The sequence below is a fragment of the Zootoca vivipara genome, chromosome 11 (assembly GCF_965207765.1).
Source record: "Zootoca vivipara chromosome 11, rZooViv2.hap1.1, whole genome shotgun sequence".
NCBI lineage: Eukaryota > Metazoa > Chordata > Lepidosauria > Squamata > Lacertidae > Zootoca > Zootoca vivipara.
The window spans coordinates 36563519-36851876 of record NC_142594.1 but is presented as its reverse complement, the minus strand read 5'-3'; the positions used below and the strand labels follow the sequence as shown (position 1 = coordinate 36851876).

Below are 288358 nucleotides of genomic sequence, written 5' to 3'. Positions count from 1 at the left end.
GGTTAGATTATACCTGGTCTTTATGAAGGATTCCTTCTCATTTCTTTGTGGGGCTGTTGTAGGACAATGGCCATTCATCCTGCATTCTTCCTGTTTCACCTCTGGGGTTGCTTTTACATGTTCCTGTTCCTCATTTGTTAATCCAACAATATTCAGTGCATTTCCTCATCATCTTAACCACTGAAAGTCTGTTCCTTTTTTAAAGTGGATTTTTTATGGTAGGGTGACAAAGTGCTTTATTCTACTTTAATTGTGCAAACCTGATGTTCCAGCATGCATTTGAATACATCCCATAAAATGCACCCCATAAAATGTGGGAGTTGCCCCACTCCCGAGTTTACAAAATAAAACATTTTTGCTTCAGAAACACTGGGTAAACCACAGCCCTGGACTAGCTAAATTTCCAAACTGATCCAGTTTTATCTTCAGGTTTTTTAAATGGAAAGGTCAGTATTCTAGTCCTGTTTGAGAACACCCCATCTACAAATATATTTTAAAAAACTCTGCTTGCTCGGTTTCAATTCCTGCTACCTTGTACTGTATTGCTTTACAGTGGAACCTCGGTTTACGAACACCTCGGTTTATGAATTTTCGGTTTACAAATGCCACGGACCCATCTGGAACGGATTAATTCACTTTCCATTACTTTCAATGGGAAAGGTCGCTTCAGTTTATGAACGCTTCAGTTTATGAACAGACTTCCGGAACCAATTGTGTTCATAAACCGAGGTACCACTGTATACTGTAAAGCTTTGTTTTGTAATAGCCTAAGGATCAGAAACAAACATATACAGTTGTGCCTTGCTTAACGAATGCCCTGCTTAACAACATTTCCGCTTAACGAAAGGATTTTTCGAGTGGAGGTTGCCTCGCTAGACGAATTCATTTTATGAAAAATTCATCTAGCGAATCGCGGTTTCCCATAGGAATGCATTGAAATTCAATTAATGCGTTCCTATGGGCAAAAAAAGATTCAAAAAAATTTCAATGCATTCCTATGGGATTCGCTAGACAAATTTTTCGTTATAAGAAAAGACCCGTGGAACGAATTAAATTTGTCTAGCGAGGCACCACTGTATCTATTTCATTGCTACCCACCACCACCCATTCATTTCAGATGAGGCCCAAAAGAGAAAGTTTGGAGATATGAGCACAAATTGAAGAAGACAGGGAAGAAAAATGCAACTATTGTGCTATTCTACTGAGCACTGCAGTCAAATCTTTTATTTCAAGCACCTTTGGATTAAACAAATAAAACTGCCAATATAATAATGCTGCTATACAAATCTGTGGTTAGACTGCACTTGGAATCATAAAATTGTAGAGTTGGAAGGGACCATGAGGGTCATTTAGTCCAACCCCCTGCAATGCAGGAATCTTTCACCCAGCGTGGGGCTGGAAACCACAAGTCTGAGATTGAGAGCCTCATGCTCTACTGACTGTACTACATGTAGTTCTGGTCAACCATGCACACTTACCTGGGAGTAAGTCCTATTGAACTCAGGACTGCATTGTTGCTATTTTTACCTGGTCTCAATGGCCTTTAATGTAATTTCAGAAGGAAGTGGGCTTTGACCACAGGGACCCACAGAATTCAGAACGGCAATGATTAAATGTGTCAGTCAGATGCTCTCCACCTTCTCCTTTCCATTCCCCCAACTTTTTTTGCTTCTTTTCTCCCAGCCAAATGAGTGGTGGCAGTTCAGGGTGAAAGCCAGAAGTTCAGGGTGAAAGAAGAACTGCCAGCACAAAGTGGTTCCTGTTTATCGTTCTGTGCTTCATTCATCTTGCTGTGCTGAGCTGTTGTAATGGCATTCTTTGCATAACTGCACAGGGCTTTAAATCTCCATCTTTGGACTAGTGCTGCTGTAATACCATCCTGTTATCTGTGGGTATATTCATATTGCACCTTTGCATTGTACTGTATTCCCTTGGGAGTGCATTTTATCACAGGCATACTTTGCTTCTGTATAGCTATTAAAGAACTCTGGAGATATTGATTATAGTACTATGAACTGCTTCGCCATTAAGAATTTTAAAGGCATGTGACCAAAATATAAACAGATATTATAGCTGGCTTGTTCCTCTGAGAATATCTGTGCTTGCTGCTAGATGCAGAAACTCGCAGGATAACTATGATGTAAATAGATTCTGAGTGTTTCAGACAATACTGATTAGTGTTCCTCATTTCCCTGATGGTTAGAGAGCCAAAGTCTAGTGGGGCTCTATCCCAAATCAGTAAATATTCAACATTCACAGAAAGCCCATGCCTTCTGCTCATGTGATTAGAGGCGAATAACAACATCTGAGATAAAGATCAAGATCCTTAAGAAGCAACCAACAGTCAGAAGAACAAAAGGCAGGTCCACATAGCTCAGGATAGGCAGAAGGTCAACTTCCAAGGGTGGTGGTGAGGGAACATGCACTTAGGCATGCAGGAACCTCATTGGTGAGACAAATCATTCAGATGGAAGATTATGCTCTGAAGCTGAGGTTTCATAAAGTTTAGTGGAGCCAGATTAGATGCCAAGTCAGCTTGTATTGCAACATAGATGATGTCTTTGAAAACATAATGCAGCCAATACAAATTGTATCAGGAATGTGGTGCAGGGCAGAGCGCGGATTGTGCCAGAGCCTGGTTAGCTTCTAGGATTCCTAATTCAAGGCTGAAGATACTGTATGTATCCAAGCAAACAGAGATGAAGTTCCCTGGCAGATTTATAGGGTTGCATTACTTTAGATGTGGAGGTGTGGGCTGGAGCCTCTAGCACTCATTTTTGTAAACGTAGTTGGGCGCAAATGATCAGGTTGAGAAGATGGAAACCAAGCAAGCACACAGGTAGTCACCATCTCAAAGAGTTGTAATGGAACTGGTTGGTTGGAATCCATGATGTGGTTCTACTCTGGATGCATGGAAAGTTCTCACATGGGGAAAATGCTTAGGAACAGTTAGGTGTCAAGATGGTTTATCCACAGACTTATAAGATAATTAAAGCAGGCTGGAGAAACAGACAGACACTCAGAGAGTTGAATTTATGTCTGAGACCCAAGTTGCTCAGACTGAGGAGCCAGCCAGGCCTAAGCGGACACATTTCTGAATCCAAGAAGGATTTTATTGGCTGCTTCTGCCATCTGATCCATCCTGAGCTCCTTTCTACAAACCAACCAACCAACCAACCAACCAGCCCAACCCACCTCTGGTAATTTGCATTGGTAACACAGATGCACAACAGAGCAGTGCTCAACAACTCCTCATCTGATTGGTGTTTTAACTTATTTTAATATTTCATTTTTATATTTTTGTAGTTTGCTTTGGCACAGTAATCATGGTGCTTGCTGAGTCCTCCAGGAAGAACATGCCACCTTTTCAGATATATGAACTGACCCTCAGTTTCTGAATTCTCACCAGGTTCTCTTAAGATGCATTTCCTGGCTGACTGAACTAGCTTTTCTCCAGAATGGATGAGGGTAAGCATTTTCTGGAGGGCAAAGCTGGCTGGGAGGGAAGTCTAAGTTGCCCCAGAGTACTCCATTGTCAGTCTGATCCTTTGCACACTGTCTGCATTTTGCCTGCCAAATCTATCTCTGCTCATTCTGCAGGCATGCTAGAATAACTTATTACAACACTGTACTTCCAAATACTATATTAATTTCCTGACTCTGTACAATAATATCTTACAGCTGGTTTGAATAAACATTCCAAACTGATGCATTTTTCTTCTTCTTCTTTTTAAAAAAAAGAAAATAAAAAGGCAATGCCAAAGACGTTTTGTTTTTATTTAGTGCTTACTGTCATTGCATTTGACACCAGATATAAAAAGAACAGCTTCTAAATGGTAATTACTCTTCAGGCATTTATTCACTTTTACTGTTGGGTTGCATGTTTGGTGGGGGACGTTGTTAGCATAATGCTAAACAGAAAGAGGATGAGAGGGAGGGAGGGAGGGAGAGACAAAAGGTAATTGGTTCATGGTATTAATTTTCATGAGTTATTGCACAGTTTGGTCTCACTAAAATGTCATTGTTATTTTTTCATATTTCAAATAAAGTATGTCTGTATTTTTTTATCCAAAGCAGGATCTGTTTATGGAACTCGAGTTGCTTCTGACATTATCACACTGATATAAAAATATGGGTCTGATGATGCAAAGGCTAACCAAATAAACAGGTCTCTGTGTGCCAGCCCTTTGTGGAAACATATTGCTCCAGGTATCATTGGCATTTTGACTGACAGCTAATTTGTTTTTTAATACGGTACTCTATGAAAAAAAGAAGATCTAAGTTAAAGTTGCCATCTAAGACACAAGCTCATGGCTGGGGTAGGGATACAGGATCGGTATCAGGAAACCCCTTGTGTCAAGCTCTGTTTCAATAACCAAATTTCAATCATATGCACCAAAAGGGAATTTTGTGGGCCTATGCAGAGGTAATGGCAGCACAGCACTGCTAGGAAGAACTGGCTTCATGGGATCATTGGGAAAATGCAGGATATCTCAGGGTAGTATTGAGAAGCTTGGTTCTTACAACACAAGACAGCGGGCAAATTCCCTCCTGAGCAACCTTTCGAGGGCCACATGCTAATGTTGGGCAGAGCAAGAGGCAAAAGTAGGTGGGACAGCAAATGTAAATGGTTATAGCCCTAGGAACTCCTGACCAGATGCCAACTATTACACCTCTGGACTAGGTGATACCAGAATACGTTTTGCTGGGATGAACTCACTGACGCCGGATACCTGGTTTTGATTGTTCTTTTCCTCTGCTCCCACTTCCAGTGGACTCAGCTTGGTAAAGCCTTGCTGTGGCTGAGGGAACTCTCTTCTTCTTACTTTGTTTGTGGGTCTATACCCTGATGTTAAGGACCCACACACCCTGCCCCTGTGTCCATAAGGAAGGCAGTAACGCTCCCACACACAATCTTTTCAGTTCCAAACTGCAATTATTCCCTCCCCTTCCTTGAAACCAAAGTAGCCCACCACTCAGTCTCTCATCTCATCATTGCTGCCCTCCTAACACTAGGGAAAACTTCACATTTAACCAGTAAAATTGGCGTCCTGTTGTTCTTCAATAAAACTCAATTTCTGGAAAAGTTCTGTTCATGTGTCTCTTGTTTTCTGAGTATCTTCAGAAGACACTCCACTGCATAAACTAAATGTTCTGCAGTTACTCATGCTGTTGTTCTTTGTATTTGGAAAATGTGCTAGTTTCTGGGCAGTTTGTCCCCCGAGGGAGTAGAGCCAGGATCACAGAGGTAAAATAAGGAATTAGATCCCCTCCAGTTATTCAAGTCACATTTAAGCTACAAGTTATTCATGTTCCAGAAGGGCTTATTCCCTTAACACTGAGAAGTAGTCTGTAGACATCTTCATAGACGTGTGCTGAGCAAGCATGGTAACAACTGGCTTCCAGTTATTTCTGGGCCTAACTTCGGCTGCTAGTCAAAGTTCTCATTTGACCTTTAAAGTCCTTTAGGGCTTAGGCTAATTGAAGGACTGTCAGTCTCCATATGTGCCTACAAGTATGCTTGTAGGTCCCCTTGCCTGTTGGCTACCAGGGAAATGACCTTTGTAGTGGTGGCACCTCGATTGTGGAATGCTGTCCCCAAAGAGTTCCACCTGGCACCTTCCTTGTTGTCCTTTCAGCACCAGGCAAAGAGCTTTGTATTTACCCAGGCCTTTTCAACCTAATTTTATAGATGATTATTTTTAGATAACTTTTAATATCTTGCTGCCTTTTGGTTTTTTTGGGATATGTTGTTGTTGTTTTTCTTTCTTTCTGGTATATGTTGTTGTTGTTGTTGTTTTTCTGGGATATGATGTTGTTGTTGTTGCTGCTGCTGCTGCTGCATTTAAAATACAACATTAAAAACAGTTTAAAGCAGATCACTATCACAGGAATGGGAGGAGGGGGGTTCTAAAGTATTCACCTCAAGTGTCAAAGGTCAGTGTAAAGAAGTTCGTCTTCAGCATATGACAAAAACTGTATACTGAAGTGCCAGACACACCTTTTTGGGGAAGGCGTTCCACAGCTTAGGGTCTGCCATAGAGAATACCCTCTCCTGATCCATTACTATTGCCTGAGCTTCTGATGGTAGGACTACCAAGAGGGCCCTTTCTGTTGATCTGAACACCCATGAGGGTCTGTGGCTTTCAGGTATTTTAGTTGATTGAGTGGATTTACAAAAACAATGTAAGCACAAACAATGTAAACCAGAGTGTCTATGGGTTCTGGAGCTGCTTTCCTCCACCCCTGTCTTCCATTAGCAATTAAAGGTAAAGGTAAAGGTACCCCTGACTGTTAGGTCAAGTCGTGGATGACTCTGGGGTTGTGCACTCATCTCGCTCTATAGGCTGAAGGAGCCGGTGTTTCTCCGCAGACAGCTTCTGGGTCATGTGGCCAGCATCTGGCGAACCAGAGCAGCGCACGGAAACGTTGTTTACCTTCCCACCGGAGTGGTACCTATTTATCTACTTGCACTTTGACGTGCTTTCGAACTGCTAGGTTGGCAGGAGCAAGGACTGAGCAACGGGAGCTCGCCCCATCGCAGGGATTCGAACTGCCAACCTTCTTATCGGCAAGGCTCTGTGGTTTAGAACACAGCACCAACCGCGTCCCTCTATTTGGGATTGGAGGCAACTAAATTCAAAAGGCAACATTTTATTGGCTTTTATTGGCTAGTTACTGGGGAGCTGCTGGATCTATGTGCAGCTCCCCTGTGTGGTTAACAACAAAACTGCAGGTGGCAGCTTCACAATTAATGCACCACTAAGCTCTGGACTGACTCTGCCAACCCAGGTTGGCCACTAGCCATTGGACCTTCCTGGATGGGAAAGAGTGTGAAGGGTTTCTTGCTCCAGTTGAGCCTTGCTTGAGCAACATTGTCTTCCAGAGTTCTGATATCCATGGTTATGTTTTGGTTCTAACTTTTGGCTTGCCTCCTAGTTTGCCCATTGGTCTTGATTTGCTATTTAGTCCTCCTGACTACTGAGAGGCTCCACTATGGCTTCTAGTTCTTGGCTTCTGGCTCATCCCAGACTGCTGCCCACAGCCCTGTCCTACCATATTACTAGGGGTAGCTGCAAGAGCACAGAAGCAGGCAGTACATTAAAGCTGGAGCCTCCTCTGTCCATAAGACATCTTCTTAGGAATTGACTGGTGGCAATCCCACTAAGGACAAGCATCAACTCTTCTTCTGCTAACTCCTCCTCATGTTTCTTTCCAAGCTGCCCTTGTCCAGTGACCCAACTCCGCCATATGGAGATGTCATACCCTCCAACATTTCTGTGACAAAAATAGGGACGTCCTATTGCATAATAATATATATTTGTAATTATTTATACCCCACCCATCTGACTGGGTTCCTCCAGCCACTCTGGGGGGCTTCCAACATATATGAAAAGCACAATAAAACATTAAACATTCAAAAACTTCCCTATACAGGGCTGCCTTTAGATATCTTCTAAAGGTTGTATAGTCACTTATCTCCTTGGCTCGGGGGTCACATAACTCCATACCCTCCAACATTTCTCCAATCAAAATAGTGACGTCATAAGGAAAAGTGGGACATTCCAGAATCAAATCAGAAACTGGCACGGCTTCTGTAAATTTTGGGCTGTCCTTGGAAAATAGGGACACTTGGAGGGTCCAGGATATGTGATGATGAGAGAGCTGTGGTGGGTTGAGGCCTTGATTCTCTTTAAGCAAACAGTTCTCCAGGCAGTGTAGTTTGAGCCAGTGCTGGGGCAATCAATACTACTACTGCTATTATTATTATTATTATTATTATTATTATTATTATTATTATTCCGCCCATCTGACTGGGTTGCCCCAGCCACCCTGGGCAGCTTCCAACAAATTTAAACATCAAACACAATAAAACATCAGACATAAAAAACGTGCCTATACTAAGTTGCCTTCAGATGTCTTCTAAAAGTCCGTTCTTTTAGCGCTGTTCAGTCAGTTCTCAGTGCTGGACCTCAGTGTCTGGGCTGGATGATGGAGGTATACAGGGCCCATGGGTGGGTGCAAGGGGGAAGCTGCCCCCTCTAAATAAAATAAATAAAAATACTTAACCAACTGACCAACTGTGTCACAGATAACTCAATCCCCCCCACAACATAAAGCCTGTCCCCCTAAAATAAATCCTGGCCAAAGTCGTCTCAGGTTGCTAAAGTACGATACCATTTTCTCCCCAGAGGAGGATAGTTTCCAGGTCGTAGGGCATTCCAGTCTCCATTCTCTGTTCTTGGGACGGAGGGCTGCACCCCTGAGATTCATTTGCAAAGGGAAGGATTCTATGCCTTCACACTTTGCTTCCAAAACAGCGGTCCTCAGTCCCTGGCTGGGAATCCAAACTAAGGCTACCAGATTTTTTTCAATGAATCCGGGGACACTTTTCAACTTCCTACTAAACAGATGGATCCAGAATGCGGCAGTTAGACTGGTGACTGGGAGAGGCTGCCGAGACTACATAACACCGGTCCTGAAAGACCAGTGTCTTTGGCTCCCAGTACGTTTCCGAGCACAATTCAAAGTGTTGGTGCTGACCTTAAAAGCCCTAAACGGCCTTGGTCCAGTATACCTGAAGGAGCGTCTCCACCCCGATCGTTCTGCCCGGACACTGAGGTCCGGTGCTGAGGGCCTTCTGGCGGTTCCCTCACTGCGAGAAGCAAAGCTACAGGGAACCAGGCAGAGGGCCTTCTCGGTAGTGGCACCCACCCTGTGGAACACCCTCCCACCAGATGTCAAAGAGAAAAACAATTACAGTGGTGCCTCGCTAGACGAAATTAATTCGTTCCACGGGTCTTTTCTTATAGCGAAAAATTCGTCTACCGAATCCCATAGGAATGCATTGAATTTTTTTTTTAAAAAAATTGCCCATAGGAACGCATTAATTGAATTTCAATGCATTCCTACGGGAAACCGCGATTCGCTAGACGAATTTTTCGTAAAATGCATTTGTCTAGCGAGGCAACCTCCGCTCGAAAAATCCTTTTGTTAAGCGGAAATTTCGTTAAGCAGGGCATTCGTTAAGCGAGGCACCACTGTCCCAGACCTTTAGAAGGCATCTTAAGGCAGCCCTGTTTAGGGAAGTTTTTAATGTCTGATGGATTTCTGTATTTTAATATTTTGTTGGAAACCGCCCAGAGTGGCTGGGGGAACCCAGCCAGATGGGCGGGGTAATAATAATAATAATAATAATAATAATAATAATAATAATAATAATAATTTTGTCATCAGGGGACTGATTTGTGAATCCAGGGACATCTGGTAACCTTAATCTAAAAATCCACTTCCCTGCCACCTCAAAGGCTGGCCTTAGGATTTCACCTAAGTGACTCCTATTTGTGTCACCTCAAATGCAAAGTCTGGATGGCCTGCAGTCTCTTCCCTTTTCCCTCCTCACTGACCTAAAATGGATTTTTCTCTCCATCCTTTTTGGGATTTGGCACAACAACATCTCCCACGCAGCCAGGTGAGTACCAAGTTAATTGGTATATTATTGCCTATTATTACATACAGCAGTTCTGTTATTGAGTAGGTTTTAATAGCATGCTTTGTTTTTGCTATATTTTTCGGGGCTTTAGTTTATTACTCCCCCACCCCCCTCGGTCATTTGAAAGTTGGAAATGATTATTCTAAAGACCTATGATTTGTGGGGGTTGTAGTTCCCAAAAAATTATTTAGATCATGTATAGATCTTTTACAGATAAAGAGCAGCCTACCTATTGAGCTCAATATATACAAAATCCCAGCTTGAGTTCTGGCCTAGTTTAGGGACAGACAGTATTGTTGGAAGAGAAAACCAATGTTTTTAGGGTGGTAGGCAACCTAGTTTCTATTATTTCTATGTGGAAGCTTGAACTGTGAATATTATTTACAAATCACTGTTTAAAATAATTTTCATTCCTGAAATAGATCCTTCATCTGAGGAACCTGTGAAGTAATTTGTATTAGTGCTGTGCTGTGCCATGATTTTGAAATCCCAAAGCGGCTGAGGTGCTTTTAATGTTATTATTACTTTTTTTGTTACAACCAAAAACACCCAGGTGGATTTCACCGACAGAAGCTAAGACGCAGAAAAGATTGAATATGTCAACAAAATGGTGGAAGAGCACCAAATTAAGTTAAAATCTTATGAGGTGTTGAAGAGCAAGGTAAATGATTGGTTACAATATCATCAAATTAATGAAATGTATAAAATGGATTAAAAAGTTGGTTTTCAAATGAAAAAGTCTAAATTGGAAATGGAATTGCTAGATTCAAAAAGTAAAAATTTGTCAAAAATGTATAATCTATTGTTGGAATGGCATACAAAAGATGAACAAACAAAATGTGTTATGATTAAATGGGCAAACGATGTAGGTCCTGTAGGACATAACATCATGGTGGAAGATTGGGAAAGGTTATGGAAGCATAATATGAAATTTACCGCGTGTACAGTGTTAAAAGAAAATGATGTATAGATGGTATCTGACAACGGTAAAACTAGCAAAGATCTATCATAAACAAGATAATAAATGCTGGAAATGTAAAAAGCAAGAAGGAACCTTCTTCTACATGTGGTGGATGTGCCCCCAAGTGAGAGACTTCTGGGAAAAGATTTATAATGAATTAAAAAAGTGTTGAAAAACACCTTTGTTAAAAAACCACCTTTGTTAAAAATACCTAGGAAGGATGTTCCTTTCTTTTTGTATGCCACAACAGCTGCAAGAATTCTACTTGCAAAGAATTGGAAGAATGAAGAATTACCAACAGTGGATGAATGGCAGAAGAAGTTGATAGAATTTATGGAACTGTCTGAGCTGACTGGGAGACTCCAGGATCGGAGTGAAGTAGCAGTGGAAGAAGATTGGAAGAAATTTAAAATTTATTTAAAGAATAAACCTATAATAGATTAGAATTAGTGGAAGTGAGGGAGATAAAATAGAGGTTGTAGATAATACAATGGTGTGAAATAAGCATTGATAGAAGTTAAGGACAATTTAATTAAGAAGTAAGATCTAGATAGAATATAAAAGGATAAGACATAAAAGATTAAAGAATTAAGGTATAGTTAAGATTTAGAGTTTACTATGGAGGATATGTAAAGAATCGCAGAAGGAGGTGGAATGAGGAAGTCAATAGATTGGAAATAAGGGTTATAGTTAGAATTTTTGTTTTTGCATTCTTTTTGTATTTTTCTTTTTTCTTTTTTGTAATTTTCTTTGTGTGTTTTGTATTTTTGTATGTTTTGTTGTTTGAGAAAATCTTTAATAAATACATTTTTTAAAAAAATTAATGTTATTATTACTTTTACTCTGGATAAAACCTGTTGTTGTCGTCCCCCTCTTCTCCTCACATGGGATATGCTTTCATCTGCTATTGTGACCTGCTGTAGCAGGTGAAAAAAGACTATTAGTTTTACATGGACATCCTGATAATAACGGTTTTGAAAACTTGGGCTTGGATCCAATGTGCCATTCATAATAACTTCAGTCTCTTGTGCTTTTGTGCTCAACCTCTCAGATTCTCCTAGGTTTAGAGCACATACTTACAAAAAAAAATAAAAGCAAGAGTGGCCACTTAAGAATGTATTCAGCACACTTTCTCTATTGCAGAGTAGATTCAGGTAATGATAATTGCACTGCACATTGTGAGCATAATTGTAGGAGCCAGAACTCCTCTGCAGACCCAACCCCTCTCTTCTTTTGAAACACCAATCAGCACCACTGGGTTCCATGCATGCCTCTTATTTAACTGAAAATAAAGCTACCAATATCATAATGCTGTTACACAAATCTATGGCGTGACTGCGTTCGGAATACTGTGTGCAGTTCTGGTCGCCTCACCTCAAAAAGGATATTGTGGAACTGCAAAAGCTACAGAAAAAGGGTAACCAAAATAATCAAGGGGATGAGGAAAGGTTGCAGTGTTTGAGACTTTTTATTTTAGAGGAAAAGCGAGTAAGAGATGACATGATAGATTTCATAAAATTATGCATGGCGTGAAGAAGGTGGACAGAGAAAATCCCTCCCCTTATCTCATAACAAGTTCATAACTAGAACTTGTGGAAGCTAAAGGAAGATTCAGGACATATAAAGAAAATAATTTCTCCATGCAGCACATTATTGAAATATGGAACTTGCTCCCACTAGAGGCAGTGATGGACAGGAGCTTAGATAGCTTTGAAAGAGGGTTGGACAAATTCATGGAGGACAAGGCTATCAACAGCTACTAGCCGTTATGGCAACCGTATTTACTCGAATGTAATGCACACCTCTTTTTTTGCCAAATTACATCATGGAAATTAGGGTGCACATTAGATTTGATGGCACATTACATTCAAGTAAATACGTTATATTCTATATTCACTGTCAGAAGCGATATGCCTCTGAATACCAGCTGCTGGGAATCGCACATGGGCAGAGTGCTGTTGGAAGAGCATGGTAGGAAATTGAGATTTGTTACCATGCTTGCTTTCCTCTTCCATCCTCATTCTCCCCCCCCCCCTGACATCATGTTTGTTAGATTGTGAGTCAAAGGGCAGGGATTGCCATATCTTTTCACATCTGTCCAGCACTTAGGAAACTGCAGGCACTTTATAAATGTTTCTTCATCATCATCATCATTCTGTAATGTTTGCTACATAATAGGGGAAAGATGGAAAGGGCGGGTCTTTTACTGCTAAAAACATCAGTAAGAATAAATAATTTTAAAAGGAGCAATGTAAGATCAAAATATAGAGTACAGTGGAACCTCGGTTTACGAACACCTTGGTTTACGAATTTCCGGTTTACGAACGCCGCAGACCCATCTGGAAGGATTAATTCACTTTCCATTACTTTAAATGGGAAAGTTCGCTTCAGTTTATGAACGCTTCAGTTTATGAACAGACTTCCGGAACCAATTACACCCATGCTTCGGGTTAAGTACGCTTCAGGTTGAGTACTCCGCGGACCTGTCTGGAACGGATTAATCCACTTTCCATTACTTTCAATGGGAAAGTTTGCTTCAGTTTATGAATGCTTCAGTTTAAGTACTCCGAGGACCGTCTGGAACAAATTAATCCACTTTCCATTACTTTCAATGAGAAAGTTCGCTTCAGTTTATGAACGCTTCAGTTTATGAACAGACTTCCGGAACCAATTGTGTTCATAAACCGAGGTACTACTGTATCTGATCTCCAAAGCAGCATGTTTTTAATATTACGCCTAGATATCTTTGAAGCATTGCCATTTTTTAAAAAACAACAACAACAACCTTGCTTGACCAGAGATTATAGACATTAGTTTAAAAAGTGAACATTGATGTGGAAGTTTGGAAAAATGAGAAACTGAGGAAAACTGAAATTGACAGATTCATCCATCCGTAATTATCTATAATTGAAACAAGTCTACACTGTTGACCTCCACTGGAAGAAATCAGACAGAGCAACCATTTGTCATTAATTTAACACAAATCTCTCTCTTCCTCTCCACTTATTTCCATTCTGCAGTGTAAAAAAAAAAAGGTAACAATGTTCCGCACCCCCCCACAAAAAAACCTTCTGAATGAGAGTATTGATGTTAGTTTTATTCTAAACCCACATTTAGAATCGTGAGGGCCAGTCGGGTGTGTGTGTGTGTGTCGGAGGGCCATTTGGTTGCCGTGAGTTGATTTTAAATGTCATTGGTTTAACCTCCTCAGAAGGAATAAAAATGTGAGGAGCCAGAATCTGAGTAGAGGGTTGTTTTCCATTTTACTTGAGAGCTTTTGCTATTTGCTTCACATACCAAACACACACACACACAGAGAGAGAGATATCCATTAGCTCTATCCCAAAGCAACAGGTTCAGCCAGGCTATTTCCCTGAAAAAGCCAGATACCATTCTCTTCCATGGTGCAGATGAGGAAGGGCCATGGCTCAGTGATAGAGCATCTTTTTTTTGCATGTAGAAGGTCTCACATTCCATCCTTGGCATCTCCAGACGGGGCTGGGAGAGACCTCTGTCTAAAATCCTGGACAGCCATTTCCAGTCAAAGTAGGGCTGGGGGCTATTGGTTTGTTTTGGTTTTGCTCTTGTTTTAATTATGTGGCTTTACTCTGTACAGTGGTACCTCGGTTTAAGAACAGCCCTGTTTAAGAACTATTCAGTTTACAAACTCTGCAAAACCAGAAATAGTGTTTTGATTTGAGAACTTTACCTCGGTGTAAGAACGGAAGCTGAATGGTGGGAGGGCACCGGCGGTGGGAGGCCTCATTAGGGAAAGCACGCCTTGGTTTAAGAATGGTTTTGGTTTAAGCACGGACTTCCGGAACGGATTAAGTTCATAAACCGAGGTACCACTGTATTTTCATGCTGTGAACTGCCCTGAGAGCTTTGGATGAATGGCATTAGGCAAATTTAATAAATATTAATAAATAAATGAATAGACAACCTTGAACTACTGTAGATGAGCAGAGGCATTCCTAAGCTCCCTTGCATCCTTGGCAAGGAGCTGTATTGGTGCCCTCCCCCCCTGTCCTGTGACTCCAAGCCACTCCAAGGCAAAGTGGGGAGGCGTGATTTTTGTGCCCCCTCCCGGCCTGTGTCTTTGGCATGAGCCAACCTGGCCAACCCCTAGGTATGCCCCTCTAGATGAGCCAAGGGTATATTGTGATTTCCTTTGTTCCTACATCAGGCTCCCTCTCCTACGGTAATCTCTCAGACCCCATCCTTTAGCAACAAGGTTTCACCCCAGATTCTTGGAGTCTAAGACTGAAAAGGTCTGGCAATCCCCATTCTAAAGCCAGAAACAACAACAACAACAACTTTTTTTATTTATACCCTGCCCTTCCCGGTCCAGAAACCAGGCTCAGGGCAGCTAACAACAAATATAAAACATTGATTAAAAACTACTGAAAAACAGCTGAAAAACAACATAAAGTACAACATAAATGTAGCATCACCAGGGCTAACTGACCAAGTTAGTCTTGCTATGGCCAGCAAGGAGACCAGGGAAGTATTTAGATGTGGGGACCCAGAAAGGTTTCTTCATAGAAAAAGGGAAGGGAAAAAGGAATGGAGGATCAGGCTGAATTGAAGGCCAGGCGGAATAACTCTGTCTTACAGGCCCTGCAGAAGGAGAGGAAGTCCCACAGGGCCCTAGTCTCATGGGACAGAGCATTCCACCAGGTCGGTGCCATCACTGAAAAGGCCCTGGCCTTGGTGGAGGATAATCTGGTTTCTTTAGGACCCTGGACCTTTGAATAGCAAAGTTGTCACAATAATTTCTTTCCCTCTGTAGTTTAACCTAGTTTAAACTGTAGTTTAACCTTCACAGAATTACAGTTCCCAGCAACCCCTAGCAAACCTCAGTGCCCAGAATTATTTGTGGGTAAGAATGTGGGAAGTGGGGACAATGTATGCTTGAGGAGACTGAATGAAACCTGGTGGGATTGTGCACATGAGTGTGGTTTGGGGGAACTCAATAGCACTCTTGTTACCTGATTCATTGGCAATGAGATTGGCTCTTCTTAATTTTAAAGGAGACGGACTCTGGCAGAGAAACCCATACATTTTGGTCCATTTGTGCTTTTTTATTAGTAAAGTAAAAAGCCTGTGAAATTCAGGCCTTTTATTAGGCCCTTCAGTTTATGCAGTTTGGGGAGGTAATTATTTTAAGAATAATTGCTCATGATGTTACCTGAGGCAAGTCATATAAACAGAACTACATGCTCAGTGCCATATTGTCCCAATACCACTGGCAGTAGGAAGCTTTAAAATCTCTTGCTTACTTGGAATTCCTGTGGCTTAGCATTCATTATCGGTGCCAGAGGGGAATGGATGCCAAAGGGAGCATAGAAACAAATGTTGTTAAATTGGGGTAAGTATTAAATGCAACAATGTAAAAGTAAGCATGATTAACCTGAAATTTTGATCATATCAACGTTATCTCTCTCTTAGACTCTGGAAACTGATTGTTGGTTAGAGTTGACAATACTTGGCTTCAGTGCTTTTTTTTTCTGGGGGAACACAGACATTTTGTGAATCTAACGGGAGAAGAAACTAAAAAAGTTAAAATTTTTAGTTTCTTCTCTAGCATGGTGAATTGTCAGTCCCTTTGCTACCCCCGATGACGGCCTCATTTCCTGCGGTGGTGTTTCTGAGTCTCAGATGGAAGCGAGTGTTTAATGTGTGAAGTAGGAGTCAGAATCTAGCATGGTCATTGGTCAGTTTCGTTGTTACCACCTCCAATGGCAGGTTCATTTTCTTTCCCAGTGATTTTCTTGAGTCAAAATGAGAGTACCCTTAAACATTTCTTAAGGGGAAAAAAACCCTGCCTGGCTTGATGGACAAATTGTCTGACCTGCTATAAGAAACTTTTTATGTTATTGTGTATGGCTTTATATTTTTAAAAGATAAAGCACTTTTTAATGGCTGCAGTTTGGCACAGGTTATTAACAAAATGTCTTTTTAAAAAGAGTCATGTCACATTAAACATTTACAAATTTTGTTAGTACATTGTAATGGAAATGTGGAAGACCTTTGTCTTGTGAGAAGTTACTGGTGAAAGTTAACGGTTCCTTTTATGCCCATACCTTCTTCTTTTTTGGGGGGGGTATAGGACCCTTTAATAAGCCAGCCTCATTTCTTATTTTGTGTTCAGACACCTAAGGTACTGATAAAGTGGCTAGTTTCTTATCTGTTGCTTAGTCACAGGGAGCTCTTTGCAGAATTCAAGGTCAGCCACCTGTTAAAGGAGCTTGGTGGTATGTAAGATTAAGATTAACATTCTTAATCTCTAAGAATGTTTGTTTGAAAAATATAAAAGGGGTTGGAAACTCTTTGCTCTGTTTTCTCATCCTGCCTGTAAATGCGCACGCGCGCGCGCACACACACGTTTATCAAGGAACAGACCTGGTATGCTCTTTGCCTTGTCTGAATCCAAAAAGAACATAAAATGTAAAGGTTGGAGTTAAATGGCAATGGATTTCAAAAAATACAGTCTGTGATCAGGGCAGTTGCCATTATTGGGCAGAGTAGGAGAGATGCCTTAGGCAGTGGATACTGGTATGTGTCCACTAGTATAGCATCTAGATCAAGGGAAGTAATAATACCACTGTATTCTTCTCTGGTCAGACCTCACCTGGAGTACTGTGTCCAGTTCTGGGCACCACAGTTCAAGAAGGATACTGACAAGCTGGAACGTGTCCATAAGAGGGCAACCAAAATGGTCAAAGGCCTGGAAACGATGCCTTATGAGGAACGGCTTAGGGAGCTGGGTATGTTTAGCCTGGAGAAGAGAAGGTTGAGGGGTGATATGATAGCCATGTTCAAATATATAAAAGAATGTCATAGAGTAGGGAGAAAGATTGTTTTCTGCTGCTCCAGAGAAGCGGACACGGAGCAATGGATTCAAACTACAAGAAAGAAGATTCCACCTAAACATTAGGAAGAACTTCCTGACAGTAAGAGCTGTTCGGCAGTGGAATTTGCTACCAAGGAGTGTGGTGGAGTCTCCTTCTTTGGAGGTCTTTAAGCAGAGGCTTGACAGGCATATGTCAAGAATGCTTTGATAGTGTTTCCTGCTTGGCAGGGGGTTGGACTGGATGGCCCTTGTGGTCTCTTCCAATTCTATGATTCTACGTGTGTGGTGGCAGCAGCCCCCTGCCATTGCCTCATTGCCTAAGCTATCCTGCCCTATACTGCCTGAACTTGCTTCCCTCAGGTGTCATGGAGGAGACTGACTGCCATCAGCATACATCTACCTGGCAAGGGAAAGGGTTCTACAGGCTGCACAAACAAGGGCCCAGTTTCCCCACTCTGGATTTAAACTTTCTGTGCAGTAAAATTGGAGTCAAAGGAAGGATGGCAGAACTTCTGGCCTCAAGCCACAAATCAACACTACTACATCAGGAAAGTTGTTGTAATATAAGCCATACAGTGAAACCACTTAAAGCAGTTGGACACTCCAGCGTCCATCTACCCCAACCAGTGTTTACTCACTGAAGGGTTCTATTAACTGTTGGAAATCTGCTTTAAATTGTCAAACGCATTGGCTCTCTGCTTGTGTAAAGCTGCCCAGCTGCAGACACCATATGCAGGATTAGGCTTTCTACACACTACAGAGAACCGTCACAGATTCAGATCAGAAGCATAGCCCTGCAAGTGGTGGCACCGAAACATGCTTAACTCAGTAAAGGAAAGGATTGCAAGCCTATGCTGCTGAAGATACTTAAGGTGGGTCCTGTTGTTCCATTTCAGTGTACAGCATCCAGCTGCACACACAAACCTCTTTCTATATATCAAGGACTATAGCTCAGCCATGCCAAGACAGCCTCAAACCATGAGATGCATTTGGTTGGTAGCTAAGCTTGTGCTCTGCTAGATCAGATCTATACAAAAGATTGGTTTTGTGCAGCACATTTACTGTTAAAGTTAGAATAATAGTCATAGCACATCCAGGCAATCTATGGGAACAGGAAGCGGCATACCCCCCACCAACCCACCCAAGTTGTGCAATTTAAAGAAATGCAGGGTCTTTTTAAAATAACTGCTGGATGTGTTAAAAATGCATCTCTGTACCAGGCAGGAAAAAGTGGTGCAAGCCTCAAAACGTTAATTTTGCAGGGCTTCCTGCAACCTTGCATTGCTGTTTATGGGTCTAAGAAACAGATGTGTTTATTGTTTAACTGGGCCAGTGTTTGTGTGTGTTTTGCAGATAAGAAATACTATACTTACTATGCTGTGTATCGCTTCTATAATAAGAGGGGTTTAGCATATGTTCATATCTGTGTATGTTTTAACTGTGTGTGTGTTTTTTTTTTAAAAAAGCATTGGCTTTATTTTTAAAGAACCTGCATTCGGGAAATGGTCAGGGAACATCTGATGCTGAAGAAAATATATTGGTTTCCTTCATCTCCCTTCCATCACTTGGCAATAACTTCAGTTGATTGCATTGTCTGGGGTATTGCAGCCGTAGGATTAGATCCCAAGCACACTTACATGGAAATATGTTGTTACTGGGGAGTGCATCTTCACCGTCATTTTAAGCATGCTCCAGCACCTTGACTCCAAATCTCCATTTTCTCCTGTATATGTGCAATCAGAGATATATGGGGAAGGGTCATAGCTGCATGGCAGAATATCTCATGTTTTGCATGCAGAAGGTCCTAGATTCAATCCCTGGCATCTCTAATTAGGGATTGGGAATGTCTGTTGCCTGGAATCCTGGAGAGTCGCTGCCTGTCTGTGTAGACACTACTAAGCTAAATGGATCACTACTCTGACTCAGTATAAGGGAGTTTTCTATGTTCCTATACATGGATTAGGACATGCAGTAAAAAGGTCCCATTAAAATTAATAGGACTTTGCTTCAAATAAATGCTTTCAGAACTGAGATCTAGAAAAGAATAAGTTTGATTTTTCTCTCTGTGTTTGGCTGTTAACAATTATATATTTTAATGGATGATTTGAAAAATTTAACAAGGGCAACCATGTTTGTAGCTAAAGGGGGGGGAGTGCCAAAGTTCACAGACACGTAAATACCTTTATGAGGACCAATCAAAAAATTTTGATTAGTTATTTATCCGACAGTGGACTTTGGATTTTATTTTATTTTATCATCATCTAAATAGTTACGAAATGTCAGCAGGGAAACCGTGTACAATCATTTTCTTCCAAATGATTTTAAATACAGTATTACAAAAAGAGGAAATGGGAACTCTGAAAACCTGGAAGTACTAAATGCATAAAGAAAGCAATTGTTTCGAAGTTTTGTAATGCTGTTACAGCATTTTAAAGGCCAGTTAAGGGTGGAATGGCAAGAAGAGCAGACCAATAACATTTTTAAAATAAGCCATATGTGGTCATGTCTGTGTGTGTTTTAATGTTTTGAAGTTCCAGTAGGCGAAAGTTTCCAGTGGCATTAGGGAATAAAGTCTACTTCTTAACAATATGTGCTGGAAGGAGAAGGTGGGTTGGGTTGGGGGAGAAACAGCAAGTTGTAATGCTTTGTAGTAGGGAATGTGACAAAATGTTAAAAAGTGAGAATGGGAGTATTAAGGGTGTATGTGTTAAAGCAAGAGCTGGTACCCTAAACTTATGGAGGTTGTAATTCCCACCCTACTGACCTGGGAGTAAGCCCCACTGAATTCTGTAGGAGTTATTTATGAGTAGACATGGTTAGGGTTGTGCATAATGAATTGATTTGTTAACTTCAGATTTTTAAAAGTGACCTTTTGTTTGAGATAAGTCGCATTGAGATAGTCACTGACTGCTTCCAGTGGCAGTACAATGGACATAAATCAGAGCTGGGGGCAATCTGCTTGACATTTAAAGCTTCATCAGAAACAAACTATCCACCAAAGGGGCACTGCTGATCTGCATATCTGCAATTATAACAGATGCCTGCAGTCAAGGTTTTGGTCCATAAATACCTATGCCCAAAATGTGACTCCTGCCAGCCCTGTTTATATCCATCATGACCATAATTCCTCCTCAGCCCCACTCTTTCTCCCTTCCCCTGCTCTTTCCTCTGTGATAGGCACATGAACTATTGGCAATGTGTGAGGACAAAGACAATATAATTTGTAGCAGTGATCTTAGATGTCAGCAAACCGCATCAGATAGAAAGCTAGCTGTCAAAACCCTCAGCTGTCAAACACAACGTACAGTGCTGGCAAAACTTCCTGTAGGTCAGTATGCATAAACACGCATTCACAAGTTGGGTCAGGGGGACATTAGAGGGCAGCAGGTCACTACTGGACTGGCCAGAGTTGGGAGGATCCTGATGGAACCGGTTAGAGCAAGTTAGAACAGGGGAGGCTGGTCCAAGCCTGAAGGGTCAGACCCAGGTTAGGAGGAAGACAATGGAAAATGGTGGAGTTGTAGGGAAAACACCAGGAGTCACAAGATGGAGAGAAGGGGGATGTTTAAGGAGTAGGCATGTGACAGGGAGAGGTCTGAGGAGTATGTGAGGACCAGGCACTTCCTCTATGGCGGAGTTTTGGGGTGTTGGCAGGATGTGACCTGCAAGAACACCACCTCTGTGGGGCTTGACCAATTGTCATTGGATGAAGGATGTACCTCTAGTTAATAATTTTCAATTCTGAAAATTTACAATAAAAGGGGGTGCCTGCTTTTGTTCTGGGCGACCTTCCGGATCCGCATTCTGTCTCCCGCTGTGTTCTTCATTGTGTGCTCCCCACAATAATTTAAGACATAGGCAGCTTCGTTACCACTGTACTTTGAGGATCACTGTGAATTTTGAGCCACCCTTTTGCGGACATGCTAGATTTATTCTGCACTGGCCTTGAAAGCCATTGTGGTCAGGTATGCAGAGTGGACTGGGAGAGCCTTGATTCTGAAGCTATCCACTGCAATAACTGTCTAGAACTGAAACTCTAAGGTCATGTACACGTTACTGGCTTAAAACACAGCTAGGTCATTTCCCCTGTTTCAAGTCACCTTTGCCTGCTGTTGTAGACACCACAGAGGATGGGCAAGGATGCCCTCACTCATCACATTACCTGTTTGGTTTCCCTGCCCCTGCAACACCCCCACCCATATTCCTGAAGCGCAGACCCTCCAAGTGTCCTTATTTTCCAGGGACAGTCCCAGATTTACAGAAGCCATCCCAGTTTCTGATTTGATCCCGGAATGTCCCACTTTTCCTTGGGACGTCTCTATTTTCATATGAGAAATGTTGTGGAGTGTATGGAAGCGGTCGTCAGCACATGTGCAATGGCTGTATGAAATGTACACGCCTCAGCTTAAACATGAAGTGAAGTTTTCCTTTTGGATTGAAGCTGGTTTCAGGAGAAACACATCAAACAGCAGATTATTTCTCAAGAAACTACTGGATAGCTCTGCACTGCAGGCAATGTTGTATGTGCATGGATTCAAATGCCAGCAGGGAGAATGTGTTGAAGCCAGAGTAAATGGTAATGTGTACACAGTTTAGGATGGACTAAGGAAAACAGCTGCCAATGTCTCTCAGACATTCTTTTTTAAAAAAAGATATGTCTGAAAATGTAAAATCTGAATTGGACAAAGAGTTCTCAAAAAACACATATATCCTCAACTACAAATTGGTATAAAACTCCTGACAAATTTACTTAGAGGTTTAAATCCCTCTGGGTTTTAATGAGATGTGGCTCCACTTAAGTCCATTTAGGATTTCAGACTTCATTTGGGTAATTTCTTCTATCTTCTCCCACCTTCATCCAAAAAAGTGATTAGCCTTATGAGAAACTTTTCTCCTATCTGCTTTCAGAAGGGTTGGGGGGGGGGAAGCACTGATTCCAAGTGCCTCCTTACCTCACTCCCACTCCTGCCCTGTTGTTGTTTAGTCATTTAGTCGTGTCCGACTCTTCGTGACCCCAGAGCACGCCAGGCACTCCTGTCTTCCACTGCCTCCCGCAGTTTGGTCAGACTCACATTGGTAACTTCGAGAACACTGTCCAACCATCTCGTCCTCTGTTGTCCCCTTCTCCTTCTGCCCTCAATCTTTCCCAACATCAGGGTCTTTTCCAGGGAGTCTTCTCTTCTCATGAGGTGGCCAAAGTATGCCTCAGCTTCAGGATCTGTCCTTCCAGTGAGCACTCAGGGCTGATTTCCTTAAGAATGGATAGGTTTGATCTTTTTGCAGTCCATGGGACTCTCAAGAGTCTCCTCCAGCACCATAATTCAAAAGCATCAATTCTTCGGCGACCAGCCTTCTTTATGGTCCATTTCTCACCTCCATACATCACTACTGGGAAAACCCCTGCCCTAGGAAACACAAAATCAGCATGGAGAAGCCTGGACTTCCTAGCCTTGATCATCACTGTTAGCATGTGAGCTCAGAAGCATTCTTCAGGGTCTGCGGTTCTCTAGATTGGAGCCAATATGTGGTGTACAGGGGATCCATATATACATATAAGAAACAAAGGCATGGCTGTTTCGTTAATGCTATGCTTAATTTGCATTGACAGCAGCAAATTGGCCTTAGCAACAGAATGCCCATGTGCACAGTAAAATCCAGATTTCTTCCACTTATTGATTTATTTTTGTAAAGAAAACAGTCCCTGAATTGGGAAAGATTGAATGTAGTTGGGTTGCCAAACTTTGGTTCATACAAGGACATTGTCACACAGCATTCCTGAGCCAGTTGTGCCAGGGCCCTGTAGATAGGACAGGTAGAGGCAGGTGCTGGCAAGCTGGAGCCTTGAATATTGAGACTCTATAGCTCTGGAGAGCCTTCTTCGCCAAGCCAAAAAAAAAACAACCCATTGAATATGTTTAAAGAAGGATCCCTTTCCCTCTAGTTTCACCTGCCTTGTGGCCAGGTTGACTGCCTGAATACGACAACCAAATGTTTTCCTGTCGCTGCACACAGAATCTCTGATCATGCATCTGCGTTGTGTAGAATATGTGCACACTGACCCTGCAAGCGTCTCATTGAGTTCTATGCTGCTTATTCTCAAGTCAATGTGAATAAGGTTACATCTGCACTCTACATGGCTTCCCCCAAAGAATCCTGGAACTGTAGCTTTTTAAGGGAGGTGACTTCACACTCCTAGCATCTTCAGCACACTACAGTTCCTATAATTCTCCATGCCTGTTAAGGTGGTAAAAGAGGGCTTCAAATGTATGGTGTGGCTGTAATCTAGGATTTAAACCTTCTATGCACCAGCGTGGTATAAGTGGAATAGGATTTAAGCTTCACATGCACCATTCAGCCTTGAAGTTCACTGGGCTGGTCTTGGGCTGGTCACACACTCTCAGCCTAACCTACCTCACAGGGTTGTTGTGAGGGTAAAGGGAATAGAAGGAGAAGCATGTGTGTTACCTTGAGTGGCTTGGAGGAAAGGGAAGAGGGAGGAAAATGCAATATCATTATTGTCATAATGTGGATCCAGAATTGGCCTTCAGCCACTTACAGACTCACTCACTGTTAAGACCTTGTTCATGGAAGACAATCTTACTCAGCTACGAGTGACCACCAAAGAAGAATCATAACCAGCACATTGTGGAAGTGGAGAGCATGGAACAATATGCCGTGTACCCACTATACTTTTAAAGCACATTCAAAACACACTGTGTCGCTCAAAGAATTCTGGGCCCTGTAGTTTTCTCCTCACAGAGTTACAAGTCCCAGCAACCCTTAACAAACTATATAGCCCAGAATCCTTTGAGGTAATCAGTGTGCTTTGAATGTGCTATAAAGGTATAGTATGTACACAGAAAGGGCTCTTTGTAAAAGAATAAAAAGCACTACAAGGCACAGATGCAAACCCTGAAAGAAAACCCTGTCAGCCCCTTCTCTTGCCGCCCCTTTGCCTGGCTGTCCCTGGTCCGGCTCCATTGGCACATGCAGGTGGTTTTTCTACACGGTTAATTTACGGCCGAGTCTCTGTCTGATACTTAAGCTGAAATCATTAACATGTGTCCTGGGCATTACCTGAATGGAAAAGCAAGTTCCCAAGTTGTTTTGCTCTGGCAACTGCCCTGTTTCGATTACAAATCCCCCTCCAGGCACAAAGTGAGCTGGACACCTAGGGTGAAGCTAAAGAGTTATTTGTTCCCTAGGTGGACACTAATGAATGGCTGCAGTGCTGCTCTGAACAAGGGAGTCCCCAGTATTAAAAGTTTAATAGAAACCCTTTGGAAGCCAGAGGCTGAGAGGGAAAGAAGGGGCGGCAAGGGAGAGAAGCAAAGTAAATCACTGAGAGCCTTTTCAGGCTCTCAGTGGACCATCCAGGAGGAAGCAGTTGGGGCATTGCAAGGAGCTAGATCCCCCCCTGCCCCACTCTCTCTCAGCCAGGCATCACAGAGACTTTGACAGAAAATTGTCAGCTCCTTTCCATGTAAAGAAAAACAGAGAAAGAAACAAGTCTGTTGGCTTGTTGATAGCTAATCACCTGAAAGTCTTCTAAGTCCTTCAACTGGCTTCCTTTCCCCTCTTCCTTCCTTCTATCTCTTTGCCTCTGCATTTTTCTTTCGGAAAAGTGTCATTTGCTATTTGTTCTCTTAATTCCTCTCCTTCCAGGCTCAATAAAGATACATTCCAGAAGGGCAGCCGTGTTAATCGGTGACAGTCAGAAGAGGAAGCGGAAAAAAGAGTGTCTCGTGGCATCATAAACACTAACAGATTTACTGTGGCATAAGCTTTCGTGGACTAGGACCCACCCGGGGATGGTGTTCCATGTCTCTGGCTTATAAAAACTTAGGCCACAAGATCAGTTAATTGCCCAGGCAGTGATGGCTGGTGTCCATTGGTGCTGGACTGCTGGTAGGGTCAAAGGCAGGAGGTGGAGTCAGAGCCAATGACAAGCAGAGCCAATTGATTCTAGTTTTGTCTCTATTGCACTCCCTGTGGGGTTCTACAAAGGTAAGACCATTATTGCTTTATTGTTATTTATTAAATTTGAACACCGCCCTTCGTCCGAAGATCACTGGGTGGTTCAAAACATAAAAATACAAAATGAGAACACAAAATACACAATAAAGCAAAAACAAACCAATCACCCGTCTCCCACAAACACATTTAAAATGCCATAGAATGTTAATCAGCCAAAGACCTGCATTTTTTTATTATTATGTATTTTTTATTAGTCTCGTTAGCATGAGACGAAGGAGGAGGAAGCCGGCAGCCAGGGCCAACCCCTAGTCTGGCTATAAGAAAAAAGGCCATTCAGGCAAGTAGGGGCTGGCAGTCATGGCTTCCCCCAAAGAATTCTGTGATCTGAAGTTTGTTAAGGGTGCTGAGAATTGTTAAAAGGTAAAGGGACCCCTGACCATTAGGTCCAGTTGTGACCGACTCTGGGGTTGTGGCGCTCCTCTCGCGTTATTGGCCAAGGGAGCCAGCGTACAGCTTCCAGGACATGTGGCCAGCAAAACCAGAGCAGCACACAGAAACACCGTTTACCTTCCTGCTGTAGTGGTACCTATTTATCTACTTGCACTTTGACGTGATTTTGAACTGCTAGGTTGGCAGGAGCTGGGACCGAGCAATGGGAGCTCACCCCGTTGCGGGGAATTCAAACCGCCGACCTTCTGATCGGCAAGCCCTAGGCTCTGTAGTTTAACCTATTCCCCTCACAGAGCTACAATTCCCAGCATTCTCTGTGAAGAGGGATTGCTTGCCAAACCACTCTGGGAATTGTAGGTGCACACCACCTCTGTGGGTGGTGTGGGTCTGCTGCAACAGCAGAGGTGGTGTTGAGTTCTCAGCAATGGAATGGGGAGTCAGCTGATGTGGACCTTCCTCTTCCAGTTGTTCAGCCTTCCCTCCCACCTGGCTAACACCCCCCCCAAAAAAAATCTCACTGCTCCATGAATGGGGCAGGACAGAGAACCAACAGGACTGTCTCCCTTTTCCAGACCTAAAGGCAGAGGGAGCATCCTTTCTGTCAGACTTCTCCCTGTCTATTGTGCCTTTTGCACCTTCCTCCTTTCTTAGCAAACAGCAACTCTGGTGTCTTGTACCAAGAAGGCTCTGTCTCATGGTAGAACCAACCAAACTCTTCAAAGGTGATGGGAGATGCTGTTGATGGCAAGTTAAAAACAGATATAAAAGAATTCCCTGGATACCAAAATCCAGGTTTTGTGCAAGTACTTTTTGGTCTGAGAACCCCAGCAGAGATTTAAAATTGCAAAATATGCAGAAAAGTAAAGTGTGGAAATATAGGCCGTTAGACCTTTAAAATATGCCCTTTATAAAGTGAATTATAGGTTTCCCTCTTCCCCTAGCATAGCAAAAGACCACATGTTTGACATAGCTGCCAAGTTATCCCTTTTTTAAAGGGATTTTCCATTATGCTAAACAGGCTTCCTCGCGAGAAAAGGGAAAACTTGGCAGCTATGATGTTTGGTAAGTTAAGAACATTCAGAAAAACTGCACAGGCATTTAAACTTGGTGAAAGTTCCTAAATTATTGGTATGGGAACTCAAAAGTAACTTGTGTGCGCCATGTGGTCTGAACAGGAGCAACCAGCTCAGATGTCCTCACATGTTGACCTTCTCAGGTAGACTGGAGGGGAAGAAAAACTTGATTACCCAGTCCCTCCCAAGGTGAGTTAAGCCTGGCAGGACAGCTTACTCTATGGTCTTAACCCCTTCATGCATTAATATGAGCTGAACTCCTTGCATGCATGCTGGCTATATGAGGCTGGTTCTTCCACAGATGCAGTGAGGTCTCACCAAATATCTCAATTGGCAGGCAAGTTAATCTTTCCCTTGCCCTGCTCTCTTCTAGTTATGCATGTCCTTCTTCCAGCACAGACAAATATATACTGTAGTCCTACAAATCACTTACTTTGGGAGTAAGTCCCATTGACCTCACTGGGGCTAACATATGAATAAACATGCATAGGCTTGCACTACTAAAAGGCAGCCAGAGAGGGGTGGAATAAAGGCACTGCCCCATGACCACTAACCAGAATGACCTTCATCTTACATGAACCAGTCTCCAAAATCCCATCACAAAATGACATACTGCCACCCTCTTACTTTGCAGCTGTATCTAGTTGCCAGATGGTGACCGCAGCTCAATAAATCCAAGACAGCATCAGAGGGGCCAGAGGCAAACCTGATACAGGTCTGGATCTCATCTTACATCAAAGTTAAGCCATGAAGGCACTTGTACTCCTTGTTACTTCTTGCAGTGTGCAGAAAGGGACTCTGGGGCAAGGCAGGCAGACTCCAGATGTGTGTGGAGCACATACTTATCCATCCACACAAGGGAGAATAATGGGCTCCTTTTCCACAGGTCACAAGAGGCACTGGGAAACAGGTGCACAAGTCACTCTTACATTTACTTTCTGAAGCTTCTTGCAATGCCTGAAGTAGGATGCACAGCCCTGGAAGAATGGCTTTGGCAGCCGGGGGGGTGCTTCCAGAGGGTCACTTAATTTGCAAGTGGGATATTGGGATATCATAAACAGGTTGTCCGCAACCATTGCGTTTTGTGTGTTTTTTCTTATTAGATTTCCACGCAAAAGGGTTAATCCACAGTAAAGGGAGCAGGGAATAAGGACTAACAGAATGATTGGAAACTAACTATGGAAAGCACTTGGATTTTTTTTTTTACTGGTTGCTGAGTTGATATTTCTGCCCAGATACTCTGAAAAGGCCTCATGCAGAGCTGCATAGGTTGGGAAATCAGGCCCTGACTTACTGCTTAGGTGGCTAATCAGCCAGCTAGCTGTAGTATGGACATAAGTATTGCTACAGTATTTCTCTAGGGTTTTTTCATCCCTGACCACCAAAAGAAGAAAAAAGAGGCACTATTACTATGGATATGGTGAGTGCTTTAAAATTGTAAAGGGTAAATAATTTTTCAGGTCACTTTAACTACTGCTTTATTTTTCAGCTCAACAACTTTGGGTGGGTGCTCCCCCTTAAAAAAAGGGGAGTTCTGGTACCTCTTTTTCTAGAAAAACCCTTCTAAACTTTAAGCTATCTATTTACTTCACCCTTTAACAATAAACACCCAATCCTACTGCACACATCATCATAAACATAGAATGAACAAACTCTTACTACTTACTGCAGGCAAATCAACATGTTTCCTTATTGGTGGGTGGGTGAACAGAAAATGAAAATCTAAGAGGTCAAGTCTAATTGTAGCCCATAGTACAACATTCTAATATTTAGCTCTTTAAGGGTCCTGTTACTATACATACAGGCTTTCCCCCCCAGGATTACAAGTAATTATGGGGTGATTGCAATCAGGAAAAAAATAATCTCCATCAGTGAAAGTCTGGAGTGAGCAGGGTTTTTGGGACTCATCCAGGTGATTCTTCTGTTGCACACTTGCCTTGCCTTATTCAATGAATTTTTCAGAGGGTCCTATTTTTAATTGGCTGCTGTTCTTAAAACAAGCTGCCACTCTTTAAATGGAAGCTGCCATTGTCTGTAATGCCACAAATTTAAAAAGACAATTAAAAAACAACCACCTAGGCAGGGGTAAAGCACAGCTTCATTGCCACACCATGACTACAAGTCTGCATTTAAAGTACATTTAAATAGCCTTCCCTAAGGTATCATGGGAACCATAGATTGCTTGATGTGCTGGGAATTGTAGCTCTGCAGCTGCCAGAATTCTTTGAGGAAAGCTATGTTCCTTTTACATGTGGATGTAGGAGAGCAAAAAGTGACTCAACTCTGCATCCCAAGTGGCAAACTCAGTTACTCTGAGTAGCTAACCCAGCCCAGGGCAGGCGTGCAGACGGATCCCAGAGAAAGCAAAAGACAACACAAGGCATTGGGGCTGGAGATGCATCTGTTCCTACCCAAACTACACCAAGAACCAATAGTTACCCTGCACAGCAGAGAGAGTTTTAATAGCTTCTCCCACTGAAGTCCTGCTGGCTTGAGAATTAGCCTGTTCCTCTGGAGTTAAATGGGGTGCGCTTTGCAGTTTTCACTTTCCCAGTAAATGTCTATTGCAGTCTTATAGCTTGTTCCTACGCATGTGGTCTTGGCTTTTTAATAGCCTTTCTGCAGCATAACAAGAATTTCTTTAAGAAAAGAAAGGCAATTTATGAAAAGATGAAAAGGGGACTGGGCCTCATCGCTGTGTACTAATCCTCCGGTCTGAATGTATACATAATAATAATAATTCGCTGTCGGAAGCGACCCTTAGACATTGCAGTGCTACCGTATGTTTAGGTACAACTAGATCAACTCACTTTGCAAAGCTGCTTTTCGCAGGTGTCTCTGTGGCGCAATCGGTTAGCGCGTTCGGCTGTTAACCGAAAGGTTGGTGGTTCGAGCCCACCCAGGGACGGTTTCTGTTTTACTCTGCTAGCCGTCACAATTATAATACTTCGTTTTATCTGGGTACAAGGAGTCGCAGAGGGAGGAGGAGCAGGGGAGGGGTGTGCGGCGACGGGGCAACAGCTACGTCACGTGCGTTCCCGGTATGCGGCGGGCTGGCCGAGGAGACGCACCAGAGGAGAGAGGCAGCTGGACCGCAGCAGGCTTGCTCTGCAGCAGTATGTCTAAGGGCCACAGAGGTCCGGGGGCTTCCCCCCCCCCAACACCCCGTGCCTCTTCCTTGCAACACCCGTGTGCAAAATGGATGCGTACATAGGGAGCCCCGAGAAGAAGCTGCGATTGCACTGCCGGCTCCCTCCAGAGCAAAGCTTGGGCGCTGGAAGCTGGCGCTCGCCTGCCTTTTGCAGCTCCCCGGGGAAGGGCCCCGCAAGGGGGACTCCCGCTCCCGGGCCCTGCTCTTCCGCGGGTGCCTGGTCGCAGGAGCTACCGCTCCTCCCTCGCTCCCTCCCGTGCCTGCTCTTTTTGCCCCACAGAATCTGGGACGTTTTCTTCCACGCCCGGCTCTGCACTCGCCTTCCGCGATCGCAGGCAGGAGGAGAGAGGGACCTTCTACCTGGCAGATGCTGCTGCTGCTGTTTCTTAGGCAGACCTTTATTCCACCCCTTTGCAGCAAACGGTCCCTCCGGGTTGCTGTGGTGTGGCGGTCTTGGTCGTCCATTATTTATTTACCACCTTCCCCGGTGTTGGCTAGAGAACGAAAGGAAACCCCCGGACGGTCCTCCCTCAGCCCAATCCTCCCTCCCCCCCCTTTGAATGCATGGCGACGTTAATAATTATTGGCATATTGATCGAAGTGGAGAGAGCTGCGTTTAGGCGAGGGTCGCTCCGCTGCGCCCGAGCTCGGCTGCAGCCCCGTCACGCAGGCAATTGATTCTCATTACAGCGATCGTGCAAATAATCAGCTGCAGGGTTCTGTGGGGCACGTCGCGTGTTACAGGCTACGTGTGTGTGTGTGTGTGGAGAGGGAGGGAGGGAGGCGGAGCAAGAAGTGGGTGCCAAGAGGAAGAACACTTATATAACAGGATCGATAGGAAAACGGAGCCAAATTCGCGTTCAGTTTCGTTCTCTCTCCCCCCCCCCCAAATTCCGGTTTGCTGCTGCTGCTGCTATTAACTGCCTCCTCCAGGAGAGGTTGGGATCCCGGCTGCACTTTGCACAACGAAGCTGCAGTTATTTTTCAGGCCAGTCGGCCACCCCTCCCCCCCTTTCTTTCCTTCTTTAGCAAAAAACTTGGTAATAGCACAATTCTATGCGTGTCCACTCTGATGTAAGCCCCCTTAAGTTCAGTTGGGGTGTAAATCTTGCTAGAATTGTAGGTGTCCCTGCAAAGAGTCTACATTTTGCAAGTTTTTATTCCCTCCCCCAATATTCTTTCATTTCGCAAAAAAAAAGGGGTGCGCGGAAAGTATTGTCTTTTCTGGTCCTCTCCATTCCTTTGGCCAATTTAAAATTGCACTCCAGGTGGTTTTTGTTTGGCTGGGGACGAAGATGGAACGGAGTTCCACATTCGCATAACATCCCTTTTACGCCCAGGGGTTTTTATTCTTCAAACTTTTCAACCCGTGCAAACTAAGGCTGTTATTTCGCTCAGAAAAGAAATGCATAATTTAAGAAAATTATCGGAATTTCCAATACAAATCCACTTTCTCCCTTTACAAGCCTCCTTTTACTTTTCTTCCTGTTTTATTTAAAATAGTAACACTGAAAAGGAAGTCGAAAGGGCAACAGTTACAAGTCTTTAAAAGTCTCGACCTCTCATAGTTTCAACTCCCTATTTTTTATATTAAATTTGTTCTCTAAAAAACAGTCTTTGTAGGGGAAACTCCCATTTTTAAGCAGAGGATATTTTTGTTTCCATTCCTTCCTTCCCTTTTTATATGCCTTTTTCACCTTGGAGGAGAGCTATACTGTCAGCGCACAAAATGTTTTAAAAAGTGCCTGTTTTCGTAAAATCCCAAGTAAATGGAAGGATAATAATTAACCCATGCATCCAACCAGAGACATTTTATATTTCAAAAGAGTCACCGAACAATTCTTAACATACAGCTGCAATGTATATAGTCCAAGGAAGTTTATGCCATAACAAATAGGTTAGGCTTTCGGATCCCACAAGACTCTTTATGGCTTTTGGTGGCGCAACAGAGTAGCTCTGGATTTTGAAAAGTTAGATCGTCCTATCACGCTTACGTGTTAATTTCAGCAATGGGGCAAGTGTTTGGCACCGCAGAAAGGTCGCATGAGACTTAACCCAGCCCAAACGAAGCACCAGTGTGTTCAATGAGATTTACTCCCATGTTAGCATAGGTTTGCTTCTCCGATTGAATTGAAACCCGCTGGATTTAAGAGTAGCTTAAGGGTAATTAAGGGTCCGAAGCTGCAAACCTATGCTTACATGGGAGTAAGTCTCATTGAACACGGGGTTTACTTCCGAGTAAAAGTATAGGATTGTGTTGTGAAGTGCTGAACTTTGGCAGGATCTTGCCCTTGTAGTTGTACAGTATCTTTATTATATAACGTGTTTAGTTATTATGTTGCATTACTCAACACAAAAAGCTAGAACTAGCTTCTAAGTCTCTTTGTGACGAATAGAAAAGTAGTTGGGAGCTTGCATCGGGGGAGCAATTTATTTTCCATATGGATATCCTCCATCTCCCCACCCCTCTCAAATCAATAAACAACAACAACAACAAAACATCGATTTTGATGGAGCGGGTTTTACTCTCATTGAAGAATGTAAAATGAAAATTCTACATTTTTGAGGTTTTCTGTTACTCCTTCAGTAACAAGAGTACATTTTAAATGTCTGTGTAATGCTGGTATTGCGAAGTGGAAAATTATCCACCCATTGTCTGCATTATAAAAATAATGGGATAAGCGGTTTTAAATCCAGTTGATTTCAACCGGACTTTAACATGCTTCTCAGAATCATAGGGACCCAGGAAACTGATTTGTACCGAGGCAGATACAAATCAAGGTCCACCTAGATCCAGTATTATCTATACTGACCGGCAGTGGCTCTGGAGGGTTTTAGAAGAGTCTTTTCTCCAGATCTACCTGGAGACAGCCGGGATTGAACATGGGACCTTCGGTACAGAAGACAAGTATTTTGCCGCTGAACCACTGTGGGCCTCCATTTAGTATCTGCCCATAGTTTATCTCAAGTTGATGGAAGATATATGTGCCATTGCAAACAGTGTGTATATGTACACATACAGATATGTTTAATGCTAATTAAAATCTTTTAAAAAATTGCATTTACAAGGCAAAATCCTATGGATCGCCACTTTCTCGGTTCCCCCTGTTGGATTTTAAAGAGATATGACCTCCCTCATCACAGTGTGACTTGGCAGATGAAATCGCCATTTCCCCCCGCCTGGGTGTGTGTGTGTTCCGACGGCGTGGGGCGCTGGTCTTCTGCCTCCCCACAAGTCCTCTTGACCAGATGGCACACCCCATGGCCAGCAAAAAGAAGAGCGCAGCACAGGGCCCAAGCAGCGCCTCTGACACCCCGCCAGTTCTATGCGCCGCAAACCCCGTGACTGCGCGTTGATTCGCCGCTACCAGCCCGGGAAGGGATAGGATACGCCGCGTGGCTCGGAGAAGGGCCAATAGCAGGGGCAGATCTTCTTCCCGCCCTTCTGGAAAGGGAGCTATAGAATCCCGTTCGAAGATTGTGTCTCTTTCCTTCCCTTAATCGAGGCCCGTTCGAAAAGGGCTGGAAACAAGGATCAAAGTAAAGAGGTCACGCCGGCCTGTTCTTAAATCCGGGTTAGACGAAATCAGTGCTTTAAATGGGGGGTACGCAGGGGTACGCATACTCCTAAACGTTTTGTGAATCTTCGTACTTTGTCCATTTAGTTTTAGTGTATTTATTTTTCCCAATTTGAACTATAAAATGGTGGTTTTCCTGAGCTAAAATGAGAGTACCCCTAAACATTTTTTTTAAAAAAAGCACTGGGCGAAATAGTTTTGGTTTTGCTGGAAGGCACCCTAATTTTTAATGCAAAAAATAGAAAGGAAAAGAGAAAGTAGAGTTTCCTCATGACACATCAGCCTCGAAGTTGTTTGTACCCTTTAAAAGGTGCTATTAAGGATGCAGAATAATATGCTGAGGGTGGATAGCAGTGTAAATTGATTAAGAAACAACAATATCTCCATCATTTTGACATGTTAAGCTGGGGGTGGGGGAAGGAGAGAGAACTTTCCAGGAACTCTTTTTAAATTTTTTGTGTTGTTCCATGTCAAGAAGTTGTGGGGCAGAGAGTAATCAGCTTTATGATAATCAGTGGTAATAATATAATCACAATAATGATTACAGTAAACAGCAATTTTAAAATGGTTCTTTTATTGCTTGTGTTGCTGTTATTCAATGGTATTAATAAGCAGAGTTATAAGGTGGCCCACCTGTCCTGCTTCCAACACCAGCAAGACACGCTATTCCTCCACTGGCTGTTTGCATTCTCATAATGCAGCTATATAAGGTTAATATAATGATATATGAGTGGGTTCATATGCCTGCAAGTTTCAGAACTTGGGAAACAGCTATAATAAAAGGGTGCAGATAATAGCCATATTGAATATTTTAATCCATCCCTTTCCTGGGCAGTTAAACATAAATCCTGGCTGGAATTAAACTTAATGTTTCTATTTCCCTGTTACCAACACTATACTGTACTGCAAAATAGCACATTGGGTGAATTTAATTAAATGAGGAAGTAAGTGAAGGTTAGCTGAGTTTCATAGTTTCTGAAAGCTCTTGATCTAGAATGTGAGAACAGGCCTTTTATGTAGGGGGGAAGATTGTTTAAATAGGAGCCAGTGCCACAACGGAGTATTCTGTGGGGGCCGAGACAACAAGCTCACAGGTTACATTACTCAAAAGGGCTTTGCTCAGTGCAAATTCTTTCCTCCTTTTGCTAGTTACTGTTTTACTTTCCTTGGATCAGTGCCCTCTTTGAATAAACTTGGCAGAATGACTTAAAGAAAAATCCAAACGAGAGCTTCAGAAGACAGTACTGGATGCCTAGAGGCTGCCTTAGATATGGTGCACCAGTAGGTACCACAGTAATTCTTTCAGTTAGTGATACTGCCGTTGCAAACTTGAAAAACGCAAACAGGACCAGTGTCTGTTGGTGAATGTATATGCAAGCCTTCTAGTTATGCAGGGCAGCTGTTTTTCCATTCAGTTTTTTCTGACGAAGAATTCTGTGCTACCTGGAAGTTTTTATATCCTGTCACCAAGTTGCTTTTTCAGAAACCAGTTGTGGAACTTGATTCTAGGTAAATGGTCCATGAGATTGGGTGAGCAGGAACTACAAAGTAATTGGGAGGTTATAATACATCATTTGCAAAAGCAAACATTGATTCCTTGCTCTTATAGGGATATCTGACATTTCATTCTAAGGATACAAGCAGTGCTTTGTAGATTGAGAACAAACCTATGATGTAATTTGGAGAACATGAGGTTGATGGGAGAGGACTTGGCTGAGCTGTAGGAATGCTTTAAGGTTCAATGGGGAAGGCCTTGAAACTCAAAGGCCGTGGATTTTTAAATGTTGCCAAGTTAATAGTTTGTAACTGAGAGTCCAAGGTATTTAGGAAGCAAACATTACAGGGTGGGAAGATTAGTGAAAGATTCTTTTCATGATATAGTAATCAGAAAAGAAGGACTGAGAAACACAATGGCCAAACAGTAAAGGAAAATACGATTTTTTTAAAACCCTATTTTAATTCAGGGAATGTTCAACTCGTTTGGAATAAATTTGAAAGCACATAAACTATGATCCAGACTCCAGACTAGCCCCACTTTTATATATGTGCAGGCGAATTATGGAAACTAATTAAAATATGTATTACTCACCCTCCATATGAGCTGCAGATTCACAGCCTTTTCGGGGAAAATTGTATTCTCCTTGCCATACTCCATTCATAAAGCAGCTCCATTGACATTAACGTGTGTAAATGGTTTGAGAGCTGCAGCCTTAATGTTCTGGCAGTGAAACTGAGGCAGACTTTGTTATTGTAGCTCCAAGAAACTCCTTGTGGTAGAGGTGGAGACAAAGTACGGCGCTGAGTGTTGGGTCCAATGTAGCATCTTATTTATATCAATTACTAATTTGGAATTAAAGTTCAAAATGTTTCAGGTCAAAGGCATGCAGACAGGCCTAAAGGAATAGTGTACTTTCCTTTACTGTACATCTTCATAAACGTTTATTTTCATTTTGGAAAGGCTAACGAAATGTTGTTTGCCAGTCCAGTGGCCCAGCTCCTTTCCATTTAATTTATGTGGGTAGATTATGTACATGTGGGTCAGGCCAAATTTCCCAACATATAAGAGCCCATGTAACTTCTAATGCTTTTATATTGGATAACTACATGAAAACATGCACTCCATATATTGGGCGATAATGTTAGAGTAGGCCTATTAATTTCATTGGGTCTACCCTGAGCATGATTTAGTTGGATATCACCTATTTAGATTATTTTCCTGTGTCATTTTCTTTTTTCACAGATATATCAGTCTATCTAACCTAGTACCCTTCTTTCAACAGCAGCCATCCAGATATTTCTGGGAAGCACACAAAACAGGGCGTCACTGAAATAGGTAAGTATTCCTTGAACATCTCAGTCAAGATGGCCTACCTGTAACCATCTCAGTCAAGAGGTAGTGACTCTGAACAGAGAGGTTCTGCTTTAGCTATTGTGATTGATTGCTGTTGGCAGACCACTTTTTCATGAACCACCAACTGAGAGTTTCCTATATTTAGCTTATTTTAGCTTGCACTCCTCTAAACACTTGCACACGTACCTCGTGAGAAGTTCCATTGAACTCAATGGGACTTACTTTTTTGCTTTATTTTTTAGTAGGCATCCATAGGAAGAATTGCACTCTTCCAGTGCAATCACAGAACCATAAACCTAAGTACTTAAATAGAAATAATTTAGCCCACCTAGATAAACGTGGGAAACAGTATTCATAATGTTATTTACGCTAAGGTAGATGGATTGTTGCTTGTAGTAGTAGCAGCAGATGAACTCTGCTACCATGGAAATTGATTGTAAATTTGCTTATAACAGAATGCACCAGTATACCATGCTCAGCAAAAAGTTAAGTGTAAAAATAACCAAGGTTTTATTGTAAATTATGTATTGTTTCTTATTTACTATACTACACCTTATGTGCACTTTTGGATTCCGATTTGATTGAAACTCATAAGATGAAAGAAAACCTGTGGTTCTAGCTAAGTGAGCAGCTTATATTTGGGTATTGTCTTCCTCTCTCTCCCCCCCCCCCCAATTGAATTTTAAAGGTGCAGCTTATATTTGGGTGAGGCTTATATTCGGGCCAATACGGTATATGTTTTCTTGTGCTTTTTGAAAGTCTCCATGTGAAAAGTTGCACCTGAAGTCTCTCTCTTGAGGCTGATGCTGCAGAGTAATGTATCTGTGGCTTGCAGAGCCAAACCATGAATGTTTTTATACTATTCCACTCTCATGTCTAACCAGAATTTTATTATTTTAGTCCCTAATCATAGTTTCTTATTTTTGTCCATCATAGGCTAGGAATTTGGGACAGAATGTTTTTCTCATTCTGGTTCCAGAAATGAAAAGACACAAAGTAGTTAAGGTAATATTATCTTACATTTGACTGAGGTCTGCTGAAAATGTAGTAATTAGGAATTTAAATTGGAAAGAAGATAAGGTTTGCTGCAGTAAAATTTTATTAATAGATAACAAGTAGGTCAGTTTTCAAGAGCGAAGGGAGCTGCGAAAGTTATATAACAGCTGGATAGAACTCCAGTGAGGCCAGCTGGGCTGCCTTTGTAAATTTTTAAAAGAACTTGTCAGAAATGTGGAACTGCAGCCAGCTAGTATAGGTGCATAGTTTCTGTAATTTTTTCAACAACCTTAGATGGAAGGAAGAGGGCAAGCAAGCACAGCCAAATGGCAATTCCTGTATATTTTGCATGAAATGTCTCAGGCCTTTCAGACAGCTGTAGGAGTTCAAATACAGTTGATGGCTTTCTATTTAAAGCACATTAGTTCTCCTCAAAGAATATTGAGAACTGTAGTTTGTTAAGGGTGCTAGGAATTGTAGCTCTGTGAGGGGCAAACTATAGTTCCCGGGATTCTTTGGGGGAAGTAATGTGCTTTGAATGCATTTTAAATGTATTTGTTGGAGATTCTTTCCCCGTGTCTGCTGTCATGGGATTGTTGTCTATCACATGACTGTATATGTTTTTCATTCCACAGTGGGAAGTGATGAAGACAGGATGTTTGTGTTACTGTGTTTCTTGAAGTGGGACTTTTGTCCTTTGTTCTTTCTCTTTGCTGCCTGATGCTAGAGAGAGAGGGAGCCATGTTGCAGTGCTCAGAGTGTATTTTATGTGAATAAACGTAGATTAGACAAATGCTGTGCTACTGAGTTCTGTTACGCAATTGTGAACACTCTGCGGATCCCTGAGTGTGCTGATGTCAGTTGGCATCAGTCACTGTGATGTTCGGGCTGGAGAAAGCTTTTGAAGCTCCCGAACGCTAGACCAGGAGGGAGAAAACATCCCATTCGGGCATGTGTCTTTGCCAAGCTCCTACTCATGAGTAGGAGATCCTAACAGTATTGTGTGTATAAGTTGTCTCTGTGAGTAAGTGTGAAGAAACACACATTATTGACCCTCTATCACATCAGTCCTTCTATAAAGAGTTCTCAGTGAGTCTTACAATTGCCAAATGCTTTGTTTGAAATGTTGTTTCTATAGGGGTGTGACTTGACATTAACGGAAAAATGGACCCTAACAAAGCCTGAGACTAAGGAAACACACAAAATCAGACAAATTTTTATAAAACTTTGTTGAGCTTTATTTCTGACAAAACTGCAAAAAAAAAGAAAAAAGTTGTGGCCGACCAACAGCTCAAGGGGACATATGTAAAGATACTTTTATTTGAATGAGAAATATTTGTGTGTATTTTGAATGATACTGGGACTGCGCTTGAGAGGTGGGAAGGAAGGAGTTTTCCTTTTTGGTTATGTTTATTATGAGATGATATTTAAATACCTTTAAAAAAACACCCAACAACCGTAGTTGCTCAAAGATACACAGGCTTAAAAAAACCCCAACCAACTAGCTAAAAGTCATTATTTTAAATTTGCTGCCTATGAAATGAATTTCAGGAAATCCATTAAGCCCTCCTTAGGCACTAGCTAGGATTGCCAGAGCACTGAATTCTTTAAAAGCAGCTAAGAAAACATACCTGCCTAAGAACATTTCCCATCCTTTTCAGGGAAGGGAAATATTTTGAAACTCCGTTTGATGTCTTATTATTATTATTTCTAAAAAGCCTTTTGAATAGGAGGTTAGCTCCAGACTAAGGGAACTGAACTTTATGGGACAAGTTAGCCAGACTTAGCTCCCTCCCCTGCCCCATTGCCAGTGAAAATGTGTATTTCTAACCAAGCTGTCTCAGAATAAAATTCTGTTGAGTTCAACCGTGGGTAAGTGGGGTTAGGACTGCTGACTTTGAATAAGAACATTGAAAACAGATTTAACGAGCACATGATTTCCCCCAAAGAATCGTGGGAACTGTAGTTTTTTAAGGTGCTGGAAATGGTACATCTGTGCAGAGGAAATTATGGTAAATGTGTGTTGAGTATGCTTTAAATGTATAATGTGGACTCATAGCTAGTGCAGCTAACTCAGACTAGATACATCCCATTGTATTCTCTAAACATCATATCGCTGATGACCTCAAATCACTCTGCACATTGTATGGAGCTGGGCATGCACTGTTAAACGTTATTTGTGCAGAAGCAGTCAGGGGCTCTGAGAAGGATGTCAGCCATTTTAAGAGGTTGACGCTGAAAGAGGCTTTGCCTGAGCAGCTGAGCCCAGTCTGAACATTTTTTAAAAAACGGAGGTTTCTTTCCCTTTATAGCTGAGAGGACAATCCAGCTCTCTTAAAATCAATAGATGTTTTGTAAATTGCTATAGCAGGATGAGGACTCAGACCTGAGTTCGAGGCAGTGTTTAGCTTTACATAAGCAATCACTTGGGCTTGCCGATTAGAAGGTTGGCGGTTCGAATCCCTGCGACGGGGTGAGCTCCTGTTGCTCAGTCCCAGCTCCTGCCAACCTAGCAGTTCGAAAGCACGTCAAAGTGCAAGTAGATAAATAGGTACCACTCCAGTGGGAAGGTAAACGGCGGCTTAGTCACGCTGGCCACATGACCCGGAAGCTGTCTGTGGACAAACACTGGTTCCCTTGGCCTATAGAGCGAGGTGAGCGGCGCAACCCCAGAGTCATCCATGACTGGATCTAACCGTCAGGGGTACCTTTACCTTTAAGCAATCAGTGCTGTATACTCATCTAGGGATAATTCAGTGGGCTATTCCTTTTCTTTAGCTTTACCAACCTCGGCTACCCAAAGGTCTTCTGCTCTCTTAATTATTCCGCTTTGTTTTCCATTGATTATCTGTTCTCTCCTGCTGCCCACAGGCCTAGAACAACATATAAACAAACAAACAAACAAATCTGCAGAATCTGCAGGGAACACACTAGTGGGGAATGTGCTTGTGAGACACCCAGGGATCAACTCTGACAGGTGGGTGGAACTGCCCTGATGTCATCATGATGCCAGATGATTGATAGATAGATGGCTGTTTTTTATATTTTATATTTAAAGTTTTATTGATTTGTTTTTTTTAAAAAAAAGAAGTTCAAACATAGCAGAAAGAAAGAAAGAAAGAAAGCAAAGAATAAAAAATATAAACCATAAAGCAGGGGTTCCCAGACTACGGCCCGCGGGCCAGATGCGGTCCAATTGGCCTCCCAATCCGGCCCGCTGCTGCCGCCCACTCTTACAGTGCACAGCACGGCGGCGCTCTTCCAGATCGGAAAAAAGCGCTGAAAATCGTTTGTGCGCATGCGTATGGGCCTCTCCCGACCCAGAAGAGGTCATTTCCTGTGCACTTCCGGGTCGGGGGAGGCCCATACGCATGCGATTTTCAGCGATTTTTCCGACCTGGAAGCGCGCCACCGCGCCAGTAAGTGTGTGTGTGCATGCGCACGGGCACGCCCTCCCCCGCCCTCTGGCCCGCTGCACGCACACTTCCCTGCCCTCCGGCCCGCCGAGCTCTCTCAGAGCAAGGTACTAGCTATGTACTAACTTTAGTGAGAAGCTCAAGCTGAACACTTGTCAAACTTGTCCTGCAGGGACAGGGAGGACAGAGAAGAAGAAGAAGAAGAAGAGGAGGAGTTGTTTGGATTTGATATCCTGCTTTATCACTACCCTAAGGAGTCTCAAAGTGGCCAACAATCTCCTTTCCTTTCCTCCTCCACAACAAACACTCTGTGAGGTGAGTGAGGCTAAGAGACTTCAGAGAAGCGTGACTAGCCCAAGGTCGCCAGCAGCTGCATGTGGAGAAGCCAGGACGCGAACACTGTCTCTCTTAACCACTACACCACACTGGCTCACCAGGCAAAAATGTTATAGGTAGCCTTATACGCCAAGTACACCATTTCTATACCAGTGGAATAGCCACCATACATTACACATATTCAACCCAGAAGGGGGAAACGAACAAATAAAAGAAACAAAAATGTTGCAAACCTAGCAGACATGCCCACGTCATCCCTAGAAACCTCACCAAAGCCCACCAGTTAGGCACTGGACCAGCAATGATGGCCACATGCGCCCCACATATAGGAAGACAATGACATGAGGATGATGACGGGAACACATCCCTTCAGCACCACACACACACAGAGCGCAAGATGACACCAAGATGACACCAAGCTCCAGCTGCCCCAGTGACCTTGTCGCCTATGCTGCCACCAGTCCCTATGGATAGACATTCGAAGCCTGTCAGGCTGCCTTAGTTTGGTAGGATAACACACTATGGAAAGGGAGTCTATAGAACACAGCACTTGCATAACCCCTTGGGAAAGATTCCTGTAGTGTAGAGCACAAACATATCCCCCTATGCTCCTCTCCCCAGGGGATACATCTTGTATATATATTTTTATTGTATAAGAGATGAAAAATCCATGCAAGAATAGTGGCTTAGTGGTTGCAAATTTGGTACCAAGGGTGCCTATATAGTGGTACCTTGGTTCTCAAACGCCTTGGTACTCAAACAACTTGAAACTCAAACTCTGCAAACCTGGAAGTAAGTGTTCCGGTCTGTGAGCTTTTCTTGGAAGCCGAACATGCTCTGTTTTGAGTGCTTCTGATTTGGGTGCCACACTTCTGCTTTGAGTGTTACACTGAGGTCTGTCTGCTTTTGCTATTTATTTTGTGTTTTTGTTTTTGTGGCTCTTTTTTGTTTTTGTTTTTGTGACTGTGCGGAACCCAATTCAGCTACTGATTGATTGTGTGACTGCAGTACATTGTTTATTGCTTTCATTTTATGGATCAATGGTCTTGTTAGATAGTGAAAGTCATGTCAAATTGCTGTTTTAGAGGTTGTTTTTAAAAGTCTGGAACGGATGAATCCTTTTTGCATTACTTTCTATAGGAAAGCGTGCCTTGGTTTTGGAACGCTTTGGTTTTGGAACGGACTTCTGGAATGGATTAAGTTTGAGAACCAAGATACCACTGTATTACCGGTAGGCATTGCTCTTTCAGAATGACTATGCACATTTGGTTATCATGACTCAGTGCAACACCTGAGTTTGTAAGGGCTTTTGTTAATTGATATGGAGGTAACTGGTAGGGTTAGCCACATATAACAGCCATATTTGCTATTATTCATATTTGCAGATTGGGCACAATTATCAGAATAATGCAACTACCTGTGCTGATTAGTACCACTTGTAAATAATAAACTCCTGGTAATGAGTTATGTCAGCAGTGTGAGTCTTTATTTGATCTTTTTAACTACGTTAAGATTCATAACTTTGTAAGGAAGCGGTAATAATTTTGTTTTGCGCTGTATTCATTACATTGCAGCTCTCCGCATCTCTTAGGCAAACTATTGAATGAATGAAGGATTATGAGCTTGGGAGATACAGCATGCTTAAGGACATGCGGTGAACATATGCAGAGCTCAAATTTGAACCAGAGACCTACTGGCTAATGGCTCATGTTCTTAACCTCTTATGCTGATTTTATTATTATTATTATTCCAGGCTCCTAACAAGTTTCCAATGGTGGTTGGCAAAAGTGGTTAGAATTAGATCACAAAGACAAAAAGTTAAATGAAAATCCAACCAACTTGTTTCTGGTAAGTCTTGATTTGCTTGTGTGAGGTTGGAATAGTTCAGGTCACTGGAGAACTTCATCTAATTTGATATAGAATATATGTCAGAAAATTGGTTATTAAATATTAGTGGTTTCGTCTCTCGTGTTCAGCCAGTTTTTATCTGTTGTACCCATCTCTATTTTTAAATTGGTTTTTGATGTGTAATTATATTAATTGCCAAAGCAAAATGGTTGTAGCCAACCTATCTGCAGTCAAACTACTTCCCAAACCATGGTGTTGGCTGGCTTAATAGGCAGTTTAAATAATGTCAAATTGCAGGAGTTTATTAAGCTGCTGTGATAATGTACGCAAAGCGCTTTGAACATTTAAAAGGTGCTATATAAATGCTAAGGGCTAATAGCATTTATTCCCATGAAATAATAATGATTTCTTGGAAACGAAAGCATGATTTATTCAATTTATACTCTGCAAATGAGTAACAGGGGCTGATGAATATGATAATGAGGAATAGATCGGTTTCAAATCCCTCTGGGATTTGGGTCAATCTTCAAGCGCCGTAGGACACTAACCCCAGTCCTTAGCTGTAGAGGCCCAGAGATGACACAATGGTTAATACATGCTCTCAGCTCGCATATTCCCTATAACCAATCCTGAACGTGTGTGTGTGTGTGTGTGTGTGTGTGTGTGTGTGTGTGTGTGTGTGTGTGTGTTAGTTAACCAGCCTGACAGGCCCTGGGTGCTATTATTTTCCTGATTCTCTCCAAACCATCTTAATAGCAAACCAATTGACACCCTTTCATTTCCGGTTCTCTTATTAGTTTCCCTGCCTTTCCCTTTCATGCCATTTCCCTTCCCCAATGCAGTTTTTCTGGTGAGGTCAGGTGATGGAGGCATCCCCTGCTGTTTCTGCCCATTTCCACTGCCTGTGAATTAGCTCTTGTGGAGGCAGCATTTCCTGTCAGTGAGTGACAAGAGGTGCTGTATCTGACAAGATGAATCCATTCTCTCTTTCTCAGTCCCTCTCTCCTTTCTTCTCTTCCTTTCTCAACCAGCCTCTCTCTACCTCTCCTTTGTTTTTAATTGCTTTAGTCCTCTCCCTCTTTTCTCCTTATAATCTCTCTTCATTTCTCTCCCCCCCCTTTCTATTATCTCTCCTGCCCTCCTTTGTATTCTTTCATTCCCAGCAGGGCTCATGCATACAAATTGACCCCCTCCCAGCCAGTAATGTGACCAAAGCTCTTTGTGGCTCCTACAATCTCTATGGTAACTGTTCAGGGGTGGTGGTGGTGTGGGGCGGGGTAGTGTCTCAAGAGTGGCGGTGTAGACCCAGCACTTAGGCCCAGATATTTTTGTTCCTCCTCACATTGCAGAGCATCCATATGGATCACCTGGCCACTCTTTAAAAAAACAACAACCAGCTGTTCTGTTTTTCACTCTTTGTGTCAATACCTTTAAGGAACACTAATGGTAAAAAAAAAAACCAACCCCACAAGGTTTAGGGGAGGAGTGGAGATGTGCAAATCTTTTTCCCCAAATAAAAGATATGTTGCCTTCAGAGCTTAAAAAAAGAAAAGCATTATTATAACGAATAGGTACCATCCGTCTATGGACATTTATTATCATCCCAGAGAGAGTGGCTGCAATCAGAGGACAACATGTGTTTATATTTTGGCAACAAGCAACAGCAGCGAGTCTAAATCGCTAGTGGGGGGATTAAGTCTTTAAGAGGTTTGGATGCCTTTTCATCAGAAATGTGGTTTGAGTTATAGTTTTTAAAATACCTGTGAATCAGTTCTACCTGAGCACTTGAAGCTACTCTTACTGCTGCTTTAATCTTCCTGGCTGCTGCTTATAAGTGGGGTTTTTTTAAAAATAAACTTTATTGAAATTCAAATCAAAGCACAAAAATCATACAAATCATATATATCATGTATCCAAATGTACAAATAAAAATATAAATAAAACCTAATACAGAAATCCACGAAACTTATCTTTATATTCCCTTTACTCAATGATTCAAACAATGAATAAACATAACAAACAAAACAAACAAATTTGTCCTCTCCAGCCATTAAACTTCCACTTGTCTTCCTCTCGGTTTAAACAGCCATTTTAATTAATTACTGCTTCCTTTACCACCTTATACTTTAATTCCATACTACCTTTCAAATATATTCATATATATATATGTGTGTGTGTGTGTACTTCCGCACATTCATTTATATTTCCATATACCCATCTCTCTCTCTCTCTCTCTCTCTCTCTCTCTCTATATATATATATATATACCTACATTTTTATATTTATAAACAATACGGAACTCTAAAAATAGATCCAGGATTTTAGTGTGGGGCACTGTTTCTTCATATAGTCCCCCAATTTTTCCTAGCTTTGATAAAATTTCTGATTACTGCAACCTCTGATTGAGTTTGTTAATTTCGCTAGATCTAAATAGCTAAATAATTTCTCCTGCCACTCACTGATTTTTGGTATTTCTTGCTTTTTCCAATATGTGGCGATTAATATTCTTGCAGCTGCCATTGCATAGAGAAACATTTTTTGTGGCTGCTGCTTATAAGCATAGCTGTCAAGTTTTCCCTTTTCTCGCGAGGAAGCCTATTCAACATAAGGGAATTTCCCTTAAAAAAAGGGAGAACTTGTAAGTGATCAGTTTCCTTACAATAAGTAAATAAATAAATGCATAAACTGCTAAACATTGCCTGTACCTTCCTAGTAAGCCGTGCTGTGCCATTGGGCTGTTTCCAGGAGGAACCTATGACAACTCTGTGGGTGAAGAGACTGCAAATACGGCTTTGAAAAATAATTGATTTTTTGCATTCTTAAGATCATGTTGTACAGGTTAATTAATCCTTGAACAGCCTGTCATCCTGACACAACCAGGGTGGTTAATATGTCCCCCACAATCCTTACAGTACATGCATAAGGGTGCAGAGAGGATAATAATTTGCTTTAGCAATTCTGTGTATGGAACCGCAGGACTGCCATTTCCTCCAGATTAATTGTTGTAAAGAGGAAGGTGGAGACCTTGTGTATACTACCATTAGATTTCATTTGGAGCATTCATTTCCATAACCAGTGACTAAAGTGAAATGGACACTAAAGTGAAATTTGACAGAGGTGGATTTCAAATATCACTTACCTCTTAACCCGGCTCAAAGGGTTGTATTCGGAGTCTATCCACTGAACTTAATGAGCCTCTTAGTAATGCCCATTAACTTCAGTAGGTCTACTCTGAGTAAGGACTTGCATTGAACACCACCCAACCAAAGTACATGTGGGAAGTACTCCCTCATTTTAGGATTCATGCCCATCACACATCCCTTCTGACTGAAACTGTGGGAAAGTATTTTATAGTTTAACTCTGGGCAGATTATGCATTTCCCCCCTTTTCTGTGTTTGTTTTATTCATCCCAGGTTGGCTCTTACCATTTAATACCAGATATCACTGTAAGAAACAGAATATTTATTAGGCAATTAAATTTTATTGCCTCCAACACTGCTGGGGGGGGGAGAAATCTATTAGTAAATCCACAAAATCTTTCACTGCCCTGTCACATACCACAAACCACATGACATTCAGCACTCGGTGGTTTTATACTAATCTTTAATTAAGGACATTAATAAACACCAGTACTGCTAAAATAATCTATAGATAATGGGAATGTTTAATGAGCCACATTGTCCTTATATGCAGACAGTTTCTGGCAGGAGAGTCAGCAGTGAAATAGTTAACATTGTGGGCATTTAAGTGGTCATAATTAACAGTCTATTAACATGAATAGGGGAAGTTCTCACTTTGGACAGCCATTGTTTCACTCTCTCTGTTTACAGACTCCACTAGACAACAGTGCATAGCTTTGCCTTTGTGTGTGTGGATTGTTTAAAAAAGAATCAGGAGAAATGGACATTTCATCTTAAAATTAAAACCAAACCTAAAAGGCTGTATGTAGCAAAATTATCAGTGTTGTTGCTTCTTTCGTTTTCTTACATTTGTACCCCACTTTTCTTCCATCATGGGACCCAGGTGGCGCTGTGGTTAAACCACTGAGCCTAGGGCTTGCTGATCAGAAGGTCGGCGGTTCGAATCCCTGTGACGGGGTGAGCTCCCGTTGCTTGGTCCCAGCTCCTGCCAACCTAGCAGTTCGAAAGCACGTCAAAATGCAAGTAGATAAATAGGAACCGCTACAGCGGGAAGGTAAACGGCGTTTCCATGTGCAGCTCTGGTTTGCCAGAAGTGGCTTAGTCATGCTGGCCACATGACCTGGAAGCTATACGCCGGCTCCCTCGGCCAATAATGCGAGATGAGCGCGCAACCCCAGAGTCGGTCACGACTGGACCTAATGGTCAGGGGTACCTTTACCTTTACCTTTCTTCCATCATAGGACCCCAGGACAGCATACATGTGGCCCCAGAGAAGTCCCCTCCAATCAATGCTGGCATAGACCAGACCTAGACCTGCTTAGGCTCAGTAAGGTGACAGCCTCCTTTATTTTCAAACCATGTCCTGTGTCCCATAACACTGTGTAGGAAGCCTCATTTGATCAGATCAGGGGTCAGCAAACTTTTTCAGCAGGGGGCCGGTCCACTGTCCCTCAGATCTTGTGGGGGGCCGGACTATGTTTTTTTTGGGGGGATGAACCAATTCCTATGCCCCACAAATAACCCAGAGATGCATTTTAAATAAAAGCACACATTCTACTCATGTAAAAACATGCTGATTCCTGGACTATCCACGGGCTGGATTTAGAAGGCGATGGGACCAGATCTGGGCCCCAGGCCTTAGTTTGCCTACCCATGGATCAGATCCATCTAGCCTAGTGTTTCCATCTCTGATTGGCAGCAGCTCTCCAGCAGGAGATTTCCCTCATTGCTTAGAACAGTGGTTCCCAACAGGTGGTCCGGGGACCCCCAGGGGTCCGCAAGCTATGCCAGAGGGGTCCGCAAGATGCTATTAGAATAAAAAAATATATTAAATATATTTTGTATGATAACAGATTTTTTGTTTTGGCCGCTTCCTGCATGAGCAGAGTCTAGCGCAAAACTAGAATTAGATAGAGGCAGTAGTTCTGCTGTATGCCGTTAGGTGGCGCTTTACAAACACTACTGTTTTGCAAAGAGGCAGCGCGCGCATTCTACTAACGCTCACCTCCCCAAGATGCTTTGCGCACGTCGGCTTCATTTGTGCGCTACTGCGCAGGTACCCTGTCTTCTCCATTCCCCTCCCTCCTCCCTGGCGCGCGCTGCCTCTTTGCAAAACAGTAGTGTTTGTAAACAAAGCGTTGTTTTTCGCGGAAGCTACAGTTCGCATAGTTAAAAATGGACCGTTGGTTAAAAAGTGGTTCGTTAAAACCTACAGATTAAAACCTACAGATAAAAAGTGGTTCGTTAAAGGCCTACAGATGAAGAGGAAGATAATGCATTTGATGTTCAAGCAACTGTAAAAACCGTATAAATATAAAATATAAAAAGACTCTTAATTTGGCTCTCACTTTTTAATTTTAGGATTAGGAATTAATGGGGGTCCTTGTCACAATAGCGGCTCGATGAGGGGTCCTTGAGAAAATTTTGTTGGGAACCCCTGGCTTAGAATATCGAATCATAAAATTGTAAAGTTTGAAGAGACCCTGAGGGCCATCTATTCCAATTCCCGGTAATGCAGGAATCTCAATTAAAACATCCGTAAGAGATGGCTATCCAACCTCTGCTTTAAAACCTCCAATGAAACAACAACCTCCCGAGGAAGTCCGTTCCACTCTGGAACAGTTCTTACTATCAGAAAGTTCTTCCTGATTAGTCGGAATCTCCTTCCTTGTAAGTTAAATCCATTGGTTCGAGTACTACCCTCCGGAGCAGGAGAAGCTCCATCTTCAATTGATGTGACAGCCCTTGAGATATTTGAAGTTGACTATCGCATCTCCTCTCAGTCTTCTCTTGTCCAGGCTAAACACACCCAACTCCCTCTCAAGCATTCCTCATAAGGCCTTGGTTTCCAGACCCCTTGATCGTCTTGGTTGCCCTCCTCTGCATTTGCTATTGAAATGGAGATGCCAAGAATCAAACCCAGGAGCTTCTGCATGTAAAGCCCATTCTGTACCACTGAGCTGCGGTCAGCCCCACAAACAGAGCATCATTCTCAAACTGCAGCATGATACTGCAGCATCATCCTTGTGTCCCATGAGTCAAGTTGTCACATCTGTCCACTGGGTATGTGCAGCAGTGGCAGAGGAAGCCTCTCAGGCACCTGGGGTGGCGTGCCCAGGGGTGGGGCAAACCACCCATAGGGGCATGGCACCCATGGGGCGGCACAGCCTGTGCCTTCCCTATGAGTGCTGCGCGCACTGTCCCTATGGGTGCTGTCCCGTCCCTATGGGCACCACGCGCCGTGCCACATAGGGTGCGCAGCACCCATAGGGAAGGCACAGGCTGTGGCATGCAGCACCCATAGGGATGGGGTGCGTGGCACCCATAGGGACAGAGCGTGCCACAGGGCTTCAGCCACCTACAGCTGGGGGGGAGGCAGTGGGCGGGCAGTGCAGAGCCTGCGGGCGCCGAGACGTGTGGCTCGTGCGTGCTGCAGGCCCCGCGGCAAGTGCCACCCACCATTTTGTCACCCCCCCATCAGGGTGGCACCCGGGGCGGACCACACCTCCCTTCCTACACCCCTGATGTGCAGGAATGTTTAGGGCAAGGCTAGCACATGCAGCATCACCTCCTCTACATATTTTGCGAATCTCTGGGGCTGTTGAGGAAAGGCAACCAGTCCTTTCTAAATCAGGTAGTGCACATGATCAGGAAAAGGTCGTACAGAACCTTTCTTGCATCTTTACATTAAAAAAAGTCTTAATGATTTGCTTCATATGAAAAAGGGTGGAGTTTTTTTTCTCTTCCTCTTTATTTTAAAACAGGCCTTTGGCATGTTACAAGCAGAGCAGCCAGCATTTTCTCCATAATGCAAGGCTGGTGTAAAATTGTACTGGCAAAACAAAAAGTCTAGCAAGTGCTGGGAAAATGCAGGTTGGGTAGAAAAGGTGCTTGGCTGGGAAAAAAAGTGTGTGTGTTGTTTCTCTCTCCTGTGGAGATCAGAGAGCAAGCATGGCTCCTGTGTATCAACTTTTAGAGCAACAATTAGGAACTCTCTACTATCCAAGCATATATTTCCTATAACACGCTTCAGTCATCATTGTGATTGCTTTAGGACTAGAGAGTGCGCATACAGCAAATATTCAGATTACAGCCATCTTCCAAGCCAGTCTGCTAACTGCAGAGTCAATCAACACAGTTGACCACCCTAGCTGCATTCAACAGGGAGAGCATACCAGCCTGAGACAAGCCCCTTCTCACCCTCCAGCCCCCTTGCTCCCTCCCTCTAGGACTGCTGCTCGATTCCAGCAGCCCCTTTCTTTGGCTTATCCCCTGCTGAGCACAAGGTGTGTAATATAGCATATTTGCATCCTGAAAATTTTGAGGAAAATGCAATAATTTCCCACTCTGGTTCATTTGGCCTAAATTATTATTCTTATTTTCATTTTATTAATTGAGTCTCCACTCAAAGTACCCACAGCAGCATGCAATATAAAATGCAGATAACAATGTAATGAAATAATGATAGAAGGAATGAAAAAATGAATCTAGCTAAAATCTGCAGTAGAACTCCAAATGTAAACCCATTTATGCCCCCTGCCCAGCAGTAGACAGAGACAGTATAAGTTGTTGTTGTTGTTGTTGTTGTTGTTGTTGTTGTTGTTATTGGGAGATAAGCTATAGTAGAGACAGTGCTTGCCTGTCTGTTTACTCTAGGCTGATAATCTAAAAGGACCTGAGATGCTGCTTGTCTCGGGTTGCACTGCCCTGTTTGTTGAGGGCACAGGCTCTACCTGGGTGGCATGCTGTCAGAGCAAGGGTCTTGGCCTCTAGCTAACCCGGCCAGGAGTCAAGGGAGCTTGCCAGGAAGACAAACAGAATGTTAGAGATAATTAAGAAAGGAACAGCATACAATACAATACAGGGAATCAGTGGTGCATGCACACTTTTCGCACTATGTGTTATCCTGGTCTGCTCAGAACAATTAGCCAGTCCTTGTTAAGTAAATTATTCTTGGTCATAAGGACGCCATTGCATATCCTGGATTATTTATTCTGGCTTTCTATGATCCCCTCCACTTGTTCTATATTACCGTGGTCTGCAGACAGCAGACTCTGACCTTGATCCAGTGCCATAGATCACCTGGATCCTTCTGGGAAGTTGAGTCCCTGCAGATGTGGCTTTCATTTCGGAATGTCTCCCTTGCCAACATTGCTCACTAACATCCTTTTCACCATCGGCTTGTGGAAGCTGAGCAACCCCCCCGGGTTGGAGAGTCACCACCAACCATGGCCGAGGAAGGCATTGCTGCTGGAGGTGTAATGGATGTCAACACCGCCCTTCAAGAAGTGCTGAAGACCGCACTTATCCACGATGGCTTAGCCCGTGGAATTCGTGAAGCTGCCAAGGCCTTAGACAAACTCCAAGCCCACCTTTGTGTTCTCACATCCAATTGTGACGAGCCCATGTAAGTCAAACTGGTTGAAGCACTTTGTGCTGAACATCAAATCAGCCTGATAAAGGTTGATGACAACAAGAAGCTGGGTGAATGGGTAGGTCTCTGCAAGATCGACAGAGAAGGAAAACCCCATAAAGTTGTGGGCTGCAGTTGTGTCGTTGTCAAAGACTATGGCAAGGAACCTCAGGCCAAAGATGTCATCGAAGAGTGCTTCAAGTGCAAGAAACGAACCAATAAAATATATTTGCACCTGACAAAAAAAACCCCAAAACAACCAAAAAAACACATTGCTCATTAACAGCTATGTGAAAGCAGCAATTCAATAGGAGCTTGAAGATTTGGCAACGGGAAACTGCACCTGCTGAATGTTTGCCTTGCATCAGACTGATAAAAGGACAGGAAACATCCTGAGGTGGGGAGTAGCAACCTTAGCTTAGTTCTGAAAAACTGTGGCTCCTTGGTGTATTTTTCTATCAAGCCTAAAATTCCATTTTGGGCATTGGGATATACCAGGACATTTCTTCTCAGTACCTGCAAACTGGCTGGGAAGTGCCTCTGAACATGTGTAAGGTGCTTTTTGTTTACTGCTGGGAGATTGCAAGCTCCTCGGGGCAGGGATTGTTTCCTCATGCGTTGAATACACTTTATAAATAGGAACAATGCAGCTTTGTCCCACACACCAGAGGTTAAAAGCCACAGGGCTTAGTTTAGAATATATTGTTTCCATACAGGCTTCAGCCCCAGCGTTTTTCTTCTCCCAAAGTAACATTGCCCTCTAGTATTTGATTAAAATCCCTCCAAGGTATAAGGAACTCGCAAAGGTGGCAGAACAGTCCTGAGGATCTGCTGCTCGAGTGTTAAAATATACCTCTGGTTTGCCAGCCTCCCAGGCTGGAATTGGTTGAGTTGACCTTGCCCAACCCCATCTATCCTAGGGCTCCCCTGTGGAAAAAGTGGGTCTTATCCTATACCATCCTTCTCTTTGTTCTTACCTACCTGTTCTTTTTGGGGTTTTGTTTTATATATTCCACTGATATATACAAGTGGAGCCTGCAACTATATGTTGCAGTGTGGCTTCCTCCTGCTCATCATATTAGTCCAGGGGTCAGCAACCTTTTCCAGCTGTGGGCAGGTCTGTGGGCAGGTCCTCAGACCATGTGGTGGGCTGGACTATATTCTGAAGGAAAAAAATGAACGAATCCCTATGCCCCACAAATAACCCAGAGATGCATTTTCAATAAAACCACACATTCTACTCATGTAAAAAAACCAGGCAGGCCCCACAAATAACCCAGAGATTCATTTTAAATAAAAGGACACATTCTACTCATATAAAAGCATGCTGATTGCCAAACCGTCCATGGGCCGGATTGAGAAGGCAATTGGGCCGCATCCGGCCCATGGGCCTTAGGTTGCCTACCCTGTGTTAGTCAGCCCTTTCCTGGATGACTCCATTCCATTACCTTTCCCCTCCGGCTTTCTGTTCCATCCCACTCAGTCAGCATTTTGTGGTTACAGAGTATGCTTGGTCTTCATTGTTCTGCCTTGGGTTCCCCCCCCACACCATCGCCATAGAGCAGTGGTGTCCAAACTTTTTTCAAAGAGGGCCAGATTTGATGAAGTGAAGGGCTGTGAGGGCCAACCAAAGTTGTTGACCTTTTTTTAGGATTGAAGTTGTTGAGCCTTTTCATGATTTTACCCCAGGAGTTAATAATAATAATAATAATAATAATAATATATTATTATTATTATTATTATTATTATTATTATTATTATTATTATTATTTATTACCCCGCCCATCTGGCTGGGTTCCCCGAGCCACTCTGGGTGGTTTCCAACAGAAAAACAAAACACAATAATCCAGGTTCCCTAAACAGGGCTGCCTTAAGATGCCCTCTAAAGGTCTGGTAGTTGTTTTTCTCTTTGACATCTGGTGGGAGGGCGTTCCACAGGGTGGGTGCCACTACCGAGAAGGCCCTCTGCCTGGTTCCCTGTAACTTGGCTTCTCGCAACAAGGGAACCGCCAGAAGGCCCTAGGCGCTGGACCTCAGTGTCCGGGCAGAACGATGGGGTGGAGACGCTCCTTCAGGTATACTGGACCGAGGCCGTTTAGGGTTTTAAAGGTCAGCACCAACACTTTGAGTTGTGCCTGGAAACGTACTGGGAGCCAATGTAAACTGCCACAGGGGCTGGATTAAACCAGCTGGCCGGATTAGGCCCCCGAAACGAACTTTGGACATTCCTGCCTGGGAGTCGCCCCCAAAATATTTTGGTACTCCTGCAAACCTTGAGGACCCCCCAAAGCCTGCTGGTATCTCCCTCATGTGGGTGGGCATTGCTATTCTATACTGGAGGTTTTCAATCTTTTTGAGTCAGCTCAGTTGGTTAGAGCATAGCTGGTTACAGCGTAGTGCGTTAACCTGTTTCCGCAAAGGCAACCCATACAGGTAAGGTTGCAGGTTCGATCCCCATCTGGGACAGCTGCATATTCCTGCATTGCAGGGGTTTTGACTAGATGATGCTCAGGTTCCCTCCCAACTCCACAATTCTATGATTCCACGGTTCCTTTGACCAGCTACATTCTTTCTGCGGCTTCCCTGTGGACAGTCTCCAGCACTGCCTTATACCGTTTAGTCAAATATGTTCAACTGAGTTGCATGGGGCTTGCTCGTACTATGCACTGCACCAAAGCTTTTTATTATTATTATAAAAAAGTCAATCATAGGGAAGCAAGAAATAAATAAATTTTCCAATTAACAGGTTTCTGGCCCATCCCAGATAACACTTCAAATGCATTGAAATCCCTACTTCTCTGCCAGCTTAACCTGTTTCCCCAAAGGCAACCCACACAGGTAGGTTTTACAGTGCTTCTAAAAGATGCTCTGACTTAGATTTTGGAGAGGCATCATATGAAGGGAAGCCCTAAACTGGAGTCTCCCATGCAGAATTCCTCTCTGTGTGAGGTGCAGAGAGCTGAGACTCTCAAAAGTGGTGCCTGTTAATTGGGCATCATTTTTTTTATCAATGTAGTGCATCTGTTCCCTTTCTGTGTTGTTCATCTGTCTGTTCCTCCAATCTCTTTGGCCTGATCCCATGCCAGGCAGTTCAGGCAGAATGCTATGGCAATCTGAATGATTATTTAATGTATTTTGGGGTGTTTCTTACATGAACTGTGTGTTGATTTACATGGATCCATTACACTAATATGAACTGCAGCTTGCTCTCAAGACTGTGCAGGATAATTAACTCTTATGCCCGTGAAATGCATTCCCCTTTAGGTTAATGCTTTACAGTTGAATAAAAAGGGGTTTCTGACCTCTTCATTTAGATGAGATGAGGACATGGCCATCGTTTATGAAATAGGCAGATCATAATGTGAGATTTATTGGGACAGCTGCAGCTTCTGCAGTCCATTTGAGACATGCAGAGAGTAGGTTACTTTCCCTTCCGTAGTACAAATGGAATCTTCCAGGGCTCTTTTATGGCAGAGATGTCTGCAATTTGTTGCATAGCTGCCAAATCTCCTGTTTTTCGCGGGAAACCCCCGTATTTTAAACTGTTTCCCGCTGGCAGCCCGGATTGGAAAAAATCCCGTAAATCCCCCGGATTTCCTACCTGCCAGGGAGGCTCCATTTTGGGTGCCGGCGCTGCCCGATTTCCGGTGCCCAGACATGGGTAGCACGGCACCGGAAGTTGCTTCTACACATGTCCGGACATGCGTAGAAGCGACTTCCGGTGCCGCACTGCTGCTGATCCCGCATTTTTCAGCGGGAGACTTGGCAGCTATGATTTGCTGTTGTGTTATGGAATATAAGATGCTGCCTTATGCATAGCTGCCAAGTTATCCCTTTTTTAAAGGGATTTTCCCTTATGCTGAATAGGCTTCCTCGCGAGAAAAGGGAAAACTTGGCAGCTATGCTTATGCCAAGTCAGATCGATCATTGGTCCTGCTAGCTTAGTACTGTATACAGTACACTGAGTGGCAGTGGCTCGTCTGCCAGATTTTAGACAAGTGTCTCTTCTGAACCAATGTAGAGGGGCTGAGGGTTGAACCTGGGACTTTTTGCATACAAGCTATCTGCTCTAAGAAGGGCCCTGCTCTTGTAATGTGAGGGTGGAACTGAGGTTTGTACTGTACTACTGAAAGAGAGGAAGTAAATATTATTTAGGACACAGAAAATAACCAAAGAGATTATGAAATTCTGCTGCCCTTGCGGTATATTTGTCAACTTCAGATATCAGTCCTGGTGCGGTGAACGTACAAATTGATGTTAGCAGGGGCGACCCGAGGTTTTTCGCTACCTGAGGTGAAATATCCCTCTGCTGCCCCCACAATGAGTGGGGAGACTCCATAAGGGCTCCCCCCCAAAAGCCCTTATGGAGTCTCTCCTGTGCCAGGGAGAGAAACCCTGCCACACCGCCCAGTGGTGGTGGGGATATCTTTTCCAGATCCCCAAACCCTTGTCTGGCAGCGGGCATGGGTGTAGCCAATCGGGGGGCAGGGACAGGCAGCTGCCCCCCAAATACATAGCAAACTGAGGTTCTGACCCCCCCCCAACAAAAGAAATATTTTGCAGCGTTTCTTTCCATGTAACATTTGGAAAGAAACACATAAATGCATTTCCTTCTATTCAAATTTACATTCAGAGGCCAAAAGTCCTGTGAATTACATTCTGTCACAGAACTGGGCTCTCCTCTCACCCCCACAAAAAGACACTGGATGTTGCTGTGAGTCTGTGACAACCTTTTCCCTCCTCTCTAACAGATTATGGTCATTGTTTTGCATCAAAAGAGTATTTGCATAGCAGAAATCTGTCTTTAATTACCTCTAAAACAGCTTCAGAAGGGTTTTTGTTGAGAGTTTGGGTGGGTGGGTGTTTTTACTTTTAAAATTTATTCTGCATAAAATTATCTTTTTTTGGAACATTGTAGAACATGGCACGATCCTCTGGGGAGTGAATGACTGACAGAAGCCATACTGTTGCTTTTGTGGATCGTGCCAGTTACATTACAGGCAAGATGGCTGTCTCCAGGAAGTGGCTCTGAGTGAGAGAAGTGTGTCTGCTGCCTGTCTGGTTTCACACAAAAGTCTAGTGTGATTTCTATGCAGCAATGTGCTTTAACTCTTCTGTGCTGCTTTTTTATGCACCAATGGAATCATTCCCTAGAGAATAATTTCTTATCCACTGAGTAATACTGGTCCAGAAATTATTCTCTTAATAACAAACCAGTGTGTCTTCTGTTGCAAATGCTGAATATTTGTTTGCTTCTTTCAGAGCTGCAGAAGGCTTAAAACTCATTAGCCACTACAAAAACCCAGAGATGGGAGGTTTTGAAAACTGAGTTTTCACACTGTAGTCCTATGATTCTTCAGAAGTAGCTCCCACCATGTTCAATGAAGCTTACTCCCAGTATGTCTTGCTTAAGTATGTATGGGACTGCAACCTATATGTAACTACTCAGAAGTAAGGTCCAGTGAGGTCAGTGGGGTTAGTTTCTCAAAAGAAAGTGTATATAGGACCACAGCCAAGCAGTGTGAAATTCTTGGGGTTCCAGGTACTTGCCCAGGGTTTGTGTTTCCTTCAGTAATTAGGCACAGCAGAGACTGTGGTGTCTTTATAATATATGGCTTTATTTACACACATATACAACCTGCACTTAGATGGAGGGATTGCAGAACATTCACATCCTATGAGGCTATGGCTTCGCCCTTAAGGGAAGCAAAAAACTATCCTCTGTGACTCTTAGTTTCACCCGTCATCCCCATCTCACATGGAGTTCTGCCCCAAAACGACTCCAAGGACCTCCCCCTCAACCTACATCATTCAAAGCTGAAACCCTAATTGTGGCCTTTGCTTCTTCCCACTAGCACCCCACTCCCCCTTGCTTGGCAATCCTGCCCACATAATAGTTTCCTTGATGGGCCATTACTTTGCTTTGTTCCTTCATGACTTCCAGTACACTCAGACAGGCCTCACTCTCCTTAGCATAAGCTGAACCCAGTAATTTTCGTGTTTGGCACAGTTTAATCAAACCTTGATTAATTCTAAGTTTTACTGATTCTAATAATTATGGGGAGTCTGGCACCCAGGAATTTAGGGGAATCTGCCCCCTCCAAACCTATAACAGTATCTTATGCTTTCGGTTTCACCCATTTTCTTCTATCAAATTTGAAAACATTCATACACAGTGTCGAGCCTGTACATTATTTTGTGATGGTGTGTAATATAGACACATCATTAGGTTATATATAACTGGTGTGCATGTTTGCTCACAAGCAAGTTCCACTTAGTCCAATGGGATTTACTCCCAGGTAAGTGTGCACGGGGTTGGAACCAAAACTATGGCTGACAGTCTGGAACCTACTTATGAATGATCATGCATAGGATTGGATTCTGTGTGCATTAATTCCTGGTGTTATTTACTTTTACTCCATGATTATATAAATAAAAGCACCATTGCTTAAAATCATATGTAGCACAAGTTGCAGACCCTTAGGGATAGGCAAACCTGTCCATTTCCATTTCTCTCAGGTTCTCATTTTTCCAACCTTAAATTCAGTTCCACAGTTTCCCACATCAGTTTGCAAATTATTATTTTTTTAAAGTCTTCATGAAAATTCATCAGCATTTTAGTGTGATTTTTTCCTAATATACACATTTTTTGCAAAGTAATTTAATCTATAATGGTGTGTTCTTGTAATTTTCACCAATATATGTATTTTTAGCTGTATGTATTTTTTGTACACATTACTTGGCTGGAGAATTGCACTGTAAAATTAGGAGAGGTGCAAATTGCAAAGGATGGCTACATTTCAGTTTTGTATTTTGTATTGTATTGGAAAGTGCCAAATAGGTAGGTTTGCCTTTAAACGTGAATGGAATTGGATTTCTTCCTCCATCTCTAGATACCACAGAGGTTCCATGAGGAGGGAAAAGTGGGTTATAAAATGTACCGTATATTCCGGCGTATAAGACGACTAGGCGTATAAGACGACACCCAACTTTTCCAGTTAAAATATAGAGTTTGGGGTATACTCGCCGTATAAGAAATACGACCCGGAGAATAAGACGACCCCCGACCTTTGAGAATATTTTCCTGGGTTAAAAAGTAGTCTTATACGCAGGAATATACAGTACTAAAATAATATGACAAGCATCAGCATGTATAATGACGAACGTTCTGGAAAACTGCTGGCAGAATATATAAAACCATTCACATTTATTCTGCATTCTTTCTCCTGCCCATGCAGAATTGCTTATGAAGAGGCCTTCACTCTTGCAAATTCTACTGAATGTTTATTGGGCACTGTTTATATATGAATGCTCTTGAATGGAGGTGGAGCAGCAGTTCGGCTTGCCAAAGCCCTGTCCCGCTTGATCTCATTGATAATGGAGCCGAGTGAATAATCTGGAAATCATTTATGTCAATAGCCTGTTTCTCTGCCTGTGCGGTATTTGTCATTACACCACAGTTTCCTCAGATTTATTCATTTTTTCCTGTTGTCTTTAAATTTATTGGACTTTCAGGCCATAAATATTTCAGATGTTTGCTGTCTGATTTACAGTCTGATCCAAGTCAATGGGGCTACATTGGCCGAAATCCAAGTTCTTTGGCTTAATTGGGCCGCGAATTGAACTGCCCATTTTTATTGGACAGGCTCGTCAATTGGCACTCTCTGGTTTCATGATTGCATGGAAACGTTTTGCAGTGTGCGTCTGAGTATGTGTGTGTTTGTGGCGGGGGGGGGGGGAGAGATAATTTAAACTTTTATACCTCCAAATAAATTCTTTTGTATTGCTTTCATTGTCTCCTGATCTTCTGAGAGTGAGAATTAGCTGTCAACTTTCACTCGGTATTTAAATCAGTGTGTTTATCTCCGCAGACTTGTTTATTTCCACTGGAGACAAATTGATGTCACAGCTGGTCTTGCTTGTTTGAAAACCCCTTGGTGCTGAGAGCTGCTGAAGCAATTTTACTTATTGCTAGAGCATGTCAGGAAATGGAATACTTATAGCCTTAGTAATTTCCAAGCAGCTACCAAGTTTGGCTGCTGAAAGAATCAGAGGAATCATGCCACATCACAAAGTTGCCCATTCTTGCTGAATCCTTAAGCCTACCTTGCTTGTTTTGAAAAGGCTGTGTTGTTGTTAGTCACAGAGAAGGGAGACTTGTCACGTTTTATGCTTGTGTTTCATCCCCTCCTGGGGATGAAATGAATGAATGATGTCTAAAGGCTACTGAAGCCATGTCCACATCAGAGGAAATTTGGGAACGTCATGCAGACTCTGCCAGAGCAGGACTAGAGTGGGATGCGTCTTCAGATGTAGTGCAGTTCTAACCCATGATGCATTGTAACATCTGAACATATAACCCATGATGCATTGTAACATCTGAACCAACCTCATCCTCCAACAAATAATGATTTGCCACCAGGCCAGGATTTAAAGACATGGTTGAGATCTTATTTGCAAACCATACTTTGGGCAAAAGACCCTGATGTTGGGAAAGATTGAGGGCACTAGGAGAAGGGGACGGCAGAGGACAAGATGGTTGGACAGTGTTCTCGAAGCTACGAACATGAGTTTGACCAAACTGCGGGAGGCAGTGCAAGACAGGAGTGCCTGGCGTGCTATGGTCCATGGGGTCACGAAGAGTCGGACACGACTAAACGACTAAACAACAACAACTTTGGGCAAAATCATAGCTTGACATTGCATTTGAACTAATCAAACATTATGATCTGTGGGGCAGTTTAAGCCTTCCTATAGCTCTCCCTCTTCCTTCTACCCTTACCTCCTAAAACGTATGGACCATGAGGACAGCAAGTAGTTGACTGTAATTCACAGGCTGAAGGAGCAAGCCTTGATAGGATGTAGCCTACCTGTGTCCTAAAGCTACTCGTTCATTGTAAAAGGGAGCCAATAGGCTGCTTCGTGGATTAGCAAGACTTGATTCTCCTAGTTGAACCATACACACATTTATGGCACCAGGCAACTATGGGCTGAGAGAGACCCAGCTGTTCAGCTCCACTCCCTTGCCTCTGAGGACCTTAGTGGGAGCTTGGCAACAGCCAGCAAAGGAAGACTGGTATCCATCATGGGCTGTGAGAAATCCAGCTGTCCAGCTCCACCCTTGGAGGACCTCAGTGGGAGCTGCTGACTGGTATGACACTAGGAAAGGACAAGGATCCTGTAATTTCTGTTCCTGTACTAGATTTGAGTGTAGTTTTATTTTGAGAATCTTTTGTAAATAGCTTTCATGGCTATAAAGCAGAATAACAGTGTCCTGCGGTATGCTCTTTGCATTTAATACCTAAATACCCTGTTTCTCATATTTTAAGACATACCCATAAAATAAGCCATAGCAGGATTTTTAAGCATTCAAGGAATATAAGCCATACCCCGAAAATAAGACACAGTGATAGGCGCAGCAGCAATGCCGGCCGCGGCAGGAGGAGGAGGAAAAAAATAAGACATCCCTTGAAAATAAGCCATAGTGTGTTTTTTTGAGGAAAAATAAATATAAGACATGTCTTATAATATGAGAAACACGGTAGATTTGGTGAGCACTTTTGAAGCTCAGTTGTAACCTCTACAACATGGTAACCTGCTTTATGAACCCCAAATGGACTTGTTTCTAGAGGCTGGTCTTATGCCTAACTCCTCTTGCTTTTACATCTGCTTTGAAGAGAACAAACTTGTCACATTTTCCCTGTCTTAGAGCACAGCTACCGTATGTAGTGGACAATGCAGCTGATCGTGGCTCCCCCCCCCGCCCTTTCCTCTTTTTCTACCCTGTGCCTCACTGAACTGTTTGGCAATGAGTTTCCTGTGCACATTTGCTTTGTGGCTGGCTAAACACATGCAACTATCACCGCAAACAAGATGAAGTGTTGTGTTTGCTACTGGAATCATTTAAACTGTGTACACACTATATACCTTTAGAGCACACTCAAAGCACGTTCTTTCCCTCTAAGAATTCTGGGTACTGTTAAGAGTTGCTGGGAATTGCTAGTGCAGAGAGCGGAGGCTAGTCTGCTTGTGGGGGCAAACTACCACCAGCATTTAACCCTCTGCTTGCAGGATTTGCACTGGCTGTAAATCTGCAACCAGGTCAAGTCAGTACTAGCCTATAAATACAGCTCAGGACCAGATCACTCTGGTTTGTTACAGGTAGGTAGCTGTGTTGGTCTGCCGTAGTCGAAACAAAATAGAAAAATTCCTTCCAGTAGCACCTCAGAGACCAACTAAGTTTGTCATTGGTATGAGCTTTCGTGTGCGTGTATCTGAAGAAGTGTGCATGCACATGAAAGCTCATACCAATGACAAACTTAGCTGGTCTCTAAGGTGCTACTGGAAGGAATTTTTCTATTTTGTTTCGACTCTGGTTTGTGAGAGAGATTCTCTTGCAAGTTCCACAAATCTCAGAAGCCTGCTCCACAGTAACCTGGAGCAGGGCTTTTAGTGTGACTGCCTCTGTTCAGTGGAATCACATTCCTGTCAAGGTACAACAGGCATCCAGAGGATTGGCAGTTGAAATCGATGGAATATGCCAAATTGACAAGTTTAACAAGCAAAATTAGAAATCAAGATGAGGCAAAATTTAAGGAGAATTGGAAAATGTTTGTAGATTATTTTAAAAAATATTGCAAGTAGCCTTAGAGTAAAAACAGCAGTAAAATTTAAATTTGAAAATATTGTGGAGAAGATAAGGCATAGAATAACCATAATGTGCAACATTATTTGGTAAATTACGGAAACCATGGAGGTGGGGGGAGTCTAAAGCCAAGTGATTGTAAAGTGGAAAATGCTGTAAATTCTTTTGAAATATATAAATAATATATATTTTTTAAATGCAGCAGCATCCGCTCTCTGTACTTTTCAGAAATAACCAATACATTTTTGTTCCAACAGGCTTTCCCAGCTGGATAAATGTGTCTTTACCACAAGTCTCCACTTGTTAGAGTTTTTGTTTTGTTTTAAACATATTTGTTGCTTTTAACTGTTTTAAGTGATCTTATATGTAAATGTAAATTTTTATGGAGATGGTGGTTTAGAAGGCAATTAATTATTATTATTATTCTATCTTTAATTATACCCTGACATTTTCCTGATGGGATTCAAGGCAACTTACAGAGAAGAATCAGGCATTAAAAACAATTAGACATTGACAGAATTAAATATATATATAAAACTAGTGTCATTCAGCTAGTTCAGTAAACGGGTACTAGCCGGGCGGGAACGGAGGGGAAGCCCTGGGACCGCGCAGGCGTCGCCTCCGTCGAGCACCTGAGGCCCACCGGCCCCTCCTCCGCCTCCTCCTGCTGTCCCGAGTGGCGACGGCCTCCTCCACCTCCCTTCTCCTCCTCACCTGAGGAGAAGGAAGAGGCCTCTGCCACCGCCTCCCGCAGCACGCCTCAGGTAAGCGCGCCGCCCCTCGGTCTCCCGCCTCGCCGCCCCCGCGTCACTCCGCCGCAGCTCCCGCTCTCGCCCCACCCACCGGTGAGCGACTGAGGCCCACCGGCTCCTCCTCCACCTCCTCCCACTGTCCCGAGTGGCGGCGGCCTCCTCCACCCCCCTGCTGCGGCGGAGTGACGCGGGGCGGCGAGGCGGGAGAGCGAGGGGCGGCGCGCTTACCTGAGGCACGCTGTGGGAGGCGGCGGCAGAGGCCTCTTCCTTCTCCTCAGGAGAAGGGAGGTGGAGGAGGCCGTCGCCACTCGGGACAGTGGGTGGAGGCGGAGGAGGGGCCGGTCTCTGTGCTCCAAGTCTCTGCGTCCAATCCCTGTGTCCCTGGGGCACATGCGCAGTAGCGCAGACACAGGGACACAGGGACTGGACGCAGAGACACAGGGACTTTATTATATAGGATTTATTAAAAAACATACCAATAATTACAATAAGAACAGCATGGCACCATCCTATTCAATTCCCAAAGACCTATTCAACAAGAAAGTCTTCACTTGCTAGTAGAAAGACAGTAAAGAGAGAGCCAGTCTAGCTTCTTTAGGAAGGGAGTTCTGAAGTCTGGGAGTAGCCACTGAGAAGGTCCTCACCCATGTCCCCACAATACGTGCCTGTGAGGGTGGTGGGACTGAGAGAAGGGCCTCCCCCGGAGATCTCAAAACCCAGGTAGGTTCAGATGAGGGAATACAGTCTTTCAGATAGCTTAGACCTAAGCTGCATAATAAATCAATGATAGCTTTTCTACTTTATTAACAAAGTGGTGTTTGTTTTTAAGTACAAAACTTTGTCAAGGTTTTGGAGAAGGTGTCCTAGCGACCTCACTGGTGCTGGCCAATCCGTGCCATGCTTCTGCTGTGAAATTTATGTTTCCTTCCTCCTGCTACCTCAAGGCTTAACCCTGGATGAGAATAAGTATATTTGAAGTGAATTGTGTTGAGGCTGCCATATGGCTCTATACATGCTTCATCCTTTTCCCAAATTTTTTAGTTCTGGCTTGCTTCTGAATATGGCACCAGCATTCATACAACTGGCTCCACATGTGGCAGCACAAACATGAGGCACCTAAAAGCACAGTGACCACATGCAAACGGGGCCATTTGCTCAGGCTCTTGTTTCAACAGAATGTGGTTGGGATTGCAGTGTTTAGTAACACATGCTTGGATCTTTAATCTTGGATCTTTAAACCTTTCAGACATTCTTAAGTGTTTATGCACTAGTTAAGTAGAATAAATTCTACTTATATATATAGAAAGTTTAATTTTATTTGTCTCAACAATATAGGAGCATTAACTGGACTTATCGTGAGCAGCTAAACGTTAATTTAGGAGAAGAAGAGATCATTAGCTCTACTTCTTCAAGGAGGAACATTACAGTTTAATGAGAATTAATAATTTTGCAGCGCATAGGAGCATATTGCCTCAAGCAAGGCATGTTGCAAGCACAGTATTACAAATAGCTATTTAAAATTAATGTCCCGATACTATCACACATTGCTAAATTATCCATAATGATTTTATGCTGTCCTTGTAGGTAAAATGTATACTCAGGTCACACTGGACATTAACGAATGCTTTTAAGACATGGGCACTTAGATCTTAAACACACTAATTGAAAATCCCATTGAAATCAATGTGACTTACTTACAGGGAATGTGGCTAGGTCTGAGGTTACTGTCAGTAATCTATAAATTACATGAGAGCCAGGCTATTTGATTTAAGTCTATTTAGTTCCACTGAACGCTTGAATTCCTTAGACCAGTCTTCCACCACCTGTGACCTTCTGTATGTTGTTGGACTACATCTCCCATCATTCCCATCATTCTTTGCTTGGGCTAATGTGAGCTGCAGTTCAAAACATCTAGACGGCACCAGGTTAGATCCTCCATTGCTCCATAATCTTAACGTCGATTCATGCACATACCCAGACAGACCACTGGAGATGACAATAAAGGGGCCATGGATCTGCCCTGGGCATTTCTTATTACTCATCACCAACTCAGAATTCTCTCAGGATTAGGAGACAGAATATTCCTGATGGCATCTAGGTGGTATAAACTGCAGAAACACTCTTGCAGCTTCCAGTGACAGCAGGATACTCCTGGTGGTCTATGCTGGCTCCTGGTTGTCCATGTGGCAGACTTGATCTTATAGGTTCTACAGTGTGCACAGGGCTGGCTACTCAAAGAGAATGTGGGATGATCTCCTCCTTTATTTCTTTTTAATTTACTACCTGCTCTTCACCCTGGGTATCTCAACCTCTAATGAAGACCCCAGTGACACAAAGTCTGAAGATCTTAAGGGGGGCCCCTGTCTCCAGTGCTACTTTGGAAACCTCCAGCATCTCTGGTCAAGCAACAAAAGGCCCATCTGCAGCAGAGGACCGGGATGATGATGCACATACCGCTTACTTGCCAAAATGACTTCTAAGTGGTTTACAAGTAAAAAGCGGATACAAATATAAAACTGTAGCTGCTCCTTCACCTGTGCAATTGGAGGGAGAAGTTGAACATCCCCTCTGCCCCAGGGATAACCAGTGCCAGAAAGTGCAGGCGCAGGCAGCCCATTGTTGATGGAAGGCACACTTCAAGACCCAAAAGAACCAGGATCCTCGAGGTGGACAAGATGCAAGTGGGAAGGCTGAAAACTGGGGGTGAGCGCAACAGTACTCTGCCCATCTAAGCAACACTTATTCAAAGATCTATTGACTTCTCCAGAGATCCATGCAAAGTGCAGCTCTACTGCATTTCTAGTCTGGGTGATGGTCCCAGTCCTGGTCCAAAGGCAATATTCAGAGGCCAGGCATGATCAGAAGCCATGTAGTCTTGCTGTGGGGTTCCTGAGTGGAGAAGAGAGCTAGGGCCAACCTGACAAGCACAAGAGGGCACCCCACTTCAGTCCATGGTCAGAAGCCAACGAGAAACAGGCGGGTGGGATCTCATTTCACCTCTGGCAATGGGGCAGTGTCCTTCACCACAACCAAGAGCAGCAGACTAGCTCAGGGTGGCACCGAGCAGGCCAGCTAACACACACCCACACACACCCCTGTCCTCTAACATAGGAGTAGGCAAGCTCTCACCCTCCAGATGTTGCTGAAGTGCAACATCCTTCCTGATCATTGGCTGTGCTGGCTGGAGCTGATGGGAGTCAGGGCCCAACAACACCTGGAGGGCCACCTGCTCTAACACCTTGATGCCGCTCTCCCAGGGCATCTATTGCCTGAGGAAGCTGCCTAACTCTGCATCATGGTAGGGCTGGTCCTAAGATTGGTGGTGCTGTCGGCCCCACTTCCTTTAATCTTTTAAGTTTGGATTATTTGTGCTGCGGTGGAATGCTCTTTCACAGGAGACCAGGGCCCTGCAGGATTTGTCATCTTTCCGCAGGGCCTGCAAGACAGAGCTGTTCCGCCTGGCCTTTGCGCTGGACTTAGTCTGACCCCTGTGTTTTCCTCCCTCATGGCTTGGATTTATGGACTACTTAAAATGAGGCTGCATTTTAAATTTTAATATTGTATTTTAATCTGTATTTTAATTAATTGCTTTTTATGTTTTATTTTAATTTTATTGGTGTTAGCTGCCCTGAGCCCAGTTTTGACTGGGGAGGGCGGGGTATAAATAAAAATTTATTATTATTATTATTATTATTATTATTATTATTATTATTATTATGTGACAATCCAGTCTGCAAAGAGGGGAGTTTGTGTGGGGCTCAAAGTGATGTTGAGTCCAAAGGCAACGTCTTGTCAATTTCAAACCGGGAGCAATTCCTGCTGAAGTCTTCGTGGAAAAGCTGACTTGAATCCCATCCTTCTGGCCCCCCTCCTGCCTCTCCTGTCTCCCTCTCCCTTTGGGGCACTGCTATATGGGCACAGAACCATGACACAAATTTGCATATGCTAATTTACAAATGCCTCTGGGCAAACAGAGGTGGTGAGTGGCTGGAGTCTCCCAAACGCCATGTTTTGCAATGTGCCCAGATGCCCTGCAAGCAGATGAAAAGAAATTATTATTATTATTATTATTATTATTATTATTATTATTATTATTATTTTAAAGAGAGAGCATGGGGGACTTTCACAAAAGATCTGGGGCTGCAGCTTTCTCCCTCTTGCTGAGAAAAACAGACAGTGGTTTCCTCATCCTTTTCCTGGAGCCTAATTAGCTCCTCTGCGTGAGTCCCCATTGTGGAAGCTGAATGCTGCGACAGCCAGGAGGAAGGGAAGGCAGGGTGTCACATCATCAGTGAGGTCAGACCTGCTGTCCAATATAGTGGCCCGAGAGTTGCAGAGACACATGTCAGGCAGCACTCAGAACGGCAGAGGCTCTAGTTGCACATACCGTATATGTACGTTTAATGCACGCAACTCCCTGTCCCCCTGAATACTGGGAACTATAGTTTACCCTCACAGAACTACAATTCCCAGCAACCTTTACAGTCTACAGTTCCCAGGATTCTTTGGAGAAAGCCATGCTTTTTTTGGATGTATGATATGGATCTGCCCTCTTCTGGGAAAATGCATTTACTCTCTCTTACTCTAGCTTATAAGGCAGAGAAGATGGACCTTTTTTCTGCCATGTGATGTATTTTATCAGGGGGCTAATGTGTTGAGTGCTGCCTGCTTGCATTGGGTGTGGCCAGAGTTGAATGAAGCCAAAGCCAGAGCCGCAAGTTGGCTCCCACTTCTCTCTTTCTTGGTCAGGGTCTCTCTCTACCACCTCTCTTCTCTCTCTCTTCCACCCTCTTTCTATAAGGTTAAACTGCCTTATCACTATGGCTTATTTTCGGGGTATGGCTTATTTTCAGAGAAACACGGTAGTTAGCACTTCCCCAACTGGGAGGGAAGGAGCTGGGAGGGCTCTAGGACTCTGCCAGAGCTTTCCACCTGCTTCCCAAAGCCCAGTGCCTCGCTTAGGCGGCTTTGGGAAGGCAGTGTGAGGGCTGGGGGGTGGGGCGTCACATTTTGATCTTAATCCCCACCCCCTGCACAACAAGGCAGTGACACGCCCCTGAGGGGTCCGTGTCAAAGTGCTCTTGCGGGCCACTTGGTATGAAAAGTTGGTCTGCCCTACTAAGTGAGCCTTAGCAGCCTGTGCTACTGGACTTGCAGCATATCAGTAAACGCATGGGGACAAAGAAGGAGTGTGGTGGGTGTTGAAAGGGGAAGGAGCAAAGAAACTAATGCATGCCGGTCACAGAGGACATGTCCTTCATGTGTTCCGGTGGCAATGATTGGACAACTGCTCATGCTGTCTGCAGGGTGTTCGCGTATGGACACTTGCAAAGCAATGTCTACAAGAAGCGCTTTTTGAAAACCCCGAACCACGGCGCTTCAAAGGCTGAAGTGTGTACACAGCCACATTCTCTTCTGTGCCAGGATCTAATGCCACATACAGACTGTTTAGCATAATTGGTTAATCCAGGACTGTCCTTCAACCTTCCCCCTTTCTGTCCTCGTGGTACCATGAATAAAGAAAAAAAGGGTCAAGCCAGAGTTATATGCTGTGTTCCCCTTTGGGTTAAACCTGGTCCATAACTTTGGTTTAATGTTGGTTCAGGATTTAATTAGCGCACACCAGGCACCAGCAGTTGTGCCCTAAATCATCTTATCACCATCTAGCTACTTAATCTTATAAAATGATTAGCATCTTATTACAGTTCTTTATTAAATATTGATGCCAAAGGTTTTCCATTCAGCATTTGCAAATCCTTTTAGTCAATTAACAGTGGAACAAAAAGCATTCCATTACGTGCAAGAGCTACTGTAATTATGTTTATTTTGTACATTAGTACAGTGTGTTTAAAATATGTATGTTTGTGTTTGTGTGCAAATGAATATACATATGTAACTAAATGGGTACCATGAGCAAGGCCCAATTTTCTTCACTTACAGATATATTCACTTACAAAATATTTTTTTTTTGCTTATTGTCTTCCTTACGTATTTCTAAGGCACTTTCCTGGAAAAGGTTTTGAACAGCTCATACATTTTCATATCTGCATTAATCCCAGTACTAGCAAGAAAAATACAGAAATGATTAAAAGTCAATAGCAGAATAATTGCTGGTTGGATATGGTTCATGTTGTTCCCAAGACAATTTTTGGCCCAATTGTTGTTGTTGTTTTATCTGCACCCCTATGTGTGTGCTTGTACACCCACACCCACCCACCCCTTCCAACTGAGGACAAAACTTCAATAGAGTGAGCCATTCCACGAAACCTTATGCCACAATAGATCTTTTTAGTCCTTAAGACATAACAAAACTGTTTTTTGTGTTTGCTATAATGGATGAATGTAATGGATTTTTTTTGTGACCACCACTGGAAAGCTTTCTATAGATGTGTTTATACATGCACGGACAGAATTATTTCCCTCTTCCATTGATGGAAATAACTGTGCTAATCTAAGCAGCTAATTAGCAGCGGTAATTAATTCCTCTTAGTAATGGAAATGCATTCTGTGTGTCTTTATATGGCATGTATGTTTCTTAGTGATCCCAGTAGCTGCCAGCTCCAGATTTTGGGGGGTGGGGGACCTTGTGTCAGATGCCTTCAATGGGAGCCTCCCTCCACTCTCTGCCATCATCTTATCTCTCTCCCTCTTTCTGGGCCCAATTCCCACTGCTATCTAGGCGGAAAGGGCAAGTGAGTGCCCATTGCCTGGTTCCCATCATTCATTGTGCTATCCCTTAAGGACAGAGGGAGAGAGCTGCTAAGCAAGCAGTAATGGCAAGTGGAAGAACAACAAGGCTCTCATGATCAGGCAGTGGGGAGCCCTGCTCAGTAGTAGGTGCCAGCAAAGCTAACTGCTGATGCTGGCCTTGAATGCAACACCCCCTGTGCCCTGACAGCAAAAAAACACAGGTTTTTCCATGGATGTTTACGGGGTTCCATGCTTTTTCTCTGAGGCCACCTAAGGTTGATGCCAGGGGTTTGTGTGTGCCTGTGTTTGTGTGTATAAACTTTTTATTAAATTTGAAACACTCCTTTTTACATCCTTAAGATATCAATAACTTCCCTTCTTCTCTTTCCATGGTTCATTTTACATATCATAAATCCCTGCATATTTTACAAAAACTATACCATTCAGCATTCCATTATTACATCCATCAAAACATATTTACACTGTTGAATTTAACTTAATGCTTCCAGCGTTTCCAGCTGTACACAGTTATTTTCCATATATTCGATAACCATTTCCCAATCTTCTCCAAATGTATGTTCTTCTTGTTTTCTTATTCTATAAGTTACGTCTGTAAAGCTGAACGTATTCTGTCAACTTAAGTTGCCGTTCCTCTTTGGTTGGGACCTCGCTCGTTTTCCAATTTGGGGCTAACAAAACACGGGACGCAGTAGTGGCATACATAAACAACCTTTTTTGACGCCTGGGAATTTCAGTCTGAATAAAGGATTCTGGGTTTTTTGGGGGGAAAGGTTAATGCCAGACTTTAGCCCTGGCACAAAACAACCCTGCAAATACCGGTAATAGATGAAACAGTGTTCAATGGGCTATTTTACTCCTTTCTAAATTTCCCCCCACTGGAAAACTTTGACAACCACAACATGTCATCCATTGATTTGTTCAATGATTCAAAATGTCTTGATAGACTAAAAAAAGAATTGTTCCTTATATGTGAGAGAGGAGGCAATGATTGAGATGATCCCACGTGTGACACATGCTTGAATAAATATGTATAGGACTGCATGACTAAAACACATATATGTATTTAAAATAAATAAATTCAGCCACCTTTAAGGACAAATCCTTTCAAGGCTGCTTAAGAGTTAAAATATGATCACAATTTCAAAATACCTAGTACATAATAAAAACCAGCAATGATTTTAAAAACACTCCTCTAGCCCAAACTACACAAACCTAACAGAATATACAATTCAGAACCACCAGCAATGTCATAAAACAACGCTAACTTGGAAAAGCCAAGGAAAACAAATAGGTTTTTAAGGCCCTCTTAAAATGAAACAGTGATACTCAGCTAAGATTTCGTTAATCTGGCAACAACCTTAGAATCTGGAGATTGCCCCAGCACACAAATCTACTGGACTATGCATCTGTTCTTCTGACTCTACTGTCATTCCATTTACATGAAAATAGTACAGTATTGTTCAGAACCGAGGAAGACTCTCAACCCTCCCAATTTCATTTTGTGGCTGTCATTTGGGGACTTTCCCCCCAAAAAACACACAACTATTAATTGGAGCAATGAAGATGCCCCTATCAAAGGTTTAGGTATAGTTTCTTTGAGATAGTCCTTAGTAGACTTCAGCATCCCATTTCATTGGAAGTGGAACTGAGGTGATGACAAAACACATTCATTTCTGTGGTTACCATCATACAGAATTTCTGTGGCAGAGTTGGAAATGGAACTTGGGGCCTCTGAATCCCAGGATGGTGCTTAAGGAATGAGATGATCACCCTCTGCAGAGCATTCCCCCCCCCTCCCTTCCCACCATATCTGGAAAGACAGGCCCAGCTGTTAGTTCTTTTTATCCCTGGTGCCTGCTTTGCATCTCCAAGGCTTTCCTCAAAAGGAAGTTAAACACGTTTTTTTGTTAACATGAAAGCTGAGAATCTGCTTTATATTTCTAATCAGGGAGCCAACAGGTTGCAAGGGCCACCGAGGCCAGCTTCTAATCTAAACTTCACAGCTGCCTCCTCTGTTCCATAAAAAGATGACCCTCAACTCTTGATCCTAACTTTGGAGGTGGGTGGTTGTGAGGGTGCATGGATATAGAGCTCAGCTTTGCAGCTGAAGGCTATCACAGCAGAAAGGGAAAGCATAAACACACAATCATGCATTTATGAACTTGGATGCAACTTGCGGCATTTACAGGTGCGATTGCAAGCCCTTGGTTCATGCCTGCCGTTTCTCTTAAACTCATAGAGGAAGCTGTATGACGACAAAAAAACAAAACATTAAAAATAATAATAAATTGTCCAGTAGCACCTTAGAGACCAAAGTTTGTTCTGGGTATAAGCTTTCATGTGCACGCACACTTCAGATACCCATCTAAAGAAGTGTGCATGCTCAAAAAAGCTTATGCCAGAACAAACTGAGTTGGTCTAGAAGGTGCTACTGGACAATTCTTTAATTTTTTTATTTTGACTGCATCAGACCAACATGGCTACCTATCTGAATCTTAAAAAAAAAATCATGTGCAGCAATTAGTTCAGCTGAATCCCAAGAAAGCATATACAGCGCTGGAGTCTTACTGAGCAAAGACCAGCTCTCGTGGAATAACATAAGGCACTTTATCTAATTTTTTTTATTTTTACTCTGTATTTTCAAATTGCTATGGCTGTGGGAGGACAACATATATTTAGTTGTCCGTCATCTGCTGTTACAGAGGCCCGGCTGGCTTTCACTAGAAGCTGGGCATTTTCTGCCACTGGTCCAATGCTGTGCAACAGTCTTCCAGCAGAGATGGAGCAGACGCTTACTGTAGTTGTTTTCTCCAAGGCCTTTGATTAAAATTTGCTTAGCTAGTCACCACCATGATTTGTAAAACAGAAAAGAAAAAAAAGGAAAGGTGTTCTGTCTTTTTAACCTCATATTTTGCCCTGATACTTTATGATATGGCGGTATAGAAATACTTTTATAAATAAACGAATACATGGTGATCATGCCCGGGTCTGATCAAATCTTGCTTTGTACCATTCCCACTACTGTTCAAATGACATCTCTCAACAGCAACAAACACCTTGATCCATATTGGTGATGTGTGTGTGAATAAAACAATGTAGGTTTGGCTAGAGCTAGAGGTGAGCCGGTTTACCCAAGTGTGGAATGGCCCTCTCTGATCTCCTGCATAACCATTTCCTTTGTTTTCTGTTGCATTGTTCGCTCCACTGTTGAGAACTTCAAATGCTTCCTAGTTTGTTTGTGTGTGTGTGTGTGTGTGTGTGTGTGTGTGTGTGTGTGTATGTATACCGGTATATATAATCCACTTATGCTGCCTTTGGTGTCAAGTCTAACAAAATATCTCTCTGAGGTGAAATACACAGGGCTTGCCAAAAGCCATCCAACATCACTTGGAGCTGAAGACGGAAAACATATATAAACATTTCAGTTTCACCTTTTTTCTTTTCCTATGAGAATTTATAATAGGAACAATGAACTTGACCTGGTGCATTTCCTGTGGGTATAATGTGACCTGCAAGGGTTAATGGCCTGTGGGTTTGCCTTGGGCTATCATCTCCCCCAGCCACTGATTAATCCCGAGCCCCCATCATTATCCCTTAAATGGAGCCTTTGAATTGAAAATTATTTTGGAATGGAATTTGCTGCTACACTGAGCTTCATTCATCACACTGAACTTGCCTCCTCCCTCAGAGTTAGATGCATTTGCTTGGCTGAGGGTAACTGGTTGGACAGCCTCTGCTAATTATCTTAAAGAGTAAATAAAAGGAGAGATTAAAGGACTCGAAAAGTGGAGTGCAACATTTCTTACTTGTCTGCATTAGAGTTTCACTGGTAGCCTTCAGTATATACTGTGGGCTATATTTTTCCTAGTACAAATGCAACATTTCCAGTCTGCTGCTATTGGGGGCTGGTTTGAGATTAAACAGCTCACCAGCAAATTCAGGTTGCACGATTAAAGTGGATTTGGCACTCTTTGGTAACAAAACCGATTCATTAAAAAGTCCAGACTTCAGCAGTAAGGAAAGTGATGGGGAAATGCTCTGGAAAGTGTGGGATAACAGTTGCTTGACATTGTATAATCTTCCCACAAATAACCCAGAACGGATGCTAAATAAACACTCGATGTCACATAACCTCCTTGCAAATTTAGTGCAAGCAAGCCAAGATGAATGCGTAATGAACAGGTCTGGAAGCCCTCAAAAAGTCTTGTGGCACCTTAAAAACTAGCAAATCTTAGTACAGTATGGCAAAAGCTTTTGTAGACCAGAGTCCGCTGCGTCCACTGTATGGCTCGTGATACTCAATTGTCAGGAGGGTAGGAGCACAAAATAAAATGAACATGGAAAAGTTGGAATAAAATGGCAATGGAATGCTAAAGGATAATCTGTGGGTGATTCCAAAATGAATTCTCCTAGTACTAAATCACTGCTTTTCTGCTATACGTTACAATTGGAATTGCAATGGTCAGCAGGTGTGGTGGTTGTTTTTTGGGGGGGCATTTGCTATTTTCTGTTTGTACCTATAGAACTGATCATAGCTGTGTGGGCAGCAAAGGGCAGTTCCTTCTCTTCCTACTGCTCCACCTCCCCTCTTTCTTCCCTCATGCTCTCCCTAGCTTTCAGAGAAGGGGTCCATAGATGTCTGATACCTGGGAATTTGAAGAAAAAGGCCGCAGTCCTTAAGAGACCCAAAATAAGCCCTGAAGGTAAAGAGGAGTACTGTATGAATGAAAACAGGGTTCTTGAAGAGGGTGGATAAGAAAAAAAATGTCCCTGAATCATTTGACAAAATAATGCAGAAGATGATTCTGAATATACCATTTTAACAAAGACACACAGTTAACACCAGCCGTACTCTGAGAGGAACCCCTTTATTATTGAATCTCACTGTGTGCTTCTCCTCGTCATGGAGCTTCCAGATCACCGGAGGTCTAAGTGAGCAGGAGTCTTGTTCATTCCGGCCTCTGAATATTTTTCTTCCCAAGACCACTGGGATAATAGAAGCCTGTGGAGCAGAGGTAAAGGTAAAGGGACCCTTGACCATTAGGTCCAGTTGTGACCGACTCTGGGGTTGCGGCGCTCATCTCACATTATTGGCCAAGGGAGCCTGCTTACAGCTTCCAGGTCATGTGGCCAGCATGACTAACCCGCTTCTGGCGAACGAGAGCAGTGCACGGAAACGCCGTTTACTTTCCCGCTTGGAGTGCTGCCTATTTATCTACTTGTACTTTGAGGTGCTTTCGAACTGCTAGGTTGGCAGGAGCTGGGACCAAGCAACGGGAGCTCACCCCATAGCAGGGATTCGAACCGCTGACCTTCTGATCAGCAAGCCCTGTGGTTTAACCCACAGCGCCACCTGGAAGCTCTTTTTAATCTAACTACATCACTAGTAGTTAGTGGCTGGTGGGAAGGGAACCAAGCACGTATATTCTTCTTTCTCCCCTTCCGTGCCTTCCACTATCTCAAAGACGGTTCGCACGTTACTTTAACTGCAGAGCATCCATAAGCAGAACACCTTGAGTTTCCAACACTGAGCTCCTTGGGTCTGGAACTGCCATTTCTCATCCCAACTGGGTTTCAAGGAAGCCATTGCGGTATCTTGCATCACCCTCAAGGGCAGTCCTTTCCTAGAACATAATCGAGAGGTTTAGACACTTCCTATTATATATACTGTATGGGGGAAATTGTGGCTAGCGGTATAGGAAGGATGTTCTGCCATCGTGACCAGCGCTTTCCCCATGAAGCTGCCTGCCAGCATTGGTGTGGATGCTAAGGCTGCATACATACAACATTTTCTTCTAGAATTATCAATTCCAGCTTCAGTATCTCAGTGGTTGCCATTGTTGGGACTGCTGTCTTGTAGGATGACTGACTATGCATGGCATTTTAAACAATAAATGATAATTGGGGCTGAAACATTTAGACAGCAATCCTACATATGCTATGCACAATACTCTTTAGAAATAAGTTCCATTGAACTCAAGGGGGTTTGTGGCTGAGTAGACATGCATAGGATCTCACTATTCATTATTGGGTTGGAGTAAACCATTGTGACCCTTTAGATCTATCTAAAAGGTGCCTGCTTATTGGACAGCACCTTCTTTTGTAAGTTTTGAAATTACTTTGAATAGGTATTTGCAGGGCTTTCCCCCCAGCTAGGACTCACTGGAACTCAGTTGCATACCATTGCCATTATAAGAGAACATGGTGAGTTCCAGCATCCTTTCCCCCTAAAAAAATAGCACTTTGTTTGCAAACAAACAAAATACCCTTGATGTCATGAACTGGCAGTACAGCGGGGAGGTGGAAGAAGATCATGGGTGTAGGTGTGACTGGGGCATATGGGGCAGGCTGGGGATGGAGAAGGAGAGGCTGGTGTAGAAAGTACACAACGGACACCCACTGTTTGTTATTTGAACCTGTCTCTTATGTAAATCCTGTGTAGTATGAGTAAGAAAGACGTTATACAGCCCAAGCATTGATTGTGAATCAGGTGCCTCTGCTGTAGTATTCCTGGGAATATATTTCCCAAGCCAGTGGGGGCATCTCCTTCTGTGATGGGTTAACTAGGATTACTTTCCTGGCACTGGCCCAGAGCAAAGAAAAATATATCTAAGTTGAATATCCCTTCTTCCTATGGTTTGATGGGGCCAGAGCCTCCTGGGGCAAAGGTACAGCTTCCACCTGTGTTTTAGTCTTGGCACATCTGAGTTTACAGATTAAACACTGGAGGGTGCCCAGCTGGCCGACACGGACAAAGGGGCCACCCACAACCCCTTAACTTTATTTGGAGTGCAGCAAGCCTAGCATTGCGCTGTGTACAGCCTTTTGTGTTTTGGCAAGGAAGCTGGATTGGGGGAGGGTGAATGCAAGGGAAATCAGGAAGACGAAAAGGAAGCAGGGCGATCGAAAAGATGCTTTCACTTTGCAGGCAGTTCTCCGTGATTACAAAACTAGTACTTAAAACCATTTGTACAGCGTTTTGACAAAGAGAGAGGGAGAGATTTATATTGTTTATTGGGGTCTTTGATAGAAACTGAAACTGAGGTTGTTATAAAAACTCTGGAAATAGTAAGCAATTAAAACGAGACAGCTGTTACTCAAGTCTTTTCCAGTCTCCCAGGAACCCAGCTCATATTGCAGCCTGAGTGCATGCTGCTTTTCATTGGCTCCAGGCCACTGTTTATGTCACAGCCAAACGGGCCTCAATTTTAGTTTGGCCTGAAGGAGAGAAGGGGAAAAAAATTCTGATACTTGGAAAGTATTTTAGAAGTGCTGAGCCACAGTGCTTCAGATGTAAAATGCATCCCTCCCAGAAGTGCCAGTGGTTCAGTTTTGGAGAGGACACTCCTCTGTTTGCAAGTCCAGTTGAAAGATAAAAGATCCCTAAGCAGGAGGAGGAGCAGCCCTGAAGTTGCCTATCAACAGTTAGCACTTGGGCAGCAGACTGAGGACACAGTTACATCCAGGGCTGGCCCAAGACATTTTGGCAGCTCAGGCAAACCACAAAATGGGGTGAATGAAGATCTACATTGGGAACAAAGGAGGAATAAATATCTACATTGGGGAAAAGGGGGAGTGGAATCAAATAAATAAAACCTTACCCAACAGTTGAAGTGGGAATCAAAGGCTGTTGAGGTGTGTGTGTGCTCTGAATGACACTAGGATGACACAGTAGTCACCCAGATGCCTGTGGGAAACCTGCAAGTAGGACTTGAGCATGAGAGCACTCACCCTACCTGTGGTTTCCAGCAACTGGATTGCTGCCTCTGCTCTGACCATGAAGGCAGGCCATGGCCATCATAGCTGAGGCCTTTGGTAGCCTCATCCTCCATGAATTTGTCTAATCCTCTTTTAAAGCCATTCAAGCTGATGGCCAACGCTGCCTCGTGTGAGAGCAAGTTCCATAGTTTACTATGCGCTGTGTGAAGAAGTACTGTACTTTCATTTATCTCTATTGAATCTCTGACATGCTGAGGGCAACGCGTAGTTCACAAATGTTTGCCTCTGCCTTATAAGGTACAGGGATCCCCGTGGGACTGCAGTCATCAACATACTTGGTCAATGTTTTTTTCCTGGTGGGGCTTGGACGGAGCAGCAGCTGCAGCAGCAGCCATGGCAATCTGCTACCCAATGGCCGTGGGCCTGAACAAGGGCCACAAGGTGACCAAGAACGTGGTGAAGCCATGCCAGTGCCAACACCGTGGGCAGCTGACCAAGCACACCAAGTTCATCCGGGACATGATTCGGGAAGTGTGTGGCTTCGCACCTTACGAGAGGCGCGCGATGGAACTTCTCAAGGTCTCCAAAGACAAGCGAGCTCTGAAGTGCATCAAGAAAAAGGTGGGCACACACATCCGAGCCAAGAGGAAGAGGAGCTGAGCAACGTCTTGGCGGCCATGAGGATAGCAGCTGCCAAGAAGGAATAGAAGCTGCCTGTTCCCCCCACCCCTCAAAGAAAGCACCCAATAAACTTATTTCAAAGAAAAAACCATACTTGGTCAATTTACTTGGGTAGTTTTTAGATGAAGCAATGGACAATTTTGCCACTTGGGTCATGTCCCCAGAACGAGTTATATAACCAACTGTGAGAAGAAACTTTGCACATTTGAAGATCTCGCCCTTAGCAAAATAGTAGATAGCCATGGACTTCAACTGAAACTGCTATTTATTTCGTAAAAGGAAGGAAGGGAAATCTGCAAGCACTGCTGCCCACAAAACGTGGCTGACGTTTGTGCAGTACTCAAATTCCAATCAGTCCGAAAGAGTGCAATGAGGGTGGTGATTTCATTTTATGGAAGAGCAAAAAATCAATCTATCTAAGATCGCTTTGTCGTGAAGGTTAATTTCAAAGCTTTTGTATAAAACAGCACTGGACAAAGTAAGGGAGTGAAACAGACTGAAGAAACCCCTTAAGGGAGGAAGGGAGGATGAGTGTCTCTGTGCTAATGCATTTGATGAGCATTATCAGGAAACAGCATGTAGCTCGAGTCCCATGAAAAGTAAAATAGCACCAAAAAGCGGGGGAGGGATTAAGTGAAAAGTGTTGAGCACATTACAGATACCATTACCATTCTGAGTGACAAAAAGTTCCTCGGAGACCAAGTTCTCTCAATGTGGTAATTTCCACGGATCTTCTTTCCAGCCCTTTTGCACTTGGACTGTGGTCAAACCACAGTTGTTTCATCCTTCAGATCTGTTGGTCGGCAGCTGCATAGGTTACAGGTGGGATTGATGAAATCAAATTTGGTTGATTGGATCACTGCCCATGGCCAGGATGGAGAGGCTCCAGCCTCTCAGATGTTGCTGAACTACAAATTCCATTACTACAGAAAGTTCATCAGCCCTGCCCTATGGTATTGATCTTTTCAAATAAACAGTTACTCTAAAATGATCCATAGCCCATTCATAAATGCAAGCCATCCAGCAGTCAGGTGCTCCCTTGCAGTCTTCAGCATCCAGGGTCCCGTACAAATGTTTTGGACTCCAGTTCCCAGCATGCTCTGCTCAGTGGGGCTAATGGCAGCTGCAGTCCAAAAACATCTGGAGAGTAGCAGGCTAGAGAATGACAACTTTCTTTCAAAACAATGCACCAAACATTCTGCTTTCAAGTTCCAAAATGGAGATTATTTGTCTTAACTGAAAACAGCTATCTTCTTGGAATTAAAACAAGTAATTAGAGGGCTGTTTTGAAATACTACTCTCTTTCTAAAAGAACAGCAGCAGCAGCAACTGTAACTACTAGGACTGCCCATTACAATGTTTCACTGTAGAAGCCAGAACAAAATGCCATCAAAGGGAGATGCGGCAAACTCCAAAGTAGAGCTGGTTTGCTTTTTTGCCGCTCCGAATAACAGAAGTTTTTACTAACCACTTAAAGAAACACTGAACAGGAAATATAAAAATAGTTATGTGAGAAGCTCTTTCCCTCAGAAAATATTATTTTAGCATACCTTGTGTATAGTGTAATAATTCCAAACGAAACATTGTTAAAAGTGCAAAAATAAGCGGGCTTGAAACATGTTATGGAGCATTTCAGGATGATTAATAGCTCAGGATTGAAAAAGTGAGTGACAAGACAGAGAGAGATTGAGAGTGAAGGATGGCTTAAGGCAGCTGGGAGAGTGCCGGAGAATTTACAGCTGACTAGGGAGGGACGCGGGTGGCGCTGTGGTCTAAACCACTGAGCCTAGGGCTTGCTGATCAGAAGGTCGGCAGTTCGAATTCGCAGGATGGGTGAGCTCCCGTTGCTTGGTCCCAGCTCCTGCCCACCTAGCAGTTCGAAATCACATCAAAGTGCAAGTAGATAAATGGGTACCACTCCGGCGGGAAGGTAAACGGCGTTTCCGTGCACTGCTCTGGTTCGTCAGAAGCGGCTTAGTCATGCTGGCCACATGACCTGGAAGCTGTCTGTGGACAAACGCCGGCTCCCTTGGCCTATAGAGCGAGATGAGCGCCGCATCCCCAGAGTCGGACACGACTGGACCTAATGGCCAGGGGTACCCTAACCTAGGGGTGGACATATCTGTCAGGTTTGGTTCTCCCAGTTCCTGATCCCCACCCCCGTCTTAAATTCAGTTTTCCATTCTGCAGCAATTAGAGATACAGTAATCAAAAAAGGATCCTCATGAAAATTCACCAGCATTTTGCTGTGAATTTCTCCTAGCAGGCACATTTTTGCATGTTGTTTTGAAAATATATATATTTTAAAAGCAAGTTACTCTAATAAGTTTAGTATATTGTGTGTGTGTGTGTGTATGTTAAATTTATATACCTCCCTTCATCCAAATATCATAGAGTGAGTTACAATATAAATATGCAACTTATTTTATATATGTATATTCAGTATGTTCGTATGTTTGTGCGTTTGTATAATTTTCACTAATGCATATTTGTACGCTTTACTTGGCTGAGGTGACTGCATTGCAAAATTAAGATAAATGTTAATTTTGAAGGTTATCTGTCTTTTTGTTACATATCACTTTGGAAAGTGTTAAATTAGGGAAGTGTGCCTTTAAATGTGAACTGAATTTAATTTCTCAATTTCTCCACCATCCCTACACCTGACCAATCTGATTTATATGTTTGAAATTTTATTATTTGTTTCAAACATATTCCATTGTGCAGTGCTGCCTTTAATTCAGAACTGCTTCAGCTTTCACATATGATCATGGTTTCAGTGCGATCAATTCTATTGATTAGAAGAAAAGGTGGTAGATAAGAATCGACAGCTATTTCATACATTATGCAGGATAAACCTGGATTTACCTCCTAGTGTACACTCAGTGGGGAACTGTGGCTAATTCTGGTCCCCCAATGGGTTTGCTTATTTGATGCAAGTGTGTGAAAACATTAATTTTTGTCACATTCACACCTTACACTTTTAGGTGAAAACATATTGGGAGTACAGCTCGAAACAAAACAAGGAAAGCATGATATAAAACTGCAAAATAAATACTGTTTAATGCAAACGTCCGTAATGAAATCAAAATAGTTTTAAAAAAAATAAATAAAAAGTCACACCAGGAAGCTGCCATTTTAGGCAGAGGAGTAAAGGGTTTTTTTGTCTCTTTTTGTTTCCTCAAGATGCTCCCCCCCCAGTGAATTTACAGGTGTGTTTTCATCCCTGTAAATTTACCCTTGCGTAGTTGGTGTTGGCATTCTAAATACTAAATGTGCACTAGGAGAGCAAAGAGTTTTAGGATGCCAGTGCCCTCATTCCTTTGCTCCAGTCCTCTGAGGCTGCTTTTAATTTAAAAACAAATACAACAGAGACACACACTTGTGTGTAATGTGTAGTTTGGCCAAAAGACTGGGCTTTTGTTAGTTTTGCAGGAATGTCATAGTTGAGAGGCGCTGCTACCAAAAATATTGCTGTATGTATCCTTGCAGTCCTGGTGACATGTGAACAAGAAGGTGTTGTAAGACAATTGTAGGACTAAATTCTGCATTATTGTAAGCATGTGGCTCAAAGGCCTGGTGAAAAAGAAATGTTTTTGCCTGGTGCATAAAGGCATGTCATGATGGCACCAGGTGAGCCTTCCTGGGGAGGGCACTAGAGTGCAACAACATCTGGAGGCCCACAGGTTTTCTATCCATCCCCTAGGGACACGTTATGAGATGCGGATATGATGGTGTCTCCCCTATCCCCTCCATTTTCCTGACTGCAGATCCCTTCTCATATACTGTATAAGTATTTGCCCACCAGTTGATGTTTTATCTGAACAATGTTTACAAGGTGTTGATTAATAACTTGATCCTCATAAACAAGAAAAACAATGAGAACCCTTAAAAAAAATCCCCTGCCTTGCTTTTTAGAGAAAACCAACAAAATAAGAGAATTAAATAACCAGTGCCATTAGTTATTTTGATCAGACTGGAATCTTAAATGCCAAAACAGTAAGAATCTCTGTATAGTACAGTGTAGCAGAATATTGATGGTGTAACTATCTCCATAGCTTTCTACAGCATTACTGTCCAGGTAATTATTTTGAAACATTAGGTTCTAACCATTTATTATGAGGCCTACATTATGCAATGTTCTTTAATAATGTTTTGAACAAGGAGACCTGAAAGACAAATTATTTTTTTACTAGTTCACACAGATTTGGATGTTTTCATTACCTCACAAATGGGTAACCTAATTTGTACCTACCGTAAAAGGCCCATCGTGGTGATATCCTGGCTGAATTATTTTATCCAATGCCTAACACTTTGCTATTGATCCTTCTGTTGTGCCATATGCTACTCATGGTACAACTTGCGTTAGCGACAAAACATGCTTTGTGACAAGTACAACATTAACAATATGTGGTGATATCATGCATGGCATGGCTTTTGCCTGGCTTTGGCTCATGGGGAGGGAAAGGGCTCTTGCAGTGCAAAGCTGCCAGGAATGATTGCCAATGCGAGAGTTTTCCATAACTGCTTCCATAACTGTTCCTTGACTGTAATTAGAGCAAAATGTACAATTAGTGCTGCAGTTACAATCTTTGTTTACTGCCTAAAAAGCAAAGCAAAACTCTCCTGTTAACAGAATTTCCTTTGTAGTGGCATGAAGCTAAGGTTTGTTGCACAAAACCAGCACAAAAAACCCCATTGGCACAGGTTTGGGGAGATAGGATAATTCTACGTTATGAATGTTATTATAAGTTGTTTCAGTGGGATTGCTTGACCACAGTTGTCCATGCATTGGTAATTTCACACTGGACAACTGCAATGCACTCCATGTTATTTTTGAGGTTGGTCTGGAGGTTGTAGGTGGTGCAGAATACAGCCACCAGGTTCCTTATGGGGGCAAGCAACTGACAGTATTTAACACTTTCTTTGTGGGATTTGCACTGTCTGTCAATCTGCTACTGGGTTGCTTTTGAAGTGTTACTACTAACATATGAGACCCTATACAGCTCAAGATCAGTTTACTTGAGAGATGGCCTGGTTCCTTATGCTATATATAGTATACCCAGCAAATCACTGCAGTCTGTAGAACAGCTTCTCCTTCAAATCCCTATTGCTATATATATTTTTTTTTTATAATGACAGATATTCTCTCTATCACACTGAACTGTCGGGCAAGTGATAAAATCGTAGAGATGGAAGGAACTTAGAAGTCATCTACCCTGCACAAAGAAACAGAAAGTTGGTTTGTGGGAGGAGGAAAACGAATTGATGTATTTTGATGTAACACTAAACCATAGTGTTACATGAATGAGATACAGGCTTAGGTGATCTCTGAATTATCTGAAATAGCTGTGAGGAGATTACTGGAAACATTTGCTTCCAGTTTAAACTAACTGCAACTTGTTATTTCATCCAAAATGGAACAAACTATAGTAAGCTTAAATGATGGTTTGTCTAAATAAGTCAAGTTCAAATTGTGGTTTCTGATCTTAACTTATTTGAATATATACCATATTTAAAACTAACTACATTTCCTAGTTTGGATGAAACAATTGACTGTGACTAGATCAAAATGGAAACAGATGCTTCTAATCTGCAGCCAGAGGAGGGGGGAGAGCAGGCTTGTGTATGTAACACTAAACTATGGTTTAGTCACTATGGTGCTACATCCAGTGCAGGTCAATATTTTATGGTGTCATGTTGGATAAAATGAGAGCAAGGTACTTGAAATGAATAACTGTAGGAACAAAAGGATATTGAAAGTTAACAAACACTGGTAGTATAATTTTAGATGCTTTGATTCAGAATCAAATGTTCTACATCAGATTTTCTTTCTTTTAAGCATTATCACTGATCATGCTTCTTGTGATCAACCAAGAATCAGGAAAAATGTGACTTCCTGATACAGTATCTTCTTTTTATTGATCCCTGTTTTGTTTTATATTTCTCTAGTTAGCTTTTCTAGCCTAGAACATTTCTGAAATGACACACATGCCTCACTGGGATAAGTGCAAAATGCCTTGAGGATCAGAGTTTCTAATCCTTAACATACTTTTCAACACAATCCAATTGTATATTGGCTCTGAAAGAAACCCCAGTATGTTCAATAGGGTTTACTCCTAGGATTTATTTTATTAAGACATTTGTAGGTTGCCCTTCAATTTGTCAAAACTTCCAAGGCAGCTGACAACAAAATAGGACAATATCAACTGCACATTAGGATTGAAAGCACAGTGGTAGGAGATAAGTTGTTGGTATAAAGGTTCTCCTCATAATTTTAACTTGCTCCATATTTCATCTTAATGGCAAGAAAAAAAAACCTTTAAGAGAATAATTATGTTGTGAACTGAGAATGGCTGAGATAAATTTCTCCTTGCCCCCTTGTGGTCAAATGGTTTTTTAAAATTTTTTTACTGCAAATATCCATGAATCTTACATGAAAACAGTTGTGAAATTTAAGGTTTGATTACTTTAAAAGCTGGAAATGTAGGGTTGGTGGTGAAATGAGTACTCTAGTTCAGAACCAGCTCCTGCTTTAAGCAAAGATCAATCTTGTGGGGGCCCTTTTCTTTTGGTGGGCGTTGGTGGGTTGAGCTTGTCATGGTGGAAGGCAATGGGAACATCAGGTAACTGGAGGCTGCCATTATAATTTCCCACAATGCTCCAGAGTGATACCATGTCTGAACCATTGTGGAAAATTAAAATGTCAACTAGATACAGATGTTTGCTGCTGTTTGCTGCTGTTTGGAACACCAGGTCAATGTGTTTGTTTAGAGGAGGCCCAGGACAGATAGCAGTGATGGTTCCTTCTGTGACATTGGGGCCTTGGCAGTTGTCCAAGGATGTTAGGAGCTGATACCAGGCCTGCTCTAGCTAGGCTTGGTATCAGTTCCTTAGACAGGTAGAAGCAACAGTCTTTTGGCTGAGGTATTATCACATTATTATGATATTATGTTGGCCATTTGGGTGGGATTTAAGTCTAGGCTCTTCACAGGCAATTATTTCAAATTAATAGAATGACTAGCTCTTACCTTCCTGCCAACCTAGCAGTTCAAAAGTACGTAAAAGTGAAAGTAGATAAATAGGTACCACTTTGGTGGGAAGGTAAACGGCGTTTCCGTGTGCTGCTCTGGTTCACCAGAAGTGACTTAGTCATGCTGGCCACATGACCTGGAACCAGTTTCTACAGATATATGTTTGGATAGATCCTACTTCTAAAGCATGTATGAAATGTTGGTCCATCCCACTTCACAACTTTATGGGTCAATAACTCCTGATAAAATAAGGGAAGTGAGTGGTTATTTTAAAGCCATGGCACAGTTTGGTCTATTAATTCTTAGATTGTGGGCAGAACCTGCTTTTATTGTACCATGCAGTAGTAATTGTTGGTAATAACAAGAAGAGCAATCACAATTAGGTGCTTTATGGCTATGAATATTGCACCACACAATCCATTCTTGGTTTTGTCTGGGTATCTGGCAGTCTTTTAAAATATATATTTAGCATTCATGTAGTCAAGCCTGACAGCGATTAAATACCACCTGAGAATGAGTTTTAGCTGATAATAATTGATTTACTAATTTTTGTTGAGGTAGATTTACAGTAGTGTTTGGAGCTTTATACTCATTTTTAATTCTTTTGAGAAGATAAAAGTGTGGCTAAATATTTATATTTGAGGTTACGGAATTCCATCACAAATGACATCGATGTCCTCATTTAGGTGCAAGATGAAAATGTTTTTGCTTACCCAGGCTTCAAAATGTAACCAACCAGCTATTTTGTATATGCTATTGTGTTGCTAACATCTTTTTTATTGCCGTGCCATGTATTGTATGTGTTATTAGGCAGTCTGGGATATAAGTACCAGAAAATGTGTATGTGTACATAATTTAGCCATACTTTTGTCTACACAAAGGAATTAAAAGTGAGCACACTTCCATGGTTAGTCACAACAATTTAAAATACAGCATTAAAAATAGTTTAAAACAAATTAACAACCACAAGCTTAGTAGTGGATAGTTCCATAGTGGATAGTTCACTGAAGGCATCAACTACAGGTGCTGCAGCAGCAAAAATGGCAAAATCAGTACTGTATTAACAATGATAAGGAAAGGGACTGAAAACAATTCAGCAATAATCATCCTAGTGACAGCCCCACTATGTAAAACGATTGTGTGGGCAGAAATAGGTCTCCTTTGTGTAACGTCATATGCTTTCCCAAAAATCTTCATGCTTTCCCAAAATCAGTTGGTAAATAAAGGCACTTGTTAAGATTCATCTATGACAAATCCGTGAAAGCGACAAAGCTTGAATCATGATTTGGAATATAATTTACTTCTCTCTCTCTCTGAGGCCTTTGCTGAACAAATGCAGTAAACTCTGTTGCTATATTCGAACGATTATCCCATTCGTATCCCCGCAGCAACCTAGGGAGGGTAGGACTGTCTCATAGAGACAGCGGACCGAACCTAAGATCCACCCAGCGAGTTCCGTGTCCTGAGCTAACGTGTGAACCCGCGCCTCCCTGGCCCGGTTCTTTTGCAGGCTTCCCCTCTGACACGCTGTCGGGAAAAGTTTCGCTTTTTTGTGGGTGCTTATGGGTGGCGGTTGGGAAAGTCGGCTGTGTGCTGTTGCGAAGGATCCTGTTTTGTTTATAGCGCGAGAGAGGCCTCGTTTCCCCTTGGATGTGGGGGCGGCTGGCAGCTGCTGCCGTTGCGGCGGCGGCAGCAGCTCCCCTCCCCTCGCAGCCTCCCTCGGCCTGGCTGGAGGTTTCTTTTCTTCCAGGCCTTCCCAAAACACAAGCCTCCCGGCATCGGCCGGTTGCTAGGCGTCGTGACGACAGAGTTGCGACGGGCGGTGATTGGCGGAGGCCCTGCTCTCCCCCCACCCCTGTGGGATTTGCAGGGGGAGGGGCGGAACCGGCGCGGATGCTGGAGCATGCGCAGTGGGAGGCGAGCGTCCTGCCCGGCCACGTCTGCCGGGTCCTGCCGCAAGCGGCTGTGCTGAGGAGAGCCCGGCTGAGGAGGCCAGCTGCTCGGCCCCATGGGCTGCTCTGCGCGACCCTCGGCGGGGCTGCGCCGCCGGCCCCTGCTGCTGCTACTCGCGCTTCTTCTGCTCGCGCAGCCCGCCTTGGCTTGGGAGAGCGGAGACTTGGAGCTCTTCGACCTGGTGGAGGAGGTCCCGCAAAACTTCTACGTCTTCCTGGGAGTTGAGCAGGTATGGGGAGGGAGCGCGAGGAGGAGACCCCCACCCCGGGCGGGCGCAGGGTCCGGCCTGGCCCGCCGTTCCTGCTTCCCTTCCGGCTGGGCCCGGCTGCGACCTCCTCTGAAACCCGGGGCTCGGGCCCGGAGCGTTTGGGGCGGCCGAGAGCCGGGACCAGAGGGCTCCTGAGCATATGCAGATAAACTTCTCGGCCTGGCTCCGCGTATCTGGGGGGAGGTTTGTGAAGCAGGTCTATAGTGTTATAAAGTTGTGTGCGTATGTTTTAAAAGTATGCAGTGCTGCCTCTTCTACCTCTTGGAGCTTATTTGTTGCCCACTCTCTACCGTTTCTCCCTGTGGCGAGGAAACCCAGCTTTCCCTTGACCTCTTCTCTCCCCCCCCCCCCCAATCTAGGCCACCAAACCTGCAAACTTCTTACCGGTATATTCTCCCGCCCCCCACTGCTTTTATGGTAGTGGCCTATTTCCCTTTTTTGGAGACTTTTTGCACCCTAAACCTGTCCAAATTTATGAGTGAAAACTTACACGTTACCCTTCCGTTTCTGGAGGAAGCCATGTGATGCATGCTTATTTTCTTGCTATTTCCCTCTAACATTCTGAAGTATAGGCTGCTCCCAATATTCTAATTGTCTGTTCATTAACATTGCCTTCGGAGGCCTGTCACTGTGTGTCCCTGTCTTTGGAGTTTTGTCTGGTGTCCTAAGAAAGGTCTGTCCGGCACCCTTCCTTTTAACATCTTAGCTGTGGGTTAAAAGTGATTTTTTTTTTACCTTTAGTTTTTAATCAACAACAAGATATTGCTGCTGTGTTTGTGGCACTGATTTTATTGATATGTACTTATTTTATTTGGTAGTTTTGCTTTTGTTTTGGTTTACTTATTGTTGTTTATCTTGATTGTGTACTAACTTGTGAATCTATTAGATTAAAAAGCAAGATATAAATGCGTTAAATGAATGAATGAATGCATTGGATGTGTGGCTGCTATTGAGCAGCTACTAGGAAAAATTAAAAGTTATCTTAAGTTTGTATTAGGAAATAGTGTCCAGCTAAACAGTATTGTAAAAGATCAGGTTAACTATTCTGAAACAGATTTGAATGGATTTTACGTTTTGTTTTTTAAATAAAGACTGATTTAGCAGATCTGGCAGAATCTAGTCAGCAGGTGGCTCAGCTTATTTCTGCTCCTGATGTTTGAACAGGAGTAGCTACTTTGCTTGAGGTTCAAACTTTCCTTGAAGTGTGTAATATAATTTCAATTTGAAACTGGCATAGTTGAGACATAAACCTAACTATGAACCGAATCTAATCATCATGTTCAGTTCTGATTCAGACATTAATGTAAAATGATGCAATAACTGGTTCAGTTACTATGAACTTATGTTTTGCAGATTGATAACCAACACTTCTTGCGGAGTAAGTCTGATGAGAGTGAATATAGTGATGAATACTTAACTAGAGAATTTTTATATATTTAAAACATGGTGGCGGATCCAAAGAACCATGCTTCTTCCTCTGTCCCTCCAACTGATCTTAAAAGGGCTCTCCCCTGAACAGTATTTGTTGAAGCCTGAGAACTTGCAGTTGGAAGGGGAACTTGTAGAAGCCCACAACATAATTGCCTAGGTGCATGCTTGAGGATCATTGGATCTTTACTGTTTTCACACACAAATACCACATCCTGTAGAATTCTATCAGTTAGATTTTATCATTGCACAATCAGAATGAATGTCAGGAACCAAAATGTTTTTTCTGTGCAGCTTGAGCAGGAGCACTGAACAGTTACTTATTGCAGCTTGTCTCTGCTTACCCCACCCCACTGCCCTGCTCACAGTTGTGGAGAAAATTTTTACGTTATGAATGGTCCCTGTCACCATTAAGAAAAAGAAGTAGGAATATGCCAGAATATTTGTGGACTGTCCCTGGATTAGGTGACTCTTCTTCTATAAGTTCACAAAGTCCTTGACCTACCTCAAGGTTGTCATATGAACTAGCCAGATGTTTAACTGATAATCACAGTCAGCCTGTCATTTTAAAAAATAAGACTTTAGAGCTGTCTTGCCCAAAAAGGTGCCTTCTAGATGGATTGTATTATAACTTCTGTCAGCCTTAGCCAATATTACCAATGGTCACCTATTTGGGGAGCTGTGGAACTTGTTGAGTGGCACTATTATTATTATTATTATTATTATTATTATTATTATTATTATTACTACTACTACTACTACTACTATTTACTAAATTTGTATGCCCCCTTCATCTGTACATCTCAGGACGGTTCACAACATAAAATTACAATATGAAAACCAACCATAAAATACATAATAAAAAGATAACGGAAAACAAATTCCCTTCTCCCACAATACATTTAAGAGGGCTTTGGTTGTTAATCAGCCAAAGGCCTGGTTGAAGAGGAATGTTTTCGGCTGGCACCTAAAGGCATGTAATGAAGCCACCAGTTGAATCTCCCTGGTGAGAGCTTTCCACAAATGGGGAGTCAGTGCAAAAAAAAGGCCTGCTTCTGTGTTGCCACCCGTCGGACCTCTCATGGAGGAGGCACACGAAGAACAGCCTCTCAAGTGTCTGGGTGGGTTCATATGGAAAGAGGTGGGTTCATATGGAAAGAGGTGGGTTCATATGGAAAGAGGTATTGCAGTCCTAAGCCGTTTAAGACTTTATAGGTCAAAACCAGCACTTTGAATTGGGCCTGGAAACTAATTGTCAGCCCATGCAGTCAGGCCAGGATTGGTGGAATATGCTCAAGCCACCTTGCCCCAGTGAACAACGTGGCCACCAAATTCTGCACCAGCTGAAGTTTCTGAAGCATCTTATATATAACACGCTGCAGTAATCTAACCTAGAGATTACCAGAACATAGGCAATGGTAGCTGGCTTGTCCCTGTCCAGATAAGAGTGTCGCTGTTCCACCAGCTAAAGCTGATGCAAGCTGAAATAGGTTGGGGAAGGCTGTTTTAGAGATTCCAATGCATACACATGGGCAAAATGCAACCAATTAGTGAAATATGGCGATTCTAATTTGTGGGGAAGTGGGGGGGGGTCATCACAGTTCATTTCTGGATTAAATATGAAGAAAAATACGTAGCCTTTCCCCATCATTGGTGGCATCATTGTCAAATCCAGCACCGTACGATGGCTGGGCCATTTTGCCTGTTTAAGAATTTGTCCCTGGTCGAAAGAGCCTTGAACTCTGTCATCAGAAAAATAGTACAAGTATTATTGTCCGTTCCACAGTCTTTCCATGGACTAACAACTGAATTGAGCTCACAGATCATCAGTGGTTCACAGAACCAAGTATGAGATAAGGGATGAGGTACTACTTGCCCCAAGAGAGACTTGAGGCATAATATTTGCTTTTTTTATGCAGGAAGTAGCTACTTGGCCTGGCCATTCTAAGAACTGGATATTTCCCCTTCTAAGCTATGCAAATAAGGGCTGGCTCAGTTCTCAGTGGCTCCCATTCAGACTGGGACATGGTTGAGGGTGGAATAGAGGCATCTTTCACTCACTCCAGACACAAGGTCATCCATCACCTGAGCAGCAGCATCTGAGTAAAGCCATTTACTTTCTTTTATATAAATGAATGACTGCTCTTCATTCATAGGGTAGAAAAATAAAAGTGCTGTGCTTGAGTACAAACCTTACCTAGTTTATGACCCTGTGGCTTGATGTGTCTTTCTGCACAGAAACATGCTGCATCTGTGGGTTCTTCAATATACAGGCCTCTTTCCCATGCATTCCATTGCTCATTATCAATGACAAGCATTTCAGTAGAAACAAATAGATTGTTCTATACTTACTCACTCACTCTCTCTCTCTCTTAAAAGTGCTTTATTTTAAACAAACTAATTTATTGTTAGCCCTTCTGCTAGAATGTTGAATTGAGGATAACTGCTGCACCTTTAGAAAATTAACCTGTGAAGTAGTTCTGTTACCTGGATGTACATCTAAACTACGTATGAGCTGAAATGCAACTTCTAAAACTTGACCAAGCACGTTTTCTATATGAAGAATACATAACAACAAAACCAGTCAGTTTTCAAGGACAGTGCAAATGTTGTATTATTTAGACCTGAATAACTTTTTCAGAACTTGATGATGACATCTGCTTGGTCTGTAGCTATAGCAACTCCTCAATGGCTTCCTTTCTAATTTTCACATAGAATTGACATTTTAACAGTGCATTCAGAGCACTTAATAACCTTATGACAAGAATCCCCTAAACAGATCTGCAATAAGATTAAAGAAAAATCTGTATATGGGACAGTAGTTTTTTTAAAAAAACGCTTCATAACTGGAGGCTTAAAGATGATAGTTCTTCTTACCAGCATATATAAAGTAATTTCTTAAACAATTAATATATATTCTTTTCTTTTTTGCAATGGAAAAAACACCGAACATATTTTTCTTATTGGAACTCAATCAACAGAAGTTCAAGCGGTTCTTGAGGATACTGAATAACCTTTAAGCAAACCTAGGCATAAGTACCAATTAGTCATAACTTCCTTGGTCTCCAGCTGATGTTTACAATGTATGAAGTCTTAGCTCTCCTCCTTGAGGCATGGAGGAAGATCTTAAGTTTTGTTTTCCACATTCCACATTTGTGAAAATGTTCTGGCTAGCTCCCTGGTCTATGCCAGTCCTAGTTCTTAGACATATTGACCACTTCCATAGAAGAAGTTTTAAATTGCCTTGGAGCTCTGCTTTAGGATGTTTTTGTGAATGTCTGATAATTCTTAATGTGGAAGAGAGTCCTTTGTGAAGTGCACAATTTGAACTGAAATAATAAAAACAATAGCATTTTATCTGTAATTTAAAAAGTATTCTGTTATGTAACACAATGGTGGGAAGGGTGATTCCTGTGGAAGGAAGATTTAATTTTCTTTAGAAACCTTTCGTTGTAGGCTATTTTGTGCAGAGCTATCACCTTTTGTATTTAGCTGTACATTTCTTGTTCTGGGTATATTGTCCCTGGTCATTTGACTTGGTTGACTTTGGTAAGTGGTAGAGGCCAGATAATGTGAACAAGGGAAGGCTTAGATCGGGAATCCCCAAACTGCAGCCCTCCAGATGTTTTGGCCTACAACTCCCATGATCCCTAGCTAACAGGACCAGTGGTCAGGGATGATGGGAATTGTAGTCCAAAACATCTGGAGGGCCGAAGTTTGGGGATGCCTGGCTTAGATTAAGCTCATCCTTCTGCACCCATGACCAAACGTGAAGTTGCTTAATATTTGGTGTGTAACCAATTGCTGCTTTTTAACAATGTCAATCTAGTAGACATTGTGAAGTACTCCTGTAAGCATGCTACTGATTTCATTTGATTCTAACATTTTGTCTGCCAAGATCTTTTCTCGTTTCCCTTAGATCTGCTAGTGATCTTGCCAGTGTTTGAGCTTGTAGTGCAGACTTTGCTCTAGATGAGACGGGGTGGTGGTGGTGGATAGTTTTGCCTGTGCTCAGTTGTATCAGGCAGCTTTGTAGACCTGAGTAGGCTAACAGCTGCACATTCAACTTATCCTTGTCCAATGACAGCATACACAGAATCAGCTGCCTTGTCTGCTCCTGACGACTCAACGTGTGTTCGCTCTCTGAGAAAGATATGACAAATCCAGAGAGATTTGTCATATCTTTCTTAAAGCACTAATGCTGGCTTGCTGTCAGTTCAAGGTAAGCATGACTTCCATTCTTTCCAAATCCTCCCTGCATCTTTCTGAATTATGCCCTGCATGTCAGGGTCACAGCCTAGGTGTAATCTTCTGACCTAGTGTGCCCTCTTTACCCATGGCTATTCCAGTGCCTTGTTCTGCTAGCTGCTACTGCAACTGATGCAAGCTTTGCTTTGTTCTCTGTAGTGCAAAGCTTTATTGGCTTTCCAGCTTGATAGAGAAATATGTAGAGTTGTGTGGATAATTATTCTTGCACTGCATGTCTGTCCATTGGTTGCAAAACCAAACACACACCTGCTTTTGCTAACCACAACATTGCTGGTTCCATATATTCTATATATGCTTAATAGTCTTTGGTGGGATTCGTAGCATCCAATGCCTGTGAATTCCTCCAATTAGCTGTGTGAAAGAACTACTGCTTTGGGGTTATGATGGAAAGCAGTAGTGCACATGTGAGTGGTTGCCTAGTAACTGCCTGCATGATTAATTCCACCCTTGTGTGATTATGCCTCCCCTGTCCTGTGGGCATGAAGCAGGCTCTAAACTGCGAAGTCACAGCCAGGGTGGCAACTCGGGAAAGAGGCTTGCTTTTGTTGGCAATTTTTCCCAGGTCACCTTTAGTCTAAAAGTTGCCCTGTACTAATTATTAGCATAGTGAGAAGTTTATATTTCCTGTATTTTTCCACCTTTTTATGGTGAGTCTTGGATTATTTTTGTTTTAACTTGCCATTATGATACAAAGTGGAGATCAGTCATATGGGGTAAAATAAATTCCTTTTCACTATATATATATATATATTCTCTCCATGGAAACTTTTCCATTTCTCAAAATGCATTTTAAATAAAAATAATGTCTATCATGAATGGATAGTATATTTTTCAATTTGAAGGGTTGTTTCAAACTTGTAATTCTGTTGCTCCAGAAGGCTATTGCTAAGAAACAAGGTGAAAAATGGATTAGTATCTGCCCCAGTTGGGAGAGGGAGGGAATGGATTTACTTCATTTCTTCAGAACAGCTGATGAACCCAATTGCTGCATTTCTAAGAGGGTTCTGTGCATGCACACCTACAGTAAGTCAGCTACTGTACTGGATATGTCCTTAGTGAATTCTTCTGTTCCTTTCCACCAGGTAGTTTGTTCCTATTCATTTAACTGTTGAAGCCTTGATCTTAAGAGGCACAGGCAACTTTCTTTCTCTAGCTGTTTGTGTTACCAAAACTACAATTTCCAACAGACTGGATGATTTCCAGTTCAGTATTCCTCTTACCTGAGTAGCATTGATGAGATTTTTCTTTCTGGCTGTTGACACACTGGATCCCTAATTATTTTTGGGGGGAGAGGGGGTTCACATTACTAAGCTGCCGTGTACTTTTGACTTTGTAGACTTTTAGATTAAATTTTGGACCCCAAGAATTGCCAATATTTAAAATAACAGTTTAGAACATTTGAAAAGGGATATGTGTAGATTGAGGTAGCCAACATGATGCCCTCCTGTTATTGGACTACAACGCCCATCATACTTGATCATGGACTGGTTGATAGGAATAGTAGTCCAACAGCATATGGAGGGCACCATGTTGGCTATCTTGGGATAGGTAACCAAAGAAGAAACATCTGCATTAGAGTAGCGATCTGTCTTACTGTAGACTTGCTCCTTGTTTCTACACTGACCGCATTTGGATGATTGGAAACTTATTCACCTAGGCATCTTTATCCCCAATAGGATGCTTCCTTGCTCTTTTTGGCTCTCCCCATTCCCCAGAAGTCAGTTTAAAATATGCCCTTCAATCTTTTTAATATTATAAGCACCATCCGTCTGTTTCCATCTTTGGTTTCCAGTGAAGCCCATTCCAGTACAGGGCCAGCTTATCCCAATATGTTGTTCCCTAGTGCCTGACAAATCCAAACCCTTCCAGCAAACACCACCATTTAATCCATGCAGCTTTACCTGTCTAGCTGGCCGTGCAAGTGGAACAGCTGGGATTTAAAACAAGAGTTTACTTGGAGGGTTTCATTTAAACTTCCTACCTGCCAGTCTCAATTTTGCTTCTCTGGTTGGGCAGGGAAGAAGTGCCTTTGAGCTGAAGTCATACTGGCTCTAAAGGGTGGGTGGGGGAAGGAAACGAAGGAGGAGCATAATCCCAAATGTCTGTAAAAAGGATATGTCGGGTAATTAACTAAAATGACACAGGACCGTCCTTCAAATAAGGATAAACGTGTTTGTGTAGTTCACAGAACTGCACATTTCAAGTTACCTTCATATTTTTTTAAAAAATTATTGAATATATAATATATATTGTGAATATAATGTATATTTTGCTTAGCAATAAATTTACTTGTAGCTGAGAGATATAATTTGTGCCATTATGTTTCTTAACGTAATGTGTCATTTCATGGATAACGCTTCTGTTTGTGGCCTGTGTGGGTTTCCTGATGGGACACAGCTCATACGTTTTAAAACATTATTTAAGAACTAGTAACAAGTAGTTCTACTTCATCTATAAACAGTGTTCTTGTACATCTGTATTAGCCTAACCAACCTGCCCTGACACTTTAAAGGAGATGTCATTTTAAAAAACAAAACAAAAAACCCTTCAGTTTTGGCTTCTTACCACTTGATGGCAGTGAAGGAGCTAATGTTGCCAGGAAAGGTTCAGGGCAGGATGCTATTATGAATAACAAAATGGGAGGTACAAAGGAAGTTTCTGACACTTTGATATTATTCCCATTTCCAGGCGATTTTGCAAGTGACAGTAGTGGAGCAAAAGCCTCTAGATGGAGCTTCAGCACTTCCTAAAGGGGGGAAGAGAGATTACCAATCCTTCAGGGGAATGCTACCTAGTCTGCTTTTAAAACTTGTATCAAACTTAATTTCTCTTCTTCGTGTTATAGCCTATAGAATGCGTAGTTAGTCTGCCTTTAAGTATAAACTCCTAAGGTGCAGAGCAAAGCTAAAACTAACTGAAGGATATAGTAAGCAGAAAGAGTACATGGAACAGCTAATAAAACCAAGAAGATATGTTGACTAATAAAAAGCTTGTCTAAATAAGCCGGTCTCTAGAGCCCCACCAGGTCATGGGGTGATGAGGGAGAGAGATAAGAGCAAGGTAGGTAGATTCAAGTGGTTACATGTCCAAATTATAAGGAAATACTCAGTAAATTGAATTATTTCTGGAAATACTCAGTAAATTGAATTATTGTGGCTCTGATGATCATTTCCATGGAAAATCCAGGGGCATCTTACTACTTTTTAAAAGTTCTCCTCCTTCCCCCTGTATTATCTTGAGGCTCACTGCTTTTCTTCTTCTGTAACTTGGGGGCCACCACCGAAAGAGCCCTTTCTTTGGTGGCTGTCAACCTGGCAGTTTCCACCTATTATCACAGGGCGAGAATAGACTCTTGCCTTTTGTACAGTAAGTTATATTCCAACCTCTCAAAAGCCAGAGGTTTCTGTTCCCCTCCACCTCTCTCAATCTACCCATGAAAGAAAAAAAGAGGTGTTATCCCAGTTCAGTGATGCATTTCAACCTAGCAAAGGGCGGGACTCATGAAGGCTTGTGACTGAATAGGGGCCTGAATAGGGGCCTTGGCCTTGGGAGCCAAAATGGAGGACCTGAGGTTTCCCACTTCTGTTCCATCAAAAGGTGATCTGTGCTAGATCCTGGTGTGGAAAGATACATATGGGGGAAGGTATTCCCTCAATAAATGACTGTTCTAAACTCAAAACTCTGCTTGGTCTCCAATGCACAAAATCTGTTTTAGAGCCATGCTTAACAGCTAAAAAATCAAAGTGTGTTATTAGATAGCTATCTATTTAATTGATGCAAAATAAAAAAATTCCTTCAGTAGCACCTTAAAGACCAACTAAGTTTATATTTTAAGACCAACTAAGTTTATATTTTGGTATGAGCTTTCGTGTGCATGCACACTTCTTCAGATACACACATTTAATTGATGGTTTTTCTTCCCTGAATTATTTTGTGAGGGAAGGCAATGAAAGGGTTCATCAGTTTAGGAGCTGTCAGTGACATGGGTTTTGGGGAGAAAGTTTCCCATATGAATTAGGGTCATTTTAGGGAAATAGTAGGAATATTAATGGGAACTTTTATCTGATACCCTAAAGAACGATCTAGTTTAAGCATGTTTGTTTTACTAAAAGCTTTGAAACTGCAAAGCATGCCTAATTCCATTTGACGTCCATTTATTGTTACTAACAAACATTTGATATTGAAAGTTTTTGTGGAAAAATAAAGCACTGGAAAACTTTCAGCCCCACATCCTTGAGTGTACTAAAACTAAAAGGCGTTGGGTGAATAAAAGTTGGTGATTACAAGGGAAAAATTGCTTAATGCTTTAGGAAAATGTTAACTCCTTTTGCATTTTTTAAATGTGGGTTTTACCTTTCTACAGTAGACAAGTTTCTTCACATCAGGCAAACAAGAAGTGTTATTGGAGTTCAATGGCACAGAGGAAAACAATCAAGGAGGGTTTATCTGGCCTCAGGACACTCCCCAAGCCAAACACCCTCCTGAGCTACATCCCTCAAACGGCAAAATATTTGGGAACACTTGCTAGGTCAGTGATATTAGGTAATATGGAAGAGTGTGTTAGCATACAGAAGCCCCCAAGCGTTGGACTTGTGTGATATTTGAGAGGCTTTCTGCAGTCTTCCCCACCCTGGTTCCCTCAGGATGTTTTGTGCCATAGCTCGTACCAGACCAAGGCCAGGATGGCTAGTGGTCAGAGATTATGGGAGTTGTAGTCTCAAACAACTGATAGGCACTAGGTTGGGGAAGGCTGCTCTATTGCAGCAGTAGTCAACTTTGCATCCTAGTGGTCAGTAAGGCAAGAATGATTGTTACAGTTTGCACGTAACTATTAGTCTGCATAGTTCTTTTTTCGCACATGCCTCTTGGGAACCCAGTTTTTGGCAACAAGAAATAATCCTCAGAGAATTACTGAGTTCCATTGGCTTTGCAAGTCTCTGTGGATGTTGGTCCATGCCAGCAAGGGAATTGCACCGTCTAGAAGATTTTATTTATTTATTTACTATATATTTATTTATTGCTTTTATGAAAGATCACAGGGCAGTTTACAACACAAAAATGCAAAATGGAAACACAAAATACATAACATAACAACAAAACCCAAAGATGAGACTATGGTAGCTATTACTCCAACAATGGCATAATATTTTAGACTGGTGAAAACACTGAAGCATTCAGTGCAATTTAAACTCATACTGTAATTGTAAGTAAAATGCTGTATCAGAATATGAATTCCAGTCATGAAGTGAAGTGCCTCTTCTCTTGCTTTCTGCACCTGTCTTGCTAGTCAATTTTATTCCAATGCTCTTTCTGGAAAAGTTGCATTCTTTAAGAAGAGCATGTAACTAATTTTAATTTATAGTGGGCTTTTGGCTGTTTCCTGGTTTGCCCTGCAGGCTATTTCAGCCCATGTGTAACAACTCTGTGAAAGAAGATCACAATACTACTTGCTTAGCTGATGCTGTATAAATTGTCACCCTAAATCAAAACTGTTCAGAGATTTACGACCATGAAATACTTGGTGGTGCTAAATTTAGTGGTGGAAAGGGTAGCACTAACTTGGGGGGGGGGAATGTAATGTGTAACAGAACTGGTTGTGCAAGTATAGAAAGCTAAAACATATAGACTGGTTTTCTGTTTTGTTAAAAAATAATTCGAAGTCATGTACGGATTGGGAAACTGATTAAAAGAGTACATAAAAATAAAATCAACAGCGGGAAAACAAGTGGAGCAGCAAAAGATCAAGCAGCAATTATCAGAGCCAGACTTTAACAGCCTTGCCAATAATTGGCTGGAAAAGCTTTCCTGGAAAAAATAGATTTTCCTATCTGTCACTGTCTTTAGGAAACGGCACTTAGACCTGACAAGAAATAAGTGACTGTACTCACAGTTGGCCTAATAAAAATGTTGCTGTACTATATGGCTACACTGGTGTTGGCATTTGCTGGCATATCTACAGCCAGTAGAATATGGCCAAAATGTGGGTGGAAATTTACATGTTACCTTTGCAGTGTGGGAGAGAATCAGCCTGCTAAGGTACCGAATAAATCAGCCATCAGATGAAAGCATGGAGTGTACAGAAGTGTTGGTAACTTTTTTAAAAAAAAAGAAATCTGACACTACTTTGAACCACCTAACTCCGTAATTTGGGAAATCTGTGTGGAAATAAAGGGAGCTACTGGTACGATTTGTGATGAAGGACCTAGGTGGGTGGGTGTTTTTATGAAAGGGAACAAAACAGTCATTCTGCTGGCTTGCATAGCCACTTTCTCTTCTCTGTCTTATAGATGAACTCTGCTGAACTATAGCTACTATGTTCACTGGTGTGTGTGTTTTTTTTTATATAAAAAAGTTTAATGAAAGGTGCCCCTGCCAGCTTGGGTGTTTGAATGCTACTAGGTGTGTGAATGCTTGGGTGTGTGAATGCTACTAGAGGCTAGGGGACTGAGCTACAAGTTAGGAAGTCTTCGGTTTGAATCTCATCTCTGCCAATAACTTATCTTCTTAGATAAGCCAAACTTTCTCTCAGGCTTCAGTCCATTCTCAGTCACCCATCTGTGATATGATGAAAACGCTGACATTCCTCACAGGGTTTTGTATCATCTGGTTATAATCCTTACAGGTGAAGCATTGTGAACACTTGAAAAATCTCTATATAGAATATTGCCATTGTTAAGGAAGTTATGTGTGCATGATTCTCCTCCACCATGATATTTTAGTGTTCTTCTCCAATGCAGTTCTGAACTGGGACAGGGGCTCTAGTATTTGCATTGTATAGTTGCAGTGCCCACATTCTTGTTGGCTATCCCTGGATGTTGTCAGAGAAACAGGTTGAAGTTAAAATGGCTAGTTGGGAGAGAGGAGGGAGGTATTAGGGCCGTCTTACCCATAGACGCTAGGGGTGCGGGGCACCCAGGTGCTGGGCTCTTAGGGGCGCCAGGCCGAGAGTCTAGGGCCCGAGAGTTGAGTCCAGGGAAAAGCCCACCCGTCGGTCGGAGCGCTGCAGTGGGCTGTTCTGCAGGCGGCTCTGCGTCGTGAGTTCGGGGTTGACCAAGCCAGCGAGATGCTGAGGTGGCTGGCTCTGCCCTCATGCGCCTGGGACTGGGCAACCTGGGGAGGGGGGCGGCGGGCGGATCTTTGCACCCCGGCACCGCATATGCTTAAGACAGCCCTGGGAGGTGTACATACAGTCTGCACATAACTATTAGTCTGCGTAGTTCTTTTTTCACTCATGCCTCTTGGGAAGCCATTTATCTTCATCTCTGTTATTTGGGAAATTATGCTTGAGAAGAGAAGCCTCCTAGATCCTTTTCTTTTTTTAAAGAGAGAACGAGCTTGTGTGCTTTCTTTCATCAGACTTGGAGGCTTTGTGAGCCCAGGAGCATGGAGAAATGTGCAAATGCTCTCAGGTACAGAGGGCCCCATGCTTCGTATCTGGTGAATGTATTATCTGCTTGGACGAAAGCTAGAAACACATTCAGTCAATAGATTTGTGCTGTGGGTTTTATGTAATAAAGCAGTTTTCAGAAATTACTTATTTAGTATTCTTACAATGTATGTTTTGCTCATTTTTCTTTAAATATGTGTTTCCAAAATGCAAGCCATGTTCAATTATTGTGTTAAAATGAGAACTGATAGACACATGCCACATTCTAACACACCCAATTTAGAGAGATAAGAGTTCTAAACTAAAAGAGGGAAAATAACGCTGAGTTGTGAAATGTACAACTTGGTGCTAGCTAAAGGACTCCTGAAAATAATGTGTGTTTAGGCTGTAGAAGACCTGGGACCCGGGTGTTGAGCTCAGAGGATGTCTATGTCTGAAGTAAAACAAGACCACGGGCATAGGTAAGACTTAGGTCTGAGTCCAGTGGTGAGCTTAATATATTCCTGGGGTGCACAGAGAGATTGCTAAGAGAGTAGACATGACAGCGACTTTAAAGTTAAAACCTGACTTGTAGGGGATCCAAAAGCGAGCCAGCATTATGAGGTTGTTAACGTGAGGGAATGAAAGGGGATTAGGCAAAATCCAAATACGGTAGGTGTACTTGGGCATAGGGGAGCAGCTTCAAGAGAGAAAAGACCCCTGTAATGTAATGGGGAATGTTCTGGTAAGAGGTAGATTGGGCCATATAAACAAACAAGGAGGACCTTGTGGATGGTGCTATCAAGAACATTGACTATGGTGAGTGGCTTCCTGGTGAGTCACACTGCAGACACTGTTGTTCTGTCTGGTGTGTAGTGTTGATGGAGGAAGCTTGTATCTCCCGGAGCTGGATGCAGCTGCTTTTAGATGCAAAACCTGCACCTGATGACCTTTTGTTTACCAGGTATTTTACCTTTTTACGATTATTGCAGCCTGGGTCCTTGCTGAGTCAGTCAATGAACTTTCTGGTTGCTCATGACCTTACTGGCAAGAAGGTCAAGCATAGAGAAATCTATCAGACTGTACATAAGGTCATTTCCCATGGTCCTTTGCTTTTGCCAAACCCATCTTTAGTTCACTCCTGAACTGTTTGTTCTGTAATTGAAGGTTAACAGTGAAATCCTTGTAGCTGTGTGTGTACCAAATATATAGCTATATGGTTATTTTAAACTGTTTCTTATATTGTGTTATAATTTTTGCAACCTGCCCTGGGACCTTAGGGTGAAGGGTGTGTAACTCATTAGCTAGCTAGCTATCACTTGTTTGCTGTGAGGCCCTCTTCCATTGGATAGCCTGCTGTGATGTGCAGACAACCATCCCACCTTGACCCCACCCCACCCCACCCCACTTTTTGGCCAGGAAGGAGGACAGATTAAAAATGGCTCAGGGAGGCATTGGCTGGAGAGTATAGGTGGAGAAGAGTTTATCATACTCCCCTGCATTAATTCCCTCCCCTTCTCACTTAACATTTTTTTGCAACCAAAGTCCAGTTTATTACCAAAAACATTTGGATGTTAACCACTGCAATGTGTAGAAGTGATTTTAAATTAGTCATCGTGGTGAGAAAGTGTTTGGGTGGTTTGTTTTGTTTTGTTTTTAAAGCAGGAAAATGACAGCATTGCAAATGGAACATGGTATATTCCCCCCCCCCCAAAAAAATATTTTTTATGTAAAACTAGTAAATGAAATTAGTCTGCTATGATTAAAACAGATCGATAACATGAAATGCAGGCTTGATCGATGCTCACAGTTAACAGAAACCTATTTTACAACAAAATCTGGCTTTGTGTGGCAGCATGCACTTTAATCAGCAACGTGATGAATGCTTGGCCACTTGGAAGGAATGTCGTTTACAAGGGTGGGGAGGAGAGGGAGGATGGAGAATCAGCAGTAAGTATGTTGATTACAAACCTGAAAGTAAATAACAAAGGTACTTGTGAAAATCCCATTGCCAGCTTAGGCTGAAATGTGTAGCAGTCACCTCTGTGCCTTGGCAATAGGCTGCTTTATGGAAGTGATGGTGATGCTGAAGATATCAGCCTAGTTCTTGGTAAATCTGTGCTTGGGCTATGCCACTTGAAGCTGCAGGTTAGGGGCTTACTTGATTGAATGAACCTGCATACCCTGCCCCCTCCAGATAGAAAACTTGATGTTGGGGGCAGGGGTGGAGGGAGAGAGAGAGAGAGAGAGAACTCTCAGCCCTTCTCATTCACATCTACTTGCCTATTCTGCAAAGATGACATATTGCTTTTTTTATGGAGCATTCAATCACAGGAGTCCTCACCTGCAGTCTGAAGTGGTAGGGTCCAGACAGATTTACCCTTAGTGAGAAATAGTCCTCCAAACACCAAACCATATCAGAGTTGATTAGAATGCTGCCCTTCTGTATGCTTTGGATCAAGTAGTCACCATCAAGCTTGCCTTGTACATTATGCCCAGGGGACTCCTGAACTTCTGTGCCTACAGTCCACAGGGAGAAGCAGCTTCTTAGGGGAAAGGCATTTCTTTCTATCAGTTCTGGATTAGCTCCAGGATGCCAGTAGATTGAATAAGAACAGTTTTCTTTGAGCATTTAGCATATAGTCATGGCCATGCATACTGGAAAGAAAGTTCCTCTAGAAGAGAGATTCTGGGTTTTTTTTGTTTTTACCATTACAGTGGTACCTCGGGTTAAGAACTTACTTCATTCTGGAGGTCCGTTCTTAACCAGAAACTGTTCTTAGCCTGACGTACCACTTTAGCTAATGGGGCCTCCTGCTACCGCCGCACCGCCTGATTTCTGTTCTCACCCTGAAGCAAAGTTCTTAACCCGGGGTACTATTTCTGGGTTAGTGGAGTCTGTAACCTGAAGTGTCTGTAACCCGAAGCGTCTGTAACCCGAGGTACCACTGTATTTGCTGAAAGCCATAACTGAAATTTGTGGTTTTTTGTTTTGTTTTTTGAAAACAACAATAATCAAAATCTAGAGCCTAAATCCATCTTTTGTGGTTACTGGAATGACTAAGATTCATTTTGGCATTGCACATACTCTAAAAAGCTAGATTAGTGGAAACCTCTCCAAGGTCTGGGGTTATATGGAAGCAGTTTATATTTGCCTAGAGTGCAATAATATAATTGAACAAATATGATAATTATTTATTAACAAATAATAGTTAGCAACACAACAATATTGTTACTGTAGAAACCAATTAGCTATTACAGCATTGACGTAACTTTGAGGCTGGTGTAGACAAATAACTGTTGCCTAAACAAGGCACCATGCTAAACATGAATCTTCACCCTCACTGCCTTCTCCCTCCTTCTACATCCTCCCCCACCCCTTAGGGTTTAATCACAATTAAGTGACAGATGCTGAACACAATTTGTCCTAGTCTAATTGACTGCAAAGTCATGGTCAATATTGCATTGGCTAACTCAACTCCTCACAGCCATGTCCAAACATAATGAAATTGTGTTAGTGAGACATCTTGCTGAAGCTGGAGGTGGAGGTGCAGATTTCTAGCCCCCAAATTACTTAATTTACATATATAGCATGTTGGGTTTCTGTGTATAAATAAAGCCACTTTACCCTTCATACTTGCATTCATAATTGTGTCTTCAGAGTGAACTAATTTTGCATCGTTTTATCGTTTGCTGGATCTGAGGAGTAGACTCTTGAGTGAAAAGATGCACAATGTCTAACTTTAATTTTCTTTAGGTGATATAGTTTCAATACCATAATAAGAAAAAAGGCCACACTCTTTTGCACAAACAGGGTGTATTAGAATAATCAGAAAGGATGTTGAAATGAATTATCCTAAATATAACCTATATTCCTAAATTCTGTTTTTTGGTCAGTTTTTTTTATGAAATCTGATGCATGTTTTATCAGAGTGAAATTCCACTGTGTTTATAAAAAATGCTATTCCTCAGGAAGTGTGTTGTGGTTTACAGCTGCAAAATAGATCGGGGATTTCAGCAGGTGCACATATCTTGCCTGTGAAAATGCAAAGATTTTGCCTTGATGATTATATCCTGAATCTTGTATAGTTAATAGTCTTTTCCTGTCTGCATCCCCTCCCCTTTACTCAAAGCAGTGAAAAGGCCACTTCGAATATCATGCTTTTTCTACGCAAAAAGCCCTTTAGTGTAAGAAAATGCATGAGGCTTGCACACAGACAGTCATGGGGGAGTTCCATGCCTCTGTGTTCCCACAGTACATGTAGCATGCATGTAGCAACACAGAGACGATTCCTCACATATGCAGCACACTCCACCCGATTATTCCCTTCTGGCCTGAAATGTTTTGTGCTGAATTAGGCTTGTGCTATAAATCTGTAATGAAAACAGTGCTTTGTGCTGAAGGTTTGACAGGCTAATTACAGTGCTGCTTTAATTGTCTTATTTTTGACTCCTTATAGTTTTAGAACCTCTTCCAGATTTGACCCACTACAATAGTTTGTGCAGATGTAGTTCTAGGGGATGATCTATGGGAGAGGATGCGATACCAGCATATATCCCGCTTTATGACTTTAATCCAAGATGAAATATCTCTCTGAAACCAAATCCTCATGCTTAGCTCACTTGACAAGACTTTCACTTTATAGCAAGCAGTTTCTTAGGGGTCGTTAGGATATGTTTGTTTGAGGCTAGACTATTGTGGTGGTTATGTAAACGCTCAGCATACATTGCCTTTGACATGTTGGCCATTAAACTGCGGTAGTTGTTTATAGGGTCTATGTAATGATACTTTGTAATTTAGACACAGCTTTGTTCCTCTGGAGAAGAGGTAGGGATTAACTGTAACATCTTTTTTTGCCGGGTGATCTTAGAAACCGAACTTACTTACGCATCTGTGCAATTAATACGAAACACTCGGCCTTCATTTTTAAAATAATAATAATAATGAAAGTGGACTGAGATCGGGGCAGTGCTATTGTTTGGTTGCACTTCTGCAGTTTGCCTCTCATGAAATGCAAGCCAATACTGCTGTGAGTGAAAGCCCTCTTATGCAGACAAGCAGAAACAAAGGTTGCTTGAATTCTGCAAGAAATTAATAGAGATGTACTTTTAATATTAAGGGCACCACATTAGCTGAGGCCTTGCAACTTGTAAAAATGAGCGTAATAGCTGAAGAAAAGGGGAATATTTTAGAAGATACGCAGATGTATTAATTTTAATTTGTCCTTTTGATCTGTTAATTACCACTGAAGATTTATTGACTAATTTTAAGGAAGCAAGTGTTTGAAAGTTTCTGGCAAATACTATCTTCTTGTAATGAGCACATGGCATTGAAAGAAGTTAAGAGGAGAGCAAAATTAAATTGACTGATTGTTCAGTCATGTGGGCCTGGCTCACTGCATATCCCGGCTGAAGAATGATTGCTCAAATTACATTGCCTCAGGTCCCTGCACTTGGTTGGCTGTCTTCTCAGATCTTAACAAGGTTCTGGGAATTTATTTCTGACAAAGTTTGCTTTGTGTTTTTCAGGATGCTTCATCGGCAGACATTAGGAAAGCGTATCGCAAGCTTTCGCTAATATTGCACCCAGATAAGAATAAAGATGAAAATGCGGAAACCCAGTTTAGACAAGTAAGTGATGCATATACAAGCATTAAAATGTATCATGTGATCATTAAAACCTTGAATAAATATAATGCTGATTGTGGGGTAATATTTTTTTGAAATGATAAACCTGGGGAAATTTGGAAGCTTTTGTTGCCACTTTACTATGGTCTAATGTTTTCAACTCCTACAGAAATTTAAAATGTGTAAAAAAACCCACCATGTGCTGCCAGAAGTTAAACATAGATAATGGGAATGCTTAGGGTTGGGAACAAGACTCTGTGGCTTCCTTGACTCTGTTGTTGTTGTTTTAATATCGTGCCACAAGCTGCATGTTTTGCATTGCAATGGAAATGTTAATGTTTAATGTGTATAAAATAAAGCTTTACTCTGTGGGTGTATTTTTCAAAGAAGGCCTAATATGTGGTTTTGCAACAGTTGTTCGCTTGGAATTTATTTGGAAATTTTAATGAATACTAGTAAAACAGCATAGCATGCTTTGAAAGTTGGATTGTTGTTGTTGTTGGTTGTTGTTGTTGTTGCTGCTGCTATTGTTTGTTTGTTTGTTTGTATCACCGAATAACTAAATTCCTACTATCTTGAGCAGAAAATTACGGAAAACAAGGGAAAATATTTTGTTTACACAGAATGACCTGAACTGATTCTTTGATTCTAGGAACTGTTCTTCATTCTTACTTTTAAGAGTACAAAAAAGCCCAGTATATGTGCAGTATTGTGGCAAAATATTCTGGCTGTTCTGTGCATGGTTGCTGGTGTGTTGCTGTTTTTAGAAAAATAAAAATATGCTTTCATTCTAGTTGGTGGCCATATATGAGGTTTTAAAAGATGAAGAGAGAAGGCATAGGTGAGTTTGTTTTGTATATATTTCAAAGCAGAATTGCTGCCCCCCCCCCGCTAAACTGAGCCAGGTTAGCCAGAATTTTATAGGCTCTCTCACATGTGCTAGGTTCTAGCCTATGTTGATAAAAGAACCAGGTGATAACTTTATAATTTGTAATATAAATATGAGCTTTTAGACTGCTAACATGCGCTTAGTGTAGCAGTTCATTCTCTCTAATTGTTAAGCTGATCCTCAGATTCTCCAGCTATAGAGTAAGACCTGTGGATGTTCATTGTGGCCACTGGCCAATGGGAACTGATTGTGGGTTTTGCTGCTTTGCTCAAATCCTTTCAGTCTGAAAATCCATCTTCCATTTTTTAGGATCTCACCAAAAGTTGTGGACTTGGGTTATTTTCTCCATGGCTACTGTAGCATATGCTGACTTTAACACACACACACACACACACACACACACACACACACACACACACACAACAAACAAAACCCCAAATGTGATATGACAAAAATAGGAATATTTGAAAAGGCTTTTAGTTATTGCATATTATTCAGACACTTTTTTTCTTAAGTACAAAACATAAGTATTCATGTACCTGTGAGAAAATAATTTTACCAGGCAATTGCTTGTGCTTGGGTTGCTTTCCAGAAGACTGTTGTGTTTTACTTTGGACTTGTGGTTTATTAGGATGCTCACTTTACTGTTAGTGACCCAGATATTTTGGCCAAAGAAAAGAAGGGCTTGCTGCCAGCAAATGAGTTCTGTTTAAAATATCTCTAGGTTTTCAATTCTCTGAGTAGTGATGCTGAAAGTTCTACAGGAGGTTCTTGGCTTTGTGGAAACCTTGGCATGAGTCCAGGTCTCATAGTAGAGATTATCTACTTTCAGATAATCCTCTGTGTTGAAAGAGCCATGGAACAGTGTTCAGAGGAGTTTTGGAGATTCTGTGTATGGTTTTTACCCTGCCTCCCACTGCAGTCTTTCAGCTTGGAGTCATAGATCAAGGAAGTTTAGGAAGTTTAACAATAGGGGGTCAATGTCTGGTGTCAAATGGTTGCAAAAGGTATGAACTAGTTTAAATGCACCCCCCTACACTCACACACACTTAATTTTTTTGATAGTGTTTATTTTGCATGCTCACTGTTCATGGCTTTAATACTAAGTAACCTGTGTTTTTGTATGGGTTTATTTTTACATCCCCCTCCCAGTACAACTATGTACTTCCATAACCACACTGCCATGAAATTAAATTATTTAGGGATTTCACATAATGTGTATATTGGAAATCATGTAACAAAATTATATCAGAAACGTGTTGAATTAAATTGGTGCAAGCCTTCATCGCCTTGTGTAAAATGAGTTGCTGTAAACAATGATTTTTTAATGGTTATTCAGCTAAATTCCTAAAATGGCTCGTGATGATCTCTACCATAGGGCCAAGAATGTTCCCTGACAGCAGGTATTCCCTTAACAAAAATTTTTAAGCCCAACAAGCTCTGCTTTGAGACATCTCTTTCCAGGACTCTGCCTTTGGGAATTCTTGGCTGCTTGGATTTCAGATTCTGTTGCAAAAACTGCACTAATAACAAATATAATGGCTATTTCTCTTGCATTAAAATTCTTGTTGCCTCTTGATTAACAGTTATTTTAGGTGGGCTTTCCTTAAACCATGTGCTTACCAACTAATTACCAAATAATAAATTAGTTCCCCTTGGTTCTTCCTTCAGATTCATGTGCTCCAGGTTTGGTGGTCCCTGACTTTGTTTAACTGTGGGCAGATGCTCAATGGACCATCATCTCTTTCAAGCACTCAAGTTTCTCAGCCTTCCTTAGCAGGTTGTCAAAGCAATTTTCTCAGTATGTAGCAGCTCAACCTAACTAACTCCATCTACACAGCAGTAAAAAACATTTCAAATTTGCTCTTCTTTTTAAAAAGTCTCATACTGAACGTCAAGGCGGTGATTAAAATCAGCATGTTTTGTGCATACACCAGAATTTTCTTTTTGGAAGGGTTTGTTGTTCTGAAGCTGCCCACACAGAACCTCCAAACAGCTGTCCAGCCTCCCCCCAGCTCAGAAGTGACTTGAGTATGTGATGTGAAAGAAGTATAAAGAGGCTGGACTGAGGGCCGAATTTTTGTTTGAGTTTTCTTCTCAGCTCCTCTTGGGTCAAACCTTCAACCTGCTTTTTGAACTTGGGGGAGGCTAAACAGCAGTTTGAGGATGCTGTTTGTAGCAGGACCCACTGGGCTCTTAAGATTTAATATCCTGCACTTTGCTATGCCAAGTAGGCAAATGAGCAGGAGATGAAACAATATACCGTATGTAGCTTGATACTGGGAACTACTTTTAATCCAGCTGCATTTACTGTAATATTACAGAGTAAATATGTTGTTGCTTGCCTGTAATATGTAGTTGAAAATGGTTTCATTTCCAACAGATTCTTTTCTTTCATTAGATGATAGAAATTATAATCTGAACAGGCTGGTGGTGTTTTTGTTTTTTTAAAAAAGCAACCCTAATGACAGATCAACAACTTACCAGTTTTAAAACAATACAGCTTTTCTAATTTAGAAAAGCGTTTTTAAATGCTTGTGGATAGATTACTGGAACTAGTAGCTGGGCATCAAAATAAGTGCTCTAACACCAAGGTTGAATCCTATAGCACCTTTTTCATAATGAAAAGGTTTCTACATGCACCATATGGAAAGTATATGAAGCGAGTACATTTACATTATTACTATTATTATTTGGCAACAACAGCAGGATGAAAGGGAGTGTTTTCTCCCTCTTTGAGCTTAGATTTTAAAACCTAATTTCTTTGCAGATATTAGATGGGAGTGAGTTCCATTGATTTTGCGGAAAGCTCCATTTAAATGTGTGTAGATTCAGAATTTCGAGATTTTCAATAATTTAAGACTCTGAAGATATATGTTTGAAACAAGCCCATAAAAGTTGGGAATTCTGAAGCATTGTGTTAAGCTAGCTAGACTATAGTGGCATTGCAGCATGCTGCATAAAGATGAATATGGGTGGGCGAAATATATTTCTTTGTCCTCTTAAAATTTCATCTTTACAGTTTACCTGCAGCTACAGTTGTGCTGTGGAATAAACAACTAGTTTTGGTCCGTGGTTTTAATACCAAATTTCTGTTTTGAATATGAGACTTATTTTTGGCTAGCTTTAACAATAACAACAAACACAGTGACCTTAGGTTTTACTTAATATACATTTCACAATAATAGTTATCTGCTTGACATGTGTGTGCATTATAGACCTAGCTGTATGTTGCCCATATTTTGGAAGTGATCAAAATAAGAGCATGAATAAGATGCAAAGAGGACATAAAGGCAGACTGCTTTGTGGTTTCCTTATTTGCTTAATTCTTATGCATGCCTCTGAAGGTCCATCGTAGGTGATAAATTGATTTCTGCAAATAAGTACTTTAATGAATCATCTGTATGCTTCCTAATTAACTAATTTGCTAAATGTGAAAAACAAGATTTAAAATTATCAGAGGATTCTGAGTAACTTAAGGATCATTGTTCATATGCGGTCCTAAAAATTAAACAGACGTCTTAATTTTTAAATACAGTGCTCAATTACCATAGAAAGGAGTGATTTATTTTTTGACAGTATATATTCTAAAAAGTGGGTTATAATAGAAGCTATCTTCCCTTAAAATGGCCAGTCGTGTGAGCCATAATGTTCATTGATAGTAAAATCAATAGAGCATTGATTCTGGAACTAAATCCTTGGAGACTTTTGTTCAGAATAGCAGACGTAGCCTGGTAAATACAGAGTGTGTTTAGTGCATGAAATTTTCATGTGTCAGATCTGGATGCATATAGAACAGGTTTTTAATATATTGTGAATTTAAGTGTGGATTATCAAAGTCTATGATAGTTCCAGAAGATAAATATTTAGTATTTCACCCCCTTTTTAGTCCATAACCTTTAATGTTTCCCCCCCATTCACTCACTGTTTGGTAGCAGTGATGGGGAGATGTTTTCAGTTTTAGTTTCAATAGTTTTAAAGGGCGGGAAATCTATTTCGTGCAAGCACAATATATATTATGTATTTTAAAATTTTATTCTTTGTTCACCATTTTTACTTCTTACTTATGTTCACATTTTAAATTCCTGGTACATTCTGAAAAACCCCATGGTATTGAAATAGCTAGTTTTATTCTCCTTTTTGTTGCTCACACTAAAACAATTTTTCTAGGACATTTGAGACACCCCCCTTTCCCCCTTTTTGGAGAGGAAAAACAGACATACTCCTATGGCTTAAACACTCTTAATCTTTTATAGTGATGGGTTAAACTAAACCCTAATAAATATGTATTGTTTCTGTTTTTATATTGCACATAACAACTGACAGAGGTGGCAAAGTTATGTAATATTTATCCTGCTAATATTCAGAAATGCAAATTAGCAGACTGTTTTGCTCTGACCAACAAATAATTAACCATTTGTTTAGAACAAATGAATCAGAGGGCATCTTAATTTTTTTCAATGAAATCTACTTTATACAAAGATGTAGGGCTTTTAAAAAATGACAATTTCATATATATATATATATTAATCTATCTCCAAGGTATCAATTTAATAACTATCAAAGTAGCTACTGCAGTTGTTGCATTTAAATTGATTTACACGTCAAGGCTGGCAGTTTAGCAGCTGCGCTATTATTCCGATCGGTCAATTTACTTGAGAAAAACCTACTACTGAGTCCTACTGACCTGCATGACAATATAGGGCCTATTTCTATTCCTGTAATTAGGCCTGCGACTAACTCAGAATATTTTTAATTAAAATATTTTGGTCAATGTGTTGCACCAAATTAGGCTTTTCAGTGCCGATTTAATTCTGGAAATAGCGTGATTAGAATATTCAATGAGTCGTGCTCCATTTAGGATTAATTTTAACATACAGTATTTTAAATGCCTCAATTCTAAATCTTCTTAATAATAGGCTTGTCAGGTTTCTATGCTAAAAGTTATCTACTTCAGTGCTTTATGCAGTTAAGAGTTGTGTGTGCATAAATGATCAGTAGTAGAACTGATTTCAAGAATAATAAATGTAGAAACAATTTATTTCTAACAAATGGCTTTTTATATGAAACACACACATACAGAGAAGAGAAGACAGAAAAGTCACTAGAATAAAATGCAAACTTAGCAGCCTATAATGTTTCAAATTTCATTCTTTTAAAGAAAATGCCGATCACTTGTACATTGCAAGTCATTTCTAAATTAGTTTTCATGTCAAAGGAAAAAAGTTGCACCTCTGTTCAACAGGAATGAGGTTGTTTCCCCCCCATATTTTTCTAAATTAAGGAGTCAAAGCTAGCAAATGGATTTGGTGGTTGTTGCTTCCCACTTAAAACCATCCCTTTGTAATTCTTTTATTCTGGGAACATGACCAATGATTGACAGGTAGGTTGAACATATGGTTCATTGTAGAGTAAAAACATTTCTCAAGTGAATCAATTGGGGGTGCTATTAGAACAGTAGAGCTACCCTTTTTTATGCAGTCGCTGAAGAAGATTCTGTTTACCAGGAGCCCAGATTAAAATGTTGTTGCTGCTGCTGATGCAGGAATTTAATCTTTTTGAAAAGTGGATGAGGAAAAAACATAATTTCCATACTTTTCTCTCTCTCTCTCTTAAAAAAGCAAATAGTTTCATTTAAAACGCCTCATGAAAGCTTGTTTGTTTTTGCCACTGTAGGTATGATGATATTCTGATCAATGGGCTACCAGATTGGCGACAGCCTGTATTTTACTACAGACGAGTGAGGAAAATGAGCAATGCAGAGTTGGCATTGCTTTTGTTCATTATCCTCACAGTGGGCCATTATGCTGTGGTTTGGTCAATCTACCTGGAAAAACAACTGGTAAGCATCGGTAATAAGTTTTATTTAAAATCGCTGCAAAAGTGTTCATCACACCCACACCCTCTAAATTAGTTTCCTAGTAATTACAGACTGACAAACATTCCTCACTCGAATCCAATAACTGAGTATGAACCGCTTGACAATATTTTTTTTTTAAAAAAAGCCTTTTAAATGATCTGCAACATTTAACAAAAAAATGCAAACCATTTCGCTTTCTGTATTGGTGACTTTCAGGGATCCTTTTACCTAACCCTCCTTGCAAATTGCACAAATGCAGGTTTGGGGGTTCTTCTCTACCCCCCCCCTTCCATTCTTGATGTTTGAAATTCATACTCGCCTGGGCTTTTAATGTCTTAATGGAGGGTCCCCTCTCAACACCCAAATTGAAGTGTCTTTCAAATGTGATAAATGTTCCAGGGTTAGAATGGGTAAAATGACAGAAGCAAAAGAAATGTTTTAAATGTTGGTTCCTTCTTGTCTGCCAGAAAGCAAAAGAGCAATGATTATTTACATGCAAAATTTGTGCTTTAGCATCTGTTTGTTTGGTTTTGTATTTTCAGAGCTACCATATTAAAGTTGTCATATGAGGAAAGAAGTTAAATTTTAAAAAATAAGAGAAACTTTGATTGCTGTAGATATTCACGTGACTGGCAGAGCTGGACTTCATGTGTGCTTAAGGAGTGGAGATGCCATGGCAACAGTTATTGTTAGATGATTTTACTTAATCATGTAGCTCCCCCCCCCTCGCATTTGCATAAATGCTGTTCTGTTCTGCTCTTAATTGGAGAATCTTCCTAACAATTGCAGAGCACATGTTTCTGATAACCTCTAACAGTTCCCCCCCCTCTCTGTATTAGGATGAGCTGCTTAGCAGGAAAAAAAAAGAGAAGAGGAAAAGGGCAGGAGGGAAGAATATGGAAGAAGCGAAACTTGGTGTAGACAAGAATGAAAGGTGGGAAAGGAAGTGCTGAAATAGTTCTTGCCAGGCAGGCACATAAAAGTAGCAACTTCTGAATGTTTTGACACTTGGAAAAGAAGCTTTGCAGTGTTTGTTTAAAAAAAACACCAAAAAAAATTTAAGCAATTGCCTTTAGTTCTAATAATTTTTGAGACATAGCTGTGGGTTGATTGTATGAAATTAATACATTATTGGGGGCGGGGCGAAACCAGCAGAAAGTGTTGAAACTTCTGCTAATTTAAATTTCGTAGTTTTTCACTTTGAGGGGAGGAATTAACTGCAAGGAGTTCATTGCACGCAGGGTATTCAACAGGATCTTAATTTTCCAGACTTACCTGCTGTTAAGGCTGGCGTAAGTTATAAGCTGGCACTGTTTGCCTTAGAAGCAAAAAATACATTAGGAAAATGTTCTCTATCCTGTGATACCGTCCCCCCCCCTTTAAAGCCAAGAAACAACATGGGGGGGGGGAAATAGTGACATTCAGAATACTCCAAAAGATACCACCATTCCTTCTATTGATTCATAGAAAGAAATAAAGGGTTTAAATAGTTCACACAGCAGGGGCATGAACTGGATCAATGCAGGATGGAGAGCACAGACCATTTTGCCTGTCTTCAGTTCTGATGACATCAGTGAGTAATGCTTCAGTGAACTGCAAATGACATTAATTTTTATGTATTGGTTTGTTTATGCTACAGACTTCATATCTGGTTGTCAGCGCTTGTGACTGGTTTGGTGGTAGTTTGTCTCTCCCCCCCCCCCCTCCTGTACTGAAGCCGTCAAAAAGTCTGAGGGGTTTATTTTGTGAGGTGCAGGCAAGCCCAATGTTTAGGAAGGCCCTCTGAATATATTTGTTTTATTGATTACATTCTACTTGGAGATATTTACATGGTTCCCATAGTGGGATGCTACTTTCTTTAGCCCTCATGTTCCTAGTTGGAGGCTTTCATTGCAGAGTATGCAACAAGACATACACAAATAAATTACTGAACTATTATTATTATTATTATTATTATTATTATTATTATTATTATTTCTGTAGGTTGCTAGAGAAGCCACATTGGCAGGACCTTCTTCCATGCAAGCTGGGAATATGGTTCTGTTTGACAGTAAAAGCACTGCCTCAGCTATTTCAGGTAAAAATGCAGAGTTGTGTGTTTTCTTTTGTTTCCTTTTGTAGTTTTGGAAGCGGTTCCACTTTTCATTTAATTCTCCCACACAACAGCATTTGGTTTTTATTTTTAGGAGTCTTCTGCCTTTGGCCAAGTAACTCTTTTGAGCCTAGAGAATGTTTCATAGTTGTAAAAACAGTGGAGCCTCAATGGTTCCCATATAGGAATGATAAACACTGAATCATTGAGAGCTCGGCTAAATGAATGGAAAAGGAGGGAAAAGCGTCACTCCTAAAATGAGACCTGAATCAGCAGCAGTGTGTTGAAAGACTTGCCATGTATATTGGACCCTAAAGCATTAAAATATGAGTAATTGCACATATTTTATAGCATTGGTATATGAGTAATAAAAATACATAAATGTGAGCCGTAATAATTCAGGTTTAAAAAAGGTGGGAAAGCAAAGTATTATTTAAAAAGAGTGCATTTATTGTCATTACTCTGGGTCCCCCCCTTTTCTTTACCAGAGTACAAATTTAATAAATTATTTGAATGGCGCAATCCCTAAAACTATACATTATCCCTGAGTTAGGCAGATGTTCAGAACCTAATTTAGCATAGTCTGCTGAAGTGTGTGTGTGTTCCTAAGACTTATAATTGGTTCTTGGCCAGTGTTATAAAACAGTACTGTACAGTATTACAAGATTGGTGCATTTGTGGTCAATTTATTAAGAAATTTATTAAATTTGGTTGAGGTGAGAAAGCAACACTTCTGTTGCCTAAGGTATCATTGTACAAGGTCTCTTTTAATAGCTTAATAAGGCATTTTAATTTTACACACACTTCTCTGTATTTGGTATAGACCATGCAGAGCAAGACAGGTTAAGCGTCAAATCTGCCCATTATTAGCAACCTATTAACCCAGACCTTGATACTGTGCCGGTATCTACATGGATAACAGAGCTCTTACAGGCTGTGCTAGTGCTGGCAGATTTAAATTAAAAGCTAAGTGGACGAAGCAAAGCAGTAGAGGAGAAAGTTTTTAGCTACTAAATCTCCCATGTGTGCAACGGAAAGTTTTGAGCTTGTGTGTGACTGCGAAGCCTCCAGAGAGATGGAGGACTTGGTGGATCAAGTCCATTCATCCCTTTGCTAGATAGACAAGCTCATGAAGAAACTGCTGGTTCCTGTTAGGACTTGAAACAGCTGTTTCTAGTTGGAGAGCCACTCTTGTCTCCTCCTAACTCTGTGAGCAAGTGAGAACAGGCTCTTTGATTGGTCCATGATGCATATCTTCTAGCTGGGGATTATATTTTGACTTGCCTGCAATTGAGAAAGAAGTGTTGAGAAGCACCATCACAATGTTGGCCTTCTAGTGTTGCCTTCCAGTATAGATCATAATGGGGATATGTTGAAGAGATTGCTTAGTGGATAAGGAAGTTTGGCTAGAGGAGTATGGCAAGCTTCAGGGCCTGCATGGATGTGGTATGAGGTGTGTGTGTGAAAACCATTTTTGTACTGGCTCTCTGGGTCCAACCTGGGGAGTTTGGAATTCTGGATCTCTTAAACTCCTCCTTGTCCTTAGTGCTGGTAAATGCAAGGCCGGTGAATAATAAATAATTTTGCCTCCAACCTAGTTGAATGAGATGAGTAGACCTATACTAGCCTAACTTGTGTCCAACATCAACTTTGGGCAGAGATATATGAGGTAGGGATGGTCACAATGCAGTGTGGCTATTTTACCTTGTACAGGTAGACCGGTCTTGATTGGTTGCCCCGTTGTTGGATACCAGGGACTAATTTGGGATATTTCCGGCTACGAAGCACTCTTTCAGCTGGTGCGATCATCTTGAGACTGCTGTTTCAGATGCTCTGATGAATTGTACTGTATCCCTCCAGTATACATGCTCAGACCTCCTTGTCTGGTGCAGTTCATGACACTTTGTGGCAGTTGTGGAGCTATGCCAGTTTGTATTGGGCCTTGCACATGTAGAACATTATGTGCTGGGTTTGCTATTCTGAGCTGGACAAGAATCTGTTGACTGGGGTATTAAGGATGGTCTGCATTTGAAATGTTATGGATTCTCCAGGTTTACAGAATCAGAATGCAGCAAAGGAGAAATTCTGGAGAGAGGCCAGTCCACATTTTGGTCATTATATGGCATAATTGTGCACTAGTGTGATCAACATTGAGCTCTCCCCCGAAAAAAGTACAATCTCTTTCTATTTTCCTCCCCCGTCCCAGATCTCAGCTCTATAATTTACTGAGGAGCTGGGATACATGGTACTTTGCAACCTGCTGCATTAGGTGAATATACCTTGCTAAGTTCTCTTAGTCGATGTGTAGGCTCTTAGGCTCTGATGGATGGTGATGCAACTTGAGTTTTCCATGACAGTTTTGCATGATTCTTTCCTGGCAGACTTGCTCATATATTTCCCAATTACTGCAGTAAGATACTGCTGTTCAGTCAGAATTTATATCAGAAATGTTGAAAACAGCCTCTTCTCTAGTAGCTTGTTTTCATTTGATTTGGGTTTCCTCAGCGATGTTGATGATGCTGAGAGTTGTAGAGGCTGTTGCATGCTGTTTGGACTCATGGGGAAGACCAGTCTGACCAGACAGTGGTCATCTGGTTAGAAACATAAGTGCCTCGTTAAGGAAGTTTCCTCCTGCTCAAAGGATGAGGTGGAAAATTGGAAATGTGAGCTCAGCTTTGTGGGAACAGGCACATGATGATGTTGTAAATAGTGTTCAATGTTGATATGAATAAATGGTAGTCATTTGCAGCCTTAGGATTTAGTGTCATCAGGATACTAGTGTCACCCATCTCTTCCTTTCCTGCAACTCAGTTCTTCTCTTAGCCAGTGTAGGAGGTGATAGTTGGGTGAAGGAGGATGAAATAATTAAGATGGAGGTGATTCTGGTGAGGAATCCTCAGACCCTGTAGTATGCCTGTGACAGGTGAGGGTGAAATATCCCAATCTCAGCAAGTCGCCGTAGGGGTATGTTGCCAACTGTGTTTTCTATATAAGCTCTGTCCCTTCTTGGAAAAGAGGTGATTTTGCCACCCTGGGAAGTTACAATAGCCTGCAGCGTATTCCAGATGGCACTGCCCTTGAAGATGATTCAGAAGCTTTATCTGGTGCAAAATGCTGTGGCTGCTTCTTGCTATTGGGATATCCGTATCCATCACTATGCCCAATGCAAGGTGTGAGTTAAAGCCTTTTGAAGCCCTTTATGGTCTGAGACATTCCCACCTTAAGAGCTGACTCTCTCCATGGGCGTAGGCAGGAGGGGGCAATTGCCCCCCCCAGAAGCAGGGCCGCTGGCCAGCCTGCCCTGCTGCCCGCCCGGTGCCGTCTCCCTTCTCCCTGGCTGGCTGTGGAGCGGGCGGAGGGAAAGCCAGGCAACCGCTTTGCGCGGCTCTGGGGCTTTCCCTCCACCTGCCCCAGCGACTGCAGAGGGGGAGGAGGGGATCGGAGCAGCCCGATTTCGGGCTGATCCTGGCTCCCCCTCGCCCCCGCCGATCGCGGAGGTGGAGGGGGGAGGAGCAGCCCAATTTCGGGCTGATCCTGGCTCCCCCTCGCCCCTGCCGATCGCGGAGGGGGAGGAGGGAGTCGGAGCAGCCCAAAATGGGGCTGCTCCGATCCCCTCCTCCCCCTCCGCGATCACCGGGGCGGGAGGAGGGAAAGCTGGCAAGGGAGAAGGGAGCTTTCCTTGCCCCGCTGTGGCCCCTCCCCCTTGCCCCCCCCTGATTTTCATCCTGGCTACGCCCCTGACTCTCTCTGTACCAGCCCCTGAACCACTTGCATTTGGCAAGCTGGGTCTTGCTCCATATATTCTTATAACATGATATTAGGACATCTACTGCTAGGAGCAGGACCTTGATAGTAGTGGCCCCAAGGTTGTAGAATACCTTTTTGTTGAAGTTAAAGGATTTTCCCTCCTCCATCTCCACATTTTGATTTGGGGGGGGGGGAATATGTATTGATCACTATTTTGATTTTTTGTAAGACCTCTTTATTTTGGCAAATCTGCTTGATTTGACTTTGTCCAGGAGAGAGTGGATTTGTTATTGAAGAAATTTGTAAAAAAAATTATTACGTACTGTCCCCCTTATGAATGCTGCGGGTTATGTACTCCGCTAACCTGGAAGTAGATGCCCCTTGTTGCGACCTTTGCCCCAGGATGCGAGTGGAAGTTGCGCTCCAGCAGCGCGGCAGCAGTGGGAGCCACCGTTAGTGAAAGTGTGCCTCATGTGACGAGTGGTTTCCTGTTACAAACGGGCCTCCGGAACGGATGAAGTACGTAACACGAGGTACCACTGTACGGTGTTTTGTTTTTACCTGTATTAAGCTTCTTCCAGCACAGCAAAAGAAGCACTTCGCTGTTTGTTTAAGACAGTAAAATTCGCAATGGTGAGAGAGGTTGGAGCGTATTTTTTCCCAGTGATTGGGAGGATGTTTGTTACTCCCTATGCCTGATGGAAGCAGAATAACTACAGTCTGCAGCAGAGAAAGCTTTCAAAGGCTAAACCCCACGCAGAGAGTATTTGTAGTTTATCCTCAAGGTTACAAAGGCAGCGATGATAGCAGCAAGATTCCAGTCTTCAACATGAGGAGCAGGCTGTTGTAGCCAATGTTGTAGATAAAGGGGGCTCCTAGCAGCTAAAGCCGTGTGCTCCCAAGAAATCAGTCATGCACTGGGGCAAAGCACAAAATAGCAAGCGTTATTTACCATGCCTAAGCTCACCCCTCATTAAAGCACATTTGTGTGGGTTGAGGAGAGCAAGGTTACTTCCTTCCTTCAAAGTTCTAAGCAGCTGAATTGGTTTTCTTCTGACTGTTAAAGGACAGAGATGATTCTTTGTACTTGAAACCAAGCAATGAGTTTCCTCCCTCCCCTGCCTCCCCCTGTCCAATTAAAACCGTGTTTTGACTGTAATTTGGTTCTAGAGGTCTCCTGCGAGAGTGTAAGTTGCCTCTGCTTGTTCATGGGTAATGTTTTGTCTTTCAAGACCCATCATGCCACTTCGTGCCATTCTGAAAGGCTTCCCTGGAATGGCTTTTGCATGCATGGGGGCTGTGTGGGGAGGACCAACATACAGGGCTAAGCAGAATTGGGCGTTGGTAACAGTCACCCCCACCCACCCCTTGTGTTTGAGCAGAAGCGCTTTCCATTTAACTCAGGATGTGTGTGGGGTGTGTGTGTGTCTTTGGATCCAATCCTCTATCTTGTTTAATATAACATAAAAGAAATGTGAGTGGCGGGATATCCATTTACATGAATCACGTTGCAAAGCTGCTACCTGCATCTGATTGTCATTTATCCAACCACACGTTTTTCATTGCTCCTGCCCCTTTTCTTTCCCCCCTAACTGGGGGTTACAGGAGGGGGGGCGAGAAAGGAGGAATACACGAAGGCACTTAAAATAATTAAGGTAGTTCTTTATTTGAGAAAACTGCTTTGTATGCATGTCCACAGGTTAGCCATTGTCATTTTTACTGTTCTCTGCTATGCCAGCTGTTCTCCGTTCTCTAGAGTTGGAAGAAAAATGGTGTGCAGGTTTCAAAGCATAATTTTTTGAGAGCTTTATTTTTAATTATTTTGTGGAGGATGGGGAGGAGGTAGATTAAGATGGATTTCTGATGCGCAGGGAACTGATGTGTACATTTAACAAGTGGGGGGGCAGCTGAAGTGCCATTTAGGCATGCTTCCGAATCTTTGCCTCTCAAGTGAAGGCGCCTGCAAGTCTTCCTTGCACTGGGATCTCAGGAGGGCATCTCAGGTGCACCAATCTCTCTGTGCATGAGATTTGCAAATAGTGGCACCAGAGGTCTTTCTCTGCAACCTTTGTTTTGTTTAATTTAGGTGCTGAAGTTTGAACCTGGAAGCATTTCCTGGCAAAGCTCTGCTATGGATCTCTGGCCTCTAGAACAGGAGTGGCCAACCTTTGGCCCTCCAGGTGGTGCTGAACTACAACTCCCATCATGCTTAGCCTTTAGCCATGGTGGTGGGAGCTGATGTGAGTTGGAGTCCCAGCAATCTCTGAAGAGCCAAAGGCGCAGGAACTTGGTGCAAGGAAATGACGTTTCTCCACTCCAAAATGTATTGATCAGCTGTCCTGCCATGTCCTGTGTAGAATCCCCTCAGATAATTTGGGTGGCCTTCTATAGGCTAAAGCTACATCGGGCTGGGGGGTGGGGAGAGGACGTTGGCCGAGCATTCCAAAAGTGTATGCTCTCAATTTTAGCTAATTACAAAAACTCCCTAGATAGCTGACCCAAGGAAGCCAATCAGGGCAAAGGGAGCAAAAGGATATTTGCAAGGCTGAAGTTGTAAAATCCCCCCCCCCAATCCTCAAATTTGGTGCTTAGGCATAGTCTATTCATAAAGCACCACTAGTTTTACTGTGCATTAAGAAACTGGTAAGCACACTGCAACACATGAGGGGACTTACAGAGAATTCTTCTGCTGTGCTTTCCAAAAGAGAATTCCCATGACACTTTCCCAGCCCCAGTGAACAACTGAAAAATGTGCATAGTGTTGAGGTGGGTTTTATCCTTTTGTGTGTTTTTTGAAAATAGTAAATCTGTCTTAAAAATGCAAATTGATAACAGTAATTTTTTTTAAAAAAATCAGAACAGTTCATTTTGAAAGCAATATATGGGGGATAGAATTGACTTCTACTTCCTGCAGATTTTATACAAAACCAATAAACATTAATTTGAATCCCATAATGCAGAGTTAGTGTTATTGCTCACAAAGGCTGCAGTCCTTAGCACTTCAAAGCAAGGGCCATTGACTTCATTGGGGCTTGTTTCCAAATAAGCCCAGTTAAAATTGGGTTGAAAGTCCATTAAAGAGCCTGGTGAACCAGAAGTGGACTTGTTTAAAGGAAACCAGTGCAAACTGAGAATCTAAAACAGAACACAGCTGTTAGAATGAAATCTGTGAGTGTAGTTGCTTCACTAAGAGATGCTCGTTGCTTCACTAAAATGAATGTTAAAACTGTGGGTCAGTTTTCCAAGCATGGTTCAGAGGGAGTGACTTAAAAAACTTGGATTTCTGAAGTACTATTGTTAACTTTCCCCTTTATTCTTTGGAAGAAGTCTTCATTTGCAAAATGCAAGCTTGCATTCACTTTGCATTAAATTTCTGGGTGCCAGCAAAGCTCTACTATGCATCTTTTATTTGGGTTACTACAGTAATGAAGCAGGAAAATTGCTATCTGGGTTCTACAAAAATGATAGGCCTTTAAAAGAAAATGAAGCTGCAGATCTTCAGCAGTGAGGTCTAGTTAAGACTTGGGGGGAATATATACCAGGAATTTTGATTCCCAGTAAAATTAATGGGAGCAATGAAGGAGCATGGCTGTGTAATTCCTGGAGCCAGGGCAGAGTAATTTCCGGGTGGATTTGTGTTGGTAGGAGGCAGTTGCTTCCACTTTATAAAGAGCTGTATAGCACGGTGTGATATAATATACTCTGCCTCCCAAAGCTGTTTCTAATTGTTTTAATTTAGTGTTTCACACAATTCTTAGTTGCCTTGCAGAAAGGCAGGGTATTCATTCTTTTATAAATTAAAGGATGGAGATGGGAGAGGTTGGTTTTTGGTTTGTTTTGTTTTTAAAAAAGAAAAGAACACAATGCACACACCCCAAAAACTCAGGCATGTATTCGCTAACAGGGAGGACTGGGTTAAACACCCTCAGTTGATTTCATGTAAACCTGAATACATTAATTATTCTTATGCATTTACTAGCTGGATGCTGTTCAAGTCAATGACCTGTAGGTGTTCTAATTTCATGACAACATTGTAATTACTTGGGAAAAACATTAATTCTGGAGATACTCGCCACTGTTCTGGAACAGTTTGCTGTTCTTGTTGTTGCTTTTTTTTTAAAGGAACAGTCCAGTTAGCCAGCAGTCAGGTTGTTGGTTTTGTTTTGTTATTTTAAAAAAAAGAATCTCAAAAAGCTGAAGCGCATTGTCCTTGACAAAGCTGTTAAAAATGCCTCCGTTTTGCATCCTTAGCCATCTATTTGTGTGCTTCATTTTAATTTACGCCTCTCTTCCTATTGTGATGTGAGGCAGATGGAAGGATTATGTCTAAGAAACACATAGAAGGAGGGCCCCCTCAATCATCACTGTATACTCAAGTAAACAAGGCTATTTTGCAGGGAGTGAATTGTATTTGCATTTTGTATTTATGTTTTTTGCAAACCAGTAACTTGAGTTCTGCACTGCGTGAGACAAACCTTTCTCCCTTCTGTCTTGCTCAGTGCAGAAGCTGGGGGATTTTATGAAGGGCAGATAATAGTTTTGCTTGAAGTTTGGGTGGTCAACAAGGAATAGTTGTCAAAGTTGTCACTGGCAGCCTGTGGACCAGAATTGCTTCAGAGGCTAAATCCAAATTTTAATCAAGACTTAGAGGTCCTACTTTTTTGTCCATCGCTAAGTAACAGGAAATTGTTTTAAAAGATCAAAATATTACATACCAGGTTTTATTTTGCTGTTAATATATTTCCTTTGGCCTTAGATGTAGTAGTTAGAGTAGAACCTGGGAGACAAGAGTTCAGAGGTCACTGGCTGACCTTGAGCCAGTCACTGTCTCTAACCCCATCCTACCTCACAGGGTTGTTGTGAGGATAAAATAGGAAAGGGAGAACCCCCGCTTTGAGCTCCTTGGAAGAAAAGTGGTATATAAATGAAGTGAAAAAATAACAATAAATAAAAATTATAGAGCTTGATCATCCATGAACGAGCCAAGCAGTGCAACAAAGTTTATTTAATGGTTTATTTATTGCATTTATACCCCACCTTTTTTCTCCAAGGAGCTCAGTGTGGTGTATACACAGTGTAAGAAACTGAGATATGAAAGCTAGGAACTAAATGGCACATTAAACCTAGGTTATGGGCACTGCAATGGAGGGTCTAGGCACGGTTTTTTAATAACAAGAATACAAAGCTGAAGATGAATGAACTGCAGTTAAATATTGTGTTCATTTTTCACATGGTCTAGTCCTTCCCCTGCCCGCTCTCCTAATATTCTTAAGAGGGTCTCTTCTCCAGTCCAGAGTAGCTAGAAGTGGGGAGGCAGAAAAAGGCCCTCCTTTCATTCCAGTAGTGGCAGTTTTAAGCTGAAACCTTAGGCGCAGTACTGCGTCCAGAGCTCAGAAACTGCTTGCATTAATGAAATTCCTGTGACAAAACATGCCTAGAACAATGGGAGTTTCGAACGCTGGGTGTTCATGGTTCTCTTCCTTTCTCCTTTAATCCTCACGACAACCCTGTGAGGTTGATTGGTCAGAGAGGCAGTGACTGGCCCAAGGTCACCCAGTGAGCTTCATGGCCGAGTGGGGATTTGAACCCTGATCTCCTATGCTGACCCTTTAACCCCTACATTACCCTGGCTCTCTATCTCTTATACATCTCTAGCCCAGTATTTTGTACTCTGGTTCTCAGCACTTTCTAGAGAAGAGTATTTCGCATCTCCTTGGAATTGTCTGGTGAATAATCAAAGCAAACCCCAACAATACAGAAGTTGCCCATCCTTGATCTAGTGAAATGCATGGCAGAATGAAATGATGTAGTTGCCATGAAAGCAGCAGTGGTTGTGGGAGAATCACAGTGATTGTTTTGAGTTTACATGTAAAAATGTGCATATAGATAAACCACAGCTCGGTAGTAGTGCACAAAGCTTGCACACAAATGGCCTGAAACCCTGGATGGCTGAAGCCATGCAGTGCAGAGAATACTGAGCTATGTTGGTCAATGGTCTGGCCCATGTATAAAGCAGCTTCCTAATTCCCTGTGTATATTTTTATATAATAAATAAATTCCGATACTTATCTGGTACAGCGAGAACATATGTTCTTTTTCTATTTTGATTGCAAATTTAGGGTTATAGCTACTTAGGTTCATTACAATAATTAATATGGATATCATGATATGGTGATCCAGTATTAGTTTGTGAGTTCAGAGTCTCAGTAGAGAAGAGACTCCATATTTTAACTGTCTTTTGCTTGATCAGAAGAAAGTGAAAAGATCCAGCTTCATAAAGCAAAAAAACCCACATTCTGCATTTCATCACTTAACATGCAGTAGTGACCAAACTATAAGTGTATCACAATTATTTATTAGTGTTTGCCTACTTTGACTACTGAAGATTCTATTTGGTTTCTTCCTCCTTTCTGTCGTTCTCGTCTGAGTCTCAGTTCCAATTGTTTCATGATTGACACACTAGCAAGATTGACAGATACCCCTTAGAGTCTGATGTCTGGAGGTCGCATAAGCAATAATAGATTCTGTTCCAGATTTTAGCATCAAATATTGGCTTTCAGTGTAAAAGGGGTTAAAGTTAAATGCTGATTGACTGTGTCTAAGCTGAAGCCACAAGCAAAATGCATCCATGGGATCTTGGTATTGTGCATTTGATGTTATCTCTGAAACACCATGTGGAAGATTTATAAATGATCACATTTTGGTAAATTACTACTAAGTGAATAAAATGCAAAACAATCAGGTGTCCTTGCACATGAGTGTGAAATAACTTTGATTGGAAAAGCCAAAATATATTATATAAGATAACATCTATACATTTGTACATGTTTATGTACTTGAATCTGGAAAGGTCAAAATGCATTTACCATAGGTAGTTTCATTTTTTAAGTATGTAAAATACAGTGTGTTTTTTTTTAAAGTTTCCTGGACTATTGCTTATATGTGCACATCCTGAATGCTTGATCTCTGAAGCCTCGAGCGTATGCCGTGTCTTCATGAGATGAATTTATTGTGTTCACTTGGCACAGATAAGATATTCTGCAGTGGGAACGAACTAGATAGAATATCCCAGTTTATAGCCCATAGCAGCAAAACCTCTAACCCACAATGGCAGAAACTCTTCCCTGTTTCTTACTCCACCTTTACCCCTGCTCTCTGCTGCAAGATTGTCAGGTTAGCCTGACGACACTTCAAGCTTGAACATAGCTTTTTAAAAAGCGGTTTACAAAAATGCCCACAAGCAAGTCTTAATACAATTTATTTGTAAAGTCCACCCCCCCATTCTGTAATGTATCTAAAACAGAGAGAACAATTGTAATGGATGAAAATTAAAAGTTGAAAAACAAAACTATAAAAGAGGAACATTGAATGAGTAGCTGCACATGAGTCAAATTAAAGACAATCAACATTATCAGATCATGTATCGTTCCTGAGTTTTCAGATCAGAGTTTTCGTTCTACTAGATGGGCTACCTTCCCAAGTTGACAAGTCCCATCTGCCCCTCACTTCTCTCTACAGCACATACAGAAACCGCCCTCTTGGCCATTGGACCAACTATTGGTCTCATCCACTCAATCTGCCAGAGCCTGTATTCGCATGCTGGGGAAGTCCCTAATTCACCAAGGGCTTGAGACCCATAGGCTTGGTTTAACTGGCCACTTGAAGCTGTTTCCCAGGCTGTGGCCATGTGTTACGTACCTCTGGTGGGAAACACATCATGCTCTTTTAGGGGTAGTTTGTGTCCACCTTTGGTCCCCACCCTGCATTCGGCTCTCACCAGTGGCTCCTAGAAGCTGTCAGCATGCAATCAAATTATGTACTTCTGTAAAATACCTCACATTGATCTGTGCATTGAATTCACAGCAAATAAGCAACTGAGTTGGAATGGTGTCTTGTGGCAGCCATTGATAGCATGCATTTGCACACTGTAGGAAGCCAGCAAGGAATGTAGCATTTCAAAATCTGCAAACACAACATTTTTAATGATCCCAGTTACATTTTCATGGGAGTTAGCATGCTGCTCCAGTACAACTTCTTCATAGTTCCGCTGTTTTGACTATGTCATGGTCCACAATTCATACTGTTTTCTTTCATATGTAATGAATGTCACTATTTTAAATATTTGATTGAGTCAGCACAGGAATACCCCTCTCACCCAAAATGATTAATTGAGGGGGCTTGAATCTAATAATATAAAATGGTGTCATTGAAGCCAGCTGTTTTGAGATGCTAATATCACTACATTCCTTTTAAAGGATGCCAGACAACTGTATGTAGAATATAAAGAAGCAAAAATGAAGGAGAAAGAAGAGGCCCTGGCTAGAGCTGAACTGGAAACACTTCAGAGTAAGTTTTATTTTTATTCACAGTCGTGATTACATATACCTGTATATGACTGGTGGCGGGGTGGGGTGGGGTAAGATCACAATTTTTCTCTCCCCCGTGTGTTCTCTGTGTTGCAGCAACTGCAGAAAACAGGATTGCTTTGGACCGACTTCACTGTAGTATGAGGTTGCTGCATAATAACATTTGGATTTCTGAATTCTCTGTAGAACTTTTAATGCATGCAAACGAATTGGTTGAGTAACAGATAACGTTGGGCAGAAATGCGATAGAAATACTAATAATTTGCAAGAGAAAATACCTAAGAAGTCTGCCGTCAAATAGCAGACACTGAGAGCCTGCCTTGGTTTTGTGGCTGCCTGGAAATAATTCAAATAATTGGTGGTGCATTTTATAGCAGTTCCAAATTGGTTTGACTTCTAAGTATTCTAAAATGCACTCAAAATTATATGCACCTGCAGAAATTGTAGATGCAAAACTTATGAGGCAAAGCTGTGACCCCTTTGATATTTTGAATTAGAACTTGGAGAGACAACTCTCCTGACTGCTTAATAAGCATGATTAACTGCAAAATATAACTTACCATACCATTAGGAAAAGCTGTGACTAATTTACTTTTTTCCTTAGAACCACACATTTTACAAATTTTGAGTTTTCAATATTCCTGTGTATATTATTACCTCTTCATACTATTGTACACTTTCCAGTTTGCTTCATTTTATGCCTGTATTTTGACCCTGGTAAATACCTGTTTTCATCCTTTTCTATTATAGGACAAACATTATGCAAAGTAACTTCAAATTGTAGCTGTCTAGTTAGCACTGTCCTGTGTGTCTTTCCCCCACCAAAAAGTGAATGTTAATGTTTTTTGTCCTGTATATAGTAGAAAGTAGGACATGAAGTTGATTTATTTAGAGGGATTTGCACTGGAGTCTGAGATAGCTTTAATTGGGTTAATGATGCTTATTATCTCAGCTGATAATGATAAAACAAATTGCATGGCATATCTTATTTATATAATTACACAATCCCACCCAATTTTCCTCCAAGGAGCTCTGAATGGCTTACATATGACTCCCACAAACCCATTTTATCCTCACAAGAACCCTGTGAGGTTGGTGAGATGGAAGGATGAGTGTTGAAAGGTCATCCTGTGGCAGCTTCATGCCTGAGTGGGGCTTTGGGTCTCCATGGTCTTAGTCTGATAATCAAGCCACTAAGCCACATTGGTGGTCACTGCCAACTGTTTGAAAAGAACACTGGAAGAATGTGGGTTCTTTAAAGCTTTTATTTAGAATTATTTAAAAAATCTTAGCCGTTTAATTTACACATTTTCATATTATGGGTTTAAAACTTTTATAAACTCAAAATCCCTAAATGTCCGTCCCATTTATCCCTGTCTTCAGCTGTAAAGAGTACTGTATAAGAATACATAACATTTTAAAGGTGGTTTTGAGTGCTTCACACTCTTCCCAGACATTACCTTCTCATCAATCCTTATAGTAATCCAGTAAAGATACATCTAAATTAACTCAATATTGTGGTTGGTAGATGTGTGTGTTTAAGACTAAGACAACTAGATAGTTAGGCTCTTGCCTTGATTCTCAGCTAAATGGACAATTTGCAAACGTTCATGATGTGGGTTTATAAGTACAAATAAGCAATTTAACAATAGGTTGCCTCCCAATTGTTCATTGTGTGAAAAGCTGTTGTGATATAAAAGTATGCTGCCATAGTTCCTAGAAAATTTGCTGTGAAACGTTAACTCCTGAAAAGCACATTGCAAATCAAGGTACGAGGACTTTGACTAGTCTAGTGAAATAAGCCCTTTGATAATTAAGGGAGCAATCCTAAGGCAAGATCCACTGGAATAAACAGCTTTTAAACAGGCAACGGGTCTCTGGCTCAGCTGGCTGATTCTGGGCTCAGCTCTCATTAATTCCCCAACCCTGACTTGGCTGAAGATATGCTGGCATAGCTTGCTCAGTTGGATGAGCCAAAACTGACTGAGCTGAAGCCAGTACAGTCATACCTTGGAGGTCGAACACCCTAGTTCTTGAACATTTTGGCTCCCGAATTATCAAAACCTGGAAGTGACTGTTCCGGTTTTCGAACATTCTTTTGGAAGTCGAACATCCTACGGGGCTTTTGCGGCTTCCGAATGGCTGCAGGAGCTTCTTGCAGCTGATCAGAAGCCACGCTTGAGTTTTCGAACATTTTGGAAGTTGAATGGACTTCCGGAACGGATTCTGTTCGACTTCCAAGGTACGACTGTATAAGTCCTAAAAAGAGAGCATTCTGGGAACATGGCATGGCAGCACCAAAGAGAGCCCATTCCTAAGGCCGTTCAACTCAGACTTGTGAACTAGCGTCCTGGCATAAAACACTACTTTAAAGGCTTGATTTCCATCTCCCAGGCTTAGGCAGAGAAGCAGAAGCATTCCCACTGCTGAACAGGGTTTGGTTCTGGTTACACCGGCTTAAGTTACCCCAGCTTGTTTTACACCAGCTTCTTGTGTGTAGGATTGCTCCCTGCATGTCTAAAATCCAAGTTGTAACCTCTTTATTTGCAGCTGTGATCTATAAGCATGACAACAGCTTTATAAAATTTTGTGCAATGGGTGTTTAAATCATGTTTCTGGGCAGAGTTTGTGATTGTAGGTCAAATTTTGTTTTGTAGAGGAAAAGAAACCTAAAGTCAAGAAACCAAAACCTGAATTTCCTGTATACACTGTGGCAGAGACAAATGCATTTATACCATCGTATGATCATGGCGCTTCAATTGAAGAGGTTGAAGAACAGTTGGATGATTGGTTGGAAGATAGGAACAAATCGCTAAAAAGGAAGGCAAGCATATCTATTTTTCTAAAAATTAAACAAAGTGGTTCAAGTCCAGGCAAGAAATGGATTGCTCAACACTGTCTTGCCTTTCTGGACAAATCCATAAATACCAATAAAATAACAATAACAACATCTTCAGTAAAATAGTCTTAAAATCAGCAATTGAAAAACAAGAAGAGCCCCCTCAAATATTTTATTAAGGGTGGAACCAAAGGGAACTTGGCCCCTAGGAGTTGGCTCCTATGTGGCCATCCCATTGTTGCTAGTGTAAAGTAGTGTCTGCACCAATATTTTTTTTCTAGGAGTAATAAATTGTAAGAGCAGTTGCTTTAAGTTTTGCAGTCATACTCCTGATTACTGAGGTCATGTTTTCCAGGTAAAAAGAAATGGTTTCTTCTTTTGGGGTGGTGGGGCGGCGAATGCGCTGATGGAACTAATTGCCATTGAATTGAGTTTGTTTTAATCATCAGGGGAAAGGCACTTAAACCCCAGTCCTATGAATTGTTTTGTTTTGTTATCTGGACTTTCGATTGTATTCATTGATGTATACCAGGCATCCCCAAACTGTGGCCCTCCAGATGTTTTGGCCTACAACTCCCATGATCCCTAGCTAATAGGACCAGTGGTCAGGGATGATGGGAATTGTAGTCCAAAACATCTGGAGGGCCGAAGTTTGGGGGTGCCTGTTGTATACTATAGCTACACGTTCATTCTCCCGCTGTTAAGAGTGTTGCACCTTAATGCATGCAAATTCTCTCCTTGTGTATGAAAATCCATGCATGTTCTTGTGAGATTGGCTGTGCAAATGTAATTTCCCCCTTTCTTGCTCTCTCTCTTTTTAAAAAAATTAACCTGATATAGACATCAGGAAATTGGACTGGTTTGCTCCAATAAGAGCTTGTTCCATTGGTCCTTAGGGCAGCTGTGTGCTAAATGTTCAAAGCTTAAATTTTTCAGTTTGCTGTATTTTGCAGTGCTTACATTAGATTTCCTCTTGTAAAGTTTTGTGGGTCGGAGGAGGGTCCTTGGCAGGGAGGAAGTGCAAGAGTGAGTGGTTTGTTTGACATTAGAACAAAAAACTCTTCAAAGTAGGCATTACTAAGACATGAAAGACAGATGGATTCGTAGGTGTGTGGCTCTACATGAGCCTAATAAGGCAATTGTGATTGGCAGCAATTCATTTACCGCACATTGAGGAAGTGAGTCTTGGGCACGGCAGGGAAGCAAAAGTGACCATTATCTTGGATTTGCAGAGCGTATTGCCAGTTACCAATGCATGAAGGAAGCCCAAAATTTTACACATTTTAGAAACCTTCTAATGAACCATGTGATTTTTGTTGAGGGCTTTATAAGACTGTGGCATCTGCTGCTTTCCAGTGACCAGTGTTGCTCATCTGCAAAATGGAAACCTATTGAAATTCAAATTCATTTAAATGTGTGTGCATATCCAACCAAGTTCTACTCTGAGAAGGCCCACTGAAATTAATGGACCTGAATTAGTCATGGCTATTAATTTCACTGTGTCTACTCTTGAATATGACTACGATTGGATGCAGCCCATGGTCAAACACCTGCAGTTGGTGGTCTAAGGGGACAGCTCTTTGCTTTTATGTGAATCACACAAGAATCTCTTGGCAGAGCTTGCTTATTTGTCCGCATCATATTTTCTCCTTCGTTTAAATACGTTCGAGTTGCTGGCATCATCACAGAAATAGCAATCAAAACAGTGAGAATGTGTTCAGTTTGAATCCCAGATCAGGTTTGCCAAAACATGCTCCCTTTCTTATCTGACTCCAGTTAATAATATGGTGGCTCCTTAGATGGACAGCGGGAAGGTATACAATTAAATAGCAACAGAGTAATATGATAGGTGTCTTAATAGTATAGACAGAGCAACAAACCCATTTGATGAAGCAGGCAAGACAATGACATTTATATCTCTAAGTATCCCTTAAACCCTAGCAACAGCCTTTCCACAATACCATTCAAAGAGAAACCTGGCCGCAGATAAATACTAAGTAGAAGCTCACTCCAAACAAGGTGAGCTGCCTGTCCTTGCCTTCTCTGAACTAGAGCTAAAGAAAATCCCAAAGTAATTGTCTAGAGCGCACACAGCAGAGGAAACAAAATTGTACGTGATCAGACACCACCACCCTTTAGAGAGCTTCCCCAAAACAATACATTACCCTAGAAGAAGCATCTTGCAAAATAAAATCATTTCTAGTTCACCATCAATGTGTTCAGTTTGTTATAGCTCTTGTCTCACCCTCTCAAAAGGGTGTCATTGTCGCTTGCGAGGGAAGTTGCTTGTTTTTGAAAAGGGCAGGTTATTCAGAAACTTCTAAAATTAAGCCAAGTCCAAATAACATCTTTTTACAGATTATGAAAAAGTGAAATGCTTAGAGAGAAGGCATCCTTTCCCCAATATACATGTAACATATCTCCTTCCTCTCTGCAATACTTGCATTAGCTAGCATAGCTCGGTTGGTAGAGCACAAGACTCTTATTCTCAGGGTTGTGAATTCAAGCCCTGTGTTGGGCAAAAGATTCCTTAATTGCAGGTGGTTGAACTAGATGGGCATCGTGGTCCCTTCCAATTATAATTCTATGATTCTATGAAAATGTTCAGTGAAACCTGTCAAACATGAATAGACATGCTCAACATGTAGGATAGGATATTCAGCGCTAAGGCATGGCCAGAAATTGATAACTCATAGGAATTGTTAGTTAATGAATATCTAGCCCTCAACCTTTGTAGGACAGGGTGAACTAAAATTCCACCCTAAATAACTGTTTGTGGGTTATTTTTAGCCAAAAGTCTTTGTAGAGTCTAAAGGCTGAACCAAGCTTCAAACTTAAAAATGTCATTATATAGGTCAGTGATGGCGAACCTATGACACGTGTGTCAGACGTGACACACAGATCCCTCACTGCTGGCACGCGCCCCATCGGCCCATTCGCGCTGTTGTTGTCCCCCCCCCATTTGTTCTCCCGCTCCTCCTACAGCTAATCTCCGCTACAGCTTGTCTCTGCTGTTAAAACCCGATCCTTTTTTGTTGTTGTTGCTGGTAGCCAGAGATTGGTTTTTTAACCCTTTCTGTGCTGTTTTTTCCTGGCGCTTTGGCAGACTATGATTGGGTGTAACAGCGGTCGTTTTTTAACCTGTTCTTTGCTGGGGTTTTTTGGCGCTTTGGCAGACTCTGTCGGTGCTGCGTGTTAGTTCCAGTGAAGGTATTATTCGTCATTTATTTCTGTTCTCTTCCCCCCCCCCAAAAAAAGCGCAGCAGCTTTGGGGCATCCCCCCCCAAAAAGTAAAGCAAGTTTTGCACCACCCAAATAAACCTCCAAGACTTTGGTCAGCAGCTCCCCCCAAAAAGCTAAACAACTCTGGGCACTTTGTGATAAATAAGGGGTTTTCCGTTTGGTTAGGTTAAATAATTAGTTTTTGGTTTATTAAATACAGTTATATATTACAATTATACATTTTTGTTATTTAAACTACAAATATCGTGAAATTATGGTTTTTTCCTCAAAGTGACACACCACCCGAGTTATGCTCGGTTTTTTGGCAAACTTTGACACACCAAGCTCAAAAGGTTGTCCATCACTGATATAGGTAGTGCTCCTTTTGGCAATATCGGGCCATCTGCATATTCCTGCATTGCAGACTAGATGACCGTTGGGGTCCCTTGCAACTCTACAATTCTTTTATTGTATTACAATTGAACTACCAGAAAATAACGAATTCTGAGTTCTTAAAATTATTTTACTACATTTTAAAATTCTGCTTTTTCTACAAGGAGCTTGTGGTGGTCTAAGAGGCCTCACCCAACCCAAGCCCCACCCCACGCCTCTTCAACAAGCCTATGAGATAGGTCAGGCTGAGAGAGGGCAACTGGCCCAAGGTCACCCAATGAGCTTTATGACTGATTGGGGACCTTTTTTGGACGTAGTCCAGTACTCTGGTCACTGCACGACCCTAGCAAGGAATCAATTTGCCTTGGTCAATGAAACCACAAAATAAATTAAATTATTTGGAGGTGATGTTGCCACCTGTCTTGTTGTTGAAGAAATGCCATGCTATTGCTACAGCATAGCTAGGTGAAATTGAATTAAAATCTGAAGGGAGAAATCTCTCTTGAGTCTCTTGTGCAGCCTTCTTCAACGTGTGCCCCCCAAATGCTGCTGGATTCTACTCTCCTATCCTTGATGTGACTTGTAGTCTGAAATAACTGTGGGGAGGAATCAGGTTGAAGAAGGCTATTCTAGTGGTGATGGGGCAGGGCAGGGGAATGCTGGTGCCAGCATTCAGAAAAGAGTTTCCAGAGGAGGAATACAGTAAACCATTCAAGGTCTTTGACTTTCCCAAAAGCATTTCTGTGTCTGTTCAGCTATTTAGTTTAGAGATCTTAGTTGATAAATCTTATGAGTTTTAGTTGGCCAATCAGTTGATTAAATCACATATATTTGCATATGAATAAAATGCTTCTAACATGGAAGGAAACACACTTCCCTTGTTTTTCGATGATATTTACATGTATTACAGCAGGTAGTATCTCAACTACCTCCCTTTCCTCGTGGATGAGAGGCAAGTGCCTCTTCTGAGATGATGTCTAAAACATGTATGCTGCTTTTAAAAACTACACTCATTCTAGCACTCATTCTAGTTTTTTTTCTTTTTCTATTTGTTTGAGTCTCATTAATTCCTTTATTTATTTATTTTACAAAAACAACCCCTGTGGCTCCATTTATAGTACCAGTAGATATATTTGAAACTAATGGTAGGTGTTGCTAAGGCTCAGAACTCTTTCCTCTGCTCCTTCTAAACTATTCCAGCTGTGTTTGTGTATTGTGATTTTTCTGGTCAATTTTGTAGTACGGGGCCTGACTTGTGACTTTTAAATATTTGCACTCACCTGAAATTATTTTCTTCCTTCCCCCTACTTATGCCCAGAATTCATTTTATGGCATGTTATGATATCCGTTATTTGCAGTCTTTTTATTTTATGTTAGTACTTTTCCTCCTTGAAAGTCAGACCTGTTTATCATTGCTTCTGAAGGATACAATAACATTTGTGCAAATGTATGTGCAATACTGGACCAAGACAGGAATAAGTTTATGCCCTATTCTTTTTTAAAGAATAGCCTGAGACATGAACATGGAGGTGGTTTTGCAGGGGTGTGTGTGTGTGTGAGGGATGAGGAAGAGGATATGGGAAGAAATTAGACACTTTGTGGGAAACGTATCAGGCCTTTTCACTTCTTGGCTTTTGCTGTTAAAACCTTTAAAAGAAAACAAACACTTGGGCTTTTAGTTAATTAAATCGCGGATTTTCTCTCGGCTTGCTGCTGCCATATCTGTGCATGTTGCTTTTGTTTTGTTGCTGTTAAATTTTGATTTTGTATTTTATTTATTGCAAGTTTGTACATTGCCTCAGGCAACTTGTCGCTAAGCATAATGTAAATCTGAAAGCCTTGTAGCTTGGACCAGGAACTCCTAGTCTCTTTCTAATGTGATGATTGAAATAAATGTGATTTCAGAGGGTTTGGGTAAGGATGTGAACCCTCCCAATTGTGCCTGTTTCCTGCATTTGAGCAGCCAGTCAATAAGTTCTGCCTGATTTTTTCCCACCATTTGCCCGCCCTAGTACTTCATATTCTGCAGAGTACCCGCAAACATCTCACCTCACTGTGAAACAGTTTAAGGATAAACAGTAATGCTCCATTTTATTAAGTGCTGTGGGTGCCTTTGCAAGATTCAGAGATGCCATCAGTAGGTTCATGAAGAATTAAGTGAAGTTTCCATTGCAGAAAGCTTTTGGATTGATCTCAAATAGTAATCCCTAGTTTAAAACTACCATATATTTCACAGAGTCTTCAGTGGGTTGGTTTTTCCCTGTTTTCGGCTGAAAAAAGTCTGGCTATCCTCCAAACTGAGCTCAGTATGGAATCTCTGTGTATATTTAGTGATTATTATAACATCATTTCTATGCTAGATTTTGGATATTCTGTTTTGACTTGGATTTAAGAGTAGGATTTTTAAAAGAGCAATTTTAGCACCCCATAATATGTAGATGTAGGTCTGCCAAGGTCAGTCAGTGCTTCACAGTTTTTTTAAAAAATTATTTGTTAACTATATAATTCATTAACATAAAAATAAAACATCTGAAACACTAAACCATTCTTATGATGACTTTCTTCTTTCAAGTGAACAGATAACAAGCAGCTAGTTTATTTTCTGCTGCAAGTTGGGTGTTTCGCTTCTTAGCTCTGTTGTTGTTGTTTAGATGTTTTGTTGTGTCCGACTCCTCGTGACCCCATGGACCAGAGCACGCCAGGCACTCCTGTCTTACACTGCCTCACACAGTTTGCTCAGACTCGTGTTGGTGGCTTCGAGAACACTGTCCAGCCATCTCGTCCTCTGTCGTCCCCTTCTCCTAGTGCCCTCAATCTTTCTCAACATCAGGGTCTTTTCCAGGGAGCCTTGTCTTCTCATGAGGTGGCCAAAGTATTGGAGCCTCAGCTTCAGGATCTGTCCTTCCAGTGAGCACTCAGGGCTGATTTCCTTGAGAAATTTCCTTAGCTCTACCAAACCAAATTGACGATGATCTAAGGGTAGGTGTTGACACAGAGTTGCTGCTGAAAGGTCCTTGTTTTTATAATCCAGCCAATGAAGATTCCGCCGCCTTTCATTTATGCCCTAAGGTCCATTGAGTTCCTTATGCTCTACCTCAAATACTGAGATCTTTCAGTGAGGTTTGAACTTTACCAGGGACTGAGCCTTTAGTGTGACAGATCCTGCCCCATAGAACTCCTTGCCGGTTAGGCAGAAGTAATCTCTTCTTCCTTTCAAGAGCTGTGCTGATCAGACAGGCCTTAGGAAAATGTGTTTTTTTAACCAACCGTTCTTTACTGGTGTTTTTATTGATGTTATTGTAGTTTTATTTTATAATGCTACACACAGCCCTGCTATACATTTTATGTATATATTATAAAGTTTATAAATCTTTAAGTAAATAAATAAAATACATTTCCTTTCTTCCATCATGGAGCCTAAGGCAGCACACATGTGGTTTATATGGTTGGCAGATACTGTCTTCTGTGACCTTGTTTAGTTCTTCTTTTTTATTTTAAAGCCATTCAGACAAGTAGCCGTCACCATATCTTATGGGAAATAAATTTATCTTGTGGGGTGTGAATGTTTCATTTTGGTGGGGTTGAACTGACGTGGGTGATGTTGACTTTTTCTTCTGGGAGAGTGAGTGTGATTTACCAAAACTTGTGCATTTTGAAAATATTGCTCTTGCTATAGCTTACCTGCACCTGCCTTACGACAGGCCAAACGCAATGGAACCTATAGGTTATTTGAGCTACATGCCTGAGTGTCCTATAATCAAATTTACTAAAGAGTATTTCACATCTTTTCTGAATTAAAACAATTGCCTGGAAGCTAATCAGAAATAATTGAGTTAATGCTTTCTGCTAAGTGCTACCAATTATATTGGCCTTTCAATTAAAAATTGCCTTTTAATTTCTTTTCCATAAAATGGACTTGGGTACTTATGAACTATTTCTAATTGTGATGCCTTCTTTCCTCTTGAGCACTTGGTGCAGTATCAGGAATTTATTATTTGCAGAACAATAGGAGACATCTCTCTACATTGTTGTTATTTGCAAAATACCACATACACTCCAATCAATATACAAATAGATATTTTCAAGGTATTCCTTTGTTTTGAAAGTGAAGAAAATACCATTGCTTATCCACAGTAAGAAAAACATACTGTTAGCACTAAATAATAGCCACTTCAAAAGCTGCTTATATTTTGAATTTTTCCACAGTAAATTTGGATCCCAAAGGACTTCTTGTGACTTGAAGGAAAGCACTGAAACCACTTTTATGGCTTTGTGCTCATACTAGAACCCAGCCCTAACATCCATACATTATTCCAATCCTTCTTCTAGCTATGTAAAGCATTTTCATGGCACAAGGGGAAGAGAGCTGCTTACATTTACAATTTTAATGCAAAAGGAGCTAAAGAATAGTTAAGTCCAAGCTGAACTACTTTTTTTTTTTTAATGGACATAGCCAGGCTAAAATGGTGATGGGGAAAGATGTGCCTGGTATGGTCTATTGGAGGAGAGGCAGACAGCAATGAATATAATTGTTTTGTGCTGAACAACTGACAGGCCATGTAAAGCACAAGATATAGGTGAGGTCATTTTTTTTGTTGTTTTTTACTGTTTTTGGTCGAGATCAGAATATATTGAAGATCCATTGATCATGCCAGGCTAATGTAAGCTGAACCTTACGGCATGCTCAGTGTCTTAGGCTACCTAGAAACTAAATTTGTGTTTTGTTTTCATCTTGCTATTCACTGTTTCTCTTGGTCCCTGCCTTATACTGGAGGTTCTCTGGGTGCTTGTGATCACTAGGGTTGGCATTTCCCAAGCTAGGAACTCCAGCAACATGTTCCAAGGTTTGTGCAACTGGGAATAAGGCGCGGGCAGAGGCCGGCTCTTGCATCCAGCAGCGGCTTCCCAAGTCCCAGGATGAAAGCTTGAAGGCACCTGGGTAGCTTAGGAGGTTTATGAGCTTAGATGGTGGTATGATACTTGCAGGTCCCACTCTCCAAACTCAGTGTGTTCGCAGGAAATTGTTCACTAGGTGAGCATTTGTATAATGAGCTGGTGCTTTCCATTATTTCCTATGGGGACATTTCTAATCCGTGATTTGTCTGTTCTCTCTCTCCTTCCCTCCATGCTTTTTGCTGAAAACTGCTGCAGCCAATCAGCAGAAGCCAAACAAAGGAAAAATGGGTTTTTCTGACCCCTCCTGCTCCCTGATTTTTCCAATCTCTCCCCCCTGCCCCCGCTTCCTTCCTTAAATGGCAGAAGCAGGCAGATGATGACTCCACGACACCAAGTCCTGTTATAAAATCTTCACTGTGTGAAACCATGTCATCCGTGCCTGGATTCCTAGGACTTTCAAACAGTAGCTTGTTAGTATGAATTATTTCAGAGCCTTTTGGTGAAAACAAACAGATAGAATTTGCTTCATTTGTTAAGTGGTGACAGTAATGCATTCACATTGGTTGGTTTTGGCTTATGAACTGCACCCGAGCACCAACATGTTAAACTTGTGAAACAATTTTGAAGATTGTTGCATTTTTTTTAAAAAAAGTAATACTGCAAGTTCATAAATGTTTCCAATAGGAAATGTAGATTTTTGTATCCGTGCTTTGGTATGTATGCTGTGGCTCTGCTGAGATCTTTATATTGCTACCTTTTACTCTCTCTCTCTCTTTTTCTTTTCGTTTCCATTTAGAATAAATTATGACAGAGTAATTTAAAATAGCAGTTACTAGATCAGAAATCAGTGAGTTACGTTTTAAATTAATCTGAAAATAATACTTTATTCTTATAGAACCATATCTGAATTTAACCATTTTTTTTCATTCTTGCTATAATAAGCATCTTTACCATAGATGAAAAATGAGGGTTCGTGAAATAAATACCAAGGTATAATTTTGTTGCTTGCTAGCTAGTGTGTAATGTCCTCTGCAATTCTGAGAATATGAAAATGGTAAACAGGGGTAACTAATTTAGCATAGCAAAGACCTGCCTGGTTAATAATTTGCACAACTGGGCTTTCTTTGTGATCCTAATAAATCTATATATGTTCTGGTTCTTCCTACTGATAGCCTTTTTGTCATCTGCCACATGCATATCAATTGTAGCTGACTTGGATGAGGTTTAAGAACAAGATGAATGAGTTGCCAGGGGAATCTGGCCTTAGGTTTGTTTTTGTTTTTTGGAAATTAGTTTTGTCTCAGGACTACAGCAAATACTGAGAATGAGCCAGGACTAAATAAAGTATGCGTATAAAATTGGACCAGTGCAAATATAATTGTGGACACACTATAGATCTGGATAATATTACAAGGGCAGTGATTATCAACATTATAAACAGGTGCCATTGACGAAAATGCTGTAATAGGCTTATTCTACATAATTGAAAACAACTACTATAAATTAATCTGGCCAACATTGTAAAGTATTCAGAAACAGCATGGCTCAGAAATAAGCATCTTAATTACGCTCTGTCTTGAGACCTGGTGGGGATACTCAGGAGATAGGAATGTCAGAATTGATATGTACTTAATTGGCCTAATTAATAATAGCCTCAAAGTAAAAAAAATGTGACTGCAATGCCTGCTTTAATAGATTAAAAAGAAGCAGAATTTTCTTCACAGAAACTGTATTCACATCAATCATGTTTGTTGTACCAATCTAGATCAAACATGACTAAATGGGAGATATTTATGCTGCAATGTCACAGGCAGTTTAGGCTGCCTGGTTAGATTGGGATAAGGTTGTGGATAGCTGGAAAGTAGTTTGAGTGACAGAGAAAGCAATAATTCTCCATCTCACTAGAGCTGGATGAGTTCTTTATGCTGTCGTAATCCATTGCTTATTACTTGTTTGGGATTCATATTCATATTCTCTCTTCCTCTTTCCCCACTGCTTCCTTTAAAAGGAAAGAACGGCGTGGGTTGTTCATGTAGATCCTGTTACGTTATTAGCCAGTTTTGTTCCAGTACTTGCAAATTTGTATATTAAAAAATGCTTGCTAAATCATACCTTTCAGGGGAGGGCAGGTATAGCATCTGTGTCAGTGAAAGATACTGTACATAGCCAGGACCGGCAGGGATTGCTGAGCGCTGCCTAATAAAGGATTGCTGGGCCAGTGGCGAATTGGGAGGGGCCAGGGAGGGTTAGGTAGAGATCTAAGCTGCTTTAGTGCACACCTTCAAGACGTGCACAGAAAACATCAAACCCATGCAGGTATACCTGTCAAGTAGCCATGATTACCTGCCTCTTTGGCAAGCGTACCTGTATGAAGTAGGCATGGGCTTAATCTTGTCTGTGTACATTTGCACAAGGCCGTGTACACGCTCCCTGTGAAGTATGTACTTCACGACACCAAAGAATATATGAAGTGACACTAGGCTGCTGGATTGAGTGTTTAAGGGCAGAATCCCATGCAACCAGAGCAGACACTTACTGCCAAAAAAACTTCCCAAGAAACCTGGTAAAAGGGTTCGGTGGGGTGATTTTTACATGGAAACACAGTAGAAGTAAGAGGTTCCTGGGTCCTTTCCTTCTCTCCTTTCCTGCAGCACTTTCAGCTTCATTCGAATCACTTTTCTGCTCGGTAGACTGACAGACAGAAAGAAATTGGTGGAGGAGGGCTATATTACCTACTTTCCCGCTTGGGGGACCCCCCCCCGGGGGGGGGGCTAACAGGCATTTGGTAGCAACTTAGATTTGAAGACTCAGATCTGCTGTTGCTTGTCATTTCTTCCTGATAGCCCTGTGCATCTGCTTTGGATGAAACATGAGTTCCAAGGCAAAGCCAGCTGCTTCAGAGGCATTTGGATCATGTCTGAACCATTATTTGCTTTATTTGGCATTACACCTAGAGCTTTGAGTTAAGATTCCATCTTTGCGAGCTACTGAGTAAGCCAACCGGGGTGAAACAAGGGAGATAACCCGGGAACCTTGTTTATAGACATTGGTTTGCCACGCCTGTTTGCCAGTTGGATATACTGTTGCCACCTCTACACCTGATGTACACCTCTTCTTGTGGAATTCAAAACTTATTTCTACTTCGAAAGTACTTTTGCATTGACTTTTTTCTACATGGATACCCCATGAACACTTTATTTATTTTGGACTGAATCCTTGTTGATAATTTGAACATGTGGGTGTGCCATTTATGTTGACTTATGTTGATCTTGTTAATCTGATAAATTTTTGAACAAAGTTTTGAATAAGATTTTGCACATTCTGTTACAACAGCCAGATACGCATGTTTACATAGCTACCAATTGTGTTCGTAACGGAGGTTTTTGTTGTATGTATGTGGTGGAAACCAAAGCAGACTGCTCCCAAATCTCTGCACCTGCTTTAGTGGGTAGTTCGCTGCTGTAAGCCCCACTCAATGCATTTTTCTAAAACCTACTGCAATCATTCCATGAAAGGAAAATAGTGAGGAGGGGAGGGAGAAAAAGTGGGGTGTAGTTTCATGAGTGACGGCTCTGACTTCAAATCAGGGAATGACTTCACCAGAACTCTCTAATCACCATGCTTTGGGGAGGGATACTGAAGAGAAACATATTGGGAAAGCATTCAGTTTTTTCGCTGCCCTTTGCTTGTTAACACTCTTGAGAACAGCATTTGAAAGAGTTTGGAGAAGTTGGTGGTTGTGTTTTGCTTGTGCAATCTTCCCTCGTTCCAAACCTTGCCTTACTCTTACTGTTGTCCTTGCCTGCCTAGAGCATTATGCCCATCTCTCATTCTGGCATTAGTAGCATTTGACTGAGCTTGTGTTAATTGTAGGTCTCCGTGTGTCTGTGAATGTATGTTATTACTATAGCATCTGTCTGTTGCTGTGCTCTTTTTGTGATTGTCTGTCTCCCTGCCTCTCACACTCCAGTGCTGTTACAGAGCGTGGTTGCACCAAACGGCACTAAATCTGTGCATACATTAATATTTTCAATAAAAGTGTCACCTATCTCTACCAGGTATGAAGCAGGAACATGGGAAAACTCAGGTTGCCCACGAGGCAATTTCTGGGAGGCAGTAGAGTTGGCAACATCAGTTCTCCAACAACCCACCAATGTTTAGACGAGCTCAACACACACCCATCCACCCATATTCTGTCTCAAATTTAAAACATTGGTTGATTTATCCATTGTAACCAGCAGAGAATATATCTGAAGTGCCCAAAAATGAAACAATGCAAGAAGTCAAGTGCAGTGTCAGTCTACAGCTCTGAACTGAAGTTCTGAAGTGGAGTCCAAACTGATTCCTGCCCTGATCATTTTGTTTCATAATGGGATCAGTAAAAGAGCTGATGGATCACAATTCTCTCCCCCCACCTGTCACTTGTACCACCTATCTAAATGGAAGCTAAATCTCAGCATTTTGATTCTGAGTCCCATTTTCAATTCCTGTGCCTGTTTGGTTCATTGATGGCATAGGCACACCTCTGCTAGTGTATTCAGAGGAACTATTGGGAGCATTAGGTGGCAGAAAAGCACAGTCGGTTGTTGGCTTCACTTCTGTGCAGTAGCGATATGCTAGAATTACTTTGTTCAGCTACTGAATACCCAGAATGCTGCATTGAGTGGGATTTAGAACTACTATTTTTAATTCTGTACTTGCTGCGTGTGCTTTTAAGGTCCCCCCCCAAAGCAAAAGGCACCTCCAAATCTCAAACAGAATGAAAACCAAAACACTGAACTTGAACATTTTTTGGGGGGTACAATACCATTTTCTTTAAAATCTCCTGCAGAAGTTTAAACGTACGGTATATAGGTGGCTTTGGAAATATCTTCTGAGACATCTGCTGATGCTGCCGGCTGTTTGCTTTTGCTTTGCAACACAGGAACTTCCCCAACCTGGTGATTTGGTTTCGCCTGCATTCAGAAGAATCATCGTTTGGCTCTGGAGAATTGGGTCCAGGGCAGAGCTGCTGCTTTTCCTTTTCCTTTTTTCAAAGTGTAGGAGGAAGTCTGCCCCAAAGCAACTTGTACAGAGGCTGCTGTTTTCATCTGAAGACACGGCTTCTGGCTAATTGCCCCTGAGGGCATGCTTAGCAGCAGACAGAAGCTATGCCTGGCCCGGTCCCACCCCCTGCCTGCAAGGCCTTCCTTGGATTGTTGCTGGTGGTCATCCTGTGAAGTCAAGCAAACCTCCTCATAATGCCATTGTGAAGTGGGCTTTATTATCGCTGCTTAAATGGGAAGAAGGCCCAGGCACTGTCTTTTTCCAAGGTTAAACACCAAGACAGATTCCAGGTGTCTTTCCTGTTTTGGCAACACTGCTAATCCCGGTATCATTCTGCACCCTTTGATACTATTGTCTCGTGTTAGAAGTGTATATACAATAGTACACTCTCTAATGCATATTTCCAGTGTATTAAAAACATGTAAACGATTACTTATGAAATCTCAATTATAGCCCTGTGCCTCCTTCCTCCTTTGGTCTCCTACTCATTCGGCCTCCTGGATTTTATTCATCTGCCTGCAGTGTAAATAAAACCATGCACTGCACCATCTGTCAGCAGAGTGGATGGTTTTTAAACAGTAGCAAAGTGAAGTTTAGCGGTTTACTCAGATTGGAGATTTTATTTTAAAAATCAATCGAACTTTTTATTTTTTGAATTTTGTATCAACTTTGGACCTCTTATGTTTCTTAGTCTGGGATAATCCTGGTGGTGGTGTTTTCATAATGAACATTTTATTTTATTTCTGGAACCCCAATGGAGTTTGTACAGTCATTGTGAAACTTTCCGCATAATTGTATTTCCATACTAAAAAAAAAAAGTCTTAACCTGATGAATTTCTGCCTCCCATACAGTTGTTAAAGTCACAAGAACCTTGTCTCCCCACCCCACCCCCAGTGCTAAGCCAAAACCAAAACATAGGATATCCCTTTAAACACAGAGACTTCCATGTATTCCATTGAACTGTAAATTAACTATACAGTGAATTCTTATGAGTGTTTGGTCTTTAGTTCCTGCACACCAGCAGACATCCCTAAGACTCTTTGCAAAGTTTTCACATTTGCCTTTTTGTGGAAGGGGAGATTCTTTCACATTCATCCACAATCATTGTATAGTAGTACAGTGGTACCTCAGTTTAAGAACAGTCTGGTTTAAGAACGATTCGGTTTACAAACTCCGCAAAACTGAAAATAGTGTCCCGGTTTGCGAACTTTACCTTGGTCTAAGAACGGAATCCGAATGGTGGAAGGGCACCGGCAGCGGGAGGCCTCATTAGGGAAAGAGCACCTCGGTTTAAGAACGGTTTTGGTTTAAGAACGGACTTCCGGAACTGATTAAGTTCGTAAACCGAGGTACAACTGTACTCGCATAGAATAACTTCTAGGGAGTACCTGATCTCAGACAAGCCCACTACTGGAAAGATGTGTCCTGATTACTAGGAAAAAAGGAAGGGCAAACTACAGAGATTCCAAGGACTAGGGGGAAAAGACAAAAAAAATGGGGACGACGACTCCTCCAGGAATTCCTGTTGACTGGTCTCCAATCAATCACTTATCAATCACAACTCTGACTTCATTCCTTTGTGATTTCAGTGATTTCAGCTGTCAGGCTGACTCATTTCACATTTTTGCTTCATAGCTTTCTTTCTAGTGGGGCTAGAGACTTTTTTTGACAATTGAAACCGGTGGCCACGCAAGGAATGTTTCCTATCAGCAGAAGCAGAATATCTGGCTGGAGGCAAAGCTCACACCAAGCCCAGGGACAGGAGGCATTGTGTCCCACATAGGGATGAAGAAGGCAAAATCGGGGTTGTAGAAAGCTGAAAGCTATGTGGGCACCAGAATTAAGGAGCAGAGAACTTGATCTTAGCACAAAGCATAGAGCAGGGGTCACCAAGCCGGCACCTCTTGGCACCTGCAATGACCTCTGCTTGAACAGTTAGAATGGGCAGGAATATTATCTTACATGGCTGTAGCTGCTTTGAACCACAACACCCATCAGCTCCAAGAAACATGGGAGTCGAAAAGAGCACCAGGTTGGGGAAGGCTGTACTGGAGAGAGCAAAAATAAACTGGCAGGTATATAGTAGAAAGGCAGAATGTCAATTTTTGTGTGGATAAATAAATAGTGGTGCAATTAATTTTTTTAAAATGGTAAATTGTCACCGCAGGAACAAGAGCACTTTCCTCTCTATTAAAATGCAGCTGTACTACAGCTGCCCACAGTAGTAAGCCTGTTAGTAAATGACAGGTTATAAGAGGGCAGTGTGTGAAATTTTAAAACATATTTGCTGTTTTCTTGGAATATCTGAAATGTTTGTGTATGGTGTTTAAAAGGTATTTAGAGCAACCATAAGAGCAGGGAGCACAGCACACAAAAAAACAGTTAACTGCTAAAAGCTTATATTCAGCATGAAAAAATCTCATTGAGTAAATTTCTTTAAAATGTTATTTGACCAGCCGATATGAATATTAATAGCTGTGAAAGTAATCTGTTTTTAATTTTTGGGTTTAAAATGGTTCCTCATGTCTCCGTTTGCCCCCCCCCTCTTTTGAGTGTGTTGTGTTCAGTGTGGAGAGCTAATCCCAAAGCACTGTCTTTCTGATGTAAAATCTGAATGCTTGTGTAGACACAACAGCTGTCCCCTCACCATGTGGCATCTTCTATCACTCTACTGTAGAGATGAGTTTTGGCCCAGTGTTTCAGTAATATTGGAGAAACATGGTTTTAAGTGGCAAAGGCTTATGCTTACACATTCATCTGACTCTGGCTCCAGAGCAATACAAGGAGAATAAATTCACAGTGTTGCCACCCTCCTAGCTGCTTATAGCAGTGGAGTCACAGGGGGTTATCTTAAAGACACCGTTTACTGTTGTGGAAGAGCTGTAAATTCACCAACCCTTAAGAAGAACAAAATAAAAGCTCGTGTGTGTGTGTGTGTACCTGCAGCTGCTTGAGTGTGTACATGTTTATGTATATTGAAGGGGGATATGTATGCTTCCAGGGTTATGGAGGCCTGTTTTTTTTAGCAATTAACATAAAAGACAAGCTTTCTTTCTGAATTTATTTTGGTAAGAAATGATCAAAGCAACATACGGAAAAGTTTACTTGAACATGAATTTAAATATACAAAGTTCAGCGGCTCATTTCAGAACGAATTCTTCAGATTTTTTTCAAGGTGTTTCACTTTTACTTCTAGGAACATAGAAGCTGCTGCTTTATAATGAGTCAGCATCATTGTTCCATCTACATTGATTTGCAGTGATTCTCCATAATTAAAGAGAGAGGGTTCCCTACCTGGAGAAGCCCAAGGTTGAACCGCAGACTTGCAAAGCAGATTCTCTACAGCCCTTCCCTGTTGTCAGTGCTGTAGATGTTTATTATGCCAGTTCAGTCATAGCTAAATTCTAGCTGTCAAGGTTCTACTTAATACTTTCAGCAACATTCTAATAAACATATGTGTTTCTTTTGTCCACAGACTTTTAAAAGGTCTCCTGCCCCCTGATTCAAATGTGATCTTTTAGCCTAAGCCATTGATAGCCCACATAAATAGCCAGACCAGTCCATTTAGCAGTGTTGGCTTAAATGAAATGATTTAACTTTTGGGGGAAATGTTGAAGATTTGGAAGAAACTTTTCCCCTTCTCAAAATATGGAAACTTATAGTTTAAATTGAGGGCTTTGCTTAACTATTGGTATGTTGATTGTAGCCTCTGGGGCTCAGAAATAATATATGTTAGGCCTGGCATTGTATCTTCCAGATAGTGAAGGAATTCATTTTTGTAAGGAAGGAAGTCGGGAAGTTTAATGTTTTGGGTATGTGTGCATCTCCGCCTCTGCATCTAAAGGGTTCAAGGGAAAGTTGCAATCTCTCTGTCTCTCATTTTATCTCCTCCTCCACAATCTTGTGAGAGAAGCTGAGGTGGGGGAAGAGTGAACTGCCCAAGGCCACTGACTGAACTTTGTCTGAGAACGGCTTTTCTCTAAATTATTATGCGCTCAGCGCATGGGACTGCTTTTATGCTCAGGGCTTTTGTGGCGGGGCTCTCCTCCCAGGGTCCTCTCACATACCACAAAAGCCACTCCAGGGGTTGTATCCCATAATAGGTCCTGTTCCAAGTAGACGAACGGGAACTAAGGAATTCGGCTGATGCAGATCCATTGATTTCAGTGGGTCTGCTCTGCATATAACTTAGTTGGGTACAAACCCTGTAAATCAGAGACCCTCTGAAGTGGCATCCTACACGCTGTGATAAGCAGCAGGTGAGAGGAGAAATTGGTGTGATTCCAAAGTATGTGGAGAAGCACTTTAGGTGGAGACAGGCAGCTATGTCCCTCTAAGAGTTGTTGACCACTTGTGACCTTGGCTGGGGAGTTGGAAGTCCAACAATGTCTGGAGAACCATGGGATTCCTATCCCTGACTTCATGTGTTCTTCAAATGCTGGCCTTAGATAGTACCACCTAGCTTTATTTTTAACAGTGTGGATCTGCTTGTCACTTAACTTTTTTACTTGGAAAGGTAAATCTAACAAAAAACAACAAGTCTTGTCTGCTCAATATTTGTGCTGAGAATTCAAAGTGGGGAATTTTTCATTCAGCGTGTTCTTTTGAATACACTTAGTTTTAAGTAATCATGGGCAGTTAATTATTAGTGTTAGGAAAGTAGACTGCAAAGCAGCTGTCTCTTGTGTTCTTAAATGTTGTCTATGTGAAAGAGAATTTGTGGAATTGTTCCATTTCCTATTATCTCCCCACCGTTTCAGATTGTTCAAAAGCTTTGCAGACTTTCACACTATTAGACTTACGTTTGGCTATGTGGTATTGAAAGCTTTTGATAGAAAGAAAAAAAGGGGGAACCAGTTTCTCCCCGTTCTTTTGTTTTTACACTGACTTCTCAGAACACTAATCTCTGCTTGAAGAAATGCTGAATAGCAACAAGCACACTTGACATACTTTCTGCCAACTCCCCAGGTAATGGTATAGGTCAAGATCCAAGAGCCACATTCCTAGCTCAAGGGACCCTGCAGGATTTCAGAGTCTCTCTTTCTGACAGCATCAACCCCTTCCCCCTCTCCTTGCCCCCAGCCAAATCTTATAGCAGCTTCACAAACCCGATATAGTGCAAATTGCTACAAGAGCAGTGGGATGTTCAAAATCCCACCAAGTACGCAATAAGCCATTGCACAACATCTGAAAGGGCTTTTTGGATCCTGGCCAACAGCACATGATACTTGGGTAGTGAGTTTTACATTAAGTATCTATAAGTGCCTCTTTCCCGGGGGGGGGGGGAGCATGGTGCAACGGAAAGCTCTATTGCACTGGAAATTGGCTGCCCGCCCCCCTTTTCCCTGATCCAAAGCACTTTTCCCCCTTTTCCCACTGCACCGTGTGTGTGTGTGTGTGTGTGTGTACGTACATCTTTCTTTCTTTCTTCCTCCCCAGAAAAAGTACATCCTTATTGATATATAAGTCTGTGTGTCTGTGTCTCCACCCACCCACACAGCCGGTCCTGAATTATTATGGTTGTAGAAAAAGTCGCACAGATATGATTTTCAGCATTTGGTGAACAAAGGCATGCACGGACACAAAACAGGGGATGATTGATAAAATCCTTCCCACTATTGGCTATTATTTACTGCTTCTTAAGCGGCAGGCTGTATATTTATGCCAATTTATCTGCTTCAGGGAGCATTCTTGATAGCAGGACAAAGTGAATAAAAGTAGTTTGCTTTGCAAATGAATGCAAATGGCAGAGCCTTTGGGAAGCCTGTTAAACAGGGGCAAGGCACTCTGATTAGGAGTGAAGCTGCCATTTGGACATGGTGAAAAGAGCACGCTTGAGCCATTGATTGGGGGAGACAGTGAAAAGTCAGGGAAGGGCCCCGTTTAAGCTTGTGGTGGAGCAGGCGGACGTCAGCGTGGTTAGAGCACAGTGGGAGAATGACAGGCAGGATTAGTGTCAGGGAGAAGCTTTGCCGTAGCTGTGGAGATGGTCTCGGGGGTCATTCACCTCTGAATGTTGTTCTGTGCTGATGGCTCTGTAATGCAAACTGCTTGGTGCCTGCCTGTTCATTATCGGAAATGGTGATTAGGGGGAGGTATTTGTCATAAAGGGCTCTTTTTAGAAATAAATAGAAATGGGAAGCTGTTGCTTGCTGCCCGTGCCAGTGCAGAGGAAGCCTGGTGCAGATGGCTTTTCTGATGAGAAAAAAGGGGAAGGTGGAAACAGCTGCTTGCATGTGAATGAATGTTAAGGCTTCTCTATATAGAGCCCCTGCGCTCCTGCTTCAAGGTTTGGGGGCTTGATTTGTCATTTTAAAAAAAGAAGAAATTGGAGTTTGGGTTTGCAGTTGAGGGAGCATGTGCATTGGTCTCTCTGGAAACAGATACCCTGCCCCTAAATGTGCTATGCTCAGGAGCTATTCATTCCAGGTGCTTCCAACAGATTAACCACCAGAGATTTAAGCAGACGTTGGATGGCTATCTGTCATGGATGCTTTAGTTGAGATTCCTGCATTGCGAGGGGTTGGACTATATGACCCTTGGGGTCCCTTCCAACTCTACATTTCTGTGGTACTATGACCACCTCCACAAATCCTTTCCTTGTTGGAGAAAAATCTAGGCAGATTTGTTACACCATTAAAAATGCAACAGTGCATTGGATTGTGTGATATCAGAAAACCACAAATCCAGAGTCTTTCCTAAATTCACTTCCCTGGGGATATGGATTTTATGCACAAGTTTGTCATGTTAATACCTTAAAGCATCTGACACTATTAAGCATGTTGCATTTGTAGAATTTGTGTGTGTGTGTGCACACGCATGTGTGTCCAAATCATTATAAATAAACTAGACCTGTCAGGTATGTGTTCCTCTCTTCAACAAACAAGAGTAGGAAGTATTAAGCAAGCTATAAAATAATTGTGTTTGCAATGAACACCCTTTGCATGATTACTTTGCTTTAGTCTTGTGCTCAGTGTCTCTACCCCCTCCTGCCACAGACAAACCCTCCTAGTGTAATGAATGTTCTTCAAATGTTTTACAGGCACCGGAATGGACGGAAGAGGACCTTAGCCAACTGACAAGAAGTATGGTTAAGTTCCCAGGGGGGACGCCTGGTCGATGGGAAAAGATTGCTCATGAATTGGGTCGATCAGTGGCAGATGTGAGTTCACTCGAATTTGCATTGTATGGACAAACCAGAACAAGACAGGCAGTGTAGAAGCCAGACATAGATGGGGTCCAACATTGTCTTTTGAGAGAGGCTGCAATCCTTTTAGGACCTGGAAGTGAACCATTAACTAACTAAGCAAGAAGCAGATGTCAGCTGGTCCCCCTGCTCCACAATTAACAGCTGTAACTGATCAGCTATATGGGGATTCTGGCGCTTAGAGACTCAAGCTACTGTAACCTGATAACAGAAAAACAATGCCAGTTTTAGGCTTTATAGTAAACCCTCTTTGCTGGAAGAGGACATTTGTGAGACTTAAGTAAAGATAATATTTCTGGTTGGGCCAACCCCCCCTTTCAAAAAACCCTAAATGCAGATCAGCTAATAGTGTTTAGACAGGTGGTAACCATTAATTAAGCTTGGGATTTCTCTCTCTCTCTCTCTCTCTCTCTCTCTCTCTCTCACACACACACACACACACACACACTCACGAAATGATGGACCTACATCCTAACACAGAATATGGTGATGTGTAAAATGACAAATTTGGCACTTTGTGAGGTGGAATATCCACTGTTGTTTAAGATGGACTTAAGGAGTTGTAGTTCTTGAGTCCTGAATTCTCCTTAGTTCAGAGGCATCAGGGAAGGAGCATGAAAATTAGTTGAACCTCATCAATGGTACTTGGCTGTTGTCACATCTGGGCATTAAGAACATTATCCCATTGCTGGGAGAAGAAGCTGACCTCCGTAACCACTTTGTGTAGCATTGATCACTGTCCCACTAGGGACAGTGTCTCACAATGCAACAAGTTCTTTAAGGAAGTGTGTCTCCTCAGAGGTTGAGGATGAAAAAACTAGTACTGATCCTGAGAGTTGGTGGTTTGAACGTTAAGAACATGGGTAGTTGGGTATACAATAGGCCTGCCTAACATGAAGGTTGCAGACAACCCAAGATACAACCCAAATTTTCAAGGAGCAGCTGTCAAATGTGTCCAAACCACTATAGTTGCTAGCCTTGTGGCAGACTTGTGACTGTGTTCACTTTGCCTTTCCAGGGATGATTAAGACGAGGGTATTTTGAAGGAACATAGGAAGCTGCCTTATAGCAAGTCCACTGGTCCATCTAGTTCAGTGTTGTTATTACTATTAATTATTATTTTTATATTGTTGTTTTTGTTCAGTATTATTGAAGCCTTGTGGCACAATGGGTCAGTGTGTCTTGTTAACCAAAATGTGGGTGGTTTGAGCTGACCTGGTGTAGGCTGTGGGGAAGATTCCTGCATTTCAGGGGGTTGGACTACATTTCTATGGAATCTATGACACTGATAGGCACCAGCCGTCCAGGATTTCAGGCAGGGGGTCTCAGGCCTCCCTGGAGATGCCTTGAACCTTTCTTATGCAGAGCACTTACTCGGTCACTGGGCTTTAGCCCTTCCCCCCCCCCCAACCTGGCTTATGTTAAATCAGCTATAATAATCTAAGAATTGCCTTACTGGAACACAACCAAAGTCCATTGAATTTAGACATCCCCCCCCCCAAAAAAAACACCAATGGCCAGCCAGATGACTTTAGGAAGCTCCCAGGCAGTACACAATGGTAGTAAGGATCCCTCTCCAGTGGCTGGTAATTGGTGATATTGTGCACCTGAATATATATCTATTGGGCTACTGTTATGCCACTTTATAGCCCTGAGAGCCCTCTCAATGTGACTTAGCAAAGAGTCTGAAAATTGTGCCCAGATCTAGTACAGGAACAGAAAATGCATGGAACCAGGGTCACTCTGGTAGCCTTTTCTGATGTCACAACAGGCAGCAGCTACCACCAAAAATTTCTAAGGAAACTGAAATGGAGGTCAGCCACTGAAAGTTGCTCAGCCCATGATAGAAGCAGTTTTCTACTGCTGGAAGTTGGCAGTTGCCAAGCAACAGCTCCAAGTAAGGATCTCTGAGGAAGTAAAGAAGCTCATTCAGCTATCATGGCATTTGGCCATGACAACAAAAGCCTATGTTCTAATGGTTTTAACATTTTTTTAAAAATATATTAAAAATATATATGTACACACACACACACACACACACACACACACACACACACACACACACACACTGAGCCAGACCATTGATCTGTCTAGCTTCATATTAAATACACTGACCAGAAGCACCTCTCCAGGGTTTCAGACAGGGGTCTCTCCCAGCCCTATCTGCAGATGCTGGCATCTGCATGCAAAGCAGATGCTGTGTCACTGAGCTACAGCCTTTTCTCACTGTCCACCACCCACCATCTTAGGCTGTATTTACAGACAGCAGATCACATAATAAAACTTTTCTGGGCTATGGGTGTGGGGTTTTTTTTGGGGGGGGTAGATGAGTCTTGTGGGTAAACAGTCCACCATTGGAAAAAATCTTACTGCACACACTGTACTGCAAAATGGTTATAGACAGTGCTGTTTTTCTAGGAAAAAGAGGTGCCCGAATTCTCCATGAATACCTCCCTTATTCTCTTATGATGGCAGTGGTGCCCCACCTGAGAGGTGCTGGAACTGAGTTCCACTGAGTTCCCCCTGGAAAAAAGCCCTGGTTAAAGAGGATATTGTTCACTATATGGTGTTATCTATATAAAGGTCTTCATGAACAATGTCAGTCTTGAGTTTGGCTGCAGGGGAAAAGGTCGTTAACATGAAGTGAGTTTGTGTGCTTTTTAGTGTTGGGCTGAAGAAAATTATGTTGGCTTGTGATTTTCTCTATTTGTGTTAGCTGCCAGGAAATTAAGAGCCAGATTTGTTGCTTGTTTGTTTATGGCTTATAGATAAATAAAATGGTTACTACTAGTAGTGCATATAGAAAAATAGAGTATTCGGGAATATGTTGGCTACAGTGCTTCTCCCCCCTAATAATAATAATAATAATAATAATAATAATAATAATAATAATAATAATAATAACAATAACAACCCCCCAGCCACTCTGGGCGGCTTCCAACAAAACAGAAATTCTAAAATACAGAAATCCATCATACCACTTCTGTAGTGAAATCCGTAAATGAACTATGCATTGTGTACCCCTTCCTTCTTTCCCAAACCTTTCCTGATTCATTGCACAGGCATGGGAATCAAATTTATTTGCACTACTACTTTTTTCAAGCTGGTTAGTGTTTTAAAATGAGGTGTATTCGGATTTTAAGAAGTAAGTAATTAGCTTCTCTAGCTTCTGAAGTAGTATTTTACTCTGAAACATTTTTTCATCAGTGGCACTGGAGCCTGTTCTCCTTGTTCGGTCACGTGAGGTGTTTTCTTTCCCCTTTTCTTCTTTTCCTGAACCTTCTCTCAATTTGTATGCATTTTTTTTAAAAAAGTACCCTGCCTAATCGTAATAAGATTATTAGTTTTAGTAGTTTTACAGTGCCTTAGTGTGAAATAAGTCAGGCAACCACTTTATTAGAACCCCCCAAGTCAGCTTAGATCTCCTCAACTCACAACTTACCATGTCAGCTCGATTGTGAGAAATAGTCTCTGGAATCTGAAGCAACTGTGTAACGTCTAAGCCGCTTCACCTCTCCTTTCAAAACAAAGCCGGGACCAAAAACAAAAATCCTCTCAAACCAATCAGTATAATGGGATCACATTTTTATTTGTAAGTGGAAAGATAATGCAGCATTTATTAAATTACTTTCCTGGTTTGGGCTTGTGGTATTAATTAGATTTGTTTTTGTCGAGCGTTTCGATTATGAAAAGGAAGCTGCCTCTCAGTTCTCTTTAATCAGAGTTCCTGCCAGCTGACCTGGTTACCTGTACCAGCACCCCACGTCTGCCTCCACACATCTGTTCTTTGACCCGTTTCCCCCTTGTTGAATTTTTGGCTCTCATTCTTGCCCTCTTACTACTTGAAGAAATAATTGAACATTCTTCCCCCCCACCCCTCCTAAAAACCTCCCCCCCATTCAATGGGTGAGCTCTCCCTGGTTTGGTTAACAAATGGCTCACTTCTTTCAAGCTTCCCCAGCAATATGAGCTCCTCAACAACTGGCTATACCGGTACTGACTGGGGCCGATGGGAGTTGGGAGTCCATCCACATCTGGATGGCCACAGGCTGTGTGGTGTAGTGGATACGGAACGTGGAGCTTCTGTTAAAGCTTATGCGTTGTTACAGGTTGAATCTATGCAGTCAGAAATAAGCACTCCTGAATTGGAAACTATGAATAGGATGGCAACAGACATGCATCTGAATATATATTTATTGGGCCACTGTTATCCCACTGAGAGCCCTCGCAACACGACTTACCAGAGTCTGAAAATTGTGCTCAAATCTAATACAGGAGCAGAAAACGCCTGGCGTTTGTATGGAACCAGGGTCTCTCAGGCAGCTTTTCCTGGTGTCATAACAGGCAGCAGCTACCACCAAAAACTTCTAAGGCACTTGTGAAAGGTGCCTTGGGATCATGGTCATTATTTTTAAAGGGACGCTAAAAATTGTGAAAACAATCTGTGTGTGTGCAAAGCAGACTCCTAGGTATTTATTTTAATGTGGTTATTTCACTGCAAGTTTTTCAACTGGCAGCAAAGAGCTCTCCGGTTCCATTCACATGAAATAATATCATTTGCTTGGCTAAGAGGATGTAAACTGATGCTGCTTTGCCTCTGCAGTCACTAATCTCTTATATTCAGGTTGCAATAGCAGATTGATGGGGGATTTGCTGCCTGCATGAAAAAGGCCCAGGTAGGCAGCAAAACAACAATAGCCAGGTGGGTAGATTGGAGCACACTTTTCTAATTAGTGTGGTGCTTGGCAGTGTGAGGCAAAGGGGGTGCAGTTATAAAAACATCCCACATGTCAAAGAGAAGATAGGGAAATGATTAACTGCCACTGGGCTGTCTAAGTTTGAGCTCATGAGTAGAAACACACTACCTTTTAACTTTTGTTAGCATGAGGTGTAAACGACTCCAGATCTATGTTAAACATAGTTAGATTAGTATTATTTGAGGGAGAGATTGTCTAGGGAAGTGATCCACGAAGAGAAACTGATTGCTGGTTTTACGTTTTCTGTTAATTGTTTTCTATTTAAATAAGAGTTTATCTTAAAGAACACTGATTAACATGTATTTTTGAAAAACAGTATACAATTTCATGCACATCATGATGCTGCCCCCCTTTTTAAAAGCAAGTTTATGAGTGTCATCTGTGTGAAATAAGAAATCTTGCTCTTTTTCTTTCTCATTGGAGTTGGAGCCCTTTGGCATATAGAGAGAGCCAGTGTGTTGTGGTTGTTTGTTGAGTGACTTGTTACACTTATACCCCATCCTTCCTTTTAAGCAGCTCAGGGCATGTCCACAATCCTGCCCCACCCTGCTTCTCATTGGGGAGGATTGTTCACAGTTTTGCTTGCAAGACATACACCAGAGTCCATGTTTATTTAATAAAATATTTATTGTAATTATATATCATGCACATTGGGCTTTTGGAATAGCTGAATAGGGATGGAAATGTGCAGCTGGTCTCCATCAATAGTTCTGGTTATTGGTATTCACTGGACTCTTTATGTCTTGATCAGTTTTCTTTGATGTCTTCTTTTAAGCCATCTTACAAAACATATCTATAAATTAACTGCTTTCTCTTCCTTCCTAAACAGGTCACCATGAAAACCAAACAGATTAAAGATTCAGTTACGTGCGCTCCTGGTAGGTTTTTAGTACTTCTGTTATTTGTTTCTTGATGCTTAGAGCATAATTAATCTGTGTTAAGTGAGGTTGGAGTACACTCAAGCTTAAAAAACATTAGTGCCTTGCTGAATCAGATAGTAGTTCAGTATTGTTTCCAGCAACCAGCAGCAACTAGGTGAACCTCCACAAATTTGCTTTTCCTCACTGCCCGCATTCTGCCCACCCCTATTTTGGCCTGGGTCAGATCTCTCCTAACCAATTTTTTTTAGAGGATAGGAACTCCTGCTCCAGCTATAACACTGCCGCCATTGCAGGGGCTCAGCTTGCCCTACCAGACTCATGGTACTGGGAAATGGCAATGCATTCTCTTCCCATCCCTTATCCCTGCAATGACCTGGGAGTTGAGTGTTCAACTCAAGCCAAAATTTTAGTTATATATCTGCAAAATGAAATATCTCAATCCTTCCTCCACAGCTTTGAGGAACTCACAAGAAACTTAACTGTACTGGCTGCCTCTTCTATAAAATGATCCAGGCAGAAAGGGACTTGTATATATGCCCTTATTAAGTGGATAATATGAGGCTCTACCCTTCAGTGGTTAGCAGTGCAAAGGACACAGAATAACTAAGGGTACCATTAGCAGTAGGGGCAATGCAGTTCATTAATTTCAAACCAGTGGAAATTGTACAGTAGCAGGTGCATGTTAACAAAGGAACCAGAAAACAATGCCAGATGTTTTAGCATCATACCTAATTGATACTATTTCTGGATTGCTTAATTCAGGTGTGCCTACCATGGAAACAAAGGAGGAAGTAAAAACAGATTTTCGAATAGATGTATAGATACTTTTCAAGGGCTGACTCAACAATTACTTACTGGGGGTAACAGTTGCAGAATAAGAATACTATAGGGTCAGTTTCCCCTTCCCTGGCTTAAATCATGCTGAAAATGATACTGTTTCCAACAGGTATTGTTAGGCTGTCAGAGCTGAAAATGTTGGCCCAAAACTCCAAATCCAACAAGGCCAGTATTAACTTGTCAGATCATATAATCACTCAGCGAGGAATAGAGGAGGAAGACCTGGAGGAGGACGTGTCAAAGTACAGTTGTGACCCAGAACCAATAGATATGGCAACAGCAGATCAACAAGAGACTGCGTTGACTGAAGCCAGACACCGCAGGAGGAAAACAATACCAAAGGGCCCTGAAGTGACACTCCCAGTGATGAAAGAGCCAGCAGAGGACAAATGTAGGGGGAAGCGCCAGAAGGACTTTGACACTGCAGATCAAGAGGAATATAGTGACGAGGAGGCCAGAAAAAGAGAGAAATGCCGCAGTTCTGAAGACTTGTGGACTCAGAATCAACAGAAGCTTTTGGAGCTGGCCTTACAGCAGTATCCAAAGGGAACGGCAGAACGCTGGGATAAGATTGCCAAATGTGTTCCAGGGAAAACTAAGGTAAGGTCATGCTCTCGTGTAGGGTTAAAGTACTCTGCCATTGGGTGTGGTGTGGTTCACTAGCTAAAAGCTAAAGCCACTTCCTTGATTCTGCCAAAAGTTCAACCTGAGGGAGGGAATGCACTTCAACTTTCAGCAAATATTGCTGAGAATGAGGTGTGGCCTATGAGTAAATGCTGTAGCTGCAAACATGCAGCTTCTTTCAAGGCAGGGCTTTTGGAGCTTTGGACTGGTTCTGTATAGCATCACTTCTAAACTGGTAAAACAGTGAAGTTAACATAGTGAGGCCCAATATTAGTTCTGGCATTTTGCTTTTTATTAGAAATTCGTTACTTTTATTGTTTTTCCAAACAGTTGCTTTCTTTTTTAACGAATTCCTGTTGGTCCATTAGAAACATTTCAAAATCCACTAACGTGAATTTTATTTTATTAGGGTTATGCAAAATGCCACATGAAAGTGAGCAAGGTTGTTTCTTTTAGATAGAAATAGAACTTTTTGCATAGTTTTTTGACAGCCCACAGAAAGGCATCAAAAACAATTGGTGTGAATGTGTTGGTTGGTACAAGCAGTGAGTCGGTAGCTGTGAAAAGTGGACTTGAAATCTCTGCACGGACCTGGGATCACTCTGTATGGCAACTTGTTCATGCACTTTCCCCATGGACACATTTACATTGAGAAATTCCATAACATGTACTATTTAGGATATTTCCCCCATTGTCAGTTTTCCATAAAATGCCCCTTTAAATTGCTAGCATACTGTTTCATTTAACAAAAGTGAAAAATATCCTTTAATCTCTCTCTAATGCTAAAACTTGTCATTTCTGCTTCTCTGCCTGCAGGAAGAATGTGTGACTCGATACAAGTTGCTGGTTGAACTCATACAAAAGAAAAAAATGGCAAAGAGTTGAATGAACCTTCTCAAGAACTTTGCTTACCCAAAATGGAGATATTTTAAGCAGCATATGCAGTAACTTGTATTTTTGTACCTCAGTATTTCAGTATGTCATGTGCCTTAGTAAAAAATAAATCGATACATTTTATGCCTTCCTTTAAAACTTGTACTTATAAGATCAATGGATTTTTTTGCCAAGAAAAGTAAGAACCAATTACTTTAACCTATTAGTAAAACATGGCCTAAAGACACCCTAAAATCTGTAGTCCAGAATTTCTACAGGGAGGGATGAGCAACATCGTGCCTCAAGCTGTTGTGGGGTTAATAGAACGTTTAGTGAATATTGCCATTTTTAGAGTGTGCTGAATGGGCTCCTACCAGATACAGCAAATCAGGTGAAGCTGGAACTGCAGATGCCAACTTTAAAACATGACTTCTTATTCACACACATAACGATGTGTGTAATACAATCCAATGACAAGCACATCATCCAAAAAAAAACAAAAACTGCAGTTGGAAGAAATAAGTTGGGTTATGTTTACAACCATAAACAATATTAAAATTTATTAACCAAAGCTTTGTACATACCTTTATATAAACTTGCAATTTTACATCTCGCAAAACAGCAACAATTTGTACAAATTGTTACAGAATATTAACGAGTGGTTTAAGCAAATTAAACCACACTGATTTACTTTAGTAAATTATCTACAAAAGTGATTTGTGACTTTTTAAAAAAATTCCCATGAACATATAAAAATAAATTATTCTTTTTCAATTAAATCTACCAATTAGAAATATTACAAATCAAAATATCCACCTTATGAATTTTCCACAATACAAAAAACTGTCACAAAACCTTATTTACAGAAATGAGGTAAGAACTGTGCAATGTTTAACCAAACGATATTGCAGAAACAATAGGTTCATCCAATTAAGTACACAGTGTAGGTCTAAAGTATACTTGGAGTATTTTCCACTAATAATTCACACAAATTCAGATTAGTGGCAATTAAATCCCAACTTCCATCTATGTTCTGCTATACTGCATAGTCATACCATGAAAATCAACTATTCAAAGTGAAAATATTTTTAAAAAGTTTCCACCCGTTTACACCATTTCCCCAGAAATGTGAAATCCCTTCCCCACCCTTCTTCTTTTTTGGTAATTTATTAGTGGAAAGCAACCCAGGTAACAATTTGCCTGAGCTATCTACAGTGACAAACACTTTTCATAAAGGCAGTTCAATGGGGATGGCTGCTGGTGCAAGGCTGAGCACACTGACTGCTTTCACAAAGACTTGTTTAGTGCATGCCCAGCTATACAAAGCCATTCCAACCCAATAGAGGTAAGCATCAGGCACTTGGGTTAATTCAAATATTGCCAGAACATGAGTTGCCCTCTTGTCTGGTAAGATTTATCATCTTTGAACTGATCTGTTTTTTCCAGCAACCTTAAAAAAAAACCCCAATTGAGCATTAGCCACCATTTGTCATTACTTGAGACTTCTTGCTTTAGCAAAACATCCATTAAAGTTAACTGGGGGGTGGGAGTAAAAAGTTTAAAACCTGGTCCTTTATTGTGGGGAAAATCTGGTACCTCTTTAAAAAACACCACTGGTGTTTAGCTAAACAGTAACAACTTGCCATTGGCAGATACTGCAATTTGGCTTGCTTTCTTCAAACAAGTAATGGATCTGGAACAGGCAGGGACAGACAGTCTGTTCATCAGCACTCTGGTATGTTAAAAGGCTACTAGTTCAGCAGCAAAAGTCAAACAAACGGCCCAAACTGACAACTCTATTATGCAAAAATACTTTAAAAGTTCCACGAAATCCGAAGAAAACAGTTAAGGTTCAGTGCAACAAAAAGCAACAAGGGCAAAGCCTTACAATAAATGTCTTCAGGTAGATTCGCTTTTCCAGTGTGCAGTTAGCTCCTTGTTGCATTGAGTCATACCTGCAGAGAGTCTGCAACTTGCAAACTGATGAAGTGCTCTCACAGCAGGACACATAATTCTCATGTTTTTATTTCTCCAAATGTCAATTCTTTTCCGGTGCAACTGGTCCACTTTTATCATTGAGTCTCTGGAGACGAAATCAACATGTCATGGCAGCTTACAATTGTGTCACATTATCAGGTTTAAAAAAATATATTCTAAAACAAAATGGTAATGCATCAAAAGAGAGAGATGTTTTATTGCTTTTACATACGGCAAAACTTCCTAAGGTTGAGAAGCAACATAAAACGAAAACTTTTGACATAAAAGGATGACATTTGGTCTCCAGCCTGCACTCCCCTCACTAGGGGGGGGGGGGGCGCAAACCACCACATAAAAGCCTCTAATATAAGCTACTTCTGGATTCAGACAGTTTTTGTTCTCTCCACAGTACACAAAATTTGAATTAATATCTACAGGATTTTTAGGAAACAAAGCACACATTTCATTATGAAATAATGAATGCAGATGTATTCATTGTTCATTTACTTCTACTGTTCCAACTGAGAAGCAGCACCTTTACAGATAGTTAGGATTTGGTATGTGAGGAAATAAGAAAAATAATAATACTAAAATGGCCTTTCCTATTCGTTTCTGTCACTAAATATCACATTCAATGAGGTTTGGGTACTATGCAAATAATTTGCAATACTGATTAATTGATCAGGTAATTGCAGATTGGTTACTAACTTTAAAATAGGTGGCTAGCCCTATTTAAAAGCAGTGGTTAATTGCTAAGACAGGAAGGTAATGTTATTGAGCCAGGTCCTATCAAAGGAACAGCTATCCTGAAAAAATAAATTTAACAGTGAAATTTAGAAAGCTAGACAACAGTAATGGGCAATGCCAACACAGAAAGATGGTTCTTTCCTCTCTTGTGCTAATGTTCCAGTGCTAGAGTTCACTATGCTGTGGGTCTTCCAGTAGTTTATCGAAAAGTATTTTAACTAGCTAAAAGCTCAAAAATACCCCCAACAGCTGGTACAGACCAACCACTAGCAGCATGTGGTCGAAGCACAGCAATGGCATACACAGAAGTGCAACTGTAGCAGCAAATGCCCTTGCTGTCCCCTGGAAAAGTAGAAGAGCTGCTGATTATCCTGCAACATTATCCTAGTGAGGGGTGAGCTTGAAGGCTTTACCAGGCAGGGACCAGAGGGGTAGATGTGACAGTTCAAGCCACTCATTTCAGTCATACACTTGTAGCTGAACAGGATTTCCTCTCTCCATTTAATCTTTAATATAAACATTTCCCTTGGTGTTGGTATTTTTAACTTTCACTTAGTTAAGACCTTCTCCTGTCCTTGAATTCGCTTATATGAGCAGTACACGTATATACTTACAGTTACTTTTTGAGCTGTATTATCCCCATGAATGGCAAGGAATGGGTTACTCGTAGCCGTATGAAGTGGAGATGCCTGATTGCCTGCCAGCAAGTTATTGATGGGAATCTGTGTTGCTCCAGAAATCTGCAATTGTTGTACTTCAGGCTGGTGGTGTTGCTGCTGAACTAGTTGATACAGAAGAGCCTGGTGCTGTTCCTCAAGTACAACGGAGAAGGACAATTTTAGTCATTTTATGGGTGAATAGTGTACGTTTCTTCTTGCATTCACCAAACTGGTGAAAACTAAACTTGCGAGTGAATTAATTCCTCCCTTATCCAGGATTTACAAACATATTTCTGTAGTTTAGAATTAAAATGGTTGTACTGTAGTTGACTTTTCCATGGCATCAAGGTAGAAGAGCAGCCAGAACTAGCCTCTTAAAGCTGCTGTTGGTAGAGAGGTCCCCTGCCTGCTCAGAACTAATGTTTTGCCACAATTAAGAGTAGAGCTTTGATGCAGGGAAGTTCACATCCCTGCTTAAATACGAAGCACACTGGCAGGCATTGAATAAATTTATTGCAAGAACCAAAACACAACTTTGAGCAGACAAGTGGGATGCAGAAAGTCATGCTGTGGACTACAAATCTAGAGGAGAGAAAACTTTAAAGGGTAGTACTGTACAACAGAGATCTCTGAAAGCCCCTGTCTTCTTCCTGACTAAGCCAATCTAAGAATCCAGTATACATTTTGTTCCTCCTTTTCAATGGAGTAGACCAGGGGTGTCAAACTCAAATTCATCGGGGGCCGCATCAGCAGTTTGGTCACCCTCAAAGGGCCGGTTGTATCTGTAGGACTATGTGTCCACTCTTTATTATCATATATTATTATTGTCACTGCATTCAATTATTACTGTTTTTTGTAATAATGTAAGTAATAACTAGCTCTGAAAGCAGAAACATAATCAGAATAATGGCAAGTAGATATTCAAATGTACAATTATTGTACAATTTATTGAAAAATGATTTTTGGTAACTGCACTGGGTGGTGGAGGCTCTCTAGGGTTTCATGCAGGACCTTTGCAGAGCTACTAGTACCTGGAGATGCTGGGGTCCTTCTGCATGCAGGACAGATGTTCTGCCAGTGAGCCACCACCCTTCACCAAAGGGACTGGCTGAGGTTGACTCACTGGAGCTGCTCTCCTGGTTCCAGGGTTTAAGGGCCAGAAGTATAAAGCAGCATCCTATGTTTCTGAGGAGAGGGAGGGGAGGGGAGGGGAGGGGAGAGGAGGAAGGAAGGAAGGAAGGAAGGAAGAAAAGAGGGAGTGGGAGGGAGAGAGGAAGGAAGGAAAGAGGGGAGAGAAAGAAGAGTAGGAAATAAGGAAGGGAATAAAGAAGGAAAGAAAAAGAAAGAGGGAGAGAAGACGGAAAGGGAGAAAGAAGGAAGGAAGTAGAGGGAAAGAAAGAATAAGAATGAGGGAGAGGAAGAAAGATGGGAAGGACGGAAGGAAGAAAGGAAGGAAGTAAGGAAGGAAGAAAGAAAAAGAAAAGAGGGAGCAGGAGGGAGAGAGGAAGGAAAGAGGTGAGAGAAAGAAGAGTAGGAAAGAAGGAATAAAGAAGGAAAGAAAAAGAAAGAGGGAGAGAAGACAGAGATAGGAAGGAAGGAGAGGGAAAGAAAGAATAAGAACGAGAGAGAGGAAGAAAGAAAGGGAAGGGGGGGTCGCCGCCTTGATTCAGCGCCAGAAAAGAGTGCGAAGGGACCCAGGGGCAAAAAGCATTTCCCGTGCAGCGTGAGGCAGCGGGTGTCCATTTTAGAAGTGCGTAAAGCCTCAGAGTTGCACGTTCGTGAGGCTGAGCCGCTGCTGAGCTCACGTTCATGAGGCTGAGCCGCGGCAGGAGGAGGAGGAGGTGAGGCAAGAGGAGGCGGAGGCTTGCCGGGTCGGTGCCCGACAGCGCCGTGCGGAGAGTCCCGAGCCTCTGCGACGCAGCAGTGCTCTGTAGCACTTTGAATCCTCCTCCTCCACACGGCGCTGCTTGGTGCTTTGTCTGTGCTTCAGCAGCAGCAGCAGCCGCCGTTTCCAGGCGCCGAGCCGTGGCAGGAGGAGGAGGATTCAAAGTGCTACAGAGCACTGCTGCGTCGCAGAGGCTCGGGACTCTCCGTGCGGCGCTGCCGGGCACTGACCCGGCAAGCTGTCTCCTCCTCCTCCTGCTGTGGCTCGGGGCGCTCCACGCAGCGCTGCTCTGGCCGCCTTTCTACCCCCTCCGGCCCCAGCTGTTTGTCGGCGCTTTGTCGGCGCGGCGCTTCAGCAGCAAGGTCCTGCTGCTGGGTCCCGCTGGCTGGGGCGCTAGGCGGGCCACATGACGAGGTCTGGCGGGCCGGATTTGGCCCCCGGGCCTTGTGTTTGACACCCGTGGAGTAGACTTTGGATGTACAAAGCAAAAGCATTTGTGTCAGAAGCCAAATGAAAAAAACTTCTTTGAGAACTAACAGGTGCCAGGATCTAGTAAGCACCTTTCTAAAGAGCTATAAATAAAACATTGCTTGTGTATCTGTCCTCAGCTGATACTGGATTGTGAATGTAAATGATTGATTGACTTCAGGATGCTTATAGTCTACCCCAGGAATCCCCAAACTGCGGCCCTCCAGATGTTTTGGCCTACAACCCCCATTATCCCTAGCTAACAGGACCAATGTTTGGGGAAGATGGGAATTGTAGTCCAAAACATCTGGAGGGCTGAAGTTTGGGGATGCCTGGTCTACCCCTACATCCTGGTACCCTGTTCAAAAATGTATGCATGTGAAAGAGAACACTATGTGCCTGCAAGTTTGTATGTCTACAAATCTCTCAGGAATATCTTTGCCTCTTATTTTGTATCAATGCCATAAACATATTTCAAGCTGAAGAGAAATTATTCCAGGATGATGCAGAATGTTATGCCTACTTCCTAATGAGAGTTAAGGTTGCCTAATCGCAGCCCAGGGCAGCACGCATGTCATAACACTTCTGCAGTAGCAAAAGATGTTGAAGAGACCATCTCCTCCTCCAATCTGACGCCCACTCCACTTCCTGTGGAGCAAAGTGAGCCCTCTTTTCTCCAATAAATGGGAGATAGTTAGTGATGGGTTGGAAAGAATGGGACAGGCAAAGCCATGGGTCTTTGCTCTTGTAGGGTCATGGGAGGCATGCATGGCTATGTGGTTAGTTGTTGGAATTATTACATCCACACCTGTACAATTCAAGGTATGGTTGGCCCTTGGCAAAGAGGTGGCAATTTTGTGATATGGTTGGATGGTGCCTTGCACGCCTCCTTCCAGCAACTCCTGCAGCCAAGCTGGTGCCGAATGTATTGCTCTGCTTTCCTTTGGACCACATCAGTGAGGCTGAGGGGGTCTTGTCATCTCAGGACCCACACACACTGCCCAGGCTTGCACCTGGGGGGGGGGTCACTTTAGTGCTGCTAACACAGCAGTTTGACTTCACTTTGATTTAGGTGTTGTTTTTTACAAAAGTCATTTTGATGATACCTCAGGCACCAAAATGCATCTGGCCATCTACTTCTTCTCATCCAAGATTATTAATTGCTTAAAGCTCAAGCAGCCTTTTGTGCTTCTGTTTAGAGAAACTTTTAAAAAACAGTTCTATAATTTTTCCTGGATCCCTCTCTGTGAGTGCCTTTTTGAAGCTTGTGACAAGATTTAGAACAAGACCCAAATTCGCTACATAAACATCAACACTTGCCCCCAAACTCTGGAAATAAAAGGGATGATTTAAAAAAGACTCACTGGTGTGAATTGTTGAGAATTCAGTAATTGCTGAAATTGCTGGTGCTGTTGATGTAGCAGGAGTTGTCTCTGTTGCTCCGGAAGAAACCCAAGTCCAGAAGCACTGCAAATTACCAACAAACTCTTAACTTGAAATGCATTTATCTGGTGAACTAGCTCCTTGATCATTTTTATGGCACTCTTTCAGCAAAAGTAAAAAAATAAATCTAAAACATTAAGTATATGCAGATTAACATGCATGTGCCTAGATGCATTTGATTATACATCCCACTAAAATTATTTTAAAACTTTGATGTACCTTAACTTAGGAAAAACAAAACTGGCATTCTTGTCATTTCAGATTACATTTACAGATCCAAGTATAAATTCAGCAAACAAGGGAAGTACTTAATCCCCCCTGAATTCTGAAGACAAATGAGCAGTTCTTCTTCTTCTTCTTCTTTTTGCATATTTGCAAAACCAAATGCAGGACTGTTAATCTCACCTACATTTTGCATGCACAAAAACCCAGCGGTGGGAGAGAAGGATGACTTCTTAGTGCTTACTTGCATGTTTGAAAAAGTACACGCACTCATCCTGCACTTTCTAGGAAAAAAATGCACTGAATGCCGTTTACAATGGGCAACACAGTCCATCAATGAACTTGAAGCAGACATGGAGAGCATCTGTGCCGAGGGTACCTCTACTGCACTATCAAGGTGCTACCAGTAGGCAGAGACATAGCAGGATTGCCAGCTATGAGAAGTGCAGCTGATGAAAGCAGGGCAGAGCACAAGGCTGAGCTGCGGTGGAGAGGGCGCCCTGGCTTTGTGCTGGCTGCCAGCAGTGCTTGCTCCGGAAAGGAGAACCCAAAAGCTGGATGCACCCATTTCTCCAACATCACCTAGTAAGAAACCAGCACTGCTCCCAGGTCTCAACAACATGGCCTTCTGGGACCGAGAAGGCCAAGAGACTGGGTGCTTAATCAAAAGTGCTCCCTCTCTCGCCAATGCAAGACAGATATTATGGAAAGGGACTGCCTTTAAAGGCATAGGTTAAAGAAAAAGACAGCAAGGGCACAGAAAGGTACAGTGAAGAAAAACAAATATGCCTATGCATAACACAGGATAAATGAAGTTAGCCAATACACTGAGACAGATGCTAACCAAACAGAGTGTTTCATATGGTGTTACTGTTGTAGCAGTCAAAAAGCAACTGACTGGGAACATGGGAGCAGTATACTTAGAGCATGTGTAGTGACAGTAGGGGAAAGCAGTCTGCCAAAATGCAAGCCTAGCTCTAGATTTTTCCAAAACAATGTCTGTCCAGGTGTAAAACCCAGGTGACTGAACAGAGGACAAGACGCACAATCAGCAGAATTGTGTCCCTTGTGGCTAGCCTTTTCAACAGACTGATTAACTAAGGAACATGGCAACTTTAGAGCATGTCATGGAAATAGAATAGCTGCATCACATATCCAGTTGTCCTGTCAACTCATGCAGTATAAGCCCCCGAGCTAAGCTGGAGGGAGCATATTGTGGCAGTGCAGACAGTTGAGAGGAGAACTTGGGAGAAAGCATCTAAACTCTGAAGTGACTGTTCAAAAAACAAAACAAACAAGAACATGCACAGATGAACACACACTCCATGCTCAAAACAAAATCATAGAAATTAATCCTGTGTTTTAGGAGTCAGCTGCTGTAAGAGAGAATGACTGCTTAAGTTTCCTATTCACATGCAAAAAGAAATTCGAACACAGTAAGCATTTCACTATTTTTAAGCTCTTCCCTCAGTACCTTCAAGAAAAAGCAGTTATTTTAGACAGACTTAAAAAAAGGAAGCGGGGGGGGGGGAGAGAGCAAATATGAGCCTAAAACAGAAACAAGAGCAAAGGCTTACCTGCTACTCAGTGTAGTTGGCAGAGGATGTGCTGTGTTTGGTGGCACAGTTGCGTGAGCGAGAGGAGAAGGGTTCTGCGACATTGTGGCAGGAGTCTGAATTACCCCATTTAAAGCCCCAACAATTCCATTGATTGCCAGCTGGTTACCTGGCAGAGCTCCAATTATTCCACCAACGGCGGCAGGAATGGTGGATGTTACAGTTTGCATTCCGCCGGCAAGGGCCCCCACTGTCACGCCATTGACCTGTTGAACTCCTGCGACTCCGGTGCCTTGCTGAGCTGGACTTTGCCCAGCAGGTGGGGGAGTGGAAAGAGCAGAGGAGCTACTGGTGCTTTGTCCACTGGAGTTGATCTCCTAGTGAAAACACAAAGGCTCAGCTGCATCAAACTTCACACAAAAGCAAATAATCGAGGTGCACTATTAACCTAGCAGAAGTCTTAGAATGCATGGAAAAGAAAACAAACAGTACCTGATTTAATACGGGAAGGGAATTGTCAGGTAGAAAGGTGCTTCCCAGATGAGGGCTCTTGCTGCTGTTCAAAGAATCAGTGCTAGCAGCTAAAAGCAACAAACAAGAGTGTGAGAGAATCTCAGTTTCTGCACCCAAAAGGCATAAAACCTAATTCAATGTGGAACACTTAAATAAAAGTGAACTAATGTTATATTAAATATATGGGCTAACGGTGATCTGCTTTTGCTTTTTTTTTTTGCTGTTCAATGTGAATCCACAGCCAGCAGAAGTACTTAAATTAATTTCATCTCCAAGTTTCACCTGGCCAACAGATAGTCTCTTTAAAAATGTTCTCAGAAATTACTGATTTTACAGGTCAAAATATAGAATAATAACAGTAGAAACATTCAATTTACTTCCTTCTCATACAGATAACAGGCAATGGTAAGAGGCCAAAAGCTTTCTGGAAGTTGTGGCAGAGTTCTGCATTAAAAACAAAAACAAAAACTACTTCTGTTGCCTTACCAGCCTGAGCTGAAAATGCATGTATTTGATGTGAAGGACTTGGATTGCAGGTTATTGTTGGGAAAGGAACTGAGAGCTGGGCATTTAGTAGCTGGAGGCGCTCCTTTTTAGCAGTCAGGTTTTTAATCTGTTCTTCTAAGCGTCGGTTCTCAACTTGAAGCTGGTGCAATGACTTCAGCATACCTAAAACTAAGCAAAATACGACCAATCAATCCAAGTCCCTGAAAAATTATAATTAAAGGTGCTATTTCTTAACATAATAACTGCATACATTGTTCCGGCTTGGAATATTTTTTTTAAAAATCTAAGTTGCCACTAGCAAATCAGTTACTAGAGAGTACTTCTCTAGTAACTTCTTTTTAAGATATGTCCTTATCAGATACACAGGCAAAGAGGTGAAAAATGCTCTAAATTCCCTTTGAAGTTAGGCATGGTGAGAACTACAGGGGTCAATTCATACACATCTGTTTATCCCCATCTCTGCTTAGTGTATATCCTCCAGGTAACCCAGTGCCCCTGTGAAAAAGGCTCTGTGCATGCCTGTGCAGTCACATATTCTGGAAGCCCCGAGTGAATAAGCTTCTTAATATGACACACATATTTCAGAGGACAAAGTCTGACTCCTGCACCCAGCTTAATGCACAAAGAATTTTGTAAATCACTCTCATTTGTCCCTACCAATGACCATAAGCAAATGGTTTTGCAAATGGTTTTGCAGGGTTTTCTTTTTCATTTTTTTTTGGGGGGGAAGGGGGCTGATTCGTTGACTCATTGGCCAAAAAACCTGCAAATTTATGTAATCAATGAAAACTTTTACTCTGTTTTTATTGCTTTTAAATCAACAGACTCCAGCTGCTTTCAATGTCCCTCTAAAGAGCACCCAGCAGGGAGCAGGAGGAACCCTGCAGTCTCTGTCCTCTCCCTGCAGATAAAGCACATCCTCAGCCAAATACCATCTTCTCGACTCTCAAATTTTGATTTGGGTGAATTTTGGGACTTTCGCATCAGCCCGCATGCAAGATAGTTTAGCAATTAAAACAAGGTAAAAGCTACTTTTTAAATTGTAAATTGTATTTGTTCAACGTGACCTCTGGGCCTAATACAGACGCCAGTCTACTGGTACAGGCACATCTGGTCATTTCCCAAGGATTTAGCTTTTTTATCCCTCCTCTTCAAGAACATACAAAGGAACTCTCAGTGTGCCCAAATGAGATGCAATAAGACTTAGCTAAACCTGTCCTCCAGCTATCATGTTTAAAGGATTATCCCTGCATGAATTTCCTCACAATTAGCATTTTTGTCAGGGTACCATTCATAAAAAAAATACCAACTAGATGGCACTTCTCTCACTATCAACAACCAGAGAAGCACACTCAATGTCTTTTTGTTAATTGTTTAAAAATATTAATTTTACCATTTCAAATATTTAAATGCTTAGATTACAAATAGAATATCACTTCTCAAAAGGGACTCAGATAATCATTTAGAGCACATATTATTATTATTATTATTATTATTATTATTATTATTATTAAAATGTTCCCACATCTGTTGTAACCCACTAACCAGATCTCCCCCGTTGTCAAGGATCTGGAGCAAACTGTCATTGGCCAACATTTTAGGCAAGCATTTTTTTCATTCCAAGAAGGGGAGAGGCTGCCAGAACCATGTTGAAACACATTATTATGCTTTAGCAATGTTTAGCACTGTTCAAACGTAATTAATTGATACTCACCATAAAACATTTCTCTGTTGGATATTACATAAATGGGGCCATACATGGTTAGCAATGTTCAGCGTTTGAAACAGGCAAGACAGTATGAAGTACTTACTGTCACTAGGGGTGCCCTGTTCTAGCAAGAACTGCTGCCCTTCACTCCATTGCCTCTCCAGAAGTTGCTCTATAGTAACTGGTACCGGAGGCAAATGCTCCACACTGCTATTCCCTGGCTGATCATAACGAATCTGTAAATTACTTACAGGCGACCTGTAGGAAGATTATAAATTATATTTAAAAGGAAGGAGGGAGGAGAACTCCACATAAAAGACCCATCAACTTTCTTTAGCTCCTCCTTAACCCCTTGCAAATCAACATTCCTTAAGATCCCTTACTAGCTCCCATCAACAATGGTTTAAAATAAAATCCCAGCATGACAACAGTTCTTAGAAAATTTCTGTTCAAAATACAAGGCTTCTCTTATTTGGATAATCTAATTTAACAGTGCACAGATGAATGCAAACTTTATCATCTGATGGAATGCTTTGCTGATATAATCAACTACAAGAGCTCTACAGAAGATATATATGTATATAAACAAGCAACACCTTTATACAATGCCATTCAATAAAATACTTGTGAAATTCCTGAGGTCCTCCAAAGTTTATGAAATTTTGCACAAATACTCTTGCGTGAGATTTTAGGAGGAAAATGACTTTGCCATTCAAATACTTATGGCTTTTGTTTTGATCATCAAATATCTTTGGACTCTAGCCCAATGAATAGCTAGAGAAAAGAGGAATGTACCATGCTCAGTGGCGCTGTGGTTAAACCGCAGAGCCTAGAGCTTGCTGATCAGAAGGTCGGCGGTTCGAATCCCTGTGACGGGGTGAGCTCCCGTTGCTTGGTCCCAGCTCCTGCCAACCTAGCAGTTCGAAAGCACGTCAAAATGCAAGTAGATAAATAGGAACCGCTACAGCGGGAAGGTAAACGGCGTTTCCATGTGCTGCTCTGGTTTGCCAGAAGCAGCTTTGTCATGCTGGCCACATGACCTGGAAGCTATACGCCGGCTCCCTCGGCCAATAATGCGAGATGAGCGCGCAACCCCAGAGTCGGTCACGACTGGACCTAATGGTCAGGGGTCCCTTTACCTTTACCTTTACCATGCTATTAATCTCTATTTAAATAGCAAGGCTTCTGTATAATGTAGTATAGTATCTCTGTATAACTGAACCAAGCAATTAGGACACTATACTAAAGAAAAACCTTAAGTATAACAGCAATCAATATGACATGCAAGAAATTAAAGGCACATGTAGACTGTATAGCTAATTTAGGTCACAACAGGAAATCCTGATCAGCATGTAATGTGACAGACACTTTTACAATTTGGAAACTTTTGTTTCTTAAAAAAAAAATTAACACACACAAACCGAGAGCACATTACAATTTCTTTGAAGACTGTGACCTCATTGAGTCTTTTGAGTGCCAAGCATTTCCTGTGTCAAAGTCGAGAGATAACATTACAGCAGCTTCCTATCAAAATTATACTGCAGACATTTTAAAATTCATCTTAAAAATTAAAAATGTATATAGACCTAAGATGCTGGTGAATTCAAATACTTCCTGTCCACTTAATTACAAGAATATTGCAATTTCCTTCTGACATTCACAGTTTTCAAGTATAGATTCTTGAACATGACAGCACAAAGCATTTCCCCCAGCACTCTGCCTTAGCTGGAGTAGAGGGCATGTAAAAAGCTACCTACTATTTAAAGTACATGTAACTTCTGTCTTAATGCGGCGCCATTTATATCAGTATCAGGGCTCTTTGAATTTAATGGGCTTCGGATCCAACTCTTCCTATTGCCATATTGCATAATCTCTGTTGGTTTGACCAGGAACTCAATATTCAGCCTATTACCTCATGTAACTAATGAATCTATGCCTCTATTTCCAAGTAACAAAAAGAGTTTCATCTCACATTTACTTAATCTAGTTTAAGGCACATAGAATTTAAAAGAATTGGTGAGAAACATGCAGGAGAACTAACACAGTAACAGAAAGCAAGACCACAAAAGTCTTGTTTTCTGGCCTGGTATATACAGTGTTTTTTGTACTGAAAAGATCACCAGCAACATCCTACTTTGGGGGGAAATTTTTTTAAATCAAAGCTGGGAATCAGAAGAAACAGGCAAAAAGGAAATGAACACAAAGTATGAACTATTTCATAAACAGCTGACATTCAATTGGACTCTAGATCTTCTGCAGGATACAATCAGTGAAATTACTCAATAGGGAAAGCAAGTGGCAAGTGACAAAGATCAGATTTAAATATCTAATATTTTTTTATTCCACTTCGTTTTTACACCTTTGTAAACAGTTAAAAGCTGTTCTTAAAAAACAAAACAGGTTAAAATAGGAGACGGAAATCTCATTTTCACAAGTGGGTATGCTGGTGAAAATCCTAGCCAGAAAATAAATAAACTAAAATTGTGTAAGCAAATCTTGATGATAACTAACTATAGAGCTGGAGTCAAGGGAAATGGGTTGCTAGAAAGCATTAAGGGTGAGAAAATACACAAAGAATTATGTAATTCTGTATAAACCCACGTTATATTATGAAAGTACGCATATTATACCAAATATTATTATTTTTCTAATAAGAAATTATATCCATAGAATGCTTAATAGCACTACTGGAATACAGAACATATTCCATACAAGATTAAATCTAATCAATAATTACACCATTTGAAGGAAAAGTCAGAGCTCATAGTATGGAAATGTATAAGATCATAAACAGGGTAAAGTAGATATAAAACTGCTATATACTCTTCAGTACAATGCAAGAATTACATGACACCAAATCCATTGTTCTTCCTTACAAAGTATACTAAATCTACAATTGTATCACAGAAGTGGGACTATATACTACATTGGTTAAAATACAGTATTAAACATATTAATCTGTGGTTATTAGCCAATGTTGACTAGAGCACTTCTCCACATAGGCTCAAAGGGTGCAGAGTCCACTGCTGCACAAACCTCCATTCACTTATTTGGATGCATTGTGGGAGATCTGCATAAGCTCTATGTTAATGACTGTACATTATACAGGCATATATGCTTAGTAGATTGCACTAAATCTAAACCCTTTGAATGTCAGGAATTGGGGTGTGTGTGTGTGCAAAGAGCAGATCATCCCATACCTGCATATTTCTCAAACAATTAGACAGGGCACTAGGTTTACCAAAGGTCACTGGCTAGATCTAAACTGGCAGTTTTTATATATAAAATAGTGGAGTGTTATTAAAAGATACATTGTCCCTTTCCATTGTTTCATGTAAAGTGTCAGAGAAAGATGTGTTGTCTTACACACAATTTTGCACCCTTTTTAGTGTATTATAAAAGAGAACGGGATAAAACTGAAGGGTTTCATAAAATAAAAATACTTAAAATGCACTTATAATCTTAACACATTTTTAACACGTGTTTTATACCTACAGGAGTGTGCATATGCCAAGTTGCTTCATATAAGCATGAGCAGCATTTTATTTGCAAGCCTATGTTAATAATGTTTCACTTTGTTATAATTACATATAATCCATAAATAACAAATATATCTGAAGAAGAGATGAGTGCTAGGCCATAATCCACAAAGACCTGAAGCAAACCTAAATTCCAGTGAAATCAATGGTACTTAAACAAGGAGAAATTTATGTGTATTCTGTGCCATTATTCCTCTATTTATGCAAGAGTTCTGAAAAGGGACAAGACCCTAATAAAAATACTTAAATAAAAAGTTTTTCAATAATCCACATGTTTACCAGACCAAAAAATAGACAAAAAGCTTAGTATGCTGCAACACTAATACTAAGAAAATACATTACATTATCTGTTTTATTTAATTTTAACTAACTAATGCAGAATGGAACCTTACAAATAGCTCCAACAGACATAAAGATGTTTAAGGAAATAGATCTATATACGTAAAAGGCTTAATTTGCAATCTGTCACAGTCCATCTTCATAAGAATTTTGAGGATTTTTCCCTAAGACAATACTGGCCTGATTCTTCAGAAGTGAATATATTTTCAGCCAGTCTTTGGGATTTGCAAGCTCTTGAAAATCAGGCCACAGATCACTAACATTCACTTTACAGTTCATTTACTCTTGAACATGACACAGCACTTCTGATTAGATATGGGACATTGACATGCCTCCACTAACAATGTTTTTTATTTATTACCAACTTATTAAGTGACTGCTGATACTGCAGCAGCAGAAGAAGAAGAACATAGTGCTATTCTATCATTAAGCAAAAAGTTTAAGAATTCCAAAAAATAATTATGAAATGTTTTTCCCCACTGAAGTAAATATACAAGCAATGCAATACCATCTTTACATGACACTTAGCAGGAAATACTATTTCTTTAAACAAAGACACCAGCATAAAGTGATTAAATTCTGGTCACCAGTGTTTCAGTTCTGTTCATTACTACATTTTAGATTTCATTGCCTCTGGAAGAACTTTCCCTTTTCCTGAACTACCTATCTTTTTCTTTCTTTATTTAACACATTAAAAACACATTTAACATATAAAATGTTTACATTTAACATTCTTTTTAAATATATATATATGGACATTTGGTAGCTGCTGAATTTTACATACAAATAATCAACTAGCCATATAGGTGAGCCAACATTATGTAACAATTGGAGGGATGTGGAATCCCCCAAAGCCATTTTCATACCAGAGGTAAAATATATTATTTTATTAGTTAATCCTGTTAAATTGATATTGGGAACATTTTTCTTTACCCCTCTAGACACAAATCTGTACAATTCTGTTCAACCTAAATGAAAGCATGGCTGATAAGAGATAAAAGTTTCCATGCCTTAAAGAATATTTCCTTTCCCTTAACTCAGGAGTGTAAATACTGCTTACCGTGGTGAAAGGCTTCCTCTGGGTGAACCTCCCCTGCCAACAAGGCTCCGGCTATTGTCTCCAAGATCTTGATCTGCAGAGTAAATATTTCAAAGCCAAGAGTGACTCTTTCCGAGATAATATTTTAAGATGCTGCAGATATGGAGATCCTTTTGAAATGTAATCCAGTATCTGGGAGTTGCTAGTAACACTAGGGAAGGTTACCAGTTTAAAACTGCTAACTGCAATGGGTAAGGCATTGTCCGCACACATTTCTCTGAGCGTAGCAGGCCAAGGATTAGCCTCAGTCCTTTCATTGCTTTCAGTTTTATAGCACAGAAGCATGGCTTGCATTTCCAGTACCCTCCCCTCAGCCACTTTTAATTTCTGCAGCGAAAGTAATGAATCACAGCTGTGGACAGCTAATCTGTATGCTTATCACAGCAAATCCCCAGGCTTTGTATTTTTGTTAACACTTTGCATCCCAGGAAAACCCATAAACTGCCCTGTATATTTACTTCTTATCAGCAACTTTTCTTCCAGAAGTCCCACTAACAAATGTTAAAGCATACATTAAAAAAAATGCCTCTTACTTTAAAAGTGAAGAAAAAAGAAAGGTGGAGACTATGAGATGTGTTTAAAATGTATCATTAAATACATAGAAGCGTCTTGCTTGGTAGGACTCAAAAGGGTTATTTTTCCCTATGGCCTCTCAATAAAATAACCCTATCTGCCCCCTTCAAGGTTGCCCTCCCCCTATTCTGCAGCAAATGACCTCTGGCCTCTTAGAGGGCAAGACATGACTGATCCATTCTTGGTAAACTGCTAAACTCATTCCCTTCCCCCAAACAGGCATGACTATTACGACATGTCAACAAATCCTTAAGGATGGAATGAAACAAAGCAAATCCAGGAGCTCATTAGATTATTTTTCCCCCTTTTTAAACCAATACTATAAAAAACACCCATCATTTTTAAAAACACTGCGAAAGTTTGCCTAACAGGATCTTGGTCATGCAAACTTGTATATCGTGCAATTTCATGAATTATGCAAATAAAGGTTTAAACTATTCACAACAAACCCCAGTGCTGCTCTACCCTCATTGCAGAGAACTAAGTGAACTGAACGCATCAATCACAAAAGTCACAGGAGACATTGTTGCATTCCTGCCTGCTCATGGCTCTGCTTAAACATTTACATTTCAGACAGTGGAAGATACACAGCAATGACTTCTGCAGTAAAGCAGCATTCGTTTCCAAAATGCAGCAAGCTGTTCAACGTGCAGCTGAACCAAAAGCAAGAAGGGATTAGTTTTAAAATCTTCTTTTAAAAGATACAGTGCAAAAGAGACATTTTGAAAATCTTTATCTTGCCTGTTTGACTGTTTTCAGGCTGAGACGCATGTGCTCCCATTGTTGAGGTGGGGTTAAGCCTATTGCCATACGTATGAGATGGAGGCAGGCTGAGGGAAGATCCAGGTAGGGTGTTTGCCTATACAAAATTCAAATTAAAATATGTTTATACTTTTGCAGAGAAAAACCTAACAAGGCATCATCTTGTGTCACAAACTCAACATAGGCAGTCAAGAATATCACACACACACACAGTCTTCAAATCAAGCTTAGAACTAAGGAAATACTGTATATTTGAAAACTAAAATAACATTTCCAACTTTATGATATCGTAGAAGAGTATTTCCCAACCTTAAAATAATAGCGGTGCAGATAATTTGGGGGGTAGTTTTAACAATACATTTTTTCCTTTGAATATTTTTGAAAGCTAAAAAAAACTACAAGAAAGTCAAATAAAAGAATTCTGCCGTAAGCCTTTCACATACTCCTGGGGATACATATATCACACTTTGGAAAACACGGCTGCAGAGCATTGCAACATCCAAACTAATCCGCACCAGAAATGGCATGAGCTACCATTTCAAAGTAACTGCTACAAACTGTTGAGTAACACAGAATTGCTCACATTTCCAAAGGACGCAGGCAATACCAAGGCTTGGCTGCACGGTGACCATGTGGTTTCCCTAATTATTTAATCTTATTAAACCATTTACAGAATAAGGGCAGGTAGACAACAGATGTCTCACAAATGCTTGGGTTCCTTACATCACAAGAAGGCAATGAAGGTCAAAAGATACAACTTCCAGCTTTATAGTTTAACCGCAGAGAGTCCTATTTCCTTTGTTGTACTCTATCATTAGAAAACCTGCAAACTATTTGGTTACTTCCTATTTCATTTACACAAGGAAACCAAGTTTTTGTTTTTGTTTTATTTTACAGAAAACACAGCTATTGCAAGTATGTTTCTATACAATGTTGGGCTCAGTGAATCACAGCTTTGCCCCCAACCCCCTTATAAGGAAGTTCAGTTTTGGCAGCTGGCCAGTTCAACTTACTGAAGAGCTCATCCAAAATTGTATTCATTCATGTTGCTAACCACAATTCTGAAGTTCTCCGCTGGGACTTGTGCCAAACAAGCAAAATGAACCCTTGAAGAGATAAAACTGAGGAGGCTGGCAGAACTTTTGTCTAATCCAACATAATAAAAATACCTTCTTCCCTTAACTATGTTACTTTCTACTAACATAACTCATTTAATACTTAATTTGGAAGCTTGGTGAACTGCTACCAGTTCTTCAGAGAATTGTTTTTAAGAAGAATATATTATAGATTTCAGCCTCATGGTGTTGAGGCAGAGAAAGTTAGATAAACATGTAAAATTATAAATACCGGTAGTTTTAATTTAAACTCAAAAAACATGAAAATTTGTTTTTGAAGAAGAAATTAAATTTTAAGGTGTAACCCAGCCAAAGTTAAGTGTCTGATCACAAGCACACTTACTAGGGAGGAAGCCCCATTGGTGAATTACTTTCTCATAACCATGCTTGAGACTGTACAACACAACCCATTGAATTCAATGGGACAGTTAATCATGTGTTTAACATTAAGATCAACAGATTTTTAAAATGCTAAAATTGGACAGCTTGTCCCCCATTTAAAAGAAGGTTGACTAGCTGCACACAACATAAATACTATAAGCAAAATATTACAAAGTATAAGCTGCATCTTTTAAAGAATCTTACTCTGTTATTAGGTTTTGGCCTCCAGCCAACATGTTAAACTTCTACAAATGTATACATTTATCAACTATTTCAAAAGAAAGTCAATAGCCCTTGCTTATAAACCAAGGGAAAATTGTGCCCCAAAGCCACTCAAGTTTTTCTATTTTCATGTGCAAGCAAAGCACTGACAAGAAATCACTCTCTCACACACACACACGAAAAATTGGTGATTTAATGCATTGGATGATGTTCATTATTAGGGTAGACGTATTGAAATAAATGAAATTAGTCATTTATTGTCCAATGCTTTATCCGTTACCAGAACAGAATATTTTTACAGGAAAGCATCAGAAAGTAAGTCAAAACCCAAAACAAAGACAAAAAAAAATTTTTTGCACAAAATACCAAGGAAACCTGGGATATGAGAGAAGATAAATATGAAATACCGAGCTTTCATTACTAATTTGTGGCATAACACTAGCTAAATCCAGAGCACAGGTAATTCCTATTATTCTGTAAGAGAATCATAAGGGCTGAATCCTTTGAACATTTTTAACATGTTACAGATAAGTAAAAAGCAATGAGTTACTTAGTCCAATTCATACAATCACTTGCGTCACTTGATGGCTCTGTGCTTACAGTTCAATCCTTAAAGTTCAATCAGTGACAGACTTCCTGGCAACAATACTTAAGACTGCCAACTAAATTATTTGCAGCCGAATGTGTGAAATGGCTCTATTGAAAAGCACCAGGGCAACATAGATCTTTTGGTGTGCTGCTGTAAAATGGTTTTAAGGCAGCACTTCCCAATTTCTTTCCTCTACAGGCCACTTAAATTGCTGATGGTCTTGGTGGACTTAATGATTTTTCTGCCTGTTGTAGCAATCCTGATGCACTATGCTAGATGCTGTATGATTTTTTTAATTGTGTTTACATTGCTTCTTTTAATTCTTGTATTTTAATTTGCATTCCATATAACTGAAATTGTAATACATTAAAATATAATATAAGAAATAAAATGTGCAATAAAAATATATAATTAAAATCAATATGGATATTTAATACGGGCATGTCATGGACCACCCGAGTGAAGCTGATGGATCACTGGTGATCCACAGAAAACAGTTTGGGAACTCCTGATTAAAGGTGTTTGGTTTTACGCTACTTGTTTTTTTAATTTTCTTACATCATTTTTAATACTGCTGTTTTTAATTTAATTATATTATGCAAGCTACCTTGTGAAGATTATGCACTAAATGGCAGCCCAAATTAAGTATGAATGAGAAGGTTCTCACTATGGTAGCTGTTCAGTGGTGGCTCATTCACACACACAAGTTGCCACTCGATACAGTACTCAGTGAATATTCATGGAGCTGAATTATGGATTAAAAGAACAATTTTGAATTCATTTGTATAATCATATATATATGCAAACAATATTCTTAAGAAATCTGGAATTACATGAAATAAAAATACTTTGCAGGTTTTGCCCAAGTCCTAATTCATTTGCTGTCCTCTTAATTACTCTCCCCAAAGGTCCCAAGGATTAAAATGCAGTAAGAAGGCAGGTCCCCAAGAATTTGCAGAATTTATACAAAAAATGCAGGTCTTTGCACTTAACTCATTATTCCTCCTGGCACAATAAGAGTACTATGCCCATTTCCAATACAATAAAACTCACTGGTGAAAAGCAGAGAATAATGAGCGCTTAGTTGTTTCCCCACCAAAATTCAACTTTTTTGCTGCATGCATTTTAATGTGCTGATTCTAGACATAGCCCTTGCACAACAGATCCATTGGCAAAAATCCAGAGAGATAATTTCTGACAAGCCCAGTAAGGTGTTTGACTCCCCCACCCCACCCCCCACGGAACAGCAAGACCCCATGCTATAACACAAACTGCTTTTGAGACCCAGCCCTTTCAGAAGCAGTTTGCTATACTGAACAAGAAACTGCTCAAGAAACACAAGCTCCTTGAACACATAATTAGGAGTGTTGTTCTTTGGATCCTATCCATTGATTTCACAGAGATTTAGCTGCAAGTAGTAGGTTTTTTTATCTCGTACCTTTCCAACCATGGTTTCATTAGCTATCCAACCCACCCACTGAAATAGGGCAAAAGAAAATAATATTTTTGAACATTTGAAAAGTGAAACCTATTTTTACTACACACACACACACACACACACACACACACACAAATTTATAGTTCCCAGAGATGTGCCCATTATATTTCAACTATTATTCCTAAATTGCAATAAAAGCTGTTTTAATCAAATTGGTCATTAATTGGGAAGTATATCATGAACCAAAACACTGTCGGGGGGGGGGAGAAATTAGAGGCAGGATTACTATTTATGTATATAGCAACTTAATTTGGACAGGAAAGTAAAGTTTTCCATTGCTGCATTGTTTAAGGGTGAAGTAAAATAATCATGTTTCACTTGAAGTTGAAAAACACTGAAGAAAGCGTTTCTTTAAAAGGCAGACTCGCCCTATCAATATGTTTAAGATAATGGATTCAAACATGTACCAATATGCAGTTCTGAAACTGCATTTCACTTTACTTCAGCTACGTCAGTTTAATCAGAAAAATCAACTCAAGATTGCAATGAACTTTCTATCCATGTGTAACTTAACTTTAAAGATGTCTCAGCACACAGATTCTGGGCACTTACAAAATGCCTTTTATTTATAGGTAATGCAGTGTACTGAAAACAGAAGCAGAGCGTGGAAGATATACCTTATAAAAATATCATTGTAATGTTCTGATTAAAGGCAATACAGAGACATACACCTAGTCTCTGTGTTGCATGAAACAGAAAAGCAAACTGAGTGAGCCAGTGTTTTAAATAAGCTATTATCTATTTAGATTTGCTTAATGACATGAGGCATAATCCAGAGCACCTCATACGCTGTGCCCATGCACAAACAATTTCCATAGGCTCGAGAGAGCCTTATTCCGCCCGCCCCCCCAACTGCATGCATGCACAGGCAGCCAGTCAAGGAGATGGTAGGTCTGTGTTTGCCTTCCATACTCCCATCCTGCCCTTCCCCTCTGGTCAGGGCAGGTTACTCGTGCTCAAAAAGCCAATTGTGTTGCACATGCAGGTTAAGAGTAGGGAGAAAATGAATGGGTCTCCATTGTGAACAGACACCCTATGCACATAGGAACTGTCCCAACAGGAGAGTGGGCCGTGCCCTAAGATTTTATTAGTAGCTATTTCTATAACTAGCAAATAACCACATGATCTGTCCTTAAATTTTAAGAAAATCAATATGTTAGAATAAAACCTGGCAGGACACTTTTTTCTAAATATGACAGAACCCCTATAGTCTTAAAATAAAGCACAAGCACCCAGTCACCTCAACTTTTAGGATATTTAGTATTTTCTGATACAGCCCCCATTCCTGTCTAAGCTCCCCACGACTAAGGTTTTAATACTCAGCGTGTGATGAGAGATGAAACCAAGTGTGAACAACTTTCAGGTCCCATGAGTAGGCTGACTGTTGAAGCTGTCAGGTTCAATTGCATCATTCCGACATTATTCAATGCCCCAAACTTCACTCTAATTGTTAGGGGCTTAACATATTCAAAACCATTGTTTAGGCTAATGCTGAAATGCCCACAGTTGAGTTTCCATAAAGAAGGGGGAGGGATTTAATTGTACTTAAACCATTACTGAACTCTCCTTCATTCATGATAGGACAACAAGAAAGGCCTGAGCCACCAATTCCAAAGCTGCTTTGTAAAATCAGTTTATATCTAATAAATACCCCTTTGCAAATTAATTTTTTTTTGTTAATAATTGTTGAGGGTCACAATTATTTCCATACTTTAAAATTAAATGAAGAACGGCCTCACTTTTTGCTTCAAACCGGAAATATTTTCTTTTCTTTTCTTTAATTCTTTTTTATGGGAATTTGGAAAAGGGGATACAAAGACTATCAAATATATTTTTGTCAAAGCTAAAATGGAAATATATTCTCCATATAGATGTACTTTTTAAAAAATGTAACCACTGTAATTTTAATTGGAGATCCTTCACATCTCTAAGATGACAAGTGCAATTTTTGTTCCCTTTTCTAGTGGATGTAGTTTCAACAAAAGCACTCAAAGATGTCTGATATCCTGTTGGTATTTATGATTTTTTTCACAAGTGCTGTTCATTTTACACAGGGTTTACAAAGGACAATTTGCTGTTAAATCTTAGCTATAGCAGGGATGAACAATCTGTGGTCCGCCAGATGTTGGGACTCCCATCAGCCCCAGGCAGTGTGGTCAATAGGTGGGATGATGCAAGTTGTCGTCCAGCAACACCTGGAGGGCCACAATCTCCTCTGCTTTATACAGACAAATAAATCTTAGTTATTTAACATTATTGAAAATTTAAATAGGTATCAAAAAAGAAGGGAAAGCCAATGTCCATTTTAAGAACACACTGTATTTCCCACAGAAAATAACATGTAGTGGTACCTCGGTTTAAGAACAGTCTGGTTTAAGAACGATTTGGTTTACAAACTCTGCAAAACCAGAAATAGTGTCTTGGTTTGAGAACTTTACCTTGGTCTAAGAACGGAATCCGAACAGTGGAAGGGCACTGGCAGCGGGCGGCCTCATTAGGGAAAGCATGCCTCGGTTTAAGAACGGTTTTGGTTTAAGAACGGACTTCCGGAACCGACTAAGTTTGTAAACCGAGGTACCACTGTAGTTACTTATAATATAAGCCATGAAGTCACTAGATATAAAGCACTCTAATCAGTACTATCTGATCATTACCTACTAAATGGTTTAACTTTTCTTCTAAATTATCTGATACCTTTATTCCAATATTTTTAATATTTACAGTGGTGCCTCGCTAGACTGATTTAATTCATTCCACGGGTCTTTTCTTATAACGAAAAATTCGTCTAGCGAATCCCATAGGAATGCATTGAATTTTTTTTTGAATTTTTTTTGCCCATAGGAATGCATTAATTGAATTTCAATTATGGGAAACCACGATTCGCTAGACGAATTTTTCGTAAAACGAATTCGTCTAGCGAGGCAACCTCCACTAGAAAAACCTTTCGTTAAGCGGAAATTTCATTAAGCAGGGCATTCGTTAAGTGAGGCACCACTGTATTGTTAAAAGACAAAAGATACCTGCCAGATACTAGCCCTCTGATTATTGAAAACCCAAACAGAACAGGAGAGTATGTCTAGGATCAAGTGGAGATACAACTTTATGTTGAATGCAGCTTTGAAGCTTTCTGTCCTCCAGCCACATGCATATACCGTGAAGACACTGCTATTACAACACCACTCAGTCTCCAGCAGGAACTTTGGCAAATTCAGATAATAACTGGTGCACATTTTTTAAGCAAGCCAGCAAGATTATAGTCAGGCAATGACATGGCATATTACTAAAGAAAGCCTAACACAACATAGTCAATTGGCCCATAATGCACACGTCAATTTCAAACATTGTTCTGCACAAAAATGCTCAAAATTCACAGTATATTTATATAAGGGTTTTGCACTATCAGTGAACTTTGGCCACTCCCGTGAAAGGTTTTGCACACAATCTTTCCAAAGTTATATCAAAATTCACAGAAGTATTTTGACATCTTTTCATCGCAATATAGGCTCTTACACACACAAAAAAAACCATTTTTCACATTCACTGCCATTACTATTGTCTCAGGAAGCTAAACTGAAGTAGTGCTACACTCAGTTCATCGAAGAGGTCAATGTGCCTTAGTTGCCTGGAGACTGATGGTTGCTACAGCAGCACCAGATAAGCCCAACTAAATAAGCTTCAGCTTGAAGGCAGAAAGCATTTACTGCTGGACTGAAACATTGAAGCAGTTGTCTCAGCATGCAGCAGTGTGCACAAAATCATGCAACTGTCTGTCAACCTTGCTAAACTGTATTTATACAGGAGGCTTGCATTACTGAAATCAGTTTATTAAAAAGTAAAGATTTTAATTGGGCAAAATACTACCACTATGAGCAACTATGATTCCTTTGTTCTTCTAGTAGAGTCACATGTTATGTGGAATTTCCCCTCTGGCACTAAATTCTTCTCTTCCACCCCAAAGTCCCCAGTCATAATGACAACGAAATAGGATTTTGCTTAGTTTTGTCTAGTATTTGATAAAAACTATTCAAATGGCATTTTAAATAAAAACAGGCAACACTGTAATGGAAATCTTTCTACATTCGGAAACTTTTACTCAAATATAAACACCACTAAGTGAAAATAATATTTCTGAAGGAAGTCAAAAATATGATGTTTCTGTTTTAGGATCCTTACATTAAGGGGGGGGGAGTGAATTAGATATGGCTGCTTTAATGCCTGCCAGCCAGAGGGGGTCACTGCAGAATGATACAAATAACACTTTTCAGAAGCACATAGGAACTCAGGACAAAGTTCAGGGCCTGACATACGATTCTCCTTTACACTTGTGCATGAAGCTGCTCCACACAGCCATAAACCATTAACAACTTAAATAAGCTAAATGACACTGCTGCTCTATCACTCCTTTCAGGAAAAATATTGCAGGCATGCTTTACTTGTCTCCCAGATATGTTTTACTTGTCTTCAACAATAACATTAAAAGTTTTGAGAACATAATAGGCAAGCAAGTATTCCGAATGCTTTCAACCAAGCCAATGAGAAGCCTACTTGGGAGCACACTCCTGTACCTGTCTACCCAGGAGTATGGTACATTGAACTCATTTAGTTTAATGGGGATCACTGACAGGTAAGAAGGTAAAGGAATGCCACCTTGCAGACACATTTTATTTTACTAGGTTATGGAAACAAGCCCAAAGGGGTGCACACATTTGTTACGTGTGAGCCTATGACTTAATAACTACACATGTTGTCTTCTCTTTCTAACTGACTATTTAAGTACATCAGAAGCTGGCCAGAAAAGCAGTAAAACTGGTAACTGGCAATGTTATAAGGGAAGGAATTATAGCAAAACAATGAATTTGTTGTATCTTCATTACAAAATATCAATAAATATCAAGCCCAATTCATTTTTCTTGAGTAATTTATCACAGTAGTCATCCAAGCCTCAATTGCATTCTCTAAAGTAGTTTAAGTAAGTTTTCAACTATTTAGAAAACCAACATATTTAGAGTCAGCTTATGTACAATGTAGTTAGAAGATTTCCAGAATCATTTAATATGGACAAATTGACCAATCATCTGTCTTGAAATGGTAAGAAATATTTTTATAAACAGAATTAAGGATGTGGAAAAGCAGCCATGCTGAAAGAACATCAACATACCTTTAACCAGAACATGTTCCTTAAAAGTTTAGGTTTTGGCAGACAGAGGTAGGCTATGTATGGTATATATTCTGTTTCTGTCCAAGTTTTTTGCCAGACACATACACATAAAACTTAGCAGCTATGGAATAACTTAGATTCTGTCTAAGAATCTGTTAAAACTGTTAAAATGACAGGAAAACCAAAAAGTGAGTAGATTGAGAGTTGTCAGATAGAGATTGGTATTCTTCTTGGGTTGGTATTCTTCAGGTCAGCCTTCCCCAGCCTGGTGCCATCTTCCATGTTTTGGCCTAGACCTTATCAGGCCTAGTCAGCAGGGCTGCTGTGGTTCAAAACATTTGTGGGGCACCACATTTGGGAAGCGTGCTTTAAAGTATCTACAAATGAGGGGGACCTTTTGGTTGGAATGACTAGGAAAAGCGAAAACATGGGTGAATAGGGCTCAGCTTTCCCTTCAAGCCCTTGAATTCTGGCCAGCTTCCAATAATTTTGCACAAGTGTGGTGGGTTCCTTCAAGTCTCCTGCATCTATTCAAAGCTAGCTAGGGAAGGATAGGCACCTCCTTTTTTCAGCCTTCTGGAGCAATGTGGATTAGATTGGCAATAAAACTGCTACCAATTCTCTGTACTTATTGTATCATGTAGTTTTTTGTGTGGTAAGCAGTAGTACAACATGGGATATGTTATACATCCAGATTTGATAGATGGCTACAGATAATATACCCTCTCAGGCTTTCACTTCATCCCAATATACCATCCCATAGCATACCATGTTTGGAGAAAGGTGTTACGAGTCCATTTGGTCCTTTCAACCATTCAGTAAATCCAGACATAGGCAAACTCGGCCCTTCAGATGTTTTGGGACTACAACTCCCATCATCTCTGACCACTGGTCCTGTTAGCTAGGGATGATGGGAGTTGTAGTCTCAAAACATCTAGAGGGTCGAGTTTGCCTATGCCTGAGTAAAACCATACCACTTGCCCACAAAATTGTCTTCATTGTCTGGCCATCTGAAAACTTATTTCTCTGCTAGTGCCAGACATACCATTCTATTCCAAACTACCATTCTATACCAAACTATTCTTGTGTCACACATACACACTTATTTTTGCAACACATTGCAGTTAACTTTTTGCAGCTGCAAAACAAGATTTAGAGTTATCTAAATTGGTGGTTCTCAAAAGGTGTGGTGCACCAAACTCATGTGGCAGGAGAGAATGGCAAGTATGGCGGGAAGATTCAAGGACAATCAAAGAAACATTTAAACATTTCATTCATGCTGATGAGATGAGAGTTTGTCTCAAATTAAACCTAATATAAATGAGATTACCCAACGAAAACAAGTTCACACCTCTCATCAAGTTAAGGTAGGAGGATTGTTTATAATTACATTTTGGGAAGGATTCATGTTCTTATGTAGCTGCATTGTTTTACACTTTCTGGGTGTCTCATGATCATATTATATACGGTATCAAGTACTGCTAAGAGTAGTTTCTTTCTGTTTTCCAATGTATTTCTTACCAATTAAAATTTTTGGTGTGGCGCAATCACATTTTTATTCTGAAAGTGTGGCCCAGAGGATAAATGTTTGGGAACCGGTGCTTTAAATGGTATCATTGTGCTAAATATCAAAAATACTGTAGTCAGAATTTTTTAATAAAAAGAATGATGTATGCCAACCATTTTTTACACTCACATCAATCAATACCTTATCAAATAGTTACCGAATGTATGGACACCCCATCAGATATCATAGGAATAGATCAGGAAGGACATGGTGGGACAGAGTGTACCACCCACCCCCATAAAATTAATTATGACTGGCAATATCCACATTTGGGATTGTGTGAAAAAGTGATACAGCAATAAACAGTAAAGTACAGCACAAATACCAAACTTAAGTTGTAAGCATAAGCACAATACCAAATAATATATGGCTTGGTGTTAAATTACCTATTTGTTAAACAAGCCTACAAACTGTTTAGCATCTACTCTCTCAGCTGCATCTCCTTTTATATGGAATAATGAGATTAAAAAATTATGAATACCTTTCCAAAGACTATGCCTGTTTTTAGCACATAAATAACAAAAAAAGTTTTTCATTATATATATGACTGCCAGAAACAACAACCCTATGAAACCATGACACACATGCTTGCAAAGGCAGAAATCATATCATTGGAAGCATCTATATTCTGCAACAGCTAGAAGCAAAAACTCAATTGTAGAGAAGGATACAAATTAAGCTTCAAACTCAATGAGAAAAAGAAAAAAACTTTTTACTCACACATAACTGTTTAAAGAATCTTGCACATCTCTGTATTAATAGCAACTGCAGCAATTACCAGAGTAGCTACTTTAGTAGAAGGGTTTTTGTACCTGTATTTATTTCACCTGTGGGGCCTGGAAGAAGGGTTTTGTTAAAGGGAACTCTCTTTAATTAACCCCTTTGGTGCTGAATTTAAAACTTTTTATATTCCTTCACAATGGATTGTGGTTGTTTTTTAAATGCCCCCACGCTTTTTAAAAGACTGCCTCTTTATGTTTTAGAAACAAAAAGCACTGCCAAGTCAGCAATTATGATAGAACATAGTAAGCTTTTCATTCAATCGAGTACTAAAAGGGTAAAGTACTAAAGGGTAAGCAGGTGAAGCTCCATCCCCTATTCTCATGTTGTCTTTCACCTAGCAGAAATACCATAATGTTGCCCATTTTCTTATTCTTCTGGCAAAATTTACAAGGAGGTTCTCCTTTCAGCTGGAGTTAGCAAGAGAAACTTTGTTATTAAATTTCTGCCTTTACAAGCAATAATGTTATCATTTAGAGGTTAAACTCCAAAATGAATCATAAATAATCAAGGCTAGCTCTTTCTCCTAAAAAGTATGTTCTAAACACAACTGAATACAGGGGCAGCCCAAGACATTTTGGCACCCAAGGTAGATCCCAATGAGGAAGAAGGGTTCAAGGAAGAACTACACCAGGAACCGGGAAGAAGAAAGATCAGGTTCCATGATTTGAAGTGAGCTTCCAACTCTGAAACCAGGAAGTGAAGTAGAAAGAACCCCGACTTTGGTGTTCAATCTCTTCATGTGTCAATGAATATACAGTGGGACTGTGCTGTGAAGCCCTGCCCCAATATTGCACCTTTCATACTTGTGGAGTCTTCTTGAGTGGTTTAGAATTTATTTCACCTGTGGGGCCTGGAAGAAGGGTTTTGTTAAAGGGAACTCTCTTTAATTAACCCCTTTAGTGCTTAATTTAAAACTTTTTATATTCCCTCACAATGGATGGCAGTTGTTTTTCAAATGCCCCAAGCTTTTTAAAAGACTGTCTTTTTATGTTTTAGGCACAGCATACATCTTCATCATTGTGTATGCTGACTTTGGGTGCAATCTAAACTCTGGCAGAGAAGCAGCAGAAGCAGCAACCCACATTGGGACCCCTGCCACTCATGCTGGCCAGGGCCGAAGGTGTGGGAGATCAGGCCTAAATCGAATCTGATGCTGTCACATGATGGCAATGGGGCTGGCTTAGGCCTATCCAGCAGATCTCAGGCTAGTTCAGCTGCTCCCCAGGTACATTCTGGGCCTTTCCACTGGCTGCTGCTAGTGGGGAACCCACCATCAACATTTCTGCCCACCTGGCAAACAAAACAAGTAGTTCCAGTCTGGCAAAGTGATGCTGACTTTACCATGCAGGCAAAGGCCAACAGGACTACTAGATGGAGGAACACTTCTGCCCAATCCAAACCACTACCACTTTATTCCAGCCAGGAATAAAGGAGGTCTGGATTGCAGCCTTAGTTATAGCCCAATTATAATGCCTACTTTCAACAGAGATCTTATAAGGCATTTATTGAAAGGATTAGCTTTGGATGGCAAACACTGGCACAACAGGTGGGGGGAGAATGGAAATCTGTTGTAATGCTAATATTGAAACCACAGTGTGCTGACGTTCTGAATACTATTTGCAGAAGTTTTATGAAACAAGTGAAGAGAAACTAACAGGAAGTCACAAATATGAGAAGGCTAGGTATTAAAGTATTTTTATCCTGCCTTTCTACATAAAATATCCATGGATTGTAAGACTTTGTTGTTTAGTCGTGTTCGACTCTTCGTGACCCCATGGACCAGAGCACGCCAGGCACTTGTCATCCACTGCCTCCCGCAGTAAGACTTAACATATTATATTGTTCAAACATTTGTATTTAGTTAACTGAAATACAAATAGTCAATATGGCTCACTTGTTATGGCAGAATAGCTCACCACCAATAAAAAAACCCAACCTACCTGAGTTGTAGCAACAGTTGTAGTTACAGAAGGTGTAGAAGATGGAGACAAAGTTCCCACTTGCTGTACGTGACCAGAAGACTGCTGAGGTAAATGTGAACTGGAAACAGGAGTGCTAGATCCTGAGCCAGACACTGTGTTTGGAAAGGACACTGCTACATCATTGCTGCTAAAAGTGCCTGAAAGAAAACACACGTACAAATGTCTTTCTGGATTCATGAGCCAAATTAGTACTACATTAGTTTGATCTAAAGAAGGCCCTCTATTGCATTTTATATAAAAACAAGGAGTTCATTAAAAGGCATATGAAACAAGAACAAACCTACTGTGAAGTGGCTCAAACAAATTTACAACTGTTTTCAGGTAGGGTTTTTTGGTTTGTTTGGCCTGAGGATTATAACTATAACCTGGAAAATATTTTAAGGTTAAAAGGACAATTATTTAAACAGTCATAAATTGCTACATTGAGTAATAATTATCACCGACATAAGTTAGCCATAACTCTTCCTATAACAGGTTGGTCAGAACCTTGGAAGTCTAGTTTTTAGATTCTAAAATGCAATTGGTCAAGCTGCTTGGACAGCAAGGAGAGGAGGAGAATGTTCCATTGCAAAATGAGAAATCTTTGCAGTGTTGAACTGTTGTTCTTAGCACTACATTCAATACAACCCAATATCATTGTGGAAGTCTGGTACAAAAACGTAGGTAGAAAACAAGGATGGCACCTTCCTAGATCAGATTACCTACCAAGTTCTCAAAGAGGGGGGAGATAGTAGTAATGGAAGATTCCAACTATCTAGATATTTGTTGGAAGATGGACATTGCTTAAGATTTAAAAGTCTAACAAATTTCTGACCTGTCTTGTTGAAAATTTTATCTTCCACAAAGTGAAAGAAGAGACATGGGGACCTGCTACCCTACATCTGATATTCATCAACCATAAGAACTGGTTGGGCTGCTGAGGTGAAACAGCAGAGAGTGTAAGTCACCACAACATCTTGGGATTCATGATACTGAGGAAAGAGAAAGCTTAACCTAGTCAGATTTAGGAAATTTCAGTAAGTTTTTCTCTTACTGATGTGATTCCCTGGATGACACTGGGTTTCATAACCTTACATGTGGAAGTGATCTAGTGATTTTAGTATACCACATGCTAAATATAATAATAATAATAATAATAATAATAATAATAATAATAATAATAATAATATTTATACCCCGCCCATCTGGCTGGGTTTCCCCAGCCACTCTGGGCGGCTTCCAACAAAATATTAAAATACATTGGTCTGTTAAACATTAAAAGCTTCCCTAAACAGGGCTGCCTTCAGATGTCTTCTAAAAGTCTGGCAAATGTTTTTCTCTTTGACATCAGTCAGCAGTATGATGTGATAGCACAAATAGCAAATGAAATCTTAGGTTGCATCCAGTGAAGTATAATGTCGAGACTGCAAAAAAGGGGTACAGTACTACTCTATTCTGCTTTGCTTATACTTCTCCTGTGTCCAGTTCTCGATACTGCAGTTTAAAAGAACACTGACAAACTAGAATTTGTTCAAAGAAGGATGAGAAAGATGGAGAGAGGCTGGAGATTTTATGAGGCAAGGTTGAAGGATGGGCATGTTTAACCTAAAGATAAGATTATTAAGCAGCGTCATGCAGATGAAACAACGCTTTTGTTTTCTGTTGCTCCAGACAGTGGGATCTTAAGCAATGGATTCAAATTTCAGGGGAAAGAATTTAGACAAACATTTGGAAGAATGATTGTTTCCATCAACAAAAATACAGCTATTAAACAGTAGAACAGATTGCCTGAAAAATTGTGAATTCTCGTTTTTTAGAAGGTTTTTAAGCAGAAAGCTGATGGCAACCTATCAGGGATGCTATAGTAGTGGGTTTCCTGTATCAGCAGGGCAACAGTAGATGAAATGAATTGTTGAGGTGCCTTTCTACCCTAGAATTCTAAATTGCCACTTCTTCCCTACTAGCTATAAATACATAATCAAAAGGCCAGAACCAATACTCAGAACATTTCAGGGACACACTAACTAGCGCCTAATTAAAATAGTTGACTTTTAGCTCTCTGAATGCCATTGGGGTGCAACCTTGGATTGCATAATGAACTAAGGAATAATGTTTAAGACTAAATCTCTTTCCATGTATTTTTTAAAAAATAATAGCTGGTCAAAAGTGTAAGACAGCCTGAGGTATACCTCCGTATTGCACAGCTATGAATGGAATCTAGGAAAGCCAGTCACAAAAATAATTAAAGAGAAAAAAGTGCTAGTAGTAGAATAACACTATTTTCATTTTGCTACACACAAAAACTGTAATAAAAGGAACCTGAGGAACTATTGACCTATCAGCCTCCTGCAGGCATCTACAAAGTTTTCACTGAGGTACTGAACAATTGACTCACTATAACCTTGGATTTCATCCAATCAATAGAACATACAGACCTTCAATCAGAATTTTGCACAAAAGACTACCTTTTGTGATAAATGAACCTGTGGAGAACATTCTAATATAACTTACCATCCTCTACAGTATTCATAAACTACAAGACAGCTTTTGAGTTTGGAGAAAAAGAACTCCACGTTAAAATTGTTTTAATACACACACAAAAGAATATATGTATAGATGTGGGTTTCAATGAAGAAGAATACATCTCTCTGCTGCTATTGCTCTGATCACTTACCTGTAAAAAGGGTTTTCTAAGAGCTATTATATTGATTTTTTAAAAGGCTTCTTAAGTGCATTCAATCATATTGCTTATTTTATGAATGAAATGATAGTATTAGAAAACATATCTGAGAAATGTTATATAAGTCATGGATTGTTTTCCATACAATAGCTTTCTATTCAGCAATTTGCATATTCTATTGATATCCATAAACCTTCAAAGAAGGTTTTGCCTTTAATATCATGTTGCATCAGGTTTTCCTTCCTATCATTCTATATTCGATATTTTATTAAAAACTATTTTATCTGTAAGCATACATTGTGTATTTTAAATAATGGCAGGCTGAAGGCATATTGACTTCAGTGACTTTGTGACACCAGCAACTGCCACAACAAATTTGTCCACCCCTTCATATCTATTTGCATGATTAAAATTCTCAGTATTAAATGTAGCTACTGTAAAACATTACTCTCATAGCATTTGTTAAGAGTCTTAGACCAGGACCCAGAAACCCAGGGTTAAAATCCTCACTCAGCAAAGAAGCTCACTGCCTCTCAACCTAACAGTTCACAGAGGGGTTGTGATGATAAAATGGGGGGAAAGAGAGCCTTGTATATCATCTTGAGCTCACTGGAGGAAGGAAGGTGGGATATGAATTTAATAATAAATAAGACAAATATACTCAAACATTACAGGCTTTTGCCAGGCTTATAGCACTTACAGAATCACATTACTACTCCTAATGATGTTTGGGAGGGGGAAATAAGTACTCTAAAAATTACTGATGGGAAATTACTGCTGATGAACATGCAGGGAGATGTAAATGAGGAAGAAAGCCATGCATCATAGCAATCTTGGAAAGTGGACACAGTTATCTTAAATGGAAGTTGCACAGTGGCATGCTTCAATATTGTGTTTTGGACAGCCTTCCCCAACTGGTGCCCTCCAGATACTTTGAGCTAAAACTCCCATTACATCTGCCCGCTGGCAATGCTGGCTGGGGTTAGTTGACAGCACCAGGTTGGAGAAAGCAATAGTGGTGTTTTCAAATATATTAAATATTTAAACAAGAGGCAAAGTAGAATCTTGAAACATCACTGTTTGAAATATATTTTCCTCTGCTTGTTGTGAATGTAAATATTGCTCAAAATACCAGCTTGGGTGCTTTTGTATTTTTTTCTCCCTACACATACCCTTGTCTGAATAAACCTGAGCATTCATAGTTTTGAATATTTAATACCAATGTTTAGCATCACAGCAGATATTATATAGCATCCAAAATCATCTTTATATGGAGCCTTAATTTTCCTTTATAAACCTCAAACAACATATTTTGTTTTTTCTTCCTCAACAACTTTTTAAACAGGCTTTTTGAAGTTAAGGGCTGATTGCTATCTTGCAAATGAGCTACCAGGAATGTGTTCTGTGGTAAATTGATTCCAGATGCTCGACAATGATTGATCCTAAGAAGGCGTCTTAATTTTTATTTTCTTAAGAAATATTTACAAAAAGGCAGTTGCCATTTACACTTTAAGCAAGAACTATTTTGGGGAGCTGAAGTACTTATAGAAAACTGATGAAATGACACACCATAACCCAATTGCCTGCACAGACTTGTACTAAGTTTATATCCCACCTTTTGGTCTCCCAGATCAACAAGGCAGCAGCAAAAGAGACTGCTCTTTGGAGAGTTCAAAAGGAGGGTACCACTATTGAGAAAGCCCCATAAACCTAGCTTCTAATGGCTGGGGCACTAGAGCAGAAGACAATCTAAGTTTATGACACGGATGATATGTAAAAAGTGCTCCCAAATGTTTAGGGTTCAGAACCAGCCAGTTCAGAACTTTTCAAAAGCTGCAGTGGCTGCTTCATGTGCAGCACATTAGAATAGTTTGACATTACCAGAACATATATAATAGTGGCTACCTAGATTATTTCCCCCAAAGGGGCACATGTGGCAAATTAGCTGAAGCTGAAAAGGTAGACCTGGACACAGATGCCACCTAACCATCCAATCTGCAAAGCTGCTCCTATTGGGGAGTGTGACCCCCTCCAGAACAGGCAAAACATTTACACGACTGGGCCATCCACTATCAACATCTCTTAGTGTGGAGATTACATGTAAATTAATTCACCCCATCCGGCCTAGGAGCAATTCCAGGCATCAGTTCGGAAAATTTTCTACTACACTTCAGTGTCACGTTTCATCTGTTGTGTAATGACACTGTTGCAGGACAGCAACAATGCCTCCCCTGGATCTAGCGGATGTGCTGGAGGTGATGGGTTTTCCTAGGCTTGGGTGAGGCCTTTTCAGCTTCACCCAGGCCTGGGAAGTGGATTGCAGCTTGCCTGCCTATTTATAATTCCAGGCTTCAAGATATCTTATTTACAACATCTTTCTTTACTATGTTCTAGGAAGAAATATAGATACCGGTACATAAAAGAATGCAAATTTGTCACAACATCTTTCTGTTTGTTCATTTTAAAAAGGTAGATTTCCAGGGAGGCACTGAGTATTTTTTTTTACTGAAAGGGAGGCAGAATAATAAGTTTGGAAAACTCTGATCTAAGGGATTGAGGAAAAGGGTTTCTCATCCATTTAAGGTTTATCATCCTCTCTTGCAAAAATGTGGGCAGTATTCCCACATTTCCTTAGGGAAACGTTAATTGAATGGCACCATTTTTTAAGTTATACCCCTAAGCTAAGCCTAATCAGCCAAAATGAGCTATATTAGGGCAAGCAGGTGGTGGGCCTAAGCACTCCAAGAATCTTGTATACATCCTCGGGTGACAAAACTGCAACCCACCCAAACAAACCTACTAATGGATGCACTGGATGTGTTGAACAGCAGACATGTACACATGTACTGCCAAAGATAGAAAGGATATCAGCAACTCTTAATTACCTTGCAAATAATCACAGTGAATTACTGAGGATCTCCCATGATCACATTTCTAACCTGGTTATAAGATGTCTCTAACAGCAATGAAAAGCTCTGCTTGTAAAGTTTTCCACCACAGCATTTGCGTTATCATCCTAACTGCCTCATTAGTCTCAGCTATTTAAGAATCAGCTCCAGCAAGCAAACAATGGCAATCACCTGAACTGATTCCCTGTTCCAAAGGTTAGTCATGTTAGTCAACTGAAAACTTCGAAAGAGCTTTCTGAAAACCATCAGCCTCCAGGAACAGAAAATTTTAATCTCTCCACCATTGTTTACAAATAACTAAGGTGCTGAAACTCCAATCCTCACCAGATGTTTATCTCTTAACTAGCTGACCCAGCCACGCGTTGCTGTGGGGTTTTTTTTGGGGGGGGGTATTGATGTCATTTGTGTTTTGAATGGTAATGGTTGCATAACTTGTTTTTGGTTCGTGTTTTGATGTAATATGCTTTTCCGGATGTATGAACTTTGTCCTTGGATTTGTTATTTTAATTATATTTGTTTTCTTATTATTGTTTGCTGTGCCTGACTCAGGGTCCTTGTTTCCCAGGAAAGGGGGAGGATGTGTCCATTCCCCCCTGGACTATGTGTTTTTTCCTCTCCCCCCCATTGTTGTGTCTCATCCCTGTGATTACTCCCATCCTGTAGTGACCCATGAGGTATCCGGTCCCCCCTCCCCCCACCCTGTGGCTCCCCCCACCCTATGTCAGCCCATGAGCTATTCGGACCCCTCCTCCCCCCACCCCCCACCCAGGGCTCCACTCGGGATAGTATTTAAAGTAGAGTAGAGGCCTAGTTTGTAGGCTGTAGAGCTTAGGCCTAGTTTGTAAAGTGGAGCCGAGGCCTAGTTTGTAAAGTGGAGCCGAGGCCTAGTCTGTAGGCTGTAAAGTAGCACCAGTGCCTAGTCTGTAAAGTAGAGCTGAGGCCTAGTTTGTAGGCTTTAAAGTAGAGGCGAGGTCTAGTCTGTCGGCCTTGGCTTGGGCTAGTATTTAAATGCAAATTCATTGGCCCCGGCCTGACTCTGTGGGTTGTCTGGTAATGGCTGCCTTGGTGGTTTCAGTTGCTTGGTTGATGACGTCATTATTTGGCGCCGCCCTTCAGAGATTCTGCTGGTGACAGCGCGCGATCTGCCTTTCCATTGCATGCTGCTGGAGTCTTTAGACCAGGCATCCCCAAACTGCGGCCCTCCAGATGTTTTGGCCTACAACTCCCATAATCCCTAGCTAACAGGACCAATGGTCGGGGAAGATGGGAATTGTAGTCCAAAACATCTGGAGGGCCGAAGTTTGGGGATGCCTGCTTTAGACCTTCTGCTGGTGATGTCTAATTTGGGCACCACTTTTTTGTGTTTAATCATTATTTTAGGTGTGAAAGGTGTGGTTTTTTTGAAAAGAAATTTACGCCAGATCTCTCCCTGATGGGCAAGGTACGCTTTGCCCTAATTTGTTGCAATTCGGTTCAGCAGTTACGGTGCAAGGGTGTTATCTCCGCGCACACAGTGTCTACATTTTATATAAATATATAGATGACATTCCTGACTATAAGATCACCAACATCCTATCAGCAGAGAGTATCAAATCTGGGGCACTTACTATGTGTCTGCCCAATTATACACTCGGAAAGCTCCAAGGTAGCCATGAAGCCCCAAGTTGCTTCTACTGACACTCCCCAGCAGCAGCAGTCTGAGGGGTCCACAAAACCATTTCCTAGAACACCTCAGCAAGCTCAGTCAATTAGGAAGCCAGTTGGGAGTATACAAACAGCATCACTATTTTATGCCACTGAGTGTACCTGGTGTTAGAATAATTAGTAAAAGCAGTGTTTTGGGTGGAACATCTGGCAAGAAAGATGGAATATTTGAAAACCACAGAAACTCCTCCACCCTACCCTGTCCTACAACCGATGCTGCAATGAAAACACAGCTAGGCAAAACTGGATTTCCAGCCTCCACTCTGGTCTGTGTACAACATAAGGCCTACTCTTGTGAAACATAAATGGGCATGCAGGAATTTCAATCATTATGCTTACAAATGTATTCAGAGCTCTTTTGCTAGAAATAGTTCATGCATGCCTACAAACTTGAATGGTGGAAGTTGTAGTAGCAGAAAACCAAACATGTATGGAACACATTATTAGAGCACCCAAGATGCTGTACAAGGATTTTAAAAACTACTAAAAACAAGAGGGGATAAAATTATCCTCCATAAATTCAAGTTGTTATATATACAATTGATATTGCCATGTGGTATTCCTCCTACTTGCTTCTACTTCAAGGACATCACACAAGCATCTGTTTGGCCAATGTGAGAACAAAATGCTGGACTAGATGGATCACTGGCCTGAGTCACCAGGCTCTTATGCTCTTATAGACGTGCATTTATTTCTACATTTGCGTGTTGGCCTTCTGGAGGTGGCCTTTCCACGCCAGCCTCTTATGATCTCTAACAAGGTCCTTCTGACCAGTATAGAATTTGGAGTGCCGATCATCACAGTAATTCCCATGTAGGAAGCACTCAGCACTCTATGGATCATCCCCACATTTTTTATTCGCATTTTCTCAAATGTCATTTCCTTGACCTCTTTCATGTTTCATGTGTTTCATGTATACAAAGACTTATATGCGTGATTTAGGAGTGGACAAGCAAGACTGCATGTGAAATAGATATATAACCTGCCTAACTGATATAGTTCCTGCATAGGTACTTGATGAATCGAGCTATATCACAAAGGGCTTTCTGCTCCCAAAGACTATATTCCAATGATAACATTTCCAAATATAATAGAGGGGTAACAACACTGTGTTGTTGCTCAATCCTGCCAGTTTGCCTGAAAGTGCTAAACATCGCATACATAAAGAAATCTTACATATCAAGGCTGTCACAAATTGGAGGGGATGTTGGCAGTGTAACAGACCTTGTACTTTCTGCATACTTTTCAAATTGCCCACATCAATTTACTTTATGTGCCCAAACTAAAATACACACAAATTTCAGGTCCCCCCCCTTAAAGTTCTATGTTCTTCAATAACTGTTAAGCAAGAATAGCCAACAGTAACTTCCTGTGTAGAAACATTTTTAAAGTTTGATAGGCAAGAAATAAAGAGTTGGAGGAAGAATAGTTTTAGGGAGAAAGTTCAAGCTCACATACACAGGATATTTAAATCATTCTTTAAAAGTTACAGTTGCAATTATCAGGGAAGCGGTTGGAATTTTAAGGAAGAAACAGCACATCCAGGAAAGATAATGCCTGTTAAAAAGCCACACAATGCTGTTGACTTTTCATACAGTAAAGGAAACTGTACGCTTAAAATAACAGTAGTTTTGGTAGCTGCTTCCCAGTTACAAAATATCCGCTTGTTTGCAAGCCAGAAAGAGGAATTCAAATAGCTGTTACCTTCTGCTACTATTTTCCCCTAGTCTTTTCCCATTAAAATAGATCCTGGCTTGTTGGAAATCTCTTATTGAAAACAGTGGAGTGAATTTTCTGGAAAAGCTTGAAATCCAAAAAAATATATTAATCTATCTTAAATCAAAGGGTATCTGAACCAAGCAAGTCTGACCTGGTTAAATAAAAATTTAAAAGTCATATTAATTTTACTTACTGTTTAAATATCTGAAAAGTTCTCCAAATAGTAAAATTAATTACACTGCTGGTTAATTTTAGAAAATCAAGTTCAGGTATTCAATCCTAGGAATTCTTGCAATGGGTCTTTAGTGGCCTAAACATAAGTAGCACCAAAAAAAGAGACCTGTAATAGACGCCCACTAGCCCTGTTAAGGTGACTGCAGAAACAGTTTTCAAGGATGCTGAAGAAAACTAAGCACATGTCTCCTTTACTTTTTCAACTATTTGCAAAACTTTATTTTTGCTATTTATTTTTTAAAAATAAAACTTTAATAGCAAAACCAAATGCCATAACCAATTATCTTTGGATGTCTCTATCACTTGTGAAACACTGACAAAGCAAAGAAAGTCATCACACATTTTCTTAACAGGCATTATTGGATGAGACCTCAGTTTATTTCTAGTTATAAGTATTTTTCAAATATGTGTATAGTGTGATGGGGGGGGTGCGCCAATTTTTCTATTTTCAAGATAGCCAGTTTAGGGAACATCAACTTAGACTGAATGTATATGATCATTGAGACCAAAGTTCCATGTTATATATTCAAACTTGTGCTTTCTAAAGTAAAACTTATGCCTACCTGAACCAACAGGGGAGGAGCCAACACTGAGACTTTGTAGACTTCCATTCCTAAGCAACGTTGGAGATTTTTGCAAATTAGAACTCGTTATACTTCCTGCAGCAGATGCCACAGATGATGTTGGGGAGGCAGAACAAACCGATAGGTGGGAAATATTCTCCTGACTTTTATTTCCTTTTGGCCTACCAGGCCCATGTTTACACTGCTTATTTCCTTTCCGCTTCTTTTCCTTTACAGTTTCATCTTCTGTCCCAGAGGACTGAACACGCTTGTATCCTGTTGATGTAAGGCTTGAATTACCCAACTCTCCAGGTGAGCTGTCAAAAATATTAGGCTGGGAGGCAACAGTTGAGGTTGAAGGAAGACCAATTAAGGAAGTAAAACAATTCACACTCCCTTCCTGGCTTCCAGTCTCTCCTTTATGTACATCTTTGGTCGACAATGTCTGCTGGGAATGAGTATAGCTGTCATTACGTAGATCCGAGTCTGTAAAACTCAAAAAGTCCTGGGGAGACTGAACTGAACTTCCGGAAGATGACTTTATACTACTAGGAGTTCCCAAAAAACTTCCTGGAGAAAAGGACAAAAAAGGAGTATTAAAAATAAAATAAATTGGCAAATGTGTAAGCATAGCAATACAACAAGTTACAGCAGCTTTGATGTTTGTGTTCTATAAGAGTTTTGCTGCGGTCGTTGTGCCATCTAAAAGGGGCAGGGAAGTGGCAAAGTTACAGCACATGTTATGTTCTCATATTCCCAGCCAACCTTCATTTCTTTCAGCTATTTACAGCCCTAGACAGTAATGACTGAGATTGCACTAATAAAATGGATAAAGCCCAAGTAAATCACAAAGTTTAGGTTCTTATCACTCTGTAATTCAACTTTGGCACCAATGTTCAAATTGTTTTATAAAACTGTTTTATGATATTGTGCCAATGAAAATCCTCCAGAATATAATTTCTCAGCCACAACTGCCCTGGGGAAGAAAAGATGTGAAAGAAATGAGGTCAGGGTAACTGGGGGCCGAGGGAGAATGGCAGTGTGCCCTAAGTTTATCCTTGTTTCTATCACTCTGACTAGCCCTTCTAGATGGCACTAAGACTATTTCCTCGCAAGGCAAATCTGTACGAACAAAACATTTCCCAGAAAATGCAATCCAAACATGGCCAATATGTTCCCCTTCTAATTATTAGTTCTACCAGTTTCAGCAAAACCATAATAAATTAAGTCTCAAAATAACTGAAATTTCATCACAAAGCTTTCCAATAGGAGAAGAGCACAGTATTCCTACAATACACATGAGCATTGTATTGAATGCCTTTTAAAATACTTTGCATATATTTCAAATGCTTTCAGTACAGAGGCTGATGAACATATCTGTAAAAAGTGAAAAGAGATGGTTCAGATGTCATGACAAACCATAGTTTAGCATTATAACTGTGATCCTGGGATGAAGTGACTAGAGTCGACTCAATCAGTGACTGACAGGTCGTGCAAAGTCCCTACTTGGCTCTCCTCAGAAATTTACAGACAGCTGAAGGATTACAATAACAAGTCTCAATCTCATATAATTTTCCCTTCCCCCTCTATGAGGAGTTCAGAAATGTTATACAGTGGTATCTCGGTTTGCGACCGCAATCCGTTCCGCGGAGCTGGTCGCTCCCCAAATCGGTCGCTCGCTGAAGGCACGCTTCTGCGCGTGCATGAAGTGCCAATAGAGCGCTTCTGTGCACGCACGCACTGCGCAGATTGCTTCTACGCATGTATATATAAACACTTCCGGGTCCGCAGTGGTCGGAAACCGAAGCGGTTGCAAATGGAGGAGGTCGCAAACCGAGGTTTGACTGCACAATACTACATTGTAGATTAACCAGAGTTTACCACTCTAAACTGTGGTTACTCTTAACCATAAGTTTCTTGCAACAAAGCAGCTAAGATTAAACACAGTTAATTTTGGTATGATTAGCATAACCAGCTGGCCACTGTGAGAACAGGATGCTGGACTAACAAAAATTATAGCATGCAGCAATTCCATGCTGGAAGGAAAGGGGTTGGCAGCTGGTGGTCCTTAGGCCAAGACAAAAATGTTAAAAGTCAGGACCATAAAAAACTGCACACGTTACACTATACAATTATATACAAATCAAAAATAAAATAACAATAAGATAAACCAGATTCTGAAAACAACAGTAAAATGAAAAATCTACAGAAAATCAGAAGATAATGTGAATGAACAGCTTAATTCAAATTTTAAAAAAAGCTTCCAGGTACAGTACCAAACTATAAGATAAACAGCTTCTGAATACCATGATGAAATGCATTATATGTTATATGACAGAAGAGAGTGGCAACTGATTTCACAGCTGCCAAACCATTCCCTCCCTTTTAGGTGTCTTGAAACAGTTTCATATAAAGAAAAGATAAGTTAGGTTGACAACTAGTGTGATGTAGAGGCACTAGGAGGCACACACACCCAAGAAACTCAACAGTTGTTGCAAGGATAAAATGTGAAAGGGGAAAAACTATCCTCACCACCTTGATGAAAGAAAGGTGCGGTATAATTTGAATAATAAGTGCATAAATTACTGAAGACACAGTTGTCAGAGGTGCACTCCAATCTTTTCCTCCTAACTCCTCCCCACAAAAGGAGAATCATAAGGAAAACATCAGATACATTATGGAGAGAGGGAAGCCTCTAATCCCTGTTCACTTCCTACCAGCTCCCATATTTAAGGTAGCATGTAGGAGAACTGGGAAAGCTGTTTAACCCAATGGCAAAGTAGCCTGCTAGTAAATAACTGCTAATCAGGGTATCTGAAGCCAAGTCTTCCCAATACACTTCTAAAATATATGTTGACATTCAACAGGAGGAGAAAATTAGAACACTATACTGAGGGAAATGACCAAGACAGCTTTTCTTATATGTCTAATTTCTTCCTTGTTTGAGCACTAATCCTTTTGTCTTTATTCCAACATGCTCCCATCATGCTCCCATACAGTGTAATGTTTATGTAAGTTGAGGACAGATACTGTATTATAGAAAATACAACAGAAAATCACAAGGTAATCATGCTCAATATCTAAAGGAATAGTCTCATGTGTAACAAGCATAAAGAAGAAAAATTGTTTGTACTGCCCCAAAGGAAGCTGACACTCACATTTCATTTAGAGAGCTATGCATGATTACAAACAGTATTTCTTATCTACTTAAATATCAATATTTATCTCAAATACACTCAAGTTACTATCCTATGCATGCTTACCTGGGAGTAAGTCATATTGAACATAGTGGGACTTATTTTTGAGTAAACATGCACAGAACTGCACTGGAAATGTGCATGTGTTTTGCATTTATATCTTATACTAGGCAGTTTATGTCCTGTATATAGTGGATAATATAAGCAAAATCCATTAGGAAGGATTAGATTTTTTGTATGTGTTAACACACACTTGGTATTCACATTTCTAGCCCACTTGAACCTATGAAAAGCTGCCTTATACAGAGCCAGACGATTTGGTCCATCATGACTAATACTGTCTACCCGATATTGTCCACCCTAACTAGCAGCATCTTGCCAAGCTCTACAGCCTGTGTAACTGGAGATACCAAGGGTGGAAATTGCGACCTTCTACAAGCATGTTATCTGCTGTTTGACCTATCGTCTTTTCCCCACAAGCCCAGGACAGGCAACAACTACTTTTCAAACAGGCTGCTTTGAATCTGGAAGAGATGCCAAGGTACTTTGGCTTCCCACCCATACCAGCTGTCTGGAATAAAGCCCAGGTATGCTGAATAACTGCAGGGGTGGAAAAACAGGCATGGGAGGGGCTGTTTCTACTTTATAGCGTCACAGAAAATTGAGAAAAGAGAATCGTAGAAATGAAGAGTTGGAAGGGACCAAGAGGATCATCTAGTCCAACTCCCTGCAATGCAAGACTCTTTTGCCCAACGTGGGGCTTGAACCCACAAGCCTGAGATTAAGAGTCTCATGCTCTACTGACTGAGCTATCACCCATCTCCCAAAGATCAAAGATTTTGTGGAAGTAAGAGGAATAGAAAGAAATACCACAGGAAGTTTGCAAAAACTGTTTGCTTGTAGGAGGGAATGGGGAGTGATAGGCTGCCCTCAATCTTCCCCTGTGATGACCTGGAACTCTTAGGTTCATCAGCAGAGACCCAGGGTGACTTTGGCTCCGTTCAGATGATCCTCCACACCATGAGTTGGAAAATCAAATCAAGTCTGGATTGCTTATTCTCACCTACACAAAAGATTGCCTCCTCCATTATACTACAACCATAGTTAGTTGTATGTTACAGCTAGGTTTCAAGCAATTATTTGAAATCGTGGTTTTGAAGAACATGGTTCAGAGGTTAGTATTAATCATAGTTGCTTGATTCTTCTGTCGTGGCAGAAGAAATCCATAACTACAGTAGGGTATCTGTGTGCAAAAAGAGTGGATCATAACATATGAAAAGGATAACTAGAATGAAGTGAGCTAAATATGGTGTCAAATATTAAAATATCACCATTTAAACAACCATTGATTGTAGACTGTCCATTAAGTAAGCAGTATGAGCAGTTTGCTTCAAAAAAAAGTGTTACTGCATGCAGACGAAAGAAATATAGTGATTGATTAAATGTAACCCACAACCTGAAAGACTGTATGAATACAAAATCATTTGCTTGTGTGTCAGCTAGAAAAACAGGATTAATCCCCTTTTTGTAGCTATAAAAATATTAATGGAAAGGAATATTCTAGTCACAATAATAGTACTTATCTATTTCATGAAAAGATGCATCACTTCTGCTAGCTGTCCCAAAACATTTTCTCTCAACTAAATTAGCATCCAATTCAGTTATTGCATTGATCAAATGTAATACATAGAAAAGTACATCTAAGTTTTTAACCTATTTAATTCTTGGCAGTCATGGAAGTTATATACTGTAGTATTCTTAAAAAATACCTTGTTGAAAAGTACAAGCTGCGGACACCGGAGCTCCGGGAGTCCTTCCAGCAGCAGGCTTTCTTCCCCTCTGACCTGAATTATGACCTGCGGACTTCTTCCCTTTGCTCTCTGAACCTCTGGCCTCTGAAACATCTTTACCACTTGAAGCATGTGCAGACACTTCCTGGAAATTTGCATTTGTAAAGCGAGCTGCGGTATCTTCCAGCCTCTTCAATGAGCCTGTCATAGAGTTGTTGGTAGTGCTTGTGTAAGTCTAACAGTATTGAAGTGGGAAAGAGGAAGTTGAGAGAGACAGTTAGACCACAATAAATTAACTGTACTCCAAACGACACACAATGTTACTTCAATTCAGAAACATAGATGTGTCCCAACATTATCAAACAGCGTAGAGAAAGTTAAACCTAACTATGTATTTAAAAGAAGTTATAAAGTTGCTACTTAAAATAATTGAGCACTTTAAAGGTGGGTTGTTGTTGTTGTTTTTTAAAAAATTAAACTAACAGGGAACTATAAAGAACAAAATACATTTACTAATATATCAGCAAGATATCGCCTGTCAGTTTTGCAAGCATCAGATTGCAGCAATTAGTAGAAGTGCACATACTGGCATCCCCTTACACTTAATCATGATACTTCTATTTATTAAATACAAAGAAAGTCATCTATTTTTCCAAACACTATTTCCTGCTGAAATTCATGCTTTTGCAACATGTAACAACAGGTTATTCTGTAAGTTAATCTTTATTGCCTTAGATTTGCAGATGTAAGCTTCTGTAAGATAGCTCTTTTCCTTTAGGTTCTTTCAGACTATTGTAATTATTTGAAAGGTAATTTTTAATTTTCTGTACAATGTATAAAAGAAAATACAATATGATGAAATACAATACATTTACACCAATATTTATACATATTCATTAACACGTGTATGGATTTTTTCTGCAGTGCTGCTTGTCATTTAAAAAATAGTAACTAAATCTTAAATTAATTGGAGAAAATATTTTTGTAAGACACAAGCGTATTATTCAAAATTCAAACCCCTTCAGTCTATAAACAGACAGTACCTTTTTCTTTTTTCCTATTTCCTTCATTGTACAATGTAAGTTGTGTAATACAACCCTTTTACAATTGTATCCATTTCATTCACTCCTGATTCTTCTTTTGACTTTATTATGAAACTCCTTGCGTTTAACTTACATGGTTTTGTTGTTAATGTTTGTTTTTATCTTCATGTGTACTGTCTGTCTTTGTTGTTCAATAAAAATTAAAATAAAAAATTGTTTTTGCTTATCTCAAACATAGTGCTTACAGTGCAATCCTATGGATGCCTACTCAAAAGTCTCCTAAGAGTTTAAAGAACTTAATTCCAGATAAAATTAAAAAATTCCTTCCAGCAGCACCTTAGAGACTAACTAAGTTTGTCATTGGTATGAGCTTTCGTGTGCATGCACACTTCTTCACTTAATTCTAGATAAGAAGGTATAGAACTGCTGGTGAAGTATCAAAGACTAATGCAGAGACAAGCTGATGTTCTACTGGTAAAAATTTAGTAGTTATGGGCCAGGATCTATACAGCTCTATAAAGATGCCTAAAATACTTCCATATATGCACAAATGGATTGCATATTTTCCCTTCTAGCTGCACACCCTTGAACCATATCAACACTACTGCTCAAGAAGGGTTCCCCAACCCTCAAGTACATTTTTTTTAAATGGACAGCAGGTGCTGCAGTGCAAATCAGGCCTTTTTTTAAAGAAAAGAAAATGTGTGTTAGCATGAAACACCATTCACAGCCCTTTGTATTATTGCCAAAGGTTTGTTTTTTAAAAAACCAAAACAGAACACAATTCAGCCAATGTTAAAAACATAGGTTTTATTCATTTTAATGGAAAAGATTTGAACATCTCCTTAATGCTCTCTAATTGAAGTTCAAAGTGCTTAAATCTGGCTAGATTGCACCCCTAATTCTGCAACAGAATTACTATGGGGTTTGGGGGTTGGTTTTTTTTTTGTTTTTGTTTTTTTGGTAAAAGCCATTTTTGGAAATGCTTCAAACAATTTTTTCAAAATGGCAGACATAAGCCAGTGAAACAAGTGCAGTATGGTTTCACTTCATTAAGTGTCAATAAGCACTTTCTCCACTTAAAGTTGTTGTTGTTTAAATTTGTATACCACCCTCCATCTGAAGATCTCAGTGCAGCTCACAACATTAAAATACAAAAGGAGAATGCAAAATACATAATAAAACAAAAACAAACCAATAACCCCACTCCCACAAACACATTTAAAAAGCCATAGAATGTTAATCAGCCAAACACCTGGTTGGAGAGAAACGTTTTTGCCTAGTGCCTAAAGACATGTAGTGATGGCACCAGGTGAACCTCCCTGAGGAGAGCATTCCACAAATAATATAAACATATTTGACATATTGATTAAATTTTTTGTTGTTTAGTCGTTTAGTCGTGTCCGACTCTTCGTGACCCCATGGACCATAGCACGCCAGGCACTCCTGTCTTGCACTGCCTCCCGCAGTTTGGTCAAACTCATGTTCGTAGTTTCGAGAACACTGTCCAACCATCTTGTCCTCTGTCGTCCCCTTCTCCTAGTGCCCTCAATCTTTCCCAACATCAGGGTCTTTTCCAAGGATTCTTCTCTTCTCATGAGGTGGCCAAAGTATTGGAGCCTCAGCTTCACGATCTGTCCTTCCAGGGAGCACTCAGGGCTGATTTCCTTAAGAATGGATAGGTTTGATCTTCTAGCAGTCCATGGGACTCTCAAGAGTCTCCTCCAGCACCATAATTCAAAAGCGTCAATTCTTCGACGATCAGCCTTCTTTATGGTCCAGCTCTCACTTCCATACATCGCTACTGGGAAAACCATAGCTTTAACTATACGGACCTTTGTCGGCAAAGTGATGTCTCTGCTTTTTAAGATGCTGTCTAGGTTTGTCATTGCTTTTCTCCCAAGAAGCAGGCGTCTTTTAATTTCGTGACTGCTGTCACCATCTGCAGTGATCAAGGAGCCCAAGAAAGTAAAATCTCTCACTGCCTCCATTTCTTCCCCTTCTATTTGCCAGGAGGTGATGGGACCAGTGGCCATGATCTTGGTTTTTTTGATGTTGAGCTTCAGACCATATTTTGCGCTCTCCTCTTTCACCCTCATTAAAAGGTTCTTTAATTCCTCCTCGCTTTCTGCCATCAAGGTTGTGTCATCTGCATATCTGAGGTTGTTGATATTTCTTCCGGCAATCTTAATTCCGGCTTGGGATTCATCTAGTCCAGCCTTTCGCATGATGAATTCTGCATATAAGTTAAATAAGCAGGGAGACAATATACAACCTTGTCGTACTCCTTTCCCAATTTTGAACCAATCAGTTGTTCCATATCCAGTTCTAACTGTAGCTTCTTGTCCCACATAGAGATTTCTCAGGAGACAGATGAGGTGATCAGGCACTCCCATTTCTTTAAGAACTTGCCATAGTTTGCTGTGGTCGACACAGTCAAAGGCTTTTGCATAGTCAATGAAGCAGAAGTAGACGTTTTTCTGGAACTCTCTAGCTTTCTCCATAATCCAGCGCATGTTTGCTATTTGGTCTCTGGTTCCTCTGCCCTTTCGAAATCCAGCTTGCACTTCTGGGAGTTCTCGGTCCACATACTGCCTAAGCCTGCCTTGTAGAATTTTAAGCATAACCTTGCTAGCGTGTGAAATGAGCGCAATTGTGCGGTAGTTAGAGCATTCTTTGGCACTGCCCTTCTTTGGAATTGGGATGTAGACTGATCTTTTCCAATCCTCTGGCCATTGCTGAGTTTTCCAAACTTGCTGGCATATTGGGTGTAGCACCTTAACAGCATCATCTTTTAAAATTTTAAATAGTTCAGCTGGAATATCATCACTTCCACTGGCCTTGTTATTAGCAATGCTTTCTAAGGCCCATTTGACTTCACTCTCCAAGATGTCTGGCTCAAGGTCAGCAACCACACTACCTGGGGTGTATGAGACCTCCATATCTTTCTGGTATAATTCCTCTGTGTATTCTTGCCACCTCTTCTTGATGTCTTCTGCTTCTGTTAGGTCCTTACCACTTTTGTCCTTGATTATGGTAATCTTTGTACGAAATGTTCCTTTCATATCTCCAATTTTCTTGAACAGATCTCTGGTTTTCCCCATTCTATTGTTTTCCTCTATTTCTTTGCATTGCTCATTTAAGAAGACCCTCTTGTCTCTCCTTGCTGTTTTTTGGAAATCTGCATTCAGTTTCCTGTATCTTTCCCTATCTCCCTTGCATTTTGCTTGCCTCCTCTCCTCCGCTATTTGTAAGGCCTCGTTGGACAGCCATTTTGCTTTCTTGCATTTCCTTTTCCTTGGGATGGTTTTCGTTGCTGCCTCCTGTATGATGTTACGAGCCTCCATCCATAGTTCTTCAGGCACTCTGTCCACCAAATCTAAATCCTTAAACCTGTTCCTCACTTCCACTGTGTATTCATAAGGGATTTGATTCAGATTGTATCTTACTGGCCCAGTGGTTTTTCCTACTTTCTTCAGTTTAAGCTGGAATTTTGCTATAAGAAGCTGATGATCTGAGTTACAGTCAGCTCCAGGTCTTGTTTTTGCTGACTGTATAGAGCTTCTCCATCTTTGGCTGCAGAGAATATAATCAATCTGATTTCGATGCTGCCCATTTGGTGATATCCATGTGTAGAGTCGTCTCTTGTGTTGTTGGAAGAGAGTGTTTGTGATGACCAGCTTGTTCTCTTGACAGAACTCTATTAGCCTTTGCCCTGCTTCATTTTGAACTCCAAGGCCAAACTTGCCAGTTGTTCCTTTTATCTCTTGATTCCCTACTTTAGCATTCCAATCCCCTGTAATGAGAAGAACATCCTTCTTTGGTGTCATTTCTAGAAGTTGTTGTAGGTCTTCATAGAATTGGTCAATTTCACTTTCTTCAGCACCAGTAGTTGGTGCATAAACTTGGATTACTGTGATGTTAAAAGGTCTGCCTTGGATTCGTATCGAGATCATTCTGTCATTTTTGAGATTGCATCCCATTACAGCTTTTGCCACTCTTTTGTTGACTATGAGGGCCACTCCATTTCTGCTACAGGATTCTTGCCCACAGTAGTAGATATGATAGTCACCCGAACTGAATTCGCCCATTCCCTTCCATTTTAGTTCACTGATGCCCAGGATGTCGATATTTATTCTTGTCATCTCATTTTTGACCACATCCAGCTTACCTCCACTCATGGTTCTTACATTCCAGGTTCCTATGCAATATTTTTCTTTACAGCATCGGACTTTCCTTTCGCTTCCAGGCATATCCGCAACTGAGCGTCCTTTCGGCTTTGGCCCAGCCGCTTCATCAGCTCTGAATCTACTTGTACTTGTCCTCCGCTCTTCCTCAGTAGCATGTTGGACGCCTTCCGACCTGAGGGGCTCATCTTCCAGCGTCATAACTTTTATATGCCTGTTGTCTTTGTCCATGGAGTTTTCTTGGCAGGGATACTGGAGTGGCTTGCCAGTTCCTTCTCCAGGTGGATCACGTTTAGTCAAAACTCTCCACTATGACCTGTCCATCTTGGGTGGCCCTGCATGGCATAGCTCATAGCTTCTCTGAGTTATTCAAGCCCCTTCGCCACGACAAGGCATTGATCCATGAAGGGGTTGATTAAATTAAAATACTGCTTAAATATGAAGACCAAATATGTTACTTCTAATTTACTTAACACATCTGGAAAAACACCAAATGTGAATCTTTAATGAAGTTTTTAAAAATATACCCATGAGAAAAATATTGTGCTGTCCTAGTGAATCAGGTAACAAGTTGCTATATACACTATATTGAAGACATAATAGAGAAAATTTATTTTTTCTAGTATTCCCACAGGGTCAAAGGTGTTGCACATGAATGCTCAATAAGCTTTTCACGTGTGACATATGAAAGAAAGCTTTATTCAGAAACTTGTACCATGTTGGAACTTATTTGAGGTCCTCATGTCCCTTTGGGAGTAGAAGCCATGTTTAACTTAACACCTGATGATTAAACTTCATCAAAGTTACTGCATTTTACATTAAATATGAGTTTCTCCAGTTCCATGGGTGCAACACCCAGAGGGATTCCCACAGGGTATCCTCAGCCCCCCACCCATGATCTCGTGCTCTAACTGGGCAGAGATAGAGGCCTCCTATTTCTTGAGAAATAGTCCCATGGACTGCAAGAAGATCAAACCTATCCATTCTTAAGGAAATCAGCCCTGAGTTCTCACTGGAAGGACAGATCGTGAAGCTGAGGCTCCAATACTTTGGCCACCTCATGAGAAGAGAAGAATCCTTGGAAAAGACCCTGATGTTGGGAAAGATGGAGGGCACAAGGAGAAGGGGACGACAGAGGAAGAGATGGTTGAACAGTGTTCTCGAAGCTACGAACATGAGTTTGACCAAACTGCGGGAGGAAGTGGAAGACAGGAGTGCCTGGCGTGCTATGGTCCATGGGGTCACGAAGAGTCGGACACGACTAAACGACTAAACAACAACAAATTTCTTTTAACAGCCTGCTGTGCTGACACACTCTCCTGCTCAACCTAGAGTTGGTCTCATTTCTAAGGGAGATGACAGAAGCCCCACCTTAGGGATTTCCACCATTCCTCTCTCTGCTTTCAAATCTGGGACAGGCATGTATTAGAGGGAGAATGAAGGGCATTCATACCTTGCACAGTTCAAGTGGCAGCTGTTATTGCAAGTCTGGCCTCCCAAATGAGTACGGATGGCAGTGGAACTACCTTTTTTTTTCTAATGCTGGACTTCTGCTAAGCTGAGTTCTGCAAACCTTCTACAAACCTGAGTTCCCCTGTGTTCTGGTGCCTCTCATGTGTGGGTGGGGTGCCATTTTGATTCTATATATATCAGCATTCATCCCATGAAATAAAGGGAATGGTTTCCTTAAACCAAATGAAACCCAGCTGAATCCAAGGGCAAATTTAGAAGTGATAAATCCCAACAAAGCACAATCAGTATAATTCAAAAGGGTGACATTTTGTTATATACTTTGGAAATGCAATATAAACTGTCACCTAAAAGATTAGCTCTGGCCAGTTTTCTCAGGTGCTCTTTACACTTACTGCACATTTTTCTACAAACATAATTCAGTACTCCTAGAAGCTGTCAGCATGCGATAGCGGCCGCACCCCAGGAACTGCTTTGACTGGCTGGTTAAATCAAGTGAGGGTAGCTTATGGGTTTCAAAAATTCAAACCCTTGCTGAGTTAGGGACTTCCCCTGGATGCAAAGACAGGCTCCAGCGGATTGAGCGGATGAGACCAAGAGTGGGTCCAACAGTCAAGAAAGTGGTTTCTGAATGTGCTGTAGCAGGCATGTCCAAATTTGGCCCTCCAGCTGTTTTGGGACTACAATTCCCACCATCCCTGACCACTGGTCCTGTTAGCTATGGATGATGGGAGTTGTAGTCCCAAAACAGCTGGAGGGCCAAGTTTGGCCATGCCTGCTGTAGAGGGATGTAAGGGGCAGATGGGGCTTCTCAACCTGGCGGGGGGGGGGGTAGCCCATCAAGAAGAAGGAAAATTCTGATCCTAAACATACTAAACACTACACCAATCCCAAGTGGAATCCCTAAGAGGGTTCAATGGCGCCTTGTACGCCTCCTTCCAGCAACTCCTACAGCCAAGCTGGTGCCAAACGTGGTCCAAAGGAAAGCAGAGCAATACATCAGTGAGGCTGAGATGGGGGCATTGCCCTTTGGGCAGCCCAAGACCTCCATATATACTGCTCAGGCTTGCGCCTCGGGGAGGTCACTTCTGTGATGCTAACACAGCAAACTTAACACGTTATGAGTTACCAACACAGCAGGTGCTGTGATTCTCCAGCAGTTTGACTTTGCTCCTGGAGATGCACTTCATTGTCTCTCAAGACAGACGGATGCCAACAAGTATTTGAAGATGTTGTACATTATACATTGCTTAGAATCAGAGTAGCTGAACAAATGCATGCTTTTAGATGCCCTTGACATATGAGGTGAAGCTAATAGGAAACCAGAGGCCTTTTACAGCAAAGATGCCATGTCTCCTCAGACAGGCTCACCTGTGGCTATTTTGCTATCCTTTGGAGCCAGGAAAAAGTCTTTATGTTCTCCAAGACCTTTTAAAGACTGTTTTAATCTGCTGCATTTAATTGCTGACATTTTTATTGCCTGTCTTATTCTAGTTTTGTATTGCATTTTGTTTTTATTCTGAGTGTCTATCTTTTTAAATAAAGTTGTGGACCATTGTTTATTTTAGGCGTCTTGTGAGGTAAGCAGATTCAGTTGTGACTAATTATAAACCACCTTCTATTTTATAATAGGTTTATAAACCTAACCAATTGTGGCAAAATTCCATAAAGCCTTAGAAGTGACAAATTAAAGCTTAGCATTCCAGAAAAGGGAGCGGGATGCGGGGGGGGGGGGCGCTTACTGACTGAAACCTAGTTGAAGTGCCTTTATAATTACAACTCATCTTTCTCAGACACTTTCCTGGGACATTTTAAGAATCTGGCCCATATGCCTTGAGAAATTAAATGGCTCTTTAGGGAAACCTGCTCTGCCTTGAGAAAGAAGACCACAAAGGAAGATCACAAGCTCTTATTTGGAGTATTCTACACCAGCATCTTCACTATTCCCAAATGAGGTATTGCATTTTCTCATCCATATTCCACCTTTTTCAGGAGAAAAAGCCAACAAGCAAATAGAGTCGGACACGACTAAACGACTAAACAACAACAACAAATATTGCAATTAACATGTATAGTTATTTTTATTTGATGCAACAGCTGGCCGAGGTGGAAGGTGGGATAAAGATGGGGACCTCAGCATGCCGAAAAGAGTGGTTGACCTTCTAACCACTGTAATAAGCCCCCAAACCTCTCCACCTCAGGCTGTCATTGGTGTCAAGAACAGGCTCCCCATTGAGACAATCATCAGCTTCAGGGACATGATTTTTGTCAGGACCATGATGGGGGAAGCATTAACTCCTCTCCCTGTGTGCCATGGCCCCAATCCCAATTACTCCCATCCTAAACAGTTCTTTAAAATAAAGGAACAAGATTCATCCAATGAAAGCACACAACACGTAACTTGCCCAGCTTCAAGATACAATTCCAGAACAGAACTTGTATCCCTGGTTAAAAGTCTCTACCAAACATGCTTGTAGTAGTTATAATTCAGTATATTTTAATTCTTGCATTATGGAATGTGATCCAGGATCCAGTAGTTTGCCCTTCATACTATGCCAGTAATTGCCACAGTGCTGAGCTACACCATAAGCCCAAATATCTTTGCTTGATTCTATTTTTTTCTCTCTCTCTAGTGTCAAATACCAAACACTACTTCTGAGATTTTTATTCTTTTTTGCTGCTGCTGCTATAGTACTGATATAGGACTACAGTATGTTAAAAGAGAAACCACCAGCTGTATGTTGAACAAAAGAAAATAGTGCCATTTTATTAAACCATTACCAAGGTACTTGTAAAATAGTGGAGTGTTTGAGAGTCTCTGAATTGGCTATTATCTCTCCAGAAACATTTTTTTAACCAATTGGTAGGGAGAAATGCAAAAAAAACGCAACTGTGTAAGTGCATTCACATCTGAATCCTGGAATCTCATCTACATAAATTATAGAACTGTCAACCAGCAAAAGATTCTAAAACTTAGGAATTTTCAGTTACAAAAGGAAGGTCAGTGTTGGAACTTGCTGCTTTGACATGAGGAATGCCAGGTCTTTCTTTCTAAAAGGACAAGGCCATGAGGAGAGAAAATACTGGTGATTAAGATAGTCAGGTGACTACATTACAGACTAGTTTGATGAAAACTTATAAAAAAGTGGGGAAAATAGTACCCAATGTTTTAATCTATTTTCTCTACACCACTTGAGAGAGAAGTATCTGAATCTGCCCCTTGGGTATCATTGGAGTAGGAAACCCTCATATGGGTATAATTTCCAGCTATACTTCTGCTTATATTACAGATTTGTTCAAACAACATGGGGTGTTGGAAACAGAAAGCTAACTCCACAGCCATGAAATCTAGAAACACATTTTGCAAACAAAAACATAAATTTAAGCCTACCGACTACATAAAAAAAAACCTTCAAATGATAGGAGCTCCATATGAGCTAAAGCACCAAAGGGGGAAAAAATCTCTTAATGTTCCTTTTATATGTAAGTCACAGAACTTGCATAGAAACAAGATCCTTGGGTGAGAGATAGGAACACATTTTACATACAAAACCATGCCCAAATGCCAAGATTTCTGCTGATTCTCTTGCAAAGATTTTATTTTTAAAAAATCTGGAAGCAAAAAATTATTTTAGATATCATCTTTGCATAAAGACCACCAGGTTATGGGGACAGTAATGTACACTTCTTTTAGCAAAGAGGGGGTGGGTACAATAACCAAAATGATACTTAGCCTACTGGATAAAATGTCTGTCAAAGTGGAAGGTGTATGGCGAGGTCACATAAGCACCTGTAGACCACGGGTGTCAAACACAAGGCCCGCGGGCCAAATCCGGCCCGCCAGACCTCGTCATGTGGCCCACCGAGCACCCCAGCCAGCAGGACCCAGCACCGGGACCTTGCTGCTGAAGTGCCGCGCCGACAAACAGCTGGGGCCGGGGGGGGGTTAGAAAGGCGGCCGGAGCAGCGCTGCGTGGAGCGCCCCAAGCCACAGCAGGAGAAGGAGGAGGCAGCTTGCCGGGCCAGCGCACGGCAGCACCGCACGGAGAGTCCCGAGCCTCTGCGACGCAGCAGTGCTCTGTAGCACTTTGAATCCTTCTCCTCCTGCCACGGCTCGGCTCCTGGAAACGGCTGCTGCTGCTGCTGCTGAAGCACAGACAAAGCACCCAGCAGCGCCGCGTGGAAGAGGAGGAGGATTCAAAGTGCTACAGAGCACTGCTGCGTCCCAGAGGCTCGGGACTCTCCGTGCGGTGCTGCCAGGCACTGACCCGGCAAGCCGCCTCCTCCTCCTCTTGCCTCACCTCCTCCTGCTCAGCCTCATGAACGTGAGCTCAGCAGCGGCTCAGCCTCACGAACGTGCAACTCTGAGACTTTACACACTTCTCCTAAAACGGACAACCGCTGCCTCACGCTGCACGGGAAATGCTTTTTGCCCCTGGGTCCCTTCGCGCTCTTTTCTGGCGCTGAATCAAGGCGGCGACCCCCCCTCCCTTTCTTTCTTCCTCTCTCTCGTTCTTATTCTTTCTTTCCCTCTCCTTCCTTCCTTCTTTCTCCCTTTCCGTCTTCTCTCCCTCTTTCTTTTTCTTTCCTTCTTTATTCCCTTCCTTATTTCCTACTCTTCTTTCTCTCCCCTCTTTCCTTCCTTCCTCTCTCCCTCCCACTCCCTCTTTTCTTCCTTCCTTCCTTCCTTCCTTCCTTCCTCCCCTCCCCTCCCCTCCCCTCTCTCTCCCTCTCCTCAGAAACATAGGATGCTGCTTTATACTTCTGGCCCTTAAACCCTGGAACCAGGAAAGCAGCTCCAGTGAGTCAACCTCAGCCAGTCCCTTTGGTGAAGGGTGGTGGCTCACTGGCAGAACATCTGTCCTGCATGCAGAAGGACCCCAGCATCTCCAGGTACTAGTAGCTCTGCAAAGGTCCTGCATGAAACCCTAGCGAGCCTCCACCACCCAGTGCAGTTACCAAAAATCATTTTTCAATAAATTGTACAATAATTGTACATTTGAATATCTACTTGCCATTATTCTGACTATGTTTCTGCTTTCAGAGCTAGTTATTACTTACATTATTACAAAAAATAGTAATAATTGAATGCAGTGACAATAATTTATGATAATAAAGAGTGGACACATAGTCCTACAGATACAACCGGCCCTTTGAGGGTGACCAAACTGCTGATGTGGCCCCCGATGAATTTGAGTTTGACACCCCTGCTGTACACTAAGGACAGGAACTCTACAGCATCAAAAATATAGCCCAGAAAGGCAGTGATCTGAGTCCAATAATCTGTGAGTTCTATCTAGTGTTAGTCATATGTAAAGTAGACCAATTAACATCGATTTCAGTGGGTCTACTCTTAACAGAAATTAGTTGGAAAACTCCCAATGACTTTTGGGGTTGAGACCATACTTCCTACTCTCCTTCTTTTCTTTTTGCTGTAGAGGTGTCTAGAACACCCAGCTGGTTACTTTTTTGTGAGATCGGTTTGAGTTATTGCAGCCTCAGAATGTGGGCAGGAAGGTTGTGTGCGGGTCAAACCAAAAACATGTTATCTTGTCCCTTGCCCATCATGGCCTGTGAGATCTAGTCAGCAGGGACTGACTGGGTGGGTTCACAAGGCAGTTAATGCCTGTGGAGACAGTGGTGTCTGTTGCCTTGAAAGAGGCCATATCACACCTCCTCCCTAGGATGGATTTACTGCCCAACACTTACTGTTTCTCTGATACTGCATAATTGAACCAGCTAACTGAACAAATACATATTGTTTCATGTATTTTAACTGATTCAATTGTGGAGATTTCAACAGACCAAACCATGATACTTACTGGAAAACTGATTAAAAGTGAGAATATGAAACTTTTGAAATAATTGAGGTTATTCTACTATATTTATTTATGTAAGCAGCAGAGAACTTTAGCAGAATAGTAATATAGAATCAGTGATATCCCATTTTTTAGAAAACATGTACATTTCAAAAATCAAGTTTGTTATATTACAAATACCTAATAGCACAGCTGTTTGTTCAGAGGGACTGCTAGTCATCAATAGGGGTTCTCTGTGATAAGCAATTTAGCAACAGCAGAATTCCTCACTCCATAAAACATACACCAAGAATATAAATGTCATTCTAAAGAAGATGTAGGAAAAGCTCACTTACTTTCTCTGTAGTTACTGTTAGAGAAGGAACCAGAGACGGTGAGGATTCTGATTGCTTCTTGTGTTTTTGTTTATGTTTATCCTTTTCTTTATATTTCTAACAAAGCATGAAAGCAAAATAAAATGCAACATCAGGTTTATGCAAAATGATTTTTTGTCATTTAAATTGTGTTAATATGAACTGCTACTAAAATTAATAAAGGGTTGTATCCAACAGAAGTCATCTCATTCACATAAAGACTTCTGCAATGGAACCTGACCTCCCTTCTCCTCTGTGTTCCCAAAAGACACACCCCAAAAACTGAGTTGTGGGGAAACTCCAGAAGATATCTGGGCCGGGGCAGGAGAGGGGAGAAGTCCTTGCACCAACAAGACAACTCTGTTGGATACAGCCCTCAGTGTTTCTGATGTATAAGAAACTATTAATGTTTTATTGTAGTGTAATAAATGCAAAGTAGTATTGTTAATAAAGAAGGTATAAAAAAATGTTGTCCATTTTTCCTAAGAACATGATTTTACATCACATCATAAAACAGATATCCACACATCTTTTGCTTGGCTTGCTAGTCATCTTTCATTTGTGGTTGCCACCATCCACCCAGCTCCAACTTCTCTAGCATGTTCAGAGCACTTGGAAGAGGGTCAATATTTTATTCCACCTCCTGCAGGTCTTCAGAGAATGCAAGCAGCAGCATGAATATTACTTCTTCCCCAATGCTTGTAGTTAGGAAGTGGGGAAGTGGGATGTGTCTGTTTTCCTTTACTATGATTTTACAGAGGGAAGTGAAACGAAGCACCCTCTCCTTCATATTTGCAGAGAATCCACTTGCCAGAGGGTTGGTACTTGTCACTGGCAAAATGAGGATTTTGGCATAATCTGCTCTTATGCTTTATTTTGCATTTATATACTTTTTGAGCAATTTTTGCTGGAAAGGCAATAAATTATATCATTCAATAAAGTATCTGAAAAACATGGACATAGGAATGCAAAAAGAAAACTAAGGTTCCGGATGAAATCCTTCTAAAAAATATTTTCTGTTGAAATGTACATGTTTAATAATCAAATATCATTCGACCAATAAGAGTGAGCACAAAACTTCAGCAGCTATTACAACCAAAATAAAAAACCAACAATATGCACATATCAACTATATGTGTTCCAACAATTTTCATTAGCAGTTTTAATCACTCCTGTGCCTCTTTACAAAGTCCCTAACTTCCGAGCCAATCTCCACTGCAGATGGTATGCAGTAAGCCACCTAGGAGTAATATAAATCCTGAGTTTTTCCACTTTTTATTTCCCTCCCTTAGCAGAGCACAGCTTGTGCAAAAGAGCCAAGGAGGAGGGTGTGTGTGTGTGTATCAGTCTTTACTTGTTTTCCCACCTGGGCAAGAGTGAGTGAGAAGTGGGTGAAGAAGGCATCACAGGGAGTATGATAGCTCTTCCATCCTCAGCTCTTCTTGTCTGGAGGTCAGGGGAACCAAGCAGAAGGTGAAGCAGCAGCCCCAAGCAAGAGATGAGAAGATAATCCTGTCTCTGCTGTTCCAGCAGCAACCAAACCACTCTGCCCCTTTATATTATTGCAAATGGTTCTTCCTTCCTCGGAAGCAATTCAATGAGCCACAAGAGGGATGCCAGTACCATTAGCTACAGAAAACACCCTCACTTGCTACTCTGCACTCTGTCGCCCTGCCAGATAGCCATCACCAGGAAACAGTGTAATAATGGATTTATTGGAGGAGATATAGATGGGCAGCTTTATTTAGAGGAAAGGCAGAGAGAGAATAATCTCAATTGGGCAATCTTGTTTTGATACATGAATGCTCCCTCTCCCCCCCCAAAAAACAGGTAAATGAGCATAGTATCTGACAGAATTAACACTAGTTGCAGAATGAAAGCTAAATATTTATGCCTATGCTCTCTCTTTTTGTATTTATTTTTTTCTGTTGCTGTAAAAAAAAACCTTTTTAAAATCATAGTCTTCCTTAGAAATATGCTTTTTTAAAAAATGTACTGTTCTGTTTTAATATTTATTACATTCACATGTGTAATATTATTTACATACCATAGGCGTACTCTCAGGTAAATTCATACAGCATTGCAGTCTTAATTAACGTTTCTTAAAACTGGGTTGCCATCTTTAAAAAGACCATCTTTTAAAAACTACTAATATTAATCACTAATCCAGACAGAATCAGTAAGCAGCACTTTCTTAAGCATAGTTAAGAGACCAGAGTATATATTTTGTTGCTGCATATATAGAGTATATATTTTGTTGCTGCAGCCAAACAATTTCCTTCCAATTTCTTAATGATTGTTAACGGATTGCCAGCATGATCTGCAGAAAAGCTAAAAGTGTCTGTTGTTGTGCTACACTGTAATAAAACACTGCAAATTACCATCAGTTATTTTTAAACAAATAGACTGCAGTGGTGCTATCCTATACACATTTACTCTGCAGTCAAACTACATGATATTTAATTCTGAGTAGACTTGTATAGGATTGTACTGTTATACTGTTTGAAATCATTATTTTATTTAAAACTGAGGGAAAGCTTTACTTCCCCTTCTCTCTCCAAAAAAACACATTACCACCTATCATTTGGACATTAAAAAGTCATAGTAACTAATTAAAAATAAAGGTATTCGTTCTGCAAGCTCAGAGGAGTAAGATGTGATATATCTTTAAAACATGCAGAAGAGTTGTGCCAACTGTGGAAACATTTATTGATAGAATTCAGTAACTGAACCAAATCGTGAAAATAGTACATAAAGTACTACTAGAAAATGGCACAAATGTCTAGCTGAATGCTGAGGTACAAAGTATATAAAGGTAAAGGGACCCCTGACCATTAGGTCCAGTCGTGACCGACTCTGGGGTTGCGGCACTCATCTCGCGTTATTGGCCGAGGGAGCCGGCGTACAGCTTCCAGGTCATGTGGCCAGCATGACAAAGCCGCTTCTGGCGAACCAGAGCAGCACACGGAAACGCCGTTTACCTTCCCGCTGTAGCGGTACCTATTTATCTACTTGCACTTTGACGTGCTTTCGAACTGCTAGGTTGGCAGTATATAAAGTATATAAAAGGTAAAGGTAAAGGGACCCCTGACCATTAGGTCCAGTCGTGACCGACTCTGGGGTTGCGCGCTCATCTCGCATTATTGGCCGAGGGAGCCGGCGTTTGTCCGAAGACAGCTTCCAGGTCATGTGGCCAGCATGACAAAGCTGCTTCTGGCGAACCAGAGCAGCACATGGAAACGCCGTTTACCTTCCCGCTGTAGCGGTTCCTATTTATCTACTTGCATTTTGACGTGCTTTCGAACTGCTAGGTTGGCAGGAGCTGGGACCAAGCAATGGGAGCTCACCCCATCACAGGGATTCGAACCGCCGACCTTCTGATCGGCAAGCCCTAGGCTCAGTGGTTTAACCACAGCGCCACCTGGGTCCATTATATATATAAAGTATATAATGGACTGTAAAACTGCTTTCCTGATAAGGACAATAAAAACAATAAACAAATCAAGATCAAGGGAATAATGCATGTTATAATATAAACACAATAACCCAAGATTACAACTACCCAATCTTAAAAACTGAACATTACACAAGAATATGTTTTAAACATGGATGAATGAATTTTCACATTTATTTACAAATTCAGCAATAACATTTGCAAAGACAGGAAAACAACTTGGCATGGTCTATAGCAGGCATAGGCAACCTTGGCTCTCCAGATGGTTTGGAACTACAACTCCCATGATCCCTGACCACTGGCCTTGTTAGCTAGAGATCATGTGAGTTGTAGTTCCAAAACATCTGGAGAGCCAAGGTTGCCTATGCCTGGTCCATAGGAATCATTTACCGGTAGTTTATTTAAAAGAGAAGTAAATACTCCCAATGCTGTATGCATTTGACTGGCATGATGTATTCACATAGCTTATTCATCTCGAATTTAGGGAGGTGGGGAAGTGCCTTAGATTGACTTCCTGCAAAATTACAGATCAAAAGTAAATACTTTCAAAAAAGCTCAAAGCAAAAGAAATGAAAAGTAAACTAGAGGACAGGTACAAGAGGTAGACACATTGAGCTGTTTCATGTCTAATGCCAAATCACATCTTGGCAGTACACGAATGAGCTCTGTACTCAGGTACTCTGCTTCTTGGTTTGATCAAACCACAGTTTGCCATTATATCCAAACTGGCAAACTAGGACTGCAATCCTAATTGAAGTGGAATGCACAATGGAGGATTGACAAAGAGGGGAAGTGGATGGGCACAAGGCTTCTTCCCATAGCTCCAAAGCATTATGGGTATAATTATGGGTATAATTTGCAGCTGTTGGTGTTACATGTGAACCAAACCATATGTGGAAGACAGAAGGCAATCCGTTAATATTAACAGATTTGTTTTGCTCAGTCAACATATAAATGATAAACTAAGAATTAGATATCATTGGCAGCTTCAGTGCTCAAGATTTCAAATTCCATCAGCATTAATTTAAGAAACACTAGTGGGGAAAATCTATTCATCTGCTCAAAACAATTTATGATTGTCCATATTATGGTTGAAGCATAAACTCCTATCTCAACAGATCCTACCAATTTCAGCAATTTGTATAGAAACTGTCTTTGAAGACGCTGAGCACTCTTTTGGAACTAAAGAGAAAAGGCTATTAGAGACTTCTACTGACACTTTAGAATTATCAGTAAAGAATGCCAGTTTTTAAGCTGGCAAAGAATTAGTGCAGCTAAACACAATCTATATATGAGAGTGCCAAACATTTGCAATTGCAATAATATAAGACAAAAAGAATAATTATGTCAACTCTTTCTATATACTCTGTTACACAAACCTTAACTATCAGAAGATAAATTCCATCCGCAAAGTAACTAGAGCAGGCATGTCCAACAGGTAGATCATGATCTACCAGTAGATCACAGCATGTCTGTGGTAGATCACTGGTAGATCATTGGCTCCCCACAAAGAAGCTGAACAACTCTGGCTCCCCTAAAAAAAGCTCAACATTTTACCTCTTCCCTGAAAAAACTCAACCCCGAGCCCCCCCCCAATGGGCCTTCCTCCTTACTAAAAAAGCTCAATAACTTTGACCTGAACCCCCAAAAAGGGGGTAGATCACTGCCAGTTTTTAACTCTGTGATCGCAGTCTCTTGGGAGTTGGCCACCCCTGAACTAGAGAATCACATTTCCGCAATCCTAATTGAAAAGAGATTTCAGTCTCCAGTATTATTCTTAAATATATATAGAACAGTAACTCTAAATATGGCAGTTGTAGATGTTCAGGGCTGAAATACAGTGACTATTCCAAGGTCACCATATAAGCTTCATAGCTGAATGTGGGTTTACACCTGGGTCTCCTCCATGCCAGCTCAGCAGCACTCTAAGCACTACAGCACCCTGTCATGCAAAAGTGTAGACACAGACACACAGTAATCACTTCCCATATATTGAAGCTACCCCATGGTTAAAAAAAAAGTTATGTGCTAATTATCCAGCATACAGTTATATAAGTTCACAGGAGAAATTGAAAAAGGATTGTCTTTCTCTCAAAGACAGAGAATTGTTGCAGGCAGTGCTATTTTTCTAGCAAAAAAAGATGTCAGAACTCACCATGAATGCCTCCATAGTTCTCTTATAATGGCAGTAGTGCCCACTTGAGAGATGCTGGTGAGTTCCAGTTGAAAAAAGCCCTGGTTGCAGGTTTGGTTCAGGCATTATTCTGATTGATTATCAAACCATGTTTCAGTGATTAGAACACATCCTAGCTTTGTGTGCTCCTCATTACCGCTTCTCCCTGTCCAAGCATATTTTTCCGCCCTTTGTGGCAATTTAACCAGAAGATTTTCAAGGCTAAAGAAGCAATCAAGGGAGATTTATAATTTATGAGCTTCTCTAGCTTTCTCTACCCAGCATCTTATATCATGATGTTGTAACTGGTATAAATATAGTAACTACTAACCACCACTGGTTCTCAAACTAAACTAAAGAAACTAGGCTTATATCCTGGTTTAATTTATCATAGTTTTATTGCTTGAGAGCAAACTTTTGTTAGCAGTAGGGTAGCTGTGGTTATGCTGGTTCAGATAGCCCAGACATCCCCAAACTGCAGCCCTCCAGATGTTTTGGCCTACAACTCCCATGATCCCTAGCTAACAGAACCAGTGGTCAGGGATGATGGGAAATGTAGTCCAAAACATCTGGAGGGGCGAAGTTTGGGAATGCCCGAGATAGCCCAATGAATCACAGTCATTGCTAAACAGTGAAAGGCAGTGAAAGAAGTAAATGAGTCCAAACGGGAACAGGAAGTGCAAGCCTGCAGAGCGTTCCCAACCGATGAAGCATAATTTGGTAATACTGTAACAGGATATCTGAATGCCACAGTCTAGGCAAATGTTGCAAATTGTGATTTGAAGAACCAAAACACTTAACTGTGTTGCTACATCCAATGTAACAACAAAGTTACATAATAGCCAGTAGTATTAGAAATAATAAATAATGGTTTTCTAGACATTTATTCCAGAGGACTAGCTATGTTACTTGGTTTTAGCAAAAGCAATTTCTGCCAGTATGCTTTTTTCTATTACTGTATACTTCATGTGACTAGACTTCATCATATGCAGATTATATTGTAGTGTTTTAACCTCAAAGTTGTGGAAACAACTGAAGCCACCGCAGGATTCAACAGGAAGGTGAAAAGTAATAGGTCAGGATTCACCTAACACACCCTGTCAGTGACAGTCCTTCTCCTGCACATGCACACAAAATTGGCTCTGGGGAGGTCTGGAGGACCCCCATAACAGTGTGGGGACTGTTTGTAAAAGCATGACACTGAATTCCACCCATTGCCTTCTATTCAGGCTGTTGCAGTAGAAATGTGTTTCCTACAATCTCTTCCTATGGAAGGGCAATTTAATCAGAATCATCTCAAGGCTAAACAAGCAAGGCTTATGAATTATGGGTCTCCCTGGCTTTTCCTAACCAAGTGCATGACGATTCTGCTCCAGAGATAAAATATAAAAACTACAGCTAGTTGTAGTGCTAGCAAAATGGCAGAGCATGATACTCAAGTGTCACTATCCCCAGATACTTCCTTTGGACTATGTGGAAGACAGGAATGTTGGCAGAAAGCAAGTAGTTGTGTGAAGAGGGGGCTCTGGCAGCTCCTCCTCCTCCTTCTGTAATTCTTTCCCTAAGCCACTGTCCTACATACCATCCCTGCATAGACATATCAGCTGAAGCACACTGAAAACAATCAAAACCAAGTAAGAAAACCCAAGCCACACGTTCCAAAAACTCAGACTAAGTACATACTGTACATAATATCTCAAATTTTATGACTAATCAATATTGGAATGGCTCCTGGTTCTATGTTCATAATTCCCAACATATATTTGAATAACTGAATAATCCAGGGTGGGGTGAGGGTTGGGGGAGATAAGACTCACTCTTATTCTAAACATGTAGTTTAACATACAGTTTCTTAGGCTAAAACATACATTATATGTGCATTAAGTCATTTGGAAAGCACAGCACACAGTCGAAGGAAAGGTCACCAAGTTAACCTAAATACAGACAGCTGAGAACATAACTGATCCACCGAGCCATTTCCAACTGAGATCAGCAGAGGGAAAGTCTGTAGACTGTGTGGCATAGGAAGAGACTTCTTTTCCAGTAAAGACAGGCTGTTGTTCTACAGTTGTATCAGTTTGTCACAAAGGTTACCATGAAGTTCACCCTGTGCTATCTTCCCAGTGTCCAGCAATCCTGCAAGCTACCTATATCTCATAGGACAGACCATCCAGGTTTTTCACCAAACTGAAAGGGTCACATGAACTCTCAAAAGGCCATCAGACTACAACTATTAAGTCTAGTTTATTTCCTACCAACTACTAGCTCATTACAGAATAACCATACTTAACTGGCTCAGAGAAGCATGTTATGGGGTTTTTTTTCAAGCTTTTGAAAAACAGCAGTAGCAGTAAGCTGCTGTCTTGTTTCCATTTATAGTGTACAGCATATTTGAATTTGAGTAGAGGAAGTATGCCTCCTACCACAATGCAGCTCCCTCCTATGTGTGCAGCTGGCAGGCATAGTAAACCTTGTATGTGGTGATATAAGGGTGGGAAACATAAAGTACAAGTAACCACACAAATACAATCTATTCTGTGTGGCTCAGTTTTCCTTTCCAATGCTATGTAAGATCCCTTTCAAAGCACAGAACCCACAGAACTATGCAAGCCTAATTACACAGAGCCACAGTATTTTGAGAGCTATCTTAGAATAGGAAATGACACCAGAAAACATATTGGCCTAGCAAACATTTCAGCAGTTTCAGGCCTAGTAAATCTAACTTAAGACCAATAGAAAAGGAAACTATGGCAATCAGTTGCCACATGCTGATTTGGGCTTCTTTTGGAAGCTTATGGACTTTGTGGTTCTGTGGGGAGATACCTTTTCTAACTATTCCAGGAGTCATACATTATTTTAGGCATTTGGAAGCATAAGAGGAAATTCCAAGCACACATTTTGGTTGCCTGGGAAAGATTATATTTAGTAACTTCTGTGGTCTTCAGATTGCTATAAAACAAAGTATATTTAAACACGATGCTAGAGAAGGCATTTTTAAGCTCTCTCTTTTGTAGACCATCATTTAGTTTGGCTACGACTTTTCCCTTTGCAGTATGACTAGCTGACAAAGACAAATTCATTTTTTAAAAAAATGTAATTTTATTTTACATCATTCCTTTATTTTTGATGATTGGAATTTTGGAGTTTGTAGATTTTAGTTTTGTAGATTTTAGTTTTGTTCAATAAAAATTTCAAACTATATTATAGTGCTAATTATCCATATCATGACATTTTAAATTTATCTTTAAAATTGCAATAAGAATTAACCACGATACAGGATATGTTTGTATAACATGTACACAGTTCAACATGTCACAATTAAAAAGCACTATCAAATATACCTTGGTAATATCCAGCTTGGACAATTGAGTGCTACACCAGTGACCTCCCCCCAGGGCGCAAGCTGTGTCTATAGAGGTCCTGGGCTGCCCAGATGACAGCTCTTGGCCTTGCTGGTGCATTCCAAAGGAAAGCAGAACAATATGTTTGGCACCAGCTTGGCTGCAGGAGTTGCCGGAAGGAGGCAAGGCAATGGAGGTTTAGGATCAGAGTTTTCCTTCTCCTTCCCAGGTTGATGAGCCCCATCTGCCTCTCACTTCCCTCTATAGCACGTGCATAAACCACCTTCTTGACCACTGGACCAACTACCGGTTTCATCCGCTTACTCAACCAGATCCTGTCATCGCATGCAGGGGAAGTCCTTGATTCACTGAGGGTTGAGACTAATCAGCGACCCTCACCTGATTTAGCGAGCCAGTCAAAGCCATTTCCCAGGGTAGGGCCACTGTTGCGTGCTGGCAGCTTCTAGGAGCCACAGGTGAGAGCTGAGTGCAGGGTGGGGACCAAAGGTGGCCAAACTACCCCAGAAGGAGCACAACATGTCCCCCACCAGAGGTACCATCCCTCCTGTCACATCTCAAATGTGCTCTAAGAGTTTGGAAAGTGTAGCTGATGCAGAATGGTGTGGCAAGATTGCTTCCAGGTACACTTTACAAAGATCATGTCATTCCCTTTTTGATTGATCTCATTGGCTCCCAATTTGTTTGCAGGCACAAGTCAAGGAAATAGTTATTATATGGGGCTGGGGCACCAAGTCCACTGTTCTGAATGACTTTGTATACAGAGGTTATGCTTTAGTGGAGGGGGGGTGATGGTGGAGATGGAGCAAGACTCCCCAATTTGACCTATGGAAAAGCTTTTGGGCGTGGCAGAATCTCAGAAACAGTTTGTTCCTAGAGTCAGAGTTGGTTTGAGGAGGAAAGGAATCATGGAAAGAATATAAAGTTCCATAGCTTTCCAGAGCTGTGGGGTAGAAATCAATCGCATTAGTTGCTGTTCAGACCTGATCAACTCCCTCTCACTGAACCAACAGTACAGTTTACGCCTTCTTAACACCATGGTCAACCAATTAGTCATTTGCTTATTGCAGCAGCCACCATACCCACAACCTGAGGGGAGTTCCTCCCACTGCTACTGGAGATCCAACACTGCCAGTTACCTTGTTGGTGCCTTGGACCAAAATATAGTAGATTCCATCACTGCCCTGCATACAGAAAAGTCAAGTGTTGCAGATATTAAGAAGAAACAATTCAACAATGAATATACCACTTATCAAAGGATGTGCTCTTCATTATAAGACTTCCTCTGCCCTCAAGAAAGCATTACAGCCTATTGCTGTGAACTGCCCTGAGAACTATGGATGAAGGGTGGTATACAAATTTCATAAAGTAAAATATCAATACTGCAATAAATAAATACGATGATTTGAAAAGGCAAACTTCTAGCAAATGACAATAGCAAAAACATAAAGCAAAACCATATATATAGCAATGACACCTAAATTAGATATTCAGGTGTTTATTATGGTTAACAGGTCAAAAGACAAAAGACAAATTTGCAGCCACATTGAAGCAAACTGTTTAAAACCTGAAAATCTAAGAACAAGAAATATGACACCATTCAGATATTTTGCCACCTGCTCTGTAATAAGATCAACTAGGAAGCTGTCTTATAAAAGGATATACAATACATTCTCTAAGCTCCTGATAAAAACTACAGTAAAAGAACACATGAGACTGTTTCAGTCTGTGTGGTTACATGGACAGCCTCTATCTTTAAATGAAAACTATCTAGCAATTCTGCCCTCTAAACTCTTTGAAGAATTAATATTAAAATGGTCCAATAAAATACTCTTCTGTACTGAGGCATTAGTACTGTATTGACACACCATTATTAGAAGCAGATGAAGCCAAGACCAATGACGTACAGTAGATGTTCCACTAGCTAATAGATGTAGCTCTTGCCCGCCTATATATTTATTCTCTATTCAACTACTAATTCCAGTGAGAGCAGAAAACAGGAGAACAACCAACAGCAGTTTTTTCCACTTAACTCGCTTTTCCAGAAAGACACAAAGCAGCACCTGACAGACCAAAGAGTTGGAAGAGGTAAAGGAGCAAATTTGAAGGCAATAATGAATTGAATATGTCCATGCCAAGTTACTTAATGAGCTAAAACTGACTTCCAAATTAAAAGCAGTACCAGCAACACATTTAGGTATAGTTCTAAGAAAGGAAGACTGAATTCCTTCCAAAGAAAAGCTGAGTCCTGGAAACAAGATTGAGGCTCCAAACAAAATCTGGGTCACAACTTTTTGCAGCCTACATACATATGGTTGCTGGAAAATTTTTACTTCCTTTTGTGTAGAAAAATCCAATTAATGTTATTATTGTATGCTTTGCCTACACTTCCTAACTGGTAGATTCATGAAACAAGATCCCAAGATACTTATCCATACCCATGGCCGAAAAATACTTGGCCTTCCCTTTTGGAAAGACCATTAATTTTTTACTTCTCATAGTTAATATTTGTTTCAATAACAATCTGCAATAATTTGTAAATCATCTAAGTCCCAAGTGGGTTTGCAAGGTTAAAACAGCATCATCTGCATATAATAAAATGTAAACAGCTGAATTATACACACTGGACCATAAATTTCACCTAAAACTCTTAAGAACAAGCATCCATTTAAAAAAAACAAAAAAACCCATCAACAACAGCTATGAGATGAGAGCAAATCAGCTATGATACTACCATTAATTATAATAAAGAATAAACAGTGACCCAAATGTAAATAGCCATCCCTATAAAGCCAGCTAGTTCATCAATCAATGAAAGAAAGTGACACAACAAATCTATATGCGCAGTTCCACAGACAAAAGGGAGACCAAGAGGACTTCAAAAGTATCTCCATTCCCCCCCCCCCCGCCCAAAAACCTCCAGCATCAAAATAAGGACACTTCAGCATACAAAGACATACCCCAAACATAATATCAACTGGTAGTTAGGCTCTTTCCCCTTCTAAAGGCACCAATTTTATAGCCAGTGGAATGTAACAGGGAGATCTTAAGTCCTACCATAAACCCTTAAATGACTTTCTGGCACATCTAACACAATATATTTGCTACTGGACAATGAATTCTTCATTCTATCTGCAGCATCAATATTTTCTTTAGTGCAATACAAAGAGAAGCATTTCACAGCAACAAAGTTTTAAATAAGGGGAAAAATGTTATAGTATCGTTTTGGTTGGTTGCTCAGTCAGTTTTATTTTGTTCACATACTACATGTTGTCTTCACTTGGCAGCTCTTCCAAAGAGCTGGAAATGCTTGTTGAACAAGTGTAGCAAGGAGTTTCCCACCCACGTTTTCATTATGACTTGAAGAAGGATACACACTAAAATGAACAGTTCATTAATGCCTGCTCCTCCACTGCAACACAGCATAGTCTTTTAACTGTAAAACCTGTCTCTCATGTTTGCAATTATGGAAGAATCATGACATTTTCAAAACTTAAATTCATCTATAAGGAATTTTGAAATTTTGTAAACAGAAATTATATAAAACAGATTTCTTTGCAATTGCTACTGTTAAGAAGAAATTGTTTACTTTAAAAACTTAGCTCTCAGGCTAAAATCAGTTTAAAATGGTTTAGAAACTACCCAACAGACAAGCAGACTCCAGCAATGTTCTATACAAGGGGACCTGCAAGAACATTTGGCAGTGTGCAGTGCTTCTGTTAAGGGCTCCAGCCAGCCAGCTATGCCCTTTCCCAGGATATTCTATATCCAATTTCTCTCCATCCCCCGTTTTGCATTACTCCTCCTAAAAAAGGCACTCTTCTGTGACCACTGAGCCTGATTAACTGGCAATTTGTTCCTTTTGGATTCCCCCATATGCATGGATGGTGCCACAAGGATCTACACTCCAGGAATGAACTCACTATTAGGTTCTATTATTCTAATGCTGTTAGCTTTAGTAACAGAATATTAAAACATCCATACATTTAAAATACAACTGAGTATCACGAATACCCCCCTCCGTGCAAAAGTGGAAAAAACTGATTAGTAGTCAATAACTTGGTGTGACAAATGCACAAGGATATTCAAACTGCTCAGAAAGGTGGGGGGAACGTAACTAGAATCCCAGGATAAAAACTTATTCATATTATGTATGGCCTAGAGACATGGTGAGGGAGGCAAGACCAAGAGCCTTGGTTAATAATCTTGAGAAAGCCTCTAATTTTTGGCCTTCTACCTACTTCTAAGATGGAAATGTCAACACACAGCTACTGTGCCTCTTTCTGCATCATTAGGATAATTAGGGTTATCTATGGCTGGGATCCAAAGAGCCCTTGTGCACTTGCACACATGTGCAGAGAGGCTGTTGATTTTAAGGGTAATGCTAACCATAAGAAATACATTATATTGAATTCAATGGAGGTTACTTCCATTGGGATTAGGATTGCAGCCTAAATATTTGAGAAGAGAGTTTCCTTTGTATTTCTTGCTCTGAGTCTGAAGGAAACAGTTTTTTTGGTTGTTGAATAGGGAGGGGGAAGGGTTGTATTCTTTTGTTTTAGTGTGTTGACTCATTGTTTCTAGTTTTTATTCAGAGTAGAGGTCACAAAAGTTGGAAGTCACAAAAGTTGGAAGTGGCCCAGGCCTCTCTAGACCTCTGAGAAGACCTGTCCAGAAATACTAATGAAAGAGGAGTCTATTATGCCAGTCACTTTCCCTCCTCTGACTCAGAGAACTCCAACTCAGAAGTCTTAACAGAACCACAAACTCTCCCAATCTGTCAAGGCAGGCCTTGTCTCACTTAAGGTGAAACTAGTAACTCAGATAGAGCTACAGCTTCTATTAAGTCTGAAAATCTGCCATGCTCAGGCAACATTTAATCTCTACTGTTATGGAGTCTCTAGCCTGAGTTTTGCATTGAGTTATTCAGGGTGCCAATGAATCTTGAAACCCTTGCATTGCCATAACCCAGAGGCTTTACCCTGCCTTGACTTCTTACTCTGGTGGCCTAAAACGTTGTTGTTTTTTTGCCTTGATTCAGAAACCCTGTACTCTCAAAGCTATTTCCTGGAACAGAACTGGCCCCTTCACTTCCACTGTGTCTGTCTGTAGAAACATACTACTTGTTAGTTGCAGACGGTATTAAAGTGAATCTAATTTAAAAGTATGTTAGCCACATTCTTTTCCACTATAGGATCGTTCTACCTACAACAATATCTATGGGCAGCTTATCATACTTCATCCTCTACAGAAGTCATATTTATGACTGATACAACTTGAAACTACTCAGATTGACTGGAATTTTATAGATTCACTTATTTGCTAATTACATTTTATGAAATACAATTTCAGGATTGTGCCCCATCCTACATCACCAGCAAGAAGCTGAGCTGACTTTAATGTATACCTTTCTGTATCCTAGCAAATATGACTAGGTTGGAAAAGCAGAGTCGTTTCCCCAACAAAATAGTTCACAAAACAAGGTAACACTGAACATGGGCTTGGAATATCCAGACAGAGTCTACTCTCCTCTTATGGAGGTTTGAATTATATCTGCTGCTTTAGTTCTATGCAATGGAAAACAAATAACTTAAAGCAATTATAAATTTGGTATTGTGAGCCAAAAATTTGCAAGTATTCACTTACCAACACTGAATCAACCTTCTTCCCTAAACTATCTAAAATCAAAGTATAAGAAGAACAAGTCAACAGAGATGCAATTAGTCTTTAGTGATTTATTTTTTACAATTTACTGAGATTACAAATTTCCATATGAATGATAATAGCATCTTGTATGTAATTACAATGCAGAAAAGACTGCAAGTACCACCAAAAGATCAGCCAACAACTTCTAGCTAGCTTTCTTCAACAGAAGTGAAATGGGTACATGAAAGATTGCAATAATAAGATATGCAGAAACTGATATTTTTAAGAACTAATATGCTATTCGTATAGTCAAATGAAAACCAGCTTCACTATAATATGACAAAATCTATAAAAAAAAAATCAATTGCATGCAAGAAACCCTACTCTAATCCCCTTTCCCCGCAACTTGAAACAAGGACACTGGTAGAATGAAATGTAAGGAACAAAAAGGAGAGCTCCTCCACTAGGTCTTGTTATCACTGGATCAACATGCACACAGTATTAAAATAGCTGTTTCCCACACTGAAGAAACCAAACATCCTCATACATTTAATGATTACTGATTAAACATTTAGAAGGTGCTAACACAATAAAAGCAGATGTGTTATATAACAGATCCACTTACTTTTTTCTCTTTCTCATGGTGCTTATCCTGAGAGTGAGAGGAAGAATCACTTAAACTTTGATCATATGACCTATTAGATGCCCGTTTGCTCTTTTTCTAAAAAGAGAAAATATATATACATACATACATACATATATATATTCATGAAATGAATATACATAAAAGCCATCTATACCATGTCTGACAAGCACCTTATCAATCAAAACACAAATTCATAACTCCAGAGCTAACCAAAACACTCATAATCTAAACAAAGCTGTTCTGAGGAGTATGAAAAGACAAGAATAAAAACCCTGCTATCTTCACTGCCACTATTTGTAAAGGTACCTTTAATAAAGTCAGTATCATAAGATTAAAAGCATTATTTTGCTGAATTTGCATATATTAAGACATGCTTCTGTGAGGAAAACTCTTTCCAACTTAAATAAACAGCACCTATTAGTAGTTCCTGGCCTAAAGAATTAGCAACTTCTATTCATTTGCACATTGAAGCCGACAGTTAAACAGCTAAAGAGTAGCTGCGTCAGAATCAACCCATTTCAGAATCAACAGTAGTTCTAGGTAATCATACCTTTTAAAAAGTAGCAATATTTAAAGAGACAATCCAAGTATTAAAACATTTCCCAAGAAGCAGAATTTATATTAGACTTGTGTTTTTTATTATCTATGCAGTATTTATTTGCATAGTGCTTAAAAATAACAAATAAATGCTTCAACAACTGTAGCCTCAATAATCCTCAATATAATTCTGGCACATTATTTACTTGTACTTTTATAGTGCTGAAGAAAATAATGCACAATTCAATTTTTTCTATGCATTGAAAACCAGAAAATGCAAGTTTGAAGATTTATTTACACTGGAGAATTCTGCAACCATTCAATTAATGCTCTCTTTCTTACTTGAGTAACGTATTTTTCTGTGGACTTTCTGCCGTGCATGAATTTTATTGTTTCAAGGTATCATGTCACTGACTGGAGAAAAGTGGGGATTTATAAAATGCTGCAGAACAACAGGTGTTTAAATACATGAATTGAGAGTTCATGGGGAAAGCTGTGCCTTTTGTTATTAGAAGCCCAACCACTTAAAAAGCCTCATCCTGTACTTTTTCAGGCATCATTCCATAACAAGGAAAGCCACAGAAATTTGAAAAATTGTAATGATTCTACGGCAACTACTGATCTATACAGAGGTTATGAGAGCTACTAGTGCAAAGATGTCTGAGGCAGATAGTGCTGCTAAGAGATGAAGTTTTACACCTAATAGATCACTTGGTCTGGATGGCCTTCACTTGCAAGTTTCTCAAAGAACTCAAATGTGAAATTGTTGATATTCTAACAAAAATATATAACTTGTCCCTGAGAACTAGAAAGCAGCCAGTGTACACCAATTTCTTAAAAGGGAACTGGGAGAATCCTGGAAATTACAGGCCAAATAGCTTAACGTTTATCCCAGGAAAAATGGTGGAAAGAATTGTCAAAGATAAAATAATGAAGCATATAGAAAAACAAGCCTTGCTGAAGCAGAGCCAACATGGCTTCTGCAACGGCAAGTCCTGTCTTACTAACCTATTTTGGGTCTTTGTGAGAGATAGCAAGCATACAGATAATGTGTACATGGACTCTCAAAAAACTCTGACTCCTGACCAAGCTTAACAGTCATGGAATAAAAGGAAAGGTCCTCTTGTGGATCAGAAATAAATGGCAGTTGTAGAAAGTGGAGGCCGCCCGGGATCAGTATTGGGACCTGTACCTCTTTATTTGTTCATAAACAATTTAGAATTAGGAGTGAGCAGTGAAGTGGCAATGTTTGCTGATAATAAAAAATTGTTCAGGGTCACTAAAACTAACTGAGCGAATGGACAGAAAAATGGCAATAGTAATTCAATGTAAACAAGTATAAAAATTTGCATGTTGGTACAAAAGAAATCTTACACACACACACACACACACACACACACACACACACACACACACTCCTGAGGTCTGAGCTGGCACCAAGTGACCAGGAAAGAGACCTTGAGATTATAATGAATAGCTCAATTAAAATGTTTACCTGGTGGGCAACAGCTGTGAAAACTGCAAATTCCATACTAGGGATCATTCGGAAAGGAATGGAAAATAAAACTGCCAATATCATACTGCCGTTATACAAATCTATGGTATGACCACATTTGGAATACTAGTTCTGGTTGCTTCATTTCAAAAAGTGTATTGTAGAATTAGAAAAGTTTCAGAAAACTGCGACCAAAAAGATCAAAGGGTTGGAAAAACTCCCCTATGAGGAAGTTGCAACATTTTGGACTTTTTAAATCATAGGAAAGGTGAGAAAGAGGTGACATGATAGAAATTCATAAAATTATGCATGGCATGGAGGAAATGGAAAAAATGTTTTTCTCCCTCTTTCATAACACTAAACACATAACACTAAAACGTGCAGCATTCCAACACTAAAATTTGCAGCATTCCAATGAATGTTGGAAATTTTGGGACAGTTAAAAGAAAGTGCAATGCATAGTTAAACTATGGAACTAACTTCCACAGTAAGCAGTGATGGCCACCAACTTGGATGGCTTTAAAAGAGGAGTAGACAAATTAATGGATGATACAGCTATCAGTGGCTAGTAGTCATGATAACAATGGTCTGCCTCCACAGTCAGAGGCAGCCATGCTTCTAAATACCAGCTTCTGGAAACGACAGGAGAGGAGAGGACTCTTTATTTCAGGTCCTGTTTGCAGGCAGCCCATAGGCATCTGGCTGGACTAGATGGGTCTCTGCCTTGATCCAACAGGGCTTTCCTTATATTCTCAAAGAGAATAGGTGGTTGTACTTTCATGCCCCTGGATCTGCATGACAGCTGCTCATTAGATATCATGTTTGCATAGGAGTCTATGTGCATAAAGTCAGGCGCGTAGCAAGGGAGGGGCGAAGGGGGCGGACCACCCCTAGCTCTACTCTGGTGGAGGCAGCACGGGGGCAGTGCCCCCGGCCCCTGGCCTGCCCCTCGCCTCCTCCGCCCAAGCAGGAAGAAGCAGAATGCGCTACGGAGCGGGTTGCCAGGTGGCAAACTGCCGCCCAGCAACCCACTCTGCTTCAGAGCACGCCAGCTGAGCAGAGCAGCAGCGCCAACCCAGACGGACTGTGCATGTGCGGACATGCACAGTCCGTCCTGGCTCGTCCTGGCGCAATGCCCCACCCCCAGGGGGTGCTGCCCCATGCAGCCAGGCAGCACCGTTCACCACTGCATAAAGTCTAACACAAGTCGGCCCTATATACCACAAAACTGAAATTTACAAGTTGCACATTTTAGGTTGTGGCTGTGTACACCAATATGCAAACAGAACATCCAAAATTTGACTGCTGAGTGGACTGGAGATAGAAAGGGTCCAGTCCCCTTACTATACACAAACTTTTAAAAATGCACATATTACATCAGAAGCCATACTGTCAGCTCCACTGCATGATCTCAGACATGCAGGTTTATAGAGTCTTGGCTGTGCCATTAGTAAACTGTGAGATATTAACATCAGTACTCATTTTACATAGATAACCTTATTTTTCTATCAATGAAAGTACAGTAGTCAAATGCAAACAACTGAATCAGTGGAGTTATTCCTGCTTATGATGTGGAATTTGAAACCTTAACTCCACTTTGATCAGAGATCCTTATAAAATATTAAGGCTGTCAGGGAGGAGAAAAGAACAGAATAAAATCCTAATCCCTAGTACTAGTGTTCAAGCAAAGCAAGTAGCCAAGGCAACTCCAGTTATAGTTGTTTCTAGCATTTACTGATAATAGAATAAACAGTCCTCCTGCTGATACTAGTGCTACAGGGAGGCAAGCAATTCTGAGCTGCTATTCCTATCCCGGTTCTGACCATAGATCAAGACAAGAGAAGACAAAAAGGTATCTATGAGCAAACGATGAAATGCAAGCAAGATGACTAAATCCACATGGCAAAGCAGGGAAAAATCCAGGCAAAGAAAGTGGGAAGTCAGGAGGGTTTACAGTAGTAGCAAGTGAAGATCAGAAGGGAAAGGAAACTTTTGCAGAACTTAAGTGTGTTCTGGGAAGGGGAGGGACCAAGCAGGCATCCTACTGAGGGTCCATTGCCTGCGAGATCTGAGAAACACCAAATTCAGGTCTAACACTTTAATATGCTAGAGTGGGGGGGGGGCTGTATACACAGCAGAATCCTCACTAGTCAGCTATGAAGTATATATAGCTTATGAATAAGTTAAATCAGATTCATTCCACGTCTCTGGATCACATTCTGCATTGACAACACTTGTTTATCTTGAATCCCAAAGGAATCAGAATCTAGCATTTAAATCATAGGTTATAAAGCCCAACTTTACAGCTGTTATTCTATATCAAGGGTGGGGAGAAGCAGTGGCCTTCAGGTCAAATCAGGCCCAACATGGGACCAAATTTGGCTCACAAGGCACTTTCCCCCAAACCATGCCCACCTGCCCACACCTGATGTCAGGTGTCATGCAGGTAGAGATGTGGCAGCAATGGAACAATCTGGAGCCTTAATCTACACCCTCAGAGTACAGATAGAACAGAAACTGACAGCAAGCACAGAAACTAATGGGAGCTGTTCAGAAACACTCAAATGTCACTTGAAATCCTACACAGAAACATAATTTTAGGAGAAGGACAAAATAAATAAATTAGGAAGCTCGGAATTGGAAGAAAACATAGCAATATTTGCTGCATCAGAAACCTATGAGAATACTGAAAAGTCAACAGCATGTGATTATCCTCACATACAATTTTTAAGAAATGGCATTATTTAACTGAATAAATTAGAAAAATTAGAACATAAAGTTTATCCCCAAAATCCAAGTAAAAATAATAATATATGGCCATTGCTCTAATAGTGACTGACAGCATAAATCCTATGCATGCCTGTTCTGAAGCAAGTCTCATTGAATCCAGTTAGACTTACTCCCATTTAGGCTTGTAAAATAGGCTAAATTACAAAAAAGGTTATCAGGGATGCAGCTAAGGTTGGAAATATTATAACAGGAGACTTTAACTCCATGAAATTTCTCTGGGGGTGGGGGGAATCATATCACAATAGGCACAAATTTTCTAGAGACAATAAATGACTCCAGATGGGATGGTCAATCATGGAACTCACCAAAAATAAAATCTATGTATTTAATTCCAAAAGGTGAATAGGATCTGGCAGAAGATGCAAACAATGAACACAATACAATCATGCTTAAATATAGTGAATATGAAAAATCACCAAAAATTCCCTTAGTCGTCTTAAACTGTAAAACGGGGAATTAACATTAATATTATTATTGATTATTATTAGGTAAAAGTAAGCTAAAACATATATAGTTGGGCGAGCCAAATCACTTCAAGAAGCTTTGAAATTATTTTAAACTTCTTTAATAATAGCTACAACAGGTGAAAAAAGGCACCAATAAATCTGAAAAGATGCAAGGGTAGTTAAATAGCAGTATTAAGAAAGGGTCCTTTGTACCAGTAGCACTTGTTGAATTCAGTTTCTAGAGAGGTCTGCCTCACACCTCCTCTGGTAGATTTTTCCTCCCCACCAAGAAATACCTCCTAATTTTCCCATGCCTTTGAACATTGTGTTTTGAATATTATTTAATTCAGTGGACTTTTATTCCAATGTTCTGATTTTATTGCTGTGTTTTTATTATACTTTTATTGTAATGTGTATTTTTATGTTCAAAGCAGCGCAGATAGTTTTTGTTTTAGGGTGGCACATAAACAATGCAAATAATAAAGAATGCTATAAAAGTCAAGAATTTTTCTTTCAAAAATTGCAGGGCTTGCCTGAATTGAAACATAGTGAGGGACACAATAAAAAGTGTCTGACAAACCAAATGTACATAAAACAAGTGGGGGGATTTGCTATTTTTTTAAGTATTAGTTAAAATAAGAGCAAGAGAATCAGGAAGCCAGCTAGTTGCTATTATTATGATAGCTAAAAAGGAACCTTACTAGCTATAGGGGACAGAGATCAGTGCATGGCTATTACCATCATGTTCTGATCTGGGGCTTCCCAGAGATATCTGGGGTGGGGGGGGCACTGCTGTAAGACCGATGGACTGGATGGCTGTCTGATTTAGTCAGGAAGCTTTTTCTTTATAAGGCAAGGTACACATCTTGTATTAAAATGTGGGTGTTCCTCAGGCTAATCTCATAACAAAGATTAAATTCACTATGAAATAAAACTGGAAAGTCAAAATTGCCATTCACTAAAAAAATTTAAATGGCCACAAGATTACATTTTAGTCACTATTTAGTAAAAGCAACACCTTGTTAGTGGCTAATTGTTAGGTGTACATGTTATTAGTAAAATACAGTGTTTGAAACACTAAATTCAACAGATTCTTACCAGCTTACTGAAATGGTATTTACAGTAGCCACAATACTGGACGTTATCTGCACCATTGCCTTCTTCTTCACAAAGAAGTCCTGCAAACTGTGCACTGAGAAGAAGAAAAAGAGAGGAAGAAATCAGATACTGAAGATGGAAAATGTAACTGCTCAACAAAATATTTAGAAGAGGAATCCCAAAGTTGCCAGGGGGGAGGGATCTATGGTAGAGAGAATGCCACTTCCTAAGCTCTCCCAGCTTGGGCTGGTCAAGGTGGAAGTCAGGAGCTGGGAGGCAGAGGCTCCACTCCCCTCCTTTCAGCCTTCTATTTTTTCCCCCCATCCCATTGACACTAATGGGAAGGAAAATAAGGAATGAAAGGGGAAATAGTTTTTCTCCCTTTCTGTTGGCATGTCTGGACAACAATGGGGTCTGGGATCAAGTGGATAAAATGCCTTCCCCAATATGTCCCAGAAGGCCCTGTTTCTCTACCATCCTCAGAACACTGCTGGTAGTAGAATGACGGCAACAGAACTTATGCCATCATACTGTACTAGGGAGGCCTGTGCCCATAGACCTCCCTCTCCGCAGCATCCTACAACCTCTCAGCCTCCTTCCAGGGACACACAGAACTGCTCCTTAAAACAGGTTCTTTAGATATTTAGAGTGTGTAAACATGCACTTGAAAATCTAATCAGAAAAATGTTTTAAGGTTACTGCCGTTTGTAAGTAGGGAGGACATCAAGCCGTATTTCTGCACTCCCGCAGCACAAATTGTAAAATGAATTATAGAAATAATGGTTAAGTAAAATGTACTTACTACAACCATGCTATAACAAGTGATTATTTTAACTGGAATCATGCCCCACCATGGAGCCACATCTACCAGGGCAGTAAAACAATATAACTTGGAGAGAGGAAACCAGGAATGCACACAAGTGGGAATTGCTTACTTACCATGTTACATGGAAAGCTTGGCGGCATCCATGCTTGTTACAAGTCATGCAAGCGCCAGTGGCTGCTTTACTTTCTCTGCCTTGCTCATCACATATATAACACGTCTATTGGGGAAAATAAGACAGTAGTAAGAACACTATTATCTTTAAATGGTCTCAAATTCAGCAGCAAAAGGAAGAGTAATACTCCTTTGTGCGACTACAGTAAATACAAAGCAAAGGCAAGACTGAACAGTGCTTCAGTTCTCAGACCTGCTAATTTAACTCACACTCCAATATTCTGAAACAGACTGTATGTTATGAAGAATGCTTTGTGTGATTAGCTCAGGGGTCCCCAAACTACGGCCCGCGGGCCAGATGCGGCCCAATTGGCCTCCCAATCTGGCCCGCAACGACCCCCGCCGCCCGCTGCCGCCGCCCGCTCTTACAGCGTGCAGCGCGGCGGCGCACTTCCAGATCGGAAAAAAGTGCCGAAAAACGTTTGTGCACATGCGTATGGGCCTCTCCCGACCCAGAAGAGGTCATTTCCGGTGCACTTCCAGGTAGGGGGGAGGCCCATACGCATGCGCACAAACGATTTTCGGCAATTTTTCTGACCTGGAAGCGCGCCACCGCGCCAGTAAGTGTGTGCGCGCATGTGCACGGGCGCGCAATCCTCCGCCCTCTGGCCCACTGCGCGTGCACTCCCCTGCCGTCCGGCCCGCCGCACGATCGGCACGGCGGGCACCGGCCCAAAGCCAGGTAAGTCTGGGGACCCCTGGATTAGCTGTTCCCGATGCTACCAAGATGCAGAGCCGCAGCTTTCGGGGGTGGGGGGATGGCTAGCCATGTTTTTTGCCCCAGGTGAAGCCTCCAGAGGGATGCCATTGAGGCTCCTAGTCTCTCTCTGTGTGTGTACACAAATGTGCATAGGATGCCAAACTAATTTTTTTACCAGGGTGAAATAAAGCCTAGCTTAGTCCCTGCATTATGTATAGCATTGGTAAATACAGGGCTGGCCCAAGACATTTTGCCTACGCCCCTGATGCCTGCCCCCCCCCCCGCAGATCTGGTCCCCTGCCCCCTCCCTCCGCTGTCACTGCTGCCCGACCCATCACCACAACTGTGGCTATGGCTGCAATGGCCACAGCAATGGCAAGGACACAGTGGCAAGGGCAAGTGCACTGGATCCACAGCATGGAAAGCGCTGGCAGCAGTACAACAGTGGGGGCAAGGAGGGGGAGGGAAGAGGGTCAGATCCGCCTGAGGCAAATGACTTCACCTTGCCTCATGCACAGACCACCCTTGGGTGAATACAACTTACTTCTTTATCATATGGTATTTCTCCACATTAATACACTACCCTGGAGGTTGGTTCTGTCAAATAAAGCTCCTTGGTTATGAAGACTCAGAATGAGTTTACTGAGGCTTCATATCATGTTAATGGCAAGGAAAGGCATTTTGGGAAAGTGTTTCTGCATGGTAATCAATGACTGACATCAGGCCTCAGATGTGGTAAATAACAGGACTGTACAAAGAAACCTGGAATAACTTTGCTACATGATAAGTGCCCTATAATTTACATTTCTTCAGATCATTGTATCATTAAGATTTTCTGATTATTTTAATTAAATTCGCTGTAGCAATGTGGAAGACCTCCAGTAGGGCCAGCAGCATACAACACACATACCCAGATACACAAACACAAATGAGTTCTATTTAAAATATGCAAAGCTAACATTTTAATACTTTTCAATAAAACCTGTTGCTTTCGCAGGTCGAACAAAATACTTCTAAGACAACATTCTTGTGAAGTAAGATTATCTCAATTTTCCTTGGGTTGCTGGCATTAACTGTTTTGTATCAATGGCTACCCTGCAGAATTGAAACCCAGAAATGCATATCAGCAATCACAAAACTATTATGGGGGCTGTTTCATGGCTGCCAGAGGATTTCATAAAAATGCACTCTTCTAGGCAGATTCAGTAATTCCTTTACCAGCATGGAGATTCACAATAAACCTAATTTTCAAACATGATTTCTAATATTCACAGAAAATTGTTACATTCTTAAAATAATCTCAGTCTTACAGGATGCATAGTTAGGCATTCCTACCGTAGTACTTATTAAATACAGTACAATTCTAATCCAAACAAATATTTTAACTCTTGCAATGCCTCTAGCTCTTCAGCTGAAAACTCAACAAGCTTCAAGTTTGGGGACAGCAAGGGTTGTCTGCTGAAAGGAGTTGGTGTCTTACTTGTGGTACTTCTGTACAGTGGTACCTTGGTTCTCACATTTAATCCATTCCGGGAGTCTGTTCGACTCCCGAAAGGGTTCAAAAACCAAGGCACAATCGGAAGCCAATCGGAAGCTGCGGAAGCCGCACTGGATGTTCGGCTTCCCAAAAACATTTGCAAACCAACACTCACTTCCGGGTTTGCGACAACCGGGAGTCGATTTGTTCGACAACTAAGGCGTTTGACTACCAAGGTACGACTGTATTGACTGTAGGGTGAAACTTTCAAAGGCTGCTTACAAATGTATTAAAAGATTCTTTGAAAGCATTGTTCAAATACTGGTGCCCTTAGCAACATACAATCTCATTTAATCATCTCATTACAATTTCATGACATGAAATGTTTAATGTAACCAGTCACTTTCCACAAGATAATGAACTTTGATACTGGCTTATTACAGTCTATCAAATTCTCTCAAAAACATTTTGAACTCTTATTCTAACCCATAACCAACTATTATTTGCTCCCTCTAATGACAGGCTCCTGTTCTACCTTATATCATATAATGCTCATATACTAATCTCTATCTTATTAGTAAACACAGATCCATCTAACCACTTTCTTCATGTAAGAGTCTGTATTCTATCCGACAAGTTTACTACAGAAATCTCATGCAGATATTTGCCCATATGTATCTGACATTCATCTTTGTTTTAGATGTGAAAGAGGGCACACAAGTCCCACCACGTTTCTACTCTATAGACCCAGTGTTGAGCAGCATACTGTTTGCAGCAATGATTAAGTAGTCACGAATAAATGCCCACTAGCAAAGCCTGGTTCGCCAGTCATGCTGGCCACATGATCTGGAAGCTGTCTGCGGACAAACGCCAGCTCCCTCGGCCTATAGAGCGAGATGAGCGCCACAACCCCAAAGTCGTCCATAACTGGACCTAATGGTCAGGGGTACCTTCACCTTTACCTTTAGCAAAGCCTAAAGCTGCACCAAAACAAAAACAGGACTCCAAGGGTCCCTTCACACAGAAATGTCATATATCCATTTTGTAACCATACATATATGACATAGATATGATTACAAAATGGATGTATGACGTATCCGTAAATCTGCTACAGAGCACACACATGGACAAAAAGTGAGTCTCTCACACAGAGAGAGAGAACTGTGGGAACGCCACAGTTGCATATAAACATATATAAGCATATACTTTCCAAATTTACATACAATATGAATCAGTGTTATAAACTGGCCTAAAATATATATATTAATGGGTCTACTCTGAGTAGGCCTTAGTCAAACACATAGACAACTGTTTTTCAAATATCAGTTCACATTGCAAAATGGTTTTGTACAAATATTATAAAATCATGTGCCTTTATGATCTGTTGATCAACTGCATCAACCCAATCCAGACATGTTTAGTAGACTAAACATGCCTGACTGGATCTTATTGATCATATGTTCAGCTTTTACAACATCAAGTTCTAGTGCCAACTACCTGAGCATTACAACCACACACAGAGCAACTAATTCTTCTTCTACTGAAGAATCACTGTCACTGGATTAGGGTGAACATGTTATAAAACAGCAGCTACATGTTGGGCAAATTGTGAGGAGCAAGGACTTTAGGGTTTTTTAAAAAACAACAACATGGTTTTAACGTATTTCATGACTAAAACACACTTACAGCGAAGATATGATGTGTAGACAGAAGGTACCACAATATTTTTTATGAATGAGAATGAAAAAAATGTAATGAAATGTAGTCACTGACAGCATAACAAAAACTGAAAATAAATGGTGGTGAATTGTTGAGAAACCACAGAAACAAAACTATGTCTAGAAAAGATAGTAAAAGTCTGAAAATGCAAGTTAACTTGCACTAACTCAACTAAACTGGCTTTTCTATGTATAACAAACTCTTGGTATCAAACTAATTTTGAAACCCCATTCAGTTTCAAGAACGTTTTTCCATACAGCCTGTAGTTCTGCCGTTCAAGTAATATAAAGTTGAATTGCATCCCCAATGCCCAGTTTAGGAAACTAGTATCATAAACTAGTTCTTTAAACTGGCCTATGTGGGGTGACATTTTATATAGCCTTAACTGTAGCTTTGTAATACTGTGCTTGACATCTGACAAAATTAAAAATAACTATAAGTTAAAAAAATAAAATTAGGACTCAGATTTCTGGAAGTCCTCCCCATGCTGTACATCTAACCATGTCCCTACTGCATCTATCTGTCCCTAACCCCATACGCTGGTCCCCCATTTGAAAATGGGAGGCTGGATAAATAGTTAAAGATAGAGTACATACAAATGACTATGGTAAATCTTCAATGAACACTGTACAGTCCCCAGCTAACGTTCAATAAAACACATGGCAGGGATCATGCTGGCTTATTCTGCCACCCTCCCCCCCCCTGCTCCAAGATCTCAATGATATTGCATGCTGGGTATCATACACACACACACACACTTTTTTAAGCCGTATATACGTTACCAAAACGTATATACCGCTTGACTGTAATAAAACCTCTAAGCCAGGCATCCCCAAACTGCAGCCCTCCAGATCTTTTGGCCTACAACTCCCATGATCCCTAGCAAACAGGACCAGTGGTCAGGGATGATGGGAATTGTAGTCCAAAACATCTGGAGGGCTGAAGTTTGGGGATGCCTGCTCTAAGCGGTTTACACACAAGGACCTGAATCCCCTAATCTGTACACTCTGGTTTTGTCTACTGGGCTCTATGCATGCACAACTCCAATAATACAGGTGTCTCCTCCCCCCCCCCCCCACTTACATATGACTGACTGCTGTGTAACGGTGTATACGTGCAGTACCAGAAAATAATTAAATAATTAAATTCACCTGGAAATGGCGAGACAGGAGAACCTCCCAGGAGCATGAAAAGGATGTCAGTGAGGGTGGAGAAAACCCTGAAGAGATCCTGAAGAGGTGTAGTGGGGCTTTGTTTACACTGCTCAGCCTCCCCACCTAACAGCTGCATGTGCAGGGTAGCAAAGCAGCAGCTGCTACTTTCGTGATACAGTAATTTTGGTATGGATTGAAGAGAGAGCTACAGAAAGGGCATTTAAATGGTTTTTAGAGGGTGCTCCCTACTTTAGCCAATTTCATTTATGTGTGCGGGGCCCCAGAATGTAACCTCTGCATAAGTGGGGAGTCGCCTGTAGATAACTTGTGAGTCAGCATAATCTAAATCTCACCACACACATTCCAACTGAATTTCTACACTGGTCTATTATGTGTAAAGAAGTTGAGTGGGTGGGGAGCTCCTGCTGATATTACATTCACTTTCTCAATGGCAAAACAATGTTTAACTACAGATACTTCCCTAAAGCAAAAGAACAAAACTATGAACACTGTGCTATAAGAAGAAAGGGAGAGAACAACAACAAACAACAACAAAGGTTGAAAAATTCAATTCTACTCTCAATTAGCTTTTAATAAGAACTGGTCAAGGAACTGATCAACAGTAATCTCTGCTGCTAAATATAGTGATTACTAATAAAACGGGAAATGTTATAAACCTATTTGATCAGTTGATGATGAAAAACATTAGATATCTAAGTAGATATTGCCTCATGCTATAAACTTCAGCAAGACATTTTTTACTCGTTTTCTTTCATACAAAATGTTCTTTAAAGAAGTACAAGCCCTTCAAAGCAAAATATGCTTGTTTGTTTTAGCATATTTTTCAAATACAAAATTATATCAAGAAAATAAGTCATAGTAGAATTATACCTTATTATAGCGATCATGAGGAACAGACTGCAACACGATAGGTTCCATTGTAGAAACATTTGCAAATTGCACCTCGGGAATGTACAGAGCACAAACCACATGAGCCCAACCTATAAAAAGTTAATTGCATTTTATTCTTAATGCCTTCTGACAATACAAATAGAATAATTTCAACAATAAAAAAGAACATTTCAAATAAGTTGCATGTATTTTAAATTATTTAAGCACAATATAAGTATCTAACACATTCCTTAGCACATCACAGCATATAAAGATAAGATTACATATTTTCAAAAAGCTGTAAACAACTAATATAAATTAAATAATGATTTTGCAAAAGTAGAAACAAAACACTTATATATTGTACCTAGTTCTTAATTCACATTGAAATTGACGGGCCTACGTTTGTGAAATGGGAAAGAAAATATGCCGAATGCTTTCTCTTCACACCTTTCCATAAGAATGAATGAATTTTTTGCTTCTTTTCTTGTTGCTTACATCTAAGACCTGACACTATTACTTTTATATCTTCCTGTGCAGTATCCTAGAATGGTATTTCAGCATAAAGCAGCATATATTTTTAGCTTACTTTCAGTAGCTTTTGATAGTATTTCATAGACCAGTAGGGTATTTTTTTCTGACAGTTTTTTTCTTTTCAGTTTCCAAGGATTCTTGACCCAGATAAGAGCCTGCCTAATTTCAGGTTCTCTGTGGTTCCCAAGAGAGTCACCAATTTGTGCTTGCCAAAGAAAACAATTTAACCATGTCTGCTACTGTTTCATTGCATAAATAGCTCAGCTTGAAAATTACTTTGCTATTCAAGAGCTGCCCATATTCTGTCCTGGATTACTTTATACAGAGAATTCCCAGACAGTTTGATACACCAATTTCCCAATATGAAAAGCAGCAGAATAGCAGGAATGTTCAAAACATAATTGCAGCCTTCCACAAGAAATTAGGTCCCAATCTTCACACACACTCTGTATCTGTGTTAACGTCCAAACATGAAGAAGGAAAAAATATCACAGGGGTATACAAAGTACCTGCTAGAAATATAACATATACAACTTATCTAATCTTCATACAATGTTATAAGGCTCAGCTCTACTTATTCCATGTACTGTATACTCATTTGCTTCAAACCATGCATGAGGTAATAGATAATGTTTTACATGGCAATGCTGTGAACAGGAAATATTACGTAAAACTGAAACAGGTTTGCAAACATTTGGAGCCATTAACGGATAAATATTTGATTGTCTGCAGCTCTCTGGAACCTGCTCCAGAACTACTTACCATGTTTCTCTGAAAATAAGACACCGTCTTATATTTATTTTTCCTCAAAAAAGCACACTATGGCTTATTTTCAGGGGATGTCTTATATTTTTCCTCCTGCTGCTGCCGCGGCCGGTATTGCTGCTGTGCCTATCACTATGTCTTATTTTCGGGGTATGGCTTATATTCCTTGAATGCTTAAAAATCCTGCTATGGCTTATTTTATGACTATGTCTTAAAAGAGGAGAAACGGTATAAATATCTGCAAAACAGAAATGATTTGTGGTGTTTATAGCACCCTTGCCAAAAGTCTGAATCAACCTATTCTGGCATGCAAAAATGTTATGACCCACACACCAAATTCTGCAAGAAAGAACACTCTCAAGGTCAAAGTAGACATGCCACTGTGCACATGACTGGCCCTTGTTTACTTTGTTGTCTTTTAAAATCTTTACACCCTAGGGCAGCTTTCCTCTGAAGGCAAATGGTAACCACTGGGCAAGTCCTACCTGTATTGGAACCATGACAGGAGCAATGAATGACCTTACTTATCCCCACATCAAAGTGCCAATCAGGCCTCCCTCGGCAATATTTAACACAGGAAAACCAAACACACGAGTGCCAATCGTGTGTACAACATTTAGTGCTGTTTTTCCACCCTGAAGCCTTTATCCCTCTCAAAAAAATGGGGAAAATTGAAAGATGTTGGGCTATGACATGTGACAGGGTAGATAAATTTGTTTCTATCCAGTCAAACCTTTGATATTTAGAAGTCCATAATAAATATGATGACAAATATGAAGACACATAAATGGATTGAGATAGCTCAGAAAATGAGATTGATTAAATTTCATGAAGTATTCTTTGAGTCTTGGGCTCAGCCTTCCCTCTGCTCCCTCCCCACCCCCTCACAGCTCTTTTTATGGCAATGAGTGCATCATGTCTTCTTGACACTATGGAGAACGGAAGGAGACAGAGTGGTATTCAATGCTAGTCCTACTTAGATAGACCTACTGAAGTTAAGAGATATGACTAATATAGGTCCCTCAATTTTAATGGGTCTACTCTGAGTAGGACTTTGTTAAATATATATTTTTCTTATTTTTATTATTATCATAATGGTTTCTCCTGTTTTTTTATTTTTTCCCATTCTCATAAACTGACAAAATGAAAGGGATGCTAGGCTCCTTACAGTTCGGCAGCTTGGAGCTCCACTTGTAACAAGAAAAATGAAATGAATTAAAAATTCAATTTGTAATGGACCGAATAAATTGTATTTTAATATATCAAACATGATAATCTAATGGCAAACCATATTATACAAAATACTGTACATGTTATGTTCCTAAAGCAACAAAGTGACATTTGATCTGCAAGATTGATACAGTTGGAGGAGTCCTGCTTCACTCAACAGATTGATACACGATTGATATACAGGATTGATACACGAAGTTCCACTGAAAGACCATTCTGGCTTTAGTTATTTATGTTGCTATCTGCTGGAAACAATGTCTCTGTGCTCCAAACAACCAAAAAAACTTCTAGGAAATTAATTTTGCTGTATTTCAAGTAGCTAGCTGCCCACAAGAGGTTATGGCAAACTGAAACACTGATATATGTAGAGCAGATTATGCTAAAGTGGAAGTTAGGGCTATAGCTTTCTTTGGGGTCCCAGAAAGCCACTGGTGTTCATTTTTCAGTTCCCCTTTCCACAGGAACTCATAACCTTTTATAACAGACGTTGGAACTAATGTATCCCATCTGCTTTCTGCCACTAGAAATAACGTGTTCTTCTGTTCAGGGTCCTAGAAAGTGACCTGCTGCGTTCCTGGCTAATATTGTTTATGCACACTGCTCCATTCAAACAGCTTTTTTCATGAGCTAATCATTTTTTCAGATTTCCTTTAATCCAAACCCTTAGATACAAACCCCATGACATAACACTTGCTTTTTTCAGGGAATGTTGAAAGCAGCTGGGATCTTTTTGGAGACAGAAATGCCCTCGCAACTGAGCAAGATAAGGATATTATCTCCCACCCCCCTCAAATTTTAGCACATTTGCACCAGATAAGAACTATCCAATATTCTTGTGTGTTAAAAAACCTTAGGCAACAGCATTAAGTTCTAACACTACTATGCACTTACAGTGGGCAGTTTGCACCCTCAGAATACATATATTACTTGAGGAACTCACTAAATATGGTGAGAATTTGCATTACACTGAAGCTCAGTGTATCTGATTGAAGACCATAATCCAGTCATCTTGCAAACAGAACTATATCCTTCACTAAGATACAGCAGACAATTCTGAACAGTTCAGTTGACAAGGGCTTTCCAAGTGTTATATGCTAGGATAATTTACAGCTTAAATGATGCCATAAGTATGGAAGTCACATTGGGTGACATCCTGATAGCTAGTAAGGCCTGCCTTTCCATCTTCAAGGAGGCAAGCATAATAACTGGGGCTGAGAATAGCACTTCCTTGCACAGCTGGTGCACCTCTGCAAGAAGTGTTCACAGAACCTCCATCAAGAGCCACCAAGAACATCTTGTCCACCTAGAAATAACCAAAGTAGCATCTAATCATTCTAATTGTCATAGGGATTGCAGAAAACAAAAGGACTAAGAATACATTTGAAACGCATCGTCTACTTTTTCATAATTCATGTCTGCACCCACATTTGGTCCCTAGTTTGCATCATCAGCAGACATGCAAGTCAACAACTGGAACCCAAACATAACTGATCAGAAGGAGCCTCCAGAGTTAGAGATCATTCCAACTGGTCTATTTGCTGCCTGCTCAACTATACCATCCAAGCATTGTAGATGTCTCTCAGACACCTGGCAGTTGGAGGAGTCCTGCTTCACTCAACAGAAGGCGTTCAAGGGCTTTCCATAGGTAGGACACAGGTTCCAATAAGCTTTTTTGCATGTATTTGTTGGTTTGGAAAGACACATTTGTTCTGTCCAACATGAGAGCAAAGGTTCTGAGAGTCAGACAGACCACTCAGAACACTAGGAAGCTGATGCTACAAGATGTCTTACGGTGTGACCACAGCTCCTAGATGAAGAATTATTTGAAGTGAGCTTCCCACATAGGTAGGCTGGCAGTGGTTACATCTGAATATACTATGAGTAAGTCTTTGATATGTACACCTTTCCACCATAGTCCACTGGGATATTGATTTTTGAGCTCCTGGGTATTCAGATATGTGGGTTCAATCGTGATGCCATTTGATCTTGAAGATTAGCAGGAATGTCTGAAGAGCTCAGACATGTAGATAGGCCCAAGAAAGTCAGCTGGAATTAAAACCCATCATCTCCAACAGTCTGGCTAAGAGTTAAATCTCCTTTTACCAGAGATAACCGGGGGGGGGGGGGGTTGGGGGTTCCCTCTAAAAGAAAAACAGTTGGCTTCCAGAAAGTGTGATCAAAAACCTGTGCCTCTAGGGCTTCTGTGCAGTAGTCTGCACATGTTAAAGACACGATCAGGTAGTCTTACAAACAGGAATAAAACTTGTACTCTACCATCTTCAGGTAATTCATATTGGTAACTAGGTCCAAGGACTGGAAGCTGAAGACAGAACAACTGGCACTGAAGTGCAGAAGGAACAATTGCAAAGTCAACAAAGCAGTTAGTTAGTCCTCCATAAAATTTATTCATGCGTGGAAATCTTAACAATACAGGAGTGCAGAAATAGTGCAACCCATCTCCATGCCAAAGCGTGGAGATCTACGATCTTTCTGAGGTCTTCTGATTTCTTCAATATACTGACAAAAACATAATTCACCTTAAAGAAGTAATTATCCCTCTGGCACTAGCTCAGTGTCTATTACTCTTCTCTCCAGAAAGTATTGGATAGCATTGGAATAGTGTTGCATTCTTCTTGGGTTGCCTGAGCAAGGGAAAATAAGAGAATGGTCTCTAGGTATGATTGAAGGGCGAATAACTTTCTCTCACTGTTTGCAGAACCCACCTACAACATGGCCCTTCACCACATATCTGCAAGTGTTAAGAAACTAAGGAGCCTTCAGTCAAAAGGAAGGGTTTCTTCTCAGGTTGGGGCCGATCAGAGTTACTCTTTGGTTTGAGAGAACGTTTGGAGTTTGGTGTTGCTTCACTCATGGTCAGTGTTAGAAACTGAGATATGAAAGCTAGGAGCTAAATGGCACCTTAAACCTAGGTTATAGGTGCAATAAAGGAATGTCTAGGCACACTTTTTAATAACAAGAATACAGAGCTGAAAATGAATGAACTGCAGCTAAAATATTATGTTCATTTTTCACAAGGTCTAGTCGTTCCCCTGCCCACCCCCCTAATATTCTTAAGAGGCTCTCTTCTCCAGTCTTCAGAGAGTAGCTGGAAGTGGGGAGACAGAAAAAGGTCCTCCTTTCCTTCCACTCTGCAGTTTTAATCTGAAATCTTAGGCAAAGTACTACACCCAGAGCTCAGAAACCTCTTGCGCTAATGAAATTCCCTGTCACAAAATGCGCCTAGAACAATGGGAGTTTTGAACACAGCTCATGGTATCCCTGAGATGGATGACAGAAACAAGAGGAATGTCTAGAACAGGAGGGTATCTTGTCCATAAAACAAAAGGAGCACCCTGAAGGCAATCACCAAATATTGGAAAATGAAAGGCAAGACCAGAGTACATTTCTGCTATGTTGGTTTTTGGTTTCTCCCTCCGTCTCTCTCCTTGTTTATTTATTATTGTTATTGTTATTGTTATTAATAATATGCCACCCATCTGACTGGATTGCCCCAGCCACTCTGGGTGGCTTCCAACAAATTAAAACACTAAGCACGGTAAAACATCAAACATTAAAAATTCCCTACACCTTCAGACGTCTTCTAAAAGTCAGGTAGTTGTTTATTTCCTTGACATCTGACGGGAAGGCATTTCACAGGGTGCGACTACTGAGAGGGCCCTCTGCATCCTTCCTTTTATGCAGCTCCTGAAGAGCACCACAGTGTCTTCCTATCCAAACAGATAGATGACTTGGACTACATGGAATGTGCCAACTTCACAAGAAGAAGCTACCTTCCAAATTCCTGGAAACAGAACTTATCTCAATATTTAATGCCCTTCTCTGTACAATGAATGAAAATAATTTAACAAAAACTATTTGCTTTTAGAAGACCTACTAATTTGTTTTATCAGACCATCTTTAGTATTCTTTTTATTTATAGCTTACTATACAACACAACAGTAGGTGTCAAACATGCCCTACTCTCAGCTTCAATCAGGGAAGAACAGCCACAAATCAGTCCAAGTTTGAAAACAGATGATTCAACAATCAAATTAAAGTTGGGTATCTCAACACTAGCATTATGAAGCTGAGTTCAATATTAAAATCTCACATTTGAAAGAGATTTGTGTTGTTTATAATTATTAAGTAATTTATATCAGAATCCAGCTACAAGCAGATATACGTACTTAATACAATATATTAGCAGTAGTCGGTGACAGCACTTGAGTAACTTAAGTTTGCATTAGTGCTTTTTCTTTTAACTTGCAGAGCCTTAATGAAATTCAGAGGGAGAAAGCTGCTGACTCAAAAGCTGGCATGTGACATTCCTTACAAGCTTAGGAGATCCCCACTCTAACCCTTAAAAAAATGACGACACTATTGCATTGTTAGTTGGCTTTCAACCAAGCAGCTGCCTTCAGAAATCCTGTTATAAAGCTGACAAAGAATGCTGATGCACAACATTCCTGATCAGCATCCAGTTGGAACAGATTTCAATCCAGTAACTGGTTCTAAATATGCTGAACTAAAAAGCTTTGTTGTGTACAGTGCAGGCTTCCAAACAAAACAGTAAAACAAGTAAGATTGCAAATACTGGATGCTTTGTAACAGTTTAAAAGAACCAACTCCCTCACAGCTTTTTAAGCCTCTTGTTGATTTATTTAAAGCACACACACACACACACACACACACACACACACACACACACACACAAACAACTACCGGTAGCACCCAAACGTTTTTGCAGAGATACTGAGCTTTAAAAAATAAGTGTATCTGGTGTCCATTCTTACTCAAGGGCATCTAGCTGGAGATCAAAGATGTGCAATTTAAGAGTAGTGGTACAAGCAAAACATAAGGTCAGTTGTTTATGCAGTGATTAAGACCTCTGTGGAAATCTCACAGTTGTGAGATATATACTGCCGGCTACAGCAAGCAACTGGAATTTAAATTGGTGAATCTAATACACAAACAAAAAGTATCCAACTTCTTAAGAAGAGTAAGATGCTATTAGACAAGAAACTGATGCAGAAGGAAAAACAACTGTATAATGCAACAATGTGACGGGGCAATTTACAGTAAGTGGACATGACGAAAGCTTTGTATAGCAACAGTTAGTGATACTGTCAGTTTCAAGTGGAGTTCCAACGGGACCACCAATATGCAGTCTTATGTGTAGCTTCTGCCAGACCCCTCTGCCCACTGAACCTCTTGTCTTTATCTTTGCTTAATGCCTCGAAATTTGAACTTTTGTTCTTCTGCTATTGTTCTTCTGAGATTATGAATGGCAGAGCTCTTTCTGTTTGCAGCAAGAACAGGAATTCAGAAAATGCTGCCAGGGTGCAGGGCAGGGTAATGTTTTCCACTACCCTCTCCTTCCCCCGGCAACCCCTTTCTCATGATGCTCCAGAATGTCACTAAATGGTGCAGACCACAATTTTGACGAACAAATGGCACGCATCCTAGTAGGAGCTTCCTACCAAATGAACTCCACCCACAGGTTGTTCCCACCAGCAGAACTTTAGTTAAGATCTGATCCCAAATTATTATTATTTTCATTCTTTTACATGCTATTTTGTTTTTAATGTAGTATAAATTCTGTTAACAGAATACAAACTAAAAATATAACATGGTCTATGATAATTTCCTAGTTCAACGCTAAATAAGCTACATGTCATAAACACAGCTTGAAACATAATATTGTAATAATGAAACAATTTTTATAATGCCTTAAAATATGAGAAAAATAGCTTTTCCCAGGGCAAGAAAAAACATGATTTCCCTGGCAAAGCCTACCCCTAATAAATCCCATGCAAACCCTACCATTAAGTTGAAAGTAATCTTCATTTTAGGCAAGCTTTATCCAGAAGCAACTTTTGAAAATAGTTTTAAAGGCTTTATTATTTTTATAGCATATCCTCCAGATTGTTGATAATAGGAGGCTGATATTTTTGCGTAGATAGCAATTTAATGTTCGGCAGCTCATTTATATTTATTTTTAAATTGGTGTGCTGCCAAACATGGTTCCTTGGATCCCTCAGGCTGGCTAATACCATATCATAAACATAAGAACAGTACCAATTTAAAATACAGAAACATAATACAAGGGGGTGGGGAACCTATCTGGCAGGTTCCAGAAACATTTAAGTGTGTGTGCCCTTTCTTTAAGACTTCACTCCCTCCTCTCAAAGCCTGAAGCACGAAGGTTTTCATCAACTATCTAAAAGTAAAAATCGAGCTAGTCAGGTTGTAACAGGACTTTTATAACTTGAATTTATAACTTGAAAAATGCTCCAGTGGATGGCACTGTGCAGATAAAACCGTGGTGAAGATAGGATTTCTTCACAGACATCACCAAAGAATCTGTGTTCAGCTGAACCTAACTTGACCTTTCCTACACCTTTCTGCACCTCATCATCCAGTTCCTTCATTGTTCTAAATTGCCTTGACTATTCTAGAGCAAGTCTGACCAGGCCTGATGGGAGTTGGAGTCTGCCAACATCTGGAGGTGCATTGGCTACTCCTGTTCTGGAGCCATCATGTCCAATACTCAAGTCGGTTCTTGGTTTAAGAGTTTCACTCCAGGGGGGGGGGTTGGAGGACCAATATTGGTCTGCCAAGGGGTCAAATTAACCCATGAAGCTATTTGCCCCCAAAACATACCCACCTGCCCATCAGCCAGTGTCACTGGGTAACTTCAGCTGATGGATGGGGACAGGGTAAAATCCTGCTGAGTACTGTGAACCCTGTAAGCAGCAGGACTGCACTCTCTGCTCACCAACTGGAGAGCAGGAAACTCAGTCTTGCTGGGATTTGCTTTGCCAGCACATTCCCTGCAGGGAATGAGCTTGGGAAGCAGACCGCTCCCCACACTTTCACAGGAATCCCCACCTATCAGTCAACTGACGTGTTGTGGCCCACCCCCAATCAAACTTGGGCCCCAGGGGTTGGGCAAAGATAAAGATGTGGCCTATTGAGCTAAGTAGTTATCCACCCCTGAGCTAGAGCTTTGACAGGACAGTCTACCAAGTGCACCAAAAATGCAGTTTGGAAACCAACTAGACTAAATCCATCAACCTTCGAATGGGAACAATCCTTATTGGCCTACCACCTATGCAAGACTTGACAGATACTCCCAGAAAGTCAACTGTCCATGATAATGGAGCAGTTTCATCTCCCAAACAGCACCCTCTACCCACTAAGATAGTACCCTAATCAATACACATATTCTATGTCAGTAACCACAAGTTCATGGAAGTTAATACCTTATTCATAGTGGTAATACAACAGCAGAGACTACAAGGCTGAAATGAAAATTCTTGAAGTCCTGTATATTCCTGCGTGTAAGACTACTTTTTAACCCAGGAAAATCTTCTCAAAAGTCAGAGGTCATCTTATACGCCGGGTCGTATTTCTTATAAGGCAAGTATATCCCAAACTCCATATTTTAACGGGGGTCATCTTATACGCCCAGTCGTCTTATACATCAGAATATACGGTATATGAAGTGCTTTTCCATACAAAGTAGCATGAAGGCAAGACCAACTTGTTTCTTGATGCATATTTTCATCTCTTACATTAGACTCCAACACAAAATAAGAGATAGCTTTGCATCAATAATAATCCATGTCCTATTTCAAGAAAATTATGCTAATGAATCATTAGGCAAATTAAAGCTAAGCTAAAGTAAGCTATGCAGACTTTTGCTTTCTTCTAATAAGCACATTTGGGGCTCTTAGTCAAAATTTAAAAATCATGTGTTACTGATTCCCTCTAAAAAGCATTATAGCAAGAAACCTGGCTTCTAAGTTAAAATGAGAGTATAAATATGATGGTATTAGTGCCATGTTTTTATCTTTTATCCTATTATTGCTTTTTTGTAAGCCACCTCAAAAAGTCTCAAAAAGAGATGGGTCATAAGTTTATAAAATAAAACTTTATCATGGAACCATGGAAATGGAAATTAATCACCAACGAAACACAAATTAAGCATTCACAAAAATGAAAAAAAATTAAGCACAGATAAGTTTCCATGTATTTTAATACAAACAACCTGCATTGGCTCCAAAGTCTAATTCAAAGTGCTGATGACCCTAAATGGTGTGGGTCATGGATACATCTCGTCTTCTACATGAGCCTAGCCACAGTTTAAAGACCTTCTTCAGGAGGCCTTCTCCATGTGCTCCCTCTATAATGGATGGGTGCAGGGTTGGGCAAGCTAGTGTGTGCTGTGTGGATGTTGCTGGACTTCAAATTTTGCCAACCCTGATCATTAGCCATGCTGACTTGGGGAGAAGGAAACACCATTTTAAAGTCAGGTGGTATCATCAAGTAGTTGCTTGTCATATTAAGTGTGCCACTTGAGTTAGCAAACCATAGCCACCGAAGGAATTAAATAACCTTCACTGTTCACTTACACTGAATTATTTTTGCATAAAATTAAAGTCTACAATTTATATACAGCCCTCTAGCATGATGCAGTGCTCTCATTCTCCATGTGTAAGAGGAAGATAAGATTTCTCATATACATGCTGCAAGAATAAATACATTTTACAGAGATGAGCACCTAAATTATTAAATATACAAACTCTGAAATACCTAAGTTTCAAAGCTCTTTAGAAAAACAGAATATTTATATGTGGGGCTCCAAAAATCTTAACCACACAAGCTATGTTCCAATTTTATCAGTTTATGAAACTGAACTGCAGAAAATGGAACAAAATCTTTAAATTACTACAGTTTTTGGAAAAGGTAAAAGACTTACCCCCATTATCAGTCCTCTTCAAAGCACCATCCTTATGAGGGCATAATTCGCATCTCTGCGGGAAGGCAAACAGTTATTAAAACAAGAAATAAGGTACCGTACAAATATTTTCTGTAGTTGACCCATTTCCTATTTGTCTCCTTTCTCATAAATATAGATGCTTTCCTTAAGTTAAGAAAATTCTCTCTAACAGACATCTATGTCTTAAATAACAGCTCAGTATCCAACATTTCACGCCCATGGTTTCTACTCCTCTAAAGCTCCTTATGAGAATGGCCATTTCTAGAGCTCAATTTCTAAATTACGGACAAGCCAAACCTCCAGAGCCTTTAAATTCTGTATTTACAGGAACACCAAAACAAATAAGACAACCTCACGTGCCTCTGCATACACACACTGCTCCAAGTAATAGTGCTAAAAGCAACACTGTTGTATCAAAACCCACAAGATAGATCTGTTTTGCATGAGCCACATGTTTTGGCCTAAAAGAATCAATACCAACCATTATTGCAAAACTTTATGTTGAGACTGTGTTGTTTAGTACAATACTAACCATATCCAGAATTCAAATTAAAGTTGGTTATCTCCATACTAGCATTATGAAGCTGAGATCAAACAACCAATATTAAATTCAATACATTTGAAAGTAGCAGGAGGATTATGTAGTTTATATTTATTAAGTAATTTATATCAAAATCCAGTTATATCAAAATCCAGAACTTCAGTTCTCCATATATACCGTACTTCCTTTTTACTTCATTGCCAATACAGAATTATAAGAAAGCTTTATCAGTACAGTGGTACCTCGACTTACAAAGATGATCTGTTCCGCAGCGCTCTTCGTAAGTCGAAGTCTTCGGTTGTCGAAGCACCCGTTCTGCGCATGCATGAAGCGCGATTTTGTGCTTCTGCGCAGGCGCAGAACACGCACGCAGTGGCAAGACTTCCGGGTTTGCCAACTTCGGAAGTCGAAACCTTCGGAAGTTGAGTCATTCGAATGTCGAGGTACCACTGTAGTTGCGAAAGTATCCTCCAAATTTGGAATTAATAATACCCCAAGGAAGTTCATGTGTTGAAGCCAGAGAGTTGCAGGCAGACTACAGAGCCAACCTGATTTACCTCTCTTTGGTTTACAGTGTATTCTCATGGTGGGATGGTGGATGTCCAAAAATCAGAGAGAAAAACATTTATCAAGATAGCAGAGTACCACACTTCTGGTGATACAGTGTTTGTGTCTGGCTTCTCTCTCTCCCTCCACTTGTTGCAGGGAGTCAATGGGGAAGAAAATGAAAGTTAGCATTCCCTCACAAGATCCTCTGCCATCCTTTCCCCTCACCAGAAAAAGGTTGTGGTGGTGAGAAACACAACTATGAAGCATGCAGTACAGTATTTCTGCAACTGTTAGCTTCCGAGCAGCACTGAAAATCATGCCTGGTTCTCTCTGTACTTCCATATTAAAACTAGAACATGAAAAAATCCAGGCAAAGAAAAAAAATGAATTTCTATGGCTTCCAGTGGGTATGTGCCCACTGTTAACCTGAGAATGAGAAAGCTTCACCCCCTGCTAAGAATGATACATTTTGAGCAATGCTACCAAGATAAGAACTACAGTAGATTAAAACATGCACCCAAGTATTTACACACCAATTCAAACTTACCACTCTAGCTGCTCTTTCCTGAGATTCACATTTTCTACAAAACCAAGGTCCAGTAGGTACTTGTACAATTCCATAACATGCTATTTTGGGAGAAAAGAGACAAATAGTCATATTAAAAATATGTATATTACAGAAAAATAAGTACTGCAATACACACATAGGTAAATGCAAGGGTCATTCTGAGTGTACATTTGCAAACTGGAGAAACTGTTGCGGGCACCACACATACATTTCAACCAAAAACACACCATAACGTATTCTATTGGCTACTATAGAATGTTTCTTTCAAGTCTAACTTCAACAGGGGGAGAGGTGGAAGAGATGATGTTGTGGGAGCCCTTGGTCAATGGGTAAATGAATTTTATTTCATCTGTCTAAAAATAACAGGTTATCAGTTTATTTTAGGGTTGTGCATTGGATTCAGAAGAACCCCAAGCTAAAATTTGATGCCTCAGTGGTATTGTAAGCTTACCTGCGTAATGACAGGATCTGTTCAAGTCTGCACCAGTTAAAGCAGGGACCCTAAACCACTTCATATTGACTCAGTGATACAGGCATTTTAAAAATGCTGCAGACAAGTGTCTACTAAAACTGAAGCTATGCTTCTAGGCTTACCACACAAGGAAAATGCCAAATTGTGAGGTGAAGGGGCAACAGGTACACTACAAAATTGAAATTTAGCTTGCCAAGCTTAGGAAAGACGTCAGTATAGAATGGGATAGCTTCTTCACAAAAGACAGATCTACAGCAGCTTGTAATCAGAAAGCAACCCCCCTTTTAGTTATTCCTATGCCAAAATCCATTTTTATAAGGTGTATCCCACCTACGTGCCTGTATTAACAATTTCCTGCTAAAAATGTGATATTTACAATATGTCACTTATGCTTATGCTTATCAAAATAATAAATAAAAAGTGTTGCCGACCCCCCACCACCACCCCCAGCTATACATTCTGTTTTGGCACCCAAAACCCAAGTCCCAGAGCCATTTGGCTCCTAGCTTTTCTATCCTAGCTTCTAACACTGCTTGCCTTTAATTTAGCAAGCATTATCCACTCTACAGGGACCTAGTGTGCCTACAGAATTTGTTAACTTCTGTCAAAAGGGGAAAAGTTAAGTCTCTCTCTCTCTTTTTTTGCCCATTAATGAATGCAGGGGAGAAACAAGTGGGACTAAGACAAACCTACAGAGCTTCTTGAACCAAGGCTGTCTGTTTCCTTATAGTATCAAATCTTGTGGTCTAAATGTGCATGCAGACACACACAACATACACACACCAAAGAGACTGGATTCAGTATGGTAAAGAAAGAAAATTCTACTAATTTCAAAATGCATTTACAGCCAAATGAATTTATAACCAACACTTGCATAATTCTGGGTGCAATCCACATCCTATTGAAAGCAAAGACAAAACTACAATTTTTTCCAATTACACAAATTGCATTTTTTGTGTTACAAATAAAAACATTGTATAAAAATAGCCTTTCAGAGCAGACTGCCAAATTTAACAACATCATATAGGGTGTTACTATAAAAACGCTATCCAAAAACATAAGGAGAGTCATTTTTACATTCAAAAGTCTGTCCGATTCTAATCAGTACTCCTGTTATCTAATATACCACAACAGAGTATATGTGCAGCATTATCACAGAAGAAAGCACATTAGCCCAAAGATGCTCATATTGAACCTGAATTCTTGTTTAACAATGGCTGCATTCACACACAACAAGCCAAGAACTGTGGCTAAACAACCCATGTTGCATGTGCCCAGTTACTTCTGTTTCATTCTATGCTTCCTGAGAGTGCAAAACCCGAGAAAGGGAGAGTTAGCATTATATCCAAACCCAGGATTGTTAAACCTTCGCTGAAAATTGACTTAAGTTTGGTTCAAGATCCTTGGTTTACAAGACCTGGCTTGTTAGAGTGAAACAACCCAGGTTTGGAAGTAATGCTAAGTTAATCCTTCCTAGTTTGTTTACTTGCTCATGCAAAAGAAGAAACTAAGTGTTAGCAATCAGCCTACATCTACTAGCCCAGGGATCAGCAACCTTTTTCAGCTGCCCTCAGACCAACGGGTGGGCCGGACTATATATTTTGAAGGGGGGAAATGAATGAATTCCTATGCCCCACAAATAACCCAGAGATGCATTTTACATACAAGCACACATTCTACTCATAAAAAAACACCAGGCAGACCTCACAAATAACCCAGAGATGCATTTTAAATAAAATGACACATCCTACTTATGTAAAAACACACTGATTCCCAGACCGGACTGAGAAGGGAATTGGGCTGCATCCGGCCCACGGGCCTTAGGTTTCCTACCCCTGAGACTAGCATAAACCTCCTGCACAGTATGGTGTATAAGCCAAGGTTCTTAGCTTACAATTATATGTAAATGTGGCCACTGAATCATTGGCACTTGAAGGCCTTCACCAGCAAAGACCTTGTTCTCCCTTATGTGCCTGCTCTTTTCCAAGACTCCTCTCTAGTTTTACACTTTGCTGGAGATAAAGCCTCCCCCAATTAGACCCAAATCTAAAGTCTAAAGTTAAATAATCCATTTGACCTTGCATACCTAAGCTCCTGTTTGTACTTCTCAGCCTGCCATCTCTTGTGACCTGCCTCCTGTTATGCCTTTTACTCTTTCCACAGTTCCTGCTCCCAGTCCTTCTGAATAATCGACCCAGCTGTGACCTTGGCTACTATCAGTTGTGTCGTTGGTTCTTCTTCTGCATGGATAACTGACTGCACTGTCTCTCTTCTGACTCCTGAGGTCTGGTTCCTCTTTATGCTTTGTGCCTTATACTTTTTTCACGGTTCCTGATCCCTCTCTTGTCTGGCTCTCATTCCATGGTGCCTCAAAACCTGCTGTTTGTAGACTCCAGAGCTCTAATGCTGCAGCAACAAGCTTATCAGGTGTAAGCCCAATGAAAACACCCATCCCTACAACAAAGTGCTCACCAACTGCCGCACTTAGGCCAAAAGTGTAATTTCCCCCATATTGGGAAGTGTGCCAGGGACAGTCTCTTCTGGTCTTAAATGGCCCAAGAGGCAGATGAGCTATTTCAGATTCCAAGAAAGACTGCAGAAGCAGCAGGAGGGGACAAGTGAGATAAATGCACTAGAAAACACCCATGTACTCCTCCAGAGCACAAGGAAACTAAACATTTTACAGTCCTTATCATGTCTATCTACTCAGGCAATGTGAATAACCCTGCACACCTGTGTAGTCCCATCCTAATTAATGAAACTTAAGAAGTCAAATATATACACAAGTACATATTATTATTATTATCATCATCATCATCATCATCATCATCACTGACATTTATTTATATAGCACCATCAATGCACATGGGTCTTTACACAATTAAAATGAGAAATTCTGGAGCTCAAAACAGGTATACGTACTCAAAACTGCCTTCCATCAACATTTGCCAATGCTGCTTATACCTTTTATGCTTGCTTTTAAGCCTCAGCAATTTGCTCTCACATGATTTACGATGAAATGCTACATATGTGCAAGTCTCTCTAAATCCATGTGTCACAAGCATGACTGAGCTTAGGAATTAATATTGCAGAGACCACTGTGCAAACAGATCAACTAGCCCAGGGCTTTATATAGTCCAGAATTCAACTGCACCATAAAGCTAAATACCCTGAATATGAGCACAAGCAGAGAGCATGTAACAAAACTAAGTTGGAACAGCGGATCATACAGAAGTCTACTTGAGCACTCAGAATGCATTAGTGCATCAGATCAGCACTATATCTCTGGATAGCTTTAGTTATACAGCACACAGTATGATCTTATGTGTATTTACTTGGAAGTTAAATCGCTTGGATTAAACTGGGCTTACTTCCAGATAGGTATGCATGAGACGGGGCCTTAAGATACACTTTGCAGTGTAGGCTGAAGCTCCCAACCAACCACAACTGTAGTGGCTCCTGCATCTGAATTAATAAAAATATTGGGTGTATTGGGAATGTTTTCCAAAATTGAGCCGAATATTTCTATCACCTAATTAGCCAAAGTGATTTCAGAAATTTTGGGAACTGGTGTTGTTAGCATGTTCAAAAAGATGGAATAAACTTCATGATGCCTCTAACCAGAAAAAAGAAAATACAGGGTCTCTCTTAATACATAAGTTGTGCAAAAGTAACTGGCTTTCTTAAAGCAAATTTCCATGCTAGCACCCCTCTCCTTTCCTTATCTAGAAGAAAATGTTTATGTCCTACTCTGTTTACTCCTCAGTGCTAGGACACCATCAGATGCCATGCTTACGGTAGTCTCCGTGTCCTCCGTTGCCATCACATAAACAAAGAGGGTTAGCTACTTTAGAGGAAGGGGATACTTATTTCTGTGCTGTTCACATACTTTGCATATGCAAGTACATTCCCCACAAGGAGAACCAATTCAAATTGAGTAACTATTCAGGTGAATATTGCTCTGGTTTTCCTTTTTAAGGTGTTATTTCTGCAGCTCTACAAAAGCCTCCCACAATTTCAAATTCCTTTACTTAACATGCTGTCACTGAAGAATGGAGCACTAAAGGAATGACAGCTGTTCCTCACTACTGTCCTGCTGCATAGGCACCTTGCTTCTAAGTCCCCTGGGGAAATAGCTACTACAGGAAGAGGGGGACCCTAAGCTGTTTTTTCTCCATTGATGTCTAGTTCCCTCCAACAGGTTTATTGGTACACATGAAATCAATATAAAGGAAATGGTATTTTTCCCCCACAGTATATTCATAGCATTTAATTTAATTTCCAGAGAGAGATCTAAGCCTTATTGCAAATAACCTTGAGGACCCTGGTGCAGACCCAAACAATGATATAACAATACAGACATTTGCAGCTATTTTTCAGATAATGTAATTGTATGTGCATTTACTTAGGAGTAAACCCCACTGAACTCAATGGGGTTTACTCTGAGAAAACATGCACGGGATCAGGCTTTCTGGTGCTTTTTCAGAATCCAATTACACACCTAGAGTGCAACTGTGATTTAAAAGCAAAACAAATACTCTAATCAATATTAGTCTCACATGAGTACTTTTGTACTGCAACTCCTCCTATAAGTCTCCCTATTCCACTTTCAATTTCTTACTTCCTATTTCCCATTATCATACTACGTCTTAAAGATTTTGCAAACTCATAACCACAGCAACAGAAGAAAAAGTTGGGTTTAGCTGCATGTGTGGGGAAACTGAATAAGAGCACAGATGCCACAGTCTCTCACTTTCATTAAAAACTGAGACTTACTATAAATATAGATATCAATTTCAGTTTACAGAGTACAGAGGATTCCGCAAACAATATACTGTAGGGTGCACGTAAACTAAGGTTTTTCTGCAATCCTATAGTCATGCAGAAGAGGATGGGGCACATCTGCACCACTTTGTAATAGGTCACCATCTGCGGCCCATTTCCTGGTTGCTCACATGAAATCTCATACCTCTAAACACGCATAAGCTTTTGTGAAATGAGAGGGGAGCTGAAGTTTCACATTGCCCCTTGACTTGGACAATGTCCTATCCCTCCTCTTTCTCTAGCACATGCAGACACCTTGACCCCTTTTTCAGTGCACTGAATCAAACACATAGGTGCACAGTTGCAATTCTAAAGATTTGCTGTAACAAAAAATAGTAAGCCCAGACCTGAAATTCTAGAAAAAGTACATGCATGCACACTGGAAACATAAAAAGATTAGTTCCAAGGTGTCACCCTTCAGGTGGGAGAGAATTCCTGAAGATTTTCATGAAAGACAGAGTTCACATGAAGGAATGACAGTTCATTCCATTCTCCAGTACTCCTTCTGACTAGTCACAAACTATGTAGCCCTGCAGCCACCTCTCACAAATAGGATTAAAAAACAATCTGGATCAGCTGGATCTTTTGTACTATCATGTATGTACTCACATACTCTACGTTACGACCGCAACAGTAACATATTCCAGACGTAAAGGAAACTCATACAGATCATCAGAGACAAGCAGAGACACACTGTGCTCATTATAGCAAGCAAAACAGCAACACAGCCACTCAGCTGGGCACCAGCCAACTGCTCTCCCTCCACTAATCCAAACAAATCTACCATCAAAGGATAAGTCAGTCCACAGTGCCCCTTTCCTCCCCTCCCCCAACACTCTCCTACCACAAACAGGAAGTCTCCTCATCCAGCAGACACCATCCAGCCAAAGGACGCTCCGGCAGAGGCAGTCGGGAGGAAAGGAAAAGGGCAGTCACATGACAGCTAACTCTCCCTTTGACAACACGTTTCCTGGCTTCTTACCTAGATTTAGGAGACAGGAGGAGGAGCAAGACTTTTCGAGGACGTGGAAAAAAAGTGCAAAGGGATACCGACTTAGCAGGCAGGGGCAATTTTGCTAAAAGCAAAAAAGCGCACGTTGCCCATACTCTTTAAGCTCACGCGTCGAAGTGATTTAATACTGCTCCGTACCTATCCCTTCCTGCCTACTTTCACTACTAAGGACGAAGGAAGGAAGGGCAGGCACTCACACAGGATGAGGAAGTAACGACTAGGGCGACACACGCAACTTATTCGTTCACACACAAGGATAACATACCTTGTTTCTGACATTGCTGGCCAGCCCCCTCCAAAAGCACATGCCCGCCCGCCCGCCCTCAGCATCTTTGGAGGGGGTCCATTCATCTCCCTCTTCCTAAAAGGAGCCCTTGAGTTTTAAGCATCCATGAACAAGCCAGCAACAGAGTTAACAGGAGGCAGGGAGAAGGCGGCCCACTCCTGCAAGCAAGGAGGGGAAAGACGTGGATGGCGCACTCCATAAAGTGGTGACTTGTGACGCGTGTGCGAGACAGAGAAGATACATACCGGGGGGAGGGGAGAAAAAGAGACGCCTCCGAAAGCAGCCCCCGGCCCGATCTCTCTCTCTTCGCCCCCCACCCCACCACCTCCCAAGAGAGGTTGGCCGAAGCAGGCCCGTCTCACTCACCTTGATGCACTGCGACATTGCAGCCATGCCCGTCGCAGTAAACCAGCGGATTCTCGGCCCAGCCCCTCTCGTCGGAGCAAACGCAGCAGCCGCCGATCATCTCCTTCATACTATTGGAGAACTCTCCCTCCAGTGACACAGGCAGCAACAACGGCTCGCTAGAGACCATCTAAGGGTTAAAAACACCGTCAGCACGACACCCCCCGGCACCGGAGAGACCCCGGCCGCCGCCGCCTCAGTTTTGGCCCCGCAGCACTCCGCCTTCAGTCGCTCAGCCACCGCCGCCGCCAGTACCGCCTCCATAGCAAGGACGTGGGACCCATGGCCGCTGGTGGCGGCGGCGGCGGCGGCGGCAGCAGCAACAGCCGAGCGGCGGATGAGGGGCTCCTTCCAAGTTCCTCGCTGGGCGCCGGCTCGGCCGGGCAGGTACCCAGTCCGTCTTGGGAAATCTCCAACAAGGAAGGACGGCGATTAAGGGTTTGCTGGCAGCGGCAACAGTCCTGCGGGCCGCACGCACTGGGGGGGGGGGATAGAGAGAGCGAGCAACGCGAAAAAGGCAACAGAAGCAGGGGCCTGCTGCACGCAGGCGCACTGCAACGCCTCCTCGGCGAAGGCCCCGCGACGCGGCAGCACAGCCTTCGCTCTCTCGCTTTTCCTCCTCCTTTTCCCCCGCGGTGGCTCATGGGCCGACAGCAGAACACGAGCTCGCTGGGCGAAGTTCTGTGTCGCGCGCTGCCCCGCTCGCTCTCAACCGTTTTTGAGCGGATGCCCAGTCAGAGCGTGCGCGTGATGGGGGCGGTAGAGGTGGTGGTGGTGGGGAGTCCCCGGGGGCAGAGGGCCAAGTGACAAATATACACTCCTGCTGCCGGGCTCCTCCTGCCTTGAGGGACTCATGCTTTTGGGGGGGGGGGTGCGAGTGCCAGACTAGGCCCGGCCCGAGCCGTGCGCCTCGTCTCTTACACTTGTTAACCTATCATACAACGATGGCATCGCACACTCTTCTGCTCCCGAGAGATCCCAGCGCGCGTGTTTTTCGTCAGTCTCTCTTTTATTTCCCTCAGGGCCGGTGTGACACCTTGAGGAGCAGCGGGTTTTATACTTTCCCGCTCCTCGCTCCATCACACGCACCGCATCCTCTCGTGTGTTTACGAGGCCAGGCAGCTGAAGCAGCTGGGGCAGAGTCAAAAGCTTGAGAGAAACAAAAACGATTGCGATCACCTAGTCTGGTCCTAGAAATTGGATCAGTTTGGGATGGCGGGCGGGGGGAGTGTAGTACGCAGCACACATGCGACCTGCATTTCTTCTGCAACAAGCTCTTCTTTTGCATTCAAGGAATGTTGAATTCCGTTTCTCTGTTCTTGACTGGTGCGGCGGGATTCCTCTCATACCCGGATGATCCCAAACTCCTTGAATAGGAATTCCTTTCAGGGGCACTTCCTTCCTGCTTTAAGGGTCCCCACCCTCAATTTCGGATTGCTAGCTAATCCTAATTCCAAAATCCCCCCTTAACTTGTTTGAATGTGCCGCATTTCCAATATATATCATGTCTATGAACAACAAAGGGCACAGTGGCATCTAAAAATACTATTTTATGCTGACAAACTTTCCCAAGTACTCTCTGGAATTCTTTGTTTTTATAGAAGCAGCGTCTTAATCTCTCTGTGTGCACATACATACTACTATATTACCCTAGTTGCTGTAAAACACGGGTAATATAGCTATATACCTTTGGAATTCCGTTTCTCTTGCCTCACTTTAGCTGCAAGGGCAGAAGTGATACATTTCCACTTTTCTGTTTGGCTAACCTTGAGACCACTGCACAAATGCTGCAGAAATGCTCATGTTCTCCTTACATTCATCCTGGCCTCACCATATCTTTTAGTACCATGCATGCAGGGGTCTTTCTGCATGGCTGTTGTTAAAACTAGAATTGAGCAGAATAGACAACACAACAGGGGAAAATACAGGCTGCCTTATCCCTTTATAAATATGCACATCCCCCTAAACTTGGATGTTTTTGTTATCTAGATTGATTAAAAAGGACATGTTTTCCAGATTTTGATCAATGATTGTTGATTTGCTTTTATATATTTCAAAAAGCAGAGTAAAAATTAGATGGTTCAGGTTATCAGAATCCCAAGGTTTTCAATTATCCACTGTAAGCAGGTAGGACTGTAGCAGAAGGAACTAATTGTGGCTACTGTTAAGACTGAAAGGAGATTAAATGCAGCTTTGCAAAATTCTCCTCCTCCACTAGCCCCAGGGCTGCTATTTTTGTGAAGGAGAAGGTGAAGGGAAAGCCTTCCAAGTAAAATACCATTGATTTTTCCCTATTATCATGCTAAAGTGACTTTATGCATAGACTGGTAAAAATGTATGATTTTGCAATACTGCATTATTGCCTGACATGAAGAAAATTTAAATAAAGTTTATTAAACTATTTGTATTGTCCTAAATATGTGTGTGTGTGTGTTAGAAGTTGTGAAATAAATAACAGTTTAACACATCTGCAGATAAATGTGGGTTTGTGAAGAGTTGCTGTTTAAAGAGGGAGATGTCCAGAACTATTCTCCTTTGGGATATCAGAGCCTGCAGTTTATGGGACGTGTATCTTGGGTCAATTTTTGCTGCCCTTGAAAGCCTGAAGTGAAATTTTCTAGATATAGGAGGAAGGACAGGGAAAGGGAGTGGCGAGTGTCATTTCCTACAGAAGGCATAGCTGAGCACTTTGATTAACATAACAGGGTCATTTGAGTGTTTGTGATCTGCCAAATATTCATCTGTATGCTGCATGGCAATATCCCCCCAAAGTCCAGTTTTAGCATTTTGAGACAATAACTTTTGACATATCCTACAAAAATGCTTCACAACGTGCCTGTATTTCCATGTGTATGCCATAGCAAAGAAAAAAATATGTAGAGTGGAGAGTATTTAAAATCCTAGAGCCTAAGTACAAAAACATGTATTGCCCTTCAACCATGTGTATTACCTTTCAGTCCTTCAAAAATATGGAAATTAGAAGTATATTGTGTAATTTATTAATTTCCTCAAGTTCTGAAAGCTACATTATTTAAATAAAATTATTTAAAGGATTAGATTCCACTTTAATAACTCTGTTCCTATCAAACCAAACTACTGTTTTAACCAATTCAGACTTTAAAACCATACATGCTTACTTGGAAGTAAGCCCTACTGAACACAGTGGGACTTATTGTAAGAAAAAATATATAGGGTTGCACTGTCAACTCCATTGACCCATTTACACCTAAGTGATTCAAAAATTAGCCTGTTCCTATGCATATTTACTCACGAGTAAGCCTCGCTGTATTAAATGGAAACAAAATAAAAAATTCATTCCAGTAGCACCTTAGAGACCAACTAAGTTTGTCATTGGTATGAGCTTTCTTGTGCATGCACACTTCTTCGGATAATGGTTCTTCCTTGATAATGGGTCTTCCTTGAAAGTGTACATAGGATTGCAGCTTTAATTGAGTTGTAGATCTAAGTGAAGAGTATTTCAAAGCTATTTTTGCTTATTTAAGGAAAATGATATCTAAGTTCTAATAAGTATTCCCAGTGATATTGTTAACCGTAGCATTAGAACTGTGGCCTAAATTGAACTCTAGTTTGTAGACAGTTTGTTGCCACCTTAGATACTTTTTTGCTACTTTACAGACTAATTTAATTCTTGTTTCTTCATTGTCCTTTTCATTGGAAATTTCCCATATACACTACATGCCTTTTAATGGAGACCAAACACATTGTTTTATTTAAACATAAATCATTATTCATATTTATTCTTTTTTAATGGAGACCAAAAGAACTAAATAGATACCAACCACTTCACTACAAAGTAGACCCAGAGTGACTGAAGCAGCATTATTCAACAAGTCAGTCTGCATCTACTAGGAACTATTGTGGGAGACTGAATAAATAGCTACAGATAGGTGCACTGACAGATGGAGTTGGACTTTAAGGTAGGAAAAGGAGGGTGAATGTCAGGGATGCTGAGGATTTGGAACTTTCAGAATTAAGTAGCACCAAGGTTCTGCTGTTTAGCAAAACATACAAAGGACCAGAAATCTAAGGGATACTCTGGAAAAGTACATTGTAATAAAATTGCAGCCTATGTTTCCTTCCAGTTTGTAAAAGGTTTGGACGTATTTTTTTCTTTTGAACACTATTAAGCTTCATATAGCTCTACAGTTCATTTTTTACATTCAGTATCATTTAAAAATTGGCCCTTCCTAGAATGTAAAGCAATGTCAACTGAAAACCATGCTAAAAGAACTGCCCAAACTAAAATGTATGTGTTATAAATGTATTTTGTAAAACCTTTGCATGCATTTTAAACAAATCTCTCTTTTTTAAAGTATATATGCTGTATATTAACAGAATTATCAACATACAACTTTGATTTTGGCACAAAAACTCCCAGTGTAAATTATAATGCACTATAATAAAACATTAAACTTTATTTTAAATTGATTGTGCTAACTTTAGTTTCATTTAAGGAATTAAAATATATATAGACTGAAAGAGGGACTATGATCCTATTTTAAAACATTGCAGGGAACTTGATGACAAAAAAACACGTAGATAGCCTCTTGGTGGTTTTGTAAAACAATGCATTTGGAAAGAACCATTGAAATGCAAAATAGGGAGAAAGGCTTTATGACAATGTACTACACACATAGTAAGTCATTAACATCCATATGATATGAATGTGGAAACCTTTTGCATCCTATTTCTAAGCACACTACTTGAGGCAGTTTGAAATCAATGAGAATTACTTTCAAGTTACCTTTTTTGGGTTGGGGTGTTAGGATGTGTTTTCAGGAATTATTGAAAAGGCTGATGATGGGGGGAAATGTTTTTGAATTCACAGCTTTTTCAGACCCAGGGATAGAAATATGACTATTAGGAAAGGAAAACAGGCAAAGATTGAATTACTCTCTATTTCAAATTAGTGGGTGTTTGTAAAGATACAATGTAGACAACAAATCAATCCACATATTTTAAAGGTACATGTAATTTTCTACTATTTTATAACTATTTGTTTTAAACTGCAATCCTATGCACACTTACCTGGGAGTAGGTGGCATTGAACTCCATAGGATGTACTTCCAGGGTTTCACGTTATTTACTTTTATTTTCAATAGGAAATAGACTTTTCAATGTTAGTGGGGGAAAGTAACCTACAAAAACATTTTCAGCACTTTTAACATCTTGTATCACCTAAATATTTTAACATATTTTAAAAACAAGTAGCATCAACCTAAAATTCCAATTTCCTGAAATGCCCTTTATGTTTTACATGTTGCTAATAATTCTAAACATGGATTCAGTAATACATCCTGGGCTTGTTGAGCAAAAGAGCCTGTAATACTTAATCACCTCTTTGTCACAATTAAATCAGGTGTAATTTTCTTATTACTCAATAAGAACAAGCATGTGAGGTAAAACAGATATATAAAAGGAAAACAAAAAAACCTCTTCAAACCCAAACATGTCTTTTTCATCCTATGTTGAAAACAATTAGGAGGGAAGGAGGGATAAATGGAGGAGGCATAGAAGAGTTGTGTCAGGGCTGTTTGTTTTTGAGGAGTGAGGGTAGGAATAGATGTTTGCCTAAAGCCCTTTCTTAATACTGTAACATGTTAAGATTTTAAAACTGAATCTGTGTTCAAACTTAATTTTATACTTTACCCAAGCACAAGAAGCTATAATATGCATAAAATAATGTGCCTTTTAAAAGTTCTGAGAAAAAACTTGATACTAAGGATCTTCCTATTTGTGTTTATTTAAAAGCATACTTTCTTTACCTTCTTTGCTTGGTCAACTTGAATATAGCATTAATTTAAATGTTAATGATGCTATTTGTTTAATCCTAGGAAATGAAATCATAATGGTCAGGCCACAGTATGGAGTGTGACACTTGTGATTTGACCCATACACACTACTGCTATACAGTATTTAAAAGTATAAGCTATAGTGGTCTGAATTCAGCAAATGATTTGCCCTTGCTCAGTTATGAAGAGCATAACATTTTGTCCATTTTTTTAAATGCCTATGTTAATCCTGTTGTGTTCAGTACTTCAGTCCTAAAATCTACTTTCCAATTGGTTTAAACAAAATGTGCTTGTAGAGTTTGAATAAAGCTACACCAGTAAAAACATATACATTTTTATTTTGTGTGTGTGCATGTACACATAACCTCAGGAATACTTTGCAACAATACCAATACCAGCTTATATACAGTTTACCTTTCATCTGCATTTTTAAATGTATTTACACATTTTCCAATTTGTACATACAAGTTTTAAGTCAGTTGTGTGCTGACCAAACTACCTATTGATGTAAGTATAACTTCGACTGTTAAAACTATGGTGGAATTGTTGAAATCTTTCTCAGAATCTAACCAGTAAAACCACTAATTTAACTGGGAAGTTGTTTTTACAGCATCCATTATATTGTTTTAAATTGCACTATCACTTCAGGAGGCTTTGGGCAAATGCCACTTAACTAGGAGCACCAGTGGATGAAATGAAATAGTTGTTTTCCAATACTGCTTCTATTATGATAATGCTAGCATTTAATTGTTAATTTCAGCCTAAGATGTACTGTAAACATGATGCAAGAGAGTGTTTTTCACATAAAACCCCTAGATTAAATATTCTAAGTAAATATTACAGCACAGGGGGGTTTTTTAAGCATGGTGGGTAAACATACCTTCAGTTTGAGAGGCCCAAGCTTTACATTTAAGAGCTAATTTATAAAGTTAACTGCTACTTTCAGTTTATATACAAATATAAGTTATTAAAGGATTTTTGAAAATTCACATTTAATATAATAATGCTGTACTAATCAGGGAAAGGTAGTAAACTCTGAAGTTTAGATTTAATGTAATTTAAATGTTATGCACTGAATTTGGAATTTTGTTGTAAATGGTAAATGGCAGTAGGAATATTTGAAAGTAGTCTTTCCCCTCATCCACCCCCCCAAAAGCACCAACAAAATGAAATATGAGCATTTATTTGAATAGAAAATCAAAAGTTCATATTAGTTCATATTATTGTCAATACTCCTAGGTTGCATTTCCCCTTTTTATTCATGTTTGTTGTTCTATTAGAAAACATCTTTAGTTCCCTATCATGCATCTAAACTATAAAGCTATTTCAGAATGATTGCCTCAATACTTTATCACCAGTTAGAAATTATCCATAGAAAAGGGAGGAAAGCAGTTTTGTTAAGATATAAAAGCAACTTGCTATACATGAAGCAGATCTCCAGTCAATATCAATTATGTGTATGGTTTGGGCAGAATCACGTTACTTGTTTTATTTAAGGAGTTTTCTCCTCAAATGGGGGCTGCTACCTCCCAATCTCAAAAACACACCCAAGAATATGCTAATTAATTGTATTGTGTTGATGAATGGAGTGGCCAAATGCAACCATTAAAAAAAAATCTAACAATGTGTTATGTTTCCTGTTACAGGACACTCTTTTTTTAATCTTGATATTACAAACGTAAGGGCACAGACGATCCACGTACTAATTTTAAACCATTAAAAACCACCTACTAAACACAGAGAAAAGCTAACATGACCACATAGGCGGGGAGTATCTTGGGAAGCTTAACATTCCAAGCGAATTAAGGGCACAAGCCTCAGATCACTTTTTGTCAGTCTCACTGTGGCACTTCAGAGACAGAATGTGATTTTTTTACATCGTGCTACTCTCATTTAAAAAAATAAATAAATTACCCATTTAGCAAGAAATAAGATGGGAGAAATGTTTCTATTTCGGAAACAAGAAAAGTAGTATGGAACACTGAGGAAAAACCAGACATGCTATTTATCTTGTTCCTTCAGCTGTATTTTTCCTTCTGTAATACAGATTTGATTTTAAAATCCCTGTATACATATTGCCTCATATAAATTATGTGTGCATCTGAAGGCCATATCTCACTATATATTTCAATGTTATTCTAATTATTTGTTACTAAGGATCCATGATCATTAAAGAACACAACCACCAGTATAGTTTTAACTATTTTGTGATGTCTCAAAATATGAGAATTTTAAACTCTGAAATTATTTTCAAAGTGAGGTTTGCCTTAGTATTTTGCATTGGCATTTACTATCTGGCTCCAAAGACAGCAAGTTTTACAACGAAAAGGAATAAACACAAACGTATTTCAACTCTGTCTCCAGGAAAGCTATCAACAGTTTTCTGCTCCATGGTGTCCAGAAATACTGCCCTGTTGAGTGCTTTACTGAAGTTCAGAACTTCAATAAATTCAGTTTTCCCCCAGAGAACATGTAAATACAATATTTAGAAATTATTCTAATCCGCATTTTAAAATTCCCCCAAGCTGCATGAAACAAATTGCTAAGAAGCTATTTTACCAGAAAAAGTTTCAAGTCTTACCTCCCCCCATCTAACAAGGTTGGTGGAGTAAACAGTACCCCAGGAGCAGCATTTAAAAACAATGTATTATAGACACTTGTTGGATTGTTTTTTAAAAAAGAAAAGCTTAAGCAGTTTATTTTCCTTCAAGTAATTAAAATTACCAAAATCAACTCAAATTAATTGAATTGTTTTTAAGAGGACAAATGCATTTAGTTTTTGTTTTATTTTACTTTTTAAAGAGAAACACTTTAGAAGGAACAGGCCTTTCGTTTTAAGAACTTTTATTTTTGCCAGCCTCTGAAAGGAACAAGGCACGGTTTTTCCAACTTCAGCAACATTTTTTTTTAAAAAAAGAGCCCGCTCTTTTCCGAACCCCCTCTCCCTTTAGCTCCCTCTTCGTAAAATCTAATTATTTCAGCATTTAGTGTTTTTCCTCCCCAAGTTGTTTCCTGCCCCTTTCTCTCCCCCCCCTTCCCTCTCGAAAAGTCCTGTTCTAAAAATTCACCGCTGAACAGATGTTTCCCTTTGTATCAGGCGAGCTTTTTCTCCCTGGTGGGGTCTTTTACCTTCGGTGAGCTATAAAGCCCAGTGAATAAAACAGCAGCACTAGAGGAAAACAAGGAAGAATAAGAAAGAAAAAAAAAGCCCTCTCTGCTTATGGACCAGATAAAACTGCTGCTGGAAACCGGGAGGGAAGAGCATTACAAAGTCGAACCGTACTCCTTACACACACCCAACAATAAAATAAAATAAAATAAAATAGTGCTTGGGGAAGCTCAACCCAAAAAGCTGCTCAAGCGGAAGCTCGTCCATTTTTCCTTCACAGCTGCGGCGAGAAAACAAGGGGAGCCTTCGCGCGAAGAAGGGCCGCGGCTCCCCTTCCTCTCCCCTCACGCAGGCCGGCCTACCCCGCTTGCTGCTGCCCCGGCCCGCCTGCTGCTGCAACCAAGCACCTTCCTTCCAACTGCACTTCCTGACTGAATGAGGCCTCAGCTCTCCGGCGGCAGCTGCTACCGCCTTTCGCAGCTTCCCCTCCCGCCGCCGGCAGCCCCTTTCCTTTCCCCCCTCTCCGCCCCCCAGATCTCGTCAGGCGGCCTCCCAGCTCCCCCTGCGCTCTCTCGGCGTCCCTCGTGGCTTCATTCGTGGGGCCCAGCCCCTTCTGCTCCTGTGGCTACAGGCAGGCAGGCGAGCAGGCCGGCCTGTAGCTAGTAGGCCCGGCTGCGAGTCTGGCTGGGCTGCTTCTTGCCTCAGGAGGAGCAGCTCCTTCTCTGAGCCCTCCTGCCAGCCAAGCTTAGCCCTTGCACAAGCAGGCCTCTCAATTGACTCTCGTTTTGTAAGCGACACCCACAAATTCATTCTTTCACCTGCTGGCCCTCAACCTCTTTCATCAAGCACAAACGCAAAAGGGCTTTGAGGGAGGGAAGAGGGCGGGGGTGGGGGTGATTGGGTTTGGCTGCCCGTCAAGCTTAGCTCCTCTCTTCCCTTGCACGAGGGTCCCGGGTTCCAATCAGGACGACCTTGCAAAGGCGCCATGCAAAAAAAAAAAAAAAACTTTTGCTGCCACTGCCTTGCTAGCTGGCCCCTGTCCTGCTTACTCGTCCCTCGCTGCAGCGCTGCCTAGAGGGAAAGCGGGGGCTCTGCGCTCTGCTCCAATGCAGCAGCACATGCTGCTTTTCTGGGGAGTGCTTATGTGCCCTAACCAAAAAGGCAAACTTCTTCTTTTAAGCAGCCTTTGCAGCGGTTGGTTGCAGGAGAAAAGCGGGGGTGGGGGTGGGGGGATGGGATAGATCATCAATCAAAACAGGACAAGTGCTGACCACAGACCTTTCTCAATTTCTTCCAACCCTGGTAAATACTCTTAGGAAAGCTTGGATCCACAACCGATAGAGTGGAGCTCGACTTTCATATATGCGCTTACTCGGAAGGAAGTCCCAATGAAAGGGAATTAAGCCGATTCACTTTGCAAAACTGGCTTCAATCCAAGAACTTCGGTTTAACGTCTTCATGACCTGAACTCTTTGCCACCTTGGCTCAAACTGTCACGCTCCTATTGCCCGCTAAGGCTGCCGCCTTTGTTCGCTGAGAATCTTTCTACTCAATTGTTTTACCGCAAGACAGCAGATTCACAAGATGCTAACCTCTAAAGAAAACAAAAACCATTCCTCTTGTTTTTAACAAATCAAACTAATACAACTAAGAGCCACCTAGACAGGCCCTTTTAAAATAAACAAAATGCATCTTTCGTTCAACTTCCTTACCTATAATTTAACCATGAGCAGAATTATGTTACATTTTGGCTTTTTTATAGTTTATTTGCTATATTTTGGAGGATGGGAGGATGCTTTGCAATTATTTTATTGTAAACAAAGCTTTTCCTGCTTTGATATTTTCTCACATAAACATAAAACTACAAGTACTTCCCACTTTTTAAATAAAGAGTATTTTTTAATTATTGCACTATGAGGAAATGTCTCTTTTCAATCTGCTGTTGATTGGTGTGTTTTTGTTACAACTCCTCTTGTCTCTGAGTTTTATTGGCTAACTCAGAAGATAAGCATTTTTTGGCTTGCAACAAAATAAGTTTTCATTATTTTCTTTTTAAATGAGCTGGTTTATATTCTGACAACTAAAATCTATTTGTAACCAATCCACTGCTCATTGTAAGCATGGCCCAACCATGGGATATAGAAATCGAGATATGCTAATTAGGGGGAATTATAGGCACTTAACTGGCAAGTCGATTTACAGCCCAGTTAAAATTGGGTTATTTCATGTTTACATGCAAGTATAGCCGACTGAGTTTGTGGAACTTACTCTCAAGAAAACCTGCATACAATTGCAACCGATCACACAACATCAGCTACTGGTTTCTAAAACACATTTAACTGGCAATGCTCACTGCTTCTGTTGTGCTTGGCTTCCAAACAAGTGTCAGGATTGCAACCCCAGCAGCACACTCAACAGTCAGTTTATTCCAGAATAACCCAAAGAGATTGATCCAGAATAAATTGATTATGGACGGCAATTTAACATCTCAAATAGTAAACTTAAGAAATGCAAGTCATGTCATGGAACTTGCTTCTAAATAATGCCTGTAGCATAAGAGGATTAATCAATTTAATCAAAATACTTGGCATTAATTGGTATCTGGATCGAAATTATCAGGTGCCTAGCTGGGATGCTGTGTGTAAAAGAGAGAGTGAGGTAAAGAGGTCTAAATCCACTTAAATAATTAAAATACCACTGTATCTTGTTTTCCCACATTTTGACAACCATGTTAACAGTGTCAGAATTTTATTTTAAAAAATATTTATTTTACTCAAGACCTGACAAGACCCTTTTAACAGACCGATGCCAAAACCTGTTTCAATCGAGTATTTGGCGAATAGGCACATTTTATCTGCGGTAGAAAACACTTGTCCGTCATATTCAACAGGCAACAAGCAGCTCCAAATCCCCCTTCCGCCCCGTGGACAAGCGTCTCTCTCAAAACCTTTAGCGGGATTTGACAATTCATGGAGCGTCAGTCTTTTATTAGCATTTAAGGGTGGCGCGGGGAGAGAATCTTTTTGTTCCCTTCTACATGATTTGTTTGTATCGATTATGTCGCCAGCAAGAATCTCCCAAGAAAGCTGTGTGCAATGCCTTGACACTCATTTGCCTAACACGGCCATGCTTTTAAACGAAAACCAGCCTCGTAAAAGCTCTTCTTTAAAATGCAGTACAATCCCGCCTCGCTGTTCGGGTGGATTCCTGTCCTCCCTGCAACCTTCCGCTCGTATGCAGTAGGTCACCGTTTGGGTCGCCACTTTCTACGTCTTGCTGCTTTTGGGGAAAGCTGCGATTTCGCAGGCTGTCCCCAGAAGCACCTCTTCCCTCCCCCTCCTCTGGCTCAGAGACCTCCGGAAGCTCGGCCCACGCCTGCTCCTAGCCTGCACTTTGTTCTCGCAGTGATCTCGCAGGTTGGGAAGGCTTAAACAAAAACAAAAAGCAGGCAGCGATCTGAAGATATTGCAGATGGCTGGGGCTGTCTGCTGCACGTGCATCTGAACGCTACCGGTTCTGGCCCATGCTGCAAGCTCTGCAGACCCGCAAGCAAGGCCGAGAAAGACACTTCCCTCTCGGCTGCAGCTTTAGCTCAAGTTCCAAAGCTCTTCGTTAAAAGAAGTTGTTTCTTCTCTTCCCAGCCTTCCAAGGAGGGGCGAACAGGACTTGATCTATTCAGATATTCTTAAGAGTGAAACGCTGTGCCATTTGATGGTAGTCCCCTCATGCTTTTTAGACGGAGAGTCGGAGACCATTAAAACAGTCCTCGATCTCGAGCCCACCCCACCCCCGCTTTTCCCACTTAAAATATTCTTTTTAAGGAAACCCAGGAGTGTCATTTTTCTAGGGCGGGGAGGGGGGGGAGAGAGACGCTAAAAGCTGAAGGATGAAGAAGCAAGTCACCCAGTGACCTGTTTTGCTGCTTTCCAATCCCACCGACCCAACCCCGCCTCACTCACACGGTCACGAAGAAAAGCAGAAACAAAGAGTTCTAAACCTTTTTCTTCAAAGCCATCCCTTTTGCTTTGGGGGGGAGGGGGAGGGGAGGGGAGGGGAGATGATGACTTGGGGCAGGAGATGCTGAGTAGGAAATGCAGTGGCTCTTCATCCTCGAAATAGTTCCCTATTTCAGTACAGTATTCCCTTCAACTGCATTTCCCCCATATTGGGGGCGGGATGTGGGGACTTTGAAGTCTAGCTCTTCGCCTTATGGAAGGGGAAATCCTTTACTATCTCCCCTCCTCTACTCCCAGTTTTAATCTCCCTGCCTAAACTTTCAGGAACTTTTATTTTTTTCTTCAGCCGCATTACCGTCATCGTTGTAAATAACCCTGATTTATGACAAGCGTTAGCTGTGTTCAATAAATGCAATTAATTACTGCTGTCGGAAATTATAATTAATAATTACCTATAATAACGTGGACAGTGATACCGGATGTTGAATACGTGACTTGAAAGTAATCTGCACCAGTGTCAGTGGGACCGTAAAATTAGTGTTTGGAACTGTTTTATAAAGGGAGTTATCGAAACATCATCATTATTATTATTATTATTATTATTATTATTATTATTATTGTCATTGTCATTATTATTATCCATAGATAGTCTCCCGCGGGCAGCTAAATAGCACCCTCCCTTGGAAGCGGCTGCCCCCAGCGTCCACGAGGAGAGTTGCAGCGGCCTACGATAGGAGCTGCCTGCCGGCCTGAGATTGGAAGCCGCGCGCACGGGAGGGGAGGGGGGAGAGAAGCGGAGTGGGCGGGGTCGAGAGGGGCGATTACGAGAGACTCGAGCTCGGCACGAGCGCGCCCGGCGCGGTGGCTTCTGGGTAAGCAAATGGCCGAGCGGCAAAAGGAAACGCCGAGGGGGAGGAGAAGGCAGGAAGGCAGGAGGTGAAAGGTCATCGGCCCGCAGGCCCCGCCCTCTGCGCCCGGGTAAATGAATGGAAAGGGCCCAGGCGAGAGGGGGAAAGGGAAGCTGCTGCTGCTGCTGCTGCTGTGGCGGCTTCCTAGTGCTAACTGCGCTTGCCTGCCTCCTGCCTGCCCGCCACTCTTCTTCGAGGGGAAGGAGGCAGCGACGCCTTACATTTGCGTAAGGAGACGTTGGTCCCCTTCTCTCCAGTCTCCTCCCCCCGCTGCTCCCGGACAATGCAGCCGAGGTGGAGAGCTATAAACATTGGACGCGGGGGGGGGGTTATCTGCTCCCTCCCCCTCGCTGCTACTGCTACGCGGGGACAACTTAGGCAATGCTGCCTCTACCTCCTGAGCTTGGGACACAACAGGCCCCGGGTTCTCCCTTCTCCCGCCGAGGCAAGAAGCGCTTTCTCGGCTGCAAAGGACCTTGCCGCCTCCAGTTCCCTCTGCCCCGGCCGCTTCCTCTTGCCCGACAGAACCCAAACAGGAGAGCTGTTTGTGAAGGCGCCGCGCTGCCTTCCTCAGCCCGCGCCCGCACAAACCTCGCCGGGCCCTTTTTCTCATTTGCTCCCCGCGATCGGCAAACCGAAGCGGGGGGGGGGCGACCCTGATATATTCCCTACGTTTCCTTCCTGCGCCGCTTTTTCGAAGGCGGTGGCGAGATCTTGCATTTTAAAACGCAGCCCCGTCCCTTCGCGCGGCTCCTATCAGTTTTTCCACGCGGAGCAGTCGCTCGAAAGCCCGGCCGAGCTGGAGACGCCAGCTCGCCTTCGGAAGGGAGGGTTTAGGTTGTGTTTGGGTTTTTTCTTTTCGCGGCTGAGGCGGCGCGAGCCGTTTCTCCAGTTTCAGCGCCGCTGAATTGGCGGCGGACCCGTTTGCTGCAGGCGGTGCGAGGGAGGAGGAGGCGGCTGGGATCCTTCTCCCTGTCTCTTTTTAGTAGTCTACGTGTTATTTAAATCCGCGCGCCGGTGGCTCTTTCTCAAACGCCCCGCTAGCTCCAGCCTTTCTATCTAAAAGCGAAAAAGTTGTGCGAGTCGCCTCTCCCTTCCCCCACCCCAGTGGCCTCCCCAGTGTCTCCTCGATGAGAAATGGAGGAAGAAAATGCAAAACGCTTCATAGGGAGAAGTGGTTCCCTTTGTTCTGGCATTGTTTCTCCACGAACTGGCGACTACAAGGATAAAACACTTACCTTCTCTCCTTTTTGCTGCGAAATCCAGACGTTCCCATCGGCTGCAAAATACACAATCCACCTTAGAAAGTGACTAGAGGTGTAGAGAGAGTTTGTATTCCGTTCTTTTGCGCTCTCTTCCCATTTTGGGGCAAGATTAAGTTGCCGAGCACGTTGTTGCAAGCTGTAGCCCCCCGCCTCAGTGAATGGTCACGTTTAGGACCCTCCAAGGCCATCCTAAGTCTGCCAGTAGAATCCGAGGGTATTGAAGGTCTAAAACTTTCAAAAGGAAAGGGGGCCTGGAACTAACCAGAGAGCTGCAAATATACACTAGGATGCCCCCCGCCGCCGCCACTACACACACGCACATACACACATGTTTGCCCCCCCCCCTTTGCTTTAAATAAGGAAACCTTCCCCGGTGAGAGTTTAACGTGAAAGAAAGAAAAAGTTTGCACTTTATTAATTCCTTAAGAGCGAATGTGTTAAAAGCCGATCCCTGCCTGCATTTGAAACCCACCACCATTCTTGCTCTCACCCCATGTGGCAAAAGTTTTGAATCTCGAAATAAAAACAAATGAGCTGGCGGTAGAAAACGAGGTTGGGAAGTTTAGGTTACGGTTGTAGCTGGGATAAAATGTGTCTGAGGAGGAGGAACAGGTTTTTTTGGTGTGTTTTTTTAAAGAGGAAATGCTGTTGGTGTTGCTATTTTGGTAATGCAATGATCAAGCGAGCAAAAGAAGCCCATTTACTGATTTCTGCATACTCCAGGCGATGTTTAATGCTCAGCCTCGCAGGTACTGTATTAGTGTCCAAACCTGCATTTAATCTGATTATGATGAGGTTTGCTGATACAATGGATAGTTGAATAGATCCTCGTGTCTTAGCAAATGAAGTGGATTTTCGGCTTCCCACCAACACCTGAAGCCCCTCAAACATCTTTGGGTTTTGGTTGTGGGTGGAAATGAGCATAGCCCCCTCAGCCCATGTTGTAACACCGCGCTGGATGTCCCGGCTCTTTTATGGCTAAACCTGAAAGTTTCGCTCTGTGTGTGCAACTGGAGAAATGAAGAAAAATAACAACAAAAATGGAGCAGGCGTCTCTGGTGTCTTTTCTGTCCCTCATGTAACGCTCCCCATTTCCTCTTTACCACCCTTCTAAGAGGGTGATCTACTGCAAAGGAAAGGAATGAAAAGATTGCAATAAAAACAAAACCGAGTAAATAAGGTTGAGGGCAGAAGGAGAGCTTTTCTTTGCCAGCCTTTAATTGCCACTGAAACATTCTACAGTTGTAAACATTCCTTATTTATTCAGCCCAAATAGGCAGGCATTGTCTTGCTTTTATCGCAATCGTAATTATGGTGTCCTTTAAACTGGCTGATAGCTAGGGAGATAAGGGAATGTGCCTGTAGCTTCAGATCAAATCTCTCTCCGTCCCTCTCCCTCCCTCCCTCCCTCTCGCTCTCTCCCCCTCCCCGGGTCATCAGGATCCCCACAGTCCTTAGAGATGAGGAACGCTGGAAGACTCTGGCCTGGCCATTCCTTACGTCATGAAAGTGATTTGTACCACATTGCTAATTTGGTGCAATCCCTAACCCTTTGGATCTCGTGTCTGTCTGTAATTGCCTTTTGCTGCTTGCTTCAATTTTTAGTGCGTTATTTTTGGCGGCAAATGGGGGGCGCGCGTTTTGGGCAATATATATTTTGCAATCGAGTCCAGGCGTGTGGGGGGGGGGGGTTCTGCCCACCTGTACGTCAGAAACACCAGCGTGTCCCTGAGTCTTTGTTTACTGCACCTTTGTGTCTAATTAAAAATGCACACTTTTAGGATCCTCGCAGAACAAAGCCTCCCCAAATCCCCCTTTACGTCCAAGGATTTGCAAATTTATAAAGGCTGCATTGAATTCGGGATGGGTCAAGGGGCAAAAAAAGGGTAGGAGGTCACTGCATTTTGATTCTGGGTCAGTAGGCAACATGGCAGGCAGTTTGTGTCCCAAAAAAACCTCTTCTTTAAAAGTGAGGTTTAAAAACAACAAGGATGAGCGAAGTTTCTAGGGGAAAAATTGACGCTGAAAGAGAAGAAAACCTCTTTTCCTGATATTTGCAAAGCAAGAAGATATGTCCATGTGAGAAAACAAAGCAGCCCTCAACAGCACTATAAATTGTTGCTCTGTTTACAGAGAAATAACTCACAGTGTGATGTGTTGCAGGAACTTAGCTATGGGTCTTGGAGTGTCCCCCACACCACGCAAAGTCTTTAACTGTACTGGGTATTGCTGCAATGTGTCAAAAGGTGTCTATGCTCGTCCTTTTTAAAATAATTGTATGTGGAGGTGGTTTTTTAAAAAGTGGTTGAATGATATGGGGAGCTGAATGACCCTTTCGACAGGTTTTGGTCCCTTTGCCATATTCCCCAACTGTGCCTTCCCCACCCCCATTCCGCCCTAGATATATTATAGGGGGGACGACAGGCAATGCACCAACCCTGAAAATCTAATTTAGGCTGGGAAATGATATATTTTTTACCTCTGAAATAAAATAATAATGATTATAATAATTATATGCAGAATAACCCTCGAATAATAAGCTGTGCCAATCGGGAAAGGGTTATAACCAATAATAAGATCGTCTGGAGGTGGCTGTTGTAGTGTGAAAATGCACCAGGATACGGAGAATTCGAGGACCTAGTGAAAATAGAAGCTTAAAGTGCTGTTGCATTTCACAAGTAAACATTTAAAGGGCTGTAAATGGTGCTCTGAGTGACTTGCCCCAGAAATAAGAGGTCAGCCTGGATTGCAGGGCTGTTTAAACACAGTCATGATAATACAATGAAAATATATCAAAGCACAACCTCAGAGGGCGTTTTCAAATATACGGTATATACCCCCCTCTCTCAAACGCAGGCACACTCATCTCCCAATAAACCCCCCTTTCCCCAAAAAAGCAGCGATACAAGGGAGCTTCTATATATTTTTAATACCACAGAGTAAAAACAACAACTATGCAATCTGAGATCAATGGGAATAGGTTTACAGCATTGGGTGAGGAATATTATTTTTCCTCGTTATTTTCTAATTAGGTTTGTCGTTCGCCAAGAGTGCTTCAGACTGAAATATCATCTAAGGTAAAGAAATCCTATCTAAGGTAGGGTATACATTACAGACTGGGGCTACTCGATGAGAAAAGGAGCACATTTGATTGATAATCTCGCCCTTTCTCCCCCCCCCCTCCCTCTCCCTCTCCCTCTCTCTCTCTCTCTCTCTCTCGGAGGTGAGAAGAGGAAAATGCGCCATGAGCATTATCGCTATCCACAACCCAGTTGAATTGTTGTCCAAAGGCTGTACCCGATTCAATCTAATTGATTTTCGAATTATTGATTCCATTAATTCCACCGCGTCCCATTCATAACTACCGGGACTGATGCCTGAAATGAGTGTCACTAAATCAGCCTAAATTCGAAGACTTTAACTTAAAGGTTTTCCAGGCTGCAAGACGACCTAAAATCCAAGTATTTCCTCGTCTAACTGGTATATGGATCCACCGGTAGCCTTATCTGTTTCGCCAGAAAGAAAAAGAAGGCCACATTTCATCCTCAGGTAAAGCACACACCCTCCCCACAAAAAAAAAACACCAAGAAACAGATCCACAATTCAATGAACCTAACTCTTTTTCGCTGCGCAGATATTTCTTTCTAAATCCTTCGGCAGGATTTGCAAATATACAGAGATCTTCCTGGTACAGTATTTGGAAGAATAAGTCCCGCGGGTTGCAGAGCAACTTGCTTCCAACTAAGCGTTTTAGGATTGCAGCCTAATAGTCCAAGCCAAAGCACGTTTACTTGGAAGGAAGTTCCACTCCGTTTAATTAGGGTTCCCCCCCCATCCCGCCCCGAAAGCGTGCTTGAAATTGCATTTGAATTCAAGCAATCCCCCGTAGCTGGACTGGAGAGGCGAACTCAGTGGCAGGGCCGAGAAATTGTATTGCCTTTGATTTTCCTCTATGAACGCTGCCGGCGTCTGTTGTTCACTCAGGGAAATCAGTAAAGTCTCGCATAATTTTGAACACCACAGACAACAGGCACCTTATTTTCACACACCCCAATATATATCCGCTCCCCCAGCGTGTGTGGCTGTGTGTTTTGGAGGGAGCGTTCTCACGTTAATAATCTGAAACTGCAAAACTGTTGCTAGCTTCGGTATGCCTGCCTGCGAATCCACTGGAAAACCTCCTCGGCCTTCCTTTTGCTTCCAGAGAGGGTCCTCGGTCTGCGAGGAGTTGTGGAAATGAAGATCGACTCCCCAAGTGCGTAAGGAAGATCCCGGATATGCAACGGTGTGTTCTGATGACCACAAGAAAACTGGCAGGTTCCTCCCCTCCCCCACCCCCGCAAACTCAAGATGGGGAAGTTTCAAGGAACAAAAGGCTGCGGGGAGGGGATCTGGTGCGGGAGTTTCAACTCGACTCCAGTGTGCCTTTCCCATGTGTATTGAATATTTCCTTAAGATCTCTGTCTTGGTGTGTGTGTTTATTTGTTTATTAACTGATCTAGTCACACACACACACACACACACACACACACACACACACACACTGTTACCATGATTCCTCCCCCCCAATACAGTAGAGAGTTTACGTTGTACCTTGGTAGAAAGAAAAGCAGCTAGGTATTTAAAGCACCTCCCATTTTGTTGCTTTTAACGTCGATGTTTAAAGCAAATAAAAACTGGGGACCCAGCCTGAAGAAGCAGACGACTGTAGTCGTGTGTGTGTGTGTGTGTGTGTGTGTGTGTGTGTGAGAGAGAGAGAGAGAGAGAGAGAGAGAGAGAGAGAGAGAGAGAGAGAGAGTTTGTGAGGCAGAATGGATGTGGATCTGAGCCTGGGTGCGCTTGTTGTGCGGCTGAGATCCCCACAACCTCTTTACTCTGGAGTACGCCACCCTTTGCAAGGGGATGGCTTGGTTGTATAGCCTGGCTGTGCCAATTGGGAACCTAAAAGTAACCGAGCCTCGACTTTAGAACTCAACTTTGCGAAATAGACAAACAGCGAGGCAGCCGCCGGAACTTTAAAGCCAATACTTCGGGCTTCATTTACTTTGTGGATCGGGCTGTCAGGGATGCCAGCACCTTCAGCATCAAAGCAGGAGGCTGGGAGGAGAAGGGGGAGGAGCAGCGTTGGGTGGGGATGTGTGTGTGTGTGTGTGCCGGGGTGGGGGGCACGAGACGACGGCTGCCATCCTGGGAATAGGAGACCGAGAAAAGAGGGGTCTGAAGGGTCCCCATTGCTTAACCCTACAAAAGCTGATACCGCTTTATTTACCTCTTCCCCGCTTCATTCTACTCTCTCTCCTCTCTCTCCCTCCACAATACACACACAAAATAAAACACCCAGGCAACTGTTTTCCCTCCAAACTTTGCTTTGCAGCTCCAGAATGAGAGGCGATGTCTCCTGCGCGAGGGGGAAGAGGAACGCGCAGGCGAAGGCAGCCAGATGCGGAGCTCAACTGGGGCTGCGAGGAGCCTTCCATTCATTGTTCGCCACTGCCTTTCGATTGCGTTGGAAGGGCTGTACTATCACGAGACCCTGGACCAGGCTCTCCTTTTCGCTCTTGCCTCAAAGGAGATATACATTATATATATATACATTATATATAATCACCCATATATATGACTATTCCTTTGAGACAAGGGTGTGTGGATATAAATTCTGTCTCCTCTCTCTCTCTCTCTCTCTCTCTCTCTCTCTCTCTCTCTCTCTCTCTCTCCAGTTTCTTGCTTCAAGAGGGAACCGGGCCTTGAAGCTCGGAGGGAAGAAGTCACTCGGTGCAAGTTGTCGCCTTCTGTCTGCGAGCTCCACGGCTTGGTCAAGCTCAGCTTGAGTTGAGAGGCGAGGCCCCGGACTTTCTTAATTTCCGGGCGCTTGCCAGCACCCCTTGGCCCTTCAGTCCTCACACTGTGAGCTGGGAGGGGGGAGGTTGGAAGAGAGAGAAATCGCCTGCTGAATTTTACCTAGTCATGCACAACGACTATGAAAAATGAATCACCAACCAAAAAAAAGGCAAGAGGAGGGGATTTTTTGGGGAGGGGGCAGGATGAGGGTTTTTTTTGGGGGGGGGACGAGACGGGACTGTTGAGCTCTGTTGGTAGACTTGCTTATTTGTTTTCCCAGTCCCGGCGTAATCATACTGCAGCCGCTCATACTATGGGGCATACGACTATGGGAATCTATATCAGTGGGGCACATGGCCTTCGAAGACAGACCATCTTCTTCTTACCTTCCGCCGCCCCCCTACACACCCACCCACCCACCCACCCTGTTTCTTAGTCCGAGGAATCCAAGTGGTTTTCCTGGAGCACACGGATGCATTTCATTTTGGCTCTGACCGTGAGCTCCTCGCTGCAAATACACAGCCACTTTGTGCTTCTGGCCGGAATTCGGAGTGAATCAATTAGCGACTGCGATCCACCGCAACCCCGCGGACTAGCAGGATTTGGATCGACGCCGATTCGACTCCGGCTCGACTGGGGCTTCTAGTCGCTTAGATGCGGCGAGTAGGGCCGGGCTGCTGGTCATTTTGACGTTGGGTTGGAATAGATCTGGAAGACGGGGCTTGGAGGGTGGGGGGAATAATGCACTCAACCCCCCTCCCGCCCCCAACAAGACAGTATAAGTTTTTCGTGGGCTGGGCCTTATTTCCCATCCCTCTTTTGTCCACGAAGACGAAAATAGTCGGCCGCCACTTGGGAAAGGTTTAAGTTGGAATTGTGAGATTTGGGGGGGCGGGTTTATATAGAGCGATGGAAGTGTGCGGGGGAAGGGGCAAGCCTCTTTCCTGCACCCACATTCAGACACCGAACATGTGAATAGGAAACCCCTTACCCGCAGACATCTTCAGTGAATTTACTATTGGAGCGGCGGGGACGGGGGGGGGGAAGAGTCTATTCGTCTGGACCGCAGGTGGGGGGGGGGAGAACCCTCAGCCTCCGGGGAAATTCTAGCGAGGGCTGCACCCTAGAAGTCAGAAGCATCCCTGTGACCCATTGCAATCTTCCCCTTCCTCCCCCCTCCTCCTTTTCCAAGCTTTTCTCTCGGCTCTGTTGCCATCTTTTTCCCCCTGCTGGAAGCAATCAACACGCAGGCGATCCTGGCGTGGACGCGCGGACCGGAGGGGGGACTCCCTCCACCTTGGGAGCTAGCACGGGGGAACTGTGGAAAAGTGGAGACCTTGCTGCTGGCTTATCTCGGCTTTGTTATGGGTCTGACGTGAGCCCGCGTCCCGATCTCTCTCTCTCTCTCTTCCCCCTCTCTCTTCCAACCTCCTCCTCTCCCCCTCCTCTCCCCCTC

The 288358-nt window shown here is 41.3% G+C and overlaps 2 protein-coding genes, 2 long non-coding RNA genes, 1 other non-coding gene and 2 pseudogenes across 17 annotated transcripts; 5 read left to right on the top strand and 2 right to left on the bottom strand.

The window, feature by feature from the left end:
* The first annotated feature begins 29644 nt into the window (after positions 1–29644).
* Positions 29645–29718, top strand: TRNAN-GUU (transfer RNA asparagine (anticodon GUU)). Its single transcript has one exon. It is a non-coding gene; the product is annotated as a tRNA-Asn (tRNA).
* Positions 29719–51310: 21592 nt separating this feature from the next.
* LOC118091913 (small ribosomal subunit protein eS12 pseudogene) lies at positions 51311–51838 on the top strand (annotated as a pseudogene).
* A 25916-nt stretch (positions 51839–77754) lies between these two features.
* LOC118092222 (large ribosomal subunit protein eL36 pseudogene) lies at positions 77755–78136 on the top strand (annotated as a pseudogene).
* An 8850-nt stretch (positions 78137–86986) lies between these two features.
* On the top strand, positions 86987–158680 carry DNAJC1 (DnaJ heat shock protein family (Hsp40) member C1). 2 transcript variants are annotated; one of them, XM_035129311.3, is made up of 12 exons: positions 86987–87261; positions 105893–105994; positions 106786–106832; positions 112557–112722; positions 113580–113674; positions 114724–114817; positions 126835–126925; positions 129603–129769; positions 150385–150504; positions 156136–156184; positions 157134–157624; positions 158465–158680. In XM_035129311.3, the coding sequence occupies exons 1-12, from the start codon at positions 87088–87090 to the stop codon at positions 158531–158533; spliced, it is 1665 nt and encodes a 554-aa protein (XP_034985202.1). In that variant the 5' UTR covers positions 86987–87087; the 3' UTR covers positions 158534–158680. The 2 variants fall into 2 exon arrangements, with proteins under 2 accessions (XP_034985202.1, XP_088510046.1); XM_088653920.1 differs by lacking the exon at positions 150385–150504.
* On the bottom strand, positions 155915–159030 carry LOC148684267 (uncharacterized). The gene is made up of 2 exons (XR_015946358.1): positions 158896–159030; positions 155915–156127 (listed from the first exon to the last, which is right to left on the bottom strand). It is a non-coding gene; the product is annotated as an uncharacterized LOC148684267 (long non-coding RNA).
* A 36-nt stretch (positions 159031–159066) lies between these two features.
* MLLT10 (MLLT10 histone lysine methyltransferase DOT1L cofactor) lies at positions 159067–266645 on the bottom strand. 12 transcript variants are annotated; one of them, XM_035129308.3, is made up of 21 exons: positions 265975–266254; positions 265155–265292; positions 258994–259073; positions 257336–257390; positions 246043–246152; positions 240044–240147; positions 239105–239198; positions 232718–232813; positions 217443–217538; positions 204568–204823; positions 199602–200171; positions 189772–189950; positions 176498–176615; positions 175145–175217; positions 170310–170464; positions 168478–168666; positions 167971–168059; positions 167500–167855; positions 165622–165724; positions 161860–162057; positions 159067–160604 (listed from the first exon to the last, which is right to left on the bottom strand). In XM_035129308.3, the coding sequence occupies exons 2-21, from the start codon at positions 265174–265176 to the stop codon at positions 160560–160562; spliced, it is 2988 nt and encodes a 995-aa protein (XP_034985199.3). In that variant the 5' UTR covers positions 265177–265292; positions 265975–266254; the 3' UTR covers positions 159067–160559. The 12 variants fall into 12 exon arrangements, with proteins under 12 accessions (XP_034985199.3, XP_034985195.3, XP_088510044.1 ...); XM_035129304.3 differs by lacking the exon at positions 265155–265292 and having other exon boundaries at positions 265975–266620; XM_088653918.1 differs by lacking the exon at positions 232718–232813 and having other exon boundaries at positions 265975–266592.
* A 17334-nt stretch (positions 266646–283979) lies between these two features.
* On the top strand, positions 283980–285525 carry LOC148684266 (uncharacterized). Its single transcript, XR_015946326.1, has 2 exons — positions 283980–284613; positions 285269–285525. It is a non-coding gene; the product is annotated as an uncharacterized LOC148684266 (long non-coding RNA).
* Positions 285526–288358: the final 2833 nt, after the last annotated feature.

What these genes read in the sequence shown, in the direction of transcription:
- DNAJC1 (XM_035129311.3), top strand. Translation starts at nt 87,088, where the DNA reads ATGGGCTGCTCTGCGCGACCCTCGGCGGGGCTGCGCCGCCGGCCCCTG. An exon ending in TGAACTGGAAACACTTCAGA is followed by an intron (nt 126,926 to 129,602) that starts GTAAGTTTTATT and finishes TTTGTTTTGTAG; the next exon opens with AGGAAAAGAAACCTAAAGTC. An exon ending in TGGGTCGATCAGTGGCAGAT is followed by an intron (nt 150,505 to 156,135) that starts GTGAGTTCACTC and finishes CTTCCTAAACAG; the next exon opens with GTCACCATGAAAACCAAACA.
- MLLT10 (XM_088653913.1), bottom strand. Translation starts at nt 258,482, where the DNA reads ATGAGAATACACTGTAAACCAAAGAGAGGTAAATCAGGTTGGCTCTGT. An exon ending in CTGCGGAACAGATCATCTTT is followed by an intron (nt 257,391 to 258,149) that starts GTAAGTCGAGGT and finishes GCCTTCCCGCAG; the next exon opens with AGATGCGAATTATGCCCTCA. An exon ending in TAACAGTAACTACAGAGAAA is followed by an intron (nt 204,824 to 217,442) that starts GTAAGTGAGCTT and finishes CAATACTGTTAG; the next exon opens with ACTTACACAAGCACTACCAA.